Raw genomic sequence first — 226,987 nt, 5'->3', positions numbered from 1 at the left:
TATTCTGATTCTGATTGTTTCAGGATGACCTGCCATTATCCAATGACACGTCATCTTTTGCTCATTTCTCTTCCTCTTCTTTTCTCATTTTTCTAAACTGAGCACCTGATAGCGTTGAACTTTTCTTGTCCATCTTCCATTGGTTTTAATTTCGCAATCCAGTATGAACACCCATCCCTCAACCCGAGGATCACCACAACATGATCTAACATACCTACACCTTAGTTCATAGATTCACTTTGTCTGGGGTGCATTTCTGAGATTTCACACAACCCAGGATTCAAATCATAATTAGATAATGGGATTTACAACATTATAAATGAAATATGCTCTATTAGGAAGCAGCCGGCCTCCCTCCCCTTTCGACGGCTTGTGTGTGAGACTTTAAATCATGACCTCAGCCAGCAGCACAGGCCCTGGTGTGGTGAATATGGCCTCACAGGGAGCAGTGGCCCTGGTGTAATGTGGATTGCATCAGCTAGCAACACAAGCCCTGGTGAAATGTAGTTGGCCTCAGCCAGTAGCACAGGCCCCGTTGTAATGTAGATGGCATGAGCCAACAATAGTGGCCCTGGTGAAATGTGGATGATATTGGCCAGCACCACAGGCCCTGGTGTAATGTGAATGTCCTCAGCCAGTAGCACAGTGTGTATGTGTATTGTGGATCGCATCAGCTAGCAACACAAGCCCTGGTGTAATGTGAATGGCATCAACGGGAAGCAGAGGCCCTGGTGGGGTGAAGATGGCCTCATAGGAAGCACTGTCCCTGGTGTAATGTGGATGGCATCAGCCAGTAGCACGGGCCCTGTTGTAATGTGGATGGCCTCATCTAACAACACTGGCCCTGGTGAAATATGGATGGTATTGGTAAGCACCACACGCCCATGTGTAATGTGGATGGCCTTAGCTAACACCGCTGACCCTGGTGAAATGAGCATGATATCGGTCAGCACCACAGGAAGCACAGTCCCTGGTGTAATGCGGATGGCCTCAGCCAACAACACTGGCCCTGGTGAAATGTGCATGATATCGAGCACCACAGGCCCTAATGTGGATGGCATCAACAAGCAGCAGAGGCCCTGGTGGGGTGAAGATGGCCTCACAGGAAGCACTGTACCTGGTGTAATGCGGATGGTAGAAGCTGGCATCCCAGTCCCTGTTGTAATGTGGATGTGTATTGGCCGTGCTGCGAGGCGTGAATCGAAGAAAAAAAGATAACTTACAGGTCTCTTTACAAAGTTTAAGAGCGTGCTGGGCCTTATATCAGCTTACAATAAAAGAAGCAAAGCGGAAACACTTTGCAAACATTATTATGGTGAATTATCAGAAACCACATATATTGTTATCATTCTTATTTTACTCGATTTAACTGCTGCATTTGACACTGTAGACCAAGAAATTTTAATCTCGCGTTTGGAGCAGTGTGTCGGTATAACAGGTGTGGCTCTGAAATGGTTCAGGTCTTACTTTACAAATCGAACCTTTTCAGTTCGCTTAGGAAACTGTGAGTCCTTCTGTGCTCCGTTGTCTGATGGAGTATCACAGTTCCATTCTGGGCCCTATCCTGTTTTCACTTTATTTACTTCCACTGGGCTCAATTCTTAGAAAGCACAGATTCCCGTTTCACTGTTATGCAGCTGACTGCCAGATTTATGTTTTAAAAAGAAACATGGGTCTCCTGTAAATCGTTTACAAACATGTTTGGAGGACGTCAAGTCGTGGTTGGCGCTAAACTTTCTTTGTTTTAATGATTCTAAAACTGAAGTAATGGTGTTCAGACCTGCCTCCACTGCTGTTCCCTGTGTTGATTTGAGATCCCTGAAATCATTCTGTAAACCAGAGATTGTTAATCTGGGTTTTAAATGGATCCTGAGTTTAAGCTTGAAAGCCAGATCGGGTTAGTTGTAAGGTCTAGTTTCTTTCATCTGAGGCAACTGGCCAAAATTAAGCAGACAGCAATTTGAAACAGTATCCACGCTTTTGCAACCTTTCGGTTGGATTACTGTAATTCTCTTTATTTTGGAGTGAGTCGATCTTCTATTTTTCGACTGCAGTTAGTCCAGAATGCTGCATATCCCCCTAGTTTTATATTCACTTTATTGGCTGCCCGTGCATTTTAGGATCCATTTTAAACTGCTTTTATTTGTTTTTAAATGTTTGTCCAATGCAGCCCCTCTGCACCTCTCTGAGCTTCTTCATCCATACATACCTTCCCGGTCCTCAGGTTGGCAGACCAGCTCCTCCTGAGCGTGCCCAGGACTAATCGTAAGCTCAGAGGGGATCGGGCATTTGCTGTGGCAGCACCAAAATTGTGGAATGAGAGGCCTTTACATGTTAGACAGGCACCTTCCTTATCTGTTTTTAAATCATGTCTTAAAACATATGGCCTTGGCTTTTAGCACAGCAGGACTTGTTGATGTCTCTTAATATGTTTTCTTATTAATTATATTATTTTTAATTTTAAGATATTTTATATGTAATTTAAACTTTTTCCTCTCGGTTTTATATTTGTAGCACTTTGGTCAACATTGTTGGATGTAAAGTGCGTTATAAATAAAGATGCTATGCTATGCTATTGGACAGAACCACAGGTCCTGGTGAAATGTAGATGGTATCAGCAAGCAACACAGGCCCTGGTGTGGTGAAGATGGCCTCACAGGGAGAACTGGCCCTGGTGTAATGTGGCTGGCATCAGCCACCAACATACGCCCAGGTGAATTATAGTTGGCCTCAGCCAGTAGCACAGGCCCTGTTATAACGTGGATGGCCTCATCTAATAACACTGGCCCTGGTGAAATATGGATGGTATTGGTCAGCACCACACACCCTGGTGTAATGTGGATGGCATCAACGAGAAGCACAAGCCCTGGTGAAATTCAATATCCCCGTGCTGGGCAAACAGGTTTTGCAGCTGTTTGAGCTAAGATTTTCAAGTTATTCACATAATAGTGTGCCTATGCCAAGAGTATGCATGTACCAGTGAGAAACGCACTAACGTGGTGAGATAAAGTGTTTTTCAACTTTATGGCTAAGCCTTATAGAATTCAGCATCTCCATGTTGGGGAAAAAGGTTTTGCAGCTTTTTGAGCTAAGATGTTCAAGTTATTCACAAATGGAAACCTATACTTTGTTTCGGGCGATTTCCCCATTCAAATGCAAGTAAATCGTAAGAAACGCACTGTCTTGACGAAATAAAGCGTTTTTCATCAATTTCATATAAATAGCTGTAAATTTTGATAGAAGACTCAGACACACATAAATATGGCTAAGCCTTATAGAATTCTGAAAAGTATAGGTTTTCATTTGTGAATAACTTGAACATCTTAGCTCAAAGAGCTGCAAAACCTATTTCCCCAGCACGAAGATGCAGAAGTCTATAAGGCAAAGCCATATTTATGTGTGTCTGAGTCTTCTATCAAATGTTACAGCTATCTCTATGAAGTTGATGAATGCATTTGAATGGAGTTCTCGCCCGACACAAAGTATAGGTTTTCATTTATCTTATCTTGAACATCTTAGCTCAAAGAGCTGCGAAACCTGTTTCGCAGAACTCAATTCAATTGCATGTACCAGTGAGAAACGCAGTAACGTGGTGAGATAAAGTGTTTTTCAACTTTATGGCTAAGCCTTATAGAATTCAGCATCTCCATGCTGGGGAAAAAGGTTTTGCAGCTTTTTGAGCTAAGATGTTCGAGTTATTCACAAATGAAAACCTATACTTTGTGTCGGGCGAGAACTCCATTCAAATGCATGTACCAGTAAGAAACGCACTAACGTGGTGAAATAAAGCGTTTTTCATCAACTTCATAGAGATAGTTGTAACATTTGATAGAAGACTCAGACACACATAAATATGGCTAAGCCTTATAGAATTCTGCATCTTCGTGCTGGGGAAATAGGTTTCGCAGCTTTTTGAGCTAAGACTTTCAAGTTATTCACATAATGAAAACCTATACTTTGTTTCGGGCGAGTTCCCCATTCAAATGCATGTAAATCGTAAGAAACGCAGTCTTAACGAAATAAAGCGTTTTTATACAACTTCATATAAATAGCTGTAACTTTTGATAGAAGACTCAGACACACATATTTATGGCTGGTTTATAGACACAGACAGGCAGTACAGAGGGAACAGAGACGTGGGACCAGGGCAGACACAGACACCGACTGGACACGGGGATATAGCCGACAGGGGAGATAGCAACTAAGGATAACACAGAGACATAAACCAAAAGACAGAACTCTAACAAAGAAACTAAAGACTATAAATTATAAATAATAATAATAAACTCAAAAACTCTGGGTCAACGACCCAGGCATCCTAACAGAAAATGACATATTAGCGGTACTAATGTTATTTTAAAAGTTTTTCAGCAGTTCTAAGGGACTGTTTGAGATATAATATGTCACATAGGACACATTACTATTCGTCGGATTTATTATTCTTATTCTTATTTTCCTTTTTCCGCCTGAAATTTTGCAGTGAAACTCGCCCCACAGTTTTGAGACAAGGTTCACATATGTTATATCAGAATGGTGGAACACTCCATATCCCACAATTCATAGCACGCCTCTACCGAGTGAAACAATGGCGGCTGCCACCTCGTTTTTATATTCCTCTTATTCGTGTTTCTAGGTCACAAAATAAACTTTTAAGATATTTTCAGGCGAGAATGTAGGTGTGTAAACTTCAAATATCTGCTCGTTTTTATCCAGAAATCCCATATTAGCAAAAGTTCTCTTACGTGTTGCTAGGGTCGCTAGCAGCGCTAGCTAGCTAGCGACCCTTCGCTCAAAAGCACCCGGGCTTGGCTTTCAGTGAGGCGGCTCTAACTCCTTTCACCCCCGGTCGCTCGCAAACAACCTGTGTCTCAGCTGGACTTATTTTTCGTTTATATGGGCCGATGATGCTGGTCGATGTGGAAAAAATAGTTTTCTCACGATGTTGCTGCTAGCCGGCTAGCCAGCTAGCCGCGCTAGCTAGCCGGCTAGCGACCCTTCGCTCAAAAGCACCCGGGCTTGGCTTTCAGTGAGGTGGCTTACACTCCTTTCACCCCGATCGCTCGCAAACAGCCTGTGTCTCAGCTGGACTTATTTTTCGTTTATATGGGCCGATGATGCTGGTCGATGTGGAAAAAATAACTGAGTTGTTTGGTGGTGGCTAACGCGGAGCTACAACAGAGGGCAGCTAGCCACCGATGTTTGACAGAAAGGGCATGCGGGGAAAGAGACATGCGAGGCAGCGAGGCGGCCGCCGATCGACCGGTGGTGGCTAATGAGGAGCTCAATCGTGGATCATGGAAACCGAAGGCAGGAGAAGCAGGCGGCTGCCAGTCAGAACGTGAGGTGAACTGAATTTCAGGTAAGAAGTTATGAACCTGCACTCTATTTGGGTCAGATATAAACCGAGTTTAGGTGTAGTTTATTTTCGTTGTGCTGACTTTTTACAATCAGTTTTTACAATGGTACTGCGTGCTAGCTAGCACGACATAGGTTCTATACAGCTGTGTGCGCTAAGTTACTGATGTTGAACTTTATGACAGCCTCCCCTGTCATTCTCTCGCCTGTTGAAACTTCAATCATGAAACTGATCAATGATCGGCTTTTCTCTCTTGTTTGTTTATCGTGCTAAACAACAGCAGCACGTTTAAGGTTGATCAGCTGTTGTTAGACTTCATTTGATTTTAATTTCTAGTATCAGCTGATGTTTGCTGGAGCCATAGCTGAAAAAAGGGCTGGTCCAAACCATGAGATGTCCTTACTGAATCATCAGAGCTGAACTGGTGATGGAGAAACAAGTTTACCTTTTAGGTGACATGAATGGGTTGAAGGAAAGTTATGAACTGTTTCTGAGAGACAAATAACACCAAGCTCGTTTTTTGTGTAGCTGACAGCTGGTAACTGTGCAGGGGCGGATCTAGCAAAGCTTTTGCCAGGGGGCCAGGTAGGGCATTAACAGGGAAAGGGGGACACAAAGAAATACTTTTCTTTCTTACTCTCATATAAAATATTTACCTTTTATTAAATAGTTGAATCTTACAACCAAAGTTTGTATAATAATACACAAGATTGGCTGTAGGCCATTGTTAATCATCCAGAACACTGTGTAAAAATAAGTGAATGCATAAGTGAATGCAAATAAGTGAATGCAAAAGTGCATAAATATTTATTTTACGTGTTTGATGTGTGTGGCGGGGCGTGGTCTGCAGTGCCGCTGCAGGGGAGGTGGACCCACCTGAGTGGCATCTGCAATCACGCCTCTCAGGCGTAAAGTCTGTGCTCTCTCAGCTGTTTTTTTGGTGTGTGTCAGGCTGTGAGATGAAAAGCTACAGCCGGCTGTGTGGGTACAGCAACCATGTGTGAAAAGTGGTCAATAAAGTAATGCTACAAAGCGTGTTCATGCAAACACTTGTCGGGTCTGCCGTGGTACAATGGGACTTCTGCTCATGAACCTCTGTGCACAGCGTCTGCAAATTGGGGCTGTACAAAGTCACCTCACCTTTACACAAAACTGTAAGCTGTCATCTGTGAGGCGCGACCGGTGTTTGTTTTTACCATAGTTCATGGTGGAGAATGGCTGCTCTGCTGAGTTTTGCTCTGTGTAGCCATATGAATGGCAAACTACACTGATTAGCAGCGGCATAGGCACCCTTAAAATTTCTTCTGAAATTTTCGCTTTCTAGTGAAAACCTATACTTTGTTTCGGGCGAGTTCCCCATTCAAATGCATGTAATCGTAAGAAACGCACTGTCTTGACGAAATAAAGCATTTTTATACAACTTCATATAAATAGCTGTAACTTTTGATAGAAGACTCAGACACACATATTTATGGCTTTATCTTATCGAATTCAATATCCCCGTGCTGGGCAAACAGGTTTTGTAGCAGTTTGAGCTAAGATTTTCAAGTTATTCACAAGATGAAAACCTATACTTTGTGTTTGGCGAGAACTCCATTCAAATGCATGTAACAGTGAGAAACGCACTGTCGTTGCCTGTTACCCACCAGCTTACCGCATTTTTATGGTTGTTTGTTTTTGTAACAGTTTAAACAATGAAAGGTGGTGGATTAGCCAATTGGTCATGATCAACTCTGGGCTGGACCAATTACAATATACAGTAGCGGCTTTAGATACGGGCGACACGGGCGGTTGCCCGGGGCTACCGCTACAGTCCAGTATATAGAGAGACGAGACGACGAGGCTCCAGTTACAGCAGTGCAAGTAAACAAACAATAAATATAAGAAGAGTAAGAAAATAAAAACACACTTTAGGACTCGGGATAAAGGGATCAATAACAATTTAAAATTTACAGTTTGATGATTTAAAGTCTCACACACAAGCCGTCGAAAGGGGAGGGGGGCCGGCTGCTTCCAAATAGAGCGCATTTCATTTATAATGTTGCAAATCCAAGCCCATTATGTATTCATGATTTGAAACCTGGGTTGTGTGAAATCTCAGAAATGCACCTTAGACAAAGTGAATCTGTGAACTAAGGTGTAGGTGTGTTAGATCATGTTGTGGTGATCCTTGGGTTGAGGGATGGGTGTTCATACTGGAGTGCAAAATTAAAACCAATGGAAGATGGACAAGAAAAGTTCAAAGCCATCAGGTCCTCAGTTTAGAAAAAAGAGAAAAGAAGAGGAAGAGAAATGAGCAAAAGATACAGGTAAGCAGATGTTTCATTGGATAATGGCAGGTCATCCTGAAACAATCAGAATCAGAATACTTTATTAATCCCTAAGGAAATTATGTGCGTTACAGTTGCTCCAAGAAGAAATGGTAAAAATAGTAACAGTAACAGACTAAACTCCAAACAATACATTATGTTACAGATTTTAATATTAATTAGTCATTGTCAATTGTCAAAGGAGCTTGCAAAGAAAAGCGTCTGGACTTCTTTAAGTTACTTGAAGACGTTTCACCTTCATCCGAGAGGCTTCTTCAGTTCTAAGGTCAAATGGTGGAGAGTCCCAGATATAACCCTAGTGGGAGTGTCCCCCCACAGAGGGACAAAAGGACCCCCTGATGATCCTCTAATCGCCCGAGCCAAGGTGTGGAACTGGGTGTGGGTCCCAATCAGCCAGAGTTTCGGGTGAGTTCATTGTGAAACCTGGCCCCACCTTATCATGCGAATCCTTTGACTACGATGACCTGGATGACTGAGAACCTTCACAGACGTCATTGTTAATTGTTGATTTGTCCTGTTCTCATTGTATGACGAATTATGATGGCTGTTTGGTAGCCGTTTGCATACTATGCATACTCTCTCTCTCTCTTCATATGTGTGTGTGTGTACAACAGCTTTATGTTAATGTACAATCCTTAATATGTTTTGTGTGTGTGTGTGTGTGTGTGTGTGGGGGGGGCGCCAGAGGGAGTGTTCGCCCAGGGCGCCAAACAGGCAAGGACCGCCACTGAGAAGAACAGTACCAAAAAAGATGTGTCACAGTTTATGGATGATCCCCACATAAAATGCTCTTAGTATTGATGTCTCTTTTAATCACGTTACTCATGAAGCCGTGCTAAGTTTGCCCGTCACTATGGCATTGGGTGGGCCTGGACTCCGCAGTGGATCTGCCCATTAGCCCATTTCTTATTAAATAAACACTCTTTTCTACAGTCATGGGTGCTTCATTACTCCCCATAATTCTTTAGAATGTAACTGTGTTGATTTGACACATGGATGCAATGAACAAGAGGAGAGGTGATTAGAGATCTGCAAAGTTTAGGGCCAGGGAAGAACAGAAGGAGACTCTTTTCGAGAATAATTAATTAGCATAGAGTTGAACCGATTGTAATTAACTAGTGAACCTGAAGGAGGCAGTAATGCAACACTTAGGATGCTGATTGTCGTTAAACTGGAGAGAAGAAGAGAAGCTGACGCTGCAGCCAGCTGATGTGCGCTGTGAACGGAAGTAGAAAGTGACAGGCTGACTGGGCTTTAGGTTTGGTAAGCCTAGCTGCTCGTCCGTGTCTCCAAAGCAGAAACACAGAACTCAGCTTGCAATGATGCTTTGGTTTCAGGGCTCAATTCCTGATGCCATTAAATCGGCTAAACAACGGAGTTTGGTCTTTGTCGTTGTCATCACAGGTAACAGTGGAAAACATGCGAAAACTCTACATGGTGCTAGCCAGTTAGCGTTGGAAGCCATTGTAGCCATTAGCTAATTAGCATAGTCAGTGTGTTATGAAAGAAGTCGTAATATGTATTTGATGAATACCCACCGACAGCAAGAATACAGAAGTCTAGTAACGTATCTATGGTGTACACGGTGTGTCGGTGTAACGTCCTGTGCAACAGCACCTGCTGTCCTCACAGCTGAACCGGGCTGACGTAACGCTAGCGTTAGTTATTTGCATTCCGCAGGCCAGTCCGAGGATTTCATAAATGACGGACCGTCCGTCCACTTCCAGAACAGTAGCCGAGTACAGTCGTGTGGCCAGCCGCGGCGCCTTCGTCGTTACATCACAGTATGACAGGGCGGTGTGGAGCAAAAGGAGCTCCACATAGTCAGCATGGTTCACGATATGCCGCATATATCTCTGTGTTTTGTAATTAATCACAAAGCGAAATGTAAAAAGAAACACATTTATGGAAAGGCCTACGACCATATGTATAATAAATAACGAATTATAAAGAACTAGACCCATGGCATGGTCTCCTTTAAACAGCTCTCTACAATAAGTCTCACCATCACACTGGACCAGGTATAAACAGTCTTCTTAGCTGTGTTAGTAGTATGCAACAGTTTATTGATTTTAATGTGACTTTTGATCTGAGCAGATGTTGTCAAGCACAAAGCTGACACAAAGTGAAAAGCAGCTTCTGTTTTCTGTGGGGTAGAAAAAGGTTTTGTGTCTCCGTCCTGGCACAGTTGTGTTTCTGTAATACATCAGTGCATCACGGAAACACTGAGAACAGAAGAGAGAAAAGTGGTTCCCAGATTATGCAGAGGGACGTTACTGTAAGAGTTGGAAAAGATGAGACTTGCACTCTTCTGCAGTTCCATCAGTGAAGCTGGACCCATAGTTCTGACCACATGTCTCATCAGTTTCCTGTCACTCTGTCCTTAGGAGAAGATGAACAGTCAGCACAGCTGATGTCCAGCTGGGAGGATGACAGGGTCTCAGAGGCAGCCCAGAAATGTTGCGTGGCCATCAAAGTGGAGGCCAAGAGGTAAAGAGTCATTTTAGTTGAAAGTAAACTGCTAAATGATGAACCAGGATTTAAAGTTACCTGTGTGGAATTAACTGTACATAAAATCAACAATAGATTGAGGTGTACTAGCAAAACTTGCTGTGGCGACTTTAAAATCATATGACAGGGTGCTTCATGGATGTTTGTAGATATGATCTGTTACACATCATTTTGTTTCAGCTTCTCAATATTGAATCAGTTGAACATGACCTAAGTCTGTGTGTACCCTGTCTCCTACTCACCGTGTCGGCCAATCTGAATGAAACTCTGCAAAAACATTGACATAGATATGGCGATTATGAATATTGATTGACATCGCATGTCACAGCATGATTTATTGACATAAAAAAGTTATTGTATTTGGCGATTAGACCCCGATGATCCATCATAGCAGGATGAATCACAGCAGTGATGGAATTTGAGACAGGACGCCCTGGAGTCTAGACTCTGGTGGCGATGAAGATGAAGACTGAGGCTTGGATGGAGCTATGACTGAGGTGTCTGAGGTGGAGATGGGGAGGAGGTTGGTTGCATGGACGAGAGTCTTTTTAAACCAGAGGCTAATTGGCTCAAAGAAGGTGGACAGGAAGATGATTGGACTAGAGTAATGATGCAAGTATTGAGCTTGACAGTGTGAGAAAGTAGAAGAACAGAAAAGCAGACCTTACTAAACTCATGCATAAACTTATTGTTTTTAAAAAGATGTGTTATAAAGTCTTCTGTTACCTGTTCGTAGCTTAACAGTCACCAAAAATTGTATGTGCTGTGGAATTTTGTGTGAGTCACCACTAAATGGAGAATGAAGAATTTAGAAAAGTATTGATCATTGTGGGTTTTTGCCATTCATGTAACGAGGATCACTTATCACACTTTCCCCTCCCTGTGTCACGAAGCCCGTACATCCAACTTTTAATGGCGGGTTTTGCAAACTGCTGCTGCAACTTTAAAGATCAGCTCTAACTTTCCTTTTGATGTAAATCTCGATCACTCTGTCAGTCTAACAAGCATTTGATGTAATACCTCTAAACAGATGTTAATGTACATGGAGTTAAACCATGAAATGTTTCAATTTTTTCTTCTTTCCCCACAGTGACACGTGTGCACAGTTCTCCCAGATTTGTATCCTTCTGTTGTGCGAGGTTTGAACTTATTAACTAAACTTATTACTGACTTGTCTTTGGGACCTGGGTGTCTTGCCGGAGGCTCACAGCAAGAAAGTTCTGACTTGATCTGATTTTAGTGCTTTCTGTGAGCACGTTTTGCTTGTGTGGCTTTTCTCCAGGCTGCTGTGGCTTATCCTCACAGTTCAACAAAGGAGTTTTTAGAATTGTTGCTCAGGACAACTTAAAAACTTTACACAGAAGTCTGGCTTCATAGAAGCAAAATCTAAGGAAATGAAGGCAGGCTTGAGACGCTTGCAAAGTACTGTAAATTGAGACAACAGATGCTGATGTTAGCCCATATTTCTTAGCTTGAAACTGAGGTCACAGTACATGTTGCCTCTGTTTAGATTTGTGTTCTGATATTTGTCTTAACCTTTAACTCTTAGCATTGTTATATTTATACTGTTATTTCTAAGTTCTCATTTCTTTTTAATTTCTCAGCCTCTGCTGATGATAATGTTGGGCACCTAGTAACCTATTGCCTTGCCATTATGATCAGGTTGCTCCTTACAAATATATAAAGTAATTGCTTTAATTTTACCTAATAGGCTGAAGGCTTTGGCTGGTGTTTCTGGCTTAGCACTTGACTGATTTTCCTCCTGTTTATCTGGAAGGACGTTCTCCTTTAGGGCAGCTTCTCCTCCTACACTGCTTGTTTGACCTGCGGTGTCTCTCAGGGTTCCATCCTGGGGCTGTTGTTATTCTCCTTTTACATGCTTGCTTTAGCCGGTATCATTCAATCTTTCTCTGGTGTTTTGTTTTTTTTTACCATTTTTAAGCCAATGACATTCAATTGTAAGTGTCTTTTAAGCCTCACCAGCTGGATTGGCTGTCCACCCTAGTTGACTGTTTATCCCGCATTAGTGACCGGCTCACCGATAATTCCCTCATTTTAAACTCCAACAAGACTGAAGCCGTGAGCCTCCTCCTCAGATACACTCAAGAATCAGTCAGACAATTGAAGTGTTAATGACGTGTGTAATATGAACTGAGATGGTAAGGTTTAAAGCCTTCAAAGAAAATAATGAGAGTAATGATGAGAACCTGCTACCAAGATCCATCTGCTTGTAACTAATGACTGGAATAAGTAACGTTGGGCTTGAGTGAATGAGCACATTTTTTTCCTTTTTGCAGTTCTTAATGTCAGTTATTGTATTGTCATTTTTAGAAGGAAATGCAGTAAAGATTGTGCACATTCATGCTACCCTCACAAAGTCTCGTAGGTCAGCATGTTTATTGGCAACCCTTTCTGCTCTGTATGCTTGTGGACTAGAATTGTAGAAACGAAACCCTTTTAATGTAAATGATGTGTGCTATTTAAAGACTCAGTCAGTTCACATCACTCATGTGAGTTGCTTGAAACTTGGGCCTTAACAAAACCACCCTTAAGATCCAGTGGTGTGCGTACCATCGAGCTTCTTCATTGGAGAGAACGGGATTCCTTTGGAGGTCATCGCTGGAAGTGTGTCTGCTGAAGAACTGATAAAGAGAATCAACAGAGTTGATCAGGTACTGATGCAATGTGTGAATTATGTACAGTTACTTTTACAGCTACGGCCAACCCTACTGTTAATTATTTTTTTGAAATAACTGTTCCTGGAGTCATGATTTTATTTTGCAGCTCAGCAATGTGATGTTTGTGTGTGTCTGTGTGCACATGACAAATTCTTTTAAATGAAGATGGCAGCAGAAATCAACCATACTTTGTCAGTACTTGGTGTCCCGTTGGTAGAGAGACTGTGCCAGAGACCCTTTAAAGACTCACACTCTGGCCTTTGTAATGAGGTGACAGGTCATTTTTGTTATTATATTATATATTATTATAACATTATATTGATGTTAGTTAAAACTGCTTTTGCAGTGAAATTGAGGTTCTTTGTGAGGTTGAGCACATATGATTTTATAGCTCTTCCATTAGTGAGTTTCATAATATACAGTGCTCATCAAATGTATTAGACCACCACCCAATGTTACACATGAATCTACATCGTAATTTACACCACAAGGAGAGCCCCACCAAACACAGCAGCCTTGTACATAACCTGGCGTGTACCTCCTGAGAAATGTAACTACACGTAGCGTTGACAGATAGCACAAAGACTTGGAAGGTTGTGCTGTAGGGATACCAGTTACTATGTAAGCTGGGACATAAATTTCCTGAAGAATGCCACAGCTGCTCTAAATTATCAGTATTGGTAATAACCAAATACATGTAATGTTTCTTGGTTAACACGAGATATTTAATTCAAATTATTTTTTTTGTATTATGATTTTTCTCCCTGCTTTCTGGTAGATGCACACTCAGGAGAGTGGAAGTGGGACAGTGTCATCAGAGGCAGATGATCCTGTAGCGACCAGCTCAGCCACAGAACCTGCCTCAGCTTCAGCAGTGCCTCTATCATCTACAGAAACCACAGAGCCTGTAGCAGAAGCAGCAGGAGGTGATTGAGCCTGCGCCACATACTTTTCCTCTTAGTGGAGGAAATTTTAAACCCAGTGCACCGAAGTTTAGAAATATGCTCTTTGACCACTTGAGAGTTTATTGTGTTTAAAAAAAAAACATGTCAGAAAAATAAGTCCACCCTAGATTTGGGGATCATGTGTGATCACTGTTCAGATAGCAATACCTGCTGTTAATGAAGCTATACAGCAAACAATCGTTGTTAACTGAAGATCTGAAACGGTCACTTGTTCAGACCACTAGCTGTGGAGATTTTGGTCCATTTCCATTTTTTGACGGATCAGGAATTTAACGAGGTTGTGTGGATGTAGGGAAAAGATTATGCTCAGACTGTGTTCATGCTGACAAGGTCTTAACTCTGTGCTTTTCTTCTGCGTCCCTGTTCTACATAGTGTCTCTCTCAAGTCCAGAGAATGCATCTTTAGATCATCCGACTCAAGGTGAAGAAAACTTGGATGCTAAGGTGGAACGGTGGGTACACAAATGCATGTCAGGCTGAGTGTGATCTAAACAGAGGATGTGCTTTGTGTTAAATTGCAAAAAATGGCAACTTTTACAGCAGAATAATAATCAAGTCTAATATTTCACTGCGGTATTAATAAAAAATGTGAGAGTAGCTTTGTGAAGCTGCGCTTTGATCTTTGTGTTTGTAAGCTTAACTTCTGAGACGCTGCTTTTTTGACCCCTCAGCTATAGAAGGCTGATATTGTCAAAACCCTACTGGGTGGGTGGGCAACGTGGACAGTTTGGAAATACGATGACTCGAGAACGAGGCAACATGTGATTTTTTTTTTTTTTTTTTTTAAATTGATAGCAAAGGTAGAGCTACTAAAAATCTCAGATGAGTTTGCCTTCCAGTGACCTTAACCTCAAAGTCAGGTCGACTTTTCTGTAAATGTTCACATTTTCATCATAGATGGGTCTATTGGGAGGCCCAGGGTAGCACTGGTGGCTGCCAGTATTCTCCAGGGTTCTAAGACACAAGCTTAGAACCCTGGAGAAATATTGGCAGCGTATTAAGGTGTGGCGTGATGGATGTCAGCCAAACCTTCTGTGCCATAGCTCGATTAAAGCATTTACACGTAACCAGCAAAGAACAACAAAGACTCAGACTGCCAAGTTTAATCATAATTAATTTTGGCATTTTGGGACTGGGTTACGATTGACATGAGACTGCAAAGATAAAATACCAGCTCGATGTGTGATTGGATCATTTTCTTACTTTGTCAGATTGACCAAGAAGCTGGAGGAGAGACGAGAGCAAAGAAAGAAAGGAGAAGAAGAGGTAAGACATTTTGAACACTGAAAACTGTTTAACCAGAAAGAGCACAGTGTTTGTAGGCCCTGGTTTTTTGCAGTGATGCTTACATCAAGTGAAAAGTGTAATATCAGAGAAACATAACAAATCCGATGCCTGGCCATAGCATAGCCCATTTATCTTTGTTTACGCTAAGGGAACAGTCAGACCACACTTGAAGGATTTTCACCATGTGATCCACTGGGGCATCTACAACAGCAATGTGTTGTTTTAACAGATATGAGTTAATTACCTTTGAGCTGAGGTCACACGAGGGCAAAGTGGGCTCTTCTGTGAAGGTGGCGTGGTGTTTTGATGTGCTCTGTTTATTCGTAAACTCTGCTTTGCATTCAACCAGAACTTCTTACACCAGAGATAAGCGCATGAACATAAGGGCTGCAACCCATTAAGACGTATTTCTATCATTCATCACCTCAACTGCCAACATTTGGACCGTTCTTATTCACAACGTGAGACACCGTAGGAGAGGAAAGCCAGACAGTGTGCTCGTGTGTCTCTTTCCTCTCCAGTGTGTCCTCACAATAAAACATGAACTCCAGTGATTGAGAGGGAAAAACAGAGACCCCTACTCATCGGCTGTTTTGTGGAAATGTAGCTGTGTGGATCAATATTGGGCTCTGCGATGCAGCTGGCAGGATTCCACTTCTTCAGAGCAGATTGGCACACGGAGATCTGCAGCAAGACAAAAGCTGGCGGAATCTGTGTTTATATAGGCAGTGGTTGGTTTAACGATGTGACTGTTATTTAATAACATTGCTATCCTTACCTAGAAACTTGTTCAATCCACTGCAAACCTTTTTCCCCTTTTTGAGTATACTTCAATTATTCTTCCAAAGGCCAGCGTACAGGAGGCCCAGTGTGTGGAGTGAACAAACCCAGAATCCTCAGGTATTGTTCTTGGTGATTTTAACAAAGCAAACCTCAGACAGGAACTCCCCAAATACAGACAAGTTATTAAGTGTCTGACCAGAGAAGACAACATTTTGTTACGTCATAGTAAACAATTCCTACGACTCTGTGAGGACAGCTGTATACCATCATGCACCAGGGTGAGTTATAATGACAAGTCCTGGTTCACAGCTAAGGAGGCCAAAGCTAGAAAAGAGGGAAGTGTTTCAGAGTTGAGACAGCGACTGTTTCAAGTCATCAAAGTAAAGGTTTAGCAAGGCAGTATGAGAGGCTAAATATGGAACGCCAGGACTGCCATAATGAATTAATTAAATACACCATTAAATAATTAATTAATTAAATAAATAGTTATGACACATGTAATTAATTAATTATTGACACATTTAATTAATTATTTATGTATTTCACATTTTAATTAATTATTGAGACATTTAATTAATTAATTATTGACACATTTAATTAATTAATTATTGACACATTTAATTAATTATTGACACATTTAATTAATTAATTATTGACACATTTAATTAATTAATTATTGACACATTTAATTAATTATTGACACATTTAATTAATTAATTATTGACACATTTAATTAATTAATTATTGACACATTTAATTAATTAATTATTGACACATTTAATTAATTAATTATTGACACATTTAATTAATTATTGACACATTTAATTAATTAATTATTGACACATTTAATTATTGACACATTTAATTAATGACACATTTAATTATTTATGTATTTCACATTTTAATTAATTATTGACATATTTAATTAATGACACATTTAATTATTTATGTATTTCACATTTTAATTAATTATTGACATATTTAATTAATTATTTAATGATATATTTATTTATTTCATTTTGGCAGTCCTGGCGCCTGGCTCTCATCTTGAATTAATTTTATCTGTCAACCTCACCCATCAAACGCAGGGGGCGGGGTTAACGCTGCCCATGCAGCTTCTCTAACATTTGATTGGTTGCCGTGCAAAGAAAGTCAAAACAGGTCGATCCTAGATAATCGATTGCTTGTGTAGACTTGGGGCAGCCAGGTATCCCAGAATGCATTTCAAATCACAGGCAGCAATGTTGGTGGTGTAGTTTTAAAATACCCCGTTTTTCTGTCACCAACTACACTTTTAACAGTGTTTTAGCTGCGAATGTCGCGCTGTAATCTTCACATGTCTGGTCAGGTTGTCAGAACATGTTTGTGCTCAGATGTTTTCAGAGATTTCAGTAGCTCTGCTAACAGTCAGCATGCAGAGTGCACCGAGGGGGTTACGTTAACCGGTTTGTTTACATATTCCACTCCCTGTGTTCACATGTTGCATTCGCAGATTCTCATTTTCACCGAACGATCGTCTCTTTCCACCTGGTCTTGTGTCTCTGTGCTTCTGTAACATAAAGAACGAGCTGACATTTTTCTCACGAAACCAGCGATCAGCTCAACAGGCCCTCAGTTTACCTGCATGCATCCTCCTCCTCACCTGTAAGCTGTTTAACACCTGCTGCTAATTCAAGAAACACGCCCACGTTACCTGGTGATAGTCACAGTTTAACTGGGCAGCCGGTGCTCGATATTACGCAACCTCAGCACATTTTTCTGCACAAGATAAGTAAATATAGTTTTTCCCGAGCGCAGAGCTGCTGGAGCTTGTTTCCCAACAGAGCACTTTATAGGCGAACCCACTTTATCAGCGGCTGATGTCCAATCACCGGCACAGCTTTGAAACCTCACCTGAGTTTTAGCTCTCAGTGTTAAACGCTGGACTTAATTCACTCAGGTTCTGTCTGTCGGGTCACGTTTACTTCGCTGTTTTATTTACAACTGAGCAAATCGGTTTGGCTGAGGTTAAAGTTACGTTTCAGAACTGCACAGTTTTACAGACGTTTAATGGTTCACTGGCACATGTGTTCGACTGAACTATTCGCTTTTCTTTATCTGGTGTGTTTTGGATTTAACAGTGAAGTTTGAGATTAAACTGACTTTTAAAATGTTTTTATACAAAGAGGAAAGAGAAGGCGCATTTCCACCGAGAGGAGCAGAGTTTCCAACTACATGTTCATAATGCAGACTGCAACCTGGACAGAAATATTATATCATCTGTTTTTTAACAGGTATTCTAAGCACCAGCGATCTGTTTAATCTGTAATTATTTAATGGTGTATTTAATTAATTCATTATGGCAGTCCTGGCGTTCCATAGCTAAATAGACAGAAGAAAATACAGCGGCCGTCAGCTTATGACTCTCCTTCTGTCTGGAAAGGGCTCGAGAAGTTAACCAATTACAAGCCTACCCAGTCCACCAACAGATCACCAACAACCTGAACAGCTTTTTCTGTCACTCTGACAAACAGTGAAAGAGTTACCTGCCCACCCCCCGGATCCAATGCAGGAAATGGATTACTGATTACTAGGGGCAAGAATCTGGCGATGTGATATATATCACAGTACAGGGGAGACGATACGATATATTGTGATACTAAAAACCAGACTATATTTGTGATTTTTAAGACTGAATTTAATTGTAGGAACTAACAGTAAACAGTCCAAGCTGTTAAATGCTTAACATCTCAACCAAAATAAAGGGCTACATTTCACTAGAGGAAACAAAAACACTTGCTCTTTAAGTTCAAAAGAAATGGAGAAATTAACATCTTTATCAAAGTCATTTCAAATAAATAAAAAAGGCAGTCACTGTAGTGTTACGTTCCCCTAAAAGGGTCCAGGCGATGAGAGAAAGTAACAAAGTGTCCGGGTCGGAAAAAGGAGACAGAGAAGCAAAATGGTTAAATTAAAGAGTTTTATTAAAGGTTCTATTAATAACTCAACTAACAGAGACTGACAAGCCGCTATCACCATTTAAAGAAACAAAACAAAACTCAAGCGTCGGTCAGTAAACTGAAAAGTAAGTCAGAAAAGGGTTAGTAACTAAGCACACACCTCTCCACCAAGCAGGACCAAACAACCAGCTGCAACCACTCACATGGCACTCTGGCACCGGAGCTCTCCTTTCTCTGGGCTTAAACTTTTACTTGCTGATGGAAGGCAGCTGTACAAAAGAAAAAGGTGGCACCTAAGGCAGGACAGCTGGTAAGACCACAAAGGCAACTTCAGGAGGAGGCCCCGACAGGGCCGTAACAGTAGCAACACAAACATAACTACTTTCATCAAATATCAACTCTTTTGAATAACATGAAAAAATATGTGAACAAGGTAACTTTGAGGTCTTTCTTATTAAGTACTTTGATTTTAAAATACTAACCCAAAAAATGCTCTCAGCAACATCAAAACAAAGCACTTTTATGTTACTTTAAGATACACGAATATAAATCAAAAATGAAACTGCCTGAAAAATTAACCAAGTAAATACTGACAAACAATATGTGTAAAATAAAGTACAGCCCTGCAATGTCCATCAGTAGAACACTTTTTGTGCAACCTGAAAAAGGAAATTTACTCGTCTTCCAATGTAAATAAGTACCTATGAGACCAAAATATCAAACTCAAACCTGACATTTTACATGTTCTAACGTTTGGTACCACAGTGTGTTCAAACACTGCAGACAGAGGGGGCTGTAAGTAAAGTTTGAACACCTGTAGGAATTAGTAACACAAGCTTTCAAATCTCGATCAACCCTCATTGGTGCAGAAGAGCTTTAAACTGTGTTTAATCCTTGTTTTTATAGAGCGGCACTTTTCATATCATGGGTATTGTCAGTAGTGCTTTGTTTTCATTTGGTGACTAATTTGTTTTGTAGTGTTCCTCTTAAACATGTTGTTACAACTCTGACCTGTTAGTAGTGTGTAGGATGATGTCTTTTTAGAATATGAGCCACTCCACGCTTAACCTACCTGTGTTTTGTCTCTGATTCAGAATGAAATCAGAAAGGAAATGGAGAGACGGAAAGTGGGGAAAGACATGCAGGACTTCAAGAGGAAACAAGAAGAGGAGAAAACCAAGCGACTCTTAGAGGAAAGGAACAGAGAGAAGGCAGAGGAGAAGGCTGCCAGGGAACGGGTCAAACAGCAAATTGCTATGGTAACCTTATCTGCTCTGTTTGGAAGGAATACCAAAAACAATCATGTCCCCCTCAGAGAAATCTGTCCTTTGTGTTTTACATCATCAGACCTTTAGATAGTTGTTAAGTTATATATTAACTTATGCTCTATTTAGCATGTGTTGAGCTACTTGTAGTATATATCTGTTTATCCCATTGTGGTCCCAGCTGAAATGGAGCGAGAGGTCAGTACACACTTGTACAGGCTGGAAGTCTGTGGAAGGGCTAACACAGAAAGTCCTGAAACACCCCTGCTGTGTCAGCTCTGTGACAGGAAAGAAAATGGATGGATGTGTTTTCATTTTGTTTTGGGTGAAACTTGAAAGAAAGGCATCAGAGCTCAAATGTGACATATTTAAAGTCTTTGTACAGTATTTTCTACATGTTGACTACACACAAAGCACACTTGTAGGAATCCTTGTCTCTTCAGTTATAACAGTTTGTGTCACTGCTGAAAAAAATGTATCAGTAAGTTGAGCGTGAAGACTTCGGTGGATGTAAGGCGCATTTTAATGGATCGTTTACATGACCCCATTGTTCACCCCTACAGAATTTTATCAAATTCATTCAAAACTTTTTCAGCTGTCTTGTTTACAGACAGAATGGCACAAGCGTAGATGCAACCAAAAACATAACCTGGTAGAGGTGATTAAGTGTAGTCATGTGTTGGATTACTGGATTACAGACATTTTAACAGATTTTCTAACGTCTGTTTGAATTCCCATGCTAAGGACAGTTGTAGAGTTTACTGTGAAAGACCAAAGGTTTTGACAGTAAATTTTATTTCAGTTGTTGTAAACATCTTATCTGATATTTGAAATTTGTCCCACTCACATCCTGGGTGTAAAGGCGTCTGGGAAAGGATCTAAAAACTGGATTATAGATGGCAGACAGTTGGTGCCGTAAGCCCCACCCTCTGTTCAAAGATGGTCGTTCACAGTGGACATAGATGGCTTCTTTCACTCCTCTTTCCATCTTCTCTGTCCAAAATGTGAACACTGGCATCCTCGAAAGAGTGACCTTTGTCCTTTAGATGCAGATGGACCGCCAGGTCCATGACCCTCTTGGGGACGCTCCCATAGGGCTTAAACTCTGGGACTCTCCACCAGTTGCTCTTAGAACCAAAGAAGCTTCTCGGATGTGAGGTGAATCGTCTTCAAGGAAACTTAAAGAAGTCCAGACGCTTTTCTTTCCAAGCTTCTTAGACTTCGATGACCTGGATCACTGAGGACATTCACAGACATTCTGTTTTGCGTTCTTCACTTTGTAGCCCTCGGCTGTAAAAACCTGGTGGGGTGTTGTTGTCCCCCTGCTGAGTGAGCAATGTAGACACCCAAGTTTTTAAATGCAGTAAGTCGAGAATGATGCGATCTTGGAGCTTCAAATTAATACAATAGGTACATCTTTTTTTTTTTTTTTTTTTTTTTTTTTTTTTTTTTTTTTGCCTGTCACATTTGGTTCTTCAGCCGTCAGAATTGTTGTCTGAAGACCAACAAGGATACCCAATGGATTTATTTTGCCAAATGGATCATCATGGCATTGCCGTATTGGTCCATTTGATCGACCTTTGTTTTTATTATTTATTTTATTTTATTTTCAGTTGTTACAGACGGGACAGACATGAGTGAGGGATAGGAAAGGGAGAAAGAAAGAGGAAGGAAAAGAAAAACAAAAGGGGAGAGGGACAGTGAGAAAGGGGGGAAAAAAAATATCTCCGGGATCACCTGTTGAGAGAAAAAGAATAGAAAACAAGCAAAAAAAAACAAAACAAAACAAAGCAACATACTAAACACAACACCATCGCATTAATCTAGCTAAGTGTAAACAGCAGTAAACACTAAATATTGAATGTTGTTGTGCAGCACGCAGGACAGACAGCGCACAATGTGCTTTGAAGTAGCAGCCAAGAAAGGTGTGATTTAAGTCTACGAACAGCAAACACCTGTGTGCACACCTGTGTGGATCGGCGCGCTTGTATTCAAATGGTTTCCCCATGTAATGGTCTGCAAGAGGATGTAGAGAGCCATAGCCCTGTCCCTCAGGGCATGAAGCAGGCATGGAGGAGATCCAGGCCCCAGACATCCTGAGGCCCCAGAGTGCAAGAGCCCAAGGAGGACCACCGGAGGGGCATCCGTGCCACCTTCATGGGAAGGGCTGAGGATCCCCAGACGAGGGGTCACCCAGTAGCCACCGGGCAGAAACTAGAGGGGGCTGCACCGGCGTGCCCGCCGGCTCTGCCGGCAGCCAGCTGTGCCAGAGTGTACCGAGCCGCAGGCACAGAGGCCAGAGGCCCGAGGGCCCTCCGCGCCCCGGAAGAGGCCTGACTGAGCAGCAGGCGCCAGGCCCCGCCAAGTAGCCACCGGGAGTGAGCTGGCACATGACCTGAGCGCCCAGCCCCGGACACCAAGAACCAACAATGCACCGACCCCTGAGGGCATCAGTCACCGGCAGGGAGTGTGGTGAGGGGAGATAGGCCTCCACACTTGGAGGGCCTGGGAGTTCCCAGAGAGGTGGAGTCTAAGACCCGACCTGACATATAGACACAGACAAACAGGCACACACAGACACAGACATGCATTCCCACCCTCATGCACACATATACAAACACTCAGCACTCACCCAACGTAGGAATAAACGTAAATGGACATGTACACACAATCACACTCCCCAAACATACAATAGGTACATCTAATAAAAATCTTGGACGAGTTTGAATTTTGACCTCAACGTCAGAGTAAGTTTTCCAAAGATCTTGTGAATTTGATAACTTGAGAACAAGGTGACATAGGATTTTGAAATTAATACCATAGGTGTGTGTACTAGGGGCTGAGGGGTAGGACTGGTGACTGCCTGTATTTTTGTACTATTGGTTTTATTTAATTGGTGGCTTTAACAGAGTGATTTCCCACGTTGGAGAGAAAATACAGTGTTTTTATTTTATCCTGTTTTTTATTTATTGCAAAAAGTAATTGTTACTACAGTATTGCATTACTTTGGAATGTGTTGTGCCCAACTCTGGCTGTATCTGCTTCCTGTCTTTGTGTTTTGCAGGACCGAGCTGACAGAGCAGCGCGCTACACCAAAACACGAGAGGATGAAAAGGCTGCTAAGCTGGCGCTGCTGCAGGCCAGGCAGGCAGAAGAGGAGGCCAGGAAGGAGGCATTAGTTAGGGAGAGGAGGTGAGTGGACCATTTAAATTTAAGAAGTAATGTACAGCAATCACATGCATTATTGAGTCAACTGATAGGTGAAGCGAACAATCTCTTCACATCCCTTTTAGAGTCAGACTGATTTTTAAGACTGATGTAGATATTTGGTCAGTTAAAATTTGATATGTGAACCAATATTTTTCCTTTCAAACTAATAAAACCTAAATATCTCCTCAACATTTGTTGTGTAGTTACATATGAGTCCTTAATAAGATGACAATGGTATTTAAAAGTACGTTTCTTTTATTGTCACAAGTTGTCAATTACTTGACTGACTGTGCTTGGATCAGCTGCTTTTTGTGATTGTGGCGTTCCAAACCAACATGGAAGTTGCAAAGTGCCCTCTGGTTGACAAACTATACAGTATAATATGATTGAAGGGTGTTTATCCAGTCCTTTTTTTACTTTATTAATTTTCTCATACCAATATATTGTCAAATAGCCAATATTGGCCTTGAGCTCTAATGACAATCTGAATGAGCATCCACAAAACCCACACAGAGCCCAAAAGATCCACTGCCAGTTTGAGCATTGCAGCTTAAGTAGGGGCACTGAGAGGAGATCCAGCATTATATGGTAAATTGACTTCTTATATCGCACTTTTTCTGCTCTACTTGAGCACTCAAAGCGCCTTGTACACCTTGTTTCGTTCACCCATTCAAACAAGCACTTTTTTTCTATACTTTTCTGTGTAAGTGTTCTCTATCTAACAGTGCAGCAAAAAGTTGCTGCTTTTTAATCACTGTGAGGGAGGGAGAGTGTACTTTGTGTCTGAAAATGTGAGGAGTAGTTGGATAACAACTCACGCATTTCAGTTTGTGTAAATGTGAAGGTCTCGCCTCGTCACACCACCGCCACTGCTGAAAGCCTTCTATAAGTGATGTCACCAATGGATGGATGTTGCACGTATTACACAACAAAAGTGAATGAGACACGAGGCAATTACAGAAGATTAAAAAAATGAATTCAAAAACTAATGTGAAAGTGGAGAAATTATGTGTGTTTTTGTTTTTAGTGCAACTATAAAGTAGTATCAAAAATGTATCAAGGCTGGGTTCACAAGTTGAGTTTACTTTAGCCCACATGGAGTTTCCACAGCTTGCATTATTTCAATAGATAAACTAATATTATAGCAATTTGCTAACTTGAATTGTTAAAAGTCAATATAATGCATATCGAAAACATGACTAATTCATACGTGTACAATACAAAGTTCCCAGGCTGTGGCCCTAAAAAGTGGTTTCCCATTCAGCAGGACTAACCTTTGCTTGACTGCAGCTTCCAGCAGTTCTGTGAACAGTCTGATGTACATGTGTATATGCATATGCTGCTCAAATTTTATCCTCTCCTCGCTCTTCTTCAGTACCATAGCAAGGATCCAGTTCCGCCTCCCAGACGGCTCCTCCTTCACCAACCAGTTCCCCTCACAGAGTAGACTGCAGGAGGCTCGAAACTTCGCTGCTCAGGTCTGTCTTGATTCTTGAATTTCACATCCTCTCTGCTCTTGTTGAACAGTGCAGATATCCTAATATATAGATATTAGGATCAGGTTATCTTTGTCACAATCGGCTCAAAGGATATGACAACTGGGAGACCACACAGGCTTTTGACGGCTGTAAGATATTTTAATGAAATAAAGTAAAGAAACTCAAACACAGTTTAAATGGTACAAAAGCCATAACAGAACATAACCAAGGGAGCATAATGAGCCGGGGAGAGACAGAGGTTCAGTCAAAGTGGCTTTATAATGCACCATGACTGGATTTCTCTGGTGTGCTGCATCTGTAATTGGGTCAGCTCCATCCATCCATTCGCTTCCACTTATCCTTTTCAGGGTCGCGGGGGGCGCTGGAGCCTATCCCAGCTGTCATAGGGCGAGAGGCGGGGTAGACCCTGGACAGGTTGCCAGTCTGTCGCAGGGCTAACACACATGGACAGACAACCATTCACACTCACACTCATTCGCACATTCACACCTAGTGGCAATTTGGATTATCCAATTAACCTATCCCCACAAGCTGCATGTCTTTGGACGGTGGGAGGAAGCCGGAGTACCCGGAGGGAACCCACGCAAACACGGGGAGAACATGCAAACTCCACACAGAAAGACCTGATGGTGGAATTGAACTCAGGACCTTCTTGCTGTGCGGCAGCAGCGCTAACCACCGTGCCACCGTGCTGCAATTGGGTCAGCTCCTGAGACTTAAAACATGCGGTTGAACTATTAAAAGCAGAAGACAAATCAATAGGTCTGGCAGGACACCCCTCTCTTTCCAAGTGTTTAAGGAGCAAGTTAAGACATGTAGCATCTTCCACTCCTCTGTGGGGCTTGTAAGCAAACCGTAGAGGATCCAACATAAAGTCTCTTGCCTGGATGACTGTGGGACAATTACAGCATCCTCCCAGACACTAAGGAGATGCTGTCATTTTAAGGACTGATTAAAGATGTTGTGAAACACTGGACTCGGCTCCTTCGCACACTGTTTAAGGAGCTGTCCACTTATATTGTCTGGTCCACGGCACTTTTTACCGGAATGTGAAGAAATTTCTCACAACTGTTATAAAAGCAGTTTAGAGCATTGACAAATTCTCTGTGTGAATGAATACCCTCTAAAATATCCTGAGCTCTGGTCTTTGCATTCTGGGTTCCTACAGTGTTTTTTTTTTTTCTTTTGCAATACCAAGCCAAGTCCAGGTTATTGCAGACATTTTATTTTCTAAAGCTGGTCTCTGGGCTTGTTTAGCCTTTAGGATTTCTCCTTTCAGCTCTTTGGTAGCTGCCTGCAGCTCTGATGCCTCATTCTTTAAATTGTGGACAAAACTGCCCCGATTACTTGAAGACATCCCATTCAGTGCATTGGAAACAGCCCCACAGGCAGAGCACTGCTTCCTCATTCCAGTTCTTAATGTACATGATTTGGACTTTTTCCCTCCTGACAACAGTTTTATAGATGTACACAGTTATGATGTGTCGATCCCAGAGATGGGAATTTGAGGGATTTAAGAGAGACATGCTGATAAAGGTTAATGTTTTTGGGTTTTTTTAAGACATACATAGATTATAATCATCCAAAATAAAAATCCGGGGCACCAGGGATAGTGTTTGCACAGTGTTAACAACTAGAGACAGAGGCAGGCCTTCTGGTGAATGTACACTGTGGTGCTAAATGTATTGCTTTCAGCTGTAGTGTGTAATGTATTTCTGGGTGCGCTGCATTTTGCTAATTCAAGCATCAGGATGATTTTCTGCTTGCTGATTTTGTAGCCTGTGTGTTAAACAAAGCTCTTCACTATTCAGAGTATGTTAAAGCATGTCACACAGCACTGTATCACTTCATGCTGAGTTACTGTAAAATGTTTGTCCTGGTGTCCTCAGGAAGTTGGCAACCGCTATGGAAACTTTTCCCTTGCAACCATGTTCCCTCGGCGCGAGTTCACCAGTGAAGACCTAAACAAGACTCTGCTAGAACTGGACCTGGCTCCAAGTGCTTCTGTTGTTCTTTTGCCAGTGAGTAGTCTACTTTTTAGTAGTTAGTTACTAAGTTACTCAGTGAGTGTTTCATATTCAGCCCAGGCCATGGCCTTAATAGGTTTCCTTGGCAACAATTGAAGTTTCACCTCAGCGGGTTTAGCAGAACATGGAAGTCCCTGCTAAACCTTAAAAAAAAAAAATTTTCTACAAACCTTGTCTAAATTAAAAGCTGCAGATTTATTTTATGGTTGGTAAACATTTACAATACTCAAATGTCTTGAGTTACTTGTCATTGCTTTTCTGAAGGAATGTATTACCTTGTAACTTTTTACCCGCCAGCCATAAAAGGCTTGTGTTGTCATCCTGGACGGACACAAACTTGGACGTCCAAGTTTGTGAATGTGATAACTAAGAACAAAGTGATTTAGTAGTTTCGAATTGACACTATAGGTGAAAAATCTCAGATAAGTTTAAATCTCATGCCAAGGTTAGAGCTCAAATTTTCTGAAAGTCTTGTAAATGTCATAACTTGAGAACAAGGGGACCATTGCCAGTATTTTTCAAGTGGTCTTGAACAGTAGTTCTCCAGGCTTAAGAAATTACTTTCAAGTCAAGTCATCTTTATTTATATAGCACATTTAAAAGACATCAAGTGTCGGCCAAAGTGCTGAACAGAGGGATAATATAATAAAATAATTAAAATAGAAAGAAAACATTTTAAAAAAAGAATTGTAAGACATGTAAGAGTATATAACATATAATGTAGATGCAAATATGCACATACATAGACAAAACTGTACACAAGCACACATACAACACCATCCAATAAGATAAGAGACCAAATGGACAGAATCAAAAAGATATCAAAGTCCCGTTTTTTTCAGGGTTTGCTGTGATGGTATTTTTATTTTAAGTATTCTATTATACGGGGGGCAGTACAGAGAGTGGATCTGGGCAGGTAAGCTGACCCTGAACCACTCTCGCCTCAAGGCACTTTATGTTGCAAGGTAGACCCTAAATAATACGCACAGAGAAAAAGCAAACAATCATGACCCCCTATGAGCAGCACTTTGGCATCAGTGGGAAGGAAAAGCTCGCTTCTAACAGAAAATAACCTCCAGCAGAACCAGGCTCAGGGAGGGGCGGGGCCATCTGCTGTGACGGTTGGGGTGAGAGAAGGAAGACAGGATAAAGACATGCTGTGGAAGAGAAATGCAGATTAACATGTAGAGGGAGCCATGAAATTCTCTGAAATTTGCTCTGACTTATGCACAAACTCAGTTTAACATAGAAAAGTGTGGACACACACACACACACACACACACACGTGTGCATGTTTGAAAAGGTGAATCCTTTTTAAATGCGCCTCCTGTGACAGTGTATGAACTCTTCTTCTCAGCAGTCAGGCAGGCCTGCAAACACAGTGGTCCAGTCCTCTGGTGGTGGCATTTGGGCAGTTCTGGGTACACTCCTCTACCCTCTGCTGGCTGTATGGAGATTTCTCAGTTCCTTTGTGTTTGCAACACCACCCCCCTCTGCAGCATCTGTCCAGCCCAGGGGTCCCGCTCAACAGTCCAGCTCTTACAACAGCTCATCAGCCTCAAACAAGGCAAAGAGGTGAGGGCCATTTTGCAGTCTCCACACATGTAGAAGCACACATCATTAATGCGCATATAATGCAACTTTAATGAGGTTCTTCTTAGGGCTAACATTGAATCCCTGATTTTCTGTATTTTTTTTTTCTTGCAGAAATTCACATTAAAGGCCTTTACACCTGTGTGTAAAATTTGTGCAGATATTTCCTATTTTTAAAAATATTTTTTGTACTCAACTGTTCTTAACGCAGTCTTTCATATCGAGCGCTTAATGTCAGTAGACATATTTGCAGCATTTCTTTTTTTGACCCAAGCTTTTTTCCACAATATTTCTGATCTGACCAATCAGACCACTGCATTTGACAACAAGTGTGCGGGTAGCACAAAACATGCGCTGCTACTGAATATACAAATAGTTTTAAGTCAGACAGAGTTACGTGCTGCTCCGGGTCAGTCAGCTCCGTGAAATTACTTCTCTGCCTCCTCAGATGTGCACTGAAATATGTACAAAAGCTTCCATGATGTTCCTGCTGAAGCCTCCTGTTGGGAATCGATTACCCAGAATCTGTTTTTTTCTTTTCTTGTCTAAAAACATCAAGACCAACTCATTATCGCTTGATGTCGACTTCCTTTTTCTTTCTTCATTTTCAAGTTTGGATCGGGAAAATTCTAAATGTTGTTGCATTTTCACGATGTGTGATGGCCTTAATATTATGACATTTTTAGAAATCAGATGTATTGTTTCTTTTTCGTGATTTGGAGAGTTTATGTTCTGAATGTGGTAACTGGCTTACTGTCCTGTTATTTTCCGTTTCAGGGGAAATCTCTCCAAACACACGTTGGAGAACCGTCCCAAGGAATTCAAGAAAGATGGTAAAGTCTGTAGGCTCAGGACTCAGGAGGACAGTGAGGATGACAACAACACTTGGAATGGAAACTCCACCCAGCAGATGTAGTGCATTCAGTAACAGCAGCTTCTTCTTCCTCTCACTCTGTTGCTGTGAATTAGTTCAGTCTGACCAGTTCCAGATTTCTGCTGCACGTAGAGCTGATCTATTTTTCGTTTTCTCTTACTGTGTTCCAGCCCTATGCTCTGCACCATGAGTAGCTCGGTTATAATAATCCACAGAGCCTCCTTTGGGCTTAATCTCAGTGCTTTGTGTTAATTTTGACATGATTCTGACACTTAATTAGGCTCCGATTTTAGCAGGTTGAAACCCCTGCGACCATAAAAGACTACACCAGCACCACCTCTTTCGGTTACAGCTCCTATGTGATTACTGTTAAGTAAATGAGGCGGTTAAACCAAACTGACTTTGTGGAGAAAATGACAGGAAAGAGCTGACCTACAGGTCTTGTAATCAGAGTCCAGCTTTATGTTTTGGAGTCACTGCATTTTGAAAAGCGCGCACTGGTATGTCTGCTGCTGCAGTCAGAGTTCTACCAAGTGAGACGCAGCACACCTTCACAGGACTGTTGGGATCAGTTGGCAGTGGGTGACTGTTGTAGTTCTTCTAATTCAACATTAAAAATCAAAGCAGCTTGTTTTTGTTTTGTTTTGGGGTTTGTTTTTTTAATAAAATCACTTAAACTGTGTCTGACTGCTTTAGTGATGTCATCTGAATTCAGACAAACTGGTTCAACAGACTCACTGTACTGTGGTTGCTTTTAAAACTGGAAGCGACCTGGTGACCAGAGACCACAGAATGAATATTTGCCTGTACATAGTTAAGCATCCATCCATTCGCTTCCGCTTATCCTTTTCAGGGTCGCGGGGGGCGCTGGAGCCTATCCCAGCTGTTATAGGGCGAGAGGCGGGGTACACCCTGGACATGTCGCCAGTCTGTCGCAGGGCCAACACACAGGGACAGACAACCATTCGCACTCACATTCACACCTAGTGGCAATTTGGATTATCCAATTAACCTATCCCCACAAGCTGCATGTCTTTGGACGGTGGGAGGAAGCCGGAGTACCCGGAGGGAACCCACACAAACACGGGGAGAACATGCAAACTCCACACAGAAAGACCTGATGGTGGAATTGAACTCAGGACCTTCTTGCTGTGCGGCAACAGTGCTAACCACCGTGCCACCGTGCTGCCATATAGTTGTTAAGTTAAATTGGGTAAATTGTCGACAAATGCTTAAGTGGATAAATTTTGGGACCTGTTGCGAATCAGTTTCACCCCGGTTCTTTTTATTCCTCGAGCATCCAGAGACGGCACCGGAACTCAGTAGTTATTTCACAAAACCTTTATTCATCTTCATTTAAGCATGCACTTCTAGAAGGGAAGACGAGGCCGGTGTGTCCCTCTGCAAGATCTTCACCCCGCCAGCTTTATAGAGGCGTGATGTCTGCTGTGCTGAAGATGATCTCTGATCCTCCTGAAGCCTCTCTCCTGCCCTCAGCTCCCATCTTGTGGACGATCCTCTCAGCCACTCCTTCTCGTCATGGCATCTCACGACATCTACAGATTGAAAAATAACACTCCTCTCCCCACATGGCTTTCACCATTTGTCAACTCCCCAATGAGACATGCACAAGAATGTTGCACATTCTCTCTAATACAATCTCCAGGGTTTCCCACTTGGAGCAGCCACACTCCAACCTGTAACCCTGTGTAAAAACATTAGTCAGCAGTTACATGTTAATCTTGTTTAACTCCCAGCTCCACCTGGAGCCTGTATCCTGGAAGACAAATCTGTTAAATCAAACTTCACATTTGCACCCAACTGTAGATCATAAGAGTGATAAAGTATTCAGCATAAAAGACAAGTATCATGTGCAGGTTTTCTCCAATCACTAAATCACTGTTATTACCATAATTTGTCCCAAATCATGAATCATCCCAATTTATTCCACAATTTAATCTGTGACCTTCCTTAAACAATGTCACTCCACTCATGTATCACTATGAGCTCAATAGTGGGAAGCTAATGAGCCCATATTCAACTATTCCATAAACACTGCATCTCTTATCTGCTTTCTCATGTGACTTGTCTGTTTTCTGCTGAATCCTCCACATGCACTCTTAGAAAAAACAAACATTAGCAACACACATGGACAATCCTGGTGGTCAGGCGTCAGCCATCCACATTCCAGAGGTGCCGTAAAAGGCCATAAAATTAAGCCTGCTGTAAAAGCAATGACACTGGTTTCAACACAGGAAATTTCTCACGTTATTCACATCGTCAAAGTAACCTTCAACATTTTCCCAACAACACAGTAACAGCATCACCAACTCATAACCTGTAGTAGAGAAACAAACATCAACCAGTTGTCCTGTTATAAATCACATCGTCAAATCACATGAAGAACTGTAATGCTGTAGAGAAGAAAATGCAATGTTAGCGCTGCGCAGATGTATACACACTTTCTCACAGTAATCTCTGTGAGCAACACACAACACAAGCCCATGAACAACACACCCCTGGTAGATTCACAAACATAGAAAGTGGCATTTAAAAGTTAAATTGGTACGGCCAAAGCTCACGCAACCTCAGATGTTGCTGTCATCTTTCTGCTCCTGTAAAAAGAAACACACAAATTCATCCACCCTTTTGTCCTGTCTAGGTGGAGGTTAACTTTGAGTCGTTCATCCATTCTTTCTTTCTTTGCTGATAGTGGAAACTATCGCCACATTTGATTTCCACCCTCAGCAAAATGACGTCATTTCAAAAAGAAAAAGAACTTTAGATCGGATTACCTCGCTGAATCCTTTTCAGGCAGGGACTCTCATTTTCTAATTGTCCCAAATAAGTGGCTTTCTCCAGAGCCCAACAATTTTCTCGACGATGTGTAGCACTTTTAATTCCCGACATGCCAGATCTGCTTAAAGAAAAGAAATTCACAAACAGAAATCAGTGCACTGTTCAAAAAATAAATAAAATGAAAAATAAAAGATAAAACTGTAAAACAAAAGTAAATAAAAATACAGAAGCCCGGTCTTAGGACTTGTTGCAGAATATTCTTTCTCTTATAGGTGCAAAAACACCCAATCTAAAACTTGGTGCCATGGTTAAACCTTCCCCATACTTCAGAAACAAAAACAAAACCAAAACAAAAAATCTGCTAGTTTCACTCTTTTAAACACTCATTTAAACAGTTAAACCCCAAATGCTTGCAGGTTACCATCGGCAACCACACTGTGTGTTGTTAACCCCTTCTACAAATACCCTCTTTGGATGTGTGCCACTTTATGTATGATTTTGTGTTATCTCTAGTGCATATCATGTGCATGTGTGGTGTCACTTTCCATTTTCTCTAACAGTACTCTTGCATACCTCAGTGCTTGTCTTCCTCCCCCTTTTGTGGTGGTCTGGACACTGTGTCAATCCTCCACTTCCAGGCAGTCGTTTGTCTCCCTGGCTTCCTTAACCCAATTTGATTCCCCAAACTAAAACAGCAGCCTCTTTCCTCCCCTGCTTCTTTCTCTCCGTTCTTCTCTCCCACTTTGCCGTCCAATGGCAGTCAGTTGTCTTCAGCTTTGTCCCGTGTATCTCTTTGTCCCACTGTCTCTTTCATTGCCATCTTGCTCCAAACATGGCAAGTGTCAAACTCCAACAATCTTCTCAAAAGTCCTTCACACACAGTGAGGTTGCAGCTTGCTGGAAACGCATCTCCATCCATCCAATCCAGATGGTGGATCTTCTCTTTCTGATGCCGTTTGCCCACAGCGCTGCTGGACCTCTCTGCTCATAACTCTGGTATTGTCTCTTGGACTTCTGTCCACTGTTGATGTTCAAGGCTGTGCTTCTGGAACTGCACTCGGTGTCTTCAGGGAGAGATTAGCTTCCTTGGAGTTTGCTTGTTCAGGATGAGGACGGGAAGCTGCAAAACAATTCAGCCAAAAATTCTGGCTGGGTGTTTCTATTTTTTTTCTAATGATTTTAACCTATAATTTTCTTCCGACTGCTGCCCGTGGAAAATTGATCCAGGTCCGTTCCCCACCTGTAAACGACAGACTGAGAGACTTTCATTATTCACTGTGACTGCAGATGTTTTCATCACTCCTAAGCAACACATCTCTACTTGTTTTGAACTCTACTGACTTCAAACCCCAAAAATGAAATTTTTATTTGATCTTAACCGCAAACACAAAAGATCTTCTTGATGTTGTTATTAATTCTTTTCATCCACAACACTCCAAATTATGTTTTTGTTTTGTGTCCAGCAGGGGAAGAAGGTGACCTGTAGCGTCACTGCTTCCCCCAGTTGGAGACAATTTCCCACTCACACTTCCACACTTTTTATTTTCTTTGTTTTCATCATTTTCTTTCTTTTTTTTACCCCATTGTTTTACACCCACACATTAACCTGTTAACTCACTCCTCCAACCTCATTTTCCTTTCACCCCAACAGCTCTCATACAGTCCACAATCAAATTCTCCATTCATCCTTCAATACTTGATCACCTTTAAATGTCACTATTAGTTTTATCAATTTATTTATCATTACTTTAACGCTAATCCACTTACTTTGCTTTATTTACTTTAGTTCATTTTCTCCTATTTGATCACTAGGATTTCTTGACTATTATTATTTCACAGAAAATCAACTAATCTACTTTGTCTCCCTATTTGTCATCAATGAATTCACAAACACACTCACAGGCTGGTCACTCCCCCCCACCTTTCTTTCTCTCTCACACACACACACACACACACATTTTACTCCTCGTTCGTTCCACCTGTGAACCCGCCCCTCGAGGCTGGCTCACACACACCTCATGCTTCTCGCAGTCCCATTCAAACTCTAACGGCGCTTTCACACAACTACACCGTCCTCCTTCTGCATCAGGCACTGGTTCAACTCAGCTCGGAATCTAACCGGCGAAAGCAACCGATCCTGCTTTTATGCATACTTCAGACCGTGACAGGGACCTCTCCCCGAGCCACGAATCCCCAGGTCACCACCCTGGATCTCCTGCCCTCACAGGTCCTAGCCCCGCGTCCGAGACTAGGTGGGGTAACCAAACCCGTGACACACGCAGCCCTCAGCTGGCGGCGAGGCCTTAAACCCCGCTTTCTAACTAATAGTAACACAAGTTTCCTGCTTTAACGCATGAGGACGGATCACGCCACTTTTTCCTAATAACTAAGACGGATGAAACACCGATTCTACTAATCCATAACAAACGTCTCCTGCTTTAACGCACTGAGATGTTCTTACGGGGCGCTAAACATCAACTTGGAGTTCTTACAAAAGTCTCTTGCTTTAACGCACTGAGACGGACGCTAGCCGCCTTTTTTTACTGAGTGAATTTACACTGCGATACGTTCAACTTAGCGAACAGATAATTTAGGCTTTAAACAATATGCACGGTTCGAAAATAAACAGGTCGTACTTACCTTTTAATCATGTGAGCTAGCTCTCTGTTCGCCTCGTTTCACGATCTCAGCTCTGCCAATTTCTCTCTGGGCCTCGAGCGAATCCCGGGTTTCACGGCACCAAAACTGTTGCTAATCAACACCGGAACTCAGTAGTTATTTCACAAAACCTTTATTCATCTTCATTTAAGCATGCACTTCTAGAAGGGAAGACGAGGCTGGTGTGTCCCTCTGCAAGATCTTCACCCCTTTGTTAGTTACAGCCAGCTTTATAGAGGCGTCCCCATCATAAAACCCCCTACGGTGTACTGCAAACTCTGTGTCTGTGTGAGTGCTCGTGTGTGACTGTGTACGCATACCTGTATGTATGTGTGTGTGCGCGTAAGTGAGTGTGCGTGACAGTTAAAACACTGTGGGTGTAGGTGACTCCCTAGAGGTCATAAAACCCATCTCCCTTCCAGACCACAGTTATCCAGTTACAAATGTTGAGACCTTTCACAGTTCAACTGGGGGAGGGGTCTCCTACAATCTACTCCTAAGTTCATTACACAGTCAGGCCTTTATTACATTGAGGACAGTGTCAGTGTTTCTACAATAATTCTACATTCTATGTTAACACATTTCTAAACTCTAAAATAAGCTAAACATTTCTACAGACCCTTGCAAACTTAACTTTGCAGGAGCTGCAGTCTTTGAAGCTGACTTCTTGTGCCCCTCTTTGTTTAAAATTCAGTCATTTTCAAGTTTCACTCTTCCATTCACATTAAAATATGAAGAAGGGCATGAGAGAGTTAAAAAGTCAGCATAATATGTATATAAAAACATATCAGAGAGGGGAAACAAATTGGCCCAGCCACTGCTACAGCTATGCGGACGACACCTGGGTCAAAATCAAAACTCAAGAAGTATCCTTCACTGCAAACATCAAGGCTGTGGATAAAAACAAAGTTCACCAGGGAAGACACAAAGAATAACTGTTTGCCAATCCAGGACTGTGCCGTGCACATTGAAGGGAATGGAAACCTCAACATTAAAGTTTACCGGAAGCCCACACATACGGACTAGTACCTCCTCTTTGGAACACAAACGTGGAGTAATCCGGACCCTACAACACCAGGCAAAAATATTCCCTCTAAGCCTGAAGGGAAAAAGAGGTAACACACACATGTAAAGAAAGCTCTTAAAACGTGGTTTTCTTAACTGGGCTTTTATCAAGTCAGCAAAGATGCACAGAAAAGAAGATCAGACACCAACTAAGGAGGATAAGAAGAACAATTGGAACAAAATTGTCATCCCCTATGTAGCAGGTTTATCAGAGAAACTCAGGAGAGTTTTCTCCAAGCACGACATCCCAGCTTACTTAAGACCCATCCACAAACTCAGACAAAAACTGCTTCATCCCAAAGACAAAACTCCTAAACACAAACTTAACAACGTAGTGTATGATGTACAGTGCAGCGAGGAATGCCCAGACCCAGGGCTGGACTGGGACAAAAAAATTAGCCCGGGCAATTTGACTAGAGACCGGCCCACCAGGTATTATAGGAAAAACCATAAAGCCTTTGAATGAAAACAAATATTGTTGTCACAGTGATGTACACTGTCTTGTTGGTTCATATGTATCAATCTAATAAACTTAAACCTACACCATCCTCCCTATTCTGGTATTCTAAACAGTACTTAGCCGAAACCCAAAGACTGCTTGATCGAGTTAACCTCCTGAACTATCTACAACATATGGTGGGAACCTGAAATTAAGACAGAGAAGACTAGAGGTGAGACATGACCATTACTGAATATTAAAAATAATAAATGACAGATTTAGTGATATTTTCATTAACTATTACCACATCAATAAACAGCAGGGCAAAACATTTTTTCTAACATGGCAACCTTTAAAAAGTGAAAGGAGACAGAAAGATAGGTGAGAAAGAATAAAACTTAATTGACTTTTTGATGGCATTTTACACAAAGTACTGGTACAGAATCTAGAAAATGTGGGAAAATACTGGCATCATATAAGTACTTTCATCTGAAGAAATTATGTTGGGACCCTGAAAAAAATTACTATGTACAGTAATGGATTTCTATACATTTGACATCAGATGAAAACTTTGGTTGTAAGATTCGGATAATTATTTGTTAAAAGCGAGACATTTTAAATGAGAATAAGAAAGAAAAGTATGTCTTTGTGCCCCCCTTTCCCTGTTAATGCCCTACCTGCCCCCCTGGCAAATTTTTGCTAGACCCGCCCCTGCACAGTTACCAGCTGTCAGCTACTTAGAAAAGGATGCTGGTGTTATTTGTCTCTCAGAAACAGTTCATAACTATCCTTCAACCCATTCATGTCACCTAAAAGGTAAACCTGTTTCTCCATCACCTGTTCAGCTCTGATGATTCAGTAAGGACATCTCCTGGTTTGGACCAGCCCTTTTTTCAGCTGTGTCTCCAGCAAACATCAGCTGATACTAGAAATTAAAATCAAATGAATTCTAACAAGAGCTGATCAACCTTAAACATGCTGCTGTTGTTAAGCGCAATAAACAAACAAGAGAGAAAAGCCGATCATTGATCAATTTCATGATTGAAGTTGCAACAGGCAAGAGAATGACAGGGGAGGCTGTCATAAAGTTCAACATCAGTAACTTAGCGCACACAGCTGTATAGAAACTCCGTCTATAAAAAAAAGTCAGCACAACGAAAATAAACTACACCTAAACTCGGTTTATATCTGACCCAAATAGAGTGCAGTTCATAACTTCTTACCTGAAATTCAGTTCACCTCACGCTCCGACCGGCAGCTGCCTGCTTCTCCTGCCTTCGGTTTCCCTGATCCATGATTGAGCTCCGCGTTAGCTACCACCGGTCGATCAGCGGCCGCCTCATATGTCTCTTTCCCCGCATGCCCTTTCTGTCATACACTGGTGGCTAGCTGCCTTCTGTTGTAGCTCCGCGTTAGCCATCACCAAACAACTGTTATTTTTTACACATCGACCAGCATCTGGAAAACCACCTTTCACTGTTTATACCGTTACTAAAATGAATAAATGAATCATCGGCCCATATAAACAAAAAATAAGTCCAGCTGAGAAACAGACTATTTGTGAGCGATCGGGGGTGAAACGAGTGTAAGCCGCCTCAATGAAAGCCAAGCCCGGGTGCTTTTGAGCGAAGCAGCGCTAGCCGGCTAGCTAGCCGACTAGCCGCGCTAGCTAGCCGGCTAGCCGCGCTAGCTAGCCAGCTAGCCGGCTAGCAGCAACATCGTGAGAAAACTGTTGCTAATATGGGATGTCTCGATAAAACGAGCAGATATTTGAAGTTTACACACCTACATTCTCGCCTGAAAAAATCTTAAAAGTTTATTTTGTGACCTAGAAACACGAATAAGAGGAATATAAAAACGAGGTGGCAGCCGCCATTGTTTCACTCAGTAGAGGCGTACTATGAATTGTGGGATATGGAGTGTTCCACCAAGCATACACCCTTGCGGTTACCGAACCAACCTTAAAACTTCCAATGGTTCCTGAAAGCAGAGAGGCTGTGCACGCCGTTGATATTCTTGTCATTATGGTAATCCAAATACGGGTAGACAGGCCGTACCACTCCCAACATACCACTAGAGAGAGCCAACACACCACAAATGAAGTTCTCTTGGCATAGGCACACTTAGTAAGTTTTTGTACAAAGTATCAGTATCGGATCAGTATCGTCGATACTATGGAATCAGAACGACGCCACCTTGAAACGAAACCGAAAAAAATATTGAAACCGAAAAAAAATATTGTAACTGAAATAAATGTACTGAAAATTCTTGTATTGAAACCGAAAAAAAAATTGACAGCGAAAAACAATTAATTGAAACTGTAATTATTTTGTTTTCGCTTACAATTTTTTTTTTCAGTTTCAATCCATTTTTTTTCGGTTTCAATCCATGTTTCGGTTTCAATCCAGTTTTCGGTTTCAAACCATTTTTCGGTTTCAAACCATTTTTCGGTTTCAATCTGCTGGCACTGTTTTGGCGTCCGGAGGCGCGCTTGAGGGGGCGGGGATTCCGACCCGCATAAATTTGCATACATTATAGAGTCCGTTGCTGTGCTGACCAAGCGGCCATTTTTCTCTTTTTGCCTCTTTCAATAATGGCTGCATCAAGTTCAAGTGGACCCTCTAAACCGCAGGTAAGTAATCATTTTCCGTCGTCTTTCTTTGCTATTTCACTCGACTGGACATAGGTGTAGTTTTTATTAGCTAAATCTGGTGAATTTGTGGTAAAATGCCAACATTAGCCTATTCGTTGTAGCAAGCTAGCTGGCAGCTAAAATTTGCTAAATTCAGTGATGCCCCTGTCTCTTTTGTAAATAAACAAACACTTTAACTTTGAAATGGATTCTGCTGTACAGGGATTTGACGTTCAAACTGCGAAAGTATCTACAAGGATGCCAGAGCCTTACTCCTGATGGCCAGTGGTGATGATAACTTATTAAGCAATGGCAGATTCCAGACACATAACGGTAAGATAAGTGTAGGGTTGGAAGTAATGTCTTTATGGCAGTGTTGCAGGTCACCTGTTTTTTTTTATACATCTTTGCTTGCCGTACTCTTTAAAACAAAATAGTTGCCTGTCTGTCAGTGTAAAAAGGGTGCTGTGCCAAGCCATTTGTAACTAAATTAATTTTAAATATGAATATTCTGCTCCAATCTGGACAAAAAGTTTTCACATATTTTGCATTTTTAAATCACAAATGTATTTTAAACTAAAATTCATTAAAAGTCTTATGAAATGGACGTACTTGTTTATGTAAATGATTTAGTTTGTTTATCTTCCTGTTGCGTTCATGTACGTATGCATAGATTATTATGTCATTAGTGCACAATTAGCAAATGTATCAATTTCTGTTCCAGGTACCATTAATAAGGAGGCAGTTCTATGAAAGATTGCTAACAAAGCTTCATGGAGCTCTACAACGCAGACCTGTAGATATGGACTATTTGCATTATGTCATCAGTCATGAATTGAGACTTATACGGTCATTTGGTAATATTTTAGCAGTACCACAAGATATTCTTAATGCCTTATCCAATCTTTTGAGACTGATAAATTTTCAAGACGGAGAGAGACACCCACATTCTTCTCTTGTTGATGTTGTATACACAGCGAGAGGACAACGTAAACTTAGTATATCAGAAGAATGTTTGCAAAGCCTCATCAACATGAAATTTTCCATTCCCAGTATAGCTCGGCTTCTGGGTGTCAGCAAAAGGACATTATTTCGTCGGATGCAAGAATATGGACTTTCAGTGCATGCATCATACAGCAGTGTCACAGATGATGAGCTGGACAGCCTTGTTAGATCAGTTAAAATGAGACTGCCACACATCGGCTATCGAATGATGATGGGGGAACTGCAGGCCATGGGATACCGTGTCAAATGGGTGCAAGTGTCTGCATCGATGCATAGGGTAGATGCTGCAGGAATCCTAGAAAGGATGGCATCTGTCGGCTGTGTTGCAAGAAGAGTGTACTCTGTAAAAGGTCCCCTCTCATTGGTCCATGTAGATACAAACCACAAACTCATCAGGTTTGTGTACAGTACGTGTTTGTATGTTCAGTACTCTGGATACACTGTAACTATTTTCATTTCTGATTTGAGCATAAGGCATTTTACGTTAACAGTTAGAGGATCCAGGTAAATTTCTATTTCTACAAAGTAAAAAAAAAATTCCTGTTTAGTAAGCAAAGAAACAAACAAGTTGATAAATTCTGACTTGTGGACAAATGTTATACTTGGACGTGTGCGTGTTTCATATTTTGCTTTTTTTTTTTTTAGATATGGCATAGTTATATTTGCTGGGATTGATGGCTATTCGCGAAAGGTAAACAATATTTCATTGCAATCACAATTTTTTTCCTCAAAATTAATTAACTACCCTATAGAGAGAAAGTGGCGTATTCTTCTTCCACTCCTTTGACAAGAAATTTACGTTCATTAGCGTTGAGTTGTCTTTATTTTACTTTAAGAAAGTATATAACTGTCAGGTGTTCTTAGTTTGTTAGATATTGTATTTGTTTCTTCAAAACAAAATCATTTATTCATAAATTATTTTCCAGATAATGTACCTTGGTGCTGGAAATAATAACAAGGCATCAACTGCATTAGGCTTCTTTGTGAGCTCTGTTGAACAGTTTGGCTTTCCTTTAAGGTAATGTACAACCTTGATACATGCTATATTATTAGTCAACCTTCTGAAAACTTGTTTGTATTCTATTTTGTCATGCAGAGTTAGAGGAGACCAGGGTGTCGAAAATGTTGGCATTGCCCACTGCATGTTTACTGTTCGTGGTTGTGGCAGAGCAAGCTACATTTCAGGAAAAAGTGTTCACAATCAAAGGTAAGTTATATACAGGACTTAGCATATATATATATATATATATATATATATATATATATATATATATATATATATATATATATATATATATATCTTGTAAACCCAAATCATCACATTCACCAGCGTTTTATTCAATATTTATTTATTTATTTTTAAATACATGGGTCTTTTATCATTAGTAACTCAAAAACAGGTACAAGTCTGGATTTGTAAACTACTGTGTTCTTTTGATATTTTTTATGTTGTAGAGTTGAGCGCTTGTGGCGTGATGTCTGGATGGCTGTAACCAGTGTTTATTATGAGCTACTTCACAACCTTGAGGAAGACTGCCTGCTCGACCCCTCCAACAGCCTCCACCTGTTCTGTGCTCAGTACATCTTTGTGGAACGTCTGCAGAAGGACCTTGACACTTTCAAGAACGGGTGGGATAATCATGCCCTGCGAACAGAACAAAATCTTACGCCTAATCAACTTTGGACTATTGGACTTCTTCAAAATCCTGTGGCTGCACCAGAAAACACTGAGGTACGACTATAAAATGTGCTATTACAGATGTTTTATAACGCTTATGTTTTTGTACCTTGAAATTCATGACATGCATATATTTAACATGTGCACCTGTCTTTGTTTTTAAAGACTTTAACATACCTTTGCAATTGCTGCATACTATAGTTATACTGTTCATAACAAAAGCAATTGAATTTTCAGGACATTCAAGAACATTTCTCTTTGGACCTTGACTGTTCGAGACCAGAGAGTGGTGGTGTAGTTCTTCCACCAATACAGTGTCCTCTGGGGCCTGAGGAGATGGCAGGACTGAGGGCAGCCATTCATCCTCTTAGTCCCTCCTTTGACAACGGAAGAGACCTTTATGAGAGAGTGCTGAACTACATCATAGTTCATTCAGTAACACAACAGAACCCAGTCAGTTAGCCTTTCTCATAGCATTTGACCACATTATTTGTATTGTAATGACAGAATAGCAAATCAATCAATCTTAAGATGTATTTTCAGATTATTTGATGAATGTATCTTTTTTAATTGCATCAAATACTGTTTTTACTGTTTTATAACTTAATGTTTAAAGTAGCCACATTCAGTTAAGCATCTCATGTCTGATGTTTTTGTAACTGGGTTGATTAAATTTGTTTAACATGTCATGTCAATAAATACTCTAAACAATTAAATTATATCATTTTAATGACTGAAAAAACAATTCATCAAGTGTAAGAATATTTATTTTCAGCAAAACAGTTGCAATATCACTAAATTTACAATTCACAGTGGAAAACTTTTCAGTAACAAAATAGTACTACATGCTTTATATACAGAAAATATTTTTAAACAAAATTCACTTAAACTTCTTCAGACTTACAGAATTTAATTTGCGAACAAGTTGAATCTTAGACTCAAGTTTTTATGAATGCAGTCTTCTGAATGGGCTCCTCCGTTTTGTGAACATAGGTTTTAACATTATAAGAACAAAAGTGAAACAACGTGGAAAAATAATCTAACTGTAAATATTTTTTCTTTTTTTATTGTGTTCCAAGAACTGAAATAGGTTTAAAGGGTTAGACAAATAGTAGAAATGCAGTGCAATACTGCATAACTTGTGATGGCATGCTATTTGAGTGTCAACTACACACGGCTGAAATCTCTCCCCATTGTGACAGCTGTTGTCATAACTTCTGTGAACTCGATGTATGAGTTCATGTGTGCCACAGGAAAGATGATTGTGTTTGTGCAGGCACTTACAAGTGGGTAACATATGTAGTGTCCAGGCATCGTATCTTTGCATTGATGCTCAAATCTTACATGTATTTTAAAACTTGCCCTTTCTGAAGGAAGGCATGGTTTGTGTCTTTGTCCAGTTAACCACTGCATAATCGCTGGGACAGACATTCTCGGTGGTTGGTGTTTGGACATCCAGTATTCTTCCTGGTCCTGGTCCTGGTCCTGTAGGACTTGGATCCCATATTCACAGCTCTTTTTGTCTTTATCCTGATCTGAAGAAGCAGATTCGACTTACTTTAAATCTTTAACTGTCATACCACCAAATTTATTAATATGCAAAACCAATTTTGTCATTTAGACCTGTGGTAGATTGTATAAAACATCAAAACATATAAACAAATCTTTACAGAGATTTCAGTTCCGTGATGACAATTTTGCAGAGTACAGTACGTTTGAAAGAAATGTTACAACACTGTATTTGTAACAGCTGTTGTGTTAATGTTGTTTTGATGATAATACCAGTAACTGGCCGACGGCACAAACCTGAGCTTTCAAGGTTCTCCAGGAAGTCTTGGAAGAAGTTGATGATGGCATTTTCTTTGGCATGCCTTGGACTTCCCCTCTCACTCAGGTCAGGCTCAAGGATGCTCATTATGTAATCAGCATCCGGCTAAAGAGATTTGGGGGGGTGGGGGGGTGTTACGTGTTGTGATTTCAAATAAACAATAACAAATATAGATTTTCTTCAATAGTCATTAATCTGAGCAACCTAAATAAAGGCTGAAACAAAAAAAGTCCTCACAGGGCTATTACTACATCACATGTATTTTTAGAATCTGTTGTAAAAACTAAACAACTGAAATAAATAAAGACATATTTACCGCTGTATCATCATTCTCATCTCTGGGAACAAACAGGTTTGAACAGAGACTTTCGTGCCTTCCAATCACCTCCAGAAGGTTGTAGATCTTCATGCCATTTCTGATTTGCTGTAGCATTGGAGTCAGACGCACCGTAGCATGCACAACAATTGATCTATTTAGAAAAGCAAACAGTCATTAGTGAAACTGATGGGGTATGGTGGTCTAAACCAGGGTTTTAACTTACAAAATATTACTTTCAAATGTTTCTGGTTGGTATATTGTCTATTAAAATATACTACCTTATTATACTGTCCCGTTTGTCCAACTTCACAAGTCCTCTGTAACCACAGCTCACAATGTCTTCAGTGAGGTCTGTCAGGTTGTCTGCCACTTCCACCTGAAAACATACAAAAACAAAACAATAAATGATTTCAAGTTTTTGAAATTATGTAACTATACACACAGTATTGGGAAGGTTACTTTTAAAATGTATTCCACTACAGATTATACAGCTTCTCCCAAAGACAAGAACCAACAGACTTAAAAACTCCTTTGTCCCTCACGCCATCAGACTGTTTAACTCCTCTCTGGAGGGGAGAGGGAGGGGAAACAGGAGGACAAAGGAGGGGGGAACAACTAAGCTGTAGTGCCTCTTCACTTCACTTCACTGTGCAATACCTTTTGTGCAATACTTTTTGTTAATAATCAGCGGTGCAATAGACTCCATACTTGAAATGTGCAATTCACTTGTATTTTCATTTTTATTCCTATTTATTCTATTTATCCCCTTTGTATATTTTATCTATATATGTCTTTGTATTTATACATATATATATATATATACATATATATACATATATATATATATACATATATATACATATATATACATATATATATATACATATATATATATATATATATATATATATATATATATATATATATATATATACACATACATATATAATATTCTGTAACTCTGTAACTTCTGTCGGTGCTGTGCTTTTTTGGAAACCAAATTTCCCAGAGGAACCCACCCGAGGGATTAATAAAGTTTTATCTTATCTTATCTTATCTTATTACATGCCCCAAACTGTATTTTTTAACGTATTCCGTTACGTTACTGAATGAGAGTAATGTATTCTGAATACTTTGGATTACTTAATATATTATCATGCTGTTTACAACTACATAAATGTGATTTATTACTCTTACTGAAGGTCTGCGGCTCTGAACCATAGTAAAGGGACCTCTGGCTAATATGTCAGGTTCTGTGTCGGGCTCGTAGCAAAAAACTAGCTTTACTTTGTTGTCTGGGTCAAATTTGCTAGTGAGAGACAGAGAGAGGCGCTGAAAGGCTGCTGCAAAGGAACTTATTGTTTCAGAGGAAAACACAAACACAGCGTACAGTCGTGTCTTAATAGCTTACTTACAACTGGGCTCGTTAGGCTCTCTTTTTGGCTGCAGTGTTTATTATTATATTTACATGCTTCCAGCTCCCGTTTCTGCTTGATGACAGCTCATACTTTTCCACTCTCCTTTTTTCTCCCTCCTCACTCTCACAGACACATAACGAGTATGGCAGTCCATTCTCCCTGCAGCACGGACTACACTGCCCATGAGGCTACATTCTTTAGGGCTATGACTGTAACACTCTGCCTATTAGCGTAGCACAACAACAACAACAAAAAGGCCTCTCTCACCCAGGAAACACACAGTCGCAGAGAGAGCACGCGTCACCCTGTAACCATGGCAACCATAACACTGCTGCTGTGTAATTCATTTATTTCAACAAAGTAACTGTATTCTAAATACCACCTTTTTAAACGGTAACTGTAACGGAATACAGTTACTCATATTTTGTATTTTAAATACGTAACGCCGGTACATGTCTTACGTTGCTCCCCAACACTGTATACACACACAAACAATCAGCATTTTTGCACTAGTCTGTACAAACACAGCTCACCTTTTCGATTAGAGACCTATATTCAGTGTCATCCACATCATCTTTGGTCAGCTGAAGAACATCAAAGTTTCCTGTTGCAAGAAACTGATAACACCAGCTTCTCAGGAAGCATGGTGGTGGACCTCCCTGTGCAAGGCTCACTGAAAACACTTCTCCTGCAGTTCTGCAAGATACAAAGAAAAATTTAACATGCTTCATATGCTACATAATCCTGTGAAATGTATAAAAACAGACAAACCTGTAGAAACTATTTTCTAAATCACTGATAGAGTAGACAGGACTCTTTCCCTTCTTGCCACTGCCTTCAAACAGTCGAGTCTCAATACCATGCATCATTTCTACATAGAGATACAGAAAGACAAAATAATTTAAAGGGTTAACCTTATACTGTATCTTAATTTGATTTGGCCATATTCAATATCTGAACTGTAAGTACAATGTACATAGCTATACCAGTCAAAAATTCTTTGCTTAATGCACCAGTATCAATTCCTGCTTCTCCGATAAAAGTCACGTGGAGTTTGTTGACAGGGGAAGCCTTCTTCTGTCGTTGCCACTGAATGAAGCCTCGTTGAACAAGATCATTGCGAGTGATGCAAATCCTAAACTCTTTGCTGGTATCCACCTGACTTGAAAGCCACTGTAGCACATCTGCTTCACTGAGAATATATATAAAATGATTATCGTTTCTTAAAATGAAAGCAAATGTATTATAAACAAAACCAGATAATCTGAAAGGGCAAAGAATATAAATCATACCTGACTAAATCAGTCAAAGGATCTGTTCTGTTGCTTGGCACACTGCACTCAGAGTCAGTACTGACATAAACGTCTGTCATGTGAGTGGAAGTGTCCTCAGGTCTAAAAATTATGAACAATTGCAAAAATATATGTGATGTAACTTATGATGTCTTTTAACTGATTTTACTGGCATTTAAATTGGGTCCTGAGCTTAATAGGTACGGTGTTTACATTGTGTGTTTCAAATATACTGTAAGCATTAAAATGTGGACCAAGTAAGTATTTACTGTAACTACATACTGAGCTGAAAACTGTAATGGCTTAAAAATTTTAAAAAGGAATCCGATGTAAACATAGGAAAATGTGTTTAATATGTATAAATTTGAACGAACCTTTCACCACACAGGCTTGCATGCTGGGCAATCTCATTCACTGGAAAGCAGCAAAGACAGATTGGGCATTCTTTCATGTCCTAGAGAAAAAAAATATTGTTAAAACGTAAAAGAAACAATGATTTGTAAATATGTGGATTCAACATTATCACCTGCTTCATGTCAAGAGGCTCTCTACAAAAACTTGGTGAATTCATGACAGACAGAAGCTGGACATCCGTCTATGAAGTACAATTGTAATTACTACAATGTATTGTACATTAACAAAAACAGAATAGTCACACACACAAAAAAAGCCTTCTATAATTACGTGCACAAATATCCCAAATATTTATAGACTATTAATAAGGCAATATTCCACAATATAACATAAATTCACCTCATCTTCCTCTTCTGTTGACTGAGACACACAATTGTTGACATGGAGTGCTAGGATATGCAGAGGCATACTTTCCTTGCACACCTGGCAAGAAGCCTTTGGCATGGTTTGAAATTCAGCTGCATCTGATGGAAGAGGAGTAAGATCAAGGTCCTGCTGCAGCGGAACAACATACAAGAGGGTCTTTCCTGCACTGGAAACGTTGCGGATCAGTCTTCCTGTGTAGCCATTTACATCAGGAGGAATTGCTACAAGTTTCCTCCTACCTTGACCACCTAAATACACAGATTGATAGAAAAAACATTGTACAATTTTCAACTTTCACCAGCATCTAAAAAAAAAATTTTCAAAGAGGAAAATTATGCACCTGATGACTTGTGCAACAACCATCCTTGCACTCCATCCATTTTCGGATATTCTTGAGTGATCATTTTATTAATCTAAAACAGTACATAAGGGGACACAATTGGTAAAACTACATAATTAAGAAATATTTTTATCAGTGCTAATATATGACCCAAACCAACTATCATTTGCATGTCTATCATTATGATTTGATATAGAACATGTTTTTTTTTATGTAAATGCATTTCTCTTATTTAAGTTTAACTACATTACCATTGTATGGCTCATATCATCAGTCACGATGAGGGATCTCTTTCCCAGCCCTGCTTGGCTCAGCTGCAGCTCCTCAGTAGCAGAAGGAGTGTTGGTGCAGCCTTTATTCACTAGATATATATATACACTGAATGGCTTGCTGGATTTAGGCCTCAGCGCGCTACTTTGGAGTGGGGAAAAGCGATTTTTCCCCCTTTTTTTGGTAAAAAATCCTGGAAATGACCTATATGTGAGAAAAAGAAATAATTTTCAACATGCAGGGATTTTTTTTTTTTTTACTAATCCAAAATATTAAAAGTATAATGGTTCAATACAATTTCTAACCTTGCCATCTCCGCCTGCACTGTATCTTTTGGGGTCTGGGCTTGTCCAGACTCGTGCTCATGAGAGTGCTCAGCATTTGGTATACATGTGGTATTAGGTTGCTGAAGACTTTGAGCTAACCTGTTAATTATATCTTGTGCCGCCGTTATAACACGGGCCTCTAACTCCTAAAAGAGACAGGGGCATCACTGAATTTAGCAAATTTTAGCTGCCAGCTAGCTTGCTACAACGAATAGGCTAATGTTGGCATTTTACCACAAATTCACCAGATTTAGCTAATAAAAACTACACCTATGTCCAGTCGAGTGAAATAGCAAAGAAAGACGACGGAAAATGATTACTTACCTGCGGTTTAGAGGGTCCACTTGAACTTGATGCAGCCATTATTGAAAGAGGCAAAAAGAGAAAAATGGCCGCTTGGTCAGCACAGCAACGGACTCTATAATGTATGCAAATTTATGCGGGTCGGAATCCCCGCCCCCTCAAGCGCGCCTCCGGACGCCAAAACAGTGCCAGCAGATTGAAACCGAAAAATGGTTTGAAACCGAAAAATGGTTTGAAACCGAAAACTGGATTGAAACCGAAACATGGATTGAAACCGAAAAAAAATGGATTGAAACTGAAAAAAAAAATTGTAAGCGAAAACAAAATAATTACAGTTTCAATTAATTGTTTTTCGCTGTCAATTTTTTTTTCGGTTTCAATACAAGAATTTTCAGTACATTTATTTCAGTTACAATATTTTTTTTCGGTTTCAATATTTTTTTCGGTTTCGTTTCAAGGTGGCGTCGTTCTGATTCCATACGATACCACCCTGAATATTACTTGGTATCGTATCGGAAAGGAAATCAGTGGTATCGCACATCACTAGCTGTAAATGTTTAGCAGTGAACAGGAGTCCTGCTTGACTAAGAAGTCCTTCACAAGCTTCAGATGCAGGGAGAGCTGCATTGACTTTGATCGACAGCTTCTTGATGTGAGGAAAGCCATGCAATAGATCCACACCTCCAGTGAATGGACATGAAAGGTACCTCTCCAGCTCCCCTGCTTCTGGCTTTCCTGACCCCATGGATCCATCATCTTCGTCGAATAGGCCGCTGTTTGTGCTGGCCTCATCCAACTCTGAGTCTAGGTGATGTCTGATGAAGTGGAGACCTGTGGAAACATCTAAGGTTTTCAAAAGGATTAGGTCTGGTCGTTATAGTGCTGTATACACTGCCAACCTGCGGATGTTTGTTTGGAGCTAGCCTCCAAAAGCTAGCTTACTTACCTGGATGATTAAGTACGTTGTTAGCAGCACAAACAAAAAAGTTTGCAGCACAAACCAGCACAAATGTAGCACAAACATTTGATACCACTTTTGTTGGATTTGAAGAAGGTGGGGGGGCCAACTTCACTCACATCGCAGCAAGCTATCAAATACGGTGCATTTCTCAGCTTTAAAAAAACTGCTATACGTCGCCAGGTGTTTCATCAGATTCGAGGTGTTACCTCCTTTGCACAGTATCAGCTTAAAGCACTTGTTGCAGCTGCTGAGTTTGCATATTTTGCTGTGGAGTACAGCCAGACTTTTGACCGCTTCGCCTTGGGCATTTTTAATCTGTAGCTCTGCTCTAAGAGAACGTACGTACCTGGACCCGCCTACTATCCTTGGAAAGGTAAAATGATTGGCTAGAATTCAAAGTGTATGACATGTCAGGGGAAAAAAAGCACCGAAATGTGCGCTGCTTTTCGGTCTGGTTACTACCGTTTATGTCAGATATGCCATCATGGCACTGGATACCGGTGCCACCCATCCCTATGCAGCAGTATTAGGCTCTTGTGTGAAACTCTGTTCTCAAAGCTTAGTTCTGTTCACTTGAATCTGAGTTTTCACACTTGGCCCACAAGTAGCTAAAAGGAAGAAGGGTCCTTATGTGATTGGTCTCTTCCAAAATAGTGATACAACAGCCTCTTGTCGAGAGAGATTGTATTGAAAGAGATTTAAGTCCCCCCAGCTTACTTTCCATTACATCTGAGTGAGGGTAAAAGGTTTTCACACACAGCTTTATATATTAGAACAGATACAGACTGCTAAACAGTTTATCTATATGTGTTTTTCTTATAACAAATATTTTTATTCTGTATGTCTGTACTAATGCCTAGATTTAGTGTTTATAGATTTGATCTATCTTTGATCTTGGCAGATGAGCGTCTGTGACTGCAGGAATGTGAAAAGATATGGAATGTGTCTCCAAGCCATCAATATACATGATTCCGAATAAAAGAAATAATATTAAGTATACTGTAATTGTTGAACACAGAATAATAATTAATATGTGGTTTTGCTCATAGTTGATCATGCTTATTTGCTTAATACTGACTACAATATAATCAGGTATAACTTTAACTAATATAACTAATAAGAAAATATACTAATGGTTCTAAAGGCTTCTCCAATTTCAGTGGTATATTGGTGCAAAGATGGCCTGTCTATAATGGACAGGTTCAGAATTTCAGAATTATTCTGAAATAATGTTTAAACATGAATATATAAAAATAATTTAAAGATAAAAGCCTGATAAAATTTTAATTTGTCTTTCTTACAATCAAAATAAATTCTGATTTGGAACAGATACATTTAAAAAATGTCTAACTGCTGGGTCGTTAAAATATTATTATTTTTTAAACTGAAGCTGTCCTTTAAATTCCTGTATGAGTGCACACTAATAAAATACTTCACACTGCAAAAGACAACTAGTGACAATCTGCCTGGCATTTAGTTATATTTCACAATAATGTAATAACTAAGCATTTATAATATTTTTCAACAAGAAATTGTCTTTCGCAAAAATTAAGAAGTCATTCATCTTTAATAAGTAGATAATAAGTAGATATATACATATATACATATATACATATATATATATATATATATGTATATATATATGTATATGTATATATATATATACGTATATGTATATGTATATATATGTATATATATGTATATGTATATATATATATGTGTGTGTATATATATATATATGTATATGTATATGTATATATATATGTGTGTATATATATATAGTCATCCATCCAATCACACACACATTCACACACTGGTGATGGCAGCTACATTGTAGCCACAGCCACCCTGGGGCGCACTGACAGAGGCGAGGCTGCCGGACACTGGCGCCACCGGGCCCTCTGACCACCACCAGTAGGCAACGGATGAAGAGTCTTGCCCAAGGACACAACGACCCACAAACTGATGCAACTGAATTAAATTCAGCGGTTATTATGATTTTTAACCTTTTAATCTTCAAAGCAGCAGTTTTCTACGTAGTTATTTTGAAATCTAAATAATCACACAGATAGTAGTCCATATAATTGTTATAATCTGCTGGTATATCCACATGGACATATCATGGGATTCCAGCAAACAAAGATTCTAAATATTTCAGATTACTCAGTGTACACCTATATGTTATGTGTGTGAGTTTTCTTGTTTGCCTTCAGCTTAGTTCTGTTGGTATTTTGACCTTATTAGTTGGTGTCCCTTGTGTCTTCTTATTACTTTTAATTCTTGTCTGGTGATTGTCTTGATGTTGTTCAGCTGTGTCTCATTCCCTTTTGATTTCAACTTCCTTAGTTTGCCCTGAAGAATATATGATCCTGTCCCGCTTTCTCCCCTGTGTGCTGTCTGTTTTGTTTGGTTTTAAATTTGCTTCATATTTTACATTTTTGTATCTTGGACCTTTACATTCAGCGTAGAAAATTTTATTTATTTATTTAATTTTAATTTGGGTCTACTTTCTGCATAGGCTGACACACATTTATAAATATGAAAGAAAAAACACCCACATGCACACAGACATTTTACCTGTTCTTCAGGGCTCTCTATCACCACTAGATCTGCTCCTTTGTTTCTGCAGTCCTTTCTACCTTCATCCCAGGAACCAGACCTTTCAGAGAGGAGATAACAGCTGCAGCTGAACATGCTCCATCTTGAAGGACACATTTTCTCTGAAAGAAAGATTAAAGTAAGTAAGTAAAATTTTATTTATATAGCACATTTCTAGATAAAAGATCACAAAGTGCTTTACAAGGTAAAAAAACAAAAACAGTCAAAAGTTAACAAAATGCAATTTTAAAAAGATGTGTTTTTAGCTGTTTTTTAAAAGTGATCACTGAGTCTGCAGATCTTAAGTTCTGAGGAAGATAATTCCACAGTCTGGCGGCCACAGTGGCAAAAGCTCTATCACCCTTGATTTTCAGTCTTGTATACTGAATAACAAGTAGGCCCTTATCACAAGACCTCAGGGACCTACTAGGGGCATAGGGCTGTAAAAGTTCAATGATGTACGCTGGTGCTTGTTCTTGAAGAGCCTTAAATGTCAGAACCAGAATCTTAAAATGGACTCTGAATTCAACGGGGAGCCAGTGCAGCTGTATAAGCAACGGTGTTACATGAGAGTATTTCGATGTTTTTGTCAGAAGCCTTGCTGCAGCATTTTGGACAATCTGCAGATGCTCCAGGGAGTTTTTGTTTAGACATGTAAACAGTGAATTACAGTAGTCCAATCGTGATGAAATGAATGCATGAATAACAATCTCCAGTTCAGTATGAGATTCAATGGGGCTCAATTTAGAAATGTTTCTTAAATGATAGAAGCATGACCGAACCAGAGATTTGACGTGGACATTCAGGGTAAGAGCAGAATCAAAGGTTACCCCGAGGTTCCTGATAGACGATTTCACACATGTTGAAAGAGGACCAAGAGCATTCATTATGTTAGGTACATGTCTGTCTGGAGCACATACAAGGACTTCAGTCTTTTCTTCATTAAGTTGGAGGAAGTTGTCAGCCATCCAACCTTTGATGGTTTCTAAGGACACATTTAGAATCTGCAGCTTAGAAACATCTTCAGGTTTAAAAGATATATATAGCTGGATGTCGTCTGCATAGCAGTGGTAGCAAATGTCCTCAAAGGGGCTCAAAATATGCTGAACACAAAATACAGCACCAATTTACTCATACTAATAATGAAAGTAACCAAAATTTGTGTCACTCAACACAGAACAACACAACAAAATGTTGGTCACCGGTATAAACTGCTTGTGCTACACTAGTTTTAGATACCTGGAACATCACTTCTCTGGTAGGGAAGGAGTCTGAGCATTTGCAGGAGGTTTACAAATACTTCCTGCAAATACACAGCACGGGTTATAATCAGTCTCTGGCAGAGACAGTTCGAACCTGTAGCTTGAGGTTTTCCCAAGCTTTAAAGTAGACTTTGACCTTAAGGCTGGGGAATGGATCCTTGCTACTGGTGAAGCTTATGAACCAAGCAGCAGCTCAGAGTCCTCAACTGTCTTGGAGTCCCTTGATGGGGTGCTCGAAGGACCATTTTCAGAAACTCCTTTGCAGGCAGCACCAACCTGCGACAAAAATGTGGTCATTTTCCTTTGTGGCGACAACCCCCAAACCAAAAGGTTTGCACATGAGGCCTGGGAAATTGTCACCCAAAGAGACTTGGGTGTGTGAGGGCCTCATGGGAAAAAAAATCTCTTTTTGGAAGTCTAAGAGAGAGGAAGCCATCTACCACAACCACGTGTGGGGGTGAGGGGAAGAGGAGAAGAGAAAGAGACTCAATAACTAAATATTAACAGCACATACAAAGACTTACTCTGTTTAGACATCATCTGAAGCCTTTCAAGTTCCTTGGTTTTCTCAGTGAGGTTTGCCTGGAGCAGGTCTCTCTCCTCAGTCACGAAGGAAAGGTTGTTACTGATGGCAGAGAACGCTGCTGCTGAATCCCGTAAGGAGTTGCAGTCTGAAACAGATTGAGATGGATGCTTCTGAAACACAAAACATTGCTGCTTCCTTCCATCATTTATTCATACTTACTGTGTCTGTAATTATGTGAATTAAAGTCAAAATTCATATCTGTTATTAATCTCTATATAAATAAAATTGAAAAAAATATTTAAACTTTTTTAAAGTTGTTTCAGGATAGGCTGATAGAGTTTTGAGTCTCTTCAAATGAAGAACCAGACTCACAGTTGACACCAAGGATGATGAGTCCAATCAGCAGGAAAAAACTCAGCAGGCCCAGAGAAAGAATATAAACTAAATTGAAACCCCTCTTAGAGCTCCTTGGACCTGAAAAAAAGAAAAGATCAGTGAAGCTAATAAACTGTACAAAAGATTAAAGACCATCACAAACGATAAAATACATCTGTTTTGTTTTCTGCCACTTCTTTCTTACCTGTGTAATTTGTTGAAGGTGTTGGGTAGGAAAGTTTGGCACAATCCACATTAGCGTAAATCTCCTCCATCGTTCCGAAGGCTGCAGACTGTTTCCGTCAGCTCTGCCGCACTGGTCAAATTGTGAAAGTAATACTGGTTTCAATCACTTGTTTTTCATCATTAGAGGAAGTGAAATGTTTCAGATGTTATTAATATCGTTACAAGACCATTGAAACTAGCTGTGATCTCCAAAAGAAAAACAAAAGGAATTTAAACTTTCTTTCTGTTCATAGTTCTCTGAAAAACTTCCTTAATCAAAGAAATCACATAAAAGATCTGAACCTCAGTCAAAGACCAAAGGTTACTGACTCAAAATGATTTATAGACATTTATTTTGTATACTGAAATTGTTCAACTGTTGTTTTTGCAACAGTAACTCGAACCTCCCTTTCTCTATAGATATAATGACAAGGCACGAACACATACACACAATAAAAAAATAAAAAAAAAACGACACCTCAACATTAAAAGTGCTCCTAGGAAAAAGTCAGGACCACTAGATGGAGCCACTGGAACTTGTAATGCTGTAAACTGTGTGTCCATTGCAAAGAATAAGAAAGGTTTGTTTAATCAGCAGTGCCCTATGTCACCTTGTATCTTGCTTATGTCACATTAGGTTTTTTGTGCTTTCTTGTTGCTTTAAATATCTCTGCTTAATTGTGTTCTTGTTGTCTGTTCAGATCAGATCAGGCTTTTTTTGTACCCTGTTTTATTTGTGTTTTTCTACTTTCTTTTGTGTGTGTGGTGTTTGTGAGTCTGTGTGTGTGCAGACAGGTGTATTTCGTGGCCCTTGTGGACCCTTGACATGATTAGGTGTCCAGCAGGAGTCTTGGAGCAGGGAGCAGCAGCACAGAGGAGCTGATGGAGTCCTGAGCCCAGAGCTGGTTTCTATTGTCCCCAGTAATTGGATTTGGTCTGGGAGGAGAGATGGCAACCAGTGAGAGGCTGCGATCATTAGGTGTGAATGAGACATGTGGTTCGAGAGCTGAACACACAACCCCACGCAAATATGCGTACACACACAGACACACATATGTGTGTGATACACGTGCCCGCTAATCCAGATTAGTCAGAAATTGTCTGCCCTCATGTGTTTTAAGATCATTTTGTAAAAGATCTCCACAGCAGTGAAATATAAAAAACAAATAGCAGAACAGCATTTCTATATTACATTGCTGCCATCTTCCATCATAATATTACTGTCAGTACACAGAGAAGAGGGATGTTTCATGGTCACCAGATAGGACAGGCCTCACTCTAGAAAATCCGTTTTTGTGGCAGCAAACTCAGATAAATCCCTCCTGTGCTGCAAAGAAGGTATTCACATAAAACATCCTGGTTAGTTTTCAGGCTTAGCTTCACCAGGACAACCAGTCGATAAACAGGGATATACACTCACCTGTTGCTCACCCACTGTGACAGCTCTGTTTATGGGTGTCTTTGTCTCCTTATGGGGAAAATGTAATTAGTAAACTAAATTAGAATAAATGTATCTGAGAGGTTCCTCTGTAGTTAATCTCTGCTTCAGCCTAACAACTCAAAGCACTAGTATTATGCATAACTACATCTCTGACTAAGCCGCCAGATACCCTGTTGCATTATGGATAATGTGGTCGTTTGGCTTTGACAAGTGAATGGTAAATAGACTGGTACTTCTATAGCACTTTTCTGCTCTAAACAGAGCACTTATTAACCCAATTACACACACTTTCTCACACACACACACACACACACACACACACACACACCAGGGTTTTAATAGTTTTGCAATTTTCATTAGTTTTTATTTTTATTTAGTTTTGACTTCAGATTTTCAATTTTATATCAGTTTTAATTAGTTTTTACCAATTGTTTGCTAGTTTAGTTTAGTTTTTATTTTTTTGAAAATCCTTAGTTTCAGTTTAGTTTTGATTAGTTTCAGTTATAGTTTTAGTTGTGTTTGCAATAATTAAGTGTAACAAAATCCCAGTTTCATCATATCAGTCATTCTGCTCATCCTTGGGTATGTTGCTATTCCAGCTACCATACTGCACCCTGGACAGGTCGCCTGTCTGTCGCAGGGCTAACACGCAGAGACAGACAACTCACATTCCCACCTATGGGTTCTTTAAATAAATAAATAAAGGCAGATGAACAACCATTGATACCAGGCAACTATAAAATGTATATCTTGGCCCCAATGAGACTATTAACTCTCGCAGCACCGGGTGTTCGTAATTTTGGTTCAAGTGAATTGATAAACTTTTTGAAGGTAATTGACTCACACAGTTGTGTAGATATCCCCGTCCTGTTGTCTCGGGATGCATCACGCTGCCTTGCCTGGGGTTAGCTTCTGTTTTCTGGGGATGAGGGTTGAGTGTGCTCCCTTACCTTCTCAAGCTAAGCTAGGTTAGCCTTCTTGTGTGAGCTTTTCAAGTGCACTTTAAGGTTTGTGGGATTTTTTTCCCTTTAGAAATGTCCCTCATAATTTGTCTCTTTCCACTACAAGACACTTGCTTTATCCAAAACACAGTCATATTCAAAGTAATCCCAAATTGGACTCTGGCTCCCGACTTTTCCTGACATGATTCTGCGCGTGGATGGAGCAGCGACACAGACGACTCGACTAACGTGCTGCCACCTGCTGGCATAATGAGACACAGCAAGAAAAAAATCTGGAAACTAAACTTCATTTTCACCCTTGACTATTGTATGACACGCACACATCAATGAAAGCTAAACACATTTTTGCTATAAATTCAGTTAATTTTAGTTCGTTTTGTGAAACTCATTATAGTTTTAGTTAGTTTTCCTTTTTTTGTTTTTATTTTTATTTCCGTTAACGAAAATGTTTTTTCACTTCTAGTTTTTGTTATTTCATTAGTTTTCGTTAACGATAATAACCTTGACACACACACACACACACACGCGCACACACGCACATCAAGGACACCTGTGGTTCACTATCTTGCCCAAGGATACTTCAGCACACAGAGTAACCACTAACCTTCCAACAGATAACCCACTCTACCTCCTGAGCAACTAAGAGAAAAAATTATTGTTACCTAAAAAAAGAAAAAAGTTTTGGGTTTTTTTTTTTTTTTTTTTAAACACTCCCCATTTAATATAAAAATAATTATTCAGTTGGTTTCTGAAAAAAATAGTGGTTGGCTCAAAATATAGGCAAGTAAAAATTAAACACGGAGACCACTAGGGGGACGTAAGGAAGATGGCAGCATAAGCTTGCAGCTCCCGGTCAAAACTCGAAAGAGAACCAGAATTCGAATATTTCCACCGCTAAACCGTGTAATAAATGCCATGGAAGGTGGAAGAAGGTCAAAAAGACAAGGAAACATTAAGGATTTTGTGAAACAAGTGGAGCTGGCAAGAGGAGGCAACGCAGACAAGTCCGAGAACAGCGTGCAAGGCGAGCAGATGGAAGATGTAGCTAGCCACCCTCACGCAGACTTCCAGGACATCATTAAGGAAATTCACTCACTTAAAGCAGAGTTTAAAACTGAGTTTGCCACGTTTAAGAAAGGCATCACACAAGAACTGAATTCGACAGCTTCAAGAAAGACATTAATATAAAGCTGGCAGAAACTGCGAATGAGCTAGCTAGCCATGAGACCAGACTCAAGAAGCTGAGAAAAGACTGGAAGAGATGGAAAGGTGGAATTTGGCCGCAAACGACGCTCTAATCCAGTCGCTTCAGCAACAACGGATTCAGATGAAACTGGCTGACTTGGAAGGCCGTAGCTGACGGAACAACATTCGCATTTTTGGCCTAAAAGAGGGCTCTGAAGGAAACTGTGCTGCAGTGTGTGGAAGACTTGTTGAGAGCTGAGCTTTCGCTCCCGCCGGATTCTGCTCTAAATATTCAGCGGGTGCACAGAGCTCTGGTGCCAAAACCTGGACCAGAAAAACCTCCGGGATCGGTGGTGGTTAATTTTCTTCAGTTCTCAACCAAGGAGATGGTGCTGAAGACAGCGTGGAAGAAAAAAGTTGTACATCAGGATAAGCAGCTTTTCTTTGATCATGACTACGCTGCCGACGTGGTTCAAAAGAGGAAGGAATACGCTGGAATTAAGAAAGCCTTAAAAGAGAGAGGAATTCGCTTCCAGACGCCTCTGACCAGAATCAGGATCCACTGGGAGAGCGGCGTCAGGACATATGACAGCGGCCGGGCGGCGGCGGAGGAGCTAAGGAGGAGAGGAATACAGGTGGAGGTGCCGCAGCGGAGCGGGGAAAGCGCGATGCTGGAGGAGCGACTGCAAAACGCATTGGGATGGCAGCGATCTAACACCGAGAACTTATAAGTGAGGATACAAACATTTGAATCCGGTGGAAATGATTGAACAGTAAAATTCAGAAACTAAAGGTTCATTACTCTGTTGCTTTTCAAGGCAAGGTAGACCGGAAAGTGGTAGGTTTTCTTTTTTTTCTTCTTTTTTCTAAGGAACCTAGGTTGGATCTCACAGGGGCCCCTAATCTGAAAGGGATATACCCCACGAACCACAGGGACGCTATGGGTAAGAAATACGTATTTTCAGTTAAGTTTCTTGTTATCTTGTTCTAAGTTCTTAGAGTTAGTGTGGGATGCTATGATAGTGATAAGCCAAAAATAAAACAAAACTTAACAGTGAAAAGATGAGGAATATAACGCTGGTGTCAATGAATGTCAATGGGATGAATAACCCAATTAAAAGAAGTAAAGTGATACTTAAAATGAGAAAGCTTAATGCCAATGTAATATATCTACAGGAAACACATCTGTCGCAGGAAGAGCATGATAAATTAAAGAAATTTGGGTACAGAAATTCTTACTATAGTACTTGCAAGAAAAGTCGTAAAAGGGGGGTAGCAATACTTATTAAAAATTCAGTTAATTTTGAATGTTCTAAAGATATTCGGGACAGTGAGGGGAGATACATTATTGTAAGAGGTAAACTAGAAGGGGAGGCGGTGACACTAATCAATCTCTATATTCCCCCTGAGAGCAACCAAAAAAATGTGAAGACTCTACTTACTACAGTCATGTCAGAATCTGAAGGGACTGTGCTGTGTGCAGGAGACTTTAATGTGGTATTCGATCATAGAATTGATACAACAAGCACAAATAGAAGCAAAAACAGCCTGGCGAGAATGGTTAATACCTTTATGAAGGAGCAGGGAATGGTAGATGTATGGAGGGAACATCACCTGCTGGATAAGGAGTATACACACTACTCAAAGACTTACAACACTTACTCAAGAATTGACTATGTCTTAATGAATAGATGGGATCTACATAGAGTAACTGAATGCACAATTGCAGTGGCAGATATTTCTGATCATTGTGCCATTCATTTAAAGTTAAATCTAAATAGTAGGCGTAGAAACACCTGTTGGAGGTTAAATCTGAGCTGTCTGAATAAAAAAGAAACGAAAGACCAAATCAAGAAAGATATAAAGCAATACATAGAGGAAAATTCCACTGAAGAAATTAGCCCAACTGTGTTTTGGGATGCATTCAAAGCTGTACTCAGAGGGAAGCATATTGCTATAACTTCAAAACAACACCAAATGAGGAAGGCCCTGTACCTAAGCCAGGTGGAGGAATTGAAAAACACAGAAATATTATACCGAACAACTCGGAATGTTCAGCTCCAAGACAGAATCAAAACACTAAAAAAAGGAAATTGACAATATATTGACTGAAGAAGTGGGAAAAAAACTTAGATTTTTGAAACAGGATTATTATGAGAACAGCCCAAAGGAAGCTAGACTGATAGCACGGCGTCTTAGACAGCAGCAAGCTGCTAATACAATTCACAAGATTAGGGACCCATCTACAAATAACTTGCAGTATAGCCAGGAACCAATAGAAGAAACATTTAAGAAATATTACGAAAACTTGTATAAACAACCATGTTCCTCAAATAAAGATGAGAAAACTGCTTTTCTTAACTCCCTAGACTTGCCACGTATTGGTACGCAGCAAAACAGCAAACTGACTGCCCCCATCAGTCATGAAGAAATATCTAGAGCAATTTCAAGACTTAAAGCTAATAAATCACCGGGGGCCGATGGGTTTCCCTCAGAGTGGTACAAGAACTTTAAGGAGGAGTTGATACCAATGCTTCAATCATCATTCAACCATACCCTTGCGGAGGGTGTAACCCCTCCCTCATGGAGAGAGGCGATTATCTCAGTAATCCCTAAAGAGGGAAAAGACACCGAATATTGTAACAATTACAGACCCATATCGGTTCTTAATGTGGACTACAAAATATACACATCTATAATCGCTAAGCGATATGGAGCAATTATGACAGACTTAATTAATGAAGACCAAACTGGCTTTATCTTAGGACGTAGAACTCAAGATAGTATAAGAAGGACCCTCCAGATAGTTAATTTGATACAAACAAAAAAGGGCAGTGCGGCCCTAGTAAGCCTGGATGCAGAGAAGGCTTTTGACAGTGTAGATTGGAACTTCCTATATACCGTGCTTGAAAGGTTTGGTTTTAATGACGGTGCTGTGATGTGCATCAAATCTATTTACCAATCTCCTACGGCTCGAATTAGAATCAATGGCAGCTTAACGGAGCAAATCTCTCTCGAGAGGGGTACCCGTCAGGGTTGTTGCCTCTCACCTCTTCTCTTCACTCTATATATTGAACCCCTGGCACAGGCCATCCGACAAAGTGAGGAAGTGAGAGGAATAAATATTAAAGGGGAAGACCACATCATCAGCTTATTTGCAGATGATATCATACTCTACCTAGAAGATCCAAACCAAACTTTAATTCCGATGTTTAATGTAATTAATATCTTTGCTGAACATTCGGGGTACAAAATTAATGTGACCAAAACTCAGATACTGGCTTTCAACTATTTGCCATCCGAAAAGGTTAAAAATAAGTTTAAACTGAACTGGACTGCAAAACAAATGAAATACTTGGGTGTAACTGTGACTAAACAATTGAGTGACCTTTTTAAAACAAATTATGATAGACTGACCACTCAAATTAAACACGATCTAAACCGATGGTCAACTCTTACACTAGACTTTAGTGCAAGAATCACAACAATAAAAATGAGTATCCTCCCACGGCTATTGTACCTTTTCCAATCTCTGCCAGTTAAGATCCCAGTGGAAAAATTCAAGGACTGGGATAGGCTCATCTCTAGATTTGTACGGAACGGTAAAAGGTCTAGAATAAAATACACAACATTACAACTATCTAGGAAGCAAGGTGGTGTGGGACTCCCTAATCTGAAAGATTACTACCATGCGGCCCAAACCAGACCAGCGATAAAGTGGTGTGATCAGAACTTTAATGCTAAATGGAAAGACATTGAAATAAAAGTACAGGATGTCCCAGTCCAGACATTTCTTGGAAATGAGCAACTTAAGAAAACCTTACAGCATTTCCTTGATCCTATAACATCCCACACTCTAGAGATATGGTTTGGCCTAGTTAAACAAAGTAAGTTGGAAAGGGAGGTTAAGATGTTAAACTGGGCTGCCTATGTTGTTGGTGTTATACCAAGTGCTCACGACTCAGGATTCAGGAAGTGGGAACAAAAAGGAATAACAGCGATTTGTACAGTGATGAAAGATGGCCATTTGATGAATTTCCAAGATTTAAAACATCGGTATAGTCTAGAGAAAACCGATTTTTATCGGTACCTGCAACTCAGGGACTACTTTTCAAAGGAAGTACGAAGTTCGCGTACGTCTTATGGCATGCTGAATTGCGTAATTAAATCATACAGGGGCCTCCAATTCAAGGAAATTTCTGTACTATATAAAAATCTAAGAGAGAACACGGCAACATCAACTGAATACATAAAAAAGAAATGGGAGCAGGAAATAAAAACTGGTATCTCAACTGAGGAATGGTTAGATATGTGTGAAACCCAGAACACAACGACTAACTCAAGATGCTGGAGAGAATTTGGATGGAAACATCTTACTCGATTCTTTATTACACCAAAAATCAAAAGTAAACAGACTCAAGACAGTTTGCCATGCTGGAGAAGATGTGGTAACATGGAAGCACACCATACGCACGTGTTTTGGGAGTGCCTGAAACTGCATAATTTTTGGAAGAACGTGACTCTTGTAATAGGCAATATCTTGGGCTATCAATTACCACACAATTTTAAAACTGTATGTCTTGGGAATATTAGAGAGTATGTTATGTACGACGACTTGTATTTGACAAAAATCCTGTTGATAGCTGCAAAGAAAGCTATAACAAGAAACTGGTGCAAACTGGATCCGCCTTCTTCAAAAGACTGGTTAAATATTGTTGGAGAAATCTATGCAATGGAAAAAATGACTTACATTCTCAGATTAAAGGAAGATATTTTCCTTGCTAAGTGGGAGAAGTGGACATTATATGGCACCAAGGAAAATTAATGAACGAACAAAACATTTAAGGTCTATAACTTTGTATATCTATTGATGCTTGCCCGTATAAAAGTACGTATATAAGTATATACGGAGTATGTATGCTGCGGAGTAAAGGCAGGTATCCATACGGTAGTTGATTAGAATTGGCACCCACACCTTTTTTTCGCTTTAGTTCTGTTTGTTTTGACTGTGTGCTTGCATGGTTATTTTTCCTGTAATGCAATACATGTCTGTGTTTAAACTGTGACAAAACTATCAATAAAAATTAGTGTCAAAAAAAAAAAATTAAACACAAGCAGACATTCTTCAGTTTGACAACAAGCATCAGTGTCAAAGTGTCCAGCTTCTCATGCAAAAATACACATTTAATGAAGAGCTGATTTTAAAATATTTTACAGGTGTACGGGACTGCGTTAATGAGGGAGATGTCTTTTTGTGTTCCCACAGTGAGATGGAGCAGATGATGCTGGCAGAGAGACGGAGTGGCTGCGTCCGAGGCGGGTGCCAAACCCCCGCAGATTATTGTCAAAATAAAAAGACACTAAGCATAACCCGTGTGTGTGAGGGTCCTGTGTCACAGCCATTTTTATTAGGATGCTGTTGAAGCTGTTTCCAGTGCAAAGACAGTGAGTGAGTTTTATTCCAAAACACAGGACACTTTGCACATTTGCTGCTTTGATGTCATTCTACTTTGCTACTTGAATTATTCTTGAGATCATGCGAATTTCAAGAATTCCTATATTCATATTCAGAATTCCTGAAATTCGCATGATAAGGTGAGGCCAGATTTCACAATGAGCTCACCCGAAACCCTGGCTGATTGGGACCCACACCCAGTTTCACACCTTGGCTCAGGCAATTAGAGGATCATCAGGGGGTCCTTTTGTCCCTCTGTGGGGGGAAACTCCCACTAGGTTTAAATCTGAGACTCTCCACCATTTGACCTTAGAACTGAAGAAGCTTCTCGGATGAGAGGTGAAACGTCTTCAAGCAACTTAAAGAAGTCCAGACGCTTTTCTTTGCAAGCTCATTTGACTATGATGACCTGGATGACTGAGAACCTTCACAGACATATTCTTGAGATTGATCTTCCTTTTTTTTCCACCACTGAAACATACACTTGTTGCTCTTTCTTACAGACCAGCACGTGTGCAGCATATTGCTCAACTCGGCTGAAGTCTTTCAGGTGATCTGACCAACAAACCTCTCACTAAAATGAGACCAGTGCAGTGTGCTGCTTATGGATTATTTGCATAGAAAATTTGTCCTATGTTTGTTGAGAGTGCATGTTCAGCTTACTCTCAACGAGGGAAAAACATTACCTCAAAACACATACGCACACAGTGTTTCCATGGGGACCAATCAGCCACTCTTCTTTTCAATAGCACGCGAGTGAGTCGAGGTAGACATCTATTGTGTTGTGTGTGTTTGGGGGGTCAGGGTGGTGGTTCGAGAGGGGCTAGGGGAGCAGTATTAAACAACACACTAGACAGATGAAAGCGCTGCACATCCTTAAATCTAATCATAATTTAGTCATCAGTACAAGATGGTATGCTCGAAAGAAAGAAAATAGGCAAGACTGACAGGACGGCGAGAGACAAGAGTCCATAAGTCAAGGGAAGGGAGACGGGAGATTGCTCTCAGATGGAAAATGATGGACAGAGACGGTCTTATTCCTAAAGATGATGCTTAATTGTTGCTTCAGTCCACATATTCAGCAACAAACACTTAGCCTAAAAGGATTTCTGATGCTCAGATACACTGCAGCAAACACAGATGACTTAGGTGTGAATAACGATACCTAATCATCCATTTAGGAAATGCAAAATTATTACTATTATCTTATTACTATAATTATATTACTATTATTGGTATTACAAATGGAATTACAGCTGCTCAGTTGAAATATAGCAAAAGCAGAAGTGTCATATTCACATCTGAATTATTAGTGTTGACATTTAAGGCAGAAAACGATCTGTCCATGAAGAGGCTTCTACACCAGAATGTCAAAAATTGACATTCTGTTTTTTTGTTTGTTTGTTTTGTTTTTGCAATAATTTCTAGAATAGACCATTCCTAGTCCTGATCCCCTTCCTCACAACTTATACAGGAAGCATTTTGGAGCAAAAATGAAGAGAAGCAGTCTGACTGGGGTTTGAAAGCTTGCCTTATGTCCATAATAGTGTTTAACACAACTGCAGCTGTATTAAATATTTACATCCTATTTTCATTATTTTACATTTTGCGCAAGCTCAGTATGAGCTCAGAAAGAGTGTCTAAGATAAAGCACTTGCATTAGGAAGACTTTACTAAACCTGCTGACCACTCAAAGAACTTTAGAGTGCAAGTCTCATTTCAGCAATAGTTGTTTATTCCATGCACATCAATCACTTTATCGACCTCACATCCACGGTCAGTATAGAATCACCATTTAACCCTGCATGTCTTTGGACTGTGTGAGAAAACCTGAGTACCCTGAGTAAACCTGCCACCCCCCCTGCCCTCCCCCATCTAGAACCAAATAACTTCCTTTTATGAGTTTTTAATAGAAGTGTGTCTACTGACTATTTTGAAGGTGAAAAAAGATTTTAGAAAGATTGTGACTGTTTCTGCAAAATAATTATTTAAGTTCCAGAGTTACCTATAAACATTCATGATGAAATTCAAAACAATTTTGAACACTAGAACCTGTAGTTTATTTATCTGATGGGGCCATAATTTGAAGAATATGTTCCTGAAGCAAATCAGAAATTCTACAAAAAGTTTTGGTGTAAACTTGTTGAGATGTTGATGTTACACAAGCAGAAACATGACTGATAAAAGTAAATATTTGGTTGATAGAATCCTTTGATTACTGATGTAAATTTAAATAAATGTGTTATAGGTTTTAACTATTGGTGCTTCCCAAGTGTGACTGGGTTTTGCAATGTATTAGAAACAGCTTTCCATCTAACAGCTGAATATATGTTTGAAACATGCTTAAAAAAACCAACACAATTTCTTTTTAGCATGTATGTTTTCCCCTTCCCTTCGGATGTTATCATCCAGTGGATGTTATTAGAGGTAATAAAGTCCATTGAGTGGACTGATAACATCTGAAGAGGGTGGTTCCTTCCACATTCTAAACAAACAGAAGTAGGAAAATGGCATAATAAAAACACGATATCAGTTTTTTATGCAGCTAAACTTATTATGCACCAGCATTAGGATACGCTGTATGTAATATTGGTGATAAAAACAATTTCCAACAGATATCAAAGTAACACTGTGAAGAAAGTAACCAATGAAAATGCAGAAACACACACTGAGCTGAGTCAATTGCCCCAGAGCATGCTGGGTTCTTTCCTTATGACAACCAGTATTAAACCAGTCATACGGATACTAAACATGGTTTATTAACTCCACATATTTCATACTGTTCGCCTTTATTTCAAAATAAGAGCCCAAACTTATTCAAGGTAATTTAATTTAGGTTAACAAACAAATCATCAACCAGCACTGAAAAAGCAAAATTAACAAATTTTTCACCTGCATAACCCAAAGGTCCCTGAATCCTTGTACAGTTATGATTCTGTCTGTCGCTCTATAAGCATTTATTTGAACCTCTTACCTATCTTTGTGTTTTACACACCATTAGTCAAAGTATTCATATAGCCAGAGTGTCAGTTATTCCCCCAAACAATATACATGAAACTACATGTCAATGGTTTTGGAAAGGGACGATATTGATTCAATGTGTCTGTAATAAAGCATCTTGTGTTGGCCCCATACATCAATTCAGCCCCTGTGAAACATGGGTTGGAGGAGAATTACTGTGCTTCTCTCTGTTGGACTGACACTTTGGGTGCTGGGTCAGCTTCAAGCACCCCATTAGCTGGAAACCATTCTCCACCTCTTCTTTGTCCTGTTCTCTTTGGTCCTCTCCCCATCTTGGTCAGATTTGTGTGTGTAGGCGCATGTCATGAACTTTTCTTTGTAAGACTAAGTAAATGCACTACCTTCTGCTACTAAGTGTGGTATTGATCACACCTATTATGGATTTTTATCCCATTTCATGATAATGAAAATAATGGAAGTGCCCTGTGTGCAACAGAATTGGTTTAATGCAGAACACGTCACTGAAAGATGGAGAATGGCTGCTGGGGAAATCTCAAAAACCTACAAATAGCAACGAAATGAGGAAAAGAGTTGTTTTTTTTGTTTTTTTTTAAAGAAATGTTATGAAACTTTTATGTTAGAAAATGCAAAGTAAGAAAAGCAATTCTAGTGCTTTAATCGGTCGTTAAGTGATGACGTGACAAATCCTACTTCCGGGCCTAAAGTAGTCTGCGTTTAATATGGCTTTTGTGTTGTTAACATGTTTAATGTTTTATATTTTCTTCTATTTAATCTCAAAAAGCTCCTAAAACAGTCAGTGATCACTGTTGACCTCCCTCGGCTTTTATTACCGCTAATCATTTATTTAAGCTCAGTTTTTAAAACCTTAGGATGTAACTACAGCCCAGCCCATGCAGCAGTATATGAATGACTAACCTCGTATTGTGGATGGATTATCTCAGTTGTTCTCCTGGCTGAAGTTTGGTCCTTTTACAGCATCCTGCCATGCGATTACATTTGTTCCTGACCACCGAGAACACTCACGTTAACTTTTATCAAGTGGAAAAAAAGTTAGCTTGTTTATATTATGCTAACATAGCTGTGTCGCTAGCAGTCACGTAGCACATCATTATATACCAGCTAGCCAAACTTCAGTAACCCTACAAACATCACTGCTGTTCAGTTTTCTGTCTTCATTTATGTTGGAAGTGATAACAGAGCTGTACGTTTGAATTTGTTTCCAAAACCCTGCAGTCAGGACATGCTATATTGTATTTAGATAGAAGCTAGCGAGCTAACTTCCTGCTAACTTCTAACTCCGTTAAACGTCATAAATTCCGTTTTCATGGATGCCTGGATGTTAAACTCAATTGTTACAGCTGGTAGAGCAGAACGCTGATCATTTTATTAAAGATGAAAGACTTTAGACAGTTTTTCAACTCTCAGTAATGCCACAGTGATCGTTTGATATATGGACCTGCAGCGGAGTTTAGGCCCAGACACGGCTAGTGACGTCAGACTTAACGACCGGATGATGACGATGATCGTGATTATTATGGTTTTAATCTTCAGCATTGTCTTCTTCTTCTGGATGCTCCTTTTAGGGGCCACCATACAGGATCATCTGCCTCCGTCTGACCTTCTTCCAATCATCCTCCTCTGTCACACTAGCACTTTGCATGTCCTTCTTCACTACATCTTCTCTGAGGTCTTCCTCTTTTCCACCATCCCTCCTCTGCACATGGCCAAACCATCTCAGCCTTTCCTCTCAAACTTTGTCTCCAAACTGCTTAATCAGAGCTGTCCTTCTGATGCACAAGATCAGAAAGGAGTTCATCTTGGTCACTCCCAATGAAAAGCTTAACATCTTCAGCTCTGTTACCTCCAGCTCCACTTCCTGTCTTCTTGTCAGTGCCACCATCATCATACATCACAGCAGGTCTCACTACCATCTTGTAAACCTTTAATTCAGGGGTGTCAAACTCATTTTAGTTCAGGGGCCACATGGAGAAAAGTCTATTCTCAAGTGGGCCGGACTGGTAAAACCATAGTATATATAACTTAAAAACAACAACTTCAGATTGTTTTCTTTGTTTTAATACGATCAACATAAAAATAAAGCTAGAGCCTGTGGACAGTATGTTCAAAATAGTACAGGCACAACATAGCTATTAATCATAAAACATCAAGTTATTTGAAAATTCTGAGGACAAAGATCACACAAGCACACAGTGCCTCAGTGACTCACAGAAGTATATCACAGATCACAGAACTACATCAGGGTGTCTCATGCAGGAGTTTCAGTGGGGTTGCATAGTTTATTTGACTCCTGATACCTGGCATCTTGTAGCTTTCACCAGCTCATCAATATCAGGCTTCACATCCTGAGCGGCAGCTAACTTCAGGATGTGATTCAAGTGCCTGTGCGTGAGCCTTGAGCGCAGTTTTGTTTTATTTGTGCTCATTACAGAGAAAACTTGCTCACAAAGATACGTGGTTCCGAACATGCACAACAGTTTTGCAGCAAGGGCTGTCAAGTTGGGGTAACCTGGCAAGAGATTCTGATAGAATGTGTTCAAGCCAGCTGCGGCAAACTTGCCCTTCAAATCCGAGTCACACTGCAAGTCTATTATTTCAAGTTGGATCCTGATGGGCAGATCAAAGGGATTCACGGTGAACGGCGAGCAAAAAACGTTGAAGTCTTTCTCCAGTTCACCAAAAATCTGAAATCGTTGCTCAAACTCTAGTAACAGTCCCGTTATTTTATCTTTAAACCGCTTCATATATTTCAGACAGGGGAAGTGAGCTGCATCACCACCAGCGAGCTGCGTCTCCCACAATAACAGCTTCAACTTGAAAGAACGTATGCTGTCATAATACTGCGTGACAACTTTGTTGCGTCCTTGCAGCTGTTTGTTCAGGTTATTCAGGTGCTCTGTAACATCCACCATAAATGCAAGGTCCTACATCCACACTGGTTTGCCCTTTTCTTCCATAAACTGTTCAATTTCTTCTCGTAAATCAAAGAAACGCCTCAGCACAGCACCTCGGCTCAACCATCTTACCTCAGTGTGGTATGGCAGGCCATAGATGTGGTCTTTCTCTCTGAGAAGACTGTCAAACTGACGGTGATTGAGGCTTCTGGATAGGATGAAATTAACAGTTTGGATGACCACCTTCATGACGTTATCCTTTACAAATTCACCCTCACTAAATTGTTTTTAAGCTAGTGCAATTTCGTTAGCAATGAGGTAGCTAGCTTTCACTGCAGCATCACTGATGTCTCAGCTGTGAGTAAACACAGACTGCTGTTTCTTCAGACCCGCCAACAGTTCATTCACCTTCTCTCTTCCTTGCTGTCCTTGAAAGTTGTCATATTTGTCGGCATGAAGACTCACATAGTGGCGACGGAGGTTATATTCTTTCAGCACTGCAACATGCTGGGAACACACCAAACATACAGCTTTCCCATTCACTTCTGTGAATAAATAGGAGGATGACCCTTTTTCTTGGAACACTCTGCACTCTGCATCCACTTTTCTCTTTTTTGACAGAGACATATTGGGGCAATGAGGGTGCCAAAGCACATCAGGTTTAAATTTCACGGGCAAAACAAAGCAGCTCACAATTGCTATTGCGCCATCCAATGGACACAATTGGAACAGCAGTTTCTTTATTGAAAAATTGCAGCTCATTTTTATACTTTACAAAATCATCTCACGGGCCAGATTAAACCCGTTTGTGGGCCTGATCCGGCCCGCGGGCCGTACGTTTGACACCCCTGCTTTAATTTGATGTTATCTTTCATATGTTATCTTTCACCCCTGCCACTCATCTCCACCCACTCCATCCTGCCTCTGTTCTCTTCTTTACCTCTCTTGTGCACTGTCCAAATTTAGGAAGGTTGACCTCAGATACTTAAACTCATCTGTGTTCACTGTCACTGCTCCTTGCAGTTTTACACCTGTGTCCCTCTCATTCAAACACGTTTTGTTTTGCTTCTACTGACTTTCATTCCTCTTCTCTCCAGAGCATACCTCCACCTCTCTGGGCTCTCTTCTTCTCCTTTCCTCTTCCTTTGCCCTCAGCCAACAGTAGCGTAGATTCCACCTGCAACCTGTTAGCCAATGGCGCTAACGTATGCCCACATTTTTTTTCCTGTTTATTATCTGCATGTTCTGTTTAGCAAAGATTGTATACCTTTTGCTTTTCCTGACACAATCCTACTCATTTATCCGGGCTTGGGACGAACAGGAGTACACTGCCTTGTGGCTTCTTCTTCTTCTTTTTTTTTTAGCACATCTTTGTAATATATTTCTGTGCTTTTTCTACTTTCTTTGTTCTGTGGATGGTGTTATCTGGTTAAATAAATGTCAAAATAATGGTAAAAAAGGAAAAATATGTCCGTGAAGGTTCTCATTCATCCAGGTCATCGTAGTCTAAGGAGCTTGGAAAGAAAAGTGTCTGGACTTCTTTAACCACTTAAGCCCCACGCCCCCGGTACCGGGGGCAAAAAGGAGGAGATCACGTTTAATCGGTTATAACGCGGGTTGAGAAATATAAGTCCAGACGTGTGGTATCCACAGAAACCTCAGAATCTCAGCTAAAATATCATATAAACCATTTCTACAACCACCAAACACACCGAAAACAAGCCGTGATTAAACGAGCAGTTACGTAAATGCGCAGAAGTCCGCTAAACAAACAAAACCGAACCAGAAATTCTTCAGACTTCGTGTAACCGGCTAAAGATGGGCTGGTTAGCTTCCAGAGCTATCACTGACTCCACACACCAAGTTTCACCACGATCACACCAAAATTCACTGAATGAGCCACAAAAGAAGACCACAAAAACACACAGCGGGGCAAATGCGCCAAGACAGAAATTGGCTTACCGTCCAGATTCCCTCCGTTATTTTTGCCGGTAGCCACGTGATTAACAGTAGTTGCCATGCCTACCTAGCCGCATCAGAGCAGTTTTCCGTCAACAACCTCCATTTTAGACCCACCTACAGACACGTGACTGAATAGACGCCACATGCAGTAAATTTGGGCCCACGTGGGTTTTGGCATCACAACGTCTGATTGGTTGACGTGACGTGAACGTGGCATCGTCACTGTGAATCTATTGGCTCAAACATTAAAAAGAGGTGTCAATCATGCAAATTGACCAAAAGAAACCAAAGTTACAGCCCCTCGGAGTTTAAAGGGCCAGAGGCCAATCAAACGCTCTATGCGCGCTGCAGAAAAGGGCCGTTGCCATGTAAATGTGCGGTTAATTCTTCAAAAATATATTTTAAAAAAAGGATTTTAGGCCTGTTAATAAAATTTATTAATTTCTGCTCTTTAATACCTAAAAAAAAAATCAACTGGCATGGTGTCCAATTGTGTGCCAAAATTGGACATTTTTGTACAACGTCTGGATATTCATGTATTGACAGCGCTGTAATTTTTCACTGTTTCACTTTAGAAACATAAATCTTTGCACAGATGATGTTTATATGTTGGTTACTGGATTTCTGGAACCAAATGTGATCTGAGGCATATTTTTCAAAGGGTTATATGCTAAAAATTAAAAAATAAATAAATAAAAATTAGGCGAGGATAAAATCTACTTACTTTGTCTGTGTTCCAGTCTCAGTAACTTTGACACAGTAATATCTGATTCAATATTTACACCTCTGATGAAATTTCCCAAGTGTTAGCTTTATTTTGATACCAAGATTGTAAGGACAGAGTTTGTAATTGCAGAGAAATAATCAATTAAATTTGGGCATTACATTTTCGAGCAGGAAGCTCAGAAACCCCCTTTGGGCTTAAGAGGTTAAGGTGCTTGAAGACTTTTCACCTCTCGTCCGAGAAGTTTCTTCAGTTCTAAGGTCAAATGGTGGAGTGTCCCCCCAAGAGGGACATGGACCCCCTATTGATCCTCTAATCACGCGAGCCAAGGTGTGAAAAAGTAAAAAGGAAAGCATTTGGAAATATTGTTCATACTGCGCGGTTTGAAATTGCTGCTCAGAGCCTTTTGCAATTCATAGCCAGTGGCGTGTCTAGAAAATTTTTGTTGGGGGGGCCAGGTAGAGGCACAGATTTGGAGAAGGGTGGCAGATGTAATTGGCAGATAATGTTTAAAAAAAATTCTACCAACCGTTAACCATAATTCAATAACCCTATAAACCTAATAACCAAATGCGCTTTTAACTCTTATTAGAATGAGATTTTAACCACTACGGTGCAAAGTTTTTAGATACTGCGTTGATAAAGTACAAGAGATACAATCAGTGCTTTGTCAGTGTTTACTCAGCATTCAAGGACAGCAATATTTGCATAGTATTTTTACTGACATATAGTGCACATATGTTTTGGGCAAAAACATTTTTGAATATTAAAATACAAACATTTGTAACAAACAATTGACAAATTAGCCAATGCCAATGTAAAACTTTATCTGCCTATTAAAATAAAGAAGATACTCGGGACTTCCGGTGTGACGGTAGAGCACTATGGTCGCATAAGTACAGAGCTCCCGCAAGCCAAGTAGATAAACTCCGCTAAAACACGAATTGAAGCGTGAGACAAAACAACTTTGGAAGATGAGCGGAGGGACAACAAAAGCAAAGAATAAAAAAACTACGGACACCCAAGGTAAAGACATAAAACATCCGAACAACAAGGACAAGCTAGCACCTGAAGCTAATATGGCCGCGTTTCAAAACGGGCTGGATTGTATTAGCAAACAAATTCAATCCCTCCAAAATGAATTGAAATCAGACTTCACGACGTTCAAAGAAGAAATTTCTGGCCAAATGAGACACGAACTGTCTAAATTCAAAGAAGACATCGACCAGAAGTTTAGGAGCATGACTGCAGAACTTAAAGAACAAGAAGGGAAATTAGAAGCTGCACGGAAGAAATAGAGACGTGGAGCCACGAGGCCAATCAAACCCTGACAGAACTAATGAGAGAACAAAAAACGATGATGACCAAATTGGATGACTTGGACCTGCGATCCAGACGTAACAATCTGCGGATCTACGGAATACAAGAGGGAGCCGAATCTAAGGAAGAATCGCTGGCCCAGTTTCTGGAAGCCTGGCTCAGAGAGGAGCTTAATATTAACATCAACCTCCAGATTCAACGCGCACACCGAGCATTAACCCCGAAACCGGCAGCGGGTCTCCCCCCAAGGTCAGTCGTTGTCAATTTCCAACAATTCACAACTAAAGAGATGATACTTAAAAAGGCATGGGAAAAGAAAATAGTCACTCTGGACGGAAGCAGGGTTTATTTTGACCACGACTACTCGGCGAGAATGGTGCAAGAACGTAAAGCATACGTGAATATCAAAAAGATATTAAAGAAAGAAGGCATCCGTTTCCAGACTCCTCTCAGCAAGATGCGAATCCACTGGCCAAATGGAGTGAAAACTTATGGCAACGCGGAGGAGGCTGCTAACGACCTGCAAGCGAGAGGATACAACGTGGAAAAAGGGATAAACAGCCGGGAGAGAGAGAGCACTGAGGGACGTCTGTCAATCGGGGCAGCGACATGGAAACCGGCCCGGCCCACGTATGCTGGGGTGGCTAGCAGGCGAGCTCGAGAGAGACTTCAAGAATTTCAGCATAACGATAACAATGCATGAAAGGCGTATATGGAGACGTATAACAACAAGATGGATTCAAGGTGCGTCTGGTAGGATTATATGGAAACACAAAGTTGGCTAGGGATGGACAGTACACAATAATGACTAGTATGAGTGTGACAATCTTTCGTGAGTCATATCTCATTACTGGAGGGGGGCCCTTTCAATATGAGAGACATACCCTCCAAAAACAAAGAGAGGAACAACAGGTGGGGAAGGTGGCTGGTACCTCTTTATTGAAGTCCTCTTATCTGTACATAGTTAAACTAAGTTGTAACTTGTTGATGAAAATGTTTTGTTTAAACAAGGGTTCAATGGGGTGCCTGTGGGGGTCTCAAAAGATAGCCGGTAGATCACAAAAGGATAATGCTCACTACACATGAAGAAATAAAGTGTATGTCCTTAAATGTTAATGGAATTTGTAACCCAGTTAAAAGAGCCAAGATTATGACTAAACTGAAAAAGGAGAAGACACAGATAACTTTCCTACAAGAAACTCATTTATCAAACATAGAACACGAAAAATTGAGGAAATTTGGGTTCAAAAACACCTTTTACAGCTCTCATACAAACTCTAGGAAAAGAGGGGTTGCAATTCTCATAACTAATTCCCTTAAGTTTCAATCTCACAAAGAAATAAAGGATAAGGAAGGTAGATATGTCATTGTGAAGGGTGTGATTAATCAAACAATGGTCACATTGATGAATGTGTATGCCCCCCCCTGAAAGTAATAAGGAATTCTTTAAATTAATTTTTGATATTCTTGTGCTAGAAGCAGAAGGTATATGTGGAGGAGATTTCAATGTGATATTAGATAGTGACTTGGACACAACCAGCCTGAAGAAAAATAAAAATTCAATTCCAAAATTGGAAGACATTAACTATTTTGATGTCTGGAGAGCTTTGCATCCACTACAGAGGAATTATAGCCATTATTCAGCAACACATTATGTATATTCAAGAATAGACTACTTCTTTATGCAAAAAGGGAATAGAGATATAATAACAGATTGTTGGATTGGAGTGGCAGATGTGTCGGACCATAGTGCTATCTACTTAAAAATCTATCTTAAAGGTAGACCAAAAAACACAATATGGAGACTAAATGCGGGGCTATTAAACAATAAATCTGTGGTAGAACAAATACAAAAAGATGTCAAAACTTATTTAGAAGAAAATGACAATGGTGAAACCGATCCAATTATTCTATGGGGCTGTTTGAAGGCAGTTATACGTGGGAAACTAATCGCAATATCAAGTAACCTTAAAAGAGAAAGAATGAAGCAATATAATGAATATGTGGATGAATTGTCACAATTGGAGAATAAACACAAACGCAAGGTAGATGTCAAGATACAACAACAAATGAAAGATATTAAGAAGAAAATTAATAATTTACTCTTATATGAAATGGAAGTAAAAGCAAGGTATGTAAAACAGAGCTACTATGAATCAGGCCGTAAAGCTGCACGGCTATTGGCAAGACGTTTACAAAAACAACAGGCAGAAACAACAGTCAATAAATTGTATAATTCTAAGACAGAACAAATGACACATAACCTAGAAGAGATAGAAAGTATCTTTACCGATTATTATAAGGACCTGTATCTACAAAAGGCACCTACTAATAATGGCCTAAATGATATTAAAACATTTTTAGACTCCTTAGATCTACCCTCTATTGGAACAATACAAAATGATCGCATGACAGCACCAATAACGATAGAGGAGATTCAGAAAGCGATTGGAAAATTACGAACAAACAAGGCACCAGGCAGTGATGGGTTTCCTGCCGAATGGTACAAGAAATGTGGAAAAGAATTGATACCCTTACTCCACCAGACTCTTAATTGGACTCACACTAAACATGTGATTCCCCCCTCTTGGAGGGAGGCAATTATTGCGGTGCTGCCAAAACCACAAAAACAAAGAGAATACTGCCAAAATTACAGGCCTATATCAGTGTTAAATGTTGATTATAAAATCTATACTACAATCCTATCAAATAGGCTCCAGTCGTTTATACTAGAGATGGACCGATCCGATATTACGTATCGGTATCGGTCCGATACTGACCCAAATTCCTGGATCGGATATTGGTGAGAAATAAAAAATGTAATCCGATCCATTAAATATCAAAAAAGCACCTCACAAAACTTGCTACACGGCTTAGCACGTCGCAGCAGTATGCATCACGTGATAGAGCGGCTGTGTGTATTTGTAGCCTCACTAGCAAACCAGCATTTAATCTCCGAGGAATTTTTCCAGAGAGAAGTAAAGCAAGTGTGTAAGTTCATCTCTGGGGGCACAAAGACATACTTTTCTTTCTTATTCTCATTTAAAATGTCGAGCTTTTAATAAATAATTATCTGACTCTTACACCCAAAGTTTTAATCTGATGTAAAATATATAAAAGTCCATTACTGTATATAGTAACTGTTAAGTCTAATATACCCTAGTAAGCTGTACTACTTTTTCCTTTGGGAAGATACCATCTGTGCAGTCTGCAGTTCTGTTGAAGAAAGATGTTGAATCTATTTAATTATTCTTGAAAAATAATTTATTTCTGTGCATTTTTTTTCACCCTGCATCAAATTAAATTTGATTACAACGATTAAGCATCATGAGGTGGAGGGTGGTTCCCTTTTTTTTTTTGCTGGGTGTTTGCAACCCTATTAGTTAGGTTGCTTAATATTTCTGCTAAGTACTCTTTAAAATACCAGAATAGGGAGGATGGTGCAGGTTTAAGTTTATTAGATTGATCAGTGTTGCTGAACTATGAAATATTTTGGGTGCAGTGTATTTTTTACATACAGGTATAACAGAATAGCTTTAGTGTTGTTGTTTATTTAAACTTGAGTATAAACTTATACAAAATGCAGCAAGATATTAAAAAAAAAAACAGCTTTATTGATTAAAAACACTATATCGGATTCATATCGGTATCGGCAGATATCCAAATTTATGATATCGGTATCGGACATAAAAAAGTGGTATCGTGCCATCTCTAGTTTATACCAGACCTGATAGATGAGGACCAAGCAGGTTTTGTCAAAAATAGACAGGCACAAGACAATATTAGAAGGACCCTACACATCATACACCAAATACATAAAGACAAGATACCGGCTGCATTGATAAGTTTAGACGCAGAAAAAGCCTTCGATCGAGTCAGCTGGGACTTCCTGTACCTAACCATGGCAAAGTTCGGGTTCACTACAAAATCAATCCAATGTATTAAATCTCTCTATGACAAACCGACTGCAAGCCTAAAAGTTAACGGTTCATTGACAAAGACATTTCAACTAGAGAGAGGAACTAGACAGGGTTGCTGTTTAAGTCCAACCTTATTTGCCTTGTATATTGAGCCATTGGCACAAATGATTAGACAAGGCTGCCTAATAACAGGAATAGAAATCAATAAACAAGAGCATGTAATCAGTCTGTTTGCTGATGACGTGTTGATAGCCCTCAAAAACCCCACAAACTCTTTTATGCAGCTTACAGAAATGTTAGGAAAATTTGGTACGCTTTCTGGCTACAAAGTAAATATACTTAAAACTCAAGTTCTAATGTTTAATTGTACACCAACTCAAAATCTTAAGGAATGGGAAATAAAGTGGGAGGCAAAAACCCTTAAATATTTAGGTATAAATATAACCAAAAACTATGCCAAACTATATCAAAGTAACTATGGACATATAAATAACAGGATAAGGCAGGATATGGAAAGATGGAATACATATTCATTAGGATTTAGTGACAGGATAAATGTGATAAAGATGAATATCTTACCGCGATTGCTATATTTATTCCTCTCTCTTCCGATAAGCATACCTCAAACCCATTTCTCAGAATGGGATAAGTATACATCTAGATTTGTCTGGGAGGGAAAGCGGCCAAGGGTACGATACACTACTTTACAGCTTACTAAGGAGAAAGGAGGAATGTCGCTTCCTAATTTAAAAGAATATTTTCGTGCTGCACAGATACGCCAGATAACATATTGGTGTAGTGATGATTACGGGGCTCGCTGGAAGGATGTGGAGCTCTCCACACTCAATGTCCCAATTCAAAGAAACATGGGTATAAAAAGGATCCCTGAATACGTAACTAAAGACCAAGATAGGAACCCGATAATATCCTTTACATTAAATGTATGGTATGATACAGTAAAGGAGTTCAGAATTGGTAAAGAGCCCTCGATGAAGAATTTAGACCAGGAAAACTGGATCTTGGTTTTAAAAATTGGAATGAAAAGGGAATCACAGCAATTTGTTTATTAATCAAAAAAGGAGAAATTAAAAGTTTTGAAGAATTGAAACGGGAATACAACTTAAAAAAACAAGGATTTTTTCAGATACTTACAGGTGAGAGATTACTTTAATAAAAACATAAAAATAAAGGAAGACAAAATCCATCCTATTGTAAAAATAATTATACTGGCATATAAAAGTGTTATTCCAAGAACGGTGTCTACCCTATAATGTTTGATGGAGTCAAGGCAGGAATCAACTGTATATGTTAAAGTAAAATGGGAAAGAGAGCTGAGTGAAGAAATCACTGAGAGGGTGTGGTATGAAACATGGAGAGAACATAAGAATACAACTCACTCATTGAGGTGGAGAGAATTCATCTGGAAAAATCAAATTCGCTATTTTATTACACCTAAGATTAAAAATAAACAAACCAATACACAACAACAATGTTGGAGGCTGTGTGGATGGGATGAACCAGACCATACACACATTTTCTGGAAATGCAGAAAAATTCACACTTTCTGGGTTAAAATTCACTCAGCTCTCTGTGATATATTAGGTTATATAATTCCCAGAACCTGCCTTGTTTTGTATCTAGGGTACTTGGAAGGTACTGTAGATGTAAAGGATCGTTACCTGGCTAAGATTCTCCTTTTGGCAGCAAAGAAGGCCATCACCAAAAACTGGCTTAAGACAGAAACACCAGGAAAGCAGCAGTGGGTAGCAATTGTGGAGGACATTATGGAGATGGAGAACCTTACATATAAACTGAAATTAAAGGAAGAACGCTTTTTGAAGGACTGGGGGAAATGGTTGACGTACAACGGAAGAAAAAAAGAAAAAGACTGAACTGAATGAAGATGGGCATACAAAAAAAAAAAAAGTGAAATGAACGATGGAAATGTTTGACACCACAGGCATGTTTCCTTTTTTTTTTACTTTATCTTATTTTTCTAATTATTATTCTATGTGTATTTATATTTTTATACATATATATATTTGTTTGTTCCTTTTTCTTTCTAATTTCACTGTCTTGAGTGTGTGACTCTCTTTGTATTCTGTTATTCTGAAGAAACTGTATGCGTAATGGACAGGGGAGTTGTTCAAATAAATGAAATAAAAAGTAAAAAAAAAAAAAAAAAAAAAAAAAAGATACTCTTCTCACAAACCGGTGTTTGATTTTGAAACAGGAAAAAAGTGGGGAAACAAATGAAAAGAATAACATTTAAATTAAAGCTGAAAGCAATTAAATACCTTCTTTGCTGCCTTATGGTAAACTTTGGTAATATTGATAAAGAACAACACTGGCTGATGATGAAATACAGTCAGCTGGCATGGTTTAACCTGCAGGGCTGGACTGGGACAGAAAATCGGGCATTTTGACTAGAGACCACCAGGTATTAAAACCATAAAGCCTTTGAATGAAAACAAACGCTGTTGTGACAGTGATGTACACTGTCTTTTTGGTATATGTATGATTTCTATACATTTTACGTCAGATAAAAACTTTGGTTGTAAGATTCAGATAATTATTTAATAAAAGCGAAATATTTTAAATGAGAATAAGAAAGAAAAGTATTTCTTTGTGCCCCCCCCCCTTTCCCTGTTAATGCCCTACCTGGCACCCTGGCAAAACTTTCCCAGACCCGCCCCTGCACAGTTACCAGCTGTCAGCTGCTTAGAAAAGGATGCTGGTGTTATTTGTCTCTCAGAAACAGTTCATAACTTCCCTTCAACTCATTCATGTCACCTAAAAGGTGAACCTGTTTCTCCATCACCTGTTCAGCTCTGATGATTCAGTAAGGACATCTCCTGGTTTCATCTGCATGTTTCCCTCTCACCACATAACCAAACCAACATCATGACCAGCAGCTTTTACAGCTGTGGCTCCAGCAAACATCAGCTGATACTATAAATTAATGTTAAATAAATTCTAACAACAGCTTATCAAGCTTAAACGTGCTGCTGTTGTTTAGCACGACATCCGCTGGTTTCCTGTTTCTGGCGCAAAGTGGGCGATAAACAAACAAGAGAGAAAAAACGATCAGCTGATCATTGATCAGTTTCATGATTGAAGTAGAAACAGGGGAGGGAGAGAATGAGAGAAGAAGAGGCAGCTGTGCAGCGTAATGACAGAATAACTCCAGCTTTGTGTCTCTTTTTCATTATAGCGAAAGTACGGGACAAACTGCGTCTCTTCTCAGCTCAATACTAAACGTGTAATATTTTCTCTGAATGAGGGACCATTCCATTTTTTAAGGAGCCGTTGGCAACTCTACTAACCTTATGAATAAAATAAAGTTCACTATCAGTAACATCATAGCACCCACCCAGCTGTATAGAAACTCCATCATGCTAGCTCACGCAGTACGAGTTATTGTAACTGACTGTAAAAAGTCAGCACAACGAAAATAAACTCCACCTAAACTTGGTTTATATCTGACCCAGATAGACTGCAGGTCATAACTTCTTACCTTAAGTTCAGTTCACCTGACACTCGGACTGGCGGCTGCCTCGGGGCTCTCCTCCTGCCTCCCCTTCCCTCATCCTCCGTTGGCCTCCGTGGAAGCCCCGCCATAGCCTGAGTTATTTTTACACATCGACCTGCATCTGGCCAATCCACCACCTGTCATTGTTCATGCCCTTACAAAAAAAAAAGAAAAAAAAAAAAAGTCACAAGATGGCCAGTCCAGCTATGTTAACCTGCAAACAAATCTGCAGCTCCATACAGCAATGTTACAACTTAGATTATATCTTATAACTCATAACTCTTATGTTAGCTCCCCTCAGTAGCATACTGTCTGAAATATTCCACGGCTGCAATAATTCTTTAAGTGTTATTTTTTCCTTGGTATTCTAATTTCACCGAAGTTTACTAAACTCAACAAACTTAATATTACTTACCGGGACATTTATTCTGTCCTCATTTTCTTTCACCGAAAAATTGTTTCCTGCAGTGCCGTCTTTCGTGCTTGGCTCTCCTACCTTTGCTAACGTGATGCACATAGTGCAGAAGCCGATGGTGCATTCACTTACACTCGGATATCTGAGCTTCACCGTGACAACATAATCGTACATTTCATTTGATTTGAGATTGACATACCACGTGACTTTCGCGCATTGCATGCCGGGAACTCGTGGCAAAACAATCCAAGTACTAGTGATGTGCGATACCACTGATTTCCTTTCTGATCCGATACCAAGTAATACTCAGGGTGGTATCGACGATACTGATCCGATACCGATACTTTGTACAAAAACGTATTTTATTTATTGTTGTGCGCTATTTGAACACCTTGCCTGCCTGCAGCACTAAAGGACTCTGTGAGAGACGTCTGTCTCACCCTAGCAGCACCTGTCCCTGTCCTCCTCTTCAGTTCGCCTCAACATATGCTTGGTCATATTCTGTGATATGATTTACTCTGAGGTGTTTGACAAGGTTAGTGATGTTGCCACAACCATACATGCCAACCCTCCCGATTTTTCCGGGAGAACGTCGAATTTCAGTGCCCCTCTCGAAAATCTCCCGGAGCCACCATTCTCCCGAATTTCTCCTGATTTTCCACCTGGACAACAAAATTGAAAAACGATATCGCAGAATTCATAGCGGGGCCCAGCCAATTCCAGTTTCCAACAATGGCGGCAGCGACTTAGTTTTAATATTACTCTTATTTCTCTTTCTGGGTCGCAAAAAAACTTTTAACATATTTTCAGGTGAGAATGTAGCTGTGTAAACTTCAAATATCTGAGCCGACCGACACATCGTCTTCAAACCCCCGCGGTCTTTCACTACTCGGGTTAAACATGATATATGATGATACATGATATATACACTTTGATAACTTAAAAATGTTATCGTTTGGCTTTTTCAGTGTTTTATTTGTTTGTGACTAAATCGGTTTGGCTGAGATTAAAGTTATTAGATTATATTAAATTTAATTTAACTTTATTAATCCCTCCTCCGGGTTTTTTCACACAGCTGAATAACCGTCAAACAGAAAATAATTAAACAGAAGAGTTTACGTCGCCCGGTTATATTTTAGATAGCAAGGAGCAGACGGCAGAGTTTCACTCCACCGAGGGAGCTCGTGACGTACTACCCGGCTTTCTTTAGACCGCGAAGGCCGGGTCCTCAGGTGGAAGCAGCCTCTGAATTTGGACACCCCAGCTGTTACCGGGCCGGCCAATAATGGTGGCATTTAACGTATTTTATCCGATAAATAAACACTGTAAAATGTATTTACCCCCCCAACAGCCCTTTTGAAATGTCTCCCTAGTATGGCCACAACACCTCACTCTTGGAGCACTTTTTTGCCACATGTATCCAAACCACGTCTCAGCTATTTGTGGAGGTAAAATACGTCCGCACAATTGCGCTCAGCCATTGTTGTGAGTGCGCACGCCAAGGGGCTGCGAGACATTTATACAGCCGTATGTCGCACATATGAAAGGCGGAAGAGGAAGTAGTTCCTTTGAAATGTTATAGTTTCTTTCCACTGTGTTACTGTTAATGATAAACTACAAATTTACTCTAAATTACTAAAATATCGATATTTTAATGTGAGAATCGATTCTAGAACATAAATGATTGGTATCGGAGGAATCCATATTTCAGGATCGATCCGCACATCACTACCAAGTACCGCATCAAATGCAAGCATTTGCAGCACCGCAAAACGTTCATTCTTCGGTTCCAATAAATTCTTGCTTTTTCTTTGCCCCCCAAAAAGTTATGTACAAAACGAAGGAGAACAATGCCGGTCCGTACAAAGACAGACTTGGTGAAAAGTAAAAAAAAAAGATACGAGGAAAAAAATCAAAGGAGTGAAAGGGTTAGACCCTTGTGAGCACACAGAGGGACAAAATACGTTAGCGTGCTGCCCAACTTTCACCACGCTCATATTTATAATTATACGCTTTTTGGTGTGAGTGCATACACTCATGAAGTTAAGTAACTTCAGGTCACTGCAACAAGCCCCGGTACAGTTTACCGACAGATGGGTACAGGACCTTGAAATGCACCGTGTAGAACGAAAGACCATCGTACATATCATAAGTTTACCAGTCTCACAAATCGTCTTCATAAATACACATTTGTTAACCGTTTATTAATAGGACCTTTGAGCTCAACGGTAATTAATTAGTAGTGGAAATTATTTCTGGTTCATTACAGAAATGTAGCAGTGACAATAATATTGTATGCTGTAATCATACTGGGCAATTAGTGATACAAAAAAACTGTTTTACCCTGTGAATAAAAGTACATGTTTTTGTCAATGTACCATGGTAATAACAGAAGCGAAACGCAATATTGTGTCAGGACAATTCACTATTTATGCACAATAAACAAAGGAGCATAGCACGACAATTACTGTTCAGCGCCAGACTTGCTTGTAACCTATATCACCAATTATGTTAAGAAAAATGACGTATTAAGTACAACAGAAGACTGACCTTTGTGGAAATGCTTGTGTAACCCGTTTATGTGTTACACCCGTCTTTGCGTTGTGTTCTGGCGTGAAAGTAAGAGGCAGGAGACAGTACTGGGTCTTTGGCTCTTTACTGCACATCTGCAACACAGAAATAAGGGTCTGTTCTGTGTGTGTCACGCGACTGCCAGTACACCTCTCCTCCGGCCATGCTGAAAGGAGCTGTGCCCGCAGCTTCATTAACACTGCAACACAGAAATAAGGGTCTGTTCTGTGTGTGTCACGCGACTGCCAGTACACCTCTCCTCCGGCCATGCTGAAAGGAGCTGTGCCCGCAGCTTCATTAACACTACAATATAATAAATCAAATACAACAAATTGTTTTAAAACATTAACTTAAGCTCTCAAAAATAAAAAGCACAAAATAAATAATATGTCACTGAAAAATCACTAAAAACAACTTATAAGAACAATAAACAAAATAATTCAAAAACAAATAAACAGTCAGATAAATACAATTCAATCACCAGGACCCAATATTCTAGTGCTTATAGTTCAAATATTATACTTCAGTACAATTATATTAATAACCGCCATCTAACAGGCAATACAACACTGTACTTATAAAAACAATGAATGAAAGACTGCATCTCCAAAACATAAGAACATCTCCATACCTGCAACACAGAAATAAGGGTCTGTTCTGTGTGTGTCACGCGACTGCCAGTACACCTCTCCTGACGAAGGAAAAAAAAGTGCACGCTGTTAAAAAAACGGCAGCGAATACGCTCACAAGCCGCTAGCGATCAGGCTAACTTAGCATGCTAGCATTTCAGTTGCGTTCTTGGCTGAAACTCATCAAAAACGTATATTAGCGAACTCCGCCCTCCACAAAACTTATCCCGAATGAGTCTCTTAATGACAAACAAAAACGCGGCGGTTCGGCTGTATTCACATTGCAGCTTGGGCTCTGAACAAACTTTAATTAGCAGAGAGCAACGTGGCAGTGACTTACCTCCGGCCATGCTGAAAGGAGCTGTGACCGGGCACACATGCACGCGCCTACGTCACCACGCAGCGCACACACACACAGGAACGCACACAGACTCAGATCACACAGGTAGGAGATTGAGATGCAAAATTACATATTTAACTTAAAAAAAAGAAGTGTTTTGGGTGAAATTCAAAAGTATTTAACACATATGTTACATTCACCCCCCCTGAATTTCACCAAAATCACTACACATCTGAATGGTACTGCAATACCAAGAGGCACAACAATGCTGAACTACCATCACCTCCGGACCAGGCAACCCAAGGATCTTATCCCATAGTTCAGTTAAAAAACTATCCGTAAATGGATTAAAAGAAGTTGGATAGGTTGATCAGGCCTCCAACCCTTTCAGAACACAAAGGTGCAGCCTACACCTCATCAAACGTGGTCCCATTAAAGACACACAGGGCGGGTGTCATGATGCCTCAAGTAAATACAACACATTCATAATACGCAATGGGATGACCAAAAAAAAACAGTCTATGTCAGAGGCCGAGCCTCCCGTGGCGGTAACAGGCCCCATGCAATAGGCTTCTGGACCATGTTTTCTATCAGCCTGTTGACTGACTTTACCACCCGACCTGCTCTTGTAACCACTCTGCCTCGAACATTGGCATGGTCAGGGTCATGTCTTGGCAAGTTGGATGGCTGCCCAGTATATGGCTGACCAGAGGTCTGATTCATGTCTGAGCCAGAAACAGGAACAGTCTGCGGAACAACAGCATCTCCATGACAGGCACCTGGTGCAGAAACTGTGCCAGACTGTGTCAAATCAAAGGAAGCGGAACAGTCAACCGGAGTAGGAAGAGCAAAGTGCTGGGCCTGACCAGAAGGGCTTGCTGAAGTGTGCGTTGTGCAAGTCTGAGAGTCAGGTAAGGCATTGTCCACATCCGCACCATCACATGAACCGTGCTGACGATCCGTGGACTGTGAGGCATGCTCTCCTGCCACAGAATCCACATCCACCCCATGGCTCAAATCCGAAAGGACCCACAAGGAAGTCCTTGCTGCGGTAGACTCTGTCTCTAGACTGCCAGAGTCCTCCAGATCCCTACAAGCACTGAGATCCCCCTCACTGGAGAAAACGTCCACGGACTGACTTCCCAATGAATCCTGAACAGGAAGGAAGCTCACGTCCAACAGAAGGTTTCTGTGTACAACCTTACTCTGGCCTGAAGAGTCACTGATCCTGTAAATGTGGGTCCTGGGATGCCTCTCCACAACAGTATAAACCCGAGGCTCCCACTTGTCTGCAAGTTTCTTCTTGCCCCGCTCGCCTTTATTGGCAAGCAGGACGCGATCCCCAACATTCAGAGACACACCTTTGATTTTCTTATTGTATTGACGAGCCTGATGCTCCTGCTCATTGCTGGTGTGCCCCTGGGCGATCTTGGCAGCCTCAGACAAGTATGACAGAAGAAGCTTGGAGTAGCTGTTAAAGTCCACCACAATAGGATCATGCAAAACAGACTTGAACATAACGTCGACCGGTAGTCGTGGGACACGGCCGAACATCAAGTAGAATGGGGCATATCCAGTAGTCTCGTGAACAGTTGCGTTGTAAGCAAAGGTCAATGTCTGAATCTGCTGCGGCCATTCCTGTTTGGCTCTGAGAGGGAGAGCTCGCAGCATGTTGCCAAGTGTGCGGTTGAACCGCTCCGTGCCACCATTGCCCATAGGGTGATAAGCAGTAGTGTGAGACTTGGCAACGCCCGAAATCTGCAGAAGCTCAGAAAATAATTCACTTTCAAAGCTGGGACCTTGGTCTGAGTGAATACGCTCAGGGAAACCATATACACAAAAAACACAGTCCCATAACTTTCTGGCAACCTGCTTGGCAGTCTGATTCTTGCACGGGAAAGCAAAGGCCATTTTCGTGAAGTGGTCAGTCGCCACAAGCACATCAACAGAGCGCTTCTTTTTGTCCTCTGCTGACCAAAAGTCAATGCAGATGAGCTCCATGGGAGCAGAGGTCTTAATGCTCTCTAATGGGGCTCGTGCTGCAGGTTCTGGAGTCTTGGCAAGTATGCACCTTCCACAGCACCGAACATGCTCCTTCACATCCCTCTCCATATTGGGCCAGAAAAAACGCTGCCTTGCTAGGTGGAGGGTCCGAACTTGACCCTGGTGCCCTGCCAAATCGTGGACACCTTTCAAGGCCTGCGCCCGTAAATTCACTGGCAACACCAACTGGAGTCTCTTTGTCTTGCTCACAGGGTCTCTCGCCTCCCTGTAGAGAATACCATCCCGAACCTTGAGCCTCTCCCAGTGCTTCAATAAGGCCAGTGCCCTGGAATCCATATCATGTCTCTCACGCCTGGAAGGGCGCCTTCTGCGGGCTACGAGTGGCAGGACAGCGGAGATGATAGGATCTTGAAGTTGGTGGTCCTCCAGCTCATGTAAGGTAAGTGATGGCAGTACATCATTGCCAACTGGTTGTAACTGCTGAACAAGGTGGAGAAGGGAGGCAGCTCTATTCTCCGCAGCGGTTTCCCAGTAATCATGGTGAACCAAGGTAGCCGTGACTTCCGACGAACTGTAGGAATCTTCTGAGGTCAGAGCTGGAACAGGTTGTTGGGCAATCTGAAGATTTTGGACACCAAACCTGAAAACGTCTTGCACCTCATGAGCCGCCGCACCTTCTGCATTCCGCACCAAGTGCGCGTAGGGCTCCTGAAGCAAGCGCCCACCAATAGAATGGGTGAAGGGGTCACGACTGAGTGCATCTGCTACAACATTCTTTCGACCTGGGATGTACCTCAAATCAAAGTTGTAGGATGACAGCTTGGCCACCCACCTTTGTTCATAAGCGTCCAGCTTGGGCTTGGTCAATATATGAACGAGCGGGTTGTTGTCAGTCCACACTGTGAACTTGTGCCCCTTCAACCAATGGCTGAACTTTTCAGAGATGCTCCACTTCAGGGCCATGAACTCTAGGCGATGGGCTGGGTATCTCTGCTGTGACCTGCTTAGCGCTTTGCTCGCGAAAGCAATAGGGCGTGCCTTATCCCCGTCGACAGGCAATTGTGATAAAACTGCTCCCAGTCCATCCAGAGAAGCATCCACAGACAAAATGAATGGTCTTGAAAAGTCAGGATGAGCCAACACGACACAGTTAAGGAGGTCGTCCTTCAGTTTATGAAAGGCCTTGTCACATGCAGGGCTCCAATCTGCAGCAGTCAACCTCCTGAACATGCCAGCACCCCTTCCAGCCTGACTCGTCCGTCCCTTCCGCTTCTGGCCAGCCGTCAGAGCAAACAGAGGCTTGGCAATGGCTGAGCAACCAGGAATGAAGCACTGATAGAAAAAGACCATTCCTAGAAAGGACTTAATCCTTTTCACAGAAGGAGTGCAGCCATCCTTCTCCATTAGAGCCTCCTTTGGCATCTTGGAAATTACTTCCACCTTAGCTGGGTCCACAGCGACTCCGGTCTGGTCGATGACATGACCAAGAAACCTGACTGACTTCTGCAGCAGATGACACTTCTTTGGACTCAGCTTGAGATTGTTGTCTCTCAACCTTTGAAAAACAGCTCGGAGCCGGCACAGGGCTTCCTCTTCAGTGGGAGCAAAGACCAGGAGGTCATCCAAGTAGCAGAGCAGACTGGTGAAGTTGAGGTCACCAAAGATGTTCAGCATCATGCGCATAAATGAAGCTGGGCTATTGCAGAGCCCTTGTGGCATCCGGTTGTATTCGTACAGGCCAACAGGCGTTGTGAAAGCGGTGTACTTCTTATCCTCCTCACACATTGGAATGTTGTAAAACCCAGAGGTTAAGTCCATCGTGCTGAAGAAGGCATTGCCCCCAAGCGCGGCAAGGCAATCTGCTTGGTGAGGGAGTGGGTGCGCATCCTTAAGAGTTCGCGCATTCAACCACCTGAAGTCCGTACAAATCCGCAATCCGCCATCCTTCTTCCAGACCATGACGAGGGGGGATGCATACTCGCTGATGGATTTGCGAATAATCCCTTTCTCCTCCATGTCAGTGAGTACCTGCCTTAGTTGTTGGTAATGAGCAGGGGGTACTCTTCTGTAAGGCATGCGGAATGGGCGTTCATCAGTCAGGTGGATCCGATGTACAAAGCGTTTAGCTTCGCCACAGTCAAGCGGGTGTCTAGAGAAGATGTCCTCGTACTGCTCAATTAGCTCAACAAGCTCTGTCTTTGAATGTAAGCTGGCATGGCATGAGTCAATGTCAAGATCACCCAAACCTAGGGAGCACAACCTGTCATTCAAGTCTGCGTCAGTAGCGGCTGGCCCACTGACTGGTACCTGGGCCATACTCGCCATCTTGCAGGAGTCCTGCTGGAAATCAAGGTCCTCCACCGCAAGGCAAGATGAAACAACAGCAACCCTCGAGTTGCGTTTCAAGGTTAGTGGTTTTGAGGAGAGATTGGTCATCTTCAATGGCACCCACCGATCACCCCACATGGATGTGATCACCCGGCCAACAAGAATGTCTCTTGGCCCAGACCCAGAGGTGCAAGGTTCCACGATAATCGTGCTGCCTGGAGAGACTGGCACATTGCTGGGCAGCCTGCCCCATACCAGATGCTCACACTGTGGAAGTAGTGTCACAGCACGAGGCAGTTTCACAGTGCCAATTTTGTCAGGAACCTCCTCACCCCTCCATCTGGTGGTGCACGACATCATGTCCAAGAAGTGCTCATAGTCAAGAAGCGAGTGCTTGCTCCCCACAGACACAAGCTTCCAATAGTCATCTGAATGTTTCATAACTCGCATCAGGTACTTGAGGACATTGGAGCCAATGATGAGCTCATCACGCTGGCCCGACACTACCAAAACTGGCACAATGCATTTCACACCATGGACAGTAAGTGTCAAGTCATAAACGCACTTTGGGTGGGTCTGCTTCCCACCACAGCCAACCAGCACAATACGTTCGGCCGACTGCGGTCCACTCACAAGAGCTCCAGCCTCTCTTAGTGACTTCTCGGCCTCTTCACTCATAGTGCAAGCCATGGACCCGGAATCCATCATGCCCCTCAAGTTAACCTTGTCATTCACTGCAACTTGGGTGTAGAACAATTCACTAAATGTAGGCACTACTGCTGGTCCCTGAACCACGACACGGTATCCCTCTGGCATTGTTGAACAGGTGTTGACATAAAGAAATTCAAGATCCGATTCATCATGATTGAGGGTATTAGGTTCATCCCCCACACTGCCCCTCTCCAAGTGTGGGTGATTCAGTTTTCCGAAGGCCAATTCTGCCTCGCGACAGCTCCAGCCTCCCGTCCCTCATGGCGACTGTGACAGTCCTTTTTCCAATGACCAGGAGCAAAGCATGCAAGACAGAGATTCTCTCTCCTGCAGTGCATGTGAGTGGAATGACCAGTGTTGCCACAGACCTGACAACTCTTCTTAAGAAAGGGCCCGCGGGTAAAACGCTGCGAAGGTGCAGATGCAGGGGCTGCAGTCTGCACATTCTGACATGCAATCACGCGATCCAAGAGGCTGATCAGAGCGCGCATGCCAGTCACATCAAAAGCTTGGGTGTTAGTCGAACCAAGCTCGCAACCAGCTGACTGCTGACTAGACTGAGTGGTCACAGGGTATGTTGGTGACTGTTGGAACTGAGGAGTAGGCGTAGGCACCAGACAAGAAGACACTGCTGTCCCAGAAGGACAGGTTGTCGAAACATCAGCTAGAACAGGAGTGAAGCAAGCTGCTGTGGGCGAAAGCTGACAAGCGAGGTTTGAGGCTGGTGCTGTAGGCTGAGACTGCAAGGCGACACTGGCCTGCACAGGCTGTGATGCCACCGCTTCTTGAGGCACAATAGAGCAGTTGTGGCTAACCTCTTTCCTCTGCAAGGTGTGGAAACTGCCCTGACTGCGTGCCCTGAGTTCACGCTGGAAGCTATCAATGCGTTCTTGAACCTCAGTGGTTGTCCACTCCTCAGCTGCTTTGATGCTGAGCCTGTTCAAGAGGATGGGGTCAGGGCAATATTTGATGAACATCATCGAGACCTCACGCCCCGGATCCTCAACATTACGCCCCTGTCTACGCAAGCACTCGTCAGCAACGTCAATAGCATTGTTTAGCCTTATCCAATATTCCATCACTCCCTCATGTTGTAATGGTTTGGTGTTATAAAAGTCAGCCATAGGCATAGAAGAGTAAGTCAATACACTAAAGTGCTGTTTCAGAATGTCGAATATCAATTCAGGAACCTGGACATGGTCAATTGAGGGGTTGTGACGTAGGGTGACCCTCACTACATCCTTAGCCTTCCCCATCAACCTAGCCAATATGTCACGTGATCGCTGATCTGTTGGTGTGTTGCGTTTTACAAAGTACATATCCATCATTTCAACCCATTCATGAATGGAGAATTTATCACTGCCGTCACCCCTGAAAACTGGTGGCTCCTTGACGTCTGATTGCAAGACAAGTTTCACCCCAGACAAATTTAGCTCAGGGGGTCCCTGCTCAGCCTTAGAGGTTTCAGTAGGCATACTGGTCCCCTTATCACCTTGCAGCTGGGCTACAATGGACTGACCAATCTGATTGGCCAAATCTGAGATGAGTGTACTCAACTCAGCATTGGCAGCTGTCTGCGGGGTCTGAATGTCACAGGGGGGAACCTGGAGACGAGTGGAACAAAACTTGGGAGCAAATGACACACCAACTTTAGGTGTCTGAACCCCATCCCCAAGAAACCACCCTCGCCCCAAACCAACATTAGAGGAAACCTCCCCATCAGAAACACCAGTTGCCTCTGAACCAGATGCTGACTCCATAATGATGAATAAAGCACAATAACAAGAAACAAGATCCAAAATAGTGCAACTGTACAAAAGCAAACACAGTATTCGTAACTAACACTTAATGTTATTCAGGATGAGAATCGAGCAGATTAAATGTCCAAGCTCATTCAAAAAGTCCCACACAAGTTAGGAAAAGCAACCAACTTGGAACAAAGGCAATTGCAAAGAGCTCCCCACGGTGATCGAGATGACGTCGATCCTTGATGAATCCAAAGGGTCACGGCACCAATGTAACCCGTTTATGTGTTACACCCGTCTTTGCGTTGTGTTCTGGCGTGAAAGTAAGAGGCAGGAGACAGTACTGGGTCTTTGGCTCTTTACTGCACATCTGCAACACAGAAATAAGGGTCTGTTCTGTGTGTGTCACGCGACTGCCAGTACACCTCTCCTCCGGCCATGCTGAAAGGAGCTGTGCCCGCAGCTTCATTAACACTGCAACACAGAAATAAGGGTCTGTTCTGTGTGTGTCACGCGACTGCCAGTACACCTCTCCTCCGGCCATGCTGAAAGGAGCTGTGCCCGCAGCTTCATTAACACTACAATATAATAAATCAAATACAACAAATTGTTTTAAAACATTAACTTAAGCTCTCAAAAATAAAAAGCACAAAATAAATAATATGTCACTGAAAAATCACTAAAAACAACTTATAAGAACAATAAACAAAATAATTCAAAAACAAATAAACAGTCAGATAAATACAATTCAATCACCAGGACCCAATATTCTAGTGCTTATAGTTCAAATATTATACTTCAGTACAATTATATTAATAACCGCCATCTAACAGGCAATACAACACTGTACTTATAAAAACAATGAATGAAAGACTGCATCTCCAAAACATAAGAACATCTCCATACCTGCAACACAGAAATAAGGGTCTGTTCTGTGTGTGTCACGCGACTGCCAGTACACCTCTCCTGACGAAGGAAAAAAAAGTGCACGCTGTTAAAAAAACGGCAGCGAATACGCTCACAAGCCGCTAGCGATCAGGCTAACTTAGCATGCTAGCATTTCAGTTGCGTTCTTGGCTGAAACTCATCAAAAACGTATATTAGCGAACTCCGCCCTCCACAAAACTTATCCCGAATGAGTCTCTTAATGACAAACAAAAACGCGGCGGTTCGGCTGTATTCACATTGCAGCTTGGGCTCTGAACAAACTTTAATTAGCAGAGAGCAACGTGGCAGTGACTTACCTCCGGCCATGCTGAAAGGAGCTGTGACCGGGCACACATGCACGCGCCTACGTCACCACGCAGCGCACACACACACAGGAACGCACACAGACTCAGATCACACAGGTAGGAGATTGAGATGCAAAATTACATATTTAACTTAAAAAAAGGAAGTGTTTTGGGTGAAATTCAAAAGTATTTAACACATATGTTACACTTGGAGTAGACTAACCTGTGAGCTGGAGTGTTCTGGGACGTTATATTTTGTCTTTGAATGGCTGTAATCCAGGCCATCCGTCGCCTCTTTGTTACTTCGGAAACATGGCTGAAACAATTTCTCTTCAACAAGGTAATCCGATAACAACCGATCTCTTTACCCGTCGGCTTTCCATGGCTGTCATGCCACCGGCTATTGCAGTTAATAAGACAACAGCTTCTTGCCATTTTTGTGTTTCTTTTTATCGCTGTATAACTGATTTGAATTGAAAGCCTGCGTGCGATAGTACCTCTTGCCACGAGTTCCCAGAATTCTTTGCGGTTTTACCCTTGAATGACGTCACATTTTATTACGTGCACGTTAGCATATGCTACTTCCGGTGCGGAAACTCCTGTGTGGAGCTTTGTTTCCGGTGTCCGATTCGCGCCTGGTTTATGGTCCAAAACAAGTTAAGCAAATGAATGAATCAAGCGGCGATTTACATTTCTATAGATGTCTCGGGCATTTACCCAATATATCTGTAAATGATGTTCATCGACTTGTCGATATTTTTTCCCCGCGCCTCAGAGCAAAAGAGAAAATGGATTCAAATGTTATATTTCTCAGCCGCCCCTCGTTTATCGCAGGTGTTAGGTCCTAAAAATAACCAGTGATAGGTGAAATCACAAAGCCAATTTTATTTTTTGACGGAGCAAAACGTTTCGTGGACATCGTGGACATACAGCACTTCACTTCAGAGTCACACTTCCAGCGATCGATGCAGCGATTGTGTACGGTACAGGAGAGACGGAGGAGATCGTCTGCAGCGATCAGGACACAGGACACAATGTGATGTAAAAAAAAAAAAAAGCCTGCAAACTTGCACTAAAAAATCTGAGAAACAGCGAGGTGAAAGGTGAACCATGTTATTAGCGAGCGACCGCTGTAATTTTGAAGGTAAGTCACAACATACCCTTTGTACATACTAATGTATAGAAACCCTTACCAGCAATCATTCATTTTTTGTGTGGCTTTTTTCACGGTTTGTTAACATGCTGTGTGTGTGTGTACTTGACTAGCTGATCTCGACATAACGGAAACATCTGGTTTGACTATTCTTCACATGTAGTTTGAATGCTGAACATTTGCCTGTTTAAATCATAAGACCAGTCACTATACAGAGATGTGCTTCTGAATGTGGACGATGTGTCTTCTGCTGCAGTTCTTGTGTTGAGTGATGTAAACAACTGATCGATCTAAACTCTTTAAACGTCAAAATTGATCATTAGATTTTTTACGACACACAGTGGTGAGTGTTCCCACTGCTCTTTGTAACTTAACGCGATCTTTCTGTTTTCGAGTTTTGGACATGATTTTGGAATATATCTTGAGTAGCGATTGACCGCAAAGTAAAGCTACCGGAAATGCACAACTCCACATCCGGTCTCAAACCAGGAAGTTAGCATTTTCTCGTGCACAGGGTCAATTTGATTGAATTTTATTGTTTTACCTTTGGGGTGGCACCTGGGGTGGCCGTCTGGTTGGGGGGTGGCCTGTGCCCCTCCAGACACCCTGCTGGACACGCCACTGTTCATAGCACTTATCATTGTTGTTGTTGCTGAAGTTGTTTTTGGTGTACGTGTATATTTTTTCAGGGAAATGTTTTTAAAATATGTATTTGCTTTTTTATTCTACTTACTATGAAGAAGTTTCTGTTTATTGGTTTGTTTGTTTGTTGTTTTTTCAGGGGTTAAATAAATGTTGATCAAAAGAGACACTTACCTGGTTTTGCATATAACTTATAACTTAATAGTAAGAGGTTGGATTTAAATTTGTTGCTGACTTCACTATGTAATAAATTCTTCAAATTCTTTCAATATTTTTTTTTCATATTATATTTTCACTAGTGTTTACATTGTGTATCTGTATGTGTGTATTTGTGGCGCATGCTCTGTACAATAGTCAAATATTACACGGAACCTTTATCCCGCTAACCCGAGTTGCACCCAGAGGAGTGTTTCGTTGACGGACTGTCAGATGACATAATGGTAAACACAGTAAGGTGAGTCAAGAATTATGTGATATAGCTTGTGCAGGGCACCAGTTCCACCATCTGAAAACACCAGTAAAGCACTAGCGTCATGCGATGGTGCACATTTGAAAAAGTGAGCCGTTTTATCTCGTTTTTAAATGACATTGATCAAGGATGGAGAAAGGCTAGCGTTAGCTGGGAGCTAACTAGCCCCGGCTCACATCACTTTAGCTGGGGATGAGCACGGGCCTTTTTCAGTCAGCTTTAGGAGTGTTCCATCGACTTTCTGCATACATTTATTTCGAAAGAATTTAGACGATGAACTAGACGCGTTAGGGGAGCTGACATGGGCAGCAAATTCATGTAAGTGTCGGAATGTCTAACTGTGGCTTCACCTTTGTCAGTGTTTCCAGCTGAGTGATGCTGACTGTGTGTTTGTGAACTGAAGTGCACAGGGCTGAGGCTGATAGTTTTTCATCTGTACCTGCTATCCCAGTTAAATGTCAGCATAATTATTGTCGAAAGCTGCTTAAAACGAGGAGCTGATATCCTTACAGATGTGATGCATTCAAGCATCTATGAAATGCTTTGCGTTTTTTTAAATTAAAAAGTTAAAGTTGCTGGTGTGTTCAAGTCCGTTGGTCTAACTTATGGATATGGGAGTTCTATATAAAATTATTTAGAACTCGTATATGAAATCTTGAGAGGAAGGATTGACACTCAGCAATAAAGCAGTCATTCACACAGTACTTATGTTTTTTATGTAATTGGATCCCTAGGTTGGTTCTACAGTTGTGAATGTTTAAATCTGCAGCCTCAATCGAAATAAAAGCTCAGTATAACATTAAAGACGTTGTGACAAAAGTGAGCCCAGTGGAACCTGATGTGCACCTCATCTCTGGCAGATGTAACCGCTTGCCAGTTTAAAAAAGTACGATTTTCATTTTTGTTTCTGTGCAAACGGCTTTGCACACTCATGGCTGTTTCTCCGTCAGGTTCATGATGTTTTTATCTGGAAACAATCCAACTGTCTTAAAGGAGGTGCCACAGAGAGTGGTTTTTCCACACTCTGCAGTGTAACATATCCCAAACCGGGTTGAGGTCAGATGGGTTGAGGTCAGGTGATTGTTGATGTGAGGCCATGTGCTGCAGCACTCCATCAGTTTGCATTTCGGTGAGACAACTCTTACAGAGCCTGGAGGTGTGTTTTTAGATTTTTATCCTCCCATAAAGCAGATGGTGTTCCCCCAACTGAACTCGAACCTGAAGGGATGTTGGGTCACTGAAGAATTATGTTACTCTGCTAGTTAGAATTCATCATACATCTCCAACAGTGTCACTACCAAAGTCCGTCCACCATTAAAGAAAGATTGGTTTTTACTTTTTGCTTTCTTGGCATTGTACTGAGCTGATTGTAGGGCTATGTCAGCATGTGTGAGTCAACAGGAGTTCAGTGGGAAGCTCGATGAGTAATCAACCTTGATGATGATGCAGTATTAGCTCACAGCTATATCTGCAAGCAGATGATGTCGTGGTAAATATGTTCATAAGAGATGATACATAGTGTTGCCATTTAAATGGATTACAAGGTGGTTAGTGCTCGCTAGATGTCCACAGCAGTGAATTCTTGGTGCAATCCAACTTCGATCTTTAAATTCTATCTATTTTTTGTTGTTGTTGTTTTTTTATAGCTTTTTTTCTTTCGAAAACACAACCTAAACAGCTTGTCATAGCATTTGCTATGGGTAGTTCTTTATTTACTGTGCTTGGGTTTGCTTGAATCAACTGGGTGTTGTGTTTGTGGCGTTTCAAACGTTGCAGAGAGCCCTCTGATGGACAAAATAGGCAAAGCCAACACTTGTAGGATGGAAGAAGGATGTTTCTCCCATTTCTTTTTAAATTGTTACTTATTTGCAGTTATAAATGCCAACACTGATAAATCAGCAAATAGCTAATATTGCCCCACCAATAAATCAGTGAGACTCATTTTTCGAGCTTCTCTGATTAGATTTTTGACCACCTTTTTCTTCCAGTGAAATTGTTCACTGAAAGTTGGTTAACTGTGTTCACTTTGCCACCCATAGTCTTAAATGTGTTGGAGAATTGGTTTAGAGCGACTACACGTTTTATTATAAATATGAATGTTTGATCCCAGTGTGTTTATCACTGCATCGCAAGGGATATTAATATATGGTGATTTTGACATTACCTCACCTAAAGGCAAAATGTCATCAACTTATTAATGTAGTTTTTTCTTTCATTTTCTCTTTCTTGTGAGAAAACTTTTAAGTCAGATAGTTAATAATAATTTTTAAAAGAAATCAAGAAAATCCAGGGCTCAGTCATTTCTGTGCAATGTAGTGTTTACCAGCAGCAAATATTCTAGGACTTTGTGACAGTCGACTGTATAGTCTCGCTTACATGTGCTACATATAATAAATCTTACGTAAAAATGCAAAGCTAAGAAAATCCCTGACATTTTCCCTCCCATGATAATGTTCTGGGGTTTTTTTTATTTTCAACAAATTATCACCGGCAAATTGCTCCATGAAAATGAGTTTCAATGATGCAATGGCCATTAAATAATTCATAAGTGGACAAAAGTAAAAGAGGCTGAGCTGTGGAGGAGGGGAAAATCAATGAGAGTGAGAGAGCACAAACGAGAAAGAAAGAAGTGTGTATATATGGAGAGAGAGGGAGCGAGAGACAGAGGAGTGGAGACAATCAGAAGAGACAGGCAGTCAAGCAGATGGATGGGAACCCCACCCAGGCCTGTTTCCTCTCTGTCCGCTCAGTCCAGAGATAATGTGCTGAGGAGGAAGTCAAGTATTATTCCAGTACGAGGAATGATGATTGTTTCTGTTTACTGAGATGGAATCTGAAGTTGGGTTTTCTTTGGTCTAAGTGTGATGAAGATCCTGTAGGCGGGTAGGTGGTTTGACTTTAACTAGATGCTTATTACCCTCTTTCATAATTTTAGTCTTGACAGAGACTCTATTTAAATTTCACAAAAGCACCTGGAATGAGCAGCAAGTTTTCTTACTGTCAGCTGTCTTTCCAGTCTTTGTGCTTATTTTGCATGCTTCCTCTTTTACAAGTTCCTCTTTCTTTCTTCCCTTCTGTTACAGTCAAGCCACAAACACCATCCAGCTGATGCCCCAGCCGTCACCCGATTGGCCAGAAGAGTGTAAATCAGCTGATGTATGATTTTGACTCTAGTCCCTCAGCAATTGAGACAAAGGAGAAGGACTTTGCTGCTTTTTGCTCCCAAATGTGAGTGTGTCTGGCTGCGTAAGGTAGTTTGCCACCCAGATTGGATTGGAAAGTCCCAGCTCCTGCCAGTCCTGGCATGAAACCGCAGTAGCTCCCCGGAGAATATACTGACTCACTTAGCAGAGCTAGTGGAGCATCATTAAAAAATAGAAGACTGTAGCCCTGGATGAGGGTACTGTCTTCATGCAGAGGGCAGATCGCAGCTTAAGGCAGCAGTTTTTGAAGTTTGTGAACTGCTTGGGTTTTGTTTTGTTACTAGCTTGTCAGCGTACCTGACACACCTGCGTTTGTCCAACTGTCAGCTGATTTTTGTTTATTGGCCATGCAGATTCTGCTAACAGGGATTTTAAACCCTTTTTGGATAGCTGTCTAGTTGTAAGATTTCCAGCTCAGGGAAAGCCTGTCCTGGTACAGCCATGGAGGGTCTTGAGCAGCTGGACATGGTGGGTGATATCAGCCCAGCTTTGGAGGCCACAGAGGATTTCATCCACTGCATGGATAGGATACAAGGCCAAGGTACAAGCCAGGCTCAAACAGGGAACCTTCAGCCTGCCAGGCAGTCGAAGCAGCTGCAGGAGGTATCTAATGCAGCGCTGGGCAAGCTGAGCTCCAGTGGCGTGTGGAACCTGCTAGCTGGAGAGCAGCCGGAGGTGGGGCCTCTAGGCCTAGCTTGGGCCGATAACGTCAGTGTTTTGGGGCTAGGAGTGGGTTTGAGGCACGGCAAGAGAAGCCGAGCGCGTTCCACCAATGACTTGGCTGCCCATACCAACGAGTGCACCAACAACACCACCAACTCCTCATCTAACTCTGCGTTTAAGAAGGGACACAGCCGGTCCAGGTCAGATGTCCACTACCGTCCGTCTGCCTGCACCGACAATGGTCTGCCCACAGTGGACTGCAACACCCTGAAGAACATGATCCTCAACCACCAGCAGGAGGGTGAGTTCATGTTCACACTGTGGATAATATAATATATACGCTAATGTGAACAGCTTAGTCCAGCTCCATGGCAGAGCTGAAAAGGTGAGTCACTGATCATAAGTTAATATACAGTTAATTGACAGAATGGATTTTGTACAGCAGTTAAAAAAAATATTTGCTACATATTACATAAAATAATAATAATGGATTTTATATAGCGCTTTACAATTCCACTATTCATTCACTCTCACATTCACACACTGGTGGAGGCAGCTACAGTTGTAGCCACAGCTGCCCTGGGGCAGACTGACAGAAGCGAGGCTGCCATAACGCGCCAGACACCCAGCCAGAGGGGCCGATGGCTGGGTGTCTGGTGCGTCATGGCAACCTCGCTTGTGTCTTGCCCAAGGACACAATGACCAGGATAGAGAGCCCGGGGATCGAACCGGCAACCTTCCCAACCCCCTGAGCCACGGTCGCTCACCTGTCAGTGGAGCCAGAATCCAGGAAAAGGTCACCAACATGTAGCCACACATCTGAAAGCCTATTGATTTGCTCTCCTGATATTTAGATTGTAGTATTGATATTTTAACCTTTTTTAACCCTGATATTTTTGTTAATATTTGCAAAAATATTTGCAAAGTTTACTTGTTAATATTATAACAAGTAAACTTTTTAAATGTGTCTTTCATGTGCAAATGAAGTTTATTTATAATCTGGTACATGTTGATATGCATGATCTGATATCATGATTGTTCAGGGGTTGGTGCTTTCTTTAACTATGTGGTGGATTAGTGGAAAAGTTACAGGTGAACCCAAACTTTAAACTGTAGTTCTACAGTTCAGTGTGACGTACTTGTACATGAAAAGTGTTGGAGCCAACAGGTATATGCTTTCCTATTAAATCACCAGTAGTTTTTACATCACCAACCAATGTAAGATTTATGGCACAGCTGACCTAAAATAACTCAAATATAATATAAAATATAATTAGTGTTATCCAGCCATGAATTTTTAAACGTACTGTTTAAAAAAAAATATGAAAAAAGATGTAAAATACATTTTTATTTTTGGATTAAGATGCCAAATTACAGTTATTTACTAGCATTCCTAAACAGAAATTCCACTGTGATGGTTCAATAATTTTTAGTTTTAAACAACTTTTTTGACAGATTTCTAAATACATGTTTTCTTGTTTTTATGAAACCTAATAAATTTGATACGCAAAGTTATTTATTTAGCTTCATGTGTTACCAAGGTCACAGGTTTTCAAAAGCATTTTTCCTATGGTGGATATAACTTAACCATGTCTTTAGAATCAAGAATACGTTTTGACACAGACTTGAGACCGTATTCATCAAGAGTAAACATTTGGTTGTTGGTCAGTTGGAAGAGCATTAGGAGTTGTGCAGAATAACAAGGACATTCTTTCTGGAAAGATTTCTAAATGTACATTTTACTGATTTTCAGCAGCATAAATAAATAGATCCACCTTTACTGTGTTGAGGAGATCATCTGAAAAGTCATACCATCACTTACATCCAGAAATTAGCTTCATGCTATTGAGTCAAGCTGACGTAAGTGAGGAGATGTGTAGCTGTAAGTGAAAACGTTACTTGCCTAATACAGTGTTGACCCTTTGCATGCCTCGCCCTGCTGAGGAGTAGCTTCTAAACCACCTCGTGTCAGAGAGGTTAGCAGAAATGATAAAGTTGTGAGTTGAAACTGTCGCAGGTACCTGAAAACCCAGCTTTCGTTATTTATCTGTGCTCGTGCCACTCGCCATGAAACTCTAGCTGTCAGATTCTCTGACCCAGACGTCTGCCCATAATTGTTACGAGGTAATCAATATTATTCACTTCAGTCAGCGTTTACACCGTTTTTCTCATATGTATATGTTTTCTAATTTGAGTTAACTGACCCTTTAATCAGATTGAATTTGCCTAATTGGGCGTTTGTGGCATGGAGAGTTGCTTTGACTCATTGAAGATGATGTCATGGCCTCTGGTGACCAACTCATTGAACCTGCCAGAAATATGCACACCTCCTCCTCCTCTGCTCCTATCGACCGTCCATTCACTGAAAAGCTTTCTCAGCCTTTGAGAGGCTTTCGGAGGACAGAAGTCCTGCACTATTTGTGCTGCGGATCGGGGCGTGTGCTGTACTTAGGCTGAAGCATCCTCAGAGAAAGCAATAATGACAGAAGATGATGATAACTTGAAATGACACAGCTGTGCTATGACAGTCCTTACTCAGGCAGAGAGCCCAACACACACACACGCACAGCATTTGTTTGTGTGTTTTGGCTATCTAAAGGACTAAGGAGATCCTAAGGGATCCTGAGGGATAATAGCCTGTAATCCTGTCAGCAAATGGACTCAAATGAGGCAAGAGAAGAGGCAACCCAATTACCCAGCCCCTGATACTGGCAGGATTATTTAGTATTAGCATATGTGTGAAAAGACATCAGGCTATTTAGTTTGGCTCGATGTGTATTGAAAAGAGAGGAGGAGGAAAAGGACGGTAATAAGCACAAGGCACAGTGATTTAGCTCGCCTTGCTATGTGTCTTCATTCACATTAAAAAAGAAAAGTAGCCTGTTGGCTTTTCCATTAGTGACAGCTGGGGATGTTTAGGTGCTAAATGGATATGATTATCGCCTTTTTATGTACACAATATACATGCATATGTAACCACATAGGCTTTTCTAGTTAAACACAATAGAACTTAAATAGAAGCAAAGCTGCATTGATTAAAAAAACAAAACAAACATTGGCAATAGGTGAATTTTTTATGCTGTATGCTTTTTAAAATGATAAACACATTCATACTAAGTCACCAATATTTAACAGGAAATACAGCAGTAATAGTAAAAAAACAACCACGCAAAAGAGCTATAAAAATGGGTAAGACCTTGAGTTACCCCGGCCTGTACACCTAACATGTCAGGGGTACTTAAGGTTGCTTACGGTGCAGCACGCCTAGGCCGCTGGGAGTGTTTCTTCTTCACTCACCTCTTTTCACTAACTCTGTGTTAATATGTTGCTCTGCATTTAATCATTAGTTATTATTCATCCCTGGCTCTCTTGCACAGCATGTCTTTGTCCTGACTTTCTCCCCTCTTCCTATTAAAAGGGAGTTTTTTCTCATATGGGGTCATCAAATTGTTGGGGTTTTCTCTCTAACAGGCTCTTAAACTTAGAATATAAGATACATATGTGAGGTGACTGTTGTTGTGATTTGGTGCTAAATAAATAAAACTGAACTTTCCCTGTTTATGGCAGCTTACTATGAGTGCACTTCTATATACACACACAAACAGTGGAGCTGACAGGACACAAGCACTGAAACAACAGAGACTGTATTGTCTTAGGAGCCCCTTTTGGTTGTGTTAGTTTCTTTGGAAACGGGTCAACAACTGTTGAAAAAATTCAAAGAGAATCTATCGGTGTAAAATGCATAAAATACCGTCAAGATGCTGAATATTTGCTATCGGATTCCTCCATGCTATGTTGACTCTCCCCCCTAGCAGCCTGTGCAGTGCTTCTGACGTGTGGCATTGTAAAAACAGATCAACATAGAACTGAGTTAAATAGACTGGCTGATTGTTGCTGATACCTGATCCAGCTTTTAGAGTCAACCCTGGACTGTTGTCCGTTATCTGTTATTATGGATTGGTGCATCTCTAGTGGTAACTCATTGGCACAAACAAATGAGTCACACTCAAATGTGTCACTGCAGAGTTTGCAGCAGACCTCATTTTTGTTTGTTTTTTAATTCTTTCTACTTTAAGGACTATTAAGAGTACTGAGAAATTATGACAATCCCTTCAGATTACAAGATTGGTCATTTGAGCCACAGCCTTTGGATTCCTACTTGTGTATACTTTTAGTTGGGCCTTCTGCTGACTGTGTACATTCAAGCTTTCTGTGTTTCAGTTCCTGTTATAAATGTCAATTAGTTTTGACACACGAGTGAAATTCTGCCCTTTCTCAATCTAGGGAGTTTGAACTTGGACGTCCAGGAAAAGCGTTAAATCCAGGTTAAAGAAAGAGGCTAACGATAGCTGAAGTGCTCTCCAGGCTAGTACTGGCTCAATGAGGATAAGCTCTATGATCTAGAAAATAGGTTAAGGGTATACCTTTGTACATTTGTAGGATAGGTCTTCACTTATAGCCGGAAACTTGGAAACAGCACGTAGTTTTAAGCAGGAGTTTGTACCTCGATGAACATAAAGGCAGAAGTGTTACTTAACAACAGAGTGAAATGTTAATTATGGTTGAAGGCTTGAATGTGTATGCTAGACTATTATTGTGTGTGATGTCAAAACCCACCAGGTAGAGATGAAGGCTAATTGAACAGAGCAGCTTTCCTCACCACAATGCCTAATTCTCATCTCGAGCCTCCCAAGCGTGAAGACTGCCAATCAGCCAGACCTGATTTCATTTGCATATTCATTTGTTCCCTTAGCAAAAAAGGTTTGTTAACATGCAAAGTCAGAGACCTAGAGTGACACTGTCAGCTGCTGTTTTGATAAGATTGATGAGGCACTGGACTTGCCACCCTTAAGCTAACAGGGGCTCTAAGAGAATTAGCTTTTTTCAACCAAAATGCAGTATGCACCAATTAGACTGCTTGTGGCGGGGGTTAGCAATTAAATCAATTTGTCAGATTGATTTAGAAAACTTGTCTTTCACACTTTACCGAGTTAAAGTGTGTCAGGTCAAAAAGCACGAGTACATCAATGTTTAAATTGAGTTTTCAGCATGTTCCACTTGGAAAATAGTCAGTTTTAACGTGTGTAAGTAACCATTGTTGCAGGAGTGTAATTAATTTTGATGTGAAGCAGGTACCGACCACATCTTAATGGATAAGGACAAGAAGTACTTTCTATGCAAATGTAACCAAGGTAAATGGACTGGTTTTCATATCGCACTTTTGTATTCCACTTGAGCACTCAAAACACTTTATACAACATGACTTATTCACACAAGCACGTTTTCTACATTTATACTGCAATGAACGCATTGGGAGCAACTCGGAGTTCAGTATCTTGCCCAATCACACTTTGACATGCAGACTGGAGCACCCAGGGATTAAACCACGAACCATCTAATTAGTGGATAACCTGCTTCAGTTCCTGAGGCACAGCCCTAGGTTATTATCGTTAACGAAAACTAACGAAATAACGAAAACTAGAAGTGAAAAAACATTTTCGTTAACGGAAATAAAAAATAAAAACAAAAAAAGGAAAACTAACTAAAACTATAATGAGTGTTCACAAAACTAACTAAAATTAACTGAATTTATAGCAAAAATGTGTTTAGTTTTCATTGATGTGTGCGTGTCATACAATAGTCAAGGGTGAAAATGAAGTTTAGTTTCCAGATTTTTTTCTTGCTGTGTCTCATTATGCCAGCAGGTGGCAGCACGTTAGTCGAGTCGTCTGTGTCGCTGCTCCGTCCACGCGCAGAATCATGTCAGGAAAAGTCGGGAGCCAGAGTCCAATTTGGGATTACTTTGAATATGACTGTGTTTTGGATAAAGCAAGTGTCTTGTAGTGGAAAGAGACAAATTATGAGGGACATTTCTAAAGGGAAAAAAATCCCACAAACCTTAAAGTGCACTTGAAAAGCTCACACAAGAAGGCTAACCTAGCTTAGCTTGAGAAGGTAAGGGAGCACACTCAACCCTCATCCCCAGAAAACAGAATCTAACCCCGGGCAAGGCAGCGTGATGCATCCCGAGACAACAGGACGGGGATATCTACACAACTGTGTGAGTCAATTACCTTCAAAAAGTTTATCAATTCACTTGAACCAAAATTACGAACACCCGGTGCTGCGAGAGTTAATAGTGTCATTGGGGCCAAGATATACATTTTATAGTTGCCTGGTATCAATGGTTGTTCATCTGCCTTTATTTATTTATTTAAAGAACCCATAGGTGGGAATGCGAGTTGTCTGTCTCTGCGTGTTAGCCCTGCGACAGACAGGCGACCTGTCCAGGGTGCAGTATGGTAGCTGGAATAGCAACATACCCAAGGATGAGCAGAATGACTGATATGATGAAACTGGGATTTTGTTACACTTAATTATTGCAAACACAACTAAAACTATAACTGAAACTAATCAAAACTAAACTGAAACTAAGGATTTTCAAAAAAAATAAAAACTAAACTAAACTAGCAAACAATTGGTAAAAACTAATTAAAACTGATATAAAATTGAAAATCTGAAGTCAAAACTGATGAAAATTGCAAAACTATTAAAACCCTGGCACAGCCAGTATGGATTTTGTAATAATATATCAAATAATCAGGTGCAGTATAAAATCATTGTTTTTTTCAGTCCTCAATCTTTTCTGCCTCATTGAAAGTTCACTTCTTTGTCACCAGTTTCGGTGACAAAGAAGTGGTTCTTTCTGTTCCTCTTTTAGTGGAGGACAAGTGGGTGTAGGTTTAAAAAAAAAAAAAACACCTAAATATATATGCTTTTTTCACCTTGATGTTGGCTTCTTTTAATGATGTGAAAGGATTGGGTTTTTTTTTTATAGTGTACATGCCAGTTTGCAGCACTTTGCTTAAACTCTAGTTTAGTTTTAACACTGGGTTATAAACAGTTACAGAAATGAAATTGGATATAAGGGCAAAGTCTGGACAAGAACATTATTGTCACTACAGCGCTCCATATATCTGCTGTAAGTCCCTACAATTGTGGTCAAGTGCATTTTCCAAGCAGATGTTGTGGTCACTGAAATCTGCCTTAATCTGAACCCTCCTTAATCAATGAGAAAGTTAACGATAATCACAGGGCAAGACTGAAAGAGAAAAAAGAGAAAAGGAAAACGAGTGTGAAACCAACTTTCTGAGGAACAGACAGTGGATTATCTGAGAGAAAATGTGGGCTCCAGCCTTCAGATTAGGAAAGTGGGGCAGACTGCCCACTGGCCTCTTTAACAATACTGTTTCTTCCTGCCTTCGTTACAAGAAACGTTTCCAGAGGAGCACCCGTGGATAGCTATCTCTGACCAAAATACAAAAGCTCAGGTCTGAACAGTCAGGCTATGATAAGCGACCTCCTTCAGGAAACTGACCGGCTCTGATTATATGTCCAGTGGTCAATTAGACTTGTAACAAATGTGGCAGGAAAAAGCTGCATAAGCAAGTCAAGGTAGGAGGTAGGTCATTGGCTTGGAATTAGGCTTGGAGCTTTCACGTCTCTTTAAGTGCTTTGAAGACTCCCGGGTCTTTTATCAGTATGAGTTCACACTATAGATGCTGTCCATTAAAGGAAAACACCACAAAGAATCGTCTTGATGCATTCTCAATCATCCAGGAAAGTAAATCTCCAAAAAGTTGATTCTGTTCATCTGGACGTAGCGTTTCACCATCCCCACTGACACAGCGGCCAGGGAGGCAGAAGAACGGCTCATCAAGAAGGCCCTGAGTAAATGTGGTTATCCCAGATGGACTTTTGTCAAAGCTGAAAAGACACCTAAAGAAAGCTCCAGCCAATCCAGGAGAAAAGGACGACCGCTGCCCAAGCGAAAACCTGTAGTGATCCCATATGTGTCAGGAGTATCGGAGCAGCTGAGACACATTTTTTCTAAACACCGGGTTTCTGTGGCTTTTAAACCCCAAAACACGCTGCACAAAAAATGGTCCACCCCAAGGATCGGGTCCCCCGACACAAATAGAGTAATGTTGTGTACGCTGTTAAGTGCAGGAGGATTGCCAGGATTTATACATCGGGGAAACCAAACAACCTCTGGCAAAGCGGATGGCACAACCCAGAAGAGCTACCTCGTCAGGCCAGGACTCTGCAGTCTATTTACACCTACAGGCTAGTGGACACTCTTTCAAGGATGAGGATGTAACATCCTGGACAGGGAGGAACGCTGGTTTGAGCGCGAAGTCAAGGAGGCCATTTACGTGAAAAGGGAAAGACCATCTCTGAATCGAGGAGGGGGCCTAAGGGTACATCTGTCACCATCTTACATGCTGTGATTGCAGCCATTCCCCAACTCTCTGAATGGTACTCATGACCATTGATCAGTGGGCTTTGATCAGGGGGTTTTGGTCAGTGGTTGTTGATCAATGGTCATGAGAATTTGCATAATTAAGATTAAGGAACTGACCTCCCAGCCCATTGTTCCTTCAGTGGGCTGGTTTCAGTCATTATGCAAATGTCCTGTTTATAAGATTGAAACCTGCAGTCAGCTGAGACTGAAGAAGTCACCTGGATGATGATGAAACGTTTCTCCCACAAAACGCTACGTCCAGATGAACAGAATCAACTTCTTGGAGAACCACAAAGAATCCACTTTCAGTATCTCTCCCAACCTTTAGTCTTTAAAGTGTGCATGTAGCTGACTTCATAGCAGTTACAGTGGACTCAATTGCCTCCTCTGACGTCGATCCATATGTTTCCGCCACTCACTTTCTCAACAGCACGCCTCATCACACTATTTCTGTGATCACCTTGTCATGCTGTGCTAGGGATAGCATTGTTGAGCTCTGTTTTATTAATTAGTCCTAAACATGATCAAATGTCAGTGGTAAAAGATTATCAAATGGTATTGAAACACACATTACAGATTTTTTTTTGCAAAACTTTATTGTAGTTTAAGTAGCTTATTGCATGAGATGTTTCCCATCTAAATAATTTTCACTTGACTGGTTTTAACCAGTGTCGAATTGGGTGGTTAAAAAGTAAGTAAGGAACATAAAGTGAACATAAAAGAAAATATTAGAAACTAAATTACTAATCTTGAAGGAGTGCATGAAAAATGTTAACTTTTTATGTGCATGAAAGGCTAAACTTGAACCATGCAAACAATACTGCTGCCAACACCCACAGAAGGAACTCTTGACAGCCAGATGTTAAGTATAGAGGTTGATGTTTACTTCTTAAAGTCACATGCCTCAGATGGTGAGGGGATTGTTAAAAACATACATTTTTGATCCCCATTTAAAACTTGGATGGTTACGGTTGTAAATTGCCAACGGAAAGGCCCTTGTTAAAACAACTGCTTGTTCTGAACATATATATTATTCATTTGTTTCATTTCTACCTTTTCCCCTGCTCTTCTTCTGTGCCTGTCCAGCTGATAAAAGCAGCAGTAGCAGTGTGGTGAAGCAGTGTGAGATGGAGCAGCGTGAGGGGCCCCGAGGCCGCTGGACACCCTGCCATGTTGAGCTGACGCCTTGCGAGCTCCGCCTGTACGCTCTGGACAGCAGTGCCAACCGCCAGCTGGGCACTGCCTACTCACTGTCACACTGCCAGAGCGTCATCTCTCCGGCACCCTGCAGCCAGCCCGGCCAGATCATCCAGCCCGCAGACCAACGCACGATCCAGGCTGTCTTCTTCAACAGCACACGTCTTCAGCTGAGGGCGGCCAGCCAATGGGAAGCCATGGAGTGGAGACGGCTGATTTGGGAGAAGGTGCAGGCAGCCAGACCCATGAGGCAGGAGAATCGTCAGCATAAAAGCGGAGTAGAAAATCACCATGTTGTGAAGTTTCCTGCACCCATGTCACCTTCGTCTTCGCCTTCTCCTTCTGGGCTCGACACCAGGCCTGATGGCGAAAGCGACACCCCGACTTCAGCAGAGGCATCGCTCTGTCTTCCACCTAATTCTGTTGTCCTGAGCAGACCCACCACCCTGCCTTTGTTCACGCAGTCGTGCCAGGACGTTCTCAGAGTCGGTCTACTGTACCAGCTGACGGATCAGAACAACTGGCGGGCTTTCACTTTTGTCCTCACCAGATCTGTTCTGCAGGCCTTCCCTACAGAAGGCCGTGGGTCTGTGTCCCAACCTGTTCTCCAGTACTCGCTGGCGTCCTGCATTGCTGTTCATCATGATCATGAGTTAGAGAATGGAGAGCCATGGACGGGGAAAGGGGAATTTTTTCAGGCTGTTTTCCCAACAGAGGTACTCAAACTTCGTGCTGATGGTCCCCTCAAGGCCCAGGAGTGGGTGGAGACCTTGCGGGAGGCAGTCAGAACACAGAGACCTGCACAAGAAGGGACAGAACCAGGAGTAGGACCTCCTGGTCTCCAAGGGGTGCTATTGAGATCAAATCCATCCAGGGACAGGAGGCAAAGGGACGCACAGAGAGCAAAGCGACAGTCGGTCACCACCAGTTTCCTCAGTATTCTCACCTGTCTGGCTGTGGAGAAGGGGCTCACTGCTCAGAGCTTCAGGTGTGCAGGTGAGTGGTTTTTACAAACACAGACAAGTTGAAGAAAATTACCATCCTGAAGGCTGAGTTTTCTGTGTCTTCAAAGTGGCTCTTTATTTTACCTGGTTAAATCACTGTGGCAACTTAGGCTAAACACATAACCTGGTCTGGAGCAGGTTATGTGCAGAGTTTTGGTGTTAAGCCATCTGGAGTGCCACATTTTTGTATTTACGGCATGTGTTTTAAAAATAAATTATTTTCTGGGGAACATATGAGCTAGCTCTTAAGCTGGATACATTAAATTTTTATTTCCTGTATCGTAATTAGAGGTGAAATCACCAAATTAATATACACTTTCCTGTGATGATGCAAAGCACAGGAAAGTGTATATTAATTTGGTGATTTCACCTCTAATTACAATACAGGAAATAAAAAGTTAATGTATCCAGTTTAAAGTTTTAGTGCTCTGATATTCAGCCATGTTGGAAATGTACAGCAGCACTGAGAACACACTCAGAGTTAAAACAATTAGCTTAAATTAAAATAATATGTATAGTCTGCCAGTCTCATTAATCTTAGTTCATAAACATTTTCTTGCATGTACACACACACACGTACGTTCAAATTGCTGGATAAGTTGATTTAGTGACAATGATCTTCGTAACTGTTAGTTGTGATTTTCTTTATTTTTATTTCTTGTTTAATTAGGCTTTTTGCACATTTTCCTCTTCAGTCCCAACAACAATCTCTACAATTACAAGTAACTTTGCCTAATTTGCTCCCAAGACATTATTGTAGGATACAGAAATATCTTCCCTTCACCCTTTCACCCCCATTGGCCTGCTTTCAGCCTTGTTCTTATTCACGGTCTGCTTGTTTAGTCTTCTCATCAACAAAGTGTGACTGATTATTGCAGTTCTCAGGAAACTCGACTGGACCCGGCTTTAATGTAAACAGAAGAGGCAAGAAGGGTACACGGTCAGCTGGGGCTCTTGAAGTTGAAAATGCATATGATGCCCACTGACCCAATATATGCTCATTAGAGAATAAAATGATATAATACAGGGACGTAATTTTAAATGGCGCACTTATTACTGAATAAAATATGAACAGTGGGTCAGGTAGAAAAGGGCTTGTTGTTACATTATTTGCAGGACATTCATATGAAAAAGATCCATTAGGATGGCTCGAAAAACTTTTTGGTCTTGTTTTTGATTGTTTTGTATAAATAGTTTAACACTGTTGCAGATGTATGTTAGCACTGTCTTCTAGGTATCTGTATGGATGCCTATAAATGCACCTTATTATGCCAGCTGGTATTAGCTGATGGTTTCAAAACTACAAAATGCGATTTTTTTTTTTTAAAGTGGCTTAAAACTACATGTTCATCATGTAGGCTGTGAGCTGCAGATGTCCGGCTCGGATTAACTGTTTGCTTGTAGCTATCTCCTGACCTTCATATAGCTACATGTTCATCATTCATTCTTATTTTTTCCCAAGCTGGTGTTCATAGTAATTTATTTTCTTTAGCTGCACTGTAGATGATGTCTTCTGTGATGATTCTAACTCTTCTGTCAGGATCACCGGATGTTTTTCAGTATTTAGCAGGAATGCTTTTTCATTTCCAGGTCTATCGCAGCCTTCTTCTCCTTTATTGTTATTTTTTATCACTCTTCATACCAATTCATATAAATTGCATTTACTCACCCTAGGTGTAAAACATGGGCTCTCGCTCGCGCTCTCTTTCTTTCTGTCTCTTAGCAGGGCTTTGAATAATCACCGCTCACCTCCCTTTTTATTTGTAACAACTGGCTTATTAATGCAGAGCTGTTTGAAAAGCCAGCTGAAACAGGAACAAGGACAGAGGCCGTCTGGGGGCAACTGATGATAATTGGTAGGCTTAAAGCACCGGAGGAGAGGAAAAATGGATGAATGAATGAATGAATGAGAGGGAATAAAAGCAGCCTGGGGATGCTACAGTGGTCAGCCCTGATTGTAGTTGTTTGTTTGAAGGGTTTTTGGGTAGGACGGGACAGCTGGATACGTCCATTTTTCTATACAGAGCACACCTCTGCTCTCTCGATCCATTCACTTCCCTCCTGTCCTCCCTTTCTTTACTTTTCCGCTCACCAGTTCTTTCACACTCGTAGCCTTTCCCTCTTTTTGTCTCCCTTTTCTCCTGCTGTCACCGCCTCATTTATTTGACTGTATCCCTTCTTGGTCTCCTACAGTGTTAGAAGCCCTGAAGTCTTTTACAACCATTGAATTCAAGGCCTTGTTATAGAGGTCTTATGTCTTCTCACAGGTTTTTAGCTTTCATTTTCAAGATTTTCTTTTGTGGAAATTGGTCTTAAAATTTCCCTCTCGCACCATTAAAGTGGGAATCCTGATTTATATGGACGTAAATGTTTTCAGTCTTCACTTATTTTCTTCTTCTTCTGCTTCTTCTTCCATATACAGTCAATTATCGAAGTAGGTTTTGGGATGTTATACAGGTTTCAGTTTGATATTTTCTCTGTTACTACCATACCACCTTTATTTATAAGGCACTTTAAAATAAACCAGGGTTCACGCTAGAGCAGGGCAATATGACCAAAAGTATTTATCACGATATACATTTGAAAATTTGCGATAACAATATAATTGACACGAGACAAAATACTTTACAACTCCACAACTTTATTAGTGCAAAAAAACCCAAAACATCAATGTATTTTCACTTAAACAAGCAGCTGTTTTTTATGTGCATTAAAGTTATATAAAAATGTAACAGTGCAAATGCAAATTCCTCGCTGACAGTTTAACCAAAAGGCATTTCCAGTGGAAACTGGACGACATATCCTCAGCATAACCATGTATAATATCCACAAAACTTAAAAAGAGGTTAAACACACACAATACGGTAATATTATGTTGAAGCACAGTACGTATCACTCTGTGAGGCTCCGCCTACGATAGCTGTAATGCTCCGACAATCCATCAAGCGGTGCGGCTTCGTAGCTTAGCAAAGTCGTACTGAAACCTTTGACAGATTTTCGAGCGCCGTGTACATAAAATCGTTTCGAGGTCAGTAAACACAACCAGAGTTCATACATAAGGCACACGGGATTATAAGGGGCTCTGTCGACTTTCAGAAAAATCAAAGGATTGATTTTAAGTGTGCCGTATTTTCCAAACAACACGGTAATAACGACGGCCCGCTAGCATGCTCTACCAAAAATAGTGCTTTGTTGTGTATCTGAGGGACAAAAGCTAAACCAGTTCCACACCACTGAAGTTGCAGCAAACCAGTTCTGGTTCATCTGTTTCATTCAACGATCCGCTTTCGCCCTTCTTATTCTTTGTCGCTGCCATGATTTTTCCGCCATGCACGTATGAAAACAAAGGCACTGCGCATGTGCGTTTTACCCATATTCTATCGCAATATTTCATTTTCCTATCGTTGCCCAACATTATACCGGCATTACTGTAAATGGTGTGATATGGCCCAGCCCTAGTTCACACAGTGCTGTACATATACAAATACCATAAACAGAAAATAAAATCAAACATGTTAAAAATAGAGAATTAGGAAAAAATAGAGTCATTAAGAGATTTAAATACAAATAAAATAACTTCAAAATGATCCTAAAATGTACAGGTAGCCGGTGGAGTGAAATAAAATGGAGATAATGTGCTCAGACTTTTTTGTGCCAGTTAAAAGACGCACTGCAGCATTTTGCACAACCTGCAGATGCCTAATGGACACATCACTAACACCACAATAAAGTGTGTTACAGTAATCCAGCCTAGATGTAACAAAGGCATGGATTACCGTGTCAAAAAGCAGCCTTGATAAAATAGGTTTTATTTTGGCTAACTGCCTCAAATGAAAAAGGCTACGTCTTAAAGCCCTGACCTGGCTTTCAAGTTTAAGATCCGCATCAATTTTAACTCCCAGATTTGTAATGTTCAGTTGAACGCACTGCGCCAAAGAACCAAGATCCATAGTAGTGTCTCAGAAGTGTCACCGAAATTCCTCACTTCTGTTTTTTGCTCAACAAAGCCACCCAGACCTTTATTTCACCAAGACATCTGAACAGGGAGTCTGCTGGTAAACCTTTTATCTTTTTAAGAGGGAAATAAATCTGGGACTCATTGGCATAACAATGGAAAAAAATCCCATGTTTCCTGAAGATAGATCCAAAGGGGCCTAAAACTGAACCCTGTGGACGCCACATTGAAGAGAAGCAGCAGAGGATAGAAAGTTACAAATCAACAAACGTTGGCGTGAGCTGGATAGACATGATTTCCAACACTCTCCATCACCATCAAACTCCAAATAGTGGTATAGCTTTGAGAAGAAAGCTGCTCACTGCTCCAGCAGACATCCTGCGAAGTTGTTCCCCTGGCACATGATCAGACGTCACCAAAGATCTTATACTCTGGGCCTCTTTTGTTTACATTTTTAGTTTGACTTGTTTTATTAGATATGACGCTGTCAAGGGAAAACAAGGAAAGCGATAAGACAATAACAAGGAACACAGTTCATCAGCTGGTGGTTTCAAGTGTGGGTCCTCATTATCAAGCTTCTTCCTGGCAGCGTCACTCTTTAACTCAAAACAGTATTCGTCCATCCATCTTCTGTCAAACATCCTGTGTTAGCAAGTTCTTCCTTTTCACTGTGGCTAAGCACTTGCTCATAGTATCTTCAGATGATACTTGTATACAGTGGGGCAAAAAAGTATTTAGTCAGCCACCGATTGTGCAAGTTCCCCCACTTAAAATGATGACAGAGGTCAGTAATTTGCACCAGAGGTACACTTCAACTGTGAGAGACAGAATGTGAAAAAAAAAATCCATGAATTCACATGGTAGGATTTGTAAAGAATTTATTCGTAAATCAGGGTGGAAAATAAGTATTTGGTCAATAACAAAAATACAACTCAATACTTTGTAACATAACCTTTGTTGGCAATAACAGAGGTCAAACGTTTACTATAGGTCTTTACCAGGTTTGCACACACAGTAGCTGGTATTTTGGCCCATTCCTCCATGCAGATCTTCTCAAGAGCAGTGATGTTTTGGGGCTGTCGCCGAGCAACACGGACTTTCAACTCCCGCCACAGATTTTCTATGGGGTTGAGGTCTGGAGACTGGCTAGGCCACTCCAGGACTTTCAATTGCTTCTTACGGAGCCACTCCTTTGTTGCCCGGGCGGTGTGTTTTGGATCATTGTCATGTTGGAAGACCCAGCCTCGTTTCATCTTCAAAGTTCTCACTGATGGAAGGAGGTTTTGGCTCAAAATCTCACGATACTTGGCCCCATTCATTCTGTCCTTAACACGGATCAGTCGTCCTGTCCCCTTGGCAGAAAAACAGCCCCATAGCATGATGTTTCCACCCCCATGCTTCACAGTAGGTATGGTGTTCTTGGGATGCAACTCAGTATTCTTCTTCCTCCAAACACGACGAGTTGAGTTTATACCAAAAAGTTCTACTTTGGTTTCATCTGACCACATGACATTCTCCCAATCCTCTGCTGTATCATCCATGTGCTCTCTGGCAAACTTCAGACGGGCCTGGACATGCACTGGCTTCAGCAGCGGAACACGTCTGGCACTGCGGGATTTGATTCCCTGCCGTTGTAGTGTGTTACTGATGGTGACCTTTGTTACTTTGGTCCCAGCTCTCTGCAGGTCATTCACCAGGTCCCCCCGTGTGGTTCTGGGATCTTTGCTCACCGTTCTCATGATCATTTTGACCCCACGGGATGAGATCTTGCGTGGAGCCCCAGATCGAGGGAGATTATCAGTGGTCTTGTATGTCTTCCATTTTCTGATGATTGCTCCCACAGTTGATTTTTTCACACCAAGCTGCTTGCCTATTGTAGATTCACTCTTCCCAGTCTGGTGCAGGTCTACAATTCTTTTCCTGGTGTCCTTCGAAAGCTCTTTGGTCTTGGCCATGGCGGAGTTTGGAGTCTGACTGGTTGAGGCTGTGGACAGGTGTCTTTTATACAGATGATGAGGTCAAACAGGTGCCATTCATACAGGTAACGAGTGGGGGACAGAAAAGCTTCTTACAGAAGACGTTACAGGTCTGTGAGAGCCTGGGATTTTCCTTGTTTGAGGTGACCAAATACTTATTTTCCACCCTGATTTACGAATAAATTCTTTACAAATCCTACCATGTGAATTCATGGATTTTTTTTTCACATTCTGTCTCTCACAGTTGAAGTGTACCTCTGGTGCAAATTACTGACCTCTGTCATCATTTTAAGTGGAGGAACTTGCACAATCGGTGGCTGACTAAATACTTTTTTGCCCCACTGTACATGGATCAAAAGCAGACAACAATTGGATGCATGCATTTGCACTTTAGGTGCAAATAGAAAATTTATTTATTAATGAATCCAGCCATCCGCTGTGCAAATGTGCATCAAACCTCCATCTTTTCAAAAGACATTGACCTTTACATTTTTAGCTGAAAGTAGGTTTGGAGAATCGTTTAGCGTGCGACTACAAGACGGTAATAAGTACCTCATGTTCGGTATGCTACCTCAGCTTTCACCGTTTTCCCTTTGAACTTGTTTCAAGTCTTCTCTTTGCATATGCAGGCTGCTTCCTTACAAACATATCGAGTGAATCGTTGTTTAAAATGTAAAATATATTCAGCTAATTACATATGGGAACTGCTGCATTTTAGATTCCTTTTGAAGGAAATGGTTAGTGTTCGTTTGAAGGCTGTGACTCTCCGTCACCCCATAACCCCTCGCCGCACACGCATGAGCGTGCAGACGCACACACACATTGTGCAGAGTGTGCTCTCAGGTTAGATGACCCCTGTTTTTGCGCTGGAGCACATTCTCAGGCCCCCACAGACCATGTGAATCTGTGGGACAGGGGGGGCTTTGGGTGAAGTGGGAATCAGTAGATATGAGAGAAGTGAGGAAGTAGGAGGTGGGTTCACATCAAAAGACAAACAGTTTCTCTCTCTTGCGCTCTCTCTCTCTCTCTCTCATACACGCACACACACACACACGCCATCTTACTCAGTACTCTCCATTTGTCCACATTTTCATTGGAGTGTTTGGTTGGTGTGAATGGGACACATCAAAGCTCAGGCTTCTCTCGTCTTTTGAGTTTTAATTCACACATGTACATAACACACACACACACACACACACACACACACACACACACACACACACACACGGGTGTCCTGTCAGAGGTGTGGTTGTTTGAACCACTGGCGGGCAGATGAAAGCATGAGCCCCCTTTTTTCCCTGATGTCATCGCTCTCTCTCTCTCGCTCTCTCTGTATCTCTGTGTCTCTTCCTCTCTCTCTCTCTCTCACTGCTAGCAGGTCAAAGTGACCCTCTCTCACTACAGAGAGCCGCAGTACAATCGGTAGACCTTTGAGCTATGTTTGAATTCCCATTCATCTTTCCCTCTGTCTCTCATTCTCTGCATCCCAAAAAGACGCATAAAAGATCAGAGACGCGAATAAAACGCGGTTGTTGCTCTGCTGATAATGAAGGAAGTAGTTAGCAGCTGAAACTATTAATAGTTACATTTTTTTTAAAAGTAGCCTTTGAGAGGATTACAGTATTTCTGCTATTATGGAAAAGAAATGGGCTAAACAGCTGAGAAATGTAACGTCTAGCATAATATGCTTAATAATATTAGTAGTAGCAGCAATGTTTTTCTCTGTCACTATTTTCCCTTTGCTAGCTTACCTGACAAGATGCTAGTGTAAGCTAACATCATATTACTTTGGGATGCATTTATTTATTTTCTCAGTGTCAAGAACCACGAACATCTGCAGTGTTGGGGAGTAACGGAATACATGTACCGCCGTTACGTATTTAAAATACAAAATATGAGTAACTGTATTCCGTTACAGTTACCGTTTAAAAAGGTGGTATTTAGAATACAGTTACTTTGTTGAAATAAATGGATTACACGGCGGTACTTCCCTGTTTCATATTGTCGCGGGTCAGGACTGTTTGGGTTTTGTTTGACAGCTACGTTCTGTTGTTCCAGGCGGCAGCGTTACGGTTGCCATGGTTACAGGGTGACGCTCTCTCTCTGCGTGTTTCCTGGGTGAGAGAGGCCTTTTTGTTGTTGTTGTGCTAAGCTAACAGGCAGAATGCTACAGGTATAGCTCTAAAGAATGTAGCATCATGGGCAGTGTAGTCCGTGCTGCAGGGAGAATGGACTGCCATACACGTTATGTGTCTGTGAGCGAGGGAGGGAGAAAAAGGAAAAGTACGAGCTGTCATCGAGCAAAAACGGGAGCTGGAAGCATGTAAATATAATAATAACCACTGCAGCCAAGAAGAGAGCCTGACGAGCCCAGTTGTAAGTAAGCTATTAAGACTCGACTGTACACCGTGTTCGTGTTTTCCTCCAAAAACAATAAGTTCTGTTGGAGCAGCCTTTCAACGCCTCTCTCTGTCTCTGCTAGCAAAGTTGACCCAGACAACAAAGTAAAGCTAGTTTTCAGCTACGAGCCGACACAGAACCCACCGTATTAGCCAGAGGTCCCTTTACTACGGTTCAGAGCCACGGACCTTCAGTAACAGTAATAAATCACAGCAATAGTACATTCATGTAGTTGTAAACAGCATGATAATATATTAAGTAATCCAAAGTATTCAGAATACGTTACTCTCATTGAGTAACGTAACGGAATACGTTACAGAATACATTTTGGGGCATGTATTCTGTAATCTGTAATGGAAAACATTTTAAAAGTAACCTTCCCAACACTGAACATCTGTAATACAGTCATGTGAAGTTTTCATAGATTCTGTGCAGTCCTGTGAAAAACTATGTTCTTTCTGAAGAACCACACGTAGCAGCCATAACTTTAGGTAATAGTTTTTTGTATGATCTTATCAGCCTCTCACATTATTGTGGAGGGACTTTTGAATTGCTTTTAGATTTGGCACATGGGATCATTGGCCTCTTTCATGACCCAGTTTGGGCCAGGCTGTAGCTGTCAGGCAGATTACCTCACATCTGTCCAATGAGGTTTTTGTGATGCTATGCTTTGTTTGGTTTTTACCAAATATTATGCTGTGCATTATGGTCAAACTTTGGTCTCATCTTTCCAAAGGGCATTGTTCCAGAAGTGGTTTGTTCAGATGTAACTTTGCAAGCCTAAGCGGTGCTGCCATGCTCTTTTTTAGAGAGAAGAGGCTTCCTCCTGGCAACTCTTCCAAACAAGCCATACTTGTTGGTCTTTTGGTCTTATTATGCTGTCATGACCTTTTAACATACAAACTGAGGCCTGTAGAGTCTGAGATGTATCTGTTGGGGTTTTTTTCCAGTTTCTCTGAGCATTGCACGGTCTGAACATGGGGTGAATTTGCTTCTACTCCTGGGAAAATTGTGGGTTGACACACACTTGTATGCCTGAATGCCAAACCAGCAAACTAATAAAACCTCTGCTTTTATTAGAGGTGTGGACAATTTCTACTTCCATAGGAATTAAGTGGGTAAGTAAATGTAAATCATCAGCAACAGCCTTTTTTTTCACAGGACTGCATAGAGTCCTGTAAAAACGTTCTTTTTCACATGATTATAATTTTTTCTTGTACCTTCAAATAATAAAATATAGAATATTTGCCAAAGTCATTTTTTTTTGTTTATTTTTAATAGACCTATAAGATAAATTCAGTATAAATGGGTGGTTGTGATGTTAAATGCATCTGAAACAACAGTATTTGTTGAACTTATAAAAGTTAGTGGATGCCACTCTGTTTCTGTGAGTATAGGTTGTGCGGGGTGGGTCGGAGGGGGCCACTAATTGGCTACACCCCTGCTATGAGCCCAGACTGTTGTCTCGCAATTGCCTATTTTGTTCAACAGCACCTATAAATGGATTAAATTTGTAATAATACAAGAGAGATGCAAATCCTCATGCTAGAGAGGCTAATTAAAACCTCAAATCAATATGAATTTTATTTTTTACTAAGTAACAGTTATACCACCAGAGATTTTGTTTTTTAATACTTCAGTTAGAATAAGCATAATTAGTGTCTTTTCATCTGCCACCTGCTAGCTACACCACCTGGTTCTCAAACTGTGAGCCGGACCCGCCTGGTGGGCACAGAGCCACTGCCAGACGAAAAATATAGAGTGAAACTAAGCTGGATGAACGCTATTAATGTAGAGAAAGTAAACAAACAAGTTTGCAGATGGAGTTATGTGGATCGTCATTTCACTAAATGCTTTTTTCTATTAAGGATGGATAAAATGGTTTGGGTGTGGTGGGGTTGAACTTTTTGTGTCCTGGAGGCAACAAAAGTTGCAGGTTTTTAACAAATTTCTAAGTGAAATAGAAATTGTTTGGGATCACCCTTCTTTCTTCTTCATAATAATCAAAAAGTACAAATGTACTTTGTAGTTTGGGTGGAAATTAGCTGAGATTTTGCAGCTTTGTAATGTACAAACACTTCAAACACACACAAACAGCAGCTATAAAAAGAAGCTGCAGTTGTGCCGCTGGGTGGTATTGGTCCGGCCTGGATTTGGATGCTTCACAGTGATGAAAATATGCATCCTTGTTAAAGATATTGACCACAATCATGCTCCAATCTGCCCACTGAAACTGCTGACAAAAGTGCCTCATGAGAGAATGAGTTGACTGTCAAGGATGAAATAGTGCTGCTATTTCCTATGTATTGAAATTGTAATTTATATAATTACTTTTATAAAGTCCTTACATATTTATGTATAGTCACTAGTGTGTTATTACAGTTTATTTACATCAGCGGTCTCCAACCTTTTTTGCGCCACGGACCGGTTTATGCCCGACAATATTTTCATGGACCGGCCTTTAAGGTGTCGCGGATAAATACAACAAAATAAAACTAGTACCGGTACCGAAAAAAAGAAAATTTATTCATAACACACATGAAAAGACCCAGGAAAACCGAGTAAACGATAAAAACGATAACAAAATAACGCTGAAAACAGATAAAAACCCTGAAAACTATACATTTCACACCTGAACCTCAACTCTCGCGGCCCGGTACCAAACAACTCACGGACCGGTACCGGTCCGAGGCCCGGTACCGGTCCGAGGCCCGGGGGTTGGGGACCGCTGATTTACATTATATATATATATATATATATATACTAAACCCACAGTGTCTATACTTTACATTCACTAAGTGTCCACTTTGTATTGGCTTGGATAAGAATTGCAGGTATATCTATATATAAATACTTGCTTACACTTGATTTACTTTTTATGACAGTAAATATTCTTAAAAACACAACTTCCTAAAAGTCCAACCTTAGTTTGAGTGAGTAATGTGACGTAAAGCATACATATTTCTCATTGCAACCAGAACAACGAAGTGCCACCTGTCCTTACTTTGATCTCTCTGCTCTTTGGTAAGAATTCCTGCAGTGTGTATGTTTTGCAGTTGTCTTGCTGCAGTTTCGAGGTTTGGAAGAGGCACAGATCAGCATCAGATTTATACGGATGGTGTTATTTGATATTTCTCATCTTCTGTAGTCCACATTTGCTGTTGACTTTGCTTTTTGTTTTATTGAGCAAAGGACACTACAGAGTGCCCCCGCTGCTGTAGAGGTCCTCTCGCCACCGTGTGACCAGTCAGCGTGGGTGTGTTCTCTTCTTTTACTCATGATATAGAATTTGAGGTTAGGTTAAAGGTTGTTATTCGGTTTGCAAATGTTTTCAGGCTACATACATATCTGTCTTTGTTCCTCTGGTCCCAACAGCAGCACACCAAATTTGAGACCACAGTTGGCCAGAAAGCTGATCTGGTGGTCAGCCGTTTCCTCGAAGTGACATAGTGTTTCTCTGATTGTTAACCATCCCCTCAGCTGCTGGCTGCCAACCAGCGGATTGTGGTTTTTTGGAAAGAGCATTGACCAAAACAGCAGCATGAGCTCATTGCTGTAATAAGCCTAACTAGAAGTGAGTTACACATATGTATTCAATTGTTGGCCCTTCGATGAGATAAGACTTTATTGTTGTCTTTTGTCGAGGATTGTATCCTTGCACAGTGGTTTTGATTAAAGAAAAACAAATGCACATTGTTTAAACTTGATAAATTCTTAAAAATGGATGCTGATAATGTTTAAATTAGAGACACAGCGGACAGGAAGTAAGGCAGGCAAATCACGTCTGACGGTGCTTTGACTCACGTTGAGGTCATACATGTGACAGATGGAAAATCACTTTGTAAGGTTTACTCACATTTTTAATTAAAGGCAAAAGGATTGACATCCAGGGACTGCACTGGCCGCTCGCTTATAGGCTCACATATAGGAAGCTTTTCTTCCGTAGTTCAGATCTTTGTGAGCTTTGGTACATCGTCCTGTTGCATCCACAGGATACAGCGTTGTACAGAGTTGTTCACGTCTCCCTTTTATCCGTTACTAATCTCTTTGATTCACAGTGACAAAGTTTAGCATTTCATCACATTCACCAAGAAAGCATAAAAAAATTAAGAATTTGAAAATGTTAGAACCTTCCACCTACCGTCAGGCCCCATTATTCTTCTTATCTGTCATATATACACTTACATATTACATATGGCAAGAATTTTAAATATTGAGGTCGGCATATGTGTAATTAATCCCACTGAGCAATAACCCGGGCCTCAGACTTGCTCTAAACACTGGGTTTCAGACAGTTTTGTTTTTTTATGTTTGGCTCTGTGTGATGTCAGAGAGAGTGGATATCCTCTTCTCTGACTTGGTCTTTAAATAATAGCCAATCAGAAGAAAGCTGGCTTAAAGGTAGGGAGAAGAAAACTTAAGCAATAAATGAACTGAGTAGTAAAATATATTTTTAAAAAAAGATTATTTTGATCTCAGAATCAAAGCTTCTAGTGGACTACTAGCTGGGCCTGGTTTTCCATTCTTTTTGTGAGTGAAGCTCCCAAATTAATATGTTTTTTATTTTGGTTAGATAAAGAAGGAGCTCAGCTCTGAATGCTGATTGGACCATTGTCTGCCTTTTTCCAGATTATTGTCTGTGATAGTCGTCTTTATTGTCTGCCATCATCTGCGCTTGTTTGATCTTACTCTTCTCTTTCATGCAGTCCCTTCTTTCCTCTCATCTCTCAATAGCTTTTTACTTATTATGTCTTTGTTTTCCTGTTTTCCTCTCATTCAGCCTGCGCTTCTTGTGTTAAAGCAGAGCTGACAAACACGCTGACACATGTCCCTCTTCCACTGTTTTTCCTTTTCTTTTTTCCGTAGCTTCCTAAGCCTGCGTTTTCCTAGATAACAATCTTCAGGATCTTTTCTTCTGTGCCTCTCCTCATTTGCTGTTTTCCTCCAGGCTCTGTGTCCGCTAAGATGGTGCGATAAGAGACACCTGTTGAACTGCTTCAGCGCTCAACTGTTTGGGTGCGCGTGATCAGAGAGCATGGCCGGGTGTTTGGGTGAAGAATGAACTTTAAAGAGCCTGGAAGACAAAGCAGAGTGTGGAAGCTATCAGGCTGAATAGAGCAGAGAATCTGTTGGTCTTTTAGGTCTGCAGAGCTCTTTGTAAATGGAGTCTGCTGTGTTGTGGCTACTGGGAGAACCAGGATTCTGTTATCTAGGGATTACCTCAAATCAGTGAGGTGAAGATTTTGGATAGAAGATGCACTAAATGGGAACTATCAGGATCATCTTTCTGAAGAATGCATGTGTGGTTTCAGGAGTTTCTGTGTTGCAGTGGAGATCAGCACAGGCTCCCTCAGCCAAAAACAAGAGGAATATTGTTGCTGTAGTGCATACTACATTAGGCTCTGTGGATACGCTTAAAGATATTTCACTACAACATAAATATAGTTTAAACTACCAAATGTATTAAACGTTTCAAGATGAAATTCTTCTATTAAAAGCAGTAAAAGGCACAAGAACCAAACTAGTGTGTATGAAGTTTTTACAAAGCTGAGCAAACATACAGAGAAGAAGTTTTCATCATCATTCCACACACATTTGTGAACACCATCAGTGGCTTTATACTTGTTTTGAAAAGTCACTGGAAAGCATGATAAAAAGCACCCATTATACCCACTGTGGCATAAATATGGAGCCAGTCTCTCTGGAAGCTGCTCGCAGTGTTTATTCAAAATGTGACAAACGGTTGTGTAATGAGTGAAAGAGTGAAAGTCTGGCTCAAGAGCTTGTTTATTTGCGTGCCTCCAAACACAGGCACTGCATGAACTTTGCATGAACAACTATTTCAGTTTTGCTAGCCCCACCCTACAATGTCTGTCCACACACACAGCTACACACACACACTTTGTTATGCTCTAGTCACACTAAGGAAAACGGTGGTTGCGGACCACAGCACGACCCAAGTTATAATGACGGTGTGCAATCAGCTTCTGATCTGGATGCCTTTTGAACGATTGGTTTGAAGCCGAGGGCCAGGTCTGCGATCACTCGCAGGCAGCTGTTGTCTTCAGAGTGGCCTTGGTTTGTCAAGATAACATTTCATTTCATTTATTTATTTCACACTTGGTACAAAAAAAAATCAAACAAACCAACCACACTTTCTATCAAAAACACTACAACCATGTGTGAAAAGGAGCAGGAAGAAGAAAATATTCTTATTAAACCCCGCCCCCTATCTACAATCCAATGTATATTACAAGTGGGCACCAAAAATCAGGGAACAAACCAACATTAATATTTATCTCTGGTCCTAACCCAAACCAACAACAAATTTACAATCAGAATATACCACTCCACATAGTAACAAGGAGAAAAATTAAAATTAAAATAAATAAAACAAAAATTATAATGGATCCTTTTTCAATGAACTCCAATTTCATTCACATTCTTCATATTGAGTTATCGTTTTAAGCATGTAACACTTTTTAAAACAATGTAAATTTATACAATTCTTTAAATTATAATGAAGTGAGTTCCACAGTCGTATACCCCTAACCGTTGGACTCATTAATCTTTGTGTAGTCCTAGCTAACTGATGCTTAAAATAAAATTTCCTTCTACTATCTTCTCCCCCTGAACACAATAAAAATACTCTTTGTAACTTAAAGGGCAAAATATTATTTTTAGCCTTAAACATAATTAATAGTTTCACTAAATCTCCTAATTTTAATAATTTCAATTTTATAAATAATTTATTTGTATGTTCTCCATATTTAACGTTATGAATCATTCGTATAACTTTCTTCTGTAATAAGTTTAGAGGTTTTGTAGTATTCTCACAACCTAACATCAAAATGTCAGAATAAAAAACATAAAAAAGGAACGACAAGTTCATGAACTGTGTCTAAGGTCCACTTCACTGTGACATCATATTATTTATTATTTTGCAAGCAAAACATTTGACCATTATGTAACCATAATTCAGGGATGGATAAGAGATCGTGACCATATTTCACATTTGGTTAAACTGAGTGACACTGATCTTTGGTCCTCACCCATAAATTGCTTTCAAGGTATTCACTACATATACTGTGAGTGAACAGGCATGGATATAAGCCTGCCTGGTTGTCAGAGGTATAAAACCTGCAAGGTGATAATTTAAGTTTGATTATCTGTGTTTCCTGATCAAATGGATTACCTTATCGGGGTCAGAGCATCTTGTCAAATAGAGGCTATCTTGTTTATTATCTACAGGTTTACTTGGCTGGATTAGCATGGCATTTAGTGTGGGGCAATAAACCGATACATATTAACACCAACCAATTTGCATTACAGCCTTTGTGCTCTCTCTCAGGGCTCGTCTTTGTCTGCTTCAGTGCACTTTTAACACCAAGTGTGTGCAATACTAATTAGCCCATGATAACAAATACAGCTACAGATATGGATCTCTTTAGCGAAGCTGCAATTTGATGATATGTGAGTCAGAGACAATAAAAAAACACTTTTGGATTCAAATGTTTTGGGACTGAAAAGCAAATTGTGTGACTTTGAGTTGTCCTGATAGCATTCAGACACACTAAAGTACCAAATTTGACGGCACACATATACTCATCAATGACTTCCTCCTCAGGTTGTCAGCGTCCCATTGGTCTGTCCAGAGGAAAGGCGAAGGTTTGTTACTATAGTGGCTGGTACTACTGCCAAAGCTGCCATCAGGACAACTCTTTCCTCATCCCAGCACGCCTGCTGCACAACTGGGACACCAGCAAGCACAAGGTATGAAAGCATACACACAGAAATATGAAAGAAAAAACACATTTTTAATGCAGAATCATTAGAGGAGGGTCTTTGGGGCTTAAAAAGCCTTGTCATGTTTTAGCTTATAGTTTACTGTAAGACTACTGTTAAAGATCTGCAAGTTTCCAGTAAGTACTGGAGAAAAATTGATCCTATCACATCTGTACGCTAAATATTAAGCTACTGCCAGAAAGCGTGGTCTTAGATTTGTGTTCAATATGGGATTATTTTTCAACTAGCCAACCATACTTCTTTTACATTATTAGCAATTAATAGAAAAAGCAGAAAATGGCTACTGCAGCTCTGGGCGGGGGGTAAATAAAATTAGCCACCCAGGTTTTATCTTGTTCTATCTTGTCAAGCATTAAAGTCTGAGCTCAGGATTATCCCTCATATGTCAGTGGTCTTTGATGCAGTCATTTTAATGTAAACTTTTCCAGGTGTCCAAACAGGCCAAGGAGTTCCTGGAGTTTGTGTATGAAGAACCACTGCTGGACATCCAGCAGCTTAACCCCTGTCTGTACGAACACTGTGAGCCTCTGAGCACAGTCCTGCGTCTCCGTCAGCAGCTCCAGTCACTGCGGGCCTACCTGTTCAGCTGCCGAGCAACCGTTGCTGAGGACCTCAGACGAAGGTATGAACACTGTGGGACTGAGGTGCATTTCTGTAGCCCAGCAGTTATTTACTTTATGTGAGCAGTAATGAGGAGGTACGCAAATATTTTACAAATTGAAATGTCTCGTGCTGATTGACCTGAAGAATTTTGCAAGAAAATTAAATTCATGTAATGTCTCTTAAATGCAAGTACAAGCCGACCCAGCCTTAACTCTTCACCCCTTGAAAGCCGACTAAGAGAAAGCCTTGAAGCCTTTTTCTGAACATTTTTAAGGCCAGCTTATAGAAAAAAATGACTGGCTGTGAATCAGAAGTTAGTGAGGGTGGTCTCTCCCCGGAAAGAGAAACTACTCTAATGTAATATATCCTGAGTTGTCAAAACTCATCATTATGAGAACTGGGGAGGTGGTCAAATGTCATGTTTATGGAGGAAAGAGCTAAGTTGTTTGAACTAACCGAGAAGCTTATCAAGTTATATAGCTAAATGTAAAGGAAAGAGGAAAAAATGAGACAAAACACGAAAGAAAAGCTACAACTGACAGATTTTTTAGGTACAAAGATGTTGTTGGTACAAAGCAGAGCGATAAATTTTGCTAAACTGATCCTTTAAGGAAGCTCTGCTCAGAGATTATTTAAAAATAAACGTTCCACATCAGAAACCTTAATAATGCTTTATGACTGACTGTTATTTTCTCCGTGCACGTGCTCATATGTGTGTCTGAGTCCATATGTATATATTATCATAACTTTTATCTGCATGCATTCCTTTGTGTGTGTATAGACTGTTTATACATTAAAGACATGTGTCGATGTGTGTGATGGTCGGGGGGGCGACTGTTTATGTGAGTGGGATCACACACTGAAAGCCTTGTCTGTGCAGTGATGGATGCTCCTTGACCCGGTCTGGTTCACTAACAGAGCATTCCTAATGGAGAAGCAGCACATAGATTTGTCATATTTTAATGTTGGCAACAAGTAAGATGAAAGTCTATAAAAATATTTACATGTGGAGATGAAATGCATGATTCATCAGTTGGTTAGTGAGCAGAAAAATACTGAAATATGCATTCTGATCATTGATTAAGCTACAAATAGTTTTGCATTTAAAATCAAGAGGAAATTGTAATATCACTTATTTAATAGGGCAATTTAAAGTCTGCGTTTTCTTATAGTTTCCTAGCTGATTATTTACAGCAGAAACTAGATTTGATGGATGCTACAGTCACCATAATGCAATGTAAGCCTAACATTCATATAAATCTGTTTCTAACATTTTAAAATAGGAAATCGGGATCACAAACTCAACTTCCAAAAAAAAAAGAAAAAGCATTTCAGTCATGCCGTAGTAGTCAAGCCGAGCAGCATCGTGGCGCTCTGTGTTTACTTCTGTCCCATTAGCTTGTGCCGGCCAGTGCCCCGTCACTTCCAAACACTGCAGGATTGATGAGGGCCATGGCGCTAAAACCTTTCCGTAGTCATTAGTTTATTTCAGGGGATCTGAAGAGATATGCCTGTTGCATGCAGCTAGACGGCTATGGAAACACAATCACACAAGGAACCACACGGGGCCCTGAAAGCTGTGTTTGTGGCCCTGTGCAGTGGTTCTCAGACACTATGAGAGGTTTGCACAGGAATCTTTGGCCCACTTAATTTCCTCTTTATAGCGTTGAGTTGCCGGTTCATTTGTTTATGCACATTCCTCTTAAGAGCCCAACACGGCATTTAAGTCGTATCAATTCGTATTTTTTTATTTTTTTTTATTTCTGAGATTCTGTTGAAGATTTGCATCTGTGCTTTGGATTATTGTCTTGTTGTAGGACCCAGTTTGGCCAAGCTTTAACTGTCAGATAGATGGCCTCACATTTGACTCTAGACCAGCGGTCTCCAACCTTTTTTGCGCCACGGACCGGTTTATGCCCGACAATATTTTCACGGACCGGCCTTTAAGGTGTCGCGGATAAATACAACAAAATAAAAGTAGTACCGGTACCGAAAAAAGAAGATTTATTCATAACACACGTGAAAAGACCCAGGAAAACTGAGTAAACAATAAAAACGATAACAAAATAACGCTGAAAACCGATAAAAACCCTGAAAACTATACATTTCACCCCTCAACTCTCACGGCCCGGTACCAAACGACTCGAGGCCCGGTACCGGTCCGAGGCCCGGGGGTTGGGGACCGCTGCTCTAGACTACGTTGGTATACAGAGGTATTCATGGTGGACTCCATGACTGCAAGGTGCCCAGGTCCTGTGGCTTCAAAACAAGCCCAAATCATCACCCCTTCACCACAGTACTTGACAGTTGGTATGAGTTGTTTGTGCTCGTATGCTGTGTTTGATTTTCACTAAATGTGGCGCTGCGCATTATGAGCAAACATCTCCACTTTGCTTTCATCTCTTCAGATGTAAGTTTGCGATCCAAAGCTTTGCTTTCAGAGAGCAGCTCTCTTCTGGCAACCCTTCCAAACAGTCTTTTTTTTAATTGTCCCTCCCTTCTTGCTCTGCCAGAAGTTTCTTCCTATTAAAAGGGTTTTTTTCCTTACCACTGTCACCATGTACTTGCTCATGGGGGGAATCTGATTGTTGGGTTTTGCTGTATTGTTATAGGGTCTGTGGTTTACTAACATAAAGTGACCTCAGACTGCTGTTATGATTTGGCACAGTACATTAATAAAACTGAATAGAATTAATTTTATTAATTCTGAGATGTAGCTTGCTTTTGCATTTTCTCTGAGCATTGCCTGATCTTACCCTGGGGTGAATTTGTTAGGACGTCCACTCCTGAGAAGATTGTGGGATTGAACACACTTGAATGCTCCAGACCGGCAAAAACTACTTTTATAGAGATCATCACACTTTCTGATGATCAGTTAACGAAATGCATTTGATTAGCACCACTTGGCTGCTACGTATTCTTTTGATAATAATACATTTTATTTATAGGCCCCTTTCAGATTTTCAAGGTCACCTTACAGTAACACGTAAACAATACCATAAGAAAAATGTATATATAGCAAACATGGTAGATAAAATTTCATAAAAACAGTCATAAAAGTATAAAGTATGCAAGCAGTAAGGGTGTGCTTACGTTTTCCACAGGACTGCACGTGGACAGGACAGTGTGTTCTTTTTCCAATGTCTGTACATGATTAGGAAAACTAATGGTATTGCTTGCTCTTAAAATATGCTAATCATTAAAATAAACTCAAAATGGCAGAACACGTATAGATTTTTAACAGATTTGATGCTCCAGTCACTATTTCATGATTCCTTGTGCTGCCACTTATCAGTGAAGAGTGATGTAAAGTTAAATAAGTTGTGGTGAAGAAGAAGAAGAAACTCACAGGGGTAAAATGCAGACCACAGGTGAAAGCTTATGCTTATCTTTGGTTACACAGATAATTTTGTATCAAGTAACATAGAATCTCTGTATCCTAATGCCTGGCATTATCGTATCAACATATCGATAGCACGCTTGTCTGAGAAGTGCTTTAATTCCCGTCTGTACATACAACATTGTGATGTCCTTCCTGACTTCAGTGGGGATGTCATGGAGTTACGTGCAGGTTGCTGTTCTTGTTAGTAAGTCAGGAGGCTGTGTGATGGACAAAAATGTAAAGCTCCACGTAAGCAATGTTGGGGAGTAACGGAATACATGTACCGCCGTTACGTATTTAAAATACAAAATATGAGTAACTGTATTCCGTTACAGTTACCGTTTAAAAAGGTGGTATTTAGAATACAGTTACTTTGTTGAAATAAATGGATTACACGGCGGTACTTCCCTGTTTCATATTGTGGCGGGTCAGGACTGTTTGGGTTTTGTTTGACAGCTACGTTCTGCCAGGTGGCAGCGTTACGGTTGCCATGGTTACAGGGTGACGCTCTCTCTCTGCGTGTTTCCTGGGTGAGAGAGGCCATTTTGTTGTTGTTGTGCTAAGCTAATAGGCAGAATGCTACAGGTATAGCTCTAAAGAATGTAGCATCATGGGCAGTGTAGTCCGTGCTGCAGGGAGAATGGACTGCCATACCCGTTATGTGTCTGTGAGCGAGGGAGGGAGAAAAAGGAAAAGTACGAGCTGTCATCGAGCAAAAACGGGAGCTGGAAGCATGTAAATATAATAATAACCACTGCAGCCAAGAAGAGAGCCTGACGAGCCCAGTTGTAAGTAAACTATTAAGACTCGACTGTACACTGTGTTCGTGTTTTCCTCTGAAACAATAAGTTCTGTTGGAGCAGCCTTTCAACGCCTCTCTCTGTCTCTGCTAGCAAAGTTGACCCAGACAACAAAGTAAAGCTAGTTTTCAGCTACGAGCCGACACAGAACCCACCGTATTAGCCAGAGGTCCCTTTACTACGGTTCGGAGCCGCGGACCTTCAGTAACAGTAATAAATCACAGCAATAGTACATTCATGTAGTTGTAAACAGCATGATAATATATTAAGTAATCCAAAGTATTCAGAATACGTTACTCTCATTGAGTAACGTAACGGAATACGTTACAGAATACATTTTGGGGCATGTAATCTGTAATCTGTAATGGAATACATTTGAAAAGTAACCTTCCCAACACTGCACGTAAGTTGTATCAGCACTTCCCTGACACTTTGTCAACATGACAAGACATCCAGAGGTTTAAAAGATAAGCTTGTTTTTGCCTCGAGATGCTGCTTTGTTTGCTCCATGTTGTAATTTGTTGGTTTGTCCAGTACTTACACATAGGAACATACTCGTTTGCACAACTTCTTCCTACATCTGTACACAGACCTGCTCAGGTCAGACCCACCTTCAGTACACAATAATAATCACTGTGGGATAACAGAATTTAATAAAAGGTGTGTCAGTCGGAGTGGAAATAGCCCAGAGGATATCGAAATAAAATATAGAATTAGATCCTATCAGGTCTTGCACAAATACTGTCAGTTGTTGGCATGTGTGTACATATGTGTACATGAATTTGTGTGTGCTCTTGCTAATCTAAAACATATTAGTTGTCAAGTCTTTTTATCAAGATCGGCACACACTTTGAGGGTGTGTTCATCTGCACATGGACGACACAATCAGTGTGTGTGTGTGTGTGTGTGTGTGTGTGTGAGAGAGAGAGAGAGAGAGAGAGAGAGGGTTTCTATGAATGCTGATGTGGTAACCATTGGTAACGTTCCAAACAGAGCAGTTTATCAGTGGTACCTATCACCATGAGGCGTCTACTTCACCCATGCACACAACCTTATGTTTTAATGACACTCAGCACAGCTTCAGACATGATTTAAGGTGGTGCCATCCTTCTTAGAGGTCTGAGAGGAGGCCTCATAGCACACTCGTGTGTTTTTCCTGATTCGTGAGGACATTTGTTGGCATAATCCCTCTGTAGCCCCTCACAGTAACCTTGAACATTGCAGCTAAATGTCTTAGGTTGTGTTTAGTGAGAACATAATTCTAATCTTAAGGATTTCACATTTCCTCATCCAGCAACTTTAAACTAAAACAAACCAAAATAAATTGTTGGACCAAACACACACACCTCGCCACACCTCTGCTGTCTGTTTCGTCAAACACTACTGAAGGAAATGAGAAAGCTTTTGCCTCTAGATTAATATTATTACTTTGTTTAGCAATCACTGGACTGAATGGCTGGTGGTTAAACATTAAATGTGCTCATAATGGGCCCACAGATCTTGATCATTCTGTTCTTATTTATACACTTAGATGACTGAGTGTATTGCAGTAAAACTCCCTCGCATGGTTTTATTAGAAGCCAGTTTAACATTTAACTTGCATTCAGTTTGTGTGCAGTAATGCTAGTAATTGTTGCCATGACATAAACAATAGTTGGTTAATGTCATGGCAGTGGCTTTTTCATGATGCTGCAGGATTCTAAGTGTCTCCAGTGCAAAGCATACTGTGTGTTTTATTCATGCATCTTATAATTCATCAAAATGCTACATGACTAATATTAAATACTTTGAAGGGTCAGTGGTATAATGGCCGGTACCCCGTCTCAGTTTTGTATATTGTAGCATGTAAATATCATAAATCTCTCATGCACGGTGTAAACAACATCAGGCTCTACCTTGCTGTGGGATGATCTTTGTGAGATTCATCACAAAGAAAACATTTTTTAAATCCAGATTTTCTCTTTTTTTCGTGGTCAATTCAATTCAATTTTATTTATATAGCGCCAAATCACAACAAAAGTTGCCTCAAGGCGCTTCATAGATACAGAGAAAAACCCAACAATCATATGACCCCCTATGAGCAAGCACTTTGGCGACAGTGGGAAGGAAAAACTCCCTTTTAACAGGAAGAAACCTCCGGCAGAACCAGGCTCAGGGAGGGGCGGCTATCTGCTGCGACCGGTTGGGGTGAGAGAAGGAAGACAGGATAAATGCTGTGGAAGAGAGACAGAGGTTAATAACAGATATGATTCAATGCAGAGAGGTCTGTTAATACATAGTGAGTGAGAAAGGTGACTGGAAAGGAAAAACTCAATGCATCATGGGAATCCCCGGCAGCCTACGTCTATTGCAGCATAACTAAGGGAGGATTCAGGGTCACCTGGTCCAGCCCTAACTATATGCTTTAGCAAAAAGGAAAGTTTGAAGCCTAATCTTAAAAGTAGAGATAGTGTCTGTCTCCTGAATCCAAACTGGAAGCTGGTTCCACAGAAGAGGGGCCTGAAAACTGAAGGCTCTGCCTCCCATTCTACTTTTAAATACTCTAGGAACAACAAGTAGGCCTGCAGAGCGCAACATTGGTCTCTGGTCAAAAAAGAAGAGTTGGAGTATCAGCATCACTCACTGTTTAAACCTGATAAACTGTTTGTATAGAAAGTGACGGACAAATAGTTTTTTGTTGTTGTTCTTTCAACAGGATTTTCCCCCGGGAATACCTCCTACAGCACATCCACCTGTACTCCCTGGCTGACCTGCAGCAGGTACATGCACACATCCAGAGCTACATGCACACAGAGTAGGATGCATATACCATCAAGCATTAAGGGTCTGGGTGAAACACGCTTTGATACTTTAATCATTTGAAAGTCGTCTTCTGTTTGTACTTGTGAGAAAGCAGCCATGCACGCTTTGGTAAGCCCATCATGTCTTTTAAACTGTGACTCTGTGTGACAGCATTGCTCTTCGAGTTGGATCAGTCCTGTTTCTGTGTCAAGTATCTCTAATAATAATCAAAAAAAGCTACCACTCATGTGTCATCTGTGGAAATGCACGCAGCTCTCCTGCTTGCCGATAGATTCTGCTGCTGCAGATATATGATAAACTCAGAATGTGTTCTTGAAGCTGGAAGCTACAAAATTTTATTAATATTTTGTTAAAACTCTGGATTGTGTTCAATAGTGGTATATTTGACTAAACCACAATGTTTGTAATAGACTTAAAATTGAGTAGAAGAAAGCAACAGGCCACCTAAAATGTCAGAACTGAGCTGCTTGCCACGTTTTTAAATTATGTATTTTGGTGTTTGAATACAAATTGAAGGTTTAATGTAGAATAAGGCATAAAGCATAGATTATAGGCTTGAATAAACTTATTTTAAACAAGTAAAGCAGCATTTGGTTTGTCAGTGTCTGTTAGAGAAACAGATTATGATGCTAAAAATGACATTTTCAGTCTGTGTCAATCGTAATATGGTGACCAGTGTTTGAAAAAACTATTTTTTTTATGCATCATTCATTGTTTCATTAGTCATTGGACGGTATGTTCCTTTATTATCACGAGCACACAAACATTTGCAAAGAGCTAGAAGTTTATTTAACAGTTTTAGGTGCTGAAATTTTAATGTCATAGCAGATAGAAGCTGTGAAAATGAGCTCATTTAGCGATCAAGTCTGCACATGTTCGCCGCTCATACGACTCGGCTCAGAGATGGGTTTCATTCATTACCAAAGTCTTCATTATATTTTAGCCAGTCCTAAATTCCCAACGCAGGAGCTATTTACTAGAGCAGCAAATATGTATTAATCCACTACTAAAAATAGACCTCAGCAAGAGTCGATGAACTGCAGCTGAGAGCAGCAAACAGGGACGGGACTGACACATTGGTTTTTTCCTCTTTTCGTCCGATTTGCCAAAAGGTTGTGTTGCGTTTAGGTAAACACAACCTTTCCTTTGTTTCTGTGGCGAGTGTTCGTGTCATAACAGTGATAAGAAAGGGTGATATCCTCCAGCAGCCTCATTTGGAGACTTTAAGTGTCCAGATTGAGAAAACAATGGTCTGGCAGATTATCCTCATGACTCTGCGTTATTACTCTGCAGTAACAAAGAGACTTTGGCATTTTAGTGAATCGCCAGATTTTCTCATTAAATTGCAAACGCTTATATCTGTGCATGAGTTTAAAAGTCGTCATGTCTTTTTGAAATTATCAATGAGGAGATTTTAAAGAGCTTTGCATAGATTCTTTTTTTTCTTTATCGCTGCCTTTTTTAGCACCGAGTCGCCGGACTGAGTTGGGGGGGTCAGAGGAAAGCGACCACAAATGACTGAAAAGTTCTTTTGTTTGTCATTATGTTCATTATGTTGTACCCTGCCCCATTTTTTTCTTTCATCCTGCTCTTACTCAGAGCTTGGCCACAGACTCTCACGGTGAAAGAGATTGGAGCCCCCCCTCCACCTCCATCTCCACCACCTCCTCCTCCACTCCCACACTGTGTCTCTCTGCTTCACTAATTGGTCACATTCAGAATCAACAGGCAGAAAAACAAAGCGTGACATCCCTCCATTCTTCTAAACATCGCCTTGGCCTCACACACGCTCAGCACACATGTGTTGAGTGTGTGTGTGTGTGTCTGTTTCCTGCTTAAACTCTGATTTTCTGTCATAAACTCTAAACTGGGGATTTTGAATTAATTTCAACAATGTGTGTCTTTGGGAGAGAGTGCACTGCTCCCTCTCCCCCTCTCTCACCCTTCCTCCCACAGATTCTTGAGCACTCTGCCTCTTAATTGGTTTTCCATATTAACAAGCTTGTTTCTTTTGATTCGCCTCCTGAATAAAATGACACTCTTAATCAACGTGGCTTTTTTTGTTCCACCCCAGAGGTCAGTGAAGGCTCAACTCCCCTGGCTAAAGCCCGGGACACACCAGTCTTTTAACCCTCCCAACAAATAGCCTCCACCCATATCCCCTATTAGAGACCCATTGGTTTTGTAGAAGCCATATGTGTTTGTCTAAGGATGCTCTGCACCATCCCTCTGCTGCTTTAAGGATGGTTTCTAGGAAAGAAAAATGCTTGTGTGTACGCAGACAGCAGGCTTCCCACAGTGACACCCTCGCATTCCCTGTATGCCAGGCATGCCTCTCCACTCACACTTGTCCAGGCACACAGAGGCCTCTTGAGGAAGTGCTATATGTTCTCCGGAAGATTTCTCCTCATGCCTTTAATTGTAAGGGGAGCTTTAACCTAAAATATTCAAGCAATCCACATAATAAGGGCTATTTTTGTTAAGAGATTGCACAATGGTAATACTGGTCGCTATACAGTTTCTTAGGCTATATGTGATGATTTATGATGTCTGTGGAGGTTTTTGAGTGGCAGGTTGATCAAATGTACGTAATTAAAACACAGCTGCTATCTAGCTGTTCCTTGTGAGATTAAAATGTCAATCAAAGCCTCTTTCATAGAGACCTGCAGTTGTATTAATCCCTTGTCATGATGGTAAATCTGGCTTTTGTTGTCCCAAACACTCCTAATAAAAAAAGTTAGCGGTAATTTATAAACTGTGATCCATTACAATTTCTACAAATGTAGATTTTTAAAGGCTCCTGTTTCAGCGCATCTGGTTAAAGTTGATTTTTATTTTGAAATTACTTTTTTAAGTATCCGGTAAATTTAATGGATCTGTGTCAAAATATTAAGTGTTATGTCTTTATATTGTCTATACCAGAGGTAGGCAACTCCAGGCCTCAAGGGCCGGTGTCCTGCAGGTTTTAGATGTTTCCTTGATCCAACACAGCTGATTTAAAAGGTTAAACGACCTCTTCGACATGTCTCTAAGATCTCCAGAGGCCTGGTAATGAACTAATCATTTGATTCAGGTGTGTTGACCCAGGATGATATTTAAAACCTGCTGGACACCTTGAGGCCTGGAGTTGCCCACCCCTGATCTATATTCTTGTCTCTGTTGCGATTTCCCTTTAACAATCATCACTTATGGTGTGCATACGTTTGAAGATGCAGTATGTAAAACTGTTGGTTTTTAAGCTTAAGTGGTTTTGATTGATTGCCATGATGTTTGTTACTTCATTAGACGTCTGTGTGTTGTGTAGCAGAAATATAACCTGTAGCTAATGCTGGCCTACACATCAACATTGGGGAAGTCTTTGTATTTATTTTTTTTGTATAGTCCATGATTACTGTCAGTCATGTCAAGTAAGGGGATGTCTGTCTCGGTGCGAGTGGCACTCTAGAGCCACACTAGAGTAAAAATAGGACAGCAACCTCCTTGCAACTAGAAGAATTGGTAGCTGCCACATGATCACAACTATCAATGCAATCACGGGGGGGGGGGACAGATTGACGGCAAGTGGCTGAGGGTGCTGCCTGCTCAACCAACTGGTTGCCCAGATTGCAAGGCAGTTCACAGTTAGGAGGCAACCTGTCACAGACAATAATGGTCTAGCTTGGCTGACTGCAGTCACGCTTAGTTTTAGATTTGTGAGTAATTGTCATCTAGTTTATAAATGCAGACAGATTGAGTGCAACATGTTGGCAATCTGTGTGAGTCCTCACTCATGAGGTCTCTTTGGAGCAATGAGGTCCAATCTCGCTTGGTTGTCCACTGTTTGCTTTTAAATAGGAATATGACCAGAATACAAAGTTGTGAAGCACCTGTGCCATTTTGCAGTTAAATGGCTGTCCTGCACCAACTACCTGACTATTGCTGGAGGAATTTCTGAATTTCTGTTTCAGTTCTATGAATTTGTAGCTGGATTCTTAATCTAAGTAATTCATATGAATCACAAACAGATTGAGTGTACTCGGCAACTTGAGACATTCAGTCACAAACTGGTTGCAGACTCATTCCGTCTTATTGTCGCCTTGATGCACCAAAGTTGCTTTTAAGACAGCAGGTGATTGTGAGGGATCACAGATCTTGTTTTTGTCTTCGAAGCTGTCAAAGGCGGCAAGATCAGTCTAGTGCCTCTCATGACGTCAAGGGCTCGAGGCTTTGTCCCCGCAGCGAGCCAAGGTGTGTTTCCTACGAGCAAATCAAGTAGCTTGGTTAATTTTTAATCCTTTAAGAGGCTAAATCATCTTTTTTTTCTACTATCGCTGTGTGCCTTAGTAGAAAAAAGTAGAAAATACTATCATTATATTATGCTGCTATCCTGTATATATTGTACTTATTATTGTCTGAGTACTACGGTTGTTTTATTGTACTTTTTATATTTTACATTTATATTTATTATTGCATTTTGCACCAAGGGAGTGGCACTCCAATTTCGTTGTACTTTGTACAATGACAATAAAGGCTATTCTATTCTATTCTATTCTAAAATAAATGGAATGATGTCACTAAAGAGTAAAGTATTCTATTGTGCCATTAAGGTTGGATTTTTAAACTAAAAAAAATTAAAAGCATCAGAGAAACACGTTTCTTACATCTGCTCAGCCAGAAGATTACTTGGAAGTCTGGGGATTTTAGGGGAATCTCCTGAGAAGACAGACGCTACCATCCATACACTGACATCCAACATACGTCAGGTTTTCTGTGTGTGTGACACAGAGAGAGGAGAGAGGGTGTTATCCAAACAGATCTCACCCTGGTCTTTCCAGCCATGTAATCCCAGCTGGCTTTCTAGTGTCTCAATGGAGCTGCGGTAGTCTGTGTGTGTGTGTGTGTGTGTGTGTGTGTGCGTGTGCGTGTGCGTGTGTGTGTGTGAGGGAGAGGGCGAGTGAGAGAGGAGGGCAGGCGAACGGCTGTTTAACAGCAGTTTTAGGGGATTAGGAGGTTTTGGAGCACAAAGACTCTGCATGGAGCAGAGAAAGAGGTTCAACTGGAGGGGGAGGAGTTTAAGAGGAGGGATGGAGGGAGAGGAGGTGAAAAGTGTGTGTGTGTTTTCTGGGAGGGTTTTTTGGAGGGAATGAGGGTTAAATAGGTGAATACTTCTGCAGCTCTGTATGCTGAAAGGAATTCTGATAGTGCTTCATGTTTTTTTTGTTAACTATAATCATGAGGACCTTTTTTTCTATGTTGGGGGGTGTTGCACATTCACTGGTGTAGACGTTCATGGTGACTGGCTTGCTGGGGGATGGACTAGCAGCTTGTGAGCTGCCATTCAGTCTCATTGTTCTAGTTGGCAGTTCAAGCTATTAATGTCACTTACCTTAAGTATGAATTATGCTCAAATATCCAATTTTTAGACGGCGCTTTTAACTGAATGGTTCCAGGTTTATTTATTGAAACTAAACTCAGAATAGTTTCTTTTGTAAGGAGGTGAAAAGGGAAACTAGAGAATTTTGATTTGAAGATAATTAAATGTACTGTACTTTATGTTCTTTTTAATAACCCCAATAATTTCCCAGTTTGTTTTGCTGTCCAGTATGTTTTTTGTATATTGAGACGGAAGTTGGTCGGTCCCTAAGCGACCATTACAGACAGCTCTACTGGTTCACCCACACACTCTGGACGGTCATCAATATTTGGCTTCATTGTTGTTCTGCCCAAGTTGGAAGTTCTAGTCTAAATGATTACCCCACAGTGGCGTTGCTGGTCTCAGGGCGTTCGGTATAACTAATAGAAGTGTCGCTGTATATTTCTGGGAAGGCTTTGACAGCAGGGACCTAAATGTGATTAAAATCACTGAGAAACCAGTTTGCTGTAATTCATTTGAAACAGTAATCGTTTAAATGAAGAAACTATGGGCAAGAAATAGAAATGGATTTCCTTGTTTTCTTTACGTTGCCTTTATATTTTTTTTCTTGCATATTTATTTCTCACTCTACATCCATCCATCTTTCTGTGCCTTCCTCTTTTCCCATCATCCCCCAAGAGAACCAGCCAGCCACCAGAGCTGTGCTGCCAGTCGTTTGATTCTGCCCAGTGCAATTATAGTGGGCCTTAATTACTGAGCTTGTCAGCCTCCATCAGGAGAGCCATTTGTCATGTGGACTGGGCTGGACCGGACTGAGCAGGCCTACTTCGGTTTGGTGTGGGGGGAGAGGGACACACAAATCTGTGTGCCACTCTCGGTACCTGTCCGCTCGTCTGTCCGTCTGGAAACATTTTTATTTTTTGACTGTTGTTACGTTCTCCCTAACATTAACTTAGGCTGCATTTTGGTTCCACCGTTTTGGTGCTCTTAACATTTTTGAAAAATCATGTCGATATCGTCATAATGTAAAGTGTATTTAAATTAGTTATTAATTTTCCTAATGTTTACTTTTTTTTTACTTGGATGCAATATTCTTTGACTCCTCTCGTGCTGCTTAGCTTAAGTCTACTGGTCACAAGAAATTATATCACCAGTCTCGTACTTGTTTTTCTAAGATGGCTTCAAAAAGCCGAGCACCTGCATATAACCCACATTTTGTTCTCTTTCCCATGGACTGTATTTAAACGATGGACAAAGCCACAGTGAACTCACCCACAGGTTTTGTAAGCTACAATTTTCAAGCCTCACAATTAGCATTTCTGTGTTTTTTAAAACCAGATGTGAACATATTTGGATGGTAGAGCTGGGTGGTTATCAGCTGGTGGAAACAAAATGGAGACTTCTGGCACTACTTCAGCTACTTGTGGTGTGGCGGAGATGAACAAGGGTCTAAATAGGCCGAAGCTCCACAAATAATAGTGTATTATTTGATCAACATGATTTTTGGTGGGTTTTTTGTTTTGTCTTGTTTTTTTTAAGTACCATGTTGATCAAGTAAAACTGTTTTTCATACCAGAAGCGTTGCTGGAGCTTCAAACCCTTTAGAGCTTTGTAATCATATATTGTTCTTTAATACAGTCAAACATTCAACAAGAGAAAAAACATAAAAACATCTTCAACATAAAGATGTTTATTTCTGCTCTAAAGTTTTGAAGCTTTCTTCAACTGGTCATAACTTGAAGTGGCAGTAAAGTTTTTGGTGGCATTTTCAGGCCTGGAGGTTACCTCTCGACCTTTTTTAAGATGGTAAAATTACTAGAATGAATCCTGTTGTTAGTTAAATAGTGGTCCATGGCATCAGGCTTGATTTCATCCAAAGACGAATCATTTTGTATTTTCTTTATGTTTGTAAAGGTACCCTATAGGTTTTTAAATCCATTCAACTTAATGAAAGTGTAGCAGTCTTTGCTTTGGTCCTGTGACTCGGTGCAGATGGAATCACTGTACCTCAGTGTGCTGGGTTTCCTCTGTGTAAGTGTGGTTTCTTCCTCCTCTCTACATCTCTCATCCTCATCGTCTAACAAACAGCATGAAGGAGGTTATAATTGGCAGGTCCAGAGCTCTGCCAGGTGGAACCACTTGTATCTGAATACAGGCTCTCGCCCTCTCTCAAGATCTCTCTTGTATATTGAATCTGCTACTCTTTCTCTTACTTTCTACTGTTTTTTTCGATTAAATTTCTCCCTCTGTCTTACATATCCTGGGTTATTAAGCTTATAGCACTGTCTGCACTGTTAACAAGGAACAACAAAGCTTGAAGCCATGTTGAGTTGTTATATCTGTTAAGAGTCTGTATACCCTTTCTGTGCAGTCTCTCATCGTCTATTCACGACTCCACAACTCGAGCCCCCCACTGCTAAGCCCCCCATCCCTCAGTTCTTTAAGGAACTTGCCAAGCGTTGCCATCAAACGTTGTTCACCTCATACACTGTCTGCCTTACTTCCTTTAGTTTCCTGTCTTGTTTTTCTGCCTTTCCACCAAGCATTCAACTTTGTTTTGGTCCTTTTTGAATGTGGCGTCGCATTAGTTTCCTCATTTGTCATTTCCCTCCATTCCCCCATATTAGTTTCAGACATGTCTTTGCCCCAGATCAACTGCACTTTCTAAAACTCAGCTGAATTTGCTAAACAATCTTGGGGGAAGCCAACACATCCTTCCCCCAAGATGATCTTGAAATATTTGAAGGGACCATTTTAAGAAAGTACTGCTAGGTAGAGGTTTTCCTTGGAGACGGCAAGTTAGGTCTCATAACCAAATGTTGCAATACAAAAACCTGCCTATGTTTACATACGCACATGGCGGCGACGCAGAATGAGAAGAGCGAAAGCGGATCGTTGAATGAAACGGATGAACCAGAACTGGTTTGTAAAAATGCTGCAACTTCAGTGGTGTGGAACTGGTTTAGCTTTCGTCCGTCAGATACACAACAAAGCACTATTTTTGGTAGCGCATGCTAGCGGACCGTCGTTATTACCGTGTTTTTTGGAAAATACAGCACACTTAGAATCAATCCTTTGATTTTTCTGAAAGTTGACAGAGCCCCTTATAATCCCGTGTGCCTTATGTATGAACTCTGGTTGTGTTTACTGACCTCGAAACAATTTTATGTACACGGCGCTCAGCAATCTGTCAAATGTCTCAGTACGATTTTGCTAAGCTACGAAGCCGCACCAATTGATGGATTGTCGGAGCATTACGGCTATCGTAGGCGGAGCCTTGCGGAGTGATACGTACTGTGCTTCAACATAATATTACCGTACTGTGTGTTTATAACCTCTTTTTAAGTTTTGTGGATATTATACATGGTTATGCTGAGGATATGTCGGCCAATTTCCACTGGAAATGCCTTTTGGTTAAACTGTCAGCGAGGAATTTGCATTTGCACTGTTAAATTTTTATATAACTTTAATGCACATATAAAAAACAGCTGCTTGTTTAAGTGAAAATACATTGATGGGGTTTTTTGCACTAATAAAGTTGAGGAGTTGTAAAGTATTTTGTCTAGTGTCAATTATATCATCAGTTATATCGTTATCGCAAATTTTCAAATGTATATCGTGATAAATATTTTTGGTCATATCGCCCTGCTCTACTATTGTCTATACTGCATGTGATTAGGAGACTGAAACAGTGTCTGGTCAACATAGCTGATCCTTTGCCTCTAGTTTAATAACTAAAGAGTTCACTAGTATAAAACTGGTGTATTATACTGAAATCTGTGATTATTCATCTGTACGCATGACATTATGATGGGGGCTTAAAGGTTAGATCATAGAAATGCCCCTGCCTTTCAGCAACGAAATCTGCATGAGCTACAGTGCTAGCTCCTGGCACATTAGCAGAGAAGTACAGCTGTTTGTCATCTGCATAGCAAGGATATGAAATGTCTTTGTCAGTCAGACATGTAAAGGTACACATATTGGCAACCTTCAAACATTCCAGTAAGGAGGATGATGCTTCTCTGTTGGTGCTTCTGTAGACTGACTCAATAAAACTGCTATAATAATAATAATAATAATAATAAAAGCCTTCAATGTCATGTTTTATTTGATTACATTGTCCCTCTGTTCTTTGGCTGACATTTGATGTCTCTTACAAATAAAGCTGACTTGACTTGATTGTCAAAATATTATAGTTTCAGCTGCTTATTATAAAATTGCTTTCTGAATTAGTTATATTAAGTTAAATGTTATCAAACACATTCATTAGGAATTTTGTTTAAACATTAAATGTATATGTTGAGCTATGATGCATGCTTTAGTACTTTTAATTTAGTTTTTACCTCGGTGCGTGCGACTAATTCTTTATTGGCCACCCTAAAGATTTTCAACTTGTAAGAAAAAACTTAAGGAAAAGATAAAAACAGAGAAAGGAGGAGTTAGTGGGCTTAAAAAAAGATAATGAAAGAAATCAGAAGAAGAAACATAGCAACTGTCACACTTATTGTTACATTTCATGTATTTCTTATGTCTCCTGCTACTCATCTTTTTTATCCCTCACACCCGTCCATGCTTTCTTATCATTCTCTAGGTGATTGATGGAAAACTGGCTCCTTTCCTGTCCAAGGTGATCAAGTTTGCCAGCTCACATGTTTTCAGCTGCAGCTTGTGTCGAGAGAAAGGCTTCATCTGTGAACTCTGCCAAAACGGGCAGGTCATCTATCCCTTCCAGGAGAACGCCACCCGGAGGTACACATCCTTCGATAACCTTTCTACAAGTTAAACATGACTGGTTTTACATTTGGAAGATCAGCGCACATAACTGATAGTTTCCAGATAAATGTATTTAAACTTTTATTTTCTCAGTGGAGTCAGGAGACTTTATTGACTCAGTAATTGTTTTGAATCCAGAAATTGATTAAAAACAGTTAGCATGGGAGAAAGCCGGGTGAGCTGACACGTTGCTATCTGGAAATGAGGTGCTAACGTGTACGGGACTTTTTGAGCACCAAGACTGAGTCTGCTTTTTGTTACTAACACTGGTTGGCATGAGAGCTCTTTGTGTGTGTGCGTGTGTGTGTATGTGTGTGTCTTGGGTGCAGGGATTGTCACGACAGTGTCCAGAACCTCGTCCCCATCACTGAAATTCAGAGTGACAGATATCACAGAGATAAGAGCTGATCAGGACCAATAGTTGAAAGACTGTGAGCTCTGGACGTACACACACCCTACTTGTTGAGCTGTGTTTTATGACTTGAGAAGTGTTAACTGATAACAGTCATATCTGCTCTCCTTACTGGAACAGAGCTGTAAAGATTTTCTGAGCTGTTGACTTAGTTACACATACTCAGAAGATGCAGGAAATGAGCAATAACTGGGCGTTAATTGCCTATCCTACTTCATGGACAGTTCCAATGTATTGCTATCAGATTACAGTCTTTGTGGTTTTAACAGTGAATCATATTATGGAATATCGCTATATGCATTTCACTTAACAGTTTGGAAACTGTATTTTATCAGTTTATAGTTATCGATTTATTTGGAGCTTAAAGTCATTGGGAAAACGTATAAAAATGCCAAAGGAAACAGGAAAGAGCTTGTTGGCCTGGACACTTTGGTTAACCAGACACTCGTATTTCTTGACTCACCAGATCAGTGTAATCAGCAGGTAACTTAAGACCCATTATCAAATCTATATGCGCTTCTCAGTATCACTTATTAATCACTAGTAGCAAAAGTGTTAGACTTCTTTGGAAGTTTGGTTGTTTCCTTTCTAACCAAAATTTAGGTGCGAGCCCTGATGCCACTTTCACTGGTATAACAAACACTTGCGGCTGATTTGCTTAATTTTAAAAAGATTATTTTTAATTACAAAAATTCTGTTATAGTTTTGGACACTTGGTAAATTCAGACTACCTTAAACACTATATTTAAAACTTTTTTCAACTCCCAGCTCTGCATGATGTCATTGAGCACAAAAGCCACACCCACCTGCAGTTCAAACCTTCTGTTTTCAAGGGTTAGCAAATCAGAAGAAAGCTGGTTTCAAGGTAGAAGGAGCAGCTCAGGTGGCTTATTTGAGAAAGGGAATGAAATTGGATTGCACCAGTAATCTGAGTATAATAAATATATTGAGAAGTCAGATTCATGCAATGCATTAGTAGATAGAAATGATACATTCTCAAATATGTTTACTTAGCCTTACCCTGAACTGCCAAAGCATAAGGTCATGCCACATGTATGCACCATAAAGACCTAATCTCATAATCTCACCACACAGTCACCATCCACTCCTTCCTCACATAATTCGCCACTCAGTCCTGCAAATGACGCCTCATGCATGGCAGTTGGTATGGAGTCTGAATCTGACTCTCTGATAGTGTCCTTGTACAGCTGGTGAAACTTGACCGACGTGTGTCTTTGTGTTTGTAGGTGTGACAGCTGCGGCGCCGTTTTCCACGCCGAGTGTCGACAGAAAGCACAGCCGTGTCCTCGCTGCGTTCGCCGGGAACTCCACCACAAGAGGCCATCGTCCTTCTGGTCACCTGATGACGACAGCCCAGGCTGTTTCCACGTGCCCTACCAAGACACCTGAGACAAATATCCGCAGGAGCCATAACAAACAGGGCACCGCCGCCCAGCCATCACCCTGGACAACAAGGGCCTGTTTCTCTGATTTGTGTGTGTCTGCAGGATGGACCTTGTGGGAGCAGTGACCAGGGAGTGGACTTGGAGCACTTTGTTGCAGGTTTGTGTTTTTGTGTGTGGACCTGCCAACGCACACGCCTGAGCCGAGCACCCTTTGGTTTGCTGTAAAGAGCAGGAAGAAAACCAACTGAATAACTGCTGAGTCAGGCTCTACAGATCAAACTACTTGCATTTTGTAGTCCAGCACAAACAGATTATCCTCTGATTATCCTTATCCCATCTCCTCCTCACTCCTCATTCCTACCTTTTACATTTTTCCAACTGCAGGAGTTAGACCTGCATAATCAAAGCTGATCAACTGGAGGAATTCAAGCTTAAAAATAATGTTGTGGATTGTAGCCGCCTGCTCTCAAAGTCCAGCTTAAGTTTAACAATAAAATGAGTAGTCAGTAGGCAGAAGACTAGTATACAATCTCGGCAATGGATGTGTAAAAAAACATTAAATTTGCTGCTCTCTTTTGGGTGAAATAAGCAAATTTTGAAAGCCCCCCTCCTCTGAGACCATGCAATGTTTTTGTCTTTGTTTACAGACTAAAGCTACGTCCACACGGGTATTTTTGAAAACGGAGATTTTCCATTTTCGTTTTAAAAAATAATCCCGTCCACACGTAAAGGCAGAAATGAAGGAAAACGCTGCTAGGAACATGCCAAAGCAGCAGGTGGCGATATATTCCTAACCGTGCAGAAATGTTGGCCAATCAGAAGTCTAGAAGCCTCGGTGGGAAATAGTAAACAAAGCTGGGGCATAGAAGCAGAACGAGTTGTATGTGTGGAGGGACAGTAACTGTGTGTGTATATGTAAGCATTTAAACACTGCAGAGAGAACAATTAACAGTAACAGTATTGTAGAAATTCATTTCACCGAAACAATAACGTGGCGCACAGTGTGACGTCAAAAAAGGCGCACACCTTTGACGCTGCGTTTTCTCCGTTTTTGTCGTCCACACGTAAATGCAAAAACGGAGTTTTAGAAAATCTCCGTTTTCAGTGACCGAAAACGCCGTTTACGTGTGGACGAAAGGTGCAAACGCATAGAAAAATCTGCGTTTTCAAAAATACCCGGGTACGTGTGGACGTAGCCTAAAATAGAGAATAACTGAAAACAGATCTGTGTGTAATGGAAATGCGTCAACTCATGTTAAAGTGATAGAGCTCTCAAAACTTCAAACCCTTTTTTCACCATTTTTCCTTTCAGAGAGAAAGAGACATGTATTCATGTCAGCGATATTTATGTCAGCAGTCAAATATTAAAGGGTAAGGTATCAGTTTATTAATTTTAAAAGTGAAACACATTTTATAAGCTGTATTTTTTTCCATGTTCTTATTGACCACTGACAAGAAAAAAAAAACATTTTAACAGAAGCTATTTGGTCTAAAACTCCACACTCCTCAGTCTGCAATCAAGACTGAACCTGAGATCACTTTCAGAACATGCTAGAGTGAAGGAAGCATACAAACAGTGTCCTTTGTAATAGGATTTAGAAAAGTGTGTTTTAATGACGAGTGCAGGACTGATTAAAATAAGCTGTTTTTACACAAAAAGAGTGCCTGGAGGAAAACTTCTCAAAACAGTCCTGCAGCACAATCAGCTGATTTACCCACATAAGAGCAGATTTCCTATAATATTGCTAAAATCACATCTTCTCTGAAAGCACAGGTGCGCTGACGCAGAGTGGCTCATAAAAATCATGAGACCAGATTTCACAATAGTGCCACAAATTGTTGTCGAGATGCTCAAAGTCCCTGAACAGAGTTTCTGTAAGTGACAGATTATTTTTTCTCAAATGTTCTCAGCTCGTCTCGTAATGACAGTATTAATTTACTAAATCAGCTAATATTTGTATTATTTAGAATATTTTTACTGTAGATTACTGTCTGTGATAAGCCCATTGTCCTGCAACGTTGTGCGATAACTCTGACAGCATTTGGAGCACGTGGACAAACCCAGGACAGTGGATTCTGCTGCAGGGCTGTTTTAATGAGCAGTGTTTTAGTTTGTTTGTTTTTTTAACTGTGGCGACGTGTCTGCAATGACATTTACAGTCTGACTAAATCCAAACTGACCACAGCTGCTGCTGTTCTGAAGAAACAAAAAAAATAATGTGTATGAAAGTATAAAAATCCTTCCTCTCTCCTACTTATAAGTTATTTAACGTGTGGATTTTCACTCACTCGTGTGATCGGTGTTTCTTTTGTGCAGACTCTGTCAGTGTGCTTGGACACGTTTTCTTCCCTCCATCACTCTGACTGTAAAATAACAAAAGGGGCAATAATATAAACTGTAACTTAATCGTTTATTGTTGCCTTTTCCCCCTCCTGTGTCATTCTACTTCCTGTTGTGCTTTATTCATGCAGAATCTATCAAGCATGATAGCAGCTTTAGCGTTTTAGTATCTCTATGCAACCTAGATGGCCTTTATAATCCACAGCTCAGATGTGTAAAGGTCTGGGAACATGTTCTTTACAGCGCTGAACGAGCTGTGTTTACATCAAGTTTTAAGAATATAATAATGAAAGGAAATTAATCAAATTAATTGTCTGTCTTCTTTGCTGGTTTAAGAGTAAATAATTAAATCCTGCTATTTTTTTCTGGTTTGGTGTAGAGTGAAATGTTAGATACAGTAAGCTTTTATTTTTTCTACATAAAATAGGAAACTGCTCCAATCAGTGAACGATAGTAAAGTCTGCCTGTAGTGATCGATGAAAGCTGCACTCTCTTTGTTTTTAGGCACTGCTATAAAATCAGATTTCAAATATATTGCAAACCAGGAAATATTGGATTTCTCAACATCTTAAGACTCAAGGACTGCAGCTTTAAAGTTCAATATGCCAAAATATGTAATATGTTTTGTTTTTTGTCTTTTGTTTTTCCTCCTAACAAGCTGAAATCTCAGTGCAGACTTTTTCCCATCTGTCCTTTCTTAACCTCCTCTTCATCAGCTTGTTTGAGCCATAAAATTACATCAATGTTGAAATGTGACAAACTTCAGCTCCGGTTTGATTCAGGAATATGTGTTTTTGTGAGATCAGTGACAGTTCTACGTGTTTGTGAAGCACTCAGGATGCTGCGCATTGAAACTAAATAGGTGTTTGAGCTGAAATTAAATCATTTTTATTTATTTTACTTATTTATATTTGTTTGTTTTAATGGTCATAACTGAAGTCATGTCGGGTGATATTAAAAGCAGTGTTTAAGTTGTCGATTGATCGTGCCTGCTGCATAAAAAACATTTGTTTTTGTTTTGTTTAATGACGTTTTTTATTATTATTATTACACTTTTTGACTGTGAACTCATGCTGTTTTTGTACTTTGGAGCCCAGCAGAGGTCAAAGATCATTTAACTGTTTATCACACAGATCAGAGTTTTGGGGAATAAATCACGTGTAATCAAGTCCAAATCCAGCCCACCACACAAAGTTAGCTCATCTGTTTCCAGTTGCATAACGAGCATAATCAAACCTCACCCTGGCCCCAACAAACAGCTTCAACTCAGAGGATCAAAATATGTCGATTTAGGGATTATATTCCTGTTACAGATTGCCAGATTGTAGAGTTTTTGTTTGTTTGTTTGTTTTCAGACTATGGCTATTTTTACAAGTCTACACATGACCCACAAAATCTGATTTCATGCCACTAAAACATTTCACACTGCAAAAAGCAAAAGATTGAAAGCCTTTTTTTCTTTTAAATTCCATAAACCATCAACTGAATAAGCACACAAAGCACCAATGATGCATAAATTATAGAAGTGAAAGGCGTTATAGGTTTTCTGTGTGTAGAAACAGGCAGCTTACAAAGTTAGACACACAAAGTACAGACTTGATATTATGATTTTTGCACAATATACAAAAAAATTTGGGGCGTTATCCCCAAAATATTAATTTCACAAGCAAAAGTGCAACAGTAGAAAAAGGACTCAAAGAAGAAAATGACTGAAGAAATGAGGCTACATCTAACTAACCAGTATTTGTGAGTCTGTGTCAGCCACAATTTCATACAAGTATAATCGACTGAGCTGTGTGTGGGTAAAGTGGGTTGAAAAATTAGAACCTGTGTGAAGCAAGAGACATGCATTTACTTTTGGCCGACTTACTAAGTGAATTGGCTACAATTGTTTCAAAGACAATAATAAATATATTAGTAAAAGTTGAATTCAAACAATTACCTGTAAAAACTGGATACTAATTACCGTAGTACTTTATATTACCGTTGGTAACAATGTAGTAATAGTGGGGCAGCAAGAAACAAAAGCTAATAATGGCACAATTACAAGTTATTACCACTTAATTACAAAGTAATTATCTTGTATCAACGCTGATATTTATGATGTTACCGGTACTGTAATGCTATCATTAGCCTATATCTGTGAATCTGAGTGAAATATGGGTGGAATATGCATTTGTGTAGTTACTTGTTTAGACCTAATTATCAAACATTTCTATACTATGCACACTATGAACTAAGATTGCGAACACAGTAAACATTATGCATGCTAAACATTAGTTATTGTCATCTTAAATAGCTCAGAGCACAAGTATAGCCTCCGGGTGATGCTCGCTTCTCTATTTGTACAAGTGAAGTCATCTGAATAAATATATAAAACACAGCAAGAGGTGTGTAAACATCCTGAAGACTTAAGCCAATATGCAAATTGACGCAAATGCAGACGAGGTCTTCAAAGACATGTTTGCATAAACAGAGTTAGAATCTGTCCAAAAGTTATGCCTGTCCTCATCTGCCCCAAACAAAATGATAATAGTGACATTAATATCAATTAAGAGCCAGATGTTTTTCTGCTTGTTGTTTCTGACATAACGCAGAATTAATTCTAGTATTATAATATGATAATAGTATTCTAAAATATAAAACATCAACCAATATTACCTTATTATGAGGTTACTACCAGTTTCTGCAAGTCAGTGTATAAAAATTTGAATGCAGATATTCCTGTTTTGTTGCTAGCAGGTTATTTTTTTATCAACATATTACTATGATTAGTTTTGGTTTTGCTTCATAGGCATATGGCCTGTTATTACCCATCTGCATAAATGTCAGTGTAATATTACTCAGCTCTTTATAGTTGTTGATACAAGATAATTATGTGTTATAATTATAATATAATTAATAAATTATAATTTTTTTATCTCCTCATTTCCAACTTGTTACCTCACTTTTACCATATTTTTACTGATCTATAATAGAAAGTACAACCATAACTATTTTTTAAAAGGTAAAAGGGACATTTAGTTCTGTTGCTCCAGTCTAATGATGCATTTTTAAAGAGCAGAAACCTAATTTATGGAAAGAAAACCCATATAAGACAAATACCTGCTGGGCCCTACAATTTGCCGCTATGTAGCTAAAGTTACTTGATTGTGTACTTGGAGAAATGTATTAAATTACTTGCTAATTTTATGCTGTTGTTTCACTGCAACCTGGAAGTGCAGGTTTATGTTTATTTGATTTTTAAATAATATTGCAACATCTGCAAATCTCTTATGTCTTTTGTCCCAGCTGCTTTTTTATTTCTTTACATGACTGCAGTGTTATCCTAGTAACCTCCAGCTCAAGCCTAAGTTGAAATTTTAAGGAAGTTTTGTTTTGTTTTGTTTTTTTGGTACTTGACTTGAAATGTTGCTTATGTTTCAGGCACAGGGTGATCATTGCAGTATTGTCTTAGAGAATAATATATTGTACAGTATTTAAGCACAGTAGCTGGACTGAAAATCTTTTGCACTTTTAAGTTTTTTTATTGTCCTTGTTTATCCTTGTTTTCACATCCAAATTCTGATGCAAATACAGGGAGTTGAACTTTTTTTTCTGTCTTATTTAATCAGCCCTTCCTGCTGTTGGATTTTGTTCAGATTTGTCTGCTAGCCACTGATGCCAATAAAGACAAACTTCTCAACAGTGAAAGTGTTTTGAGTGCATGTTGAGAAATTGTTTGGGTTTCACTGCATTAAGGATTGCTAATATTTTGTGTACAGTACAGTGTATATCCCATGATGCATTGAGTTTTTCCTTTCCAGTCACCTTTCTCACTCACTATGTGTTAACAGACCTCTCTGCATTGAATCATATCTGTTATTAATCTCTGTCTCTCTTCCACAGCATGTCTTTATCCTGTCTTCCTTCTCTCTCCCCAACCAATCACAGCAGATGGCCCCGCCCCTCCCTGAGCCTGGTTCTGCTGGAGGTTTCTTCCTGTTAAAAAGGAGTTTTTCCTTCCCACTGTCACCAAAGTGCTGCTCATAGGGGGTCATATGATTGTTGGGTTTTTTCTCTGTATCCACACAGCAAATTCAAAAGTGTTAAATGTTTTGGTGTTAGTAGTCTTCTTGCAAAAGTAGAGTTAATTTTACTCTAAGTAGAGTCACATTCTTTTAATGTAACTCTGAGGTGTAAAATGATAGTAGTTAAAATTGAGTGTTAAAAATGAGTGTTTCTATGTCAAATCTGGAGGTGTTACAATGGAAACATTAACTCTTGACCTCTTAACTCTGAACTCCTACAGGGGCTATGAGACCAATAGAGTAAATTCACAGACTCCGCCCCCAGCACGGCTCCAATCAAAGCTGAAGTGAAGCCGTTTCAGAACATTTTGCTCTACATATTTGAGTTGTTTGCCATGCTTGGTAAGTCATTTTTTCAAAGATTGTTTCAATTATTATTATTAGCTTTTACTTCTGTGGCTCTTTGGAGTTGAGACAAAGCTGTGTGAAAGGCATTAGCCATGTTGCTCGCTGATAGCATAATTGTTTTAGCTAGCTGAAAGGTATTGTTTGCGGGCAAATACCATAGCCTTGAAAAAAAGCTTGCATGTGAATTTTCAGTCAAATTTTTGGTCAAATACACTTAAAACAATGTCTAGAATGTGAAATGTTGGTATAATGGTGCTACTTAAAGCCTGAAAATGATCTCCCATAAAAAAAACAAGCAAACAGCAGTAGCAGACGTCCTGACTGGTTCTACGTTAGCATTTAGATCCCTCCAGAGTTTTGTGCACACGGTTTAGGTAAAAATGAAAAAGGTTGAGGTTTTACATTTAGTTCAGTATTACCTGTTGCCTGTGTCCTTGTCTTTTGGGAAAATATTTTACACATGAGGCGCCTTGAGGCGATTTTTGTTGTGATTTGGCGCTATATAAATAAAATTGAATTGAATTGAATTGAACCATGTAGTAGAAATACTCTTGCTACTCATGTGTAGTTTAATTTTGCATTAAAATATAGTCATGATACAAAAAGTAAAAATTGTGGGGAACTTTGGGGTTCTTCGGAGAACTAGAGTTACAGAGAGTGATTCAAAAAAGAGGAAATAATCAGTGATCAGCAGTTCTCTGGGTGAAAAATGCCTTGTGGATACCTGAGGTCAGAGGGGTAACAGTCCTGCTGCTGATAGGAAGACAAAAGTAACTCCTGCAACCTCTCATTACAACCAAGGTGTGCAGAAGAGCATTTCTAAACTTTCAAGACCACATCAGGTACCATTCCTGTCAGCTAAGAATGGGAAACTGAGGTTGCAAAACTGGAAATCAGAACACTGGAAAAACTGTTGTCTGACAAGTCTTGATTTCTGTTGAAGCATTCAGACGGTAGAGTCAGAATTTAGCATAAACAGCATGATCGCGTGGATCAATCCTGCTTTGTATCATCAGTTCAGACTGATGCTGCTGACGCTGTTGGTGTAGGGGATATTTTCTTGGGGCACTTTGGCCACCTCATTATCAACTGAGAACAATTTAAATGTCACAGCCTGCATGATGTTGCTCATGTCCATCTCTTTATGTTTAGTACCACATTTGAGTACTTCGTCCAAAGTCTCAGGAGATAAAACTCCTTTTACAGAGCAATAGTTTAATGAGAGCACAAGATTCACAGATTGTGACACATGGATCATCTCCATGTGCCAAAAAGCGCCGTGTGACGTGAACAATTTCCAAATGAATTCACAGTTTGCTGAGGTGAAAAATTATAACGTGTCAGTTTGCAGCCGATGATCAGATTATGAGCTCAGCCTCAAGCTGAGCTGAGAGAAAACAAGATCCATGTGAATAAAGGTGCATGTAAACCTGCTAGAGTGAACATGGATATTGTGTGAGAGAGCGGGGAGCTCAGAGGCTGACTCATTTGCCTCTGATGTATGTCGAGCAGTGGGCAAATTGAAGCTGAGTGTCGACCGTGCTTAATTGTCATCGCCAATTAGTGCATTGTAGGACGCCCACAATGGATCAACTGTAGCGAGTAGAACGAAGTCCTTTGTGCTTCTCCAGTGGCCTGCGAGCCAGTCAAGACTCATTTAGTGGACTGAACAACGACGGAGCAGAAATGCCAACGAAAATGAAAACAAAAGACAGTTTAAGGAGGAAAAGAGGACGAGGAAAGAAAAAGAGAGGAGGAGGAGGGGGAATGTGGACAACGGTCACAGAGGAGGAAGGACCGGGCCTCTGCTCTCCCAACATGAGTGGAGAGTGCATGGCTTTGACACGCACACATACACAGTACCCCCCCCCCCCCCCCCCCCCCCCCCCCCCCGACATTTATCGAGCCGCTACACAAAAGCTGGCAGGGCCCCAGTGTTCCCAGTGACCTGGTTGTTCAGACGCTCGTTTGGCCACATCGACGCTTTCAGCAGGCCTCAGCCCTGCTGATTGTCAGTGTGCTTTTACCAAGGTTAAAGGGTAGATCCACTGTTTTCTACTTAAATCCTTAATGAGATGGTTTTTTTTGTTGTTTTTTTTATTGAACGCAATTAAGCACAAAACAACCTTCTAAACAGAGATTCACAGAAGTCTTCAACAAACCAGCGACAAGCCAGGCAGAAGAGGTTTCATGAGCTGCCAAACTGTTGGGGAATTGGTTTTGAAAGACAATTCCAGCTGATTGCAACTTATTCTATAAGGTCTGTTATGTGGATTATTCACTAGCTTTGCAATTTCCAACTAATTCTAAAGATTTGGGGAAACAAGGAGTTGGATAAAATAGTTTGAAAATTGTGTATATGAGGTATGAAGTGCAAGCTACTTGCAGATTTTACAGAACAATAGACTTTCTTTCTTTAAAGATAATAAACCAAATATAAACCAAATTAATGGTCGACATATTAAAGATTATGTCAAAAATGCATCTGCGTCTTGTGTAACAGAGACATAACAGCAGTTAGCTCGCTGGCTCGCCATGAATCTGGTGATTGTGTTATTTTGTTCTTGTTGCTGTTCATACAAAAACATTGGACTGATTGTTGGTTATATTCATGGACAGGCAGACAGCCAATTAATCATTAAATGCACAAAGGCTACAGTCCTTGGCAAGTGACATTTGTAGACAAGAATTAGCAAAAAAAACCAAAACAGATTAGCTATCATAGGTTTTTAGCTTAAAGGTCTTTACACGCCAACTGTGTTGCAAAAAAATGTCACGAAATTCCATATTTTTCTGATGGAAACTTGTCATATATCTATATCTACATATATATATATATATATATATATATATATATATATATATATATATCTATATCAAAAGCATTGCATTTATGCAACAAAAAACGATAGTTTTCAGAAAAATTACATTGAGAAAAAAAGTTGACATCAATCGATGATCAGCTGATCCTGTTGTTGCTAAACAAAAGAAGATGAAGAAAGTGAGAACATGGGTAAAGGCTTTAACACCTTTTATACTTCCTTGAACACACCACTAACCCACCCACTGTCACATTTCCTGGGACCTGAGGCTCGGTCCCTGCACCAAGTATAGATCATACAGTTGGGAAAATCATCATTTTCCCTGCTGAAGTTTGTACACTTAGAAAGAAATGAACCCCCTGTTTTTATGCTTGTTTCGTTTTAATGGAGAACATCAACCAAACATCCATAAAGAACTCATTACATAAAAAATATAAATTGATTTACATGTTACTGAGTGAAAGCATTTGATTCCCAAGCAAAACATGACTTAGTAGTTGATGGTGCCATTAATGAGAGTGTTACCGGTGGTGTTCTTGGTGACTGTGGTACCACCACCTTTCTCATGATCATCCTCACCCCATGGGCCAAGATCTTGCATTGATGGTCATTTTACATTTCTTCCATTTCTGAATAATCCCACTGACAGTTGTCCCTTTCTCATCGAGCTTCTTGCTGATGGTCTCGTAGCTCCTTCCAGCCTTGTACAGATCTACGATCTTGTCCCCGACATCCTTTGACAGCTCTCTGATCTTGCCAATGGTGGTGGAGAGATTCTTCAGTGGAAGAAGTTGGCTCTGTGGACAGGTGTGTTTTATACACAAAAGAATTTTGATCTGGAGTATGTTCAATTGATCAACTGACTGACTGATTGTAATCTGTGTGCCACATGTGCACATAGCCAATCAAATACTTATTAGAGGATTGTTAGAGAATTTCTTTATAAGGGAGCAAACTTTAAGCAGATGATCAAAGAATCGTTTCCCTCACTTTAGCTGTTCATCATACAGAACTGCCCATACAGCTCAGTTATTGGATAAGTTTTTGGAAAACACTGGTTACTTTGAAAACTGTGGATAAGGAATACAAAGCCAAGCTAAGCAACATATGAAGTACTGCTTTGAATCCATGGCATCGAACAGCAACCTTAGAGATCCTCATTGCAGTCACTTAAATAGACATTAATTTTGTCTTGTGGACAGAAATTCTTCAGCCGGCTGTGGGAAGCACACCTCAATCACAGATAAATCCTCCTTAAAACTGTCTTAAGGCAAGACACTGTAATATATAATTCATTATGTCACTGAAAGTCCTCACAGGTGAAACAGGTACAGATGTGCGTGCGTGTGTTGTGGTTACCTGAACATCTAGTGATGCAGGTCACGTCTCCGTGTGTTCTCCCTTAAATCGTAGGCAAACACAACTGGCACAAGTAATCACATGCATATGTTTGTGTGTCTGTGTGTGTGCTTTGGTATACATGACAGATTGATGCCTTCCCAGCTTTACATATGAACTCCTCATTGTTTGCTTTAATCTATCAGTGTGAGCCGAGGAGGGGTAAATCAGAAAGACTCGTCTCAGCTGATATGCTGAACACGCACACACACACACACACACGCACACACACACATAAAAACACACACAAACACACCTTTGGAAACCTTTGTCCCCCAGCCAGAGCTGTGACCTTTGTACAGTGTGGCTACAGAGAGAGAGCAGCGTTAGGAGATCTGCTATTGAGCACAACTGATTTTTTTTTTACCACTTCATTTAGATATCAGTGCGTTCATTGCGAGCATTTCTCAGACCTTAGCTGGCAACCTACACTCCCTTACACACCCACACGCATGCTGCTCTGATAACCAATGAAACCTGTCCATAACTCCAGGTTTCAAAAAAACTCCAGTACTCCACGATGAAGTCGGATCCCAGTTTAGATTCACTATCTTGCTTAAACAGGCGCACAGAGTTTTCCCCTTTTAAAGTAGAACTTACATTGTTGCTGTCAGCTTCAGTAAAACTGCTCTGCTTTGTTTTAACTTTCAAATATGAGGAACTGATATTTGAAAGTTAGAATTAACAAAAATTCTGGCAATAGGTTCACTAAAAAATTATTATTTTTTTATTTCAAATATAGATTAAATTGTTATTTATATTAAAAGACTGAAAAAGATCCAAACATACTGTAACAACTCTGTAACAATATAACAACTTTAAAAAAAATCTTTAATAGTGTTTATTTTTTCTTCCAAACAGTGTCCTTTATACTTGCACCATTTACATCATTCTTCATGTGTCTGCTCTGATCAGTGCATCGTGGATGCAAGGTTCATGCAAATCTCCGTCAACATGATTTCTGAGATCTAATCAAGGCCCAGTGCTGCCATGTGAGGAGACCTGAACATCAGTCGGCGTTGGAGTTTAAACAGGTCAGTGATTCAATTTGGTCTATTTGACAAGAAAAGGCTTCTAATTTCATTAACTCCAAATAAAGCAGACTTTGTTTAACTCACACGGCAGAGGACACCTCCACTCTCCTAACCTTCATTAGCTTTGTATGGAGGCAATTAAAGCATCCATCCCTAGATACACCTTGAAAACTGTCTCATATACTGATTTTTGTTCTTTGATTAATGGAAAGAAATACTGAAACACACTGCTACACTAAACACTGTTGCCGGGTATTGTAAGCTGTGCAGACTGAAAAGTCCTTTTAGGGTAAATTTCACCTTGGTATGGCGGCAGGGAGGAAGGTAAATATGGGTCCATTGTAACATGGTAAAATAAATGAATAATAATAATGATCAGTAAATTCTTGTTGTTCTTGTTTCGGTGCATCATTTACAGTTAATGGCATGTTCAGCATAAGTAGACCCAGCAATGAGTGAACAACAGGCCGTAAACAAAACACCTGTTATTACACCTGAACAACAAAAAATAATTATATGTAACAAAGAACAAGACAAAAAAAAAAAAAAAAAAATGGCATGCTCAACTCCAAACAATAACAGTTAGATGTGTAAACAGTTTAATGGATGCTAAACCATCAAAAAGCCAAACTATTAATGAGAATTTCATCATTTATTTAATATAACCTGGTGTCTGTTTTGTTTTTCTTATTGCCATATGATATTAAATACATTATGTGTAACTGTGAGTTCTGATAAATGGAAACAGAATGACTAAACAGAAGTCACTGACAGCAACAATAAATATAAAGTTTACTTATATTTATTAAAAAGATATCAAGAATTAGTTTTGTCAGGAAAAAACAAGCAATGAATGACAACAAAGTCAACAAAACGGAGGAGCATTCAATAATAATAATAATAATAATTAATAATAATAATGAAAAAGCATGAACCTCGTGGATTATAATGCACTTGTCTGCTTTACTGAAAATGAATGGAGAAGTCAGTTTAGTGCGTGTGTGTGTGGTCCTGTGGTGGAGGTGTGAGTGGGTGGAGAGACCTTATCCATCATCTGATACCTTCAAGCTCTCCCGGTAAACTCCAGCCCCTAATGCAGGAAGTCATAAATATGACTCACTGATGCGTTCACGTGCTGCTCGATACTGGGGACAATCCCAAACATGCGCTCTAACCGCACAGGGGCTTTGTTGAGCTGCGCTACAAAAGGAAACACAAATAAAGGAGTTCACATTTTACTAATAAATAAATACGTAAATAAAGTCAACGTGTGCGTTTTCTTTATTTAAAGAAAGTTTTCATTTGTAAAAGAAAAGCTGAGTGCTTTTAGGGTTTTACTAGAGACCAAACAAAGCACTGAAATACAGGTTTTTGCCTCATTATAAAAACCTGGCCAAGAAGAACGTTTTTTAAGTGCATAATAATAGACAGGCGACAAAAAACCTTAAAATAGTCCATTCAGTATCGAGAATCAGTGTGTAGCAGCTACTTCACCTAATCTTATTTTTCTTCTTTCATTTTGTATTTGTTTTTATTAAATTGAGTACTTTATACACATAAAAATGTATAAAAATCGAAAACACATTTCTGTAATAAAAACCGGACACCGTACTGACTTTGCTTGGCAGAAATACCCGATTTTGTTTCATTTCAAGTAAGAAGAAACTCGAAAGGTGTGTTCACGGGGGAATTGTGACATTTCCGACAGCTTTGAATGCAGCAGACCCTCGGCGCGGTGAGGAGGTGCTGCAGTTTCAAACGGACTTTATTCCGTCCTCGGGCTCAGTGCGCGAGGCTGACACGCGCTGCTGCACTAATAAGTTTTTACCCTGAAGAACACTTGCGGATTATTCTCGTGTTTTATTTCGTTTTCCCTCCGAGAGAAGTGCAACAGGTGCGGCAGAGGGGACACTTTTAAAAGTTTGAAAATAATGCTGCTGACGGAATAAACCAGCCCGAGAGGACACGACAAGTGGATTTTACGCACCGAGCTTCGTGCGCTGGACGCTGGAGACAGCCACACGTTTGTCGTACACCGGAGAACCGCTCTTTGCTCTGTTTGTTCACGTTGTCACGGACATTTTCTACCTCATGATGCCACTTTTTCTGGCGTCTGTGAATTATAGGAAGGAAACGGTGTAAAAACAAAAACAAAAAAACGACAACAACAACAAAATGTTAGAGGGTCGTTAAATTTAGTGGAACGTGACAGCCGGAGATGAACTTTCTCCGTAATGATTGCAGGAGCTCTGGTGAATGATTGACAGCTGCTCGCAGGATCAACTGGATTTACCGTCAACACTTCAGCTTATGCTTTAACCATTAAGAGGCTGTTTATGTCCTGATTTATCCACCAGAAGAAGAAAGTTCTCAGTCAGGTTTCTGAGATGACCACGCAGTAAAAGGACTCTTGTATTAGATTTCTTCCTTAAATGACTCCAAATGAATCGTTGTGAATTTTAATATTTATTTATGGCATCTACAGTGAGACTCATGCCGTGGCCCCTCATAATGCTGCTGCTGCTGCTCCTCCACTCCCCTGGCTTCACATTAGGTGCTTCTAAGGATCTGGTGTGTGAGCCCATAACTGTGCCCATGTGTCGGGGCATTGGTTACAACCTGACCCACATGCCCAATCAGTTTAACCACGACACCCAGGAAGAGGTGGGCCTGGAGGTCCACCAGTTCTGGCCCCTGGTCCGAATCCGCTGCTCTCCGGACTTACTCTTCTTCCTGTGCAGCATGTACACGCCAATCTGCCTGCCAGACTACCGCAAGCCGCTCCCGCCCTGCCGCTCGGTGTGTGAACGAGCCAAACGGGGCTGCTCGCCTCTCATGAGTCAGTATGGCTTTGAGTGGCCCGAGAGGATGAGCTGTGAGCAGCTGCCACAGCTAGGGGACGAGACCCTGTGCATGGACCAGAACAGCAGCGAGACCACCACCCTGGCTCCCCCGTTCCCCAAGCCCACCCCTAAGGGCAGGACTAGACCGCCGAGCCCTCCGCAGTGCGACAGGGAGTGCCGCTGCAGAGAGCCGCTGATCCCCATCATGAGGGAGTCTCACAGCCTGTATGGCCGGGTCCAGACTGGCCCGCAGCTCAACTGCGCCCAGCCCTGCCACCTGCCTTTCTTCTCGCCAGATGAGCACGCCTTTACTAGCTTCTGGGTGGGACTGTGGTCGGTGCTGTGCTTCATCTCCACCTTGACAACCGTTGCCACCTTTCTCATTGACATGGAACGCTTCAAGTACCCGGAGAGGCCCATCATCTTCCTGGCTGCCTGCTACCTCTTTGTCTCCTTGGGTTACATCATCCGGCTGGTGGCAGGTCACGAGCGAGTGGCGTGTGGCGCCAGCGGCGACCACCTGCACATCCTCTACGACACCAACGGCCCCGCTCTCTGCACCCTCGTCTTCTTGCTGGTCTACTTCTTCGGCATGGCCAGCTCCATCTGGTGGGTGGTGCTGTCCTTCACCTGGTTTCTGGCCGCAGGGATGAAGTGGGGCAGCGAGGCCATCGCGGGATACTCACAGTATTTCCACCTCGCCGCTTGGCTCATCCCCAGCGTCAAGACCATCGTGGTGCTGGCTCTCAGCTCTGTGGACGGGGACCCTGTGGCTGGAATCTGCTATGTGGGGAACCAGAGTCTGGAGAACCTGAGGGGATTTGTGCTCGCACCTCTTGTGGTTTACCTCTTCACCGGATCGCTTTTCTTACTCGCCGGCTTCGTTTCTCTGTTCCGCATCAGGAGCATCATCAAGCAAGGTGGCACCAAGACGGACAAACTGGAGCGGCTGATGATTCGCATCGGGCTCTTTACGGTGCTGTACACTGTCCCCGCCACTATTGTGGTGGCCTGCCTGGTGTATGAGCAGCACTACCGGCCCGGCTGGGAGCGAGCTTTGGCCTGCCTCTGCCCGTCCGAACGCCAGCGCTTGGGACTAGGCCCGGACTACGCCGTCTTCATGCTCAAATATTTCATGTGCTTAGTGGTGGGCATCACCTCAGGAGTCTGGATTTGGTCGGGAAAAACTTTAGAGTCCTGGAGGAGGTTTGTGGCTCGATGCTGTCCCTGTTGGCCACAGAAAGCCACCGCTCCCCCCTCCATGTACAGTGAGGCCAGTACTGCTTTAACTGGACATACTGGAACCGGGCTGACATCAGGGATCTACCATAAAGCTGTTCCGCCTCATATATGAGCTTTTAAGAGGACTCGTGTACAGCCACATCTCCCAGTATCCAAACACAGACTGGGATTGTGGACATATATCAGAACTGTGAGCTAGAACTGCTTCCCTTGAGCTCAAACCTTTGACTGAACTTGGCTGTCACTGAGGAACTAACCTTTGAGTTAAATGGATCCATAATGGAGTCCCACATGCTTCTCCTCATCCTGAGCACTGACAGAGAGAGAAAAAAAACATATTTATTTATGTAAATATTGTACAAATATTTGGTGTTTAAAAAAAAAAAAAAGATAACGTGCCATATATTTAGTTTCTAACCAGCTGATGCCACTGCCACAATCGTAAGTGTAAGACGCCAGAAAAACAAATCAGATTTGAGCTGTATAAACTCGTGTATAAATGTGCTGTAGTATGTCAGTGTCTGAGTGAATTGTTTTGTATGGTTACAAACTGAAGGTGGGAAAAGGTCCTTATTATGTTGCTTTTCCCCAAAACTAGAGATGAAATTCTTTGAAAGTCTTTTTCTCATTTTAACTGTCTCGTTAAATCACTAAAGTTTCTCTGGGGGGGGGGGAGAATCTAGTTTTGTTCATGTATTGTGAACTAATGCACAATGTTTATGTTAAAGATACAGGATGAAACTTCAGCCCCATCTGCTGGTTCAAAGGGGACCTGCTCACCCCCCACCTCACCCCCCACAGATGAACATTAGACCACAGACCCATCTGCATTTTGTTCTTAGCCGTTGAAAAACATTAATAGCATAAATGACCAATTAATGATTATTCTGTGGTGCCCTGACCTCAGCTCAGTGACCTCTAGAGGTCCTTGGACCTCACTTTGAGAACCACAAAGTGATTTTATAGCAGTATTTTGCCAGAACAAACAGATGTTAGGGTTAGACTGTACAGTAAAGGTCACCTTAGACTCTGGAAAACTGAACTAGCCACGTTTAACAAATAACCAAGACATAGTTTAAATCTATAGAAGTAAAAAGTAACAATTTAAATTTTCCCAGGTTATTTATCTTGTTCTGTTTGGGATTTGGACTGCTGGATGAAGAAAACAAGCACTTTGAAAAATCTTCTTTTTGAACAATGTCACAATTTAAAAGCTCTTTTGCTTAATAGTTAATTAACTGAGGAACTTAGGATGTTCCTGTATTTTGAGTTTTTCTCATGTAAGTAAGAACCAAACCCTCCTATGTTGTTTGCATGGATCTGTGGTCTAATGTAAGTTATCTGTTTGACAACTTGACAAAAACTGACTTTCAGAAGTCACACTCACTGCACGGTGTACAGTTTACCCAGAAAAGTGTGTGTGTGTGGAGGGTGGGCATGGGAGAGAGAGACAGAGAGTGCTAAAGACAACAAAATGAATGACGGTGGACGAGTACAACGTGAAATCCATCTCAGTGCAGAGTGCTACAGCGCTAATGCAGAACTGACTGGACCTGTGACGTTCTGTTATATTTCCACTCATTGTTGATGGTCATTTGTGTTGTTTAGATGTGTCCCACATGCTAGATAGCTCTAATTTATTAGTCTGATGTGTGTGAAGGAAATGATTGTATGAGTGATGATGAATGCCAAAAAAAAAGAAATGCTCCTAAAACTGATGTGTAGATTAAAGAGTACATGTTGGGGTTTTTTCAGTTTTTACATTGACAGACCTCCTCAAAGGACGTTGATAAAATACTGTAGATTTTGATTCATGTTGTGGAATTAAAAGTGTTGGATCTTGAACGTTGTGCACTGCTTTTTGAGTGTGTATGAAGCCCTAAAACATTAACCGACTGCTGAAGAGTTCAACTAGGAAGAAATTAGTTGTTCAGTAACCTGATTTGGAAGTTCTTGCATTCACTAATAATGGCAGTATAGTGGATGTGTAACCATTTGCTGCCCTGTTTATGACAAATTTGTGGAAATACACAACTATTCTACGAAGTCTCACCTACTTCTTGCAAGAGGGTTTCCTTGAATAGATTGCTGATCTCTTGGAATGTGTTGTCACATTGTAGCACCACCCTACATCGTTAAACGTCACAACAAGACACCTATTCATTCTTCATTCATTCCTTCAGCCAGACATATATGTAAATATCAGGTGTATGCGAGTAATTGTTACTGATAGCAAGCTAAAAATGCAGCACTTGACCTGAGGGACATTAGAATTTAACAGAAAAATAATAAAGTCCAATTGTGTGGTTTGATGTGGCTTAGATACAGTGTTACAACAGTATTCAACGTATAATCAGGTACTTTTTGGGGGGGTGAAAATAACTTTAGAGATGATACAGTTGACGGGAATGTCTGTCTTTAAATAATCCAGGAAGCCATCAGCTGATTAAAAGGAAGATACTGTACTATTGCTATTGTATAAATTTTATCTGTTCACTTTCAATATGCACACAGTCGTCTTACACACTCTGAAAGCATTTAGGCATGTAGACATGGTCAAGACCACCTACTGAAGTTCAAACTGAGCATTAGAACGGGGGAGAACATTTCTAAATTACTTTGAATGATTTGGTTCTGAGGTCAGAGAGCGACATCCTGACAGTTTAAAGCAGGGGTCCCCAATCTCAGTCCACGAGGGCCATTGTCCCTGCAGGTTTTAGATCTCACCCTGGGTCAACACACCTGAATCACATGATTAGCTCATTACCAGGCCTCTGGAGAACTTCAAGACACATTGGCTGTATCCCAATTCAGGGTCTGCAACCTTAAAATACGCAGCCTTAACGGTCCACAAGGGCCGCGTACTCAAAGACCGCTAAGGCCGGAAGTGTGAGGCTTGTGAAATGGGACGGTCTAGCCTCCGTCGCGCTGCCCAGGTTGCCTAGCAACCATGATACTAACAGCTGGAAACGTTTCATACAGCTTTGTTTGACAGAAATGAAGGAGAAAATCTTTTGTTCATTTGTTTGTTTGTTTCTACACGAGCTTTGATCATTCTCTGATTAAGCTCAGCTATTGGACGGTGTATATTTTAACGTAAAGGCTGTAAAACCAAGTTAGTACAAACATCACTAATGTCACATAACTTTGCCGACATGTGGCCAACAGTAATGTTTTAATGTTCTTCGTTATTAAACATTTGCACATAAATAAGTGGCATAATATTCAGTACTTACTTAAAGTTTACTCTTTGGGCGCTCCGCTTCTGCCGTCTGCAGCAAAATTATCCACACCGACTGCCGCGCTATGAATTGTGGGATATGTTGGGCCACGACGTCTACACTGCCACAGCCTTAAAATTCAGGGAAATGAAGGACGCATTTGAGGGCCGCATTTCGAGCAGCCTTTGAATTGGGACAGCCTTCGGCGCGCCACTGTGACGTAATCGGCCTTAAAACGCAGCCTTTAAGGCTGCAGACCCTGAATTGGGATACAGCCGTTGAGAAGGTAATTTATCCATTTAAATCAGCTGTGATGGATCAAGGACACATCTAAAACCTGCAGGGACACCGGCCCTCGTGGACTGAGACTGGGGATCCCTGGTTTAAAGCAACAGTAACTTCCATAACTGCTCATTACAACCAAGGTGTGCAGAAGAGCAGCTTTCAACCTTGTAGGAGATGGGCTACAGTGGCAGAAGACCACACCAGGTATCACTGCTGTCAGCTAAGAACAGGAAACTGAGGTTATGATATATATGGATTACCAAAATTGGACAATTGCGAAATTAGGATAGTAGGGTCGGAACATAAACATGAAAGCATGGGTCAGTCCTGCCTTGTATAAGAGGTTCAGGCTGCTGGTGGTGTAATAGTGTGAGAAATTTATTTTCTTGGCACACTTTGGGTCCTTTACTGCCAACTGAGCATTGTTTAAATGCTGCAGCCTGAGTATTGCTGATGAGCAAATCCATCTTATCCCACACCACATCACAAAAATCAAATCTCAGAACTGGTTTGTTGAACATCACATCACAGTAATCAAATGGCCTCCACAGTCACTGGATGTCAGTCCAACAGAGCACCTTTGGGATGCGGTGGTACAGGAGATTCACATCATGGATGTTCAGCTGAGCAACAACAACAACAATCAACAGAGCAAAAATTCACCTGCAAAAAATTCACCTGCAAAAGTGATGAACTTGAATGACCCAAGCCAGAGCAATCAGCACTAGATCGAGTCGAGCGCCTCTCAGCCAATTAAATTACGCTGCTTGATCACATGACACCGTTAGCCAGCAGTGTGTCTCCTAAAAGAGAGCTGTTTAAAGGTGAGTGATTAAGTTTTTCTCCTAAATAGAGATCATTACAGAACGCGTAGTCCTACTTAAGATCCCATTCATTTTTCTTTCATTTTATCATCTACTCAAACTAAGGAAAACGTTTGACCAACTCAAAGACACTTTCCACGCCTCCCCTGCCTGTCTGCAGAGGCAGTTTTGAATTTAGGAGCGGCAAGATGGAAGCGGCAAACCCTGGCGGTTCTCCGGTAAGTATATTGTTTTTATCTTCAAGTTTGACTTTTGAAACGTTAATTTTATTTAAATCCGTTGCTCACGTATGAAGTACACAGACGGGGTCTTTGCTCAACTCGCTAGCATCCTGCTAACCGAGCTACCCTTTACATGCTGTGCTTTAGAAAATAGGATACTCAGTACAAAACCATACTCCGCAGATATTGATAGATAGACGAACACTGCAAATATAATGTTGGAAACGAGAACGGCCTTTGGTGAAGGGGTAAAATACACCATGAATAAAGCCATAGAGTGAATGGCTGCCATGGTTGCAGAACGGCCTGATTTAATGACAAGAAAGGGGAAGAGTGAGGTGAAGTGAACCAAAGCTACAAAACACGGTCAGACAAGGCGGCAAAAGGGCTGTGATCTGTCCGTCAGTATGAAGTTGGTGTGTGCTTTGGTGAACAAAAACTCAAGACCGGTAGCAGGAAGATGGGACACTCGTGTTTCACTGGAATAGTGGCATAGCTGGACTGGCCAGCGGCCGCTGGCAATATTTTGTTTTTATGGGCCGATCGATTTTTTTATTTTTATTTTTGGAAGGGTATAAATAATGAAAGGTGTTGGATTGGCCAATTGGTCATGATCGACTCTGGGCTGGACCAATTACAGCCGAGGAGGTCGGATGCACCCTCCCCCTTGTTTAGCAATCTTATAGGCCATCCATCGGCTCTTTGTTACTTCGGAAACATGGCTTAAACAATTTCCACGACGTAATCCGATAACAACCGATCTTTTTACCCGTCGGATTCCCGTGACTGTCATGCAACAGGTGTTGTGCCAAAAACTGATTTCCAATGTTTGCGTGTATTTTTTATGTGTAATATCTATGTTGGTAAATAGACTTCGGTGAACAGCGTTTACAAAGGGGCTATATATGGAATTAAAAAACTATCTGTTTTTTCAAGTATCTTTACAACTCTGTGTTATTGTACTTACATTATAACCAATCCGGTCCTTTATCCCCACTTTAAATATTTTTACAGAACAATTGTAATATTTGAGCCATTTCTGCTGTCCAACGACTTCTTGCAAAATACATTTTTAATGTTAATTTGACTTTTTTTTAACGGCATAAATAAAGGTTCTATAAAACTCGCTGCCAAAGTCTGATTGCGGCTTCTACCTTGTTACACTAATGTTGTTTGTAGCTCAATATGACTTTATGTCATCCATGAGGGATGCATTTGACATATGTTTCACATATTATAGGCCAACAAGTTACTTATAGCAATTTAAATACGAGCAATCAGTTTTTGGCAAATATCGGAAATCAGTTTTTGGCAGACAATCGCTTTTTGGCACAACACCGGCTATTGCAGTTAATAATACAACAGTTTCTTGCCATTTTTTGTGTTTCTTTTTATCGCTGTGTAACTGAGTTCAATTGAAAGCCTGCATGCGCTAGTACCGCTTGCCACAAGTTCCCAGAATCCTTTGCGGTTTTACCCCTGAATGACGTCACATTTTTGGTGGGCCGGTCTCTAGTCAAAATGCCCGGGCCGATTTTTTTGTCCCAGTCCAGCCCTGAATAGTGGTGAATTAAAACATCCTTTGTTGGGTGTAAATGCATCCATACAGACAAGACAGACCAGACAGTGAAGAAAACAACGCAAACATTAGAAATATTAAAACGGAAATATAGGATTAATATAACGTACAATTAGGGAAAATGTAAGGAACACAATGTAAATTATATTGTAAAGTCATCAAAACAGCATATAGGCTACAGGATGATGATGATGATAATAATAATAATAATAAACATGTACAAGATGGGTATGTATACTTGTACCCAGAATTTAACAACTATAAAGTTGTAGCATGCCAGACCATCTTGATTGAATGTAACTTCGCTCCACACAAGTTTTATGGTAGACATATTCATATTGGTATCTAATAAATGATTAATTCTTAGATTTTATCGAACGTTAATTTATAAATTGTTTCTGTCTTTATGTGTTTGTTTCAGATTATGCAAAATGAAATTATTCAGACACTTGCTGCAGTTGCTGACGACACGAACTGCTGCTGTGATGAATCATAATACAAGGTACTTTAGCATAGGGCTGCTCGATTATGGCAAAAATGATAATCACGATTATTTTCACTGAAATTGAGATCTCGATTATTTGACGATATTTATTTAACCCTTTAAGACCTACCATAGAACCAGGTCCGCCAGAGCTTATATTATTTTTTTACATGTTGTAGTGCCATTTTTTGGGGGGCATTTCAAGTTGATATACATCAATACAACTGTTATAGCCCATATTTTAATAATATGTCTGCATTAAGTCCATAGTAACTACATTAATTGCAAAAAGGTGCAATAAACTACAAAAAAATTGAAAATCATTTTTGTTTTTTTAATATATATTTCTACTTTGAGAAATTTAAGAAGCTTATCCCTCAAAACTTTAAATACAAAAAAATTGCAAATAGTTTACAACAACAGGAAATTTATTTTGAGTGTCTTCATAGTTTTATTTTGGAGATACAGCAATTTTTATATACTGCAGGAAAAACGAAAAACAATCCTGTGATGCAAATTTGCAAAGAAAACAGCATGTGCATCAAAATAAAATAAAATAAAATAAATAAATATTTCCAGCAGTGCAATTCGAGTTCTAAGCATCCCAGAAACTATTCAGAAAAGTCAAACATGACTTATAAAAACACCAGTATAGGCTTTTAAGGCCTACAAGTAAAAAACTACATTTTCCGCGAAAATGACATCACTTCCGGTTTCGGCCAGGAAATGGCGGACATGCGATAGTTCGCGCTGTTTCAATGTAGGAAGTGTTACGAACAGCTGATCGAATGGCAAAGCGTGTTTCTGGAATATTATGTTTTTGTTCCTGCAAGTGCTTTTTATGCAATTTTTGCAAAGCTATATGTGGAAGGAAACTGTGACCGAGGACAAGCTGATGGCATAAGATGTAAGTACAACTCCTCCGGTTTCATATGCAAAAAAAATTATTGCGCTAGCTCACCCGGTTCCGGTTCTACAGGGATTTAAAAATAGTTACGCAAAACGGAGGGCGCTGCTCTGACCGGTTTTAAAGGGTTAACAATAACAATGTATTTAATAATGACTTTAAAAAATAATATAAAATAGTGCAAATACTGATAACAGTGCAAATGTTTGCAATATAAGAAACAAATGAAAAATGTAAACATCTATGTTTAGTGAAGTTTGCAGTGTTGCTCTGTGGTGCAGCTACGACACTGTAGCAAAGTTTACACACTGTGTCTACTTGATCCACGTCCGACTCCACGAACCCATAATGTTTCCACACCACTGAAGTTTTTTTTTTTTTTTTTACCTCTGTTTTCAACCAACGGCAGTCACTCTCCTCTCCAAATAACTTCTGCTTAGCTTTCCGAGCTTCCCTCGGGTCCTCTTAATTGTTGTGACACGTGTTCGAAATGCAGAGAGGTGCGCTCGATTTGCCACACGGAGCAGCGCGAGAGTAAAGCACGAGGGAGGGGCTAATAATCGGCTCAGTCATTTTTAATGATCGTTGAAAGCCCAGATCGTAATCGAGATTAAAATTCGATTAATTGAGCAGCCCTACTTTAGCAAGACTTATGAGTTAATGCTACATTTAACTAAATTGTTATATATATATTTTTTGTGTCCAATATTGTCTCCATATGATTCTGTTTTTTGCAACATCTTGCAGAGAACAGAGTCAAGGTGGCCAGGGTACCAGCTTGGTCAACCCTGAAAGACCATCCGTTCATCAAGAAATGACCAGGTGAATGCAACTTTATATCTTACCTGCTCTACACTCAGGGCTTGAATTACAACAGTCAATCACATAAAAAAATAAATATACTTTTGGTAGTTCTGTGTGTCTCTCTCTCCTCCAAACCCAGATGGCTGCTGGTACTGAACCGGGCTCTGGTTCTGCTGGAGGTTTCTTCTTGTTAAAGGGGAGTTTTTCCTCTGCACTGTCACGTCATGCTGCTCAGTGTGAGGGATTGTTGAGGTTGAGTCCATATGTCCTGCGAACAACTGCTGGGCAATGACACCATGCAATCTTCTGGGATTCCTTAGATAGAAAACCTGTGAACTGCACTTGTCCTTGGTCTTCACAGCTCACCTTTATACAGTTTATTGAATCAAAATGCTCCAGTGACATGGATTCTACATTGTAACTGATGTGATGTTCTATAAAGTGGTTTTAATAAAAAAAAAGAGGCAAAAATTAGTTTGTTTCTTTATTCAATTTTTGAACAGTGATACTCAGTCAGTACATATTCAGTAAATGCAAATTATTTACACGGCAGTGCACTACAGGCACAAACCTAGACCCCTAGATAAAACATTATGGCATTACAGCAGTGACAACTCCTCCACAGTAGCAGGTGGGATTTTTCTTTTTTGAGGACGGCTCCTTTTACCTGTCACTACAGATGGTCTGTTTGTTTTGATTGAGAGCGTTTTTTTGGGCAGCTGAAGAGAAGTCTATCTTATGGCCAACCACTGACTGTATCTTGGTCGCAAAACCCAGTATGCAGGTTCATCTGTAACAGTCCTTGTGCCACAGATCAACACTGTTGCTTCTACATTAAACAGAAGAGCAGGGACATGGGTGCAGGTCTCCATGACTCCGGCCTTACAGGTGCAGTGGGCGGCTTCAACCTTCCCTGTGATGCTCACAGTGACCCATGGCTGCAATTCTGGTTCATTCAGTCTTTGACCTGAAACACACACAGACAAAGTTAATTTAAAGACAAGAACTATGAGCCAAGGCCGACAAATGTCTTTAATCTACTTTATCATAAATGTAACAAAGTGTTTAGAAAGTTAGCGCATACATGTAATTTTTCATTTCTTTATGTGTCCATCTATAGAACGCTGCAGGTTATAGTGTAAATCTGCCTGCAGAAAATGAACCTTAAGTATGTAATGCAAGGATGTCATCACTTTAGAGATGGAGAAAGCATAAAGTGACAATTATGAATCACTTAATATGATGAGATTCTGCAGGTCATTAATCAATGTATAAAATTAAAATTATATCAGCCGCTGGCTGATCACAAACCCTGAGGGTGTATACAAGAAGCAGAGGGAATATTCTGTTTAAGTTTAGATAGTATTTGTAAAGATATTGACCATATCCTTTTCTGAAAGTGTGGATATAATGGATGGGGTAAGGTACTGACATGCTACAACTTTATAGTTGTTAAATTCTGGGTACAAGTATACATACCCATCTTGTACATGATTATTATTATTATTATTATTATTATTATTATTATCATCATCATCCTACCCAATTATGTTTCTTTTAATCAGAGTATGCTGTTTTAATGACTTTACAATATAATTTACATTGTGTTCCTTACATTTATCCCTAATTGTATGTTATATTAATCCTATATTTCCGTTTTAATATTTCTAATGTTTGCGTTGTTTTCTTCACTGTGGGGTCTGCCTCTGTATAGCAACTTGAAATGCTCCCAAAAATGGCACTACAACATGTAAAAAAATAATATAAGCTCTGGCAGACTTGGTTCTATGGTAGGTCTTAAAGGGTTAAATAAATATCGTCAAATAATCGAGATCTCAATTTCAGTGAAAATAATCGTGATTATCATTTTTGCCATAATCGAGCAGCCCTATGCTAAAGTACCTTGTATCTGATTCATCACAGCAGCAGTTCGGTTGGATGATGTCAGCAACTGCAGCAAGTGTCTTGCTGACTGAATAATTTCATTTTGCATAATCTGAAACAAACACATAAAGACAGAAACAATTTATAAATTAACGTTCGATAAAATCTAAGAATTAATCATTTATTAGATACCAATATGAATATGTCTACCATAAAACTTGTGTGGAGCGAAGTTACATTCAATCAAGATGGTCTGGCATGCTACAACTTTATAGTTGTTAAATTCTGGGTACAAATATACATCTTGTACATGTTTTTATTATTATCATGCTTCTTTTAATCAGAGTATACTGTTTTAATGACTTTACAATATAATTTACATTGTGTTCCTTACATTTATCCCTAATTGTATGTTATATTAATCCTATATTTCCGTTTTAATATTTCTAATGTTTGCGTTGTTTTCTTCACTGTCTGGTCTGCCTCTGTCTCGCCTGTATGGATGCATTTACACCCAACAAACGATGTTTTAATTCACCACTATTCCAGTGAAACACGAGTGTCCCATCTTCCTGCTACCGGTCTCGAGTTTTTGTTCACCAAAGCACACACCAACTTCATACTGACGGACAGATCACAGCCCTTTTGCCGCCTTGTCTGACCGTGTTTTGTAGCTTTGGTTCACTTCACCTCACTCTTCCCCTTTCTTGTCATTAAATCAGGCCGTTCTGCAACCATGGCAGCCATTCACTCTATGGCTTTATTCATGGTGTATTTTACCCCTTCACCAAAGGCCGTTCTCGTTTCCAACATTATATTTGCAGTGTTCGTCTATCTATCAATATCTGCGGAGTATGGTTTTGTACCGAGTATCCTATTTTCTAACGCACAGCATGTAAAGGGTAGCTCGGTTAGCAGGATGCTAGCATGTAGCGCTTAGTGAGACACGCCTCAGACTAGTTGAGCAAAGACCCCGTCTGTGTACTTTATACGTGAGCAACGGATTTAAATAAAATTAACGTTTCAAAAGTCAAACTTGAAGATAAAAACAATATACTTACCAGAGAACCGCCAGGGTTTGCCGCTGCCATCTTGCCGCTCCTAAATTCAAAACTGCCTCTGCAGACAGGCAGGGGAGGCGTGGAAAGTGTCTTTGAGTTGGTCAAACGTTTTCCTTAGTTTGAGTAGATGATAAAATGAAAGAAAAATGAATGGGATTTTAAGTAGGACTACGCGTTCTGTAATGATCTTTATTTAGGAGAAAAACCTAATCACTCACCTTTAAACAGCTCTCTTTTAGGAGACACGCTGCTGGCTAACGGTGTCGTGTGATCAAGCAGCGTAATTTAATTGGCTGAGAGCCGCTCGACTCGATCTAGTGCTGATTGCTCTGGCTTGGGTCATTCAAGTTCATCACTTTTGCAGGTGAATTTTTTGCAGGTGAATATTTGATGGTGAATTTTTTGCAGGTGAATATTTTTGCAGGGAAATTTGGAGGATAAAAATTCACTCTTATAAATTCAATGTCTAAAAATAGTTGAATTCTGATGATACTATATTTCTTCCATAGTGAGACAGAGAAAGAGAGCCAGGGACAACAACGTCACATCAGAAAGGTATAGTAATCATCCACAACTATTTTCAGTTGCAGATGATAAAGGATTCAGAAAGTTTATTCATGCAGGCCCATATGACAGAGAATGTGCATCTTCTTTTTGTTTTCATATTTTAATTTATATTTAATTGTGTTGTGGTTTGCAGTGTTTTGTGTTGTTTCACTTTAAATTTGTTTAAAAGGAAAAAGTTGATTGGTTTTTGTATTATATGATTTATTTATTACATTTTATGTGGAGTGAATAAATAAAAGTATATTTACGGTGGCCCCTACAGACAAAGCGAACTCTGAAGCACGTACAAACTCCAAAACACGTACAAAAGACTAGGGGCAGTGTTGAGCCTAGTGGCTACACAAGCCAGGAAGTACCAACGACCGGATTTGGTGTGTGGTAGTAACAGGTAAACGAAATTTTTTTTAAATTATTTGAATATATATGAATGCTTGTGTATAAATACACAAACAATACACATATGCTTTCAATTGTGTAATTTAAGAGATCTATGTAGCTCTGTTTTGGAAGTTCAGTTCATGCTAGAAATGTGTTTTGGAGTTTGTACGCGTTTTGTCTCTAGGGGCCACTTTATATATTTATATATAAACATATATAAATAAAACCACTTTTTTTTTTACATTAGTAATTCATTTTGTGCATAATTTTATATTATTGTTAATAATAAATTAAAGCAACAAAACAACCTGAAGAGCCGGTTCTCTAAAAAGAGCCGGAAATCCCATCACTACAAGTGAGTGTGGGGTGGCTGTGCGGATCAGCCACTAACCAGAAGGTCGGTGGTTCAGTCCCAGGCTGCTCCAGTCTGCATGCCAAATATCCTTGGGCAAGATACTAACCCCATGCTCTCCGATGCATCCATCGGAGTGTGAATGTGTATGAATGTTAGATACTTAGCACTTAAGCTTAGAAGTGCTTGTGTGATTGGGTGAATGAATTAGCTGTATAAAGCGCTTTGAGTGCTCGGACAGAGTAGAAAAGCGCTATATAAGAACCAGTCCATTTACCATGTATATTGTTATACCACTGAAAGCAACAAAGGATAGATTCAAAAGATGCCTTTAACTAACTTTTGCCTATACTTGCAGTACAGTTAACAGAAATTTGCAGAAGTGCTTTCATATGAGCTTTAGACATTTATGCAATCAGAATGATTTATCTAACTCAACTAAGAAAAACTTGTTTCAATTTCACCACTGACAAAAAGAGCCTCATATATATCTGTTTAAAATTTGAACCAAAGTACAAAGATATGTTTTAAAAGACTGGATAGACTCAGCAGTATATATATATGAACGGGGAGGTTATTCGAAAAGGAGGCAGAGCTGTTGAGAAATGCTAGGAGCTAACTGGGCGCTAACCGTATTGTCGCTACCCGATCCGTACCGGAAACCCGATCGGTACCCCGCATGCGCAAATCTTACGTCACTTCCTCTCTTTGCCAACATTGCGACATTCAATATATTTGAATGATACGGTTAGCGCCCAGTTAGCTCCTAGCATTTCTCAACAGCTCTGCCTCCTTTTCGACTGCCCGGGACATTTCAACAATGGATAATCCGTATACAAACAAATTCATGCTTTTCTCCTCAACAGAGAGCATCCCCCGATTGAACAACAGCGCCGTAAAATAAGAAGAATGGCGCCTAATTACAGAGTTAATAATACAGACTTTGTAATATGTCACGTGAAGATTCAGCAGCCAGATGAAGTGTTTACTGGCAATTGACAGTGATAGCGGACATCATCATCACTATTCCAACAATCCTCTCCACACAGACAAGCATAAACACTCGACTATCACTAAATCAAATTTAACACACGTTTGTAATGACGCTAATTCAGTTTACAATAGGGTTCATTCGCTCGGTCAGCAGGTGGTGGTATCCTCGGACACTGGGGAGTAAACTGCCATTAAAGGAACAGAAGAAGAAGAAAACCCCTGCACATGCGCGGTACGGATCGGGTAGACCCGAGTTGTACGGTCTGACTTTACACATGCGCAGTAAGGATCGGGAGTCCCGATCTGTCACTATCTTTTTATTTTTTTGTTTTTGTCTACATTGTACTGAAATGCTTCATTATTGCAAACATTTTAAGATATACTTATTATTCTTAACATTTTAACAGATACTCTGACCCATAACTATCGTAAAACGCTACGACCGGAAGTAGACACCTTTCGCGCATGCGGGGTACCGATCGGGTTTCCGGTCCGGATCGGGTAGTGACAGTAATATTAAAACTATTTAAAGTTCTACATAAATGTTATCCAGCAAGTCACTACATAGTAAAATTTAAAAGGGACATAAATACTAATTGTACTTTCTGTGGGGATCATCCAGAAACTGTGACACATCTTTTTTGGTACTGTTCTTTTACACAGAGATTCTGGAAGGAATTTAGCAGGTTTGTTATTGTCCATATTTTAAGGGAGTTTTCTTTACGATGGGAAAATGTTTTATTCTGTTTCTTTAAGTTCCCCAAGAAGTATGATAAATGTTTTTTTATGATAAATTTGTTAATACTTTTAGCTAAATTTTTTATCCATAAATGTAAGTTTACTAACAAAACACCATATTTCTGTCATTTTTTTAAGGATGTGGAAATGTACATTCAATCAATATCAGACTCCACCAACAAAAAGGCTCTCAAAACAATATCTGTATGTGAATTTTTGCGTGTATTCTTATAATTGTTACCTTTTTCTTTTACCCCTGGCTTTTTGTGTTCATGTTCTGTTGTTTTGTATACTTCATCTGTTCGTATGTTGTATACTCACTGTTTGTTAAATAAAGTTTAAAAAATAAATAAATAAATAATAATAATAAAAAATAAAAAAAAAATTAAAACTAACTAGCTGCCGCCTTTGTTGGAAACTGAGCTGGGCTGCGCTATGAATTCTGGGACGCAGCTTCTTCTTCTTTGGAGTTTAACAGCAGCTGGCATCCTTGTACATGCAGTGCTGTCATCTTCTGTTTCAGTCCGTTATTACACTCTTAAATCCTACTACTTATTCCTGCGTCTTTTTGGGATCTTACAAAGCTTCAAATGACGCTTCGACTATTAAATCAGTCGTCGATGATTTTGATAGTCGACGTAATCGTGACTAGTCGACTAATCGTGGCAGCCCTACTGGGAAGTCAGGCTCAATATTCTCAACAATGTTTAGAACTTAGCTGATTGTAAAGACACAACATAAAAGACAATAAACCACATTTGTTACATGATTAGTGTTTATTTAAAATACTCCATCTGCAAATGTTTTTTTTCTCAATTAAAAACAAGACAAACTTCACAGCTAGAAGCCTACATAGTAAGCAAAAGAGAAGGGGAGCATCCATCAGTTTGTTTCCCCCCTCAGTATCTGTGTAGTGTGTTCCAAACCTTAGCCTGGATGGGTCCTTGGACAAGAACAACACTGGTGATCTGATGGGGGGGTGGGGGGGATGAGGATCTAAGGAACTTAATACTGAGACTGACCTGCATATACCCAACTTCCATATGGAGCCATTAATTTTCAAATACTGATCCAGAGTCAGTAAACAGCCTTGTTTATACACAACTTAACACCAAATTGCAAATGGCACTCCTGATTTTCCTGTCACAAAACAGCTGACTGAGAAGACGTCAGCCAGCTCCCACACAGTGACAACAGCTCAGTGTCTTGTAATATGAGACATGGTGGATGTTCAATCCTGATGGACAGAAAAATGTACTCGAAACATATCGACAGTAAACATGTCTGAGTTACAGTCGCCACAGTAACTTCTGGTATTAAATCTAATTTACAACAAAGATCATTTTGCATTTTTTTTTTGTGGCTAAAGGAAAAAAAGGATACATTTGGTGAAAGTTTATATTTATATACTGTTAAGGAATCCCAGGAAATGACCAACCAACTTTAACTTCACTATGCTATAGCACTCAAGCATGATTTCAATCTTCATTAACAAAAAAAACAAAACAATTTGCCACATCTGAACAATCTAACATTTGCTGGTTTTGGTCTTTCGTGGAATACGGTGACAGTAACAACAAATATAACTCACCACACTCTTCATCCTTTAAGGCTGCATGATGTAATTCAAACACTTTTGTAGAAAAAAAAAAATAGAAACTAAAGTGTATTTCAGACAGATGATGAACTCAATCATTCATGTTCAATGTGTTCTCTCAGAAGTGATAGACATAACAAATAAATAAATGACTTGTAAAAACAACAGTCATATGATAATGCTTCAGATAAGGTAAACACCTTTAATTTAACAATCACGCACGTCTACAGCTGTAATGTAAATTACCGTGTGGACAGGTCATACAGTGGCGTTTTTGTCCTTGCCTGATAACTCTGTGGGTAATGCTTTCTGGGGCTGGCTGTGGGTTAGCTGAACTTTGGAGGTCAGAGGGCAGCAGTCTATGAGAGCACAGCATTGGAGCGTCGTATACCTATCAGGTTGTCTGCGCTGAGAGATCGCCTCATTGCGGCTCGACTGAGGTCCTTGTACTTGTCTTCACATAGTCTTGAAATGGCCTGGAGGAGCAGTATCAAAGCACAATTACTCAAAGGTCACACACAGATGGACTAGATCATTTTGATTTAACCAGGTGGTTTGAATTAAAGGTATCTAATGATTAGTAAATGATAAAACAGCCTTTGTTGCACTTTAAAAATCCAGGTCATGAGCAAAAAAGCTACATAAGAAATTTCTCAGACTGTTTTCAGAGGGTGGTTCTTCCTACTGTACTAATCACTAACACTTTTATTAGTTCAATTAAATCCTGCTTGTAAATCGTGCCATAGAAACAGTTGCCAAAATAAACAGCTCTATAGCTCCTTTAAGACCTACCATAGAACCAAGTCCGCCAGAGCTTATTATATTATTATTTTTTTACATGCTGTGGAGCCATTTTTGGGAGCATTTCAAGTTGCTATACATCAATACAACCATTATAGCCCAGATTTTAATAATGTGTCTGCATTAAGTGCATAGTAATTACATAAATTGCAAAAAAGTGCAATAAACTACAAAAAAATTTAAAATCGTTTTTGTTTTTTTTAACATATATTTCTAGTTAGAGAAATTTAAGAGGCTTATCCCTCAAAACTGTAAATACAAAAAAGTTGCACAAAATAGTTTCCCACCACAGGACATTTATTTTGAGTGTCTTCATAGTTTTATTTTTGAAATACACCAATTTTTATACGCTGCAGGAAAACTAAAATAAATATTATGATGCAAATTTGCAAAAAAGCAGCATATGCATCAAAATAAACTATTTCCAGCAGTGCAATATGAGTCCTAAGCATCCCAGAAACGACACAGAAAGTCATAAAGTCAAACATAACTTTTAAAAACACCAGTATAGGCTCATGAGGCCCTGATGGTAAAAAGACTACATTTCCGCGAAAATGACGTCACTTCCAGTTTCGGGCAGGTCATGGCGGACATGTGAAAGTTCGCGCTGACGTCTATTCCAACATAGGAAGTGTTATGAACAGCTGATCGGATCGGCAAAGCGTGTTTCTGGAATATTATGTTTGTGTTGCTGCAAGTGCTTTTTATGCAGTTTTTGCAAAGCTATATGTGGAAGGAAACTGTGACCGAGGACAAGCTGATGGCATAAGATGTAAGTACAACTCCTCAGGTTTCATATGCAAAAAAAAATTTTGCGCTAGCTCACGTGGTTGCAGAGCTACCGGGATTTAAAAATAGTTACGCAAAACAGAGCGTGCCCGCTCCAACCGGCTTTAAAGGGTTAACTTGAGATTACAGAGTATCCACCAGCAACTCCTAATCTGAGGCAGCATTAGATGAGTATTACAGACGTATGTTCTGTAGTCTCTGGAAGGAAGCTTACCTCTAGTTTCTGGGCACGCTGGTTGTTGAGGGGTTCCAGAGGGAAACTGAGGTTGTTGTCATCGGCCAGCTGTCGCAGGTCAAAGTAGTACTTGGCGTAGACGCTGGCCGGCACATTGATGTTAAATTGCAGAAGTTCCAGGAAGTGGCGCTCCATCTCATTCCTAGAGATCAGGAAGACACCTTAGGGTTATTCCCAACAGTCAAAACCTGGGACGTAATTTGGACAGTAGGGTATGAGTGTGTATGTAGGAAAGATCAGCCTAGTCAACCAGTCTCAAAGTTAAAAAAAATAATTGCATTTTACATAATTTGTGACACGGTAGGAGACATTTGAAAAGATTTATCAGAATCACACTTGTTTTTGCAACCTGCTTTTTGAAAGTTCAAGCGGCTGGTTATGATAGAGGTGGGCGTACCGATTCAAATATTAATAGTACTGTTGCTATTGCTGGTGGTTTTGGTATTCCGCGTATCCACTGAATTGAGTTTCTTTTTAAAAAAAATTGTAATATAATAAAGAAAAACAAAATCACAACTTATTAACCATGACAAATGTCTATTTTTTGTGTTGACTATCATGTTTATGTTATTTGTAGACTATAGCACATCTAAACAGCAGAAGCTGACAGAAGTGCTTTAAAGACAGACACATTTAAAATTCATGAAAAACTTCAGTGTGTTGTTGTTTTGTCTTTTTTAATTATTGTGAAAACTGAAAATCAGTTATTTAGTGATCATTACAATTATGTTGAGAATTCACAAACATGATGATGATTCATCTCAGAACTCATGACACGGTCTCTTCATTACATAAGCTGCTTTTATTGTTTAAAAATATTGGCACTGGCCCTGGGCAGCATGGTAGCACGGTGGTTAGCACTGTTGCCGCACAGCAAGAAGGTCCCGAGTTCAATTCCACCATCATGCCTGCATGTTCTCCCCGGGTACTCCGGCTTCCTCCCACCATCCAAAGACATGCAGCTTATGGCGATGGGTTAATTGATTAATCCAAATTGCCCATAGCTGTGAATGTGCGAGTGAATGTGAGTGTGAATGGTTGTCTGTGGCTGTATCCCAATTCAGGGTCTGCAGCCTTAAAGGCCGCATTTTAAGGCCGATTACGTCACAGCGACGCGACAAAGGCTGCTCGAAATGAGTCCTTAATTTCCCTGAATTTTAAGGACGTGGCGGTGTAGACTTCGTGGCCCAACATATCCCAGAATGCATAGCGCGGCGGTGGGTGTGGATAATTTTGCCGGAAAAAAAAAAAAACGGTGGATGAGGGGCGCCGGAAGAGTAACATAGTAAAGTAAGTACTGAATATTATGTCACTTATTTATGTGCAAATGTTTAATAACGAAGAACATTAAAACATTACTGTTGGCCAAGTTATGTGACATTAGTGACGTTTGTACTAACTTGGTTTTAAAGCCTTTAAATGGTAAATGGCCTGCATTTGTATAGCGCTTTACTCAGTCCCTAAGGACCCCAAAGCGCCTTACACTACATTCACTCATTCACCTATTCACACACACATTCACACACTGGCAATGGCAAGCTGCATTGTAGCCACAGCTGCCAGACACTGGCGCCCTCTGACCACCACAAGTAGGCAAACATGGGGTTAGTATCTTGCCCAAGGATATTTGGCATGCAGCCAGGGATCGAACCACCGACCTTCTGATTAGTGGCTGACCTGCTCTGCCACCTGAGCTACAGCCACCCCATTTTACTTCAAAATATACGCCGTTCAATAGCTGACCTTAATCTTACAGAGAATGATCAAAGCTCATGTAGAAACAAACAAACGAACAAAAGATTTTCTCCTTCATTTCTGTCAAACAAAGCTGTATAAACGTTTCCAGCTGTTAGTATCATGGTTGCTAGGCAACCTGGGCAGCGCAACGGAGGCTAGACCGTCTCATTTCACAAGCCTCGCACTTCCGGCCTTAGCGGTCTTTGAGTACGGGGGCCTTGTGGACCGTTAAGGCTGCGTACTCTAAGGCTGCAGACCCTGAATTGGGATACAGCCTGTGTCTCCATGTGTTAGCCCTGCGACAGACTGGCAGCCTGTCCAAGGTCTCTCGCCCTATGACAGCTGGGATAGGCTCCAGCTCCCCCCGCGACCCTGAAAAGGATTTGCAGTATCACACAGCACTAGTTGTTGCAACAGCCTTGATTTTGAAGTAAATAGTCAACTACAGTTGTGCATTAAGGGAATATTAATATTTAGCTTAGACAATTTCTCCTGCAAGCACAACATCTGAAAGTTCCTAGTATACAATATCTTTTTAGTGAAAAGCCACTGTAAACTAATCCCCCAAAACAACCACTGCAAAAGTTCCTTTTTGTACTTGTTCACAGAAAAAGGGGACCAGGGTCCAACTGACAGGTAAGAAACAACTTCTCAATAAGACATTTTGATGAGTTCTGCTCGTTTAGCAAGCAGCAGTGAAGACGACATGATTTGAAGAAACAAAAGCAGACAGGACAAACCTCTCTCTACACAAACTTTTATATTCAGTCACTTTCAGCTTCAAAACTCATCTCTCTGAAGATGGACTCTGATATATCTTTATAAAGGTCTCACACTCACACGTGGGTAATCAGACATCCAGGCACTTAGCTGGAGTATCACAGCTCATCCTTTTCAAGACTACAACCTCCATCATCCTTCCTCATCATCACAGTCACGAGTAAAATCTAAGGGAGGTGGTCGCCAAGGAGACAGCATCCAGGATGCTTTGTTGGTCAGCAAAGGTGGTGAGAGCGAGTGTGTGAGTGTATGTGTGATGTCTGGTCTCCCGGGGCAACTAATGGAGCGGGCGAGAGCCAGGACCATTATGTAGAAGCAGTGAGAGCACTTGAGACCCTCCTCTCCATTTCTCTCCGTCTGTTTCTCTCTCTCCCTCTACTCCTCTTCCCATCCCTCCATCCAGACCGGGCCGGGATCACAAAGACACTTCAGAGGAAGCAATGAAAACAGGGCACAGACAGGGTAGGTCAGATGTATGAGAGGGATGGGGGCTCGCAGAGAGAGCGCACACGCATCTTTCCAAATCACAAAAAAACAAGGAGGCACTTTCGACCTCTTTCACAAACACACGCATATGAGCGCACACACACGAAAAGCAATTGTAGGAAATAAAGCCTGGGTCTTCCAAGTGCAGCCTCTCGACTCTTATAGCCTGACAGACAGCACAGATTGCTGTGGCTTCTCTCCATCCCCGTATTTCATCTGCCTGCTTTAAGTGCATCCTTGTTGATGTATTCCTTTTATTTATTTATTTATTTATTTATTGGTGATGATGGTAGTGGGGCGGATTGAGCATTATTAACAAACAATTTTCTTAGCCGGACAGCAAAAAACAAATAAATAAATAATTAAATCAACACATTTCTTCATTTTCTCATTGCATGTGCATTTCCTGGAGCTTTCCCCACCTGAACATGCCAACAACCCACATTTTGGCACCACAGAGTGCACCAAGAACAAACCCAAACAAGTACCCAATAAAGATTTTGGGTACTTGTATGTTCTCTCAACCTCTCAAACAGACCCGAGGATATTTGGAACAATGTTGATTCAGTGACAGCGGCATCTCTTTCCAAGCCCAAAGGGGGAAATCAGCTTTGTACACAGGCTGAGTGCCCGGCCTTAGGAGGTGCTAAATGGGGACGGTGCTCTTCTTCCTAGCTGGATTTATCAAACACTTTCTTTCAAATTTAAGTGAAATGTTACAATTATGTTTCAGAAGCGATGTTCTGAAATTGTGCATCATATTCAAGCTTCTACCAACATCTTCTCTGGCTTTTCATTCCACTTACAAGTGCTTGAAACAGCTATTACCACATTTCATTTCTAACATGTCTGCTAGCAAACTAGTTTTGACTGAATGCTTCACACGGGCCTGCAAGATACCAGCACAGCAGAATGAAAAGACTCTGTTTGGTTCCACAGTCGGTATGCTGTTTGATCAGTCAGTACCAGCAAAACAAGGATTTCCTTGATAAACTCACTCCTTCATTTGAATTGTTATTATTCTAAACCCTTGAGTAAGATTTGCCTTGATATGTGTACTTAAAGCACTAAATCTGCTTTTTTTAACATGCATTTTCTGAACAAGTTGATCGATCTTCTCTACAGAAATTAGAGTTCACCAAGGATGTGACTATATTAACAGGAAACAGGTTACTAAATCGAGTGGTTCTTTTACAGTCACCATGTTCTCATTTTTCAGATCACTTGGGCTGTATCCCAATTCAGGGTCTGCAGCCTTAAAGGCTGCATTTTAAGGCCGATTACGTCACAGCGACGCGACGAAGGCTGTCCCAATTCGAAGGCTGCTCGAAATGCGGCCCTCAAATGTGTCCTTCATTTCCCTGAATTTTAAGGATGTGGCGGTGTAGACTTCATGGCGCAACATATCCCAGAATGCACAGCGCAGCGGTGGGTGTGGATAATTTTGCCGAAAAAAAAAAGCGGATGAGGGGCGTCCGAAGAGTAAACTTTAAGTAAGTACTGAATATTATGTTACTTATTTATGTGCAAATGTTTAATAACAAAGAACATTAAAACATTCCTGTTGGCCACATGTCGGCAAAGTCATGTGACATTAGTGATGTTTGTACTAACTTGGTTTTAAAGCCTTTACTTTAAAATATACGCCGTTCAATAGCTGAGCTTAATCAGAGAATGATCAAAGCTCATGTAGAAACAAACAAACAAATGAACAAAAGATTTTCTCCTTCATTTCTGTCAAACAAAGCTGTATGACACGTTTCCAGCTGTTAGTATCATGGTTGCTAGGCAACCTGGGCAGCGCAACGGAGGCTAGACCGTCTCATTTCACAAGCCTCGCACTTCCGGCCTTAGCGGTCTTTAAGTACGCGGCCCTTGAGGATCGTTGAGGCTGCGTACTTTAAGGCTGCAGACCCTGAATTGGGATACAGCCTTGTACAACTTACATGTCCTCCACAGTGATGTCTTTTAGGATCTGGCAGTAGTCGACATTCCACACAGCTTGGTCATCCCAGACTTTAGAAGCCAGTAAGATGGCTCCCAGGACAATGCGCTTCCAGTTGGCGGGGCAGATATCCAGCTCAGCGTAGGTCAGCAGGCGCTCCAGGTACACCTTCAGGACGAAGAATGTTAAAAGCTTCAGAGGTTTTAATAATTCCTTTGCTAGTTCGCTACAATTAGTCAGGAACAATAGTCTGGTTGTGTGTATCTGTACTGAGCAAAATCCCCATATGCACCTTCCAGACTACTTGGACTACTTTTACAGTATGTAGCCACACTGTATTTGTTCTAATAACAATGATTATGAGACAAGCCAACAGCCACAACAGCACCACTGCAAAACTACAAAGATGTGTTGTTGTTTTTTTTGCCATTTTGAAAACAGAATACTGAGTTTTCATTTTTGCAACAGCTGAAAATAATAAATAAATAAGCAAAACACTACTTTCCAAAATACCCAGCCTGTAGGATGATATAAACTGAAAGTAAATATCAGGATTGAGCTAGAAAGATTCGAGAATCCTACTCTGACAGCTCTGACTTAAAAGTGAGTGTCTCTTGTCTTCATACTGACGATCAACTGTCGTTTCTGCTATTTGGGAAAACAGCATAAATGCAGGCGTTCACTGCCATCTGGTGGCCATTTAATACAACATCAAAGTACTCAACAACAAAAACCTCCACAGCTGTGTTCATGTCACTCAGGTTATCTTCAGTACAGACAAACACGATGCTGAGCACAACTTGAGTTAATATCCACTTGGTGATCTTTGTGTGTTTGATTAAATTCTGATACTGTAGAAGTACACCATGGCATGAGCTCCATCCAAAAAAACAAAAAACAAACCCAGACAGAAATCAAAAACAATATATTGTTTTAATTCTTTTTCCTTTTTTTTATAAACTAGAGATGGAACGATACCACTTTTTATGTCCGATACCGATATCATAAATTTGGATATCTGCTGATACCGATATGAATCCGATATAGTGTGTTTTTAATCAATAAAACTGTGTTTTTAATATCTTGCTGCATTTTGTATAAGTTTATACTCAAGTTTAAATAAACAACAACTCCCAGCAAAAAAAAAATAGGGAACCACCCTCCCTCCACCTCATGATGCTTAATCGACGTAATCAACTTTAATTTGATGCAGTGTGGAAAAAATGCACAGAAATAAATTATTTTTCAAGAATAATTAAATAGATTCAACATCTTTCTTCAACAGAACTGCAGACTGCACAGATGGTATCTTCCCAAAGGAAAAAGTAGTATAGCTTACTAGGGTATATTAGACTTAACAGTTACTATATACAGTAATGGACTTCTATACATTTTAGATCAGATTCAAACTTTGGGTGTAAGAGTCAGATAATTATTTATTATAAGCTTGACATTTTAAATGAGAATAAGAAAGAAAAGTATGTCTTTGTGCCCCCTTTTCCCTGTTAATGCCTTATTGGCCCCCCTGGCTAAACTTTGCTAGACCCGCCCCTGCACAGTTACCAGCCGTCAGCTGCGTAGAAAAGGATCCTGGTGTACAAAGTAATATTAAATAAATTCTAACAACAGCTTATCAAGCTTAAACGTGCTGCTGTTGTTCAACCGCTGGTTTCCTCTTTCTGGTGCAAAGTGGGACAAAAACAAAGAAGAGAGACGGACTCGCGACAGAAAAGCCGATCAGCTGATCATTGATCAGTTTCACGAAGTAGCAGCAAGAAGAGAGAGAGAGAGAGGCAGTCGCTCCATATATCTGTTGTTAAGCTTAACGTGGGAATGCTTTACAAACATTCAGAGATGAACTTACACACTTGCTTTACTTCTCTCTGGGAAAACTTCCTCGGAGATGAAATGCCGGTTTGGTAGCGAGGCTACAAATACACACAGCGGCTCTATCACGTGATGCATACTGCTGCAACGTGCTACGGTTATGAGGCGAGTTATGCCGTGTCGCAAGTTTTGTGAGGTGCTTTTTTGATATTTAATGGACCGGATTCCATTTTTTATTTCTCTCCGATATCCGATCCAGGAATTTACGTCAGTATCGGACCGATACGTAATATCGGATCGGTCCATCTCTAATATAAACACACTGGGTGAAATCAAATATGCAGTGTGCAATGCAATTACTGTTGTAAATGTGATAAATAAATCAAGACACCACTTACAAGAGTGACGATGGCACATTCTGCAGTCAGCTGTGCAGCACTGAACAGTGTCCTGACGAAGCGGTAGATCAGTTTGTGTTCTGGGTCTACATATGCGTAGTCATCAGGTACTGGCTCTCTCTGCATGAGGTGAAAAATACACACTTGTCTGACAGAAGCAACAAAGGTCTAACAACAATCCGGTCACATTTGTTTGTTTGGGGTTATTTTTTGTAGCTCAGTAATTCATCTGAATAGAATAGAATTCAACTTTATTGTCATTGCACATGCACAGGTACAGGGCAACGAAATGCAGTATGAAAGTCTGGAGCCAAAAGCTGCAGACTTAAAATACAAACGCACCACAAAAAGCTGGTTGTGTCAGGCATGATGCAACGATTACATTCTTAAGTATAGAAAATTGATTGGTGAAAAAGAAGCTGTAGATTCACGGCTAATTTCTGTAGAGAAGATCAATCAACTTGTTCAATTTTTCATGTTAAACTAGAAAAATTTGAATTTCCTGCGAAAATGCTGTGTGGATGCTTTAAAGCTGAAGCTGTCTGCTAAAACTAGCTGAAAAAGCTGAAATGTTGCAGAAATTGTAAAAACTTTGCAGAAGCAAAGGAACTTTGCTAAAATGTAGAATAAGTTTAACAGTGAAATTTCTTTATTTTCCACTATGATAACTTCAGCTCTGCCAAAAGCACGCTGTAAGGCAGTGAAAAGAAACCACTTCTGCATCTTTATCGCAAATCTACAACTGAATGGAAGTCATTAATGCAGACCGCAAGAGAGGATGTTTTTCTTCCTCATTATGGCTTTTTTTAAAACAGTGATTCACATCCCTTTTGTGATGCATCACAACTCTTAATAACTTGTGAAGTTTCTAGAAAAATGTGGCCCAGAGAAGACCAGTGGGCAGAGTGCCTACACATGTAAATGTGATGGGTCTTCATACTGACTCACATCAACATGTGGCCACTATTATAGATCTTGGTTCGCTGGCACAGTATGTTAAACCAGTCATCACTAATCTGGGAGTTAAAATAGAGGCAAATCTTAAACTCGAAAGCCAGGTCAGAGCTGTTGTAAGATCTAGCTTTTTTCATTTGAGGGAATTAGCCAAAATAAAGCCTATCTTATCGAAACAGCATTTTGAGACAGTAATGCCTTTGTTACTTCTAGGCTGGATTATTGTAACGCACTTTATTTTGGGGTTAGTGATGCGTCCATTAGGCGCCTGCAGGTTGTGCAAAATGCTGCAGCACGTCTTTTAACTGGAACAAAAAAGTCTGAGCACATTACCCCAATTTTAATTTCACTCCACTGGCTACCTGTACATTTTAGGATTGTTTTTAAAATTCTCTTATTTGCTTTTAAATCTCTTAATGGCCTGGCCCCCCCCCCACCTCTCGGAGCTACTACAACCATATACACCTGCCCGTTCCCTTAGGTCCGCCAATCAGCAGCTCCTTAAGGTACCGAAAACTAAGTATAAATTTAAAGGTGATCGTGCTTTTGCTGTAGTTGCTCCAAAGTTGTGGAATGATCTGCTCTTGCATGTTAGGCAGGCCTCTTCTCTTTCTGAATTTAAAAGTCTTCTTAAAACATATTTATTCGCTGAAGCCTTTGGCATTGATTAGAGGGGTTGACTCAATTTGTTTTAACATGTTTCAATTTATTTTAGTTTTTTAGTTATTTATTTTATCTTATCTCATTTTAATTTTCTTTACTTATGCTATTAGCATGTACAGCACTTTGTGAACTCTGGTTTTATGTTAAAGTGCTTTATAAATAAAGGTGGTATGGTATGGTAACATGAACGATGTGAGTCTACCACCATTATTGAGCTGGAGAGCTGGTTAATTTCATTAACATGCTCACCGACAAGGGGTGCAACTTCTCATCAAAGATGTCCAGTGACCTGTCCGAGTCCCTACAGCACAAGCAATACATCAGTCAATATACTTCACAGGCACACTAGTTTTAATACAATAATCTGCCAAAAGTTACACGATAGTAATCAAATCCAACATTTACACATACCTGTTTTTGATGTGGTAGTATATTGCTAAAGTGACACTGAAAGAGAAAGAAAAAAAAAACCGATTAGTTTAATAGCTACAACCTCAGTGTGACACTAGCATCATGTGTGCATGTGTATTAGAGCTTATAGTGTGACAAAATATCTGACACATTCAGCAAGACGGCTTCATTTAATCACACTCAGATAATCCTGATATAATGATCCACATTCACTGGACTCATGTCATTACAGATTATTGTCCTAAACGAGGGGAAACAACATGAGCTTTAGTCACGCATCTGTTTTCTAACACTCCAGGATTACTATGCTCTGATGTAACAGGACTTTTTTTTGAGGGAGGGACCTTTGGACAACACAGCCCTGTGTGTTTGTGTTTCCGAGAGACATTCTCACCATTTGATTGTGCTTTTGAGGTTTGGCTGGCTGACGGTGCTGTCGTCTATGAAGATGGTTGAACAGGAGCTGTATTTCTTTGAGAGTGGACCAGGGGACACCTTCACACATTTAAAAAAACAAAAACAAAAAAATACAACACACAATTAACTGGTGCTCAGGGGACAGACGGTCACGCATGCTTCCTACATTTCCAATTTTTTAAAGCTCTGTGTTATAATTGTTTTGTTTTAACAATGTTTGTGGATCATCTTTGTTTAAATGTTTTCCTCGCTGAAAGTGATTCATTCACTGGCAATAAACGCAAATGAAGCCCTCTACAATATGAAATGTACAAGCTAATAGCCCATAAATTAAGTTCATAAGTTACATTTAATTAGTTATATTAAAGTCACCATTAGGATATTAAAAACCAAGCTTAGTGTGATTTAATATTTAAAAAAAAAATCAAAGCACAAATTTAATGTAAATTTTCAAAACACTTACATGACTGACATGGTTTATGTGGTTGCTTTTCCTCTTGTCTCGCACTGCAAAAGAATTAAAATGTTCAACAAAGACTAAAAGCAGCATCAATCACAGAAGACTAATTGTAATACCACAGCACTTAACAGCCTTTTCACACTCAAGAATCATGTACAATAAATTATAGTTGATAGATGAGTTTATTTACATTTGTTTAGATATTTTTCTGTAAATATAATACCATATATACTTATTCAACTATGTCTTGGACACATAACTCATAATGCACCATTAAAAGTGATTTATTTTGTATTTTCCTTATAAAGTTCTAAATCTTCTGAGACCCGTTCAAGTAATCGCCAACTTGGTTTTTTAAATGATACAACTTAGTCTTAAACTCTACAGTGAAGAAAGTGATGAATTTTTAAAAGACACTTATGTATCTGCAGAGCAGCAGCTATAACAACAGGACCTATAACTAAGGTCTAAGCCAGGATAGAGTGTGCAGCATGAAGGGCATTGAGGAACACTTGCTTGCTGTAATTTCACCCAACAGTTACCGGTGCTGTTCTCTGAGGGTGTAGCCGAACATCTCACAACTAGGGGAGCTGGCAGGTTAAAAACCACTGAATTTCAAACATTTGCTCAAGTGAAAAGATGTGTGCATGTCTTCTGTTAACTGGGATTTAGATGAAGACAGTTTGTGTGAATCACTGCTGTGTGAGTGTCATGTTATGATTGCTCACCGTCTGTCTGGGACTTGCTAAGGAAGATGGTGCTTGCTCGGGCGTGGTCCGATGGATTAGACTCCAAGGCCAGCTCTGATACAACAAAAGCAAGAAAAGCATTTAAATGTTCATTATTAGTGGCTGGTGTGGAGCATTTAGCTCCTGTTTCTGCATTAATAAATCCAAAGAAAAACCATAAAGTTGTGAGCTAACAAAACCATCACACAGTGTATTTATGTAAATCATCATCATCATAAATAGTGGAGAATAATGTAATAAAGACAGTCTTTTAATCTTTTAAAGACAAACAAGACATGAAGCTCAGAACAGATTAGAGAGACTGGGAACCTGTTTGTGCTGATGTGCTGGAGGTTTAAAGCCTCCAACACATCTGACTTAGAAGAACTAAATGTAATCGTGTTGCCTGACAGGTGGATTGTGTGCAAAATTTCAATTAAAGCATTACAATTACAATGACCTTTACTCCTTAAATCCAATTTGCCCGAGTACTATTAGCAAATGCAACGGCATTACTGTCCAGTTACTTTGTCAATTTACTGTGCAAATACAGAGACTATCAAGGACACAAGCACTATGTTAAAACTTTTCACTACATTTAAAACAAAACCTCTGGTTTTCAAAACAACTTAGACATTAAACAGAGCACAAGTGTCATTAGTTTGATTTGCTGGCACTGGTTCATAGACGTCCACAACTTAGAAATCCGTTTTCTCCAAATTCATGCAGACGGCACATTACATAAAATACAAGGGATTAGGTGATAGAAGCATTTGTTAAGGGAGTACCATAAGGAATGCACGACAGATTGCTGGCCTGATCCCCCCCTCCCACTCCCACTTTCACCCTGCCAACAGCTGGTCTCACAAACTGCACTCACAACTGTCCATAACCTCATAAATGGAATAAACTGTGCAAGCTGGGGAATCAATAAAGAGTGGCGACATAAGGACTGAGCTTGGGTCTACATCACACAGAAATATCTGAGATACTTTCCTGATCGGGGTCTGTACCACAGCATGAAATTACAGTGTGGGCATCAAAACTAAGAGGGGTACAACACTTAATATGTACTTTTTATTCTGTTACATTGTGTTCAACAACTACCTGCTTAAAGACACATTAAGATGAAGTTATTTCCTAAGGAATATGTAAATTTCATGCGTGAACATAAAAATGTCATGCAAAAAAAATAAAATACTAAACACAGTTTCCATTTGGGTATTTTTTTTGTATGTGTGTCTCAGTTTCTTTATTTTTACCTATTCAAGTTTCCCCACACAGTAGATTGCAGAAATTGATTCCAAGTAACCAAGATATCAAAAAGCTTGTTTTCACATTTGATGTCTAACTTTTGTATGTAATGCCAATATGATCAATATATGCAGTGGATAAATGGTGCCAAGAATGTCCTAATTAAAAAGGCCAGTTTTGCCACTGGCATGGTAATAAATACAGATGTGTAACTAGGCAATAACCAAAGTGGGTGTGGTGTGTGCATGTTGTCCCTACAGTTGTGAAACACTATTATTACTTAGTTCTTGGATGATCTTTCGCTTTCGATTCATCCCGTGGGTCAATATTAACAGAAGTGTGTGCATACATGATGTAGCCTGTATACAGTCATCTAAGTTTGCGTGTGTGCTTGGGAGTCACACAAAGATCATTCTGCACTGTGCCAGTGAGTGGATTAGGATGAGCCTCCCTGTAAACAAACAAATATGGGTGTAGTGTTTCACAGGCCCAGATACTGAAAAGTAAAACGGGAGTTAAAGCTATAAAGGAATCGTTAAGTGCTGGATGTCTGGCAGGCTCTTACCATCAGGGACCTCTCTGTCGCTTATGTGCTGCAGGTAGGGCACAGTGTCGTCGCTCACTTCGGTGCTGGTCTGGAACTCCTCCAGCCGCTCTGCCGGCAGTCTCGATGGCAGTTTGGGGCTCGACTCCGGAGACACGCAGCATGACACCGTATTCCCCATTCCAAACTGAGCGGAAGCTTCACACGATAGCAGCCAAATCCAAGTAGTGCAAATATATGTAGCTAGCTGAGGTTAGCCTCCCTCGGCCTCATAAACATTACCAGGCTGCACTCAGTACAAGCACATTATCTTTGCGTCCTAAAACGCCGCTCTCCACCAACTCCCAGGAACTGCATTCCTGTCCATTTGTGGCTAAGTAGAGCAGCAGCCGAAGACCAAACAGCCAAAAGCTTTGCCTTTTAGTGGAAAGTCAGACTGGGCGTATGTAACAGTCGATATATTCTCGCCCTAACAAAAGCCGCTCTTAGTTTAAAGCAGCTGGTCCATTCATTCATTCAACATGCCAGAGTTTCGGTGCTAAGTAGCCAACTAGCATTATAGCATGTTAGCTAACTAGTTAGCTCGGTTCGTTAACTTTTCTCTGCTCCTCATCAATTCAACTTTGTGGTACCAAGTAAATAAAACAGTCTCTTCAAAATGACCGTGTTACGTCTTCAAAATGTCACATTCCAGCAGACATATTTTACGAGACTTTCCGAGCAATCCCAGAGATGCCCTCTTGCAACTGAGCCCAGTGTGTCGACAAATCCAGTTCGAGGCTTTTGCGGCCTTCTTTGGAAAACAAAGAAAAAAAAGATAAAATTCTAAAAGACTAGCCAAGAAATTATCAATGGAGCTGCACTGACAAAGTCTTCTTCCGGTCCATCGTTAGACAACCAACTCTATTCACAATTTCGGACACCCCCATTTGAGTCTCCTCCCTGTCAGATTTGTGCCGTAGGTAGACGCCACTGCCACCATCTGTTGCCGGAGCTCCCAAACGGACAAGCCTTGGCACTGAACGTGGTAAGCCCGCCCACCTCGGAATTCCATGCATTACTATTGGCTAATAAATCAATGGGCGAGCATTTAAACCCTGCTAATTGGTTGTGAAGGCTGTCTATCAAAGAAGATTTAAACTCATGAAATGTAATTACAACGCTCCTATTTTTGTATCGTCACTGATCCACACCCTTTTTTGACAGTGAAAACCGAAGCCCATCCTCTATTGCACTACCTGTCACTCAGTGCATCTTTTGTTATTCAAACAACGCAATAAATTTGGATAGGCAAGCAGGTTGCATTTGTTAAATCTTAATTCATTAAACAAATAAGAATGGCTGTTTAATTAAATGTGAAGCCGAAGAGTGAGAAAACAAAGCCCTGACAAATATTTAAAGATGAATTTGTGAGCTGATGATAGATTTCCTTACAGGCCACTGAAAACCAGTGTCAGACAGTTTGTATTAAAATGTGGCAGCTCAGACAGAACTTAAATTCACCTTCTCTGGTTTCAGAAACAGGATTCCTGACTCCTCTTCCTTCTCACTCTTGGCTGTATGTGATGAAACAGGGAAACGACAGATTGTATTAAAATTTTGCTCAATGATTAAATAAGCAAATGACATAAATCATACACTAGTGTCAATCTGCCAGCAGTATGTGTGTGTATGTTGAATATTTTTAATGTATAAACATGAAATTCTAAGTACAAACAAAGAAAGCCATGTCAGTCATCCAACCCTATTTTTGCAAGTTCATGCTGGAGACTAAAAAACATACTTCAGCAGACTTCAACTACTTTTTAAGTGAATACCCAATATACTTGAATTTACCATAAATGGTAAATGGACTGGTACCTATATAGCATCTTTCTCCTCAGTTTTAAGTGCTCAAAACCCTTTCATTCTCATTCACCCAATTCCACACAGTTATACAGTATTTCTTTTCCCAAATCTATACTTAAGCACTTATATCTAACATTCACACACATACTGACACTCCTTAAAGATATGTCACAGGCAACTCAGGGTGGACACATGGACAGGAAGAGCCAGTACGGTGACCCAGAGAGGTCAAACACACTACACACTGTCTTCCTCCCCTCACCCTAACCTGAACCCGGCAGATGACTGCCCCTCCCTGAGCCTGGTCCTGCTAGAGGTTTCTTCCTGTTAAAAGGGTGCCTTTACCTAACAAAATAAAGCGCCTTGAGGCGATTATATAAATAAAATCATAATGAACATCAAGAAAGCACATGCAAATAGAAAATACTGCAAAAGCACATGAAAAACAATGGAAATGTTTCGCAGTGACAAAAACGTGATGGAACAGCTGCAGAAGTGACAGATACCAAAACATGCAAAGGACTGAGACATGCTGAAAAGAAGCGTGGGATCATTGGTGTCGTGAGGGAGAAAAATATGCAGGCAATGTGCGTTCTGATCACATGACTATAGATAATTGGCTACTATTAGTTGTTTACTGCAGCTCCCCTAACCACTTCCATTGTTTGTTTTTTCCCCTATATGCTTAAGTTACAGTGTGTTTGATACGGTAAGCCAGGAGATCAAGCCACTGACATCCCAAAGACAACCTGCTCCACCACCTGAGCCACAGTTACCCCAAATCCATCAGCTTAAATTTATAGCAAACAACCTTTTTTTTTTTTTTTTGCTTAGTGTTTAAACTGGCTTACACATACCTAGTGTTCATGGTCACGTATTATGGGTTTAAATGCATGTTAGAATAGATTTGAGACTTCTACCCACCCCACCCCTACATTTTCTGTTGCTTTGAATGCTTGATCCCAGGCATTTCAACTCATTCGCCTTTACTGCTTTTGCTTCTTACATTGCCATTTTCATCTCTTATTCACACACATATTCCGGCTTGTTTCTACTGACGTTTGTTCCTCTTCTCTCCAGTGCATACCTCCACCTTCATCTCTCCAGGCTCTCTTTCAACTGCTCCTCACCCTCACTATAGATCACAGTAGGGCTGCCACGATTAGTTGACTAGTCACGATTACGTAAACTATCAAAGTCGTCGACGACTGATTTAATAGTCGACGCGTCGTTTGAAGCTTTGTAAGATCACAAAAGACGCAGGAATAAGTAGTAGGATTTAAGAGTGTAATAACGGACTGAAACAGAAGATGGCAGCACTGCATGTACAAGGATGCCAGCTGCCGTTAAACCCCGAAGAAGAAGTAGCTCTGTCCCAGAATTCATAGTGCGGCCCAGCTCAGTTTCCAACAATGGCGGCAGCTAGTTAGTTTTAATATTACTCGTATTATTCTTTCTGGGTCACAAAATAAACGTTTAACATATTTTCAGGCGAGAATGTAGCTGTGTAAACCTCAAATATCTGCTCAGTTTATCAAGACACCACATATTTTCAAAAGCGCTCTGACGTTTTCGGAGACGTCTGTTACCCACTAGCTCGATAGCTAGCCGGGGGCTAGGCTTACTAGACCCGTGAGAACACCGGACTCCCGGCAAATCGTTTTCAAACCCACCGCCGTCTTTTGCTACTCAGGTTAAACATATATAAGTCGCTAAGATAACTTAAAAATGTTATTGTTTGGCTTTTTTTTTGTATTTTATTTGTTCCTGAGTGTTGTTGGCTGAGATTAAAGTTATAGTACAGCTGAATAAACGTGAAGCAGACGACTGATTATCAGAAGTGTGAGATGGTCGAGAATATACTCCGGTGTCTTGTTATATTTTAGATAGCAAGGAGTTTATTAAACTTCACCGAAACAACCTGCAGATTTCATTAAAAGTTTAATAAACTATCATCTTGTCTTTATTTTTAGTTAGCACATACCTTAAACACTTAAAGCTGTAAGCTAATGATAGTTATATAAGAGCAGATGCTGCTGGTGCAATAAGCTGTATGCGGTACATCCAATGGATGCATGATCTGATTAGTCGACTAATCGCAAAAATAATCGGTGACTAGTCGAGTATCAAAATAATCGTTTGTGGCAGCCCTAGATCACAGTATCGTCTGCAAACATCATATTCCTCCCTGACCTCATCTGTCAACCCGTCCAACACCACTGCAAACAAGGATCAGAGCTGATCACTGACATAACCCGACTGCCACACTGAAACGCTCACACCTCACCCCTTTCTCGATGTCCTCGTACATGTTGAAACTTGGATAATCATGATTATTAAACTGACATGCTACCATTTTATTAGAAATAGAACACTAAACACAACGCAGTCAAGCAGATTGAAAATACACACAATACAATTAATACAATTAACAATAGGATATATAATCTTCAGTATCAGTTTATTGTGACATAGCAAGTGTTTACAAAAGAGTGACATAATGCCAGAGTAACAGCACTTTGAAATAATGGGCTGGTATAGTTTTATAATTTGACAATGTTTAAACAAACAGTATTGAATGCTTCAGATGGCAACCCCGTCTATACAAGGTACCGTATGATACATGGCATTTTCAATTGATAACTTGCAAAAGTGGCAATATACAAACTCATCACATTAAAAGTTAGAAAAAATGTCATTATTACTGTTCTAGAAATCCTGTTTATATGTACACACTTTTACACACATGGATATCGTTCTGTTACATGCACAAACGAGGCCCGTTGTTACAAATTATTCTGGCACACAAACAAAAATCAAAACAATTATCGTTTAAAAGATATTGTGTAATCACATCACAAAGTTGAGCTCACCATATCAAATCAACAGAAAATAAAGTTATTACTAGATTTTTTTTTTAAATATAAGCACCACTGAAAGTTTGAATTACAAAGGGGTTGACTTTCTTGCATTTCCTCTCTGTCGCATCATAATGGCACTGATATCTAAAAGTTGTCACTGCTACCAATCCCTGAACACACTGCTAGAGCCCTGGCACTGACCATGCATTTATTACTAAATACAGATTTTTAGCCCATTTATGGTTTTCTCAATCATCAGACTTTATCATCATCATCCCCTGGAGTGCAGTGCAAGAACATTATTTATGACTTTATGAATTCTACAGATTGCTTTAAATCAAAGTCTACACTCTGTTGTGCAATGGCAAATGTGTAGATGAAGAGCAGGAAGCATTTGAAAGCTCTGAAAAGCTTTCAAATGCTAATAAGTGGACCAAACGACTTCTTGATGAGTATAAAGATCACAGCCGTGAGCTAAAGGACATTTTTTAAATGTCCCTTTCTAGCTTTTGAAGTTTTCATGTCAGCATCTTTCCCACTAAAAATGCCTCAAACTTTTCATTAGAGAGGATTGCAGTAATGATCTGGCTGAAATGAATGAAAGACTGAATTGACATAAGAAAAAATAAAAACTGTGCTTTAATTTCTTAACTTAGACAGAAAACCTTTACCTGCTGGACGTTCTGCTCATTTAGAAAGATTTTCATAACAAATTTATGTCACAACAATATAACATTTGTTTGAGCAGAAACAGTTGATATACATATCGTATCGCTGCTAAAACTCCCCACTATGTTCTGTTAAAACAAATATAGCTTTCTTATGAAATACATTTTATTTTGAAAGTCACCCTAAACAATGGGAATGGTATTCTCAAATTCCATGAGCATAGACAAAAGATATGTTTAGGAAACCTAATAAAGTTTTCCACTGACAAAATTGTGAAGCTGATATATCTCGTGGACCCCAAATGCTTTCAACAGACTTGTTTTTGTCTACAAACACCACTGATCCTAAAGAACACTCCAAAATATAACATCTCCATTGAAGGCCTTTTCTCATACACTAGCTGCCATGACGGTGGTAGGCCCGGTGGATAACATGAATGCACACATACATTTCTTTCAATTATACACTGATATATGTTACAAATATGCAAAGTTGATTTTCATACAAGCCATAAGAACATTTTTTTCCATATCAAACAAACAGAAATACATGAGTTCTACACATGCTGTAGAGTCTATGTACAGTAATATAAAAAAATAAACACACAAATACATACACATATCTGTTCAAAAACCACACACAGTCCCACAAAGTGATCTCCTCTCAATGGAGTGTACATCTTCACGGGTTATTAGAGTTAAACTCATGTTACTGTAGCCGTTATCTTCTGTAGATTTCACCAAGGATCCAAACTGCTACATATCCAGAAATGACCCGCAATCTTATGGTGTCACAATTCAGATTTTACCATCATTCAACAGACAAAATGGAAATAAGATTAAAAAACAAAACAAAACAAAAGTTTTGTCGGGTTTGCTTCCTTCTTCTTTTAATCCTCTAAAATTTTGTTGTGAGAGCATTTTACGCACCAAATTAAGAGCGTGCATTGGCAAATGCAACACTTTAATAATTTAAACCATGAATATACCTAATGTCTAAAATTGAAATTTTTCCTTAAGCTAATGAGTAAAATGTTCCCAGAATTACTAGGAATCTTTACTAAAACTATAAAACAAAAATAATCTGCCTTTAAAACAGTGCTAATGATCTTTCGGGAGTAGCGACAATTGTCATGAGAAAAAAAAAAAGCAGTGAATAGAAAATTGTAATATCACCATTTCAATATGTAACACATGCGACTGCGGCAATCAACTTTCTGCTTGCACCTACGTAGCTCCACTTTCTTCCTTTTTGGCAGTTGGTAGCATCATTACAAATATTTAGAAGACAAAAAAGGATTGTTTGTGCCTAATTAGCTGTAGAGTCCCCTTTACAATGTGGTTCACATGAACGAGTGGATCAAGTAGAAATTCACGTTTCATTCAAAGCCTTTAACTGCAACTGACTGGGTTTGCCTGGTACAGCAACATATTGGCTATTTTCCAGAAAGTAAAAAAAAAATACAGCTGGAAAAATATCAATTGACAAGATAATTTTATATGTATATAAATAAAAACAAATAAATCAACCAATCCCCCCCCTTCTTTTTAAAACAAGCTTTGTGATCTTGTCAAAGTTTTGGCCAGTAAACATTTTCAAAGCTGACTACCTTCAATGTGATATTGCGCCACTGCAACAAAACCCTTTTTGGCAGGTTTCCATTGAATCACATATTAGGACACAGTGAAAAAAGTTCTCGCCTTACAGTTTGATATTAAACCAAAACCACTGGGCAAATTAAACAGCAAGCGACAGCTACAACAGTGACACTCCAAGGCCAACTTAAAGATGGCATTATTGCTTACATAGTAAATGCAGGACTCTACGGGAGTCCAGTGAGGAAAATAAACTGTTTTTCAACAACTGAACCTTGATTCAAGTAAAAAAAACAAAAAACTTGAACTTGGAAGAGAGATAGTAAAAGTTAGTACCTCAGTAAACCCTTATGAATGATTTGCATCTTCAAGTTGGCCTGGAAGTTGAATCATTTACTCAAAGAAAAACAAACAGAAAACAAGCAGATATCAGGATTTCTTCTTCTTGTCCTGTGAAGCAACATTACACTAAGATCTGGGCATCAGCCAAAACTATGACAATAAAACTCAGGCTCGCACACAAAGCAGCATTAACCACTGTCATATGCTTGTCATTGCGATCTGTATTGTAATTGCCTATGAAGTATCAGTTAGCACTTCTGCAGTTTTTCTCATTAGACCTTGATAACAGTACACAACTTTTGTTTTTTAAATTTATTGTAATAACAGTCTTCTGGATAGAGCCATTTTGTGGGGGTGGGGATAAAGACCAGGCAAGGGCAAACCGGAAGTCCAGGTAGACAGAAACAGTCAAAGCATTTGAAAGGTATTGAAATGCTACTTGGCCCAGTCTGGTGTTCAGGAGTGCAACTATTCTGATTTATGGCAGTAAAGGTCTTTAAGGGCTTTAAGTTCTTCAATTAGTGTCTTGTTTTGGTTCTCCAGAACGGCCACTCGGTTCTCCAGACATTTAACATATTCCTTCTTCTTCCTGCGACATTCACGGGCCGCCTCTCTGTAGAAGGATAAGACACAATTTGGGTTTTTGTTTCCTTCTGAATGCTGGATTTGGTGGCTACTCATTGGCCTCCTTTCTAATACCTGCAATGTGAACACTTCTCAAATGTACCAAACTCTGGGCTGAAACATACTCACTACAGGGATTGTATGAAGTAGGGATGCAACGATACCAATTTTTTCAAACCGATACGATACCGATACTTGGATCCGAGTACTTGCCGATACAGAGTACAAAAAACGATACTTCTACCACACACACACACACACAAATACAATTAATTGGAAGACAGGTTTTATTATATTTCCTGCCGATAAAAAATAAAATCTTAATAAAAATGACCACAAAAAAATTTCAATTGAAAAATAAGCACTTCTGTTAAATTATTGCAGAGTCTCCACATTGTAATTTTACAAAATATCACTGAACTATTGGCACTGTCTCGAGCTTTCAGAATAATAAATAAACACTTCTGTTTGGAATAAAATAAATACAAATTAGGTTTGAGAATAAATTAAACTTTTAAATTATTGCAGAGTGTCCATATTGTAAACAAACAAACAAAATAATTATTATTAAATAAATAATAAAATATAAAAAATTATAAAATAAATAATAAATAAAATAATAATTGGCCCCCTAGTGGCCAATCTAAAAAACTACAACAAAAATGACAAGCCACCCTCTGATTTATGAAATAAGCTAGTATTGGTTCATGGTATCGGTTAACTTTTGAGAGTATGAGTACACACACATTTTACAGTATCGGCCCTGATACCCGATACCAGTATCGGTACCGGTGCATCCCTAGTATGAATCACTATTAACTTGCTATGAATACCCTGCGATTCCTGGTGCTTGCAGCCGTAGAAATGTATTTGAAGAAACGGCAAAGACATTACAAAACAAACAAACACAAAAACACACAGTCCTCCTTTTTTATACCTGTTCTTCATGAGGCGGACCTCGCGTTTTCTGGTGACCTCCTCAGTGGCGCCCTGGGTCGGAAGAGCAGGGGACGAGGCCATGACTACCCCGGGAGCAATGGTGCTGGCAGGGGCTGCTCGGATCTGATAGGCCTGAACGTCACCCGAGGCAGCTAACAGGAAAATTTGACAGAAAGCAGATGTTTAATTTGGCCTCTTAATGAACCTAGTTTACTGTTTAACTATCTCGTTTACTAACGATGAACATCCAAATGTTTTTGTCTTAAAGACAAAAGAATGGCTGTGCTCACGGATAATAGACTGCCACTCTTACCTTGGACCACCACCTGGTTGCTGGGAACCAGTATCTGCTGGCCGTCACTGGTCTGTGCATACTGCAGTATGGTGGCACCAGGCTGGGCTGCTGCTGCATTGGTCATAGTCAGAGTCTGAAGGCCCTGTACTCCATCTGTACCATTATTGGCCAACTGAATGGCTCCACCCTGTGTGATTGCAACTATTTGAGGGACAAATGAAAGGGGAGAAAAATAAAAGGACAGAAAACACATTATAAATTTGTTTCATTCTTATCGTTCTTCGCTCCCCAGTCTTCCCATAAAGAAAACATTGTGGTGAATGTGCTGTGAAGTTGTTATTGTTTCTTTTAGAGTCTTGCGCTTAATCAAACATGAAGCATCAAACTGTATTTCTGTGATGAACTTGCACAAACTGTTAAACATCTCTTGGACTGCCCCACAAACAAAACAATTAGCTAAACAGCTCAGACTTATTGTCTTCCTCTATGTGATGAATATGTGGAATATTAGCTGCCCTTTACTTTCTTAACCCAGTTTAAGTCATTTAAAAATGCTTTAAACTGCAATGAAAACATAACATATTTTAATACTAGTGTGATCTCCCTCAATATGTTTACATTTATATTAAGTAATCAGGTTTTTTGTATTACTGGGGAGATACGGTAATTGTCGGGCTATAAGCCGCTACTTTTTGCACAAGCTTTGAACCCTGCGGCTTTTAGTCAGGTGCGGCTTTTCTATGGATCGTCCGTGATTTTTGTGATATCGTAAGAGGATTTGTTTTGTTTGTTCCGCACTACGTTGCCTGGCGGAAGAATCGGGGTTCAAGAGTGGTATGTTGGTCACATGTCCATCCGCCAGGCAACATAGTGCCGTACAAGTAGCGCGAAAAACAAACTTCAAAGTAGCGCTACGCGTTCAGCGGGAGGCGTGGATGACGAACAGCGATAAACTTGTGAAAAGCAAGTTATGCTCAACTCCACCGGTGGATCCTGACAGCGTGGAAAAGTGTGAAAACATCCACGATCACCAACGGAGGAGGACACCGCCACGGCCCTTCAGAGGGTGTTCGACTCTGACACTGACAACGAGGATTTGTTTGGTTTTGAAAGTGACAACGAAGGAGAGAAGCTGAGAGTGGATGACGAAGCCATCCTGAGCCTGTTCGTTTCCGACACTGGAGAAGAGGACTTTGGTGGTTTTAGTGCGCAGGAAGAAGAGAAAGATGGTGAATGACTGACTTTTCTTCTTGTTAAAGCCGTGTCACTGCACCTGAGCCTAAAAGGTAGAATCTATTTTTCTGGTGTGCTGTAGGTTATTGTTATGTACTACATTTGTTACTCGTTTATGAAGCACAGTACATGTTTCGTACTTGTAATTACTGCTACTTGTACATATACCTAAAAAGTTATGCAAATATGTACCCATAACGTGTTTTTCAAAATATTAATAAAAGGGGTGTGTCTCCAAACAGCCATCTCTTTCCTGACATATTCATATTGTGCATATTCTCTTACATATGATAAGTCAACATTGAAACACCTGCGGCTTTTAGTCAGGTGCGGCTAATGTATGTACAAAACAGGATTTTCCCCTGATTTTAGCTTGTGCGGCTAATATTCAGGTGCGCTTTGTAGTCCGGGAAATACGGTAATTTAAGACTTCACATGAAGTAGTGAGGTTGATGGTTAAATTGCTTTATTTATTATAAATATTTTAGATTTTAATTGCTAATTATATTCTTTTAATTACTAAAATAACTTAACATAATTTAATTACTGAACCAAATGTCACTTACTGTATTGGCCGCTGCTGGTCTGGTAGATGGGTGTCGGGACAGTAACAGTGGTGATTGCAGGTGTGGCGGCAGCAGCAGACGAGTCGTCTTCGGCCTTTTCTTCCTCGATACGAGGGACGGCAGGCGCATCAGACGAAAGGTCGTTCAGAATTTTCCTGTTAGGACACGCAGAAGTGGATTTACTGTCAATCCTAGTTATCCTTATAAAATAATGTATCAGCCTTAGCCTGAGCGTTAAGTCAGGGCAAGCGAGACAGCCAGTGCCCTGTGAAATCTAAAAATAGACATCAGCTAACAAAGTGAAAGCAAACTCTCTTTAAACATCAAACAGTGTTCTGTTCCATAAACCATCTTTCATTGCTTATTCGTGTCCTTCCTGTAAATATTAATGCAGTAATATTACATTGTCTCATAATAAACATTTAACAATATAAATCTGAGGCTACACCAACACAAGTCCTAATGTGGACACACATATGATCGTTTACTTAGAATTTAGGTATAAAAACAAAGCAATCAGCACAAAGCAAAGGTGAAAATCAGCACAAAGAGACTTTAAGGCATCACAGTGAGTCTACTTTAGAAACAAATAGAAAATGAGGCTGCAGCCTGACTGCTCATCACTGCCTTTGTTAGCTCTTGAAGTTCAGGATCTGGCTGCTGGACTGGGGTCTGCATTCATTCAGTTTTAACATCACTCTGGGTTCTAGGCTAGGTTAACGTTAGCACACTGACTCTGTAGATGCTTGCAAGGAGCTTGGTTTAGCACCGTAATGCAGTTGTTTCTGTCCGGGATGCAGTTTGCACTCGTTTTTGGGGGAATACAAATAAAAGAAATGCCCATATCCATACACACAAACTAAAATCAGCCGATTGTATTGCAACCTATATGCACGATTGATAAGCAAGCAAGAAGAAATGTAACTTTTGGGAACTACTTCTCGATTCCTGAAACTTACAGAGCCAAATGAAAATGGTTTAGTGGCCATCTGTTGTTCCTAGAGTATTTAAAAGTAGAATTGGAGGCAGAGCCTTCAGTTTTCAGGCCCCTCTTCTGTGGAACCAGCTTCCAGTTTGGATTCGGGAGACAGACACTATCTCTACTTTCAAGATTAGGCTTCAAACTTTCCTTTTTGCTAAAGCATATAGTTAGGGCTGGACCAGGAGACCCTGAATCCTCCCTTAGTTATGCTGCAATAGATGTAGGCTGCCGGGGGATTCCCATGATGCATTGAGTTTTTCCTTTCCAGTCACCTTTCTCACTCACTATGTATTAACAGACTTCTCTGTATTGAATCATATCTGTTATTAACCTCTGTCTCTCTTCCACAGCATGTCTTTATCCTGTCTTCCTTCTCTCACCCCAACCAATCACAGCAGATGGCCCCGCCCCTCCCTGAGCCTGGTTCTGCCGGAGGTTTCTTCCTGTTAAAAGGGAGTTTTTCCTTCCCACTGTCGCCAAAATGCTGCTCATAGGGGGTCATATGATTGTTGGGTTTTTCTCTGTATCTATGAAGCGCCTTGAGGCGACTTTTGTTGTGATTTGGCGCTATATAAATAAAATTGAATTGAATTGAATTGACAGTTTCCCCCAAAGCTTTAGACTCATCTGTGGCATAACACCACTGTCTTGAATGTCTTAATTACCTGTATGAGGGGCGCCGTGACAGAATCTCTCTGCGCTTCTGAGAGTCGGTCACGCTGTCTACAGACTCCTGCGAATCCTCGCTTTCTGCTATGGTGGAGATCTGGAGCATCAATCAAAAGAACAAGACATTAATCAACACTTCACGGTTAATGATCTTGTGCTGAGGCTGAATAAAAAGACAGTACTGCTCAAGCTTCACCTGTACGGCTTGGACCTGTGGGGACTGGATTACAGATGGCTGCGCAGCCTGGATCACACCGTGGACCTGAACCGTCTGTCCGTTGGGCAGCTGTACCAGTGTTACTGTGGGACCTGTTGCTGAGGCATGTCCTGCTGTCATGGACACCTAGATTCAGAGGTGATATGACTGAGCTATCACATGCATTTTAACACACTTCAAGATGGGCACTGAACGCACTGAAAGTAGGGGAAATTGTGTCAACATCATCTTCATCACGCGATTGATACCTGCGCCAAAGTAGCAATCTGTGCCGGGGTGATGTGCTGGTTCTCCGTCTCAGTCACAGCAGTCTCTGCCCCCTGCTGAACCTCTGCTGCTGACTCCATCTTCATTGGCTGACCTGATGTTGTAACCTGGGTGCAGATTTGAATGAAGCTGTTAGAACGAAGCTTTTGGGGAGCTGCAGCAAGCAGGCGACTGAAGCTTAGAAGCGTAGAATATGTTTGAATTTAAACTTCCACTTAAATAAAAACTCCGAACGAGTCACCAAGGAGTCAATAACAGTAAACATAACAACAGTTGTCAACCACTGGCCATCTGAGTAAACATACTATCATTCTCTTAAAAAAATATGGCTTTTATGATGCTAATCATCAATAATAAAATCTCCTGGAAGCTTCTTCTATACCTGTGCAATGTTCTGGTATTTAAAGCCCGCACTGCTTTACAATAAGCTGAAGGCATTTGTCGTCTTCATGTCTGAATGTAAACCCTGGTCACTTTTCTGTAAAGGCAGAACTGCAATCACTGACTAGGTCAGACCTTAAAATAATTCTGCATGAATTTAAACACAGCATACCTCTGAGAGAATGGCGTCACAAAGCTACTACTCTCCTGCTTCTCTACGAGTTTGTCAGCTCAGCAAAAGACGACTGCTTCGGGTAACGGCAGCAATAACAGAAAAGGCCAACAGGGTTTTCAGCTCTCGTGCTTTCAGTGCAGCGTCTGCTTTCAGTCGGTTTCACGGTCTCACATTTCCCGAGCTAATCTAAAAAAAAAAAAAGACTTTTCTCCCTAAAATTTAAGCACAATACATTTTAAGTGGTTCCCCTGCAGGTTTCTGTCATTCAACTTATTCACATTACTACAAATGTAAATGTCAACTTGTTTCTGTTTTATAAATTCTTTCTCACAGCGATAATAGCTGAACAAGCTGTTATTTCACTCCTGCCAGGAAGAGGAGAGCTGGACACTTTTGGGCTGCGTCCTTCTGTATCCCACAACACACACACACACACCTGAACCACTCTTATCTTCACTCCCTTCTACATACGCACCAACATTCCTCTGTCTATTCACTGTTGTATTACTTTTGTATATAAATAAAGACCAGAGCGGTAACATTTATGACATTTATTTTGGTCCTTCGAGCCGGAGCAGAAACATCAGAACTGTTATCTATCAAGGATCCAGCACTGATTCCTGACGCCGTGGGAAGCCAGCACCGAAGTCTGTGCACAGCCCTCTTAGACGAGGCCGAAAGCCCCGGGACGTTAATTCGGGTCCAGGCCGGTGTTTTTAGTCTGGTCCACGGCGGTGGGATTCAGTCTGGCGATCCGAACCACCAGTGAGACGTCTGAGGGTGAGAAACACTATTTTGTTTAAAGAAACGTAAAATACGTTTCGACCGGTTTTAGAAGTAGCCAAAATTACTTCGTGACAAAATAAAATACATTTCAACAAATTAAAATATTTTGACAAAGTAAAATAGTTTTAAGTTGCCAAAAAGAACTGTGTTTAGACTGGTTTTAGAGGTAACCGTAACAAATTAGCACGCAAATGTCTATGTGTGTGTGTATGTGTCTGGAAGTAAGTTGATTTTACAGCACAATACGCTGCTGAACTACTTCTATTTTTTTTTTTTAATTTTCTTTGCTTGAGGCTCACGTACTGGTGACAAAGGAGAACGGTTGAGTTTCATCTCATAAAACTGATACCGCTTCACTTTTAGAGTAAATATTGTAAAATATAACTTTACAGTAAAATGTTAAAAAGGTTTTTGAGTTAGTTCAGCTGTTTATAACATACGTTGAGCATCAGAATAATTCTGTTTCTAAAGCGAGACAAAGCGCATGTATAAAGGAGTCACGCCAAGAGCAGTAACTTCACTGTTCATATATGAGAAATTCAGCCCCAAACAAAGACAGGATTGATCAGGATCTAACAGCAAAAAAATCAGACCTCACGTCCAGGAAGGTGAGTTTGGAGCTGAAGATGAATCAAAACTGACATTTTTCATTCCTCTAATCAGGGTTTTTATTATTTTATGTACTATCCCCTTTCAAACATACTACTGAGTGCGTTGTCACGTAACTTTGCCCACTCAGTCGGCTGAGTGTTTGACTGGAGGAAAAGTCAAACACTCAGCCGACTGCACAACTCAATCAGTTTGTGCCAAACAACAATGCCGTGTCTGTTATTTGCTCACATTTTTGGCTTTAGTAAAAACAACATCAGAATAAAACTGAAAACTGCAGGAAAAATAGTTTCAGTGACTAAAAGTAACACCGCATATCTGCTGCAACACTTGGCACACATTCATATAACAAAAATGACCTGGATGCGTTGGGAAATAACTGAATATTTATCCCCCTGGAAAGGTTGTTTTTACCATGTCATTACTCTGAAAACACCCACAGACAACACTGCTTCACAACAAGGCCTTACTCTCCTGACGCAGGCACGACCCTTTTTATCTCGCAGAGAGGTTTCAGTGTGACAGAGAGCAGAGCAGCCTATCAGATGAAAACGTGATCACTTCACTTGCTGTTATTATGTAAATGCAGCTGAAATCACAGCACAGCCATGATTGTTGACATACGTCAAACGGTAAAGTATTCACAATAGCCTTACGAATCTCAATGAATAAAACCGTGAGGAGCAATAAGATAAAAGAGGCTGAAAATCATCTCTACGCTCCTGTATTCTCTTTCATTCCACGGTTATCTCATCTGCTCTTCTGTTTGGGAACAGTTTTTCGGTTTCAGTTTGAATGCATCCACAGACTGACATGCCCTATACGATTATGACACGCGTATCAACATGTCGCTTCACACCGTATTTGGCCTCTGTGTGATTTGACAAATAACTAGCAAAGAAAGACAAAAACTCTTTTTAAGGACATATTGCCGCTCGATTTTCTTCATGGTAGCTTCCATCATATTCAACAAAATCTGCGAAGAATGTGACTTTTTGCTGACGTCAAAAAGTCAGACAGGCCAACGTCCTCCTTCCAACTGTAATTTAAAAAAGCCATTCCTTTATATACACAGAGTAAAGCCTTTAGAAAATGTGGGACACTGCCTCAAGACGTGGGACGAGGGATAAAAACAGAAACATCTGGTCACCCTAGTGACATGTTCTGTGACAGGGGCTTAAAAAAGTAACCAAATCACAGGTTAGGTTGTTCTTAGAGATTATCAACAATTTCATTTTGTTTGTGTAATTCAGACGACATTATCAGAGCTCGATCAACATCTTAATTTTGCTGCTGAAGCCATTTTCAGGGAGTTAACAATATTAACCAATTGCGCGGGGAAGACAGAAAAATGCAGTTAAACATAAACAAGTCTAACTGCACATTTTATATATCAAATATAAGTGAAAGCAGTGCACTTTCAACCGTTTTTCTACAAGACAGAGAATTACTGCTGTAGTAACTGAAAGAAGTGCACAACTTTTTGGGCTTAAATTATTTCTGTAAAATTGCAGAAAAAGTTCTGGGGGCTCACAAACAAGACTGTCCTGTAATAAAATAAAAAAAAGAAGGAATTTCCTGTTTTTTCACATTACTGTTATTTAAATTAATAATTATTAAGTACTAAGACAGTATGAGTGGGTGAACTGACAAAGCTTTAACAGTTGTTTCAGCTGTTTATAACATTTGTGAAGCATCAGAATAATTCTGTTTCTAAAGCGAGACAACTGTGCGCATGTATAAAGGAGTCACGCCAAGAGCAGTAACTTCACTGTTCATATATGAGAAATTCAGCCCCAAACAAAGACAGGATTGATCAGGATCTAACAGCAAAAAAATCCGACCGTGTCCTCACGTCCAGGAAGGTGAGTTTGGAGTTTGGATCATTGCTTTTCTTCACATTTTCCAAAGCTGTTAAGGGGACCGGGTTGGAGTTTTTGCCGTGCTAATTGGAGCACCTGGGCCTTATGTTTGACATCCCTGCACTAGACACTATATTGTGCATCTGAATTGTGTTTTCACCATTGTCTGCATGGGCAGGTTTTGATAAAGTTACAAATGTTTATGAAAGAAAAAAATGTCCCGAACAATGGGATAGAAATTATTTTGTGAAGATGCAATCTACTCATTAACACATACAAAGGTGATCCAGGGTAATTCCAAGGGGACACATGGGCGTGCCCACGTCTTCAATAACAAACACACACAAAAGGCTTTTATTTTGGAAAGGAAAATTATTGAACTTCTTTTTTCTTTAATAAAATAAAAATGGTTAATGATCATGAAGGGCATCTTGGGCTTCCCTAACAAATCCTGATCAATTATCAGGAGGTCACACTTCAAACTCAACTTAGCTGCTCCTAACCAAAAGCTCCCACATTAACTATGATTCTAATAAAGGAGCTTTGGAGAGGTGATCCCCGCCTGACTTCAGGCGATGCAGCGAGTGTTGATCTGGGACGTGTTGTTCTTTGAGCTCCGTGATCTCACACAGTGCGTAGCTTCTCTCCGCTGCATGATTGGCTTTACACATTTCTCCCTCTGCTTTTCAAAAATCACTCGGATGCTCCGTGTGTGACAGCAGCGCCACATGGCCGGGTAACGCCCCCTCAACGCACACCGACCACATCCCAGGAGATGTGCCGCAATTTTTTTTTTTAAAAAAAGTAATGAGACCGCAAACACACGATGTGCGTTAAATCCACAGGCCCGTGGGTTATGTTTTTAAACGGGCGACCAAACGCTGAGGCCTACGATGTCACATTTCTGTGTGCACATCGACGCAAACTCGGAGCAAAATCACTAACGACGAAAGAGCGTCGATACAAATGGGTATGCAATCATACACGTAAATGCACATATATACATATAAAAGAATAACAATTAAATCTTTCAAGTAACGGAGAAAAACGCAAATATCGTAGCTAGTATTTTCAGTGCGCCTTTAACGGGAGGAAAACAGCGCAAATCTTTGCGCAGAAAGCTCAGTCAGCTACAGCATCATTTACATGTGAGCGTATTAACAAAGCTAAAGTCCGACCGCCGTTTGTTGTGTCTTAACACTCTGCCCATCCTGGTTCACTAGCAAAGCCACACATCTGCTCCGTTTCTCCCAAACAGCCGCAGACTCCCCTCCCTCCATCCTGCTACAAACACACCGCGGCGCCATGATCTCTTTGTTTGCTTCGGGCCGAACCCGACCAGACCGACACTTTCTACGGCAGTGTCCCGTCCCTGTGAGCCCCGGACACCGCTTCGTCCTTACCGATACAGTCTCCCTTCGTCACTCCCAGGCCTCCGGAGCTCCACTTTTATTCTGGCCGACACGTAAGAGCCCGCGTCAGGCTACACCTCCGCCGCGTCACCGGGAACAACAACACGGAGATTGGAGAAGGACGAGAAAGCAGATGGCGACGCTGACCGGAAATGAACGAAGCGCAGACGGAAAATGCCGGAAAATCCCGAGAATGAACGGATAGCAACGACACTCTCGTGCCCCATGAAATGTCTGGCAAAATAACTAAAAAAAACAATACGCGGTTTATTTGCAATCCAGTAATTACATAACAAAAGCAATAAAAATCTGACAGCTAAAGCTGGTGGTCATAAAAGCGTGTTGTAAACGTGAGGGTCGCTGCGTTCATCTAAAGCCGTATTAGACATATGACAAAGCAGGAAACAGAAATTCTGTAAAATATTAGTGACAGACAAGCTACTTTCTATTTTTTTCTATGTTTTTTTTTAAATATATAATTTTTCAACTATATTAATACAAACACGGTCCAGTTAACTAATTAATTTGAAAGCCCCGTGGTTTTATCTGAAACTTATACATCATTGGGCGCCCCTCAGCCTTGATTGCCTCAGTGGCCCCCAGTTAGTTGTATTGATTTGTTAGTTTAGTGGAGCTGCGGGTTTTTTTAAAAAAAAATTATTAATTTTTATCAACTACTGCGCTTATAGATCACAACTTGTATTATTAGAAATGTATTATAACAAGGTTAAATATCTAACTTCACAAGGGATTTTTAAAAAAAAGGATTTTAACTTGTCTTTCTTTTTGTTGCAGCTCCCGTCATATTTTTGATTTACTCATATAAACTAATGAAACCTCTGCTCGACTGTAACAGGTCTGTGCTTTTACTACCACATGGTTATATAATTATGTGTTACTGAATATTTCCTGGGGCACAATAAGTCTTGTTTCTTCAAGTTATCTAGTTACTCCCTCCAGTTACAACTTTGTAACATCTCATTGTGATAGTCTGTTTGTCTTAAAGATCCTGTCTGATGTACTGAACTACGCCTGTACACTCGTTCATTCGTTGGGGACCTACAAATTAGGAAAAACATTTAAAATGAAAATATGCAGCTTTAACTTAGGCCCCTATCTTCCATTTTCTTCTACTTTTAGCATGAGGATTACACTTAGATCCATTAGTTGTTCTGGTGTTTCTTGCAGTAAGTTTCAGGCAGGTCCCAGAGGGAAACTCTTCATGAATAGATTTATTCAAAAGATGAATGCTGCTTCTTGCACACAGCTGGAATTAAAGTCAGCGTCAGTACAATTCTTGCAAAAACTTTACAGCAGAAACAGTATTAAGCTTATCCTTACTGACACCAAAGCACAGTCTGACTCACAGTGATGGTGAAGATGCCCTGCATTTTATCACCTTTCACTTTCTTTGTAACCACACTACAAGAGATACAGTGTACATCATTTTCACATTAATCAGAAATAAGTACATTGTAATGGTTGACTGAGAGCCTCTGATTCAATAGACGTAGGCTGCCGGGGGATTCCCATGATGCATTGAGTTTTTCCTTTCCAGTCACCTTTCTCACTCACTATGTGTTAACAGACCTCTCTGCATTGAATCATATCTGTTATTAACCTCTGTCTCTCTTCCACAGCATGTCTTTATCCTGTCTTCCTTCTCTCACCCCAACCAATCACAGCAGATGGCCCCGCCCCTCCCTGAGCCTGGTTCTGCTGGAGGTTTCTTCCTGTTAAAAGGGAGTTTTTCCTTCCCACTGTCGCCAAAGTGCTGCTCATAGGGGGTCATATGATTGTTGGGTTTTTCTCTGTATCTATGAAGCGCCTTGAGGCGACTTTTGTTGTGATTTGGCGCTATATAAATAAAATTGAATTGAATTGATGAAATGAAGAAAAAGTTAAAGCTTTTAGCACACATAATGATTTTCAAATTATGACAACCCAACTTTTTGCTGTGAAAAAGACCAACTTGCTGTAGCCATTCAGAATCTAACCACAAGAGGGCAGCATAAGACCAGCTGAGCATGTGCACGAATAGATTTTGCAGACATTCAATCTGCTAGAAAACGTAAGCCATCTCAAGTGAGAAGTTTTCAAGAGATCAGCCAAAGGCAAACAAGAGAGAGAGAGAGAGAGAACTTTGCAAACTTAATGTGAAGTACTTGCAGATTTTCTCTCAGGCGTTTATATGCTAATGAGGAGACTGAACTCCAGCCTGGGACTCAAGAGGACACAGATCCAGTTTTACTACCTAATCACTGGGTTAGAATTTTAAGCAGCGTGTCTCAGGGTAAGATACATAATTAAATCCTGCTAAAAAATATTCTGTATCACACATCCAAGAATGAGCAAAAATATATCAGCTAGATTTTTAAATCTTGCAACAAAAAACATTCTATATGTAGAAATGAACAAATATCAGACATTACATAGTCAGATGTAACAGATTACTGTGATGTTCAATGTAGAAGAAATAAAGTGGATATGATCAGTGTCCAAGCTGTCGTCATTAAAAGGCTCATGACAGTCAGAAATAATCAAATTTTAAACGTACTTTGTGCATATTGTCAAATTCTTTTGTTGCGACATGGAAAATACTCTCATAAAGAGAGGTGTAGATTTGTGAGCTGACACCAGGTGGCAGTGTGATGAACAGATGTACTGAGTTTTAATTATTATTTAATAATCCATCCATCTTCTTCTGTTTATTCAATTCAGAAGCTTATCCCAGCTGCCAGGTACACTTAGACTGGTTGCCAGTCTATCGCAGGGCCAACACAGGCAATCCGTGTTACAATCTGTCACGCTCACATTCACACCTAAGGCCAGTTTAGAATCACCAATTAACCTAATATGGATGTCTTTGGCCAGGGTGTCCAGACCTGTGGAGAACTTGCACACTGCACACAGAAGGATCTGAAGCTGGGATTTGAACGCAGCGCTGTACCGCCCTCAACCTTCCCCCATTTAACCATTGCTAGATTTTAGTTATCGATATATAGATATTGTCTAATTTGAATCTGTACAGATGCATTCAGTGAGTTGTTGTCGTCGATTTTTGTTGAGACCTCATTTTGGGAAAAAACAGGGGGGACCTAGAACTTTGTTTTACCAGCAAAGTTCTAGCTTCAAAGCTCCTCGTCATCCTTTGTTATGGACTTTGCATTTTCTACCAGTGCCTGCTCCATTTTCTTCCCAGCACAGGAGACTGTTAGGGAAATGAATGAATTCAAGTTGGCTCGTGGTGTGGATGTGAGCAGCTGCCTCCCTGTATTAGCCTTGCAATGAACTGGTGATTTGTTCAAGGTGTAACCCCCCACTTTCCTAATAATAGCAGCGATAAGCTCCAGGTCTCTTCCCACCCCGATGTGGATACGAGGCTCAGAAATCTGATGGATGGATGTTTAGAGTAGACGATGAATGGTGCAAAGATTCAGAGGAAGCGAGGGATTAAAAATGCCACACAAATTATGACAATGCCAATCTTTGAGAAAAATGCAAAGAAAGAAGAAGTGGTAGAAGAAAAAGAATAATTTACACACTTCACTGCTCAAACCGTCTCCAACCACACGGATATAGATGGATATGAATAATAAGCTCTGTTCTCATGAGCTTTGTTCTCATGCACAGCTCTGCTGGGCAATGCCTGGAGAACTTCAGGGCATTTGTGAAAATGGTTATGCAGTCCAAGGTTCTTTCTTTTTACCTTCATTCTTTTTCCTCTTCCCTGGAACCAAAAATTGGTATTTCGACCTTACCACATGGTGGCGCTGTAAAGCTACGAAAATTCTGAGACCATGTGCTCCTCGGTCTCTGGCTCGTCCTACCCAGGACTGGAGAGACGAGAGCTGCTGGTGTGTCACCGCGCAGATATGCAGAGTTTATCAAGGCAATTCTTTTTATAATCCTCCTGATGCTCGTTGCCGGTGTTTTATCTGTTTAATAGCATTTTACTGCTACACGCCGTAAAAAACACCCTTTTTATTGTGGCACCAAACACATTGTTTGGGGATTTGACCCTGCCTGGGTAATGAACAGCAGTGAATTTGCAGCCAGTTATATATATTAAAATAAAGAGGTGGAAAAAAGAACAAGAGGTGAGGAGGTGCTGAGGTGGGGGTGGGGGTTAACCCAAAGAGGAGAGGAGGAATATTTTACAGCCTGTTCTCCATGGCTCATTAGAGCTTTCAGCTCTGCTGATTTTTAACCGTTTTTGCTGGATCGTCGTGGCAAAAAAAATCAACACTTACTTTGTCAAATAGAAAAAAATTAGGTACAAAACAGCCTTTTAATTAAAAGATAAATGTTGTTTTCAAGACTTGAAACATATATTTGTAAAATCCTGGCATTGAATGTTGGGATACTGCAGCTCTACAAAGGAGGAAAACCTGGAATCTAACAGGGATCAGATTTAAATGAGTGGAAACGTACAAGCAGTCCAACACCTACTATACTGTAATTTTCTGCTGCTCATTCCTGTGCAATATCCCATCTGCCCTCCCGTCATATTTCTTTTCAAGATTTTCTTATTTAATCACTAATGTACATATATTTATATTTATAGATACATATATATTTAGTCATTTTTTCTCTTTCACCATGTCTCTCTAATATTTAGCTCCTTACTATTTTTATATTTTATTTTATTATATTTTATTTTATTATATTTTATTATATTTTCTCCTACTGTATCATGCTGCTGAGTGACTGCTGCTCGTCAAACACATTTCATTGCAATGTTGACCCTGTGCTAACTTGCATATGACAAATAAAACTGAAACTGAACCCTCCATCACCATCACGGCTCCTAATACAGAACTGTGTTTTGAAACATGCATCTAGAGTGATGTTATTATCCTAGATATTTAACATGCATAGAGAATGTCTCCTAAGTAGCACTGAAGCAGCATCTTACTCATATCTACATGTAGCTGTTATCCACTGGTTTCCATTTACCACTCGTTGACCACACCTATAGGGCTTTTCTGTGTGATATCTTGTCCCCATTGGTGCTCATTTGTTTACCTTCCTCCAGATTTCACTCTTGACTTCACACTTCTTCCTCCTTTACTCCAGAAGATCAAGAGTCGCCACTACAAGACTAAACATTTTCTTACATAACCAATGCTGAGAAAACTTAGTCCCACAGTTAAAGGTTTGTGTAGGAAAAACAGTTTCACCAAAATCTCTCTAGTCTGTAGCCAGAAGCCAAGAGGTGGCTCAGCAGAATTACCCCTCAGCAATGAAGATGACTCAGGGATGCAAAGCCAAACACAGCAGAAAAAATATCAAACAGATGAAACAAGATTGTAGTAAAATGAGGACTGACAATGTGCACAGCAGAACACACAAACACACACAAAATTACAAACTATATTTATGTGTCACTAGCAGCTGTCAAGCTGCAAATACATCACAACAATGCTTTCAGGTAGCAGCAGGGAGCTAACACAAGAGCAATCATGTGAGCCTTCCATTACCGATCTGATACTGGTAAAACGTCCATGTCTGACATTTTCCTTCAGCACTCTGTGTTTTTAAGCAGACACATTTAATCCTGTTTCATGTGAATTCAAACCCCATCTGGTTCACAGCAGCTGGAGTTTCAGCGACGCTTCGTGCCTTCACTTCACCTCTCGGGCGAGATCTTTTCTTTTCTTTGCATTTTTGGTTCGGAGGCATTTTATTTTCGGCCACGCCGTTTTAGATCCCTGCGTGTCAAAATGTGATGATCATGAGGAGCGGGCGATGCATTAATACGGAGAAGTCATATGTTTGTTTCTTCTTTTTGGTCTAAGTAGAGAGGAATAGATATTTTAAAGAAGGAGAATGGAGCGAGACATAAAACTGATTTTACATGCAACCACAGAGGGAGAGAGACAGACAGAGAAAGAATCAATAGAGGCATTTGGTCTATTATCATAAACACACAGTGTGCGTGCGTATTTGTGTCTCTGCGAGTGTGTGTGTGTGTATGGGAAGAATGTTTTTATCTCCAGATGGTTGACTGAGATTTGGCTGGTTGGTACACAGAGTCAGAGAGAAAAAAGCGGGCAGAAGGCGTCTTTTCTACTTGAGCTCGACTAAATGCATTTGTGTGTGTGTGTGTGTGTGTGTGTGTGTGTGTGTGTGTGTGTGTGTGTGTGTGTGTATTTTGGTGTGTACCGTGTCTGCCAACCGCCTGTCTGTGTGTGTATATGCGTCTGTTTTGTGTGTACATGAGTGTGTATGCATGCGTGTGGTTGACCTTGAAGAAGGAGGATCAGTTGGAGGAGAGAGGGATGAGGAGCCCCCCCACCCCCCCATCCCCCGCCGCGCCTCCCCCCTGGGTAAAGAACGACTGGCTTCTCATCCTCCTCCTGTCCTCTCTTTTTCTTCTTCTTTCTTCTCGGAGTCGTTTCTTTTCCACCTCCTTCACTTTCTCCTCCTTTTTTGCGTTCTCTTCTTTCTCCTTCTCGCCTCCCTTTTTCCTCCCCCCTTTTTTCCTTTTTACCCACTCACCTTGTTTTTTATGTTCTCCCTTTTTCATTTCCACACCATGTGTCCTCGTGTCTCCTCTTGTCTTTTATGCTGTCTCCTTCCCTATCCTTATTTCCTCTCCTCCCCTCGTTTAACCTTAGTTCCTTCTCTCTCTCCTTGTCTCTTCTACCACACTTTTTCTTCTTTTCTTTTACCCTCAATCGTCTCTTCTTCTTCTCTTTTATGTACACTCATCCCTTTGTCACCCTTCCTTGCTCATCCTCCCCTCTTCTGTCCTCTTTGAATTTCCTCTTCCCTCCTTTCCCCCCTCTCTTTTCATCTTCTTTCCTGTCCACTTTAATCTTCTCTCTGTTTCATTTCTCGGTCTCTCCTGTTCTCTCCTTGTCTCTTTACATCCTTGTTTCCTTTCCTTTTTTCCTTTAAATCTTCTCTCCTATCCTCTTACTTTATGTCATGTGCCTTCACATCGAATAACTGTGCAGCTCTCCAATGCTCCCTTTCAGCGGCCAAGGTGCTCTGCATGAAAGAAATGAAGAAGAAGAAAGACGTGTCTAAAGTGAAGGAGAGCAGGGGATCGAATGCCAATCTAAAACCTATTTCAAAGGCTTTGGAGGCAGCAGGATGCCCAGAGGGTAATTAAAAAAAATGAGAGAGAGAAAAAAAGCTTGTCACAAGAAATGGTCAAAGAGCCGGTGTCACGATGTGTCTGCGACATGTTTCATATTCACCAAAGTCCGAGTCTCCACACATTTACCATGTACTGTTGTCAGTGTCCTTTCTCTCACTTCATTTAGTTTTGTGCCATATGTTGATCGCTCACAGCGTCTTTGTTTGCTGCTTTTCTGCTTATTCACCAGTGGCGGAGATCTTAACTCGCATTCTTATCTTTCTTAAAAATTATACAACATATGATATGATACGAGTTTGAAAATCTTTTCTAGCCTTTTGCTTGCTACCATGTACAGCTAACTTTAGCAGGTTTGGCTAGCAAAGTGCATCTGTAATTACCTGCACGGCGGGAGATTGTACTTACAAGACTGATGGGACAGGATTTTTTTTTAAAAACTAAACGGCACTAACAGCACAACTTTAAGAGGTGTATATCCCTGTAATGCAGGCCTAGCAGACATACGCTGACTACAACCACATGTGGCAGCATTCGGTTGTCAGTCAAAGCGGCCAAGCCCTCAATAATGCAAACTGTAAGCCTTATTTAAATGAGCGACTTATGTAAAACCCCTGATGCAGTTCTCCGAAAGAGTTAAATTAGCTAAACATGGTGACGTCTGCTGCTTGTGAACGTCTCAACAATGGGATCCTTACAGAAGTGCAGTTTATGCCATGTGATCCTCTACAACACGTGCATACGGATATCTATAAGTCAGTTCTTTCTACACAGTGTTGGGAAGGTTACTTTTAAAATGTATTCCATTACAGATTACAGATTACATGCCCTAAAATGTATTCTGTAACGTATTCAGAATACGTTACTCAATGAGAGTAACGTATTCTGAATACTTTGGATTACTTAATATATTATCATGCTGTTTACAACTACATGAATGTACTATTGCTGTGATTTATTACTGTTACTGAAGGTCCGCGGCTCCGAACCGTAGTAAAGGGACCTCTGGCTAATACGGTGGGTTCTGTGTCGGCTCGTAGCTGAAAACTAGCTTTACTTTGTTGTCTGGGTCAACTTTGCTAGCAGAGACAGAGAGAGGCGTTGAAAGGCTGCTCCAACAGAACTTATTGTTTTTGGAGGAAAACACGAACACGGTGTACAGTCGAGTCTTAATAGCTTACTTACAACTGGGCTCGTCAGGCTCTCTTCTTGGCTGCAGTGGTTATTATTATATTTACATGCTTCCAGCTCCCGTTTCTGCTCGATGACAGCTCGTACTTTTCCTTTTTCTCCCTCCCTCGCTCACAGACACATAACGGGTATGGCAGTCCATTCTCCCTGCAGCACGGACTACACTGCCCATGATGCTACATTCTTTAGAGCTATACCTGTAGCATTCTGGCTATTAGCTTAGCACAACAACAACAAAAAGGCCTCTCTCACCCAGAAAACACGCAGAGAGAGAGCGTCACCCTGTAACCATGGCAACTGTAACGCTGCCGCCTGGAACAACAGAACGTAGCTGTCAAACAAAACCCAAACAGTCCTGACCCGCGACAATATGAAACAGGGAAGTACCGCCGTGTAATCCATTTATTTCAACAAAGTAACTGTATTCTAAATACCACCTTTTTAAACGGTAACTGTAACGGAATACAGTTACTCATATTTTGTATTTTAAATACGTAACGGCGGTACATGTATTCCGTTACTCCCCAACTCTGTTTCTACACTGATATGAATCTGTTTGTACTGCCTTGTTAGACCTTGGAGCAAAAAGTGGGAATTTGTCTAACAGGTACATTTAGAAAACTCATATTCACGGGGATAACTACATCTGTATTTTCAGGGCTTTGAACTGCTGATTGAATTGAGGGGGTGGGGGTAAAAATGGAGAAACAGCAGCACAGATGGTGCACACACACATCAGTCTGCATTCATTTCATGTTCAGTGTCGAGCTATCTTATTTAAATTTCAGGTATACAGAGTTTATATCAACAGCAAGCTCTCCTTATTAAAAAATGTAACTGTATAAAAGCACAAAAGGCCGTGTCTTGTACTCGGGTTTTGTGACCTTGCTCTACTGCATGCCTTGTTGGTTTATAAAAAAACCCCAATAACCCAAACATGCTGTTGATTGAAAATAGAGTAAAGCAGGGACTCATGCTGGACAGATAATTAGAAAGCAAATGGCCTGAGAAGTAATATGGAAGCAATTTTGCTGTTGGCGGCGTGATTAAGGTGCCTTTTTAAAATTCATCAGTCTCACACTCCCTCGGTGACAAAAAACGATATTTTTTTAAATCGACTGTCGACAAATGAGGACGCCACTGTGGAAAACTCAGCACGCAGAGGCTGTGAAGACATGGTGCCATAAACACACTGAGCTACTTAGGATAATACTAAATGCGGAGCATTCAGATGACAATGTGAATGCATCAGCTACGTGTTAGATTTTAATGGCTACAACTTTCATTCTTTGAAGTGACAGAAGTGAAAGCTAGCGTTGCAGAGTCTTTTTCTGGTAGACACAAATATGACAAGTGCTGTCTGTATCTGTGATATTCCCCAGTGGTGTTGTACCTTATAATGAACATTATTAAAAATGGTGGAAAAATATACATATGGGGAAATTTAAAGAGTGATTCCTGGAAAACTGCATCAAACACAGATGAAGACAGTGACAAAAGCGCTACTCAGCAATACCTCACACGCCACATGTAATCAAAAAGCATGACAGACCCGACGTGTTTTCAAAACGCTGTCACCTTGAGAGGTGAAATGTGGGACTGTGCCTCCTCCACGTCTAGCACAGCTCTCTCTGCTCTTTGAACTGAATCACAGGTTCAGACAGTGGCAGACTGTCAGAGGTTTTACTGTTTGTGCTCCTCTGTCTGTGCGACGCACAAACAGGCTTATGTAGACTCGGTCCAACATCCCTGAATCACAGCCTGACAGTCGCTCGTTTGAAATGCTCTGTGGTGAGTTTGTGTCGAGGGGAAACCTGTGTGGGGCGAGCATCGGTGTAACAAACTCCTCTTTCACGTGTTCAAAACGTTCAAATGGGATTTTTTTGTAGTCTACTGTGTGACCTTTTGAAGGCGCGGAGGAGAAGGCGAGAAAAGTAGCACAAAGAGACCTTAGTCAATGGAGGGTATCCATGCATTCAATTTCCACTTTGTCTCCTGTCAAATTTGCTGTTAATGTTTACTAACCGGACTGCTTTCCCCTTCTGCGTGGAAGCCTTTGTGCCCCTTTCACAGTATAAGTGTCTCATCATTTATTATATAAAAGCTTATTTAAGTCCAGTGATGTGTAAAAAAATAAGAAAAATCCACGGGAGAGAACAGAATGAATGAAAAGCATTCCCCATTGTCACCCTCAGTTACTGTTGCCATAACTTTCTCGCTTTGTAGTACAGCATGTAAGCTTTCTACAGCAATCACAGGATTCAACATACATCCACAGTAACGCAGGAGGCTTCAAAAAGCAGCTTATTGTTCCTCTTTGGGTTTGTTGAAATGACATCTAAGCTTTTCTAACTATCCATTTAATGGAACTTGATAACATCTTAGCTTACATAAATTATTCAGTAATGTAAAAGAAAAGGGGGAAAATGCACACATTGGTTTTGTATTACAGGACATCCAGTTATTTCTGTGATAACAGTGTGACAAGACCCCCCCGAATTCAAGTCAGTTTTATTTATATAACGCCAACAACAACAGTAACCTCAAGGTGCTTTACGCTGTAAGGTAAAGAGCCCTCAATAATAAATAAAACATCCCAACAATCAAATGACTGACCTCTGAGCAAGCACTTGGTGACAGTGGGAAGGAAAAACTCCCTTTTAACAGGACGAAACCACTGGCAGTACCAGGCTCAGGGAGGGGCGGTCTTATTGTCAGGAACAGCTTATAGTAAAATAAAATAAAATAAAATAAAATAAAATAAAATAAAATACTGTTGGCTGCCACTGCTAACTCTCAGCCTCCTAGTAGACACATCTTTGGTATTGATTTCAAAATCCTACATCGTCTTATTCTCGAGTTATTGCATTTACAAACTTGCATGTCTGCAAGGCCTGAATGTGGTCAGGTGACATCAATACCCCAGCAGCCTTTTACGGCTGGGGGTGGGGAATAACTTTTGAGGCTGTAGTCTTAGGCTGTATCCCAATTCAGGGTCTGCAGCCTTAAAGGCCGCATTTTAAGGCCGATTACGTCACCGCGACACGACGAAGGCTGTCCCAATTCGAAGGCTGCTCGAAATGCGGCCCTCAAATGCGTCCTTCATTTCCCTGAATTTTAAGGACGTGGCGGTGTAGACTTCGTGGCCCAACATATCCCAGAATGCATAGCGCGGCGGTGGGTGTGGATAATTTTGCCGAAAAAAACGGCGGATGAGGGGCGCCCGAAGAGTAAACTTTAAGTAAGTACTGAATATTATGTCACTTATTTATGTGCAAATGTTTAATAACAAAGAACATTAAAACATTGCTGTTGGCCACATGTCAGCAAAGTTATGTGACATTAGTGATGTTTGTACTAACTTGGTTTTAAAGCCTTTACTTTAAAATATACGCCGTTCAATAGCTGAGCTTAATCAGAGAATGATCAAAGCTCATGTAGAAACAAACAAATGAACAAAAGATTTTCTCCTTCATTTCTGTCAAACAAAGCTGTATGAAACGTTTCCAGCTGTTAGTATCATGGTTGCTAGGCAACCTGGGCAGCGCAACGGAGGCTAGACCGTCCCATTTCACAAGCCTCGCACTTCCGGCCTTAGCGGTCTTTAAGTACGCGGCCCTTGAGGATCGTTGAGGCTGCGTACTTTAAGGCTGCAGACCCTGAATTGGGATATAGCCTTAGGCTACGTCCACACTAGCCCGTCATTTTCACAGAGTTGCACGTCCACATTGAAACGGCTGAAAACGCTTACGTTCCAGTCCTGCGCATGCGTGAAACGCAAGAAGATTTGGCCTGCCTCATTTCTCTCTGCTGCTTATTGACCTTCCGGCTTTTTGAAACGTCGCGGCAAAATGTCGAGGAAAAGCACCGAGTTTTTTTAAATGGACTCACAATGAGGTGGAGTTGTTGCTGCGAGTAACACAAAAGTACAAAGTTGCAAAAGCGAGTGAGAATTAAAGAATTTAATCTTTAATAGGGCTGTCAAAATTCAGAGGAAACAAGACAACTGCTGTCCCTCCACTATCTTAGCTTAATTGGTCACATGACTGCATCATATGACTAACATGTGTCATCGTTTTAGAAATTCTCAGTTTTCGCCGTCCACACTACGCGAAAGCTCCGTTTCCATGAGCGAAAAACGACGTCTCAGTGTGGACGGCGAGAGAAAACGGTGCAATTTCAAACAAAAACGCATTAGTGTGGACGTAGACTTAAACTGCTTGGAAGAGAAAAAAGGAAAAATACATGAAAAATGTCAGGCTAGAAATCCTGTTAATGAGATTTAGTTAAAAACTACAATTAAAAAACAGAAAAAAAAACCCATGAAAAAACAAACTGCCAAAATGAAAGTGCCCAATTTTGTCAGCAAACCTAAAACAAATTCAAAGATGGTTGTAATATGAACATTGTTCCTAAAACAGAGAGTTTCAGTTAGTGAGCACCAAAACAACAAATGACATAAACAAGCTACAGCAGCTCTATTCAATATGATCAAACCAACAAAGGAAGTCATGTGACATCATAACAGAACAACATCCCTATAGAAAGGAGCTCGGCGTCATTTAAGGTCATTCATCCTTTTAAACAATAACCATGACTATTCCCTAACTTCAGTACAATGTTTATTAATTAATTAACCCAAACCCCTCAACATAAACTGACCATAATCATAGTTTTATCATATCATAAAACAGATGTTTTATGAAACAGATGAGTTTAAAAGGTGCTGACAAATAATATCCTGCTCATAAACCAGGAAGGATGTTTAAGCGTTGCTTAGAGCCCATTGGCTGATGATCAAATGATCTAATTTCTTGGATTGATGTGACTTTAATGTGGGGGATTTTAATGTAACCCGTAACCCAACAATGATGCAGTTAGCTAATGAAAAGCTCTTTGCAATGGACATAATGAGCCTTATATTAGAGCAGAGAAGCACAAAGCTTATACTACACTCTTGTTATTTGGAGGTTTAATTAGGAAAAAGCCATATAAGAAAGACCCAGACCTCCAAACTCTTTGCACACTAAAGATTTCTATATAAGCCACACGTGCACCGCTTGGGCAAGTCTACTGTGCCTGTTAGAGTTTCTGACCTATAAGCAGACAGTACTGGGTTGGGGGGAGGGTTTAAGTTCATAAAGATCACTTCAATCCACTAACAAGTCTAATATTATTTACTGTAAGGAAAAAGCAGACACACTTAATTTACCAAACAAAAATGTATAAAGTGAATTTACAGCAGGTTTTCACATCTTACCTCCCCGATGACGCACTGACAAGTAAACTTATTACTGCTTTGCATCCACAGAGAAGGAGCGGACATCTAAATTTTTTTCCTTTCGGTGCATCCCACTTTGTACATTTAATGCCTGGCAGAGGAGCTCCTCATTTCCCCTGAGCTAAGAGTGAGTGCACACGGAGGAGGAAGGGGGAGACGTGGAACATAGGGCTATTTTTATGAGCAACATAATAAAGATATGGAGATTAAGCATCTACATGCTACCTGAGGACCTTCTCTCTGCTCGCAGTCTGGCCCAGCAACCTCTTCTTTTGTTTCTGCTCTCTGGCTCCCGTGGAAGATGGAGAGAACAGGCTGAGATGAATGAGAGTAATAACCCTACTGTCAGGAGAGAGAGAGAGCAGTGGGGAGGGCCACGATGGTGTAAACACCAGAGCGAAAGCTTGCAGGTTTATGGATCTATTTTTACTATGGCACAGGGGAAGAGGAGGAGGAGAAAAAAGGGGATGAGGGGAGGGAAGAGGAAGTGGTATGAAAATGGGAGTTCTGCATTATTCATGGGCCCAACGGAGGAGTGTGGATGGTGGCTAGTGATGGTGGTTGTTTCACAGTCTTCACGTGCATGTTTATACTTATGCACGTATGAGTACACTGATTAAATAATTATAATACCATCTATTTTCATTTCTTTGTTATACATTAAAGAGCCACTAACCGTACAGTAAGAATAAGCCACGACGAACCTACAGACCACACAAAACTTTTTTCTGTCCTGTGTAGTTGATCTGTTACAGCCCAGGATATAATCTGAACACAGCTTAGTTAGCTGCAGAAGAAATCAGAGCTGGAGTCTAATAAGACAGAGCTAAAAGGATGGGATTAATAAATATAGATTCATCACGTGCACACACACACACGCACACTACTTAACCAAGTTCTTGGTTATTGCAGTCAGTTAATGTTAACTGTTGGAATAAACATCTGAAAGCAGTCTGTGGAAAGTCCTGCTGTCCACCCCATACTGTAGCTTTACAGATAATTAGCCATGGTTCAAAAAAAGAAAAGAAAAGTTTATCAACCATTGGCTTGTTATCGTCTCCAAAACACTTTCTTTCCTTTAGTTCTCCTACAAATCATCTCAAACAGTCAGTTTCCACACACACTCTAATATATTTAAAGCCAAAAAGTTTGTCCTGTTGTGTAGTTTCACTCGTCCACTTTGTGCAGAGAGTTGTGTCCTTCTTCTTTTGCACAAAAGTAGGAAATATTAATGGAGAGTGAATAGTGAAGTAATAAACAAGTATCAAATAATTAAAATAAAAGTAATATAAAAGTAAAAAAATATATAAAAGTAATCAAATAATAATCATATCAATATATTATAAAATATATTAAACAAATAGCATGTTTGCTTCGTTAACTAAAATACAAAGGTAACATTAAAAAAGGTTGCACTGACTGACTCGCTCTTGTATCTCGTAGTAATAAGTAGCATAACAATAAAGTATAAATAAAGTAACAGTAAAGTAACACACTGGCCTTAGTTCAGCTTTTGTTGACATCGTTGGCAGGAATTATAAATGTTTTGTTTCTTAACATGCTTTAGTCTGTTTTGGATATTTCTGAAAGGTTTTTAAGTTAAAAAAAAAAAAAAAAAAAAAAAAAAAAATAATAATAATCGTAGAAAATAAAAATGTAATTTACGATAAGTGCCTTTAAAAAAAATAATAAAAAATAATTTCTCAGTATTGTCCACCTTCATTTATTCCTTACGTGAATATTACAATATATAAAAGAAATAGCACAAAGCCTTCACATCTATTTTTTGCTGTTTTTATGTTTTGAATATTGCGATAAATAAATAAATAAATAAATAAATTGTGCCTAGTGTGATAAAAACTCAGTCCCGTGTAGTAAGTTTGGCATAACCATAAAAGGAAAAGCAGGACATTTGTTGAAAATCTGGAGTAATCACTGATTTCACTCCAGTCTTTAGTATTAGTCATCCAGTGGGCTGCACTGGACCCTTTGGTGGGCTGTGTTTGGGTCCTGGTTTGACACTGAGTTCAAAGCCGTTTTTGTGTCTCACAACACGTGTTCACCTGAGACTTTGAGAAGAGTGAAAGCTAAACTTTCAGACCTCATTATCTTTATCACACAGACATTAGCTGTTTCCTGACAGTTTTCTCAATCTTTAATGAGTTGCTGATGCCATTAATAAAAATCACTAAAATCACGAAACCTGTCACAAAATCAATATTCTAGTTTAGAGTTTTTTTAAACGTTTAATCGATACTTCAAAATACCGAACACACTTTTCTTTACTGCACCTGCTATTAGTTGTGTGGCACAAGTTTTATTAGCTCTTAAATTTGGTAATAGTATTATATAGCAGCAATAACAATAAAACTATGAAATATAGCTGTTAACCACATATTTCAGTGTAATATAGATTTTAATATAGTATAAAAGATTTGAGTGTAGCCACCAAAAAACCTTGTAACGGATGTGTGTGTGCGTGCGTTCATGTGTGCTGCTCCTATCTCTTCCCTCCACAGTACATCAGCGGGAGCTGTCAGATCAGCATCAGGCCTTGCCAGTCAGATTAAGGATGTTACTGCAGCAGCACCCTGTCCGTCTGCAGATAGATTACACTCTCTCTCTCTGTTTATCTCCACCCTGTCTCTTCCTCAGTCTCCGCCTCTCTGTCTTCCATGTCTCTGCAGGACGCTGCTGCTCCGTCAGCGCAGGTCCCAGGGTCGAAGGGAGGGGAGCCAAGGTGAGTGGCGGAGGTGAAGGGACAGGTGGCCCAGCATAGCGTCCCCACAGCTGCAAACGAATCCACGTTAATGAAAAGTTCTATTATGATCTAAAATAAATTCATAACTCCGCTGCAGCTGCAGCTCGAGTGGAAGAATAGCAGAAATAGCTGAGGAGGAACTTGACAACAGGCAAACTTTCAGAAGCGTATTTTATTTGTTAATCATCAACCGTAAAAAAAAAAGAGGAAAAAAAGCATTTAGTTAAGATTAATTGCCATCTGCCAGATGCACTAGTGACTCTATCGGTAATGCACAATCATTTAAAACCCACATGAGTTTCTAAATCTGCAAGATCTGCGGGGTGGAATAATGAGGAATCGTTTCCTGTTACTGATTTTACAGATGTGACACTGCAGATATTTACAAACACAGAAACTTGTTGTAAATCTTTAAATTTGACTGTGAGCTTAAATGTACTGTGTAGTAAACGTAGTAAAATGTACTCGAGCTTAGAGGTACTGTGTATGATAGACTTCAGTTATTACTGAAATTATTAGTTATTACTTCCAGCTGTCACAAACACTCTGGCTTCAGCAAAGGATATCACAGTGAGTGTAAGTTTATTAACAACGTAACTCTCTCTGTGGGCTGGTGAGTGGGAGGTCACATCTGGAGTACAATGATGTAAACACTGAAAATGTGAAAACTGCATGGTGATAGTTGTTGATGGCAAAAACCTATAGTGAATATCAATATGTTTAAATTCATGTATTATGCTAGGAAACTGTTTATGTTAATATTTATGACTTGGACAAACAGAGTGATTCCCAAAGAGCTATT

The 226,987-nt window shown here is 40.5% G+C and overlaps 8 protein-coding genes and 1 long non-coding RNA gene across 11 annotated transcripts; 5 read left to right on the top strand and 4 right to left on the bottom strand.

The window, feature by feature from the left end:
• Positions 1-8,891: 8,891 nt before the first annotated feature.
• ubxn4 (UBX domain protein 4) lies at positions 8,892-30,012 on the top strand. Of its 2 annotated transcripts, none has more exons than XM_087829637.1 (13): positions 8,892-9,090; positions 10,074-10,176; positions 11,288-11,316; positions 12,751-12,869; positions 13,654-13,801; positions 14,214-14,292; positions 15,052-15,106; positions 19,944-20,108; positions 23,179-23,306; positions 24,700-24,802; positions 26,713-26,844; positions 28,211-28,425; positions 29,221-30,012. In XM_087829637.1, exons 1-13 carry the CDS (start codon positions 9,006-9,008, stop codon positions 29,357-29,359), a joined length of 1,500 nt encoding a protein of 499 aa, XP_087685763.1. In that variant the 5' UTR covers positions 8,892-9,005; the 3' UTR covers positions 29,360-30,012. The 2 variants fall into 2 exon arrangements, with proteins under 2 accessions (XP_087685763.1, XP_087685762.1); XM_087829636.1 differs by having other exon boundaries at positions 8,893-9,090; positions 28,208-28,425.
• Positions 30,013-38,456: 8,444 nt separating this feature from the next.
• On the top strand, positions 38,457-42,339 carry LOC148098339 (uncharacterized). The gene is made up of 8 exons (XM_087853156.1): positions 38,457-38,910; positions 39,133-39,243; positions 39,635-40,311; positions 40,561-40,606; positions 40,842-40,933; positions 41,012-41,122; positions 41,371-41,647; positions 41,831-42,339. The coding sequence occupies exons 2-8, from the start codon at positions 39,220-39,222 to the stop codon at positions 42,053-42,055; spliced, it is 1,452 nt and encodes a 483-aa protein (XP_087709282.1). The 5' UTR covers positions 38,457-38,910; positions 39,133-39,219; the 3' UTR covers positions 42,056-42,339.
• A 9-nt stretch (positions 42,340-42,348) lies between these two features.
• On the bottom strand, positions 42,349-48,891 carry LOC102775714 (uncharacterized). 2 transcript variants are annotated; one of them, XM_087853154.1, is made up of 15 exons: positions 48,491-48,891; positions 48,146-48,312; positions 47,822-48,044; positions 47,571-47,643; positions 47,204-47,478; positions 46,977-47,045; positions 46,825-46,904; positions 46,451-46,552; positions 46,145-46,350; positions 45,930-46,029; positions 45,692-45,854; positions 44,019-44,116; positions 43,738-43,891; positions 43,400-43,526; positions 42,349-43,128 (listed from the first exon to the last, which is right to left on the bottom strand). In XM_087853154.1, exons 1-15 carry the CDS (start codon positions 48,527-48,529, stop codon positions 42,761-42,763), a joined length of 2,244 nt encoding a protein of 747 aa, XP_087709280.1. In that variant the 5' UTR covers positions 48,530-48,891; the 3' UTR covers positions 42,349-42,760. The 2 variants fall into 2 exon arrangements, with proteins under 2 accessions (XP_087709280.1, XP_087709281.1); XM_087853155.1 differs by having other exon boundaries at positions 46,172-46,350.
• A 66-nt stretch (positions 48,892-48,957) lies between these two features.
• LOC148098338 (uncharacterized) lies at positions 48,958-93,286 on the bottom strand. Its single transcript, XM_087853157.1, has 7 exons — positions 93,010-93,286; positions 80,797-80,965; positions 54,397-54,507; positions 54,189-54,290; positions 53,815-53,961; positions 52,008-52,150; positions 48,958-49,300 (listed from the first exon to the last, which is right to left on the bottom strand). Exons 3-7 carry the CDS (start codon positions 54,464-54,466, stop codon positions 49,274-49,276), a joined length of 489 nt encoding a protein of 162 aa, XP_087709283.1. The 5' UTR covers positions 54,467-54,507; positions 80,797-80,965; positions 93,010-93,286; the 3' UTR covers positions 48,958-49,273.
• Positions 93,287-94,953: 1,667 nt separating this feature from the next.
• Positions 94,954-151,115, top strand: plekhm3 (pleckstrin homology domain containing M3). Its single transcript, XM_087829720.1, has 8 exons — positions 94,954-95,035; positions 98,134-99,217; positions 108,308-109,414; positions 125,381-125,526; positions 125,988-126,181; positions 133,040-133,103; positions 143,091-143,248; positions 144,932-151,115. Exons 2-8 carry the CDS (start codon positions 98,695-98,697, stop codon positions 145,092-145,094), a joined length of 2,355 nt encoding a protein of 784 aa, XP_087685846.1. The 5' UTR covers positions 94,954-95,035; positions 98,134-98,694; the 3' UTR covers positions 145,095-151,115.
• Positions 151,116-158,887: 7,772 nt separating this feature from the next.
• Positions 158,888-163,033, top strand: fzd5 (frizzled class receptor 5). The gene has a single exon (XM_006799152.3). It carries the CDS (start codon positions 159,576-159,578, stop codon positions 161,298-161,300), a length of 1,725 nt encoding a protein of 574 aa, XP_006799215.1. The 5' UTR covers positions 158,888-159,575; the 3' UTR covers positions 161,301-163,033.
• A 2,435-nt stretch (positions 163,034-165,468) lies between these two features.
• LOC148098337 (uncharacterized) lies at positions 165,469-170,083 on the top strand. Its single transcript, XR_015716577.1, has 4 exons — positions 165,469-165,518; positions 165,624-165,736; positions 167,740-167,820; positions 169,457-170,083. It is a non-coding gene; the product is annotated as an uncharacterized LOC148098337 (long non-coding RNA).
• A 6,160-nt stretch (positions 170,084-176,243) lies between these two features.
• ccnyl1 (cyclin Y-like 1) lies at positions 176,244-192,509 on the bottom strand. The gene is made up of 10 exons (XM_087829800.1): positions 191,534-192,509; positions 189,715-189,789; positions 188,990-189,033; positions 188,504-188,604; positions 188,110-188,145; positions 187,948-187,999; positions 186,082-186,201; positions 183,858-184,024; positions 178,888-179,050; positions 176,244-177,559 (listed from the first exon to the last, which is right to left on the bottom strand). The coding sequence occupies exons 1-10, from the start codon at positions 191,691-191,693 to the stop codon at positions 177,443-177,445; spliced, it is 1,035 nt and encodes a 344-aa protein (XP_087685926.1). The 5' UTR covers positions 191,694-192,509; the 3' UTR covers positions 176,244-177,442.
• A 3,293-nt stretch (positions 192,510-195,802) lies between these two features.
• On the bottom strand, positions 195,803-209,994 carry creb1b (cAMP responsive element binding protein 1b). Its single transcript, XM_087829736.1, has 8 exons — positions 209,836-209,994; positions 204,601-204,726; positions 204,332-204,478; positions 204,132-204,232; positions 202,485-202,639; positions 200,704-200,886; positions 200,389-200,542; positions 195,803-199,440 (listed from the first exon to the last, which is right to left on the bottom strand). The coding sequence occupies exons 2-8, from the start codon at positions 204,703-204,705 to the stop codon at positions 199,296-199,298; spliced, it is 990 nt and encodes a 329-aa protein (XP_087685862.1). The 5' UTR covers positions 204,706-204,726; positions 209,836-209,994; the 3' UTR covers positions 195,803-199,295.
• Positions 209,995-226,987: the final 16,993 nt, after the last annotated feature.

Source organism: Neolamprologus brichardi, chromosome 16, assembly GCF_056152115.1.
Source record: "Neolamprologus brichardi isolate AB-2024 chromosome 16, ASM5615211v1, whole genome shotgun sequence".
Classification (NCBI taxonomy): domain Eukaryota; kingdom Metazoa; phylum Chordata; class Actinopteri; order Cichliformes; family Cichlidae; genus Neolamprologus; species Neolamprologus brichardi.
Note: the sequence above shows the minus strand (reverse complement) of the source record. Positions and strands in the feature narration are given on the sequence as shown.

Excerpts from the sequence above, each read along its gene's own strand:
- ubxn4 (XM_087829636.1), top strand. The coding sequence starts at position 9,006 with ATGATGCTTTGGTTTCAGGGCTCAATTCCTGATGCCATTAAATCGGCT. Across the intron at positions 10,177-11,287 it reads ATCAAAGTGGAGGCCAAGAG|TGACACGTGTGCACAGTTCT; the intron begins GTAAAGAGTCAT and ends CTTTCCCCACAG. Across the intron at positions 24,803-26,712 it reads CTCGAAACTTCGCTGCTCAG|GAAGTTGGCAACCGCTATGG; the intron begins GTCTGTCTTGAT and ends TGGTGTCCTCAG.
- LOC148098339 (XM_087853156.1), top strand. The coding sequence starts at position 39,220 with ATGGCAGATTCCAGACACATAACG. Across the intron at positions 40,607-40,841 it reads TTGATGGCTATTCGCGAAAG|ATAATGTACCTTGGTGCTGG; the intron begins GTAAACAATATT and ends ATTATTTTCCAG. Across the intron at positions 41,648-41,830 it reads CTGCACCAGAAAACACTGAG|GACATTCAAGAACATTTCTC; the intron begins GTACGACTATAA and ends TTGAATTTTCAG.
- LOC102775714 (XM_087853154.1), bottom strand. The coding sequence starts at position 48,529 with ATGGCTGCATCAAGTTCAAGTGGACCCTCTAAACCGCAG. Across the intron at positions 46,905-46,976 it reads AGCCTCTTGACATGAAGCAG|GACATGAAAGAATGCCCAAT; the intron begins GTGATAATGTTG and ends TTTTTTCTCTAG. Across the intron at positions 43,527-43,737 it reads ATGAGAATGATGATACAGCG|CCGGATGCTGATTACATAAT; the intron begins GTAAATATGTCT and ends AAATCTCTTTAG.
- LOC148098338 (XM_087853157.1), bottom strand. The coding sequence starts at position 54,466 with ATGGAGGAGATTTACGCTAATGTGGATTGTGCCAAACTTTCCTACCCA. Across the intron at positions 54,291-54,396 it reads ACCTTCAACAAATTACACAG|GTCCAAGGAGCTCTAAGAGG; the intron begins GTAAGAAAGAAG and ends TCTTTTTTTCAG. Across the intron at positions 52,151-53,814 it reads TCAGATGATGTCTAAACAGA|AGAAAATGTGTCCTTCAAGA; the intron begins GTAAGTCTTTGT and ends TCTTTCTTTCAG.
- plekhm3 (XM_087829720.1), top strand. The coding sequence starts at position 98,695 with ATGGAGGGTCTTGAGCAGCTGGACATGGTGGGTGATATCAGCCCAGCT. Across the intron at positions 125,527-125,987 it reads GGGACACCAGCAAGCACAAG|GTGTCCAAACAGGCCAAGGA; the intron begins GTATGAAAGCAT and ends AAACTTTTCCAG. Across the intron at positions 133,104-143,090 it reads CCCTGGCTGACCTGCAGCAG|GTGATTGATGGAAAACTGGC; the intron begins GTACATGCACAC and ends ATCATTCTCTAG.
- fzd5 (XM_006799152.3), top strand. The coding sequence starts at position 159,576 with ATGGCATCTACAGTGAGACTCATGCCGTGGCCCCTCATAATGCTGCTG.
- ccnyl1 (XM_087829800.1), bottom strand. The coding sequence starts at position 191,693 with ATGGGGAATACGGTGTCATGCTGCGTGTCTCCGGAGTCGAGCCCCAAA. Across the intron at positions 189,790-191,533 it reads CGACAGAGAGGTCCCTGATG|AGCTGGCCTTGGAGTCTAAT; the intron begins GTAAGAGCCTGC and ends TTGTTGTATCAG. Across the intron at positions 188,605-188,989 it reads ACATAAACCATGTCAGTCAT|GTGTCCCCTGGTCCACTCTC; the intron begins GTAAGTGTTTTG and ends AAATGTGTGAAG.
- creb1b (XM_087829736.1), bottom strand. The coding sequence starts at position 204,705 with ATGAAGATGGAGTCAGCAGCAGAGGTTCAGCAGGGGGCAGAGACTGCT. Across the intron at positions 200,543-200,703 it reads CAACCAGGTGGTGGTCCAAG|CTGCCTCGGGTGACGTTCAG; the intron begins GTAAGAGTGGCA and ends TTTTCCTGTTAG. Across the intron at positions 199,441-200,388 it reads GTCCGCCTCATGAAGAACAG|AGAGGCGGCCCGTGAATGTC; the intron begins GTATAAAAAAGG and ends ATCCTTCTACAG.